Consider the following 288358-nt stretch of genomic DNA (forward strand, 5'->3'; position numbering starts at 1 on the left):
CCTGACAGTGCCTCTCCTACGTTGGATTTCTGTGGTCACACTTTGGTCTTTGTTACATTCATTTATAGAAGGAGCTTGAAGGTGACTTTTTCCTCAGTTCTGCTCCTTCATCACACTGGAAACTCAGCGCTGTAGTCCAGCTTTGCTCTAAGAGACCATCATATGATGATTTGACATCTGACTAAAGTCACGGTAAAACAAACCAAAAGTATATAGACAGAAAAATGCAGGTCAGAATACAAGAAGTAAATCCCAGATGTGACTTGAAGTCAGGTGATGGAAACATAAACACTGAGAGCACAGAGGAAGTTATTTTTGATAAAAACTTAGAATCATACCGACTAGTATTATGTAATGGTGGCCTGAATGAAGCAAGACGAAACCCAACAAAACCCATGAATTTTAAACTGCAAAACGTCAATCAGAGGTGGAATGGTTATTCTGGTACATTAACTCATGTCCTGTAATAATTTACAGTTTTGATATACTTGCAGGTAAGGGTTTGACACATAAAATAGGATTAGCTGAAAAAACAGTCATGATCAATAGCAATAATCAACGGCTGCATAACATTAATGCATCCAATATTGTAATAAACATTTTCATTAATTTGTCCAACCCTTTTTTAAGGTCAGACTACAAAGATATATGTAACCAAAAGATGGAGGCCCAAAATCAAGAAACTTGGATAACATACTATAAGGCGAATTTACTAAAATAATAAAGCAATTAGAACATTTAAGATTTAAAATTCAATGAATCAGCCTAAACAATAACAGCTAGAAGTAATGTAACATGAAACTGAAAGCATAATTTGCCTCATGAATAGAAATGAGTCCAGTTTTTGATTGTTTTGCAGGTTTCTCTGTTTTGCAGTTAAAAACTGGATTTTCCGAGCGCAGGTAAGATCCCACCCAGACTATATGAAAGGTAATAAAAGGAGTACAAAAGCAGCAAAGACCTTATAAATAAATAAATAAACCCAGGGTCTGTGAGTCAGCGCTGAGCATTCTAATTAGCACCAGTAGTACATCTCATGGGGCCCATTCTGCCACCTGATGAGAACTTTTTGTTCATGATGATTCTGGTCTTAAATTGTAAGTACATGGCTTTATTTATTTATTCAAGTAACACATGTCTTAATGTCTTTCTGCCCCTGCATATACATGTTCAACATTTGTACCTTTAAGGAATTTTTCACCTTCAGATAAATGTGAAATCTATCAAAATGCAACTGAAGAGCAGGTTTTCAGGAACTGACTGTCTGAAACCTAGAGCCCCAGACATCACAAAATGCTGAGTTTCCTCCACAGACTGAAGACTGACAGACCTTCCATGACGTCACCAATAGCTTTGGTTTTCAAGCTTGGTTTAGTGGCTCTGACAGTCGCAGTGGTAGTGTGGTGGCGCACAGATGTAAAAACTGCCAAACTGTGTTATTATCCAAATGCACCTGACTGCATAGATCTGTGCTACATAGATATGTAGAATTTTTCATGACTCATAGTTTAATGAGGCAACATAAAACAGATTATATGAACTTATGTGAGGAAATTCTGTCACTAAGAGCAGCAGGCATTTTCCACTTTCGCTACAGTGAGCCACATACTGCATCATAAGGGAGGTTGAAGCTTGTATTACTAAAAAGGAGTTGGTTTTCAGGAACAAAAACTGTGTAGGAGTGTGTCCACCAGGAGGACTTAATCATCTTCTGAGGGAGGAAAGACAGAGACGTTACTCTGAGCAGAGCTTCAGCTCAATCAATGAAGTTTGACACCGAAATATGGAACAGCTGTGTTGATCCACATGGCAAAAATGCATTAATTCACCAATAAAAACAGTAAAACAGAGACATTTCTGTTTTATTGGCCCTTTATTTAAAACTGGCCTTCTTCCACATTATGTATGTCAAGAGTTCCTTTCAGTCTATACATAAAAGCACCAACAAAGGAGGTTCACCCAGGAGACTTGGTGAATTTCAAGTTCTGGGAGGTTTGCTTGTTTTATGGTGTTTTCAGGCGCTGCTCGTTATTCTTATGCTACAAAACTACTTGCTCAGGTTAGGCAAGTTGATTTGGCCTAAAATACACGACTTGTACTTGTCAATTTGGACTAAAGTGCTAAACTTAAAGTTTTCGTTATCTTCAGTGTTTGCAATGGTGACGAGTCCTGCCACAAGTTCGCCCCTAAAAGAAGTCACAATCTTACAGCTTTTGGTGAAATATTTTGCACTGTGGACCAACATACCAATCACCCTTTGCTTAAAAATGGACTAGCTCAATGCACAAGAAACAAGTTTAAAAAGCAAATGTATATAATAAAAACAGGAATCAGATTATCAGACTGGATGAACAGGAGAGAGTCGATCAATTGAAAGTTGAAATCGGACACAATTCACGCTGTATGTCAGGACAAAAGCTAAGCTATGAAGTTTAAGGGACTCTCTGTAGACCTCTACGGTTAAAATAGGTGCGACATAGATCAGAATGTAAAATGATTTGAGAGTTTTAAGTGTTCTAGGCACATGGTGGCCTTAATGACTGTGAAATGGCAAAAGATATGAACAATTTGGACTTTTCATGGAGTCGACTGCCCAACCAAACTGAGTGACTAATCAGGAAGGTTCTTGATCAGGGAGGAGACCAAGAACCAAACAGTCTCTCAAACAGAGCTTCCACCCATTCTGGATGTTGCCAGGACATTAAAACGCCATTATCATTGCTTATCATTCCTAAACATTTTGGCTGAAAGGAACCTTGTTTGTCTTCTCAGAAGGCTGTCATGACTCCATTTAATGGAAATGTATCTGCATTGTTTCCCGTACAAAGACAGAGAAAAAAAATCCTCATTGATTCCTGTCTCTGAGCATTTTTATGCTATTATATTTTGAGTAATGTTTGGTTTTGACTTTCCTTCACTGCTTTTTTGCTCTGTTTGAGTTTAGGAACCAAAACTACTTGGTCGGCTTTAAAAAAAAAAGATCTAATTTTGTTTTTTCAAACACATCTTTCTCAGATTATCACCAATGTGAATAGATGATAAAAGCCTACTGAGCCTACTCGGAGGTGGATTATGTCCACACTGGTCTATATGTATAGAATTTATATGACCTGACAATACCAATTTGATGTTGGTGGACCTTCAGGAGTCCTATTCAGAGATGAAGAAAATGCTGGACAGACGACCATCTTAGCAGCTCTGAAGCAATCAGGCCTTTTTGGTAGAGCAGTTTGCATAAAACCAATAAAACGCATACAATACACATGGCAGCCTACTTGGATTTCTTAAAACTGCACTTAAAAGAAAAAGCAGGCCCCTGTCATCACCTGCTAACAGCATCCAAGAAGCATGGTGGTGGCAGCATCATGCTATGATGGTTCTTCTCTGTGACCGGGACAGGGAGGATGGTCAGCACTAAAGAAAGGATGAACAAAATGCGCAGAGGTGATGGAAGGAAACCTGCTGCAGAGAGCAGCAATCAGATACGAAAACAACGGTTCAACTTTTCCACCACAGTGACTCGACACAAACAGCCAAGACAACACTGGAGTGGCTTCAGCACTTGACCCAAAAGAACATTTGTGAGAGACATAAAGATGAGGTTTACATGCTTCTGTCCAATTTGATGGAGCCAGAGAGGATCTGCAGAAAGAGTGAAACAAACTGTCCAAATCCAGGCTGATCAGAGCCAGTAGACACTTAGACAAGAAGACTGGAAACTGCTGCCAAAGAAGTTTCAACAAAGTACTGAATTAATCAAGTAAAACTTGCAGAAATGACTGATTTCAGTTTTTGATAATTACAAATTCTAAATATATGTTTTCACTTCGTCATCCTGAGTTATTGAGTGCCGCTTGGTGGGAGAAAGGCACATTTTTTATTAATTTACAGTTAAATGTACTACATTCTAAAGTGTTCAGCACATGAAAGGGTCTGAATACTTTCTGAAATGACTCATACTGCATAATCAGACTGTTTGAAACACAAAGGGGAAACGGCATAGACAATAAAGTTGTAATATTACCATTATTGTATTTCACTTGTGTGAGCGTAGATGTGGCCATCACAAGGAAGCTTAATGAAAGCATTGTGGCTTTCAACACTCATTAAAGACACTTTGGGAGGAGAACTGGCAGGAAATGTAAAAATGCCTTGAAAATGTCTTATAATGACACACAGATTATACACATTAAAACGCTTTGTATATTAAGCATAATGGCTTACCAAGTGAAATGTATTACCCTTCATCCGAAATTGTTCCTGAACGCCCAGTACAACAAGAACTGATTGAAGAAATGCTTTAATGTGCACCAGTACATGCCATTACTGAAGTCTTAATGCTAATTCTTCTTCTGTTTGTCGTGTTGATTCTACATTTTAATTTGTTTTTAACTGAAGCAGCCACTGTAAAGGCCAATTTAATATTACACACTTCTGCTTCTTTGTGAGTGAATGCCATCAGAGGCCTGACTAAGAAGTCAACAAACAAGCCAGACAGTATTACAAAGGCTCAAGAGAACAAAAGAGCCAGTGTTGTATGAAAGTGTGAGGAAGTGAGGGGCACGAATTACCTGCTGGATGTGATGTCATGCTGCATGCTTTCTCTAAAGCCTGATTTAAACAAGACCAAAGGTTGTGGGAAGGTTTGCCACGTCACAGAGTCAACAAATCATCACGTTCACTGGAAATATTAGGATATGCAGCGAGGCGAGCCGAGAATCAGTTTGAGTCTGAGAGTGAAGACATCTTGGAAAATAAGGACAGTCCTTGGGATCAGGGTTAGAGCAAAGTGGGGCGGTAAAATATTTAATTTCTCTAAAATTCTCTACATACATTCATCATTGCTGGAGGACTGACTTTTTACTTCTTCTGACTTTTCTTGTACGCTATTAGTTAACGCTGGATTTTTAATTCTATATTTCTGGATTAATTTCTACATTGTCTGAAAGCCTCATGATTAAAAAAAATATAAACTACTTTACCTTTTTTCAACCCTCTGAACCCTAAAACCCATTTTCACAACCAGAAACTGTGAAAAAAGCCACAGCTCACCCAGCTTTGGAAAACAGTCACGTGACAAAAATTCAGTTCGTTTGGTTGAGCTGCAGGCTGTGTGTACACAGAGCAGAAGTCTGGAAACAAATAGGAGAGACTTTTGGTTAAATAAAACCTTCTTGATCAATCAAATAAATGCAGCATGTAAGAAGTTGCTGGAAAATGCATTCAGCATTGTGAAATATCTTTCAGTGAAACAAGCAGCGTGTGCTGTCATAATAGTTTGTTCCATTCAACCTTTTTATATCATTTCGAACCTTTGTGAACTCAAACTCCAGCAGTGTCACTTAAATCAGTGATGGTGAAGAGGTTAGACTTTGAGGTGGCGATTAGGCCATACTTGTTGATTCACTATGTGCAAATGTATATTTTTATGGATGTTATTGTGCAATATTTCCAAAAAAACGCTACTCACAGCTGTTACTCATGAGTGAAATAATACTTCAGATGATAGTGAGTTTTTCTTCTTCAGCACTGAGTCTTTTTTTCTTTTGAAATATGAGCTCATACTGGCACTAAAATGCAATTAGATCCACATATAGTCCATTACATTTTACATTTTGTCACCTTGTGCCTGCAATTTTTGTTTTCCTTTATATGAATACAGACTTTTGTACCATAAGTCAATGCATAGAGGGGAGAAAATATTGTTTTAAGATTCAAGAAGTGTTTGACACTCACAGTTTCCTGGGGGAGAACTCCAACATCTGCCCATGATGTGTTACACTCTGAGCAGAGCCCAACCACCATTTAATACTTTTAGTGAGAAAGGGAGTGAATATTAACCCTTTGACTTTTCATATTTGCTATTGAAACTCAACCAGAAGGCCTCCTGCTCTTCCTTCCTGTTGCAGGCTGGTATTTAGTCTCTGATTTAGAGTGAGTTTGACTAGGCAGAAGAAAAAGCATCAACTTTTGCTGGAGCTTGTCACATTTTACTCCCTGGTGATGTGGAGTCTTACGGAGTTTCAAAACTCTCCCAGGTGTCTGTCTCTCATACACAGAAGACACAGTTTTTGGCCTAACAGATGTGAGGCTGCTTCAAACTGAATTTGGGAAATCTGAAGTTGAAATTACAAATAATAGCCTGGGGTTTAAGGGGTTAATTAGTGAATGACTGGAGGATTTCAGAGCTGAGGTCAAACATTATGTCTGTCTCAGTCTGAGATCTCATGTTTCATGCTTCATCTGTTTTCTGCAGAAACAAACGAGACAGAAGTGAAAAATGCAAAAATGAAGACTATGAAAAGTACCGTCAAGGCAAATGTGTTGTATAGTGTTGTAGGTCTGTAATGACACATGAACAGAATCACTGAGTCTGAGTCTGAGAAAGCAAACTGCCTCTGAGCTCGAACATGTCTGTGGATGCTGTGGAGGGGAAACGTGGTGACTGATGTTGCACCAAATATGTGGCTTCCTGCTCTGCACCTGTTGCTCAACACAAAGCCTAATTAAATATCACAGCGGTTACATACAGTATCCGTGTGCAGCCACAGGGCAATGACACGAGTAACGCCGTGTTCTGAGTTGGCAGGGTGATTCAACAATACTTAAAGGTTCCTCAGGCATTACTGGAATGTCTTTGTGGTTTGTGTGGAGCTTTTTTAACTGATAAATGTCCTGTCAGGCTGATTCATGTGAGGTGTGAACCAATACAGATGGGACACATATGTGCAGGGGGGCGCGCTGGGTTTCATGTGATTTGGTGGAAGGTAGCGCCACCGTGTGTCCGCAGCAAAAATGAAAAGTCAGTGGTAATAAAATATTTTATTCCTCTTTCATTTGCTTTTCCTCCTTGTAATCAAACAATATAGTATTCCATTTTATAAATACCCAAGCAGTGAAGAAAAGCATATTCATGCCCCAGACAGACAGTCATAGTTTTTTAAAAAAGCAGTTAACTTAAAAAAAAATTGACACATCACCAAATGTGTCACAATTTCAAGAGTCAGAACCAGCTGGCTTATTTAAAATTCTGCTGAGGTTGGACCGGTTATTTGAAGACGTGGTCTCTTGTGAGGAGTAAAATCTGGATTAGTGTTCCATGTTGGCCACAAATATGATTACAAGACTTTTAATAATGATATTTAGAATTGTTGAATCCATGTGATTTGCAGTAATTTTTTAAAAAATGTATAAAACTGTGAGAATTAAACCTCCATCTCAATATTTCAGAATAATCGCAGCTGATGAAGTTAGTCGAGGCCCACAGTAGCATAGCAGTCCAACCTAATGAAGCTGAAAGGCGCCCCAGACTGTGCTTTCCTTCAGAATAACACCTGAGATGTTTAAGCTGACACTGTCTCCCTCCGTGAGTCTCACGATTCTGGCCACCAACACAGAGACCTTCTCCGGAGGGCACGTCCCCTCAGCCAGTGTGATCATGCTTTTGCCAAACACTGCGTTTCTTTTCAGGACCATGAAGTTGGACTCATTCATCTCTCTGAAGGTGACCTGAGCATAGATGAAGTACAAGCCTTGTTTCTTGAAGTAGATGGAGTTGTCTTGCAGGACCAGGGAGCATGAGTCGCAGGCGAGTGATTCTTCCCAAGACTGATCATTCATAGCTGCAGGAGATCAGGAAACCTTTGTTTAGTCACTCAGCGACTGTAAATCCCAAATAAATTTAGTCCAGAGTCAACACAAATGTTCAAAAATATCAAAAGTACATAAAAACTTTATATTTACATGACACAGAACAAAACATCCCAAGTAATGCTGACACATTTTTATATCAAGTGAACTACTTTGGATTTTTTGAGTTTGGTTGTACTTTCGTAGAGAAGGAGCCACTGTAGCGAAACCCTTTGAGCTCAAAACAACTCCCTGAAGAATCCCTGCAGCAGAGGTGAATTAATTCTGAATTCTTTAGCATTGTTAGCATCGTTGTCATTATAGTTATCCAACAGTATCAAATAGCTCACTAAAAACAATAAATAGCTAGGTACAAGTAACAACAACAAATAGCTAAAGGTAAATGATTAAGCGGTAAACTAAAAATAATAAATAATTAAAAGTTAACAATTATATAATTAGTAAAACAAATAAATAGTTGGCTGAAAGTATGGATAAAAATAATCAATGAAATCATTAGCTTAAAATAAGTAGTTAATCCTTTTAGCTATGGATGACTTTTAGCAAACTGTTACATTTAGCTGACAATTTTTTACTTTTAACCAACTATCTGTTACTTTTAGTGGTTACTTTTGTCTATTTGTTGCCTTTATCTAACAATTTGCTCCTGTTAACTAGCTATTTGTTACCTTCAGCTAACTGTTTGCCACTTTTATCTATTTGTTACTTTCCTCTATTTACTCTTTTTAACTAATTGTTACTTTGAGCTATTTATATACTCGTTACGTTTCTCTGAGTATTTACTCCTTTTAATGATTTGTTACATTTAGCTATATGTTTGCTACCTTTATCTTACCATTTACTCCTTTTGCCTATGTGCTACTTCAAGCTATTTGTTACTTTAGCTAAGTATTTGTTACTTTTAGCTCATTATTCATTACTTTTAGCCAACTAGTTGTTACTTTTATCTGCTTGTTACCTTCATCTTACTATTTACTCCTTTTAACAATTGTTACTTTGACTTATATGTTGCTTTAGCGAACTCTTTGTCACTTTGAATTATCAGTTACTATTAGTTAACTGTTACTTTCATATACTTGGTACTTTTATCTTACTATGTACTCCTTTCAACAATTTGCTACTTTGAGTTATTTATTGCTTTAGCTAACCATTTGTTACTTTTAGCTAACCATTTATTACTTTTAGCTAGGTATTTTTGCAACCTTTATATCAATATTAGTTACTTTTAGTTAAGTAGTTGTTACTCGTTGGATAGCTCTACTTTTTACATAAAGGGCGAAAATTTGCAAAGAAGAGGCCAGCGATTTAAATATTTAAGAAATGTCAAAACAAAGAAAGACAGAAAAGATATCTATTTAAGCTGATGGTCCAGTTAATGTATGATTTCCTTCCAGTTGGTCTGAAAAACTGATGCTGCCTGTGTTGCCGTGGGCTGTAATTACACCTTCAGTAGGTACAGCCCACATTACAACTCTGTTTCAGGTTTGTTGTGGTTTTAGGAAACCCACTTCACACAGGAAAAGAGCAGTGTGGTGGGAGGAACACAAAGGGTGAGACTGGAAACATGACAAGGCTGAACAGTATGTCTCTCTGTGTTAGGATTTTGGAGTGAAGGATGACAAACTGGAGTGTCCTGTGGACTGTGGGCTAATACTATAGGTGTAGGAGCAGATGAGGAAAGCAGCATGACTCATAATCTGTATCACTACAGCTTTTCAGGTAAAGTAGATTTCTCTGTAACAGTAAATATTCATAACTAAATTAGCAAGCTTAGAAAAAAAAACATCTTTAGTTTTTTTTGTGTTTTTTTTAAACAATGCAGCTCCCCTAAAATCAGCTAAACATTAACTCTTCACTAATCTTTCCACCGTGGATTCTCCTACCAGGCCTCATAGTTGTGATGCTTTTATTGACTAATTTTGGGGAAGTTGTTGAGTGTTTAATAATTAGCCATGGACATGAAGTCGTAGAGAAAACAGGGACAATTATAGAAATATAGGACTTTCTAATGTCAAATTTCTCAAACATTTTGCCATTCAAAGAAGGCGAGGACCCTTGAGGAATCTTTTCGGCTTGAAATGATTCCTTCTGGAACCCCTTTGAATGTTTTTCTTTTTTCAACCAGTTATAATTATTTTATTAGTATCACTTTTTGTTTTTTTAAAAAAATCTTACTTAAAATGCATTGGACAACACTGTAGAGATGTACAGCTGTACACAAAGTCAGACAAAATCCAAATATGCCCAAAAATACCAAACTTGCTTTCAGTAATATCGTGAATATTGTTCAAAAGAACTCTATCTGTTTCTACTTGCTGCCTTAAAATAAACCCTAAAATAATATCTGTGTTTTTTATTATTATTATTATAAGCAATGGATAAACTTGCCACTTGTTTTATATTGGACCAAAATAAATATGTTTTATACTGTCCCCATGCTGTTCCTTTATCATTAAATGAAGCAAACTGATCAATTTTTTTATGCATAAATTTTGCAGTGCCTACATAAAATTCATAAAACAGCATGTGAATGTTAAGTTCCTCCCAATTCTAAGAAAGTATGTTGGATTAAAAGAAGTTGATTGAGAAAAGAAGTTTCCAGGGCTTTCAACTCTCATAATGGATCTTCATTGAACCCAGACAGATGCACTTAAATCTGCTTCAGTCAGTTCCAGAACTCAGATGTGGTGGTTTCTTTGCGCCCACTTTTCCTTTAACCTACATCTGCTTCACTTAAAGGCTTCCTACGTTTCTCAGAATGACTCTGAGCTGCTCCCAGACTGCATGTCTGAACTTGTTGCTCCCAGCATCTGTGGGCGTCGAGAGTGACAACACTTTTCATTCAAGCATCATAACAAAAGAGCGATCAGAGACGAGTGAGAGTTGGGTAACAAAAGTGGAATCTCTGTCTGCTTTATGGTTTTCTCTGCATGACAGTTGAAAGTGGGAGTGAATGAAGTTATCAATCTTTGAATCTGACTGTTGTTGGAGTAATGATTAGAAATATCCCAGCTTGACATCTCATTGTAAGCTGTCCAAGGCATAAACAAAATGCAAGATGATTGTTGATGATTTTAAAATGCAACTATAAAGCATTTCTCATTGCTTGACACAAGTTTAGACGCATACATTTTAGATTGACCCTCAAGGTAGAGGCTCTTTAAGAAGTCATAATGAGTTTCCCAAGAAGTGACAGCATGAATCTGAACATTATCTGAACAGGAGGAAATGTACTTACACGTCATTAGCTGGATGTACGAAGGAGACATTTCTGAAAAGCAACATAATTTCAAGGTTTATCTGCTGATGCAATAACTGTGGAAAGGTTCACAGCACAACACAACACATTATCACTTCCCCTTCTCATCCTTCACTTGGTTTCTGATGATTTCCTATTAAAGTGTGGCAAAGAGAATCGATGCACTCAGCCAAATTTCAACATAGAAGCATGCTTGCATTTTGTTGCTTGTGCAAATTTGGCTGCAAGTGCAATACACTATAAAAAAATGTTCAAAAACTGTCAAAATAACATACAAAAAAATCTCTTAAATATTGACATTTGTAGCTTATTTCAATACAGTAAAACGGTACCATTTTAGTCACACATTGTAAGAGAACAAATTACTATTTCTTAAAATACTGATTTTTTTTGACAGATTTACTATTTTTTTACAATTAACATTTTTGTGTGATTTTACAAGATATAATCTGTACTTTAGTGAATAAAAATAACTGTTTAAAAAGATTATTTCACATTTTTCAATCCTTAATATACATAAATTTTGGTCAAATAATGGCAAAAATTGATAAAATAACATTTATTGCTGATTTAAATATAATTTTAAAAAGTATAATTTTACAAAAGATAAAATTACTATTAATTAAAATAACACGCATTTTTGGTGTGGACATTATGGATAATTTTGTCTATTCTGTAGATCTCTATATTTGTGTGTTTTTTATCTGGAAAAATCTGGAAAACAACTACTTTAAAAAATAATTTATCATCTTTTTTAATATTATAGAAATAGATAGAAAATAGAATAAACACAATTTTTCTGTCAAAAAACTGCAAATGTCCATAAAATGATAACAAGCTAAGTTAAATACAGCAAAATCTGCGTGGTAACACAGATACAACATAAATTACATGATAAAAAGTTTTAATAATATCTAAATTGTAAAAGTGTGATTTTCTAAATTAGTATCTGTATTTTAACAAAACATTAAACAACTGTAAAAATCAGTAAATTGTTCAAAATATTACAGTGAAAAAAATTATTAAAACTGATTAATCCTTTAATTATTTTCTTAATTATTCAAGTAGTTGTCAATTATGTGTTAACTCAACAAACTGATTATTTGTTGACTCAAACTGATTAATCAATTAGCACAATAATTGTCGATTAAGTTTAGATTAATCATTGAAGCTTTGGTGCAGCAAATGAATTTACAGGCTGTACAGCTGGAATTATATTCAATAAAATCCTCAAATAAAATCAACTTGAAGCAACCTAGTTAAACCTACTTAAAGCAAAAGAAGCCACTGTGTCTCCCATCCAGTGTAAGAATAAATCAAATTAGGTTAAAGTTTCTCATCAAGACAAGGCAAGTGACATTTTACTTGAATTTAGTCACATGAGAAAACACAAAATAATCTGTATATACTAAAAAATAGACCAACTAGATTATTAATCTAAATATTATCCTATTGTTTTCAATGTATTTGTAATAATAAAAACAAACAAGTATAATATATCTTACCTGTTGACTTCCAAGCGGCTACAGAAGCTTTGTCTGAAAGAGAAAAGCCAAATCAAGCTTTTGTTGTGACATTTTTATGAAAATAAGCTACAGTTAGGACAATAAATTGACCAAGAGCCGATCCAGTATCTGAGCCAAAGTGCAGGTGTCATTATGTTTTAATACTGTTTCCAAATAAAATATGTTAATTAAACATATGAGTGGGTGAGCATCAGGAGTACCAGCCAATCAACACTGAAGTATAAATGTCTAAAAGTTTAAGTACAGACAGAGTTATTCTAACATTTTCCATCAGGATTTTCACTTTTACTGTAAATATTTATCAGTATATCCATTCCAAACGTCAGTTTCTAGTCTTCTTAATTATAATAATCTGCTCAGTTCTGGAAAAAAACAACAACATATTAATCAATCTGAACATGATGTCACTTGAATAAGAATGGGAAATAAAAATGACAAAAATTACCATCCAGTACTTGTGCTGTTGGACTGACATTGGCTGGCTTCAGTGTGGAGACTTCGTCCTTTAAAAGAAAGAAAACGTCATTTGTTTGAGTCAATACAGCTGCCGGACACATTGACAGTTAATTAAGCTGTAAATAATGATGTTTGAAGAATTGCATTCTACAGTACAACTGTTTTGATCCCTTAAGCTCCAGGTTACTTTATGGAATATCCACATGAAAAACATCCTTAAAGTCAATCATTAACACCTGTGACCACAAATCGGCTGAGATCTGAAAAACTCCTGAGAAAATGTACAATCTAACTTTCATTTATCCTGCAGATTAGAGGCCAAAGAGCAACCTTATAGTACTGAGTCAGTGAGTTTACAGTAAATTAGGCTTGCTCTGAGGTTTATAGTTTCAAATGTGTCCTGATGCAGATGCTTGATCCCATTTGTCATGATGCTGCTGCCACCTACAGGCACAAACTGGGAGCGCTGACTTCACTGAAAACAACAAACAACTCAAGAATTTTAGTGGAGCTGATCTCAGACATTACGTCATTACAAAAACGGCTGCAACTAACAACATTTTTTTAAAATAATAAATTAGTTCTTTGCTTTGTAATATGTCAGAAATTGGTGAAAATATGTCAATAAAGCCCAAAATGGCATCCTCAAATGTCTTGTTTTGTCCACAATTCAAATATATTCGGTTTACTGTCATAGAGGAGTGAAACCAGAAAATTTTCACATTTAAGAAGCTTTACTCACAGAATTTTGACCGTTTATAACTTGGAAAATGACTCAAATTGATCCGTATAGGTGCATTACACACAGATGTGGGATTTTACAAGGACACGTGACTCTTAGTTTCACTTTTCATGTGCAGGGCTCTTACATATACACATGAACTTTACATTAAAGCAAAACTTAGTTCACACAACGCTCATTAAGCTAATCGCTTTCAAGTAAATCCCTTTGTATTTTTGAATATGCTGGAGTTTTATGTCTGATTCTGGAGCAGCATGCAGGCTCTGGTGCACAAGTCGTCATTTTTAACCAGAAATGTTTAGTTTTTCAGAAAAGGGAAGCAACTAGCAGTTTAGAGGGGAAATAACCCAGTAAGCATCCAAGAAACGTTTGGGATGCTGCAGATGAAAACAAAACACTTAAGAGGAAGAATTACAGTCTAAAACAGAAAGGAATCGATGTGTCATTAGTGAGTGTCTGCTGTGTTCATGTACTTCTCATTGTCAGAAGGGGGAGACAAACTCTCCACACTTTGATAGTCATTATAATACAATCTGTCAGCCAGCAGGTGACTCTTAGCCAGTGTGAATCTAAATGTGATCCTCTCTGTGTATGTGTCACAGGTGTACTGACCTGTGCTGACTTTGGTTTGATGGAAGCTACAAAAACAGCCATAACCACCATGGACACGGTGAGCAGAGCACACCACACCTGCAGCAACAGGTACCTGTGAGAGGACCTCGACTGACCCTCCATCCTGCCAAACACACACAAAAAAAACATGCATTAAGTTTCTCTAATATCAGAGCACACTTCAGACTTTAAAAGAAACACCAGTTTGATGCTTTTTTCTCATTTTTTTTTGCAGCTTTAATCATAATTTCTGTCTTATTTCCATAGCAGGATACAGATCCAGAGTGGTACTTTTACTTGAGTGCTGCACTTAAGCTTTGAAGTATTTCTATTTTCTGCTGGGAGTACTTTAAACATGGGGATCTGAATATGTATGCACTCATTTATGGCCTTTTCTGCATCAATTTACATTGAAAATTTCCTAATTTATCTAAAGGAACCATTTGATAATTTGAGTACATATAGATATAGTTGCATTTGCACGTGATGTTGATATCAGTGCAGCCATATCCCCTGAATCCCTCATAGATTGTAAACTCATGACTATAAATACAGTGAATATTTAGCATATATAAAACATTGGTTTTTAAATGCATCCCAAGATTAAAGTTTAAACCAGACGAGTCTAGTTGAAAGCTTTTGTCGAGTTTCTCACTGCTGCTCCTCGCATTGCTTCATTTAAAGAACTGTTTCAGGTTCCATAAATGTCAAATTATCACATGTTTCATGAAAAAAGCTAAGACTAGATCCATTACTGAACATGTCACGGCCTTTTGGGTGTGGATATTGAACCTTTAATAAACTGTAAAACGCTGTTTAAAGGAAACATTTTTCTGCAGACTTACATTTTGCTGCTGACACTTTAGTAACTCACACATATGGCACAAGCAGTCAGATGGTTAACAGATTAGATTAAATTCCCCACCGTATTAAGAGGGGGAAACTGCGGTCAGCTCATATGACTGCTTGCGTGATGAATTCAAAAATGGAAATTTTAAGCCATGTGTTAATTCTTCTCTAAACTGACTGAATTAATAGTCGACCTGACGTGTATCTAAACCAGACCATGCGGAATAGCTGGCATGTCAAAGGGCACTGTGTTTGTACCACCAAGCTGCTGCCTCGCCGGGATTTCACCTCGTTATTTGGTGAACAGTTTGTGGTCTTGGTTGTTTGTTTGTAATGACAGACTGAAACCTGTGAAATGCCTCTGACCCACCAACCTACACCTGTCTGTCAGTCAAACTCCAGACCTTTGAACAAGAATGTCACGCAGGTAATTTCCGAGTCTGCTTGTTCACATCGGTGCGCTTTGCATTCCAGCACACATGATGTATGGCTTAGAGCAGGTGTAACTTGGCACAGCGTGACTGAGTAAGACAAAGAAAGGACGAGTGGCAGCTTATCTGCTCAGTGTGTCGTAAGCTTGCAGATATGCTCATTAAAATTGAACTATAAAATACAATCGGACCTACAACTGTTGCCATGATCTCATATGAAAGTTCTCTGATTATATTCTGGTATATTTATGCTCAGGCTCATTGTGATAATGGCAGCTAAATTAAAGTACTCTTGACTAAGATATGAGGTTTAATGTTTAATGCTGTGACTACACTTTCCTGTTTAGTAATCCCACTGTGGCATTTAGTAATGTCACTGTCATGAACATCAATTGAAAGTGTAGTTTTGTTCCAATAAATGTGTAAACACTGCTTCGAATTAAAGCATAAATAACCATCTTTAAGGTAAAGAACTGAGCTCTACCAACTGTGTTTAATATTTAAAAATATCTGAAACAATAAAGAATAAAGGATAAGACAAGGTAGATGTATCTATCTCTTTGTCCAGTAAATTAGTTTTAATAAGCAAAGAGCACATCTGACTTAAATTTGTCTGAAAATAACTCATTGTCAGTCACTTCTCTGCAGCCTGAGAAAAATGTCTGTGAAAGTTTGTGTCAACAAACTTTCACAATTTTGGAAATTCAGCATCACAACAGCAGCAAGACCTCAACCACAGAATAGAAACATAAGACAGTCTAAGAGCCCTCAGACAAATTGCAGCAATGAAAAACAATATTTAACCAAGAGGAACCAAATATACCTCGACTCACCCAGAGTGTGTTGAACTCTCAGTGTCCAAACTCACAGACTGCTTCTCTATGAGAGACATGTCAGGCTGACAGGGTTTTCCCTTTTACATGAGCTCGTAGTGAAGATGAGATGCAGTTTTTTTTCTTCTTCTTCTCTCTGCAGACTTAGTTGTGGTTTGGAGGAGGCGGGCTGTGGTGTAGGAGGCTCCAGTAGTGGATGCTACTTTGAAGCGCAGGAAACTCAGAGGCTTTTCAAACACACTGGCTTGAAACTTTCATTAGACCTGTTAAACCAAGATGCAGTTTCATTGCCGCATAACTTGGACGGTCCCCCTGAAAAGGGAGAGTGAAATACTGAAATGGCTCACGAGCTGTAAAATGTACAGTCAGATGTGAAGATATGAGGCCAGTTGCTGACACATTGATGGTTGCTGTGGGCGGTTTGTGATTTCCCACGTCTATAGGTCGCTGTTAGAGTTCAACATCTAAACAAATATGACGGGGACTTTTTCTTCACACCAGACCTCAGATATCAATTGATCTGATATGTGTTGAGGGGATACAATATATAATCCTGATTTGCTGCTGCCTTATTGTGTCCCAGAGTCTCTTTTCTGAGTTTAAAACTCAGTATATGTGATAACAGATAATGAGTTTGAATCTATGTCAAATTTGTCTCATGCTGCTTTGTGGTTTGGCCTTATTTTGTGTGAAAATAAAAACAAGTGTCTCAAGTCTCTTTAAAAGTATGTAGAGTTGCTAAGTGTGAAACATATATTTACTATTAAGTATGAAGAGTTAGAAGAGTCCGTTTTAACTTGAATGTACCCCAGATTTTGATGTTTGAATACAGTAAATTTGAATTTATTTTTTTATTTGTGCACAAAGTTCCATTCATCCATTCTCTATTGACCGCTTTATCCTCACTAGGGTCGCAGGGGGTGCTGGAGCCTATCCCAGCTGACTCGTGTGAAGGCAGGGGACACCCTGGACAGGTCACCAGTCTGTCTCAGTGCTACATATACAGACAAACAATTACTCTCACATTCACACCTACGGGCAATTTAGAGTAATCAATTAACCTCAGAATATTTTTGGACTGTGGGAGGAAGCCGGAGTACCCGGAGAAAACCCATGCATGCACAGGGAGAGCATGCAAACGGCACGAAGAGATCATTTTCATGAAAAAAAAACTTACACAGATATGAGTTTTTAGGGGTTAATTCAGTGGACAGAGAACTTTGATTCTTCTGTTAGGTGTAGTAAAGCTGTAATTTACTCTCTGATTTACAGTTCTGAGTCAAAATGTTCATTTTTGGTGGAGTTCTTCACATCTCATACTGACCTGGTGATGTCGACATCTTTCTGATCTTATTATGCTCAACTATAGGCCTTAGTCCAATTTAAAAAGTTGAGTTTTGCACAAATTCACCTCTTGTACCATTGTCATGAACAGGGAAATCAGCCATAGACACCAAAATGTTTTTGTCCTAGGCTCTTCGATGAAAAGTTACACATTTTAACACGGGGCTCTTTGAAGATCAGGTGTCAACTTTAAGTGGACATTCAATGAACTGCAGTTTTTTTTATGTTGACTTCATTTTTCAGCCTTGGAGGTTGCTGCTTGATTTGTGGATGTTTTCTAAGAGGGTAGCCTGGGACTAAAAATTGTCAGTTGTCATTTGAATAACCTGAGTGTTTCAGCCATATTTCATCAGATAAGATTGACATGAGTAGGTAAGGATGCATTAGCTATTACTTTCAGCTATAAGCACTTACGGGCCTCTGATAACATTTCAGCGATGTATTCTGCGTTTGTCAAACTATAAAGGTTGCAAATGTTACCGTATTTTTCTTTTCCTCAGCTGTTAATGAATATCTTTTGTTGCTGTTTCTTCGTGATTCTTCCAGGTCTGCTATGCCCTCCATGAGCAGCTACGTCACTCCACCTGAACTTTCCTGGATATCAAGCCCCAGAATTAGCCTTCTTTGGCATTTCTGTGCCTTAGCCATTGCATTGATGCTGCTGTTGGGAAGTGTGTAGCTATTATTGCTCTTTTTCTTTTACTTTCTAGTTGCGGTCTTGCTCATCTCTTCTCAATAGTTTTAGGGAAGCCTCGTAGGGGTTCTCTGGTATTTATTTTGCTTCCTTTTTTTCCCTCTGCTTTGTGGTTAGTTGGGCAGCTCAGTATTGTCTTTCTGTTGGAGCTATTACAATGACATACATTTTTAGGCAGAAAAAAGAATCGCACACCTCATTAGGAGGAGATCTTTTAATGCATCCCTGCGTCCCTAAAATTTTATATAGCTAATTTGCAGCGGAGAGTAAGTTTGGAATTTGATTGCTTTAATTAACATAATAAGGAACTGTTCTGAATTAGATGCAAAACTGTCTCCTGAAGATGTGTTTCATTTGCTTTCCAATACTGAAAACAACATCCGCCTCGAGTGACTTTGGCAGTATCATTATTGTGACAAGTTCAGGAAAGATCTTAGATGGGTTTAATAGAGAAAAAGTGACTGACCTGAGCTGGAGACACAATGTTTGACCAAAACTTAAACACACACAGGAGTGTCTGGTGTTTCTCCCCAATTGGAGATTTTATTGGTGAAATGCTATGGCGTGTTGGTGGAAACAAGAGCAAAGTTAAAGTTTTTCCGATGTAAAGGCAGGCGTGAGGATGAGAATTCTTGGTATGGAAACAGTAGTGAAACTTGTATTTTTGGTTTTGAAGGCAGCAGACGGTCAATTTCACTCGAGTGTTGTTAGTTTCGAGGCTCCAAGGGGCATCCCCATGCAGCCAGTAGATTTTCTCCTGGATTATGTAAATGCCACCAACTTTCTCCTACCTAATTTCTACCAAGCACACACACACACACACACACTCACTCACCTACATATGCAACATGAAAAACTAACAGGTTGGATGTGGGCTGCTGGGTGCTGTCCCCTCAAATCAAGGAACAAACATCTTTTCACCTTTGTTTCTTGTGCACATCACCACATAATTCCCCACCAGGTACTACAGGCCAGTCCAAACTTCACCACAGAAACAAAGTTCTTTGGTTTATGTCACTGCATGTCCTACAGAACAAGAACAATAGCTGTGAGTTTCGTCCCACAGTGCTGAGCTGTTAGTTCACTATGACGAGAGCCCATGCTTCTGCTTTGTGCTCCAATACATTAGGTATCACTGGGCTTGAGTCAAAACATAAAAACAAGTCAAGTGAAATAATTTTCATACTTCATAAATTTGTAGCTCAACCACTTATTTAAGAAAATCTGTTGGTGTTTTCTTTATATATCATAAGCAGGCAACCCAGATAAGGATTACATTTCCAAAAATCCAAATACCAGTGCTTTCTCAAGGATAACTGTTTTACATTACCCTAAAGAAAGTTTACTGTGGGGCTGCATAGTGACGTAGTGGTTAGCACTTTCGCCTTGCAGCAAGAAGACCCCTGGTTCAAATCCCGGGGTGGGCCTGGGATCTTTCTGCATGGAGTTTGCATATTCTCCTTGTGCATGCATGGGTTTTCTCCGGGCACTCCGGCTTCCTCCCACAGTCCAAAAATATGCTGAGGTTAATTGGTTACTCTAAATTGCCTGTAGGTATGAATGTGAGAGTGATTGTTTGTCTGTATATGTAGCCCTGCGACAGACTGGCGACCTGTCCAGGGTGTCCCCTGCCTTCGACCGAGTCAGCTGGGATAGACTCCAGCACCCCCCGCGACCCTAGTGAGGATAAAGCGGTGAATAGAGAATGGATGGATGGATGGAAGTTTACTGTGCTGCAATTTCTTGTTCAGATGCATCCAAAATCCTTTCATATTGGCTGATAGATTGGCCAGATCTAGCTGCTTATAAGACGTATGTGGAGCAAATACATCATTCAACCGTTCTGAAAGGCCAAAGTGAATAAACTTTAGGCTCTGTGGATAAACAGAATCAATTTTACGGCCCAAGTATGCTTGAGTGCACAAAGAATTTGTCGTGATCCTGCAGTGCATAAATACACATGCAAACACAAGACTACGGTACTGCACATAAACAACACTTAAAATACTACACAAACCTTGTGAGAGCTATCACATGGCAATTTACTGTTCAAACATACCACAATCTTAATGAGCACAGAACAGCCAACACATTTGCACATGGCAGTAAAGTGATTTTACAGTGCAATGATTGTCTAGTTTCTTTAAAAAAAGCATGTGTGGTTTAGTAAATATATTGTACATGGTGTTGTTTTTGTACAAAATTGGGACAAAATATGAAAAAGGCAGTCTCCACATCACCAGGAGAGTAAATAGCAGCCTTATAACAATGAGTCAGTGACACAGATTTTACTGAATCCGTTCTAAACTCCAACTCTACCAAATTCAATTCAGCAGAAGTGGAACACAACAGTGCTGCATCCGTTTGAGTTACAGTGTCACCAGGCAGCCACCTTCGCAAACAGTTTTAATAACAGACCGTGGCACAAAAGCCTCCAGGGCAGAAGCAATCAACAATCCAGTTTATTTTCACGAAACATTTTCAGTGGTAACAGAAATAAACTGGATTGTTGATGGGATCCAGTGTCAACAAAGTGATGAGAAGTTTGGTTTTTGACCTGCTCGAATTAAATATCATCCATACAGCCCTAATAACTGAGATTAACATTGAGAATTAGCACCAATTAGCACTCAGTTTCTTACCCAGAAAAACAGAGAGAGGGAAAAGTCCAAAACTAAACGCAAAATAGTGTGAATAGAGATATTTTTTTAAATCAGCATCATTTACAACCCGAGATTTACTTGGGAAGCACATTAACACCTTGACCTTCTACAAAAACATTGAGTACATCTTACTTTTAATTTTTCCATGCTTATACTGAAGTAGGAAATATGAGGTCTTTTTTAAAGGATTTTTTTTGTGGTCTTGGTTTTACTTTTGAACTTTCCACCACAGCTGAACCTACAGTGCATTCACTTGTCATGTCACATCAGCAGGTTGTGTGACCTGCTGCCCGGAGAATTTCTAACCGCACACCTTTATTATCTCACAGTTACACCTAATTTGTTCCCATGCAACTGTGCATTGTTTACTGAGAGAAATGTGTTTACCTGTGACGTTGCAGACACTGCTTATACAATGTGAGTTTGTTTGGCCCTGTGGAAAGGTGAAGAACATAGAAGGCGGAACAGAAGTATAAACATTTGAACTTGCCGCCGCTCACGTTTTTATGGTTCTGTTTATTCTGATTAACCTGCTGTGTATTAGAGACGGAATAACAATCATCCCGCCTGTTACCAAGGAAGACTGACTGGGTGCTATTAGCAAAACATGAACTGATGGCATATGTGTTGATTATATCTCATGGCAACCGAAAGTAGCACAAAAAAATCCTTTACAGACTTGTCCTGCCTTCATATAAGTTATGTGAACAGGTGCCTCTGTTCAGTACCATCATGGGAATTCCCCAGGTTGCTACTGGGTGAATGTGGGTGCATTCTCCCCCATAAAGGTGTTTTTGTTTCCTCAAAGTTTCTGCAGTTCTGGTTCTTGGGACTGAAAGTGACAGGTGTAATAAGTGCATGAGCAGCATTACATTTTTCACACACAAATATGAGAGGGAAAAAATAGTTTTATTTTTGCTTTGATTTCTCTTACACAGAGAAAGCATGAATTGATCTTATTGTCATCGAGGCTCCAGCAGCATCCTGTAAGAACCAAGAGATCCCACAGTAATTTCAATCAGCAAGAACAAACCCAGTTAAGTGAAATGTAATATTTGAACCTACCTCTTTGTTAATGACTAGGCACAGAACTCTGCAAACACACAAACAATTGTTACAGTATGCAGAAGAACCATTTTGAGATTCAGAAGCATTAGTTTCTTAAAAAGGACTCACTATACAAACAACAAACCTTTCTCTTGAGGTGGTCTGACGTTCGCCCGCATGTTATGACATGCTGCGTTTTTCAGAAATGCTGTCACCAACTCATCTTTGACGTCACTGTGGCGAGCTTCAGCGAAAAGCAGAAAACAAAAACGTCAGACATACACAATAATCATGTAAAGTGCTTGTTTGAATTGTTTTTTTTCTGGAAGTAGGAGCGATTTAAATTTAATTCACCCCAAAATGGGAAGTAAGTCTTATACAACATAAAGATCTAAACACTCTGTTGGTAAAAAACCAAACCTTAACAGTTTTATCTGTGGCTGCTAATCTTTAAGAGAACTAAACAACTTACAGCTACTCAGTCAGATAACTGACCAAACTACAGCCTAACCATTGGCTAACTGACTAAGCAATGACAATTCAGTTAAGTAACTGACCAAGCTACAGCTAATCCACAAGACATCTGATTAAACTATGGCTAATCAGTTAAATAAATGACCAGATTACCGTTAATCATTTAGATAACTGACCAAACTACAGCTAATCAGTTAGCTATCTGGCTAAACTACGACTATTCAGTTAGATAACCGACCAAAGCTAGTCAGTTAGGCAATCGACCAAACTAGAGTAAAGTACAAGCGGTTGGAAGATATTTGATTGGGATTTAACTGCCGAGGGTAACTAAGGGAAGGCTCAAGTGATTTTCATTGCATCATAGTATTTGGGGTGAACTGCTGCTTTCAGGTGCTGCACAGTGGAGTAGTGGTTAGAACTTTCGCCTTGCAGCAAGAAGATCCCTGGTTCGAATCCTAGCTTGGGCCTGGGATCTTTCTGCATGAAGTTTGCATGTTCTCCCTTTGCATGCGTGGGTTTTCTCCGGGCACTCCGGCTTCCTCCCACAGTCCAAAAACTGAGGTTAATTGATTACTCTAAATTGCCCGTAAGTGTGAATGTAAGTGTGATTGTTTGTCTGTATATGCAGCCCTGCGACAGACTGGCGACCTGTCCAGGGTGTCCTCTGCCTTCTCCCAAGTCAGCTGAGATAGGCCCCAGCACCCCCCATGACCCTAGTGAGGATAAAGCGGCATATAGAGAATGGATGGATGGATGCTCACCATACAGCATGTGTCTGTGCAGGGAGTCCACTGAACCGGTCTCGTTTAAAGGAGGTTCTATTTCCTGGAAAACGATACAGTCCTGACAGTTGGCCCACTTGCCGCTCCAGAGCAGGTTCCTGCGCTGTGGCCTTCCTGTACCAAAACCACAGACACCAGCAAGGCACATTTATGTTCATCCAGCTCTTCAAACTTTGCTTCAAGTCATGTCCTTGTGTTCAAATCTACATCGGAGGACAGTTTTGTGCTTGCATGTTTCAAATTCCAAAATGGACATGCCAAAAAAGAAAAAAGTTTGCAAACTTCACAAATAACATAAGGGTCAACGGTCTGAATACTATTGATGTGAACTGAGGCAAGACAATAGTAACTAACAAATCATGACAGTCATTTAACTTTGGTTCAGCTCAGTTCTGGTTTGTCTGTACATGAGTTATTATAGGAATAGTGCATAACAGGCGCTTTTCCTTTCTTATTACCAAGGGGGTTCATTAGAAAAATACAGTTATTTTACAAAAGTACAATTATTTTAGTGGCTGAATGCGGTACTTTCTCGCTTTGCTCTGCTGGTTTCCACCTGTAACCTCTGACAAGTTGTATCTGTTTATTCTTCTGAGTGAAAGCATAATTCCATTCACACTAATATACCTGCTAGTTATTGCATAATGCATAACACAATAATAAAACAAACACTGGAAACAATAACCTAATAAAAGATAATGAAAAGTTGTCACAGATGTTAGAAAATTACTCAGAATAAGCAACAAAACTTTGATTTAAAAGAAGATGGTGATTCGGTGAGTTTGAGTCTTGAATCTACACCCAGAACAGCCAGAGATTCTTCTCTGAGACATAAATTTACGACAGCAACTATTATATAGTCTGGAGCCTAGTCAATCAATAAAATCTGAAAATCTTAACCCTAAAGCAAGTTTGTAACCAGTGTAGTGATGCAAAAAGTAGCATAATCTCTTAGTAAAGTACAGCTGCACATCTGCTGAACAGAGAGATTAGAAGTAAGTGTGAACACAAGAGTCACTCAAGGGATTTTCATTAGTTCTATTTTCTACATGTTCGAAAACAGTAAATATCAACAAAAGTCCCGATGAAGCAGAATCTGTTTCATATTTAATTCCTCAAAATACCTCTGCTGTACAACATGTATATATTTTTTAAAAAACTGTTATTTTAACAAAGAGCAATTTGTATGTAATTTCAGTGTTTACTATATTTAAAACAACTAAAAATACAATTAATCTCTATTTTACAGATATTTGCTGTTGCTTGTTTGTTTTTTTGTTTGTTTGTTTGTTTTGTTTTTTTGGGGGGGGGGGGGGTTACATGTTACACCTTTTTTTAAATGTATTTTTTCTGACACCAGCTGCCAGATTTTCAGCTTATAAGAAATTAGTTGTGACCCAGACAGTTTCCATGATTTGATTCTTTGCAAAAGCCTGTCTGGAATTTTCCAAATGTACAGCTATCTAAGAGACTGCAAAGTGTTTAAAGCTAAAAACATCATTCAAAAGTAATTTCAGTGTCCAGCTTTAGTTTACTGATGTTCTAACAGAGACATTCAGGGGCTTCCCCAACCTACTAAGAATACAACTCTGGGAAATTGCTTAATCCCTGCATTGTTTTGGTGTCAAGTTGCTTTTTTTCTATTTCTAAACTCCACCACAAAATCCCCATCTTTTTAGCAAAGTAAATAAAATTTAGCCCTCAGAAACTCATTTTTGTGCGGTTACCTTGCAGCACCAGGTCATCCCTCTCAGACTGCAGATGATAGGTCCAGGTCTGTTTTATGCAGGCATCTCCACTAAAAAGAAAACATTATGTTGAACAAAAAACACACACATTAAGTAGCTGAATCTGCAAGTGAACATCACACAAAGAGTTTCATTATTGAAACATGCCTTTACAACTTTTATATTTTCTAAATGTCACTTCCCTAATTCAAGTATCTATTTATGATGTTGGGATTTCTTGTTTCTTGTTTTAACTGCGCTGCACCAGTTTCACACAAGCTTAATGTATGTGAAACTGGATAGGAAAATATGACTTTTTACTTCATTTCTTGTCTGTATATAACTACTTTTCAGATTAAGCTTTTAAATTACACTATATTTGAAAGATTCAGCTATTACATCTGTGAGATTTATTTAATACATGCTAGATGCACCAAGATTAGCACATCCAACCAAATGTGAAATATGGTCACAGTCTCTAATTCTGTTCCTGCTGTTGAGTCCAATGAGAGTTTTTACTGAACATTATGATGTGCCAGTAAAGTTGACCTCTGACCTTTTCACTTAAGCATTGTACCCAGTTAGACATTTCTGTAAAAATTTTCCCATAATTTGCCTGTAAATTCATATCTTCTTCTTCTTCTTTTCCTTTCGGTTTTTTCCTTGAGGGGTTGCCACAGCGAATCAATTGCCTCCATCTAACCCTGTCTTCTGCATCCTCTTCTCTCACACCAACTACCTTCATGTCCTCTTTAACCACATCCATAAACCTCCTCTTTGGTTTTCCTCTAGGCCTCCTGTCTGGCAGTGGGAAACTCAGCATCCTTCTACCAATATATTCACTCTCTCTCCTCTGGACATGTCCGAACCATCTCAGTCTGGCCTCTCTGACTTTATCTCCAAAACCTCTAACATGTGCTGTTCCTCTGATGTACTCATTCCTGATCCTATCCATCCTGGTCACTCCCAAAGAGAACCTCAGTATCTTCAGTTCTGCTACCTCTAGCTTTGCCTCCTGTCTAGAGGTAGCAGAACTGAAGATGCTGAGGTTCTCTTTGGGAGTGACCAGGATGGCTAATTCATATGTTATAGCCAAATGTCTTTGGAGGTCACAGCGACCTTTGATTGCCAAGAGTTAAATCAGCTCATCCTCAAGTTCAAGCCAACAGTTGTGTCAAATTAGAACACATTCCTTCCGGAGATATTGCTTTTGTTTAGCAGGTTTGGTTTCATTTAACTAGAAGTCATAGAGAAAATTATTATTCACTATCAGGTGTTTTTTTTAACCTCCTTTCCTACCGTAATCACCCCATAACACCACCATAGGGTGGCTTTCCACTGCATAAATTCAGAGGAGAGGTTTACAGGATGTACAGTTTCAACCACAAAGTAAACTCTTAATTCGTCAAAACCATGACAAACTGACTAACTGGATGTGACTCCAGTTCTGTGAGCACAAAGGAAATAGAACAATAGAGGTTTGTTGAGTTAGTCTGTCTGGTGAATTTTATGCAAAGTCTTCTGCTGGAACTTGCAGGCTCTTTAGGACCTGAAGCTTCATGCATGTTCCAACCACAAGAACCACCCCTTTGGAACCACTTTTAGGACCACGCTCATTACGGAAAGAGGTATACGGCTGGGTTCAGTTCTAAGAAGACAAACGCTGGCTGGTTAAACTTGAGCAGCACTCCATTTCACTCTAGCATCATCATATTCAACATAAAATCCATATACTAACATAATTGTTGTGCTATTGTGTACTTTTTTTTTTTTTCAGTATCTACCTCTCTTCTCCCCGAAAAGCAACCCTGAAAGAGGTTCTACAAGGACGGTTCTTGTGGTCAGAATATGCACAAACATTCAGGCCGCCCAAAAACATTCTGCAAGTTCCTGCAGTGGAAATCATAATGCTGTTTCATCTAGTGAACGTTTGCAGAGAGCCTGACTCAAGCATTAAGAACCACCAAACTAAACTCTACACAAAGCTGATGAAACTAGCTGCACCTTCATCAGCTCCAACAATAAAGTGAATGGCTGGTGAGGCATTGATAAATCAGCTTTAATAGTCTAATAATGACATTTGTCATCTTAAAATAAAAATACGTTCTCACTTGAGCAAGATTTTAATTGCAGGTTTTGTAGTATTTTTACATGGTGTTACTAAGGTTTTTACTAAACTTAAGGAACTCAGTAGTTTTTCCAACACTAAATATATAAAATAAATACACTTACAAACTTAAACAAGTTAATATGGATTCAATTAATTACATATAAAAGGTTTGTTACAATATCAAACTGACTTTAGTTGTAAACTCATCAATGAAGTCGACATCGGCATCATGTTGAAACCTTATTTCAGAACAGAAATGGCTTCGTATTTTTGCATATTAGAATGTTTTTGCTGCAGATTTTGGATATCATCATTGCTGTGATCATAAAGATAGCAGGATGTGTGTAAATGCACAATTTTAACTTTATTTTACCTCCATTAGTTGTCTTTGGCCTTTCAACCTTTGGGACCTTTTGTCTTTTACAGTTTAAATGTATGTGTTTGAATTTGCTGCCTCACATGCGCATGTGTCCAGTCAGCTTCAGCGTATCATTGGCCATTTCCTCCATGGTGAACAAAGAGTTGTCCAACACTCTGAACTGCTGGATGTCGGCCTCGGTGTGGCTGACTGCCGCTTTAAAGTACCATTTTCCAAGATACTGAAACAGAGACACGAACAGCGTGGGGGTACGGAAAGCTATTTAAATAAGAGCCCACGGCTTGTGACAAAGACCACTCATGGAAAGAACAGAGGGAGTGGAAAGTGCATCAATGTGGTGGCGTCTAATGTTTATCTCGGCAATCTGTTTGCATCAGCAGTAGCTGTGAAGCAACAACGCAGTAAACAGAATGCACACTTAATCAGAGCAAGACCAAATTAAAAATAGCTTGTTTTCCTGCAAAGTCATCCAAAACAAAAGTGCCGTCATCATAAATTATGGTGCATTTTCAGACAACATCAAACCTCCATCGGGTTTAGTTTCTCACCTGCTGACGGTCGACAGTTTTCACAGGCAGCAGCTCTGGATGTATGCAGGGATCAATGAGTTGCTGCAACAAACCACCTAAATACAGAAAACAAGACAAGGCCTCCTTCCACATAACTACAGCTTGAATCAATACTTGGTGATGAACCAGTTCGAAATGCTCCGAATGTGTGTAAAGTCCCAACATGTCATGTAAATACTGTGGGTGTAGGTAAATTATTAACCTGTATACATGGATTACCTATGATTTTTAAAGGAACCATATAACTGGTTGAAAGTGGGGTTCAGGTATCATTTAAATTAAAGACTCAGCTATACAGGGGGAAATATATATATAGTAAAATGAATCATGCTTTCATACAAGAGGCTTGCTCCAAAACCTTGCGAAAGGAGAAAACCCAGTTAGATCTCATTCTTAATGAGTCACCGTGGCATGTAGGAGGTGGTGGTTTTTTAAAATCTCGTCAACAAAGCTGCAGTTAATTATAGAAAGTGTCAGTAAACTAACAAGCTGCAACCTCAAGCTCCCTTTTCGAAGCACTTAAAGAGCAGAGCATTACTAATTTGTTTGCCTTCAACCCCACGCTCTCTGTCAACAGACACGAGGAATCATTAACTACACGTTTGAAGTGCTTTGTATCCTCCCACACTCGCTTTTGGGAGGAACAGCATTAAAGAGCACTGGCAAACACACATTAGTTTATTATCAGTTATTAATCAAGTCATTTCTGTTGAATAAAATGCCATATATCAATAGCAAATGGTTTGTTTTATGTGCAAATTGGTGTCTGTACTTGTCTCTTATGTGCTCCGTGTAAACAGCCTGCAGTTCAGCCAAAAATTCAGTGAATTTTCATCACATGACTGTTGGTCACGGTTGAGTTCTTCATGGCTGCATTGTTGTGCTTAGGAACACTGGCTTATTTATTTATTTGTTTAACTTTTTACAGAATCTGGTTATCACTGAGGATTAATTTTTCACATTTTTAAAAAAAATATTTTATCTAATGTGACAATTTTAAGCTTAGATGTGGTTAAGATTACTGATGTGAGATGAGTAGTTAAAAACTCTCAGAAAGTTGAAAATGTGATGTTTTTCCCTATTTTTGTAGTTTCTGGCTCTGATGTGTGATAGTGTCATTTATGCAGTTTTTAAAAGGTGACATGCCTTTCAAAACTGCTCATAAAACCAACAAATACTCACTTTAGATAAATAGATTAAAAAAATGTAATTATCATAATTGACTGATTAGCCTTTTTAGGTCTCATGTAGATAATTATGAGGCAGTGACGGACTGTAACTACATTCTGTTGAGTTTTGTACTGACATACTTGTACACTACTTCAGTATTTCCATTTTATGCAACTTTCTTCTTGTATTCCACTTTATCTCCATCCATTCTCTATACACCGCTTTATCCTCACTAGGGTTGCGGGGGGTGCTGGAGTCTATCCCAGCTGACTCGGGCGAAGGCAGGGGACACCCAGGACAGGTCGCCAGTCTGTCTCAGGGCTACATAGACAGACGAACACTCTCACATTCATACCTACAGGCAATTTAGAGTAATCAATTACGGTAACCTCAGCATATTTTTGGACTGTGGGAGGAACCCGGAGTGCCCGGAGAAAACCCACACATGCACAGGGAGAACATGCAAACTCCATGCAGAAAGATCCCAGGCCCATCCCGGGATTTGAACCGGGGATCTTCTTGCTACAAGGTAAAAGTTCTAACCACTACCCCATTGTGCAGCCCCACTTCATCTCAGGGGCAAATATTGTACTTGTTACTACATTACATTTGCCTGACAGCTTTAGTTATTTTTTGGATTACAATTTTTCAGAACCTTCCTGCCCAGAAAACCTCACATCTCCAGGTTTGGTGTTTTCTAATGTTTTTTTTTTTTTCTGATAAACTGAAAGTTCAAGTATTTCTTTCTGGCCTGAGAGCATTTCTCACTCTTTAAGACAAGGTCAAGATATAGATGGGTGACAAATTAAAGGAAAACTTACCATAAAGCATTTTTGTAAGGCGTTGGACCTCTATGAGCTTCTTGGCAATGATTCTCCGACGCTCTGGAAACCTACTGGAGGGATGAAACACTGCTGTTCTAAAAGATATTCCCTCCTTTGGTGTTTTGGTGATGACTGTCTAACATGTTTGTCCAAAATCTCCAATAGGTGTTCAGCTGGGTTGAGATCTGCAGACTGTGCAATGTGAAACTGTCAAGAGTTCTGTTTTAATTCTTTGTTGTCACTAGACTCTATATAAATTGTTTTGCATTTCTGTTTCCGATCTCATGAACTAAATGTTTCTCATATGACTAAACTACAAACATATGGTGATCTAACAGAAAGTGATGCATTGCTGCAGACTAAACTGAGCTTATTTCTAAACATCCACAGCAGTAAAATACAACATAAACATCACTGCAGCAGGAATATTATCCCAAGAGCATCATAAATAACAGCAACAAACTGACAGAGAACATATGACTGTGCGATAAGTAGTTTTAATTTTGATAATTTAAGTAGGTTTTGCAGCTAAAACCAACATAAGGTATTCAATGCAGTACTTGTGCATGTTGTGGACTATTTTCAGTGTCCCATTACTACTTTTACTATGGGATCTAGTCTTAATTGTGCTCTACACCAACGTCCACAAGGTGGTGTCAACCAGCCTGTTCTATTTTTATAAGCTCCTTTACATAAATCTCATCTGAAAATGTTTGTTATTGTGCATGTGCATTTTATCCCTACTAATAATATGAAAGAAACTGAAGATTTTTATTTTAGGAAACTGCATTAATGTTACTAACAGACACTTCATCTTTCTTTTTCTCTTCAGCTCTGGGGTCTTTTTCGATGTGGACAATCTGATTGTAAATTATGAGCTTATACAACCACAGGTTGAGAAAACATAATCAGATACCAACATATTCCATTATAATTTGAACTGTCACCTAATGCCTTCATTTTGTGTATGCCTTTGCATGTTTTTTTTTTTTTTTTTACCATAAATTGATGCATAAAAAGGAACAAAGTGTTGCAACGAAATTAACCAGAATGTGGGAAATTAAGTATTAAATAGTCAAAGGTCACACAGCATTCAAATGAAACATGTGACCATTGTTTCATTGCAATCTGTTCCTCCATGAAATACAGTAAATTGTATTTTCCCCTCGAAAATGTCACCAGCAGGGAATTGTATTTTTTCTTTTTGCTTGTAATGTGTGCTGTGACTGTCTTTTAGCTATAGTTTCCATTTTACTATAAAGTGTAGCTGCTAATGTGACCTTTGTCAACATCCCTATTTCATATTCATTACCTCACAGGAACTGCAGTGTTCCTACATAGCACCAAAAAACTGCAACATCTTAAGTTGTTTTATTGATTAATTATAATCTGAACAGTAACTGTCACAGAGAGCTTGCTGTATTGTAAGTGATCCTTTAAATTTTTGTTTGACTTTCAGGTGAAGAACGTGCAGACAGGACGGCATGAAGACGTAGCCACTGGGCCGGTCAGCAAATAAAAATATCTGAAGTGTAAGGTTGTGAATGTTGCAAGGAAAACCCAGATATGTAGACATCAGATCATGTGAACTACAGTCAGCTATTGTCCCAGAAAGCAGACAGCAAGGAGAAGGTGTTTTAACCAGTCACTCAACTGCAGAGTTTAAGAACATCAGGCCAAGGACAGATGCACTTAAACATTTGTTTCAATGCATTTTGAAGAATTACTAACATCTTTGCAGTGAATTCTCACTGCTGACTGCGGTTTTATTTCTGACTTCATTAGAAACTATCCAACAGCTACAACAGATTGGTAAAAAGAGAAAATTCTGGTGATCAGCTATAAGGTCTCTTTCACTTCCTGGCCCCTCTCTTGCATCAGTGACTGGGCATGTGCAGTAGCTTGTTGTTCCCACTCTCTGATGGCGAAAATCCACCTTTTACTCCCCCTTCAGCACCGACACCAGCTCTCCGCTCTCCTTCAGCTCCTTCACTATGTCCAGACCACCGATCAGCTCCCCTTTCACGTAGAGCTGGGGGTATGTGGGCCAGTTGGAATAAGTCTTGAGCCCCTGACGCACCTCCTCGTCCTGCAGAATATCAAAGGTGTCATAATCCACCTCGGTGCCGTTGAGAATCTCCAGAATCTGCCTGCTGAAGCCGCACCTCGCTGCCTCCTTGTTGCCCTTCATGAACAGCATCACCGGGCTCTGGTTGATGACGGTCTTCAGGCGGTGCTCCAGGGTGACGGCCTTCGGGCAGGTGTTTTCCAGCTCCCTGGACTCAGCCAGCTCCTTCACAATATCCAGTCCCCCCACCAGCTCCCCGTTCACATACAGCTGCGGGTAGGTGGGCCAGTTGGAGTAGGTCTTCAGCCCCTGCCGGACCTCGTCGTCGGACAGGATGTCGAAACTGCTGAACTGGATGCTGTGCTCTTTGAGCAGCGCCACTATCTGCCTGCTGAAGCCGCAGCGGGGCTCCTGCGGGGCCCCCTTCATGAACAGCATGCAGGGGGCAGCGTTGATGAGCTTCTTCAGCCGCTGGTTCAGGTCCTCGGTGCTGTTCTCTGCGGCTCCTCCGGGACTCCCGCTGACCGCCAAGCGCTGCACCTTCTTGGTGAGCTCCGGAGCGTGGGCCCCGTCCAGCCGGTCCACCTTCTCACCCGCCTTGAAGAAAAGGAAAGTAGGAACGGAGGCGATCTCATACTTTTCCGACACCTCCGGAACGGATTCCGCCTCCAGCTTCACAAACGTGGTGTGCGGCTGTTCTTTGGCCAGCTCCGCCATCACTTCGTTCATGTGACCGCACTGAGGGGCCCAGGCCGCCTGAAAGTGCACCACGGTGAGGCATTTTCCAGCTTTGGCCAAAAAGTCTTCGAATTGCTGTTGAGACGTCGCCTCCACGAGATTCGCCATTTTTCTTTTGCCCCTGCGCAGCGGTTCCGGTGACGTCACATCCGTGTAGCCTGGTAGCTTCTAGAGAGAGCTGGTACCAGGAAGTGCTCCGCATGCTAACTGATGATAAGAAACAGCTGCAAACACTGGATAAGCTAAAAGGAGAGTGCGACTTTTAAGGTAAACGTCTAACAGAACGCTTTTCGTGTAAACTAAGTGCTCTATTGTATTCGTATCTATTAAGCTAACTGCAACGTTTAGTGTTTGTAGCATTAGCCTAGCCGTGCTACTAGTTAGCTTGTAAAAGTTAGCTTCGTTCCTAACGTTTGCCTGGTTTTCAAGTTAAGCAAAACTAAAATGTGCCAACAAGCCACTGGGGACTGAGTAGGATATTCTTGATTTTACTGATGTTATACTCAGCTGTTTAAAATTGTTTCAAATATTTGAAACAAAGACAAAATACCGATGTTTGGCCCAGCATAATACAGCTGCCGTGACTTAACTTGGCTAATCTCTACACTTACCTAGTTAACGGTACGACGAGACACCTATTAAGTAAACTGAACTGATTAACTACGTTAGCTAATAATAGCTGATCCAAAGGTTCTGTTTTCTTCTGTTATTTCTGTGGTTTGCCTAAACTGGCTTCACTACAACGCTCTATTGTTGTTGTTATTGATATTAGGGAAGCAGCAAAAAGCTTGTTTTGTCGTTATTGTGCTGTTTATGTGAATATGAATATCTTTGTGACTTATGATGCAGACGTTTCTAGAAGTTGTAGTTGTAATCCATATCTTAATTTTAACAACAATTAAAAGTTACTCTTAATTTTTTTTCATATTTGTCTTAGGCAAAAATATGAAATGGACTTGACAATTAATTAGTTTCAAATTGAAACTTCAATTTGAAAAAAATACAATTAACACATCACAAATACTGTAATTGTGGTTATATGACGTGTAGCTTTTAAATAATGAGGCTGCTGTATTTAATTCTATTTATTTTGAGCAAACTGAAACTTTCAGGAGTTGCATATGCCCGCTATTGATTGTATACTCTGTGGTTCAAGCATGCACACTGTAGTTTGACTGACATAAGTCTCATGTAATACTGTGCCATTACATGTTTTAAGTCTGTTACAGTGTAAATATTAGACTGAGGCTTCACTTTTAAAAAATTATGAATGAAACTGAAGTATCTGTCAAAAAAAATTTTACCCTGGATTATTCTGCCCTAATTCAGATTTTCTCATATCACAATTCAAAGTCAAGTAATTAAAAATTATATCAAAGAGAAAAGAAACTAAATCTCACACCCAAGTCACTGGAATCAGTGAATATTAGCAAAATTTCCTCGTTAAGTGACAATTAGCTGATAAGAGACCAAGAAAAATCATTAGCACCGTAACAAAAGAAATAAAACAAAGTAATTAAATCAGGCTCCATTTACATAAGTTCAATATAATTTTTTTGTTATCAAATGGTCAGACGAAAACTGGAAAATGCATGGATTTCTGTCAGGTAATATCACGCAGACTCAATTCCTTAATAGTTTGACTGATCATTCTTATTGTTGCATATCATCATCCTCCAAAGGCTATTTCAGGACCAGGAAAAGGCCTGAGAATTGTCAATACTTTTTCTGTGCATCACATTATTCATTATGAATTAGTTTAAGGCAAATCTGATCTTATTTGAAGACAAATAGAAGATATGTTTGAGATCATTTACCTGAAACATTTCTCCCACTGCATAGTTTGTCCAAAATAAATTGTATTTTTATACTGTGAAATGTCCCAACCAGTGTCAGTCACAGTTATTTTATAACAGATTTTTGGAATTCTTGTTTAAGAAGGGTTGTTTATGTTAAGAAATCAATATGAAGTGAAATAAGGTTATGAAAGGTTTAAACTAGCAAGCCTTTATATTTGCTGTAGACTTAGAGTCCAGTGTCAGTTGGGCTACAATTCAACAAACAAATTAATCATTGTCTCTGTGATACAGGAACATCATGGAAGAACAAACTGGAGACATAGAGGTGACAGTCAAAACTCTTGACTCCCAGAGCAGAACCTACACTGTTGGTGCACAGGTATGTTCTTGCTGCAAGTTGGAAGGTTATTTTCATTTTTATTCACACCTTCTGGTTCTGATTTGTGACTTTGTGTCTTTTTGTAGTTGACTGTGAAAGAGTTCAAGGAACACATTGCCCCTTCAGTGGGTATCCCTGTGGACAAACAGAGGCTGATCTACCAGGGCAGAGTGCTACAGGATGAAAGGACTCTGGCAGATTACAGTAAGTAACTGAGGAGTTAATGATTTTTTTTTTTTTTAAAGAAAAGCAAAACTTGTGTTTTTGTGTGTGTTTTGTTTTGTTCCAGGGGCATTTTAAGATTTGTTTCTACACTCCTTCCTTTTTTGTTTTTCTACTTAAGTTAAAACACTACTATCCGTTTCTAAAACATATAGTAGTGTTTTGGCGTTATCCTTAGATAAAACATTAATTCATGCTATTTGGGCTGTACGTGTTTATAACTAAAAGGGAATTTAATTTGAGATTTGCTGTTCCGTTTGGTCACGCTTTGGTATATCTTTTTTGTTGTTTCACCACAACTATGGGAGAAAACATGAGGTTACTTATCTCATATCCCTGGTTGTCTGATAATGAGTGAGGTGTCTCACTATGGGGTATGCTCTCTCAGTGTTATCCTCAGAAGCATTTACATCGTTACTCAAGCCAGTACTGGTGGCAGTTGTGAAGCTTGCGTCCAGGCAGAGCCACGCCTCTTTCCTATTAAAGGGATCAACACAGCGTCACCTGTCATTCAAGATAAGCTCACCACACAAGGAGGATGATCTAGTGAGACACCTTACTCATGTTAGCAGAGAACTGGTATTATCAGATACGCCACCTCAAGTTCTCTTTCAAACATTCATTTCTGTGTCTCACTATGAAGATATAGTGGGGCAAGAAGTATTTAGTCAGGCACCAATTGTGCAAGTTCTCCCACTTAAAATGATGACAGAGGTCTGTAATTTTCATCATAAGGACACTTCAACTGTGAGAGACAGAATATGGAGAGAAAAAAACCCAGGAAATCACATTGTAGGATTTTTAAAGAATTTATTTGTAAATTATGGTGGAAAATAAGTATTTGGTCACATACAAACAAGCAAGATCTCTGGCTCTCACAGACCTGTAACTTCTTCTTTAAGAAGCTCTTCTGTCCTCCACTCGTTACCTGTATTGATGTCACCTGTTTGAACTCGTTAACTGTATAACAGACACCTGTCCACAGCCTCAAACAGTCAGACTCCAAACTCCACTATGACCAAGACCAAAGAGCTGTCAAAGAACACCAGGAACTCTCTTGGAAAGGTCTGAGGCTGCGGCACATATTTCTTTGATTGTCACCATCATAAATAGGGCTCAGGAGTTTGCCATACCTCTGGTCAAATGGGCATGAAGCCCCATGAGGGTTTGTCATCTCTTGCTGGTGTAGTCTGAGTCGCCTCTACAATCCAATGAGATATAGGTGTTGTTCACTGATGGGCTTGCACATATTGGGACTCCAGGGAGTCCAACACCATTGCTACCTGGACTGGGTTGGAGCTTGAAAAGTGTTTTTCCCTGCAGCATGTGACTTCCTCCATGCACTGAGCGTAAATAGGCCAAAGCTGCTTTATGGTGCATTTTGCTTGGGGAAACCTGTTGCCCTCATATTGTGAGATGGAGGTTTCAGCTGTCCTCACAATCATGGAATGGACAACTTTACGGCTGCATGTTTTTGCAACGTCGAGGAACTCCATGCCACAGGACTGTGTGTCAGCATTTTTTCTATCAGGCCTGTGTGTCCATGCTGCTGTGACAGTTTTGTCTACCGTTTCAGATGTAGCCTGGTGTAGGTATTTCTGTAATCACAAACAAAGCATGAAACTTGTGAATATTTCTGAGTTATAAGGCAGTATAATAATCATCAAAGTAAACAAACTCCCTTCGTAACGGAAGTATTTTGGCTGTGTTTGTCTTTTCCACAGACACAGTGAAAAACCAGGGCTGCATAGATGCTGTGAAATGTAAATTATTTATCCGTTTTCACCTTATTTTTGGTTCTTATTCAAAAAAGAAAAAATATGAATGGGACCACAATGCTATGTTCTTTAAGCAATATGTTATGGGAAATTAATAGATGGCACTTCTCATCTTATGGCAGAGATCATATTCCTTTTTCTTGTTGCTCAACGATTTAGCATTACAGCTTGAATTGAATGCTGTGTAGTGCACTGAACTTGTCTGAGTTTTCCATTTGCCAACATAAAAGCATAATCAGAATGTAATATACATGTTAGTAGTTGGATGGAGAAACCGTTTATTTCTGTAATAAACTTCTAGGCATGCTAGCTTTGCGCGAGGGTGTCAAATATGGTCTGAAAGCAGGGTTCCAGACTGCAACCAAAGCAGTCGTATTTGTGACCTCTTTTTGAGTGTGTTGCAATCGTGTGAATGATGATGATTAACCTGTATTAGTGTTGCTGTATTATTTTGTAACTTCAGTGACTTTGTCAGTCTGTCCCTGCCTGGTGTGTAAAACAAACTGTTTAGTTGATGTGTGTTAAACAGATAAAATGATCTGTCGCTGATTATTCTGGAATAAAGTTGAAATAAAAATAAAATAAATATTTCAAAAGAAAACGAGGGATGAGGAGGCTTACAAAGAGGTCTGACACACCTGATGCTCAGAGTGCATGTGGAAGCAGGAAGATACTGAACTAGTGAAGGAAAAAATGCAATTCACTCACTAACAATGGCTAGCGTAAAGGTAGAGCTGGAAAACTAAATGAACATTGATCACAATAATGATTTTAGCTTCGCACCATTACATGAACTCTATCTTCTGTGGTATTTACGCTCGTGCGGTCTTCTCGTAAAATGTAGAGCACACCTACGTGTGCTGTTTTTTGTGGGGGGAAAAAAAATCACGCAGTTTCGTTTGGGACAAATCTGACATTAAAATGCCCTAGTTTACACTTTTCAAGGTAATTTTTGCTTGCGATGCTGTATGAGCATCGCAGCCACCACAGCCTGTTGTGTGGAGGTGTTTAGGGAGCATATCGGTAAATGTGGTGTCTATTTATTGATAAGCAGATATTCAGCAAGTAATGTGTTTTGCCTGTGACAAGGTGGAAAGTGTGACCAATTGAGAAAGTTGGTCGCACCGGTCCTACCAGTGATAAAGTTAGTCTGGAGCCCTGTCTGAAAGAGACCCAAGAGATGCGTGGTTTAGGCACATCCCACATGGTGCAGTTGTTGTCAGCAGTGAGTCTTGTTCAAATATTGGCCAGCCAAACTTTTACTGCATATCATTCCTCTTTCCTCACTGTCTTCAATGTCTAGATCTAATAAAGGTAAAATATGGAAAAATATTAACAAAACTATGGCAAAACAGAAGGGGTACAGGTGTGACCTTGGTTCTCTGTTGTTGTCCCAGATGTAGGAGGAAAGGTCATCCACCTGGTGGAGCGAGCACCACCTCCACCCTCCCAGCCTGGCTCTGGGTCAGGAGGCACTTCAGCCGACAGCGGACCATCCTCGTCCTCCCAGGGAACATCACAAGTGCCTCCGCATGATCGCAACGCTAACAGCTACGTAATGCTCGGCACATTCAACCTCCCTGTCAACATAATGGACCCCCAGCAGATACAGGTAAGCGCCCATTGTGAAATCCCCCAATTTTACATATCGGTCTGTTTACAGGTGTCTCGGGGCAATTATACTGCATTTGCGAGAATATTTGTGTATGGACATTTGTGGCTCAGAACAGTACACCTTTTAAGGTGGTATTTCCAACGAGACTCAATTGCGTTACTTTCAGTGGTGTACACAGAATGTCCCACATATAGTTCACTAACAACTGAAATTCCAAAAGTAACAAAAAACACGACAGAATTAAAACAGGCAGCACAACCACCTGCTGTTAGTTACGTAAAGGGTGTGGGCAGTGAGGATTTCTAAAACTGTTGACAAGCAGTTAAGAGAGACCATAAATGTGGCACAACACACCAAAATCTGACTAAACTGTTGGAGGTAGAGTTTTATTGCAAGTAATTTAGCCTTAAGATTTCTGACAAAAAGAATTTGTGAAATAAAAAAAGATGTAATCTCTGGTTCTGTTACATTGATTTATGTCTTTGTTCTTTCTCATAAGTCTAACAATAATATTGGAATACGGCACAGAATTTATGGACTATTGTTTTAATGTTAACCCGTCGTGCTTCAGTTGCGCTTCAGTGTCCCGCCCGCGGTACACTTTGAGATCTGCATAAGCAATTTGCTAAATGTCTGAAACTGCAAACACATTATACAAACACTATACGCCGATGGAAAGCTTAGATTCTCATGAATCCGCCGGTATAAACCACTTTCAGATGTGATTACCACAGCGGGTAATATAAACACATTTGTCCGTCAAACAACCAATATCCATCCATCTGTTCTCTATACACGGCTTCAACGTACACAGCACGACTCACATTTCCGGGTTCATTATTACACACAGATGAAAATATTCCACAAAAAAAGGCCATAATTTAACCTTGGACATCCAGACGAAACAAGCCAGTAAACTATTTTGTCCAAAACATGTCTTGAAGTCAGTATATACTCCACGAATAGGTCGCTTTCAAGGAAATGCACCTCACGATACGCGTCCAATATTCCCTGTATTTCTCGTCATATTTTTATTTACAAATAGAATATTAGCGATTTTATTTTTTGTACTGAAAATGGCTGGAATTGACTGCAGCTTAAAGGGTTAACTGTGCATTTTTCACAGTTATTCTGAGCATGCATATATCTAAAGGGTCATAAACAGGAACTTGGAAAGCTGGCATGGTTGTAAAACAACTTCACTATTAACCAGAAAACCAGCTTAAATACAGAGTGGAAAAATGTAGCTGTCTTCAACATCTCCACAGGCACCCACTGCATAGTTAATCATTAAATGAATTAAACAGAATGCTTACATGGCACCAAAGACAAAATCCATGTAATTTCCTCACACAGCTAGCGTAAACGGTAATCATCTACGCTCGCAAGATGGTGGTCTTCTGGACGCTATTCTTCATTCACCATGTTGTCTTTTGTTTTTATAAATAACACCACCAAGTTGTGTTTAGGTGGAAAAGCAAAGTTTAGACAGTTCTGTTATTTAATAGCACAATCTGTATGGCTCCTCTGAAAAGCAGACTATATGCCTCATTAAAATTGTCCACTGCACAAGATGCTGACCATTGTTTCCAAAGGTTTATCAATTTTGTGCTTTACTCTTATTTAGATGTCAGTCCAGCAGATGGTTTCTGGGATGGGAGAAAATGCCAGGAATGCCAGAGTCACAACAAGCACTGGGGTAAGATACTTTTCGTGCTAACTGTACACAGTCCCACTTATCGATAAAGTGTTTTGCTAATTGTCACATTTTGTGTTACAGAGCAATGGATCTGTCAATGTGCACATTGATATGGACCAACCAGTGCAGAGTGAGCCGAGGCTGAGGCTGGTGCTCGCTGAGAACCTGCTGAGGGACATCAATGATGTCATCCACAGAATGGAGGTGAGAACTTCACCTTCAAATGACCCCAACAGCAGAACCGGAGAAATCGGCCAGTCATCAGTAACGAGCTGCCTGCTGTCTCCTGTTTGCTTTCAGAGTCGACCGAGTGACGCAGCCTCCCAGACTGAGACAGCTTCTGCTGCTGCTCCTCCTCCTCCCTCATCTTCGTCTACCACCTCCACTCCCTCTCCCTCTGCTCAGCCCATGGACACCTCCCCACCTCCAACAACTCCCCCACCTCCACCCTCCTCTTCAGCACAGTCTGAGGGACCAACACCACAACCTGGACCCAAGTGAGACAAATTCTCACTCAGTGACTCAGATTGCTACTTATGCCTCATGCTTGATGACTCAACCAAGCAATACAGAAATTAACTTTAAATTATTTAGCATCGAGGCACTGCTGATAATCCCTCAACTTTATGTGTTTATAAAGCAGATTACAGAGGAGTTTATTGTTTTTCTTTAAAGTAATGTGAAAACTAATGTGAGTTGCATTTTCCTGTACTTATACCGGGTGATACTGTGTCTCTGTTTTACCATGATGATCTCGTGTTCAATTGTGACTAGTTTTGCCTTTTTTTCCCCCTTCTTCAGTCACCCCAGTCCGGCTGAGCTAGCAGAGATGCTGTCTGAGCTGCGGAGGGTTGAGGAGAGACTGCAGCCATTCATCCAGAGAGCTCACACCATCCTGGAGACAGCCACCACCGTAGAATACAACAACAATACAGTAAGATTCAAACCGCTAAATTCTAAATTATCTAGTACAAAAAATACGCCTTTTTATTAGAATATTAGGATATTGATTAGGGCTGTCACTTTTTCATGAAGTTAAATTTGAAGTATTACTCATGTAATGTAATGCAGCAGCATTTTATAAACTGAGTAAGCAGTTTTGTAGATACAATAGTTGAAAACCAAAAATACTCCTCCTCTCTGCTGCTCAGATGCTTCTGTTTGAATCATCTGATCAGTACGGCTTTGTTCAGTAATGTCCTTAATGAGCTTTGTGACAAAACAAACCAAGCTTTATAAGTATGAACAAAAATAAGAAAAGAGAAAATAGCCAGTGTGCTGTGCAACTGCGAACAAATCTGTTATCGAGTAAAATTAATAAAAATGTAGTTTAATATTTCAAAAACGTAGATATTACATTTGTTAAATACAAACTTATTCAAGTGCATCAACACCATAAATATCAGATTGGCCTTTACAGTGGAGAATAATTTACTGTAAGGTTTTTAAAAATCTATATTTCATATGTTTTACCATAAATAGATTTCTGTACTCCTGTACGTTTGTAAAGCTAAAATGAAAATAATAAGGTAGTACTCCTGAGTATTCATGTAATGGAGTTAAAGTAGCACTAATAGTGTGGTTTTGGCATTTTACACATAGATATAATGTTGTTGTTCACAAAGTTAGTCTCGGTTCTGTCACAGGAGAGAGAAGAGGACCAGCGAACCCTCATCCTGACATGGGAGTGTCTCCGTCTCCTTGGTAACGCCCTAGTGGCCCTCAGTGACCTGCGACTGAACCTCATGAGCCCCGTGCCCCGCCACCTACATGTGGTCCGGCCTTTTTCCCACTATGCCACCCCAGTCACTCTCCCTGGAGCTGTGCACCACCACATCCCAGTGCCAGTACGTGACTGCAAGCATATTGTAAAAAAAAAAAAGCAAACCTCTCATATAGTCAGACTGACTGTTCCTGCATCTTCACCAACAGATGAACCTGGGTGCCACAGTGACTGTTGCGACTAACAGCACTGAGGGACAAGCTCCGCCCACCCAGCCGGCCAGCCAGTCGGAGCAGGCAGGTCAGGGACAGACCTCCCCACCACAGACTACCCCGTCCAATCAGCAGGCTGGACAGGGACAAGCTGGCCCCCGGGTCATCAGGATCAGCCACCAGGCAGTCCCGGTGGTCATGATGCAGATGAACACGGACGGTGTGTTGTCCCCTACCCGCCACTGATTGAATGCTCCAATACATCAAAGCTCTTTGTGCGTCATAGTGCTGGGCAGCAGTGCATTGTGCATTCTCTATGCACTGCTGCCTCAAGCATTTTTTAAAGAACAGGACTTCTTAACTGACTTACAAAAAAATGTTTTTTCCCTGTGTTTGCTGAATGATGGCTCTGGTGTTGCAAATGGGCTTTTGTGGAGAGTCAAATCTTGGCAGTTACTGTAGAAATGCTTTTATTTCTGTGTCGTTGTGTTTGTATGTGCAGGTCCAGGTCCAAACCCTGCAGCACCTGGACAGCAAATGCCAGGACAACCAGGTAAAAGCCAGGTGATAGCATGGTTAGCAAACTGAGACATTTATTCTCAAATCATGAAATCTGTAGAACAATTTCTGCTTGACCACCTCTGATTTGCCTGAATTTTTTATAGCATAAGATATGGACATTTACGCAGATATTAGTGACATTTTAGCTTTACATAACAATTACCTCCTGAGATAAAATCTTTTAAAAATTGACCGTTGATTCACTTTCAGCATGTTTTCGCACATAGAAATTTGAGGCTGTTTGAACAACAGTATCTGAGGAACTAGTAAAGATAAGACTGAACATTTTCACTATATTTTCTTATCATGGCATTGATTCAAAATTTGCAACATTGGACAACTAGATCAAATCATTGCTAGTTGGGGTGAATTTTTGAAAATTAAACATGTCATTAAAATTCCCATCTTTGAGTACATACTAACAAAAAAGTTGCTAATGCCGAAGTCAACTAGTGGTGTTCTCTAAACCATTTGTAGCTACATGCCAGAGTAATACCTACAAGATGTATAGAATACTTTTTAATATGAAATGCTAGATGATAAATAAATTTTTATATATATATATATATATATATATATACACACACACATAGATATAGTTTGAGTAGGTATAGTTCTGGTGTTTCAAAAATTGTTTTCCCATTTAACTAAGATGTTTTTATAAATATTAGGGTATTTTCAGGTTTTCATCTTTAAATGTTTCTGCTGTTTCTGATATTGTTTCCTGAGAAAAGTGTGTGAAAAAATATGCTGGAAGTGAGTTGATGGACAATTGAAGAAAAAAAATCCCAGACAGTATTTGATGAGTTTAAAATTTCAGCAGTACCGTTTTAAGTATTCATAATTTATGGTTTCAAAGATAACTTCCAGCGAATCAGAGATGGTTGAGCAGAATACTTTTGATTTGAGATGGATTGACCTATAAGTGACATCCCAGCGTCGATGGGGAAAACCTCTTAATTTCCACTTTATTGTTTTCCAACTTACAACAGTTAAATTTAATAACTCCACTGGTCTCCCCTTCCAGGTGCCCTCCCCCCTGACTTCATGCGAAATCTCATGCAGCAAATTAGCCAGTATGCTGCTGCTGTAGCTACTAGTGCTGCCACTGCTGCTGCCACTGGCCAGCCGGTCCCACCACAGCCCACCCCGACTGGTTACAGCTCCACAGCCAACTCCTCCACTACTACCACGGGTCCTAACACACCCACCACCACCCCTACTGCCCCCCCTCCACCTCCCCATGCTGGGCCCCAGCCCCAGGCCAGGGTTGTGTTCAGCCGGCCCCCCTTTGCGCCCAACATGTCCCCTCCAGCATTCAGCACCCGGGGAACCACCATTAACGTGAGAGCTGCCATGCCAGGCCAACAGCCGGGACAGGTGGGAATAATGCTCTATCACTGGGTTCCTGTTTTCTTAATGCTGATTGTCAGTATTCAAAATTTACTGAAAATATGTCACAGGCTTTCAACCCTGCTGCTCTCAACCAGATGATTAGTGGACTCGTTGGACAACTTTTGCTGCCAGGACAGATGGGTAAACTTTTCCAGATGTTAAATTTAGATATAGACCTCAGCTGCAGCGTTCGTCTGTAATTATTATAGTTAAAAAATTGTTTAAATCTTTTTTTTTTTCTCTTCCAGCTGGTCAAACGGTCACATCCTCTTCCTCCTCCACATCCACACCCACATCCTTCTCCTCCTCTTCTTCTTCCACCTCCTCATCCTCATCCTTTTCTTTCTCCACCTCTGGTCCAACACCTCCACCTGCTGCTACCCCAAACCAAACTGAGACCAACACCAATGAGCCCCAGTTTCAGGAGATGCCCCCAGACCTCAGCCAGCTCCTGGGTTCTCTGTTGGGTGTAGCTGGTGGGGCTGGTGCAGGGCCTGTAGGTGCCCCCTCAATAACCGTCACAACATCTGGGGTCCCAGCCTTCATCCAGGGAGTGACTGAATTCATACAGCAGGTCAGAATTTGAATGTTTGACACAAGACAGTCCTCTTTGCTCTCAACCGTATCCACACAGAAAGGATAGCGCGAGTAGCATGTTTAGCAGCAGCAGTGTTCCGTCTGTGTATCCACAGAGGAGGCGTTGAATGAGTCCAATGCGCAATGGCTGTAATTTTGTACACTTTCAACAGACTCCTGCACACAGTCTAACTTGCAAAACATGTTTATTTGCAACATTTCAGTTGTGGACCTTCGTCAAACTGAAACATCCCTCTCTTTACACACTCACAAATGTGGCTGAAATGCTTTCTCTATAAAGACAACGTCACATGGTGTTGTAGAGGACAACTGTATATATCTGTTTAAGGATCATTTCCCTCTGTCTTAAATGAGAGAAATAAAGGGTTTTAGCACCAGCATTGCATTGTGAAACAAGCCCAAACCATCACCATGTCTCCCACTAGAGGGTAGAGAGGCTTGCATTGAGTTAGTTACTTGTGCAAAAACCTGCATTCCCAGTAATGTCAACAGATCCTCACTCTTTGTTTTACTTTATTTTCCAGGCCCAACCCATCTTTTCTCCACCCCCGCCTCCCTCTGGTACCACTCCTGCTCCCGGTGCAGGACCCAACCCAACACCTAACCCCACTGCAGCAGCAGCAGCCGCCGCCGATGCCCTCAACCCAGAGCTGTTCACAGGCATCGTCCGAGGAGTCCTGACCACCATGATGGGCTCTCTGGGCCAAGCTCAGAACGACACAGAGAGCATTGCCCAGTTCATGCAGAGGCTGTCTCAGGCAACCAACATCTTCATCAGTCCTGAGGACCCTACAGGTAAGAAACAAGCTGTCACCTGTGTTTTGCTGTTCACACAGCAAATGATTGTTTTTCAGCTATGGACTGTCAGAAAATGTATAATTAACTTGTGGTTCCCAGGGTTCTTTGGAGAGTTGCTGATGTTGGTGTGCCAGACGTTCACCATGTCAGACCTGGTGATGCTGCTTCATGGCCAGCACCAGCCCCTGGGCCGCATCCAGCCTCAGCTGTCCCAGTTCTTCACCCAGAACTACCTCAACGGCAGAGAGCCCACCGATGAGAACATTGCTGTCAGTACCATTCACCAGAAATTTAATTTTGTTTATGACTTTTGAGGAATTGTCAATCTGCAAACGCTGAAGTGTATTTCAAAGTAGATACTGCTGTTTTACTTTACATTTTTGTTCCTATCCTAGGTAATTTGTCTACTCTATTTTTTGTGTACCTGACCAATAACTGATGCATTCCTTTGTTTTTCTTTTTGTAGGCTGCTGCTGACAGTCTTGTAAATGAACTGGAGGAGTATATCACTGAAAGCTTTGTAAGTCCCTGATGTCCACTGCTTCTGAAGTATTCATGCTTAAAAAACAGTATGTGATTAAATGTTGCAGCATTTATTTACACTATCATAAATGGGGTGGTAAAGCAACAAAGGTCCGTCACAACTTAGGCGGTTCTTAATGTTTCTTAATAATCTGTGAACTATCAGCTGTCTCTGGGAATTTTTACACCTGTCACATTTTCATTCACTGTGGGCTCATTTTTCACTGCAGTATAAAGTTCTGCACCTCTATGGAAACTGCACAACTTTCGCTACAAGCAGAAGTGAACTCAAAAATATCTTCTGTGTGTATGACACATTTATAATGCCATTCATTCATTCAATCTTTTCTTCATAAATGATGAAAAGCAGAAAAAATGAAACCTGAATTTTTCTCTTTAATGTATTTTACAAAAATGTTTCAAGTGCCTGCAGGTGCTACCAATGTTGGGGAAAATTTGGAGGCTCCATATTCTTTAGCTCTGCTGTTTGGCTGGGCCTATTTACATTTTTGCAATCTAAACAACCTCAGCGCTTTTCAAACTGTCAATCACAATCTTCCAACTACTTGCTGAATACCGTTTTTGAGCCATATTGTTTTATTGACCCAGTACATTTTATTTTTTCCTTGTCTCTCTTGCCGTCTCCTCTGTGCTCTGTGGAAACACTGCATGCAGTTTATCAGAAAAGTCAGAGACGTTTCTCACAGCTAGAGCTGTGCAAAACCGCTAGAGCAGCAAATTTTTTTGTTTTTTTACAGGTTTCGTAGCTGGAGCTTTGTTTTTATTTAATCCTGACCGAAACACACAACCATATTACTTAGGTTGCAGTCAAGGATTGTTTGTAAGAGGAAAATCTGACCATTCTCTTTTTTTAAATTTTGGGTTCTAATTTAGTTTTTTTGTTTTTTCAAATAAAATGTTTCAAACCCAGCAGCAGCTTTGAGGTTCAGAGGGTTAATATTATTTAGTAAAATAAAATACATAGTTTCATCTTAGAAGTATTCAATAAAAGTTTACATCAAATCTTTCTTTAAACATTTAGTAAATCCACTTTGAAAGTATTAAATTTGCTCAACATTTGAAAGTTTAGTGAATAATTTGATCCCACCTTGTCAGGTAAATCAGTTGTCAGTAATTCCCAGCAAAATAAGTTATAGTCCTGTAATTAATTTGTACCTGTGAGATTTTCAAGTCAACTCCACATCACCTGATTTTCAGATAATTACAAAGGCACCTTTTGTTCTGAACTCCCAACAGAGAGAGTCTGCAGTGACAGTGCTGGAGGGCGTCGATATCACCCAGACCAACATGTCTTTCTTCAGGCAGCAGCTGATGCAGATTGCTACACACATTCTGCGCTGCACTGGTAAACTTGAGTTTATTCCACTAGCGTTAAACTGTATTTTGTTAGTGTTCCTAGTAATAATCAAAATATGACTACTGCTGTTTTTTTAAATAAGAAAAATTTAAAATTTGTGGCGCTTAATTGATATTTTTTCTCATCCAGATGATACATTTGGGCTCCGCTTGCTACAGATGTGTAACCAAGCATTGTTTGAGTGTCTTGCCCTGAACCTGCATTGCTTGAGAGGAGACCAGAGAGCTCTAACTGCAGTCATCAACCACAGAATAGTGAGTGTACAGTTTCTGTTCATCAGCCCATATACTGAAGGTGACACTAAAATTTGCTGTATTAACTAACGATCTGTCATTACAATACCAACCAGTTTAGAGCGACAAACTCAATATGTTCACCTTCAAAAACAGCACATTTTATTTCTCTTTGGAGATTATAGCTTGAGTTAAACCAGTTTTCTGTCATAGATCTATATAAAAGACAGTTTCAGAGTCTGAAAAGTGAAGCAATGCATTCTTTCTGACAGCCAGCAGAGGGAGACTCCTGGTTTGAAAAAATCTGACTTTATAGAAGTTTAATGAGAAAATAAGTGGACTTCTTCCACGATTTGTTACCTCAGTAATTTTTCTAATGAGTTTATAGCCGCAGTTGTGTAATTTATGGTCCCATTTAGAGGACAATAAAAGATTAAGCAAGGTGTGTTTTCTTTAAATACAAGACTACCTTGTGGCTGATAGATTATTGTTGTTTGGCCAAAGTAAAAACCTTAGACTTCAGAGCTATAGTCGATGGACCATCCCACCTTTAAATAGTTTATGGTCTCTGCTCAATGTTTCTATACTTGCATTTAATTCACCTATTCCTGTCATAAATTACATGATGTAGCTGGAATGCTTGTGTAGGGAAAAAATCCACATCCTTGGGCATTAGTCTGAATCAAGTCTCTTTACATAGACTTTAGAACCAGTGTTAATTCAGCATCAGATTTTGATTTAGTTTTAGTACTATTACAAATGTGTTGTAGTTTTTGTCAATTTTTTTTTGTTTTACGCAAAAAAAACTAAAAAACATTCCGGTTTTGTTTTTTGTCAGTGATTTTTTTGTTTTGTTTCATTTTTCTATTTTGTGTCATTGAAGTATTATCAAGCCACTACTGTTGCCATCTTTGTGTTTCCTAAGAGGTGCTAAATAGTTGAACAAGATACAATTATGCAGCAATACTTGATTAGTGATCATCTGCAAAAAGCTTTAGATGGAGCACCATAGTTACTCTTGGAACTGACTTGATCCTTCTGACATTAAGATGTGCTCTACTCACGTAAAAATAATGTTTCTGTTACGTCTGCATCAGCTTTGTTGCATTAGTAGTGTTACATGAACATTCTTACCTTTTCGTAAATGTTAGCTCCTGCCTGCATTTTCGGAATTGGTCTCAGCTGTTGTTGTAGTTTTTCAGTTTGAAAACCAGTATTTTCTTTTGCTGCTCCAGCGGAGGATGTCCAGTGACATCAGCCCCAGCCTGGTCAACTGGATGACCAGCATGATGACGATGAGGCTGCAGGTCATTCTGGATCACATCCCCATCACACAGGAGCAGATCCAGAGCTACATCGTTCACACTCAGGTGACGAACCACAGCTCTACATACGCTGTATATTTTCCCCTTTTCAGAATAAAGGTGGACCAACATAGTGTCATGGCAGTTTCTGAAATAGTCACAACATTAGGTTGATTGATTCATGTACATGGATGTACATCCATTTCCGTATAAAGTTATCCAAGTCGTCTGTGAAAATTCCTACATTTTTTTCATACCACAGAAAATCTAAATTTCACAGGGTCAGTTTTTTTCCAATAAAAAAATTCAACTTTGGTCAGAGTAGGTTGACAAATAAAGTTCAGGTGTGAGAGGTATTTCCAACTCATAACACATCTGTTTGAAATTTGTACAGTGTCAGAAAATAAATTAAAAAAATCTTGTTCATCTACCTAAAAAACAAAATCATATTTCATGACTATCTCACAAATTGCAGTGAGACCTGTGTGGTTGGACACATGTTGGATGAAATCGGAGCTCACCCTGATGATGTGGCCTTTCAATTACACTCAGATTTAAAATCAGTTATTTACCTTCATTTACTTTTGGTATTTGCCCCAAACATACTTCTTTAACCGATGTCTATTTTAGTTTCTGCATCAGTTTCCTGCAGAACACCATGTACATGTATGTAACATGCAGATGGAGCAGTCCATCTTATCTGATGGCTGTTGCATATTATGTTACTCTGGCCAACGCGTCTGAAATGGCTAATAAATATTAGATGGCTTTCTTTCACAGAGAGATCAGTCTTCTGCAACTTGCACCCAAGAGACTGATCGAGCCCAAAGTACAACGGTAAGTGTGACGTGCGTGAGAGTTCACATGGACTCCGTTTGACATTTCAGCTCCTGCATTCATTTGGAGTTCCCTCATTTTCCTGCTCTCCTCCTCCAAAGATCGGGGACACCCTCTCACCGGCTGCAGCCACTACAGCAGAGGAGGCCATGTCGGTGTCACACGACACACGAGCGCCGTCACGGGAGACAAGGGTGTTGCCAGGAGACCTGGGAGCCTCAGGAGGAGCCGCACCGTTAGGTGGCGACATGGCAGGAGCTGAGGGAGGGAGTGAGGAGTCTGGTGGAGAGTCTGAGGCCTGGGCCACTGCTGTTCCTCCTGTAAGAGCCCCACAGCTTGTTTTAACATGAATCTTTTTGTTTGTTTGCTCAGGGAAGAGTAGTAGTTTTCATGTAGCTGTCACTGGAGCTGCAACTGTTAGTTTAGAAGTTTGTCAAAAACAAAATTTTGCGGCGACCAACGTCGAAGACACTGAACTTTTTTTGGTTACATTCCTCTAACAGCAAACTGAGCATCTTTAGGTTGTGGACAAAACAATACATTTAAGGACATCATGCGGGGCTTTAGAAAGCACTAATCAACATTTTTCACAATTTTTTGACAACTAATAAAACAATTTATGTAGAAAATAATTGTTAGTTGCAGCCCTAGCTGTTAAAATTGATTTAATCAAGACAGTTTCATCCAGCAGTTTTTATGAAGATGAATGGAAGGGATTTTTCAGAGGGTCGGCTAAAATAAGTGTGGCGGGCCTATTCGTGACTACATGTCCTTCGTTTCACTGCTTTGCTTTACATTTATGTCATCCTGTTACTATCAATGGAATTACTCAGGGTTTGTGGAAAGACAGACTAATGTTTATGATCCACAAATTACATCTTTCATCAGCCTTATTTTGTGTAGAATTTAAAGGACAAATTGTGTTTTTGGATGCTGTAGTTGTGCCCATATTGGCCACCAAGAGATTCCTTTCTAAAATAATACTACTACAGGAAATTGGTGCAAAAAAGCATATTAAACTTAATGAAGCAAAAACCTATTATTAGTCTTTATTTACAGAAATCCCTTTGTCTCTTGCTGAGCTGCACTGGAGGGTTATATGAGCCTTTCATTTAAAAGATACTCCTGATAAATCGGATCAACTCTTGTTTACGTACTGTATGTGTTGTAGGAATGGGTGCCCATCATCAGGTGTGATATGATGACTCAGAGGAAAATGAAGGCTCAGCCTCCGCTGTCCGACGCCTATTTACACGGCATGCCAGCAAAACGCAGAAAGGTAAAGTGATCAGTTGTAACTCTTATTTTTATTATTAAACGTAAGTGTCACGTTTCTTATTCGTCTTCGCGCTGTTTGTTTTCAGACGGGACAGGGTGGTGGAAGCCTCCTGTCCATCTCTGACGCAGTGAGCCAAGCAGCCAGGACGGCCGGAGTGAAGCCCATCACGTCTGGGGAGCGGTTACAAGATGATCTGGAGACCCAGGAGCTGAAGGAAGCATATGCAGAGCAGGTAGCTCAATCTTACACACTGCAAATCATTTAAGCTCATGACCCAGTTTGGCCCCTTTACTTTCATAGGTTTAGCCATTATTTGTATTAGTTATTTGTAGCATTTACCAAATCTTTTATCAAATTTCAAAGTGAAGATAGATGTCTTTACATTTTACTGACCGTTGATCAGACTGTCTCGTGAGTACCACGTAATACAAGGAAGTGTTGTAAATGTAAACATATGTATTTATTTCTACCTACGGTGCAGTTCAGAAACATCAACTAAAAATAGATAAAAATTCGACTGTTCTGGGCCTTCCTGTTGCTTAGTTACAGGCTTTTGGAATGTCTGATTACTAATCAAGTTGACTTTCTTGTCAGTGTTGCAGTGTCTAACATTTGAGCTAGCTTTTGCAAACTAAGTTCATTCTGGTCAGACTGTTTATAATCAATAACCATTTAAATCGTTGCACGTTTGGATTAATAGAAATACTTTCAAATGATGTAAAATAACATTTTAATTGTATTATTTACCAAGAAAACCTTTAATGAAGGTGTAGTCAGTGTCATGTACCACTACAGATCTAACAGCATTCTGCTTACTGATACCATGTAGACTAAAGTGTGCTGTTTCTCTAATATCAGGACACTAATACTGAGGCGAGCTCTAACAGAAACTCATTGCAATGCCAGCAATCAGAGCAGTTTCATGCATTTCAAGCACATTTTCATGCACTATATTATCTGTACTGGTAGAAATAAAAGTAGATAAGTATACAGTTATAATAGCACTTGTCATAAAGGTAGATAATTAATATCAATTGCACCTACTACATGGTACTGATGGGACAGTCTGATCAACAGCCAAATGTGACCAACCACTATCACACAGCACCTGTGCTTGGAAGGTGACATGTCGTTGCTGGTATTTAGAGCACGCTAAATATGCCACCTGACAGCACTTTTGTTTAGGACTACGTTATAACAAACCTAGAAATACAATACTTCAACAGTTCTACAGTGAGGAAATTCTCTTAACAAAATCCAGCTTGTTTGAGAGCCGTGGTTGGCCACTCCAAGGCGCCCATGGAACAGATAGGATTATAGCATACGCTAAAATACATTTTGCTACTAAACCCATTTACAGCAGCTAATAGGTTGTTTCTCTGCCAGCAGTCCTTTCTGCTTCTTCTAACTGAAGACATGCCCACTGTCATCTACTGTAGATACCTCACTGACTATATGGATAAGTACATCATAGAGCAACACTTAAACAAACCAATACTGCCTTTAATGTGCCTTTAATGACACAAACCACTTTCGACCTTGAAATCAGAAGGCCCTTGTTACTAATCCAATTGCATTTAATTATTGCCACATTGTTCACCTCATAACAGACTGTCACATCTGTATGCAAATTTAATACCACTGTCATAATTGTGTATACAGTATAATATATTTCTTTACTGATGAATCAAATAGTTATAACTAAGAACTGTTACTCTTGTTTTTTCTGTTGGGGTTTATGCTTCAGAAATATCTGACTGTAAAAATAATTTTGAATGTCAGTGTTGGTGCCACAAAAACTCACTGTACGTTAACCAGTCACGTTTGTAAGTCTGCCTAATCAATAGCAGAGAGCTGGAGCATTTTAACCAAAGTTACAAACCTGTTTTCTGAATTTATGGAACAAGAAGTAGTAACAGTATTGGTATTCTAAGCATTCCTTGTGAATAAGTGATGCAAATGCCATATTAAGATCGATATGATTGAATGTATAATCAATCTTCGAGCCCTCTCATTGGTTAGCAGTATGACATGTCTTAGAATTCAAGCTTGTGTTATATTGCCACTAAAGTTTAACAATAAATCTAAATAACTTCACTTCAGTATTTATCTTGAAGTTATGGATGTGACATTTTAATAACCAGCCAAGAAAATTGTCCATTAAACTCACCATGACCCTCCACCTCTGAAGGGTTTTCTTCCTGGTTGTACCACAGTCGTGATGGAGACAGGACATTCAGCCTGTTAATACCTTGGGGTTATTGGAAATTGTCTGTTTAAACCTGATTAAATAAATGTAGATATGGAATAAATGACTAACATAAAGCTACCATTCTTATCTAAATGTATGAAGCAGGGCAACATTGCGAAACTTTTTTGCTGGTTTTTAGTCACTTCTGTTGATTAAACTGATATTTTTTTCTTAACAAAACTCATAAGTTCAAATTTAATCTTCTGACACAAGTGTTGCATGTCTCACCATGATCATAATCACACTTGTTCTTCTCTCCTCAGGTTAAATCAGACATTAAGAAACGAGTGAGGGAAGACCCGGATTTCAACTCACAGCAGTTCCCTAATGCACACAGAGCTTTCTCATCAGACTCATAATCACAGTCATGCAGCGTGAAAGCTGTTTTCTTCTCCATCTGCATTATATTGGATCTTCATTTGACGAGCAGTCGGTGCAGCTTCACCCCAAATCCATCTGTCGACCATTTTAAGTAGCTCTCTTAAAACATGCTAATGTGACTACTCCCCCAGTGCCTATTTATTGCTTTGCATTTATTTTGGTCCAACGTTTGCAGAGAGAATGTTCCTTATTTACAAGGTATTATACCACATATAAGTTTGACTAAATCAGTTCACTTAAATTCTGTTTGAATTTGTGTGTTTTGTCTGTTTCTTTTGCCTTGCTGTCCTCATGTTGCTTTGTTAGTATGGAGCCTAAATTGTCATTATTTAGTGGACTTTTCCCTTCCTCTCATTACTCGTGAGCACAAGAGAAGACTTTCATGTGATGCTGTTGGGTACATGAATGTACAGTAAGCTTAATAAAAGTCTTGATAAGTATAAGAGTGTGGTTGTTGTTTTTTTGGTGACATTCAATTTGACACCAGTTTAAAGCACAATGATTACTTAATACATATCAGTACTTTGTTTAATGGCAATACAGAATCAAGAAATGTAGCTATAAGATTTGAGATTAAAAACCAAAAGTCCAGCATTAAAAATTTATGCAGACTCAGAAAAATACATACTATTACATTATTGTACAACATTGATAAAGTATTTAGCTGTTTTTTATTTTATTAAAGGCTTCAAATCAATGTAATTATGAACGACATACTAAATTATGATGCTTTTTTGTCTATTTTCTGATGGCATAAACTATGACGTTTTTGTCCATTTTCGGACAAAAAATTACGTTTTTTCCCCATTTTCGGACGACAAACTAAAGTATGACATTTTTTGTCCATGTTCGGACGACATACTAAACTATGACGTTTTTTTGTCCATTTTCAGACCAAAAATGGTGTTTTTTTGTCCATTTTCAGACGACATACCAAACTATGACGTTTTTTGTCCATTTTTAGACCAAAAATGGTGTTTTTTTGTCCATGTTCGGACGACATACTAAACTATGACGTTTTTTTTGTCCATTTTCAGACCAAAAATGGTGTTTTTTTGTCCATTTTCAGACGACATACCAAACTATGACGTTTTTTGTCCATTTTTGGACAACATACTAAAGTATGACGTTTTTGTCCCTTTTCAGACGACATAATAAACTATGACTTTTTTGTCCATTTTCGGACGACTTACTAAACTATGACGTTTTTTGCCCATTTTCGGACGACATAATAAACTAGGACGTTTTTTGTCCAGTTTCAGATGACATACTAAAGTATGACGTTTTATGTCCATTTTTGGACGACGGACTGACCTATAAAGTTTTTTGTCCGTTTTTGGACGACTTACTGACCTGTAAAGTTTTATGTCTGTTTCCGGACGATGTACGAAACTCAGACTTCTTTCCCACACTAAATTCTGACTGTTTACTAAGAGGCTATGAGCAGGATTTGAACCAGGGTCTCTGAGCACATGCAGTTTATGAACCACCTTCTCAACCAGTTGAGCTACACAGACACCTAGGCTGCATTATGTTGGACGACATACTAAACTATGACATCTTTTTGTCCATGTTCGGACGAGATACTAAAGTATGAAATTTTTTCTTCATGTTCGGACGACATACTAAACTGTGACATCTTTTTGTCCATGTTCGGACGAGATACTAAAGTATGAAATTTTTTCTCCATGTTCGGACGACATACTAAACTACGGCATTTTTCGCCCAACATATTAACCTATTAAGTTTTTTGTCCGTTTTCAGATGACATACCAAACTCAGACTTCTTTCCCACACTAAATTCTGACTGTTTACTAAGAGGGCATAAGCAGGATTTGAACCAGGGTCTCTGAGCACACCCAGTTTATGAAGCACCTTCTCAACCAGTTGAGCTACATGGACAGCTGGGGTTCGTTGTGTTGGACGACATACTAAACTATGACATTTTTTTGTCCATTGCCAGACGAGATACGAAAGTATGACATTTTTTCTCCATGTTCGGACGAGATACTCAAGTATGAAATTTTTTCTCCATGTTCGGACGACATACTAAACTCTAACTTTTTTTGTCCATTTTCAGACGGCATACTAAACTAGGACGTTTTTAGTCCATTTTCGGACAAAAAAATGACTTTTTTTTCCATTTTCAGACGACATACCAAAACTATGACGTTTTTTGTACATTTTTGGACAACGTACTAAACTATGACGTTTTTTTGTCCCTTTTCAGACGACATAATAAACTATGACTTTTGTGTCCATTTTCGGACAAAAAATCGTTTTTTGCCCAGTTTCGGATGACATGCTAAACTATGACGTTTTTTGCCCATTTTCGGACGACATGCTAAGCTATGACTTTTTTGTCCATTTTCGGATGACATACCAACCTATTACGTTTTTGTCCATTTTCGGACGACATACTAAACTATGATGTTTTTTGTCCATTTTCGGACAACATACTAATCTATGGCATTTTTTTGCCCATTTTCGGACGATATATTAACCTATTATGTTTTTTGTCCATTTTCAGACGACTTACTAAACTATGACGTTTTTTGTCCATTTTTGGACAACATACTAAACTATGACGTTATTTGTCCATTTTCAGACGGCATACTAAACTAGGACGTTTTTAGTCCATTTTCGGACAAAAAAATGACTTTTTTTTCCATTTTCAGACGACATACCAAAACTATGACGTTTTTTGTACATTTTTGGACAACGTACTAAACTATGACGTTTTTTTGTCCCTTTTCAGACGACATAATAAACTATGACTTTTGTGTCCATTTTCGGACAAAAAATCGTTTTTTGCCCATTTTCGGATGACATACTAAACTATGACGTTTTTTGCCCATTTTCGGACGACATGCTAAGCTATGACTTTTTTGTCCATTTTCGGATGACATACCAACCTATTACGTTTTTTGTCCATTTTCGGACGACATACTAAACTATGATGTTTTTGTCCATTTTCGGACAACATACTAATCTATGGCATTTTTTGCCCATTTTCGGACGATATATTAACCTATTATGTTTTTTGTCCATTTTCAGACGACTTACTGAACTATGACGTTTTTTGTCCATTTTTGGACAACATACTAAACTATGACGTTATTTGTCCATTTTCAGACGGCATACTAAACTAGGACGTTTTTAGTCCATTTTCGGACAAAAAAATGACTTTTTTTTCCATTTTCAGACGACATACCAAAACTATGACGTTTTTTGTACATTTTTGGACAACGTACTAAACTATGACGTTTTTTTGTCCCTTTTCAGACGACATAATAAACTATGACTTTTGTGTCCATTTTCGGACAAAAAATCGTTTTTTGCCCATTTTCGGATGACATACCAACCTATTACGTTTTTTGTCCATTTTCGGACGACATACTAAACTATGATGTTTTTTGTCCATTTTCGGACAACATACTAATCTATGGCATTTTTTGCCCATTTTCGGACGATATATTAACCTATTATGTTTTTTGTCCATTTTCAGACGACTTACTAAACTATGACGTTTTTTGTCCATTTTTGGACAACATACTAAACTATGACGTTATTTGTCCATTTTCAGACGGCATACTAAACTAGGACGTTTTTAGTCCATTTTCGGACAAAAAAATGACTTTTTTTTCCATTTTCAGACGACATACCAAAACTATGACGTTTTTTGTACATTTTTGGACAACGTACTAAACTATGACGTTTTTTTGTCCCTTTTCAGACGACATAATAAACTATGACTTTTGTGTCCATTTTCGGACAAAAAATCGTTTTTTGCCCAGTTTCGGATGACATACCAACCTATTACGTTTTTTGTCCATTTTCGGACGACATACTAAACTATGATGTTTTTTGTCCATTTTCGGACAACATACTAATCTATGGCATTTTTTGCCCATTTTCGGACGATATATTAACCTATTATGTTTTTTGTCCATTTTCAGACGACTTACTAAACTATGACGTTTTTTGTCCATTTTTGGACAACATACTAAACTATGACGTTATTTGTCCATTTTCAGACGGCATACTAAACTAGGACGTTTTTAGTCCATTTTCGGACAAAAAAATGACTTTTTTTTCCATTTTCAGACGACATACCAAAACTATGACATTTTTTGTCCCTTTTCAGACGACATAATAAACTATGACTTTTGTGTCCATTTTCGGACAAAAAATCGTTTTTTGCCCAGTTTCGGATGACATGCTAAACTATGACGTTTTTTGCCCATTTTCGGACGACATGCTAAGCTATGACTTTTTTGTCCATTTTCGGATGACATACCAACCTATTACGTTTTTTGTCCATTTTCGGACGACATACTAAACTATGATGTTTTTTGTCCATTTTCGGACAACATACTAATCTATGGCATTTTTTGCCCATTTTCGGACGATATATTAACCTATTATGTTTTTTGTCCATTTTCAGACGACTTACTAAACTATGACGTTTTTTGTCCATTTTTGGACAACATACTAAACTATGACGTTATTTGTCCATTTTCAGACGGCATACTAAACTGGGACGTTTTTAGTCCATTTTCGGACAAAAAAATGACTTTTTTTTCCATTTTCAGACGACATACCAAAACTATGACGTTTTTTGTACATTTTTGGACAACGTACTAAACTATGACGTTTTTTTGTCCCTTTTCAGACGACATAATAAACTATGACTTTTGTGTCCATTTTCGGACAAAAAATCGTTTTTTGCCCAGTTTCGGATGACATACCAACCTATTACGTTTTTTGTCCATTTTCGGACGACATACTAAACTATGATGTTTTTTGTCCATTTTCGGACAACATACTAATCTATGGCATTTTTTGCCCATTTTCGGACGATATATTAACCTATTATGTTTTTTGTCCATTTTCAGACGACTTACTAAACTATGACGTTTTTTGTCCATTTTTGGACAACATACTAAACTATGACGTTATTTGTCCATTTTCAGACGGCATACTAAACTAGGACGTTTTTAGTCCATTTTCGGACAAAAAAATGACTTTTTTTCCATTTTCAGACGACATACCAAAACTATGACATTTTTTTGTCCCTTTTCAGACGACATAATAAACTATGACTTTTGTGTCCATTTTCGGACAAAAAATCGTTTTTTGCCCAGTTTCGGATGACATACTAAGCTATGACTTTTTTGTCCATTTTCGGATGACATACTAACCTATTACGTTTTTTGTCCATTTTCGGACAACATACTAATCTATGGCATTTTTTGCCCATTTTCGGACGATATATTAACCTATTATGTTTTTTGTCCATTTTCGGACGACTTACTAAACTATGACGTTTTTTGTCCATTTTTGGACAACATACTAAACTATGACGTTATTTGTCCCTTTTCAGACGACATAATAAACTATGACGTTTTTTGCCCATTTTCGGACGACATGCTAAGCTATGACTTTTTTGTCCATTTTCAGACGACATAATAAACTATGACGTTTTTTGTCCATTTTCGGATGACATACTAAAGTATGACGTTTTATGTCCGTTTTTGGACGACTTACTGACCTATAAAGTTTTATGTCTGTTTCCGGACGATGTACGAAACTCAGACTTCTTTCCCACACTGAATTCTGACTGTTTACTAAGAGGCTATGAGCAGGATTTGAATCAGGGTCTCTGAGCACATGCAGTTTATGAACCACCTTCTCAACCAGTTGAGCTACACGGACACCTAGGCTGCATTATGTTGGACGACATACTAAACTATGACATCTTTTTGTCCATGTTCGGACGAGATACTAAAGTATGAAATTTTTTCTTCATGTTCGGACGACATACTAAACTGTGACATCTTTTTGTCCATGTTCGGACGACATACTAAAGTATGACGTTTTTTTGTCCATTTTCGGACGACATACTAAACTACGGCATTTTTTGCCCATTTTCGGACAACATATTAACCTATTAAGTTTTTTGTCCGTTTTCAGATGACATACCAAACTCAGACTTCTTTCCCACACTAAATTCTGACTGTTTACTAAGAGGCCATGCCTAGGATTTGAACCAGGGTCTCTGAGCACACCCAGTTTATGAAGCACCTTCTCAACCAGTTGAGCTACATGGACAGCTGGAGTTCATTGTGTTGGACGACATACTAAACTATGACATTTTTTTGTCCATTGCCAGACGAGATACGAAAGTATGACATTTTTTCTCCATGTTCGGACGAGATACTCAAGTATGAAATTTTTTCTCCATGTTCGGACGACATACTAAACTCTAACTTTTTTTGTCCATTTTCAGACGGCATACTAAACTAGGACGTTTTTAGTCCATTTTCGGACAAAAAAATGACTTTTTTTTCCATTTTCAGACGACATACCAAAACTATGACGTTTTTTGTACATTTTTGGACAACGTACTAAACTATGACGTTTTTTTGTCCCTTTTCAGACGACATAATAAACTATGACGTTTTTTGCCCATTTTCGGACGACATGCTAAGCTATGACTTTTTTGTCCATTTTCAGACGACATAATAAACTATGACGTTTTTTGTCCATTTTCGGATGACATACTAAAGTATGACGTTTTATGTCCGTTTTTGGACGACTTACTGACCTATAAAGTTTTATGTCTGTTTCCGGACGATGTACGAAACTCAGACTTCTTTCCCACACTGAATTCTGACTGTTTACTAAGAGGCTATGAGCAGGATTTGAATCAGGGTCTCTGAGCACATGCAGTTTATGAACCACCTTCTCAACCAGTTGAGCTACACGGACACCTAGGCTGCATTATGTTGGACGACATACTAAACTATGACATCTTTTTGTCCATGTTCGGACGAGATACTAAAGTATGAAATTTTTTCTTCATGTTCGGACGACATACTAAACTGTGACATCTTTTTGTCCATGTTCGGACGACATACTAAAGTATGACGTTTTTTTGTCCATTTTCGGACGACATACTAAACTACGGCATTTTTTGCCCATTTTCGGACAACATATTAACCTATTAAGTTTTTTGTCCATTTTCAGATGACATACCAAACTCAGACTTCTTTCCCACACTAAATTCTGACTGTTTACTAAGAGGCCATGCCTAGGATTTGAACCAGGGTCTCTGAGCACACCCAGTTTATGAAGCACCTTCTCAACCAGTTGAGCTACATGGACAGCTGGAGTTCATTGTGTTGGACGACATACTAAACTATGACATTTTTTTGTCCATTGCCAGACGAGATACGAAAGTATGACATTTTTTCTCCATGTTCGGACGAGATACTCAAGTATGAAATTTTTTCTCCATGTTCGGACGACATACTAAACTCTAACTTTTTTTGTCCATTTTCAGACGGCATACTAAACTAGGACGTTTTTAGTCCATTTTCGGACAAAAAAATGACTTTTTTTTCCATTTTCAGACGACATACCAAAACTATGACGTTTTTTGTACATTTTTGGACAACGTACTAAACTATGACGTTTTTTTGTCCCTTTTCAGACGACATAATAAACTATGACTTTTGTGTCCATTTTCGGACAAAAAATCATGTTTTTTGCCCAGTTTCGGATGACATACTAAACTATGACGTTTTTTGCCCATTTTCGGACGACATGCTAAGCTATGACTTTTTTGTCCATTTTCGGATGACATACTAACCTATTACGTTTTTTGTCCATTTTCGGACGACATACTAAACTATGATGTTTTTTGTCCATTTTCGGACAACATACTAATCTATGGCATTTTTTGCCCATTTTCGGATGACATACTAAAGTATGACGTTTTATGTCCGTTTTTGTATGACTTACTGACCTATAAAGTTTTTTGTCCATTTCCGGACAACGTACAAAACTCAGACTTCTTTCCCACACTGAATTCTGACTGTTTACTAAGAGGACAGGAGCAGGATTTGAACCAGGGTCTTTGAGCACATCCAGTTTATAAACCACCTTCTCAACCAGTTGAGCTACAAGGGCACCTGGGCTTCAGCATGTTGGACGACATACTAAACTATGACATTTTTTTGTCCATTGTCGGACGAGATACTAAAGTATGACATTTTTTCTCCATGTTCGGACGAGATACTCAAGTATGAAATTTTTTCTCCATGTTCGGACGACATACTAAACTATGACATTTTTTTGTCCATTGCCGGACGAGATACTAAAGTATGACATTTTTTCTCCATGTTCGGACGAGATACTCAAGTATGAAATTTTTTCTCCATGTTCGGACGACATACTAAACTCTAACTTTTTTTGTCCATTTTCAGACGGCATACTAAACTAGGATGTTTTTAGTCCATTTTCGGACAAAAAAAATGACTTTTTTTTCCATTTTCAGACGACATACCAAACTATGACATTTTTTGTCCATTTTTGGACAACGTACTAAACTATGACGTTTTTTGTCCCTTTTCAGACGACATAATAAACTATGACTTTTTTGTCCATTTTCAGACAAAAAATCATGTTTTTTGCCCAGTTTCGGACGACATACTAAACTATGACGTTTTTTGCCCATTTACGGACGACATACTAACCTATTACGTTTTATGTCCATTTTCGGACAACATACTAAACTATGGCGTTTTTTGCCCATTTTCGGACAACATATTAACCTATTATGTTTTTTGTCCATTTTTGGACGACATACTAAACTATGGCGTTTTTTGCCCATTTTCGGATGACATACTAAAGTATGACGTTTTTTGCCCATTTTCAGACGACTTACTAAACTATGACTTTTTTGTCCATTTTTGGACAACATACTAAAGTATGACGTTATTTGTCCCTTTTCAGACGACATAATAAACTATGATGTTTTTTGTCCATTTTCGGACGACATACTAAAGTATGATGTTTTTTTTCCATTTTCGGACGACATACTAAACTATGACGTTTTTTTGCCCATTTTCAGATGACTTACTAAACTAACTGTGTGCTGTAGATATGTTGGAACTAAATGCTGTAGCCTAGAGCACACAGTCTGACCAATGACCTGTCTGGAGACTGAGATCGGTTGATTAAATGAGCCAGGTCTGGTGTGATGCTGCTTAGTTGGAACAAAAACCTGCAGCCACGCTGGCCCTTTGTGGGTTTGACATCTCTGTACTAAACTATGACGTTTTTTTGTCCATTTTTGGACAAAAGGTGACGTTTTTTTGCCCATTTTTGGACAACATACTAAACTATGATTTTTTTTGCCCATTTTCGGACGACATACTCAATTATGACGTTTTTTGTCCATTTTTGGACAAAAAAATGATGTTTTTGTCCATTTTCGGACGACATGCTAAACTCTGACGTTTTACGTCCATTTTTAGACTACATACTAAACTGACGTTTTTTGTCCATTTTCGGATGAAAAACTACTTTTTTGTCCATTTTTGGACAACATACTGGACTATGAAGTTTTTTGTCCATTTTTGAGCAAAAAATGATTTTTGTCCATTTTCGGATGACATATTAAACTATGACGTTTTACGTCCATTTTCGGACAACATACTAAACTATGACTTTTTTTGTTCACTTTTGGACCTCATACTAAACGTTTCGTGTCCATTATCGCACGGTATGCTAAACTATGGCGTTTTATTTGTACATTTTCAGATGACATGCTGAACTTCTTTTCCTTTTGGCTTTTCCCTTCAGGGGTCGCCACAGCGAATCAATTGCCTCTATCTAACCCTGTCTTCTGCATCCTCTTCTCTCATACCAACTACCTTCATGTCCTCTTTAAACTTAGAACACAAACTAACAGAAAACTTTGATACATTTTTGTTTTTTTATAGATGTTAAGTTAAAGGAGTTTTATTCATGACGTATAACCAGTCAAATCACTCCAGAAGACCACAGGTAGATAAAGGGTCGGAGCCAAAATAGCATTATTCTTGAATGTATTTATTATCGTAAATCAGTAAAAATTAAAATACTGATAATCCCTAAGTCAGTCAGCCCACAGCTACTGCAATGTATATCTCTTTCCTTTGACTTATTTAGCAGCTGTAGCAGCTTGTAAACGTGTTTTTATTCTTTATATTTCTGTGTTTAAATGAGGTCATAGACTTCCCCTGTTAAACCCTGTCATGTGATGACAAAATAAACTGGCTCTGCATTGTAAAGGTGAATATAAAGACAGAGTGCAGGTGATTGTACGATTTGCACAGGGCAGAGGCATCTCGGTGAACCAGTCGGGCTGCCTGAGTGCACTTCCTGGTTGGCATCCTGTTTGGAGCGAGGAATGTGAGCAGGTCCTGTGGCACAAAGCGAATTCTCCACAGCTCCACATCTAACAAGCAAAACATAAATACAAGAGCTTCCTTCTTGATGAAGGGAAACTTCGAGAGCAGAGGTGCTGTGAGCAGCTCAGCCCAGCACAGAAATCTTCAGATTTTTACACCATTTTTAAAGTTTTTCAGGATAAAATTTATATAAAACGAGACACTTTACCTACCAGCTCTCGCCAGATTGATACTCATTTTAATTTTCAACAATACGTTTATTTAATAATAATTTGGGTGACCAACACTTTAAAAAGTCCAGCAGAAGAGAAGCAGCTGTTGCCGACGAAAGACAGTTTACCCATGAAGTCCCAGAACACAATAACCTAAATAATTAACTAATAATACTCAGAGAAAATCTGCTGTTTGTGAAAATTATGTCCTCTTTTATCTTCATGATAACTTATCTAAGTAGAGCAACCCACAATAAAACAATAAAATCTGTTTTCATTGGCTCTCAGTTACCTGCTGCCACATTCATGTCAGTTAATGATTAATGAGGCCACATGCTGCGTGTAGATATGAGAAAATTCAGCAGTGAAAATATTTTCACTTTAGCAAACACACCAGGCTTTTACAGTAAAATGAAGAGATCCTGGCAGCTGTAATGGAGCTTAGGGAAAATAATATTTCATGTGCAGCTGATAAACCGTTCACCTGTGTGAGGTTAAGAAGGAACAATTATATTGCAATCAAGATTAGGTGCATTTAAGGCATAATCTGAAGGTCATACTTCAGTCTTGCAAAATAATTTATTTATTTTTTTTTACTGTTAACAAAAAAGAGATAGATTTGGGGCTGTTCGTAGAACTTTTGATGCTCAGACACCACCCTGTAAAAGAATTATAATGACACATTGTGACGTAGTCAGAAATTAGATTAGCTGTATGAGAAAGCAGTAAATACAGATGTAAAACGAAACCAAGATGTGACAGGTTTTACTGTATTTGGTCACCTGTGAATACTGAGTGTGGGAGCAGTGAGCACTATTTACTTAAGGTGTGTGTTTGGTGAGCACACACAGTGCGAGTCGGGCTTAAATGTGTCACCAGGTTTCTTTAGAGTAAATGTGAGACTGCAGCCAGCGACCGCTTAGCTTAACTTAGCTTAGCTGAAAGACTGGAAACAGATGGGAGGCTGGCCACCTGATGAATCTTTTTCCACAGCTTACTGGGACACAAGGAAAAACTTGTGTCTCAGACCAATTTTCTCCCATAAGTATGACATCTAAGAGTTAATTTCTCCTTAGCTGAGGGATTTATTTCAGGGTGTTGAACAGAATCCTTTAAAAGGAAACCAAAGGGGCCAGAGGAGGAATAAATAAAAGAAAGCACAATGCTAAGTTTATTTAATTACATTATTTCTAAGGATTTCAAAGAATTTTTAAAGTATAAACTCAAGAATATTGATCTCACCTTTAATACTTAATGGAATATTTCATGGAAACATCCAGGAGAAGACTTAAGGGTGTTTTGTGCATCTGATTCGATAACCTTAACTCAGACTTAAACATCTTAACTTGAGGCATTTTGTTCCAGACAATGAGAACCGTCTAATGCCTGCAAACTTAAGAGGAGGCTTAAGACGCAAACAGAGTTTTTACATGTAGTGGTCAATTTTGAGATTTTGGGATATTTCGCAAAGAATACAAGAAAAATACAAATTCATGTGTCTATTTTCTTGCATTTTTCAGCTGAAATACACATCATTAATGACTGTTTTCATAAAATTTGTTTTGTCCTACTTCTGTTCCAACACATCTGCACTTCAGCAGCAATAACATTCATTTTTTTACTATTCTATATTCTGAAGGTTTTAATAAAAGTGTTTGTTCAGATACTATTCACATACCTATTTACAGAACATTTTATTCTCAACAACTAATGTTCTGCCTGGTGAGGATATACTTTGTGTTTTTAACCAAAATTTCAGAAAAAAATGCAAAACAAAAAAAAATACTGTCTTCAACTAGAGAGGTTTCACATCGATATCTGACTTTATTCATCTGTAGTGGTGACAGATATCAATCTAACTGATTTTACTGAGTCAGTTTGCTCAAGTTTGACTCTCACCACTGTTCTGTAAGTCTACCATAAACCCTGCACAACAGCACATTTTAAAGCTAAAAAAAAGCTAAATGCTTAATGCTTAATATTTTGTTTTATTAGACTCCTACAGTGAAAACAACATACAGCACATAGTGATTTTAAGAGTATATGCTTCGATAGACAACAAAAAACGTAAGAAACTAATGTTTTGCAGTGCACACACTAAATACAAAGAGCTGTTGCTGCTTTGATGTTGGTATCTAAAAAAGTTTAAACATGTATAATTTGATTCCAAATCTTTTCATTTGAGTGCAAGTTACTCTTTAGACATTACAGACAGACTATGGTTAATAAAGTTACAGGGAAAACAGTTACTGAGCAGTGAAGTTTTTCATTTATTTTAATGTTAGTGCCTAAAGAAAGGCCCCAGGATTGGATCGAGGATCTTTGGTGTTTCTGTATCTGTGGGTGAGCCAAACTCCCAGGATCTGAAATGAACCATAAACGAGCAGGTGTCAGTCTTAATCCCAGCACTTCTGTACCCACCTCACATTTGTCAGATGTTCATTTCCCTGATGCTCAACTGACCTCCGTGAAGCTGAAGAAGAGGCCGATGCCGCCCACGAACCGCAGCACCTGTCCGGCATACTGCTGGATCAGGTCTGAGCAGGTCACGCAGGACGGTGGTGACTGTTTGAAGCAGCTCTGAAAGGCGAGAGCGGAGTAAAATCTGTAAAAATCAAGTCGTTGCCGAGGGGAAAATAAAGGAAAATTCAGGATGCTTTACTCACAGCAGCACATGAGCCGTTGTAGTTGACATGAGAGAAGCCACAGCAGTCTAGCGTCTTCTCAACGTCCTTCTGAGTGGCCTCGGAGTTATTCCATCCGGCCTCCAGCAGGTGGTTCTGTAGATGGAAATCACAGCTGTCTGTGTCTCAGTTCTCAGATCTTTTTACTTAAAGGTCCCATATGGTGGAAATCCGTTCTTTTCTGTGTTTTGTTGTAAACTTTGAGGTGTCAAATAAAAGCTGTTAAGATATAAAGACTTTCCTCAAACTCCTTGACAACTAACTAGCCTCTCCGCTTTACAAGTCAGTCAGAAACAAACAAACCAATAGTTGTCAAGATCAAACTTTGCACAGTAAAATAAATTCCATGAGCTGCTTCTGCCATCTCTGAAACGCCATGAGTAAAGCTCGTCAAATGTTCTGCCGTTGCCTGTAAGAGCTAACAGCAGTTGTCATGCACTCCCAGCATCTGAGGAACACGGGATTACTTTTATGTTTAATAGCAATGTCACCACAACAATAGGAAAACCCTTTACATCAACACAATGTGCAGCTAATGTGGCTAACATTAGCTTTTATGGTAAGGTGGAAACTTTTATTTAAACCAGTAAACAAGGACTAGGTGGGTTACTGTGTTTTTATTCGCCCGTTGTGCTTTAGTTCAACCTAATTCATCTGCTGCTTCTCTCCTGCTCTCTGTGTTCACATACCGCATTTTAATACAGCTGGATTCTTTATATAGCTGTTCTCATTTACAGATTTTTTTGTGTCTGTTCTGAGACAGCAGAATAACCATGAAATAGTGACTGAAGCATATCCCATATGGACTATATATTATTAAAATCCAGATTTTACAGTCGCTATGTCATCTGAAACTCGCCAAACGCAGGAGTCAAAACAATGGCTGTGCTGAGAATTGAAAAATATTTTTATGTAAAATTATGCTTAGACAGATGCATAATTCACAGCTGTTGGTGAGAAATACAGAGAGAGTCTTCTTCCTGAAGTGGGCGGGGACAGCAGCAACTCAGCTGCATTTTAAGCTACAGACCCTGGAACAGTCCATTTAGAACAGAACTAAAACAAGGAGATAAACAGCTGTGGTGAAATGTACTATCTTGCTGGTATTTGGGACTGAAAAATTTAAACACACATCCTAGAAACATGTCAGACTTTCATTCAATTGCAGAAAATGCCTACAATATGGGACCTGTAAAAATATTAGGATTTTGTATGTGTAGAAATAAAGAATTGAATAAAATCCACAGTTAGAAAACAAACGTGTGAATTCATGTTCATTTGGGAATAAATACGAGGAATTTATTGCCAAACTAACTTCATTATTCACATGTATATATTTGAGCACAGAGAAATAAACAAACCTGTTGGTCTTTGTTGAGAGCCAGACACGCACAGGACACTGAAAACTGCAAGACAAACACTGCAAAGAGAATGATCATGTACTGGACCGAGTTGAGGAAGCTCACCAAGATGCTACCGTCGCTGCGTAAGAACCAGTAAATCACTTGCTACATGTTCGACGAAGATCTGGACAAAGGATACAAAGAAGAGCAGGACCTGGTGGTGCTTCAGAGCACCGCACAGCCCCACAAAGGCGACCAGGAACAGGAAGATTCCCACGCTGATGACCACCGCCACCACTCTGATGCTGGACACCAGGCCGAACCATTTCCCCCAAGCCGCCACGCCGATAAGCAGCAGACTCACCAGCTGAGGAACAGATGTCAGTGTGAAGGAAGGAAGGAGAGGAAAACATCCTTTCTAATTAAGCTGGGCAAGAAACTGTGTTTGAGGGAGGGGCAGTATTGTAAATGTTAATTTGGGGAAAATAAATCTGGTTAGTTTGGCTCTTTAAAAGCCATGACTGTAAATAAATATACATACTGACATTTGCAGACAGTTTAGACTTCAGTGAGTTTCAGCTGGATTTTTTTCTTGCCATTTGAAACAGACAGTGCTATATGACAACATGTTTTTGTTTGCATTTGTTGTACCGCACCTTGTAACTCTGCTTTTGAACAGTTCAATGGAAATAAAGTTTATTATAATATATAACAGTAGTAGTGGGTAGCTAAACATATGAACATGTAGAGGAATAATTTCATTGGCAAGAATGAAGATTTTCATTAAATCAATAGCTAAGAAAACAAACCATACAGGGCTGCCACCAGCAGTTCAATTATTTCCACATATTTTGGTTGTAAATAAACTAACGTAACACATTTCATGAGTCTACGTTACATTATCTACAGCAGATATTCTAATCCTGCAGGCATTAATTTGGGTAAATTATCTTCTTATTTTTGGCTGTTCAAAGCCAATACCTGCTGATAACAGACTGAAACTCAGGTTAAGATTTTTTTTTTTTCAGATGCAGAAGAAAAAACAAAGCCAACACATCTCAGCTTGCTTATCATAAGCTGGGGTCGCTTTGGGTGACTGCAAAATGTAAGTGCTTTTTTTAAAACAATTTTTAATTTAATTTTTAATTTCCATATTTTGTTAATTTACAGATAACTTGTCAAACTACATACAAACATGTTTATTTACATGTTAAGTTAACCCTTTTTTTAAGTAATTAGTTCTTTTACATCATTGGATCAAAAATCACCAACTTTTTTACTCAAACTATTTTACACATATTGTTGAAATACATGTATAACAAGGATTGTAAAATGGTCATTTATATTTAACCACTATTGAACACATTCTTCATTTAATTTCTAGTATATGTAGGAATTATTCTGTAAAGCAGAAAAAGCCTAAGTTGTTAAACTTCAGCATGAAGACAGCGTAGATGCAACTTGTAACTTTGCACGTATAATGATAATATATAGACCCCAACTACAGCAGTTTTTGTGGTCCTACAAACGTTTACATCAACATTTTAACATGTCAAAACAGCAACAAACTGAAACCTCTGCTTGCAAAATTTGACACACAAGAAATTCTACCAATGTTGGCGCAATCAAAACTAAAGATGGTATTTATACGACACAGGGACTTTCTGGGGCCCCAGTACCACCCTTGGTTAAAGATTTTGCATGTTTTTCTCATTTTCAATGACCATTAGTTAAAAATGCACCACTGATGCAGCCGTTCCATCATTTCGATCTGCTGGAAACTACTTTGTCTGTGTAAGCTCCAAATTCAGTGTCTGTGGGAGTTGAATTTCTGCAGATACTAGACTCTGCAAATGGCTTCCCTAGTTATTTTGTTTTTTGAGAGTAATAATACAAAAATTCACAGGACTGAAAACACCAAACTCTCAAAATTCAGCCAAAATATTTTACGTCGCTTAGTTTTAAATATCAAAGAACAAATAAGTGAACTTTAATCCCAAAATTGGAGACAGATTCGCCTGCTTTAACAATTTCAAAGCCTTTTCCTGCTTGACATGAGTAAAACTCTAAAGAAGGAAGTAAATATATGCCAGTTTGGAGGTAAAAATAATAAACGCAAATATACACAAGAAGTTTTACCAAACTTGGACCCGGTGACAAAGATGACCCCTGTGACCTTAAAAATGACGTCACGGTCACCAAATGCGAACTTGACCTGTGTCTTATTATGGTACACCTGTGTACCAAATATGGTGAGGCTACATCAATATTTTATGGAGTTATCGCGCGGAAACCAAATTGTTACAGGCAAACAAGCAAGACCATGCAGCTGAAAACAATACCTTCCGGAAAACGCACGCAGTTTTGCCGGGCGGTAATAACATATGACATTTTATAGTTTCTACTGGATGAACCTGCAGACAGTTAAAACGTTGGTGATCACCTGTTGAACTTTTTCTCGACAATGCTGCATGATAATGTCTTATTGTCTTTATAGTGTTTTACAATCGAAGAGAACATTCTTTATTGCCATTATACGACACAGTGTTAGTCTTTCTTTACATTTTATTGTCTTTCTTAAACCATTTATGGCTGCTTTTGTTGTAAAGCACCTTGTAACTCTTGTTTTGAACGGTTCTATGGAATTAAAGTTTATTATGACGACATTAGTTGTGGATAGATAATCATATCTATGTGTAGAGGACTATTTTATTGATGATAATAATTAGTGGAGGGTTTTTTTTGTTGTTGAAAACGTGGCAACAATATCAGCACTGGCCATCAACAGTTAATCATTTGCACCTGCCCACTGCAGCTCCACAGGAAGGAAACCTGTTTATCTATTTTAGTTGTAAATTAACCAGCACGACACGTTTCATAAATGTAAGCTACATCTTCTTCTTCTTTTTTTTTTTTTTTTTACAACAGATATTCTAACCTTCCACCAACGTTAAATTAACAGTTAAACAGCAGTCAACAGCTACTCACAACATAAAGGATGTTGAGGGCGCACAGTGCGTTCTTGGTACAAACGAATCCGCCGCAAACCATCGCTGTTTCTGCGCACAGTTAGTTGAGATGAAGATGAAGATGAAGCTGTTTGTGCTCCGTCAATCCCTCGAGGATCTCTGGCTGCTTGTGGCCGCAGGTGAGCAGCTGGAGACCCGGCAGTGTTTCCTGGAGAGACGCTGCTCGCTGATTTGCCAGCCGCCTCATATGACTCACTTCTTATTGTTCCTCATGAACCCGGAGTCGGATCTGAGTTTCCGTTTTATATGTGACTGTAAATAACTAAATATGATCACACAATGAAGCAGAAGTAAAAACACGGAGAGAAAACCAATTATTTCACACAATAACATCCGTTTACTTCACCTGTATGACAGGTGGAAGTTAGTAATGTTTGTACTGAGCTACTCTCTAGTTCCCTCCTGTGGCTACAAACACACACTACAGAAATATGTGAGGGAAACGCATTGTGTGCAATGCTTATGCTCAGCCTGTGCGTATTTACAGTCATTTTGTGGCTTTGTGTGGTTGTTTGTAGTTGTTTTATGTCTCTGCAGCCATGTTGTGTCTCTTTGTGTTTGTTTTTGTCTGTTTGTAGTCAGTTTTCCTCTTTTTCCAGTTGTTTTTTTTTTTTAGATTTTTGTAGTTGTTTTGTGTCGATTTTATGGGATTTCTGTGTCTTTTGTAGCATTTTTGTCCATTTGTAGTCACTTTGTGTTGTGCGTTGTCGTTTTCAGAGTCAGTTTGCATCTCTTAACGGTAGTTTTCTGTCTTTTGCAGTCACTTTGTGTTTCTCTGTAGCCAGTTTGCATCTGTGATCATCCTGTGTGCATTTCTTTGTGGTTGCTTCTAGTGTATTGCAACAGTTGTAGTTTTCTGTCTTGTTTTAATTATTTTGCATCTCTTTGTGACTATTTTCTGTGTCTTTGTAATCGTTTTGCATTTCTGTTTTTATGTCTTTTGGCGTTGTTTTGCATTTTATTGCGGTCACTATGCATCTCTTTGTAGTCATTTTGGGCACATTTGCAATCATTTTTTTCAGATTATATCCCTGCCATTTTGTTATATATATATATATATATATATATATATACAGTATATTTGTGCTAAATAAAGGTCTTGAAGCTTGGTTTATGTCTTTTGCATCACTTTGTGTCTCTATTCACAGCTGTTTTATCTCTCTTTGTGGTCATTTTGTGTCATGTTGTGACTTTTTGTTGTCGGTTTGTCTTCAAACAAGTGACTGCTACTGAAGTTATATCGGCCTTCATTACAACCAAATTTACCAATAAAACCCTAAAAATGTCTTTCGTGGTCTTCAATGTTGCAAAATATGCTGTGAAGTGGGGAAAAATAGTTGCTGTCACTTTACACATACTGTGCATTCATCCACTGTCCTGACCTGTTCTTTGTAAAATGAAAGCTGACGTGTTTCCGTCCTCACTGCTATAAAATCTCATTCCAGAAACCACCATTTTCTTGTATTACAACATTCAGCCAAAAAGAAGAAGTGCAGAACTCGTAACTTGTATCTGCGTTGACAGTCTATCTGCGTCTGACACCAAACTGGTCTGCCTCAAAGCCACTGCTGCAGTTTGACTTCAAGTTTCTGCCTCTGAGACTGTTAGTTATAAATCAGTAAATCATGGAGGAAGAAGTAAATTACACGACGGTGATTTTCAACACTAATGAAACAACAACAACACTTGGTGAGTGATAGAACTCTTTTTTCAACCGACTCTACAATACTGACTGTTTTTGAATACAAAGTTCTTGTCATCTACTTAAGCATTATACATTTGGAAATTAGGTACTTTCTGTAACTGCTTCCATTTCCTGTCACTATAAATGTCTGAATTCAATCAATCTACTTTTAAGGGAGAAAAATTGTACCTTCCACTCTTCATTTGCTCGATAAATAACAGTTACTATTTGCAGATTAATAGATTTTGCATATAAAACATGCAGTGCGTGGCTTATTTCACATACAACTACCAAGTTAACTGAAATAAAAATCATGTAAAGGCAGAATATACAATTCAAATTTGTCAAGTTTACTGAATATCTTCTCTCAGTGTTGGTACACAGCCACAGTGTGCTCTGCAAATAGGAAACGAAGAAAGCGTCTCACGCAACATTATTAAAGTGTGTCATGCGCAGGTACTTGCTCATGCACAGAACAGTAGGGTATGGGTGACGAGGTATGATGTGCAATAGAAGTGAAAGGTTAGTAAATCTGCGACAAACTATCGAATTTTCAATTCAAAAACCTTTCTGTCCCATGGGGGCAATTTAAGGCATGTAGAGCAGTTGGACACAGAATGGTAGCAACAGCTGTACAATAGTAATAGCAGTTATGTAGTGCTTAAAATAGGATAAACAAAATATATATTTGTTTAAGTTTAAAATGGAATATGCTGAGATAATAATAATGTATAAATATATTATTGTATTAACAAGGAATGTATATAAGATGCTAAAATGGTTCAGAGATGCAAAGTGACTACTTGAATAGCAGCATGGTTAAATATGTAACAGAATTACAGTATTTACGTGACGTGTAATTTAAGGTCCAGGACGACTGAATATAAATAAGTTCAGTGCAAGTCTGTGATGTATGGAATATGTGACAGATGGATGGAATATGCAACGTCCCAATGCAAATCTAAAGTCCCTTTTAGACATGTATTTGTTACATCAGTCTTAAAGTATCTGAACAAGCACACTGCTCAGTTTTCTGTAAAAGTCTCAACAGCAACCTAATGAGGTTGAACCTTGTTAACCTTCTATATCACTTTCAACTTGGTACAAGTCTAAACTGCAGTCTCACTAACAAATATATACATATACATATATATATATATATATATATATATATATATATATATATATATATTTGTTAGTGAGACTGCAGTTTAGACTTGTACCAAGTTGAAAGTGATATAGAAGGTTAACAAGGTTCAACCTCATTAGGTTGCTGTTGCAACTTTTACAGAAAACTGAGCAGTGTGCTTGTTCATATATATATATATATATATATATATATATATATATATATATATATACCAGGCATAGCATTATGACCACCTGCCTAATATTGTACTGTTCCCCCTTTTACTTCCAAAACTGCCCTGACCCATTGAGGCATGGACTCCACTAGACTCCTGAAGGCGTGCTGCAGTATCTGGCACCAAGATGTTAGCAGCAGAGCTTGAGATCAGTCCTGTAGGGTGCGAGGTGGGGCCTCCATATATCAGACTTGTTTGTCCAGCACATCTCACAGATGCTCGATTGAATTGAGATCTGGGGAATTTGGACACCAAGTCAACATCTCAAACTCGTTGTTGTGTCCCTCAAGCCATTCCTGAGCCATTTTTGTTATGTGGTACGATACATTATTCCGCTGAAAGAGGCCACAGCCATCAGGGAATACCGTTTCCATGAAAGAGCATACATGGTCTGCAGCAATGCTTAGATCGGTACTACATGTCAAAGTAACATCTACATGGATGACAGGACCCAAGATTTCCCAGCAGAACATTGCTCAAAGCATCACACTGCCTCCGCCAGCTTGCCTTCTTCCCATAGTACATCCTGGTTCCATGTGTTCTCCAGGTAAGCAACACACATGAACCTGATGTACATCCACGTGATGTAAAAGAAAACGTGATTCATCAGACCAGGCCACCTTCTTCCATTGCTCTGCGGTTCTGATGCTCATGTGCCCATTGCCCGACAGCAATCTGCATGTAATTAAAATCAATAAATAGCATGTTTGCTAACAACAAAACAACTGTATAATACGATACAACAAAGGTCAAAAATTTCACGCCTCCTCCAGTAAATGATACACCAGATCTACATACCAGTTGCAAAAAGGGAAATTACCACAAATGACACTCGCTGCTTCATACTTCAAACAAGTCAGTGTCTTGAAATGGCAGCAGTACAAATATAGACATATCAAGTCAGCAATTTTTTTTATTTCACTTAAAGTCTTTTGCTTTTTGCAGATAAACCGAACAACATGGAAGTAGTCTATGAGGAGGTGAAGACTCAGGAGCAGGAGCTACATCCTGTCAGAACAGGTTATTAGTGGTTTCCAGGACAAAAACAAAACAAAAAAAAACAACCCAGAAACATTTGCTGTAAATTATCGCAAAAATGTATTGTTTTTTTTTCATTCTTGTAGAGAATAAAAAGGAAACTCCCTTCTGCATTCTGCCCACATTGGTTGTAGCAGGTTTTGGGATGATTTGTATCATCTTGATGTCAGTTGTCATCGCCCTCGGTATCCACTGTAAGTCCATCTGTCTATGCATTCATGCAATTTAAACGCTGCTGGAGAGTAACGGCAGTAATACTTTCATCCCTGACTGCAGTCACATGGGAGTACAGAGAAAACGTCAATTTACAATCACAGAATTGGCAGCTGAAGGCAGAGAAGGCCGCCTTACAGAGACGAACTGAAGAGCTGGCCAGAGAGCGAGACCGACTCAACTGGACCATCGGATTCATACTGGAATATGAGGACTTTCCAGTGAAGACACGCTGCCCACAGAAAGGTGAGAAAAAAACACAGATTCTTTATGTCATGTTGATGTTATTTTCTAGAATGTGTTTGGCCAAAAACATATGCATCACATTCTTGACTCAAAATTGGATGTATTTCAAATCGAAATAGATTATGACTTTGTTGTCTTGCTCTTTTCTAAACAGTTTGCAAACCTTGCCTGGACGGCTGGGTGTGGTTTCAGTCAAGCTGTTACTGGTTTTCCACCGCCTGGCGGTTCTGGGAGTCAAGTCGTGATGACTGTAGAAAAAATAAGGCCTATCTGGTGGTGATTGGAAGCCAGGAAGAGCAGGCAAGACTGATTTTATTTGTAATTTTGATTTTAGGTTCAAAGAAAGCCATAGGGCATTTTCATTCATTGACAATTCATTCAAGCAGTAAAGGGTCAGTAATTGAGACACAAATGAGAGAACAATGGCATCCCTACAGTGAAGCATGTGAATGGGCAGAAGAAGGGACAGGGAGACAGCCAGAACTGAGAAAAGAATGAATGAAATATACGGATGTCCTTCAACAAAAGTCTCTTCAAAGTACAGAGACCTGAGACTGGGAAGATGACTTACGTTTCAGCATCACAGTGACTTGAAGAAAACAGCCAAGACAACACTGGAGTGGCTTCGGGATTATTACCCAACAGAACATCTGTGGACCTATTCAAGAAGACTAGAAGTTGTTGCTGCCAAAGGAGCTAATACAAAATCCTGAATTATGACTCTTAATACCAACTGAGAGACTTAAAAAAACAACATGCTCTTACTTTGTCAATCTGGGTTTATGAGGGTAGACCAATAGGGGAAAACTGGCAGTTTTAAATTAAAATCTACAACATAGTGTGCCAAAGTGACGGTGTCTGAATATTTTCTTAAGCAATTTCAAGCTTTATAGCTACTTAAAATCCACATTTATTATTTTCTAAACCTCTTTTAAGTATCTCTTACCCTTTCTGGTGTCTTATTTCTAACTATTTTGTATTTGATGTTGTAGGAATTCATCAGTAACCACACAGACCAATACTATGACAAAACACGTGGCTACTGGCTTGGCTTGAAATACAAAGACAAGATGAATACATGGACGTGGGTCGATGGAAGTAATTCCACAGTGATGTAAGCAAACACAAACGAACACAGGATAACTCCATAGTTTCCACATAATGCCTTTTTAACCTCTATGAGTCATGACCACAGTAACTGAGACACATTATCATTGCCCCTGACTGAACTCATGTCAGATGGTGAAATGGATAAAAGGCAGATGGAGGAAGCACTTTCAACTCGTCCATCTCTTTCAGTAACAAAGCCAAAAACAGCAAAGAGAACAAGCTAGTGGGTTCATTTATTAACTTTAACTATGAAATTAGTCCCACAGAGATGCTGACATTTTTACACGACAACAGCTCTCTCTGTGATACAACACTCACACATCTCCCAGCTATCAGTCATTTCAAGCTGTAGGTTCCACTGTCGCCTTCATAATGTGACGTAGCTCTGCTTATGTTGAAGACAGCAAGTAACTGAACAAGAGAAAACTAATTCAAGAATCCTGAAGTATTATGTGGGCTGCGCAGTGATGTAGTGGTTAGCACTGTCACCTTGCAGCAAGAAGATCCCCGGTTTAAATCCCAGGGTGGCCTGGGATCTTTCTGCATGGAGTTTGCATGTTCTCCCTGTGCATGCGTGGGTTTTCTCCGGGCACTCCGGCTTCCTCCCACAGTCCAAAAATATGCTGAGGTTAATTGGTTACTCTAAATTGCCCGTAGGTGCGAATGTGAGTGTGATTGTTTGTCTGTATATGTAGCCCTGTGACATACTGGCGACCTGTCCAGGGTGTCCCCTGCCTTCGCCCGAGTCAGCTGGGATAGGCTCCAGCACCCCCCGCGACCCTAGTGAGGATAAAGCGGTGTATAGAGAATGGATGGATGGATAAAGTATTATGTTATTGAAAATCTTTGTTTTCTATATACATTTTCTCACCTTAAAGAGTCTTATTTGTCATGAAAAGTCTTTTTGCACCAGTAACAGAACAAAGACAACACGCAAAGTCACTTGCAGTAATAACAAAGGCAAGTCTAAGACATTTTAGTATTTAACTTATTATATATGCAAAACCTATATACGTACATTTCCGTTTTGATTCCTGTATATTTTGCAGCGCAAAGAACATGCAACTCAAGCAGAGGCTAATGTGTTGCTAACACAACCTTCTGTTAATTCAGCTATTAAGTATTTTCTGTTTCGTTTATGTGGACAAAACTGTGGTTCTAGTCAAATGTAATAACCTGAAAGTTAGTTTTAATATCAACTTAGTCTTGTTTTTTGTCCATCATCTAGAACATTCTAAGGAAGATCGTTTGACTTAATTCCTTTACAATAAACATGCATGCAGCATCTCAAAAATGAAGCTGTAAACCTACAGTGTTTCTAACAACCAGCAGGGGGCGGCTCATCTGGTTGAACAAAGACATCTGATTCTTTAGAAGTGTATGAGAAAACGACCATCGTTCTAATTTGCTCTGTTACCAGTATGCCATTCACAAGTTAGCCCCGTCCTAAAAGATATTCTGCATGAATGAGACCATATTTTCTTAAATAAACCTTGGGGTCCTTCTTATTCTGAGAAAGTCAGGTTAATATTGGCTGTCTTTGAGCTCCTTAGATTATTTTGTAGAGTGTCCTTTAAATGCTCTCTGACACTGTTTGCATTCTGGCTTTTGGTCATCAAATACTAAATATCTATAACACAACTGCACCTGCATTGGATTTTGACCTTCCACATGGCTTTAATGTCTAATATCTCTAGTAACTATGACAACTAAACTATCATTGCTACTTATGGCACCAAACTACATACTGAGATGAAACTATTGGTCCTCCAGACATCCCTTCTCTAACATGAAATCAAGTATAGTCTACTTCCCAAAAGACTGATCTTACCTGATGTTTTTCCTCCTCAGGTACTGGATACCAGAACAAGACGATTTAAGGGAATCTTGTGCTTTAAATCTGAAACGTGTGAATCCCCTGGAGAGCTGGCAAAAAACGACTTGCACCATAAAGAACCGTTGGATCTGTGAAACAAAAGCCTTGATCAGATCAGACTAAGAGTCAGTTTCAATATCAAAAACAAGCAATTTACCATTTCTGCTCATTTCATTTTATCTGTGAGTCTATCATCACAGTTATCCTTTATCAAACATTATTCCTGATATTTAAAAAAGTCAGAACAGAATTGTTTTTCATGATTTTTTGGGAAGCTTCATTTATACAAACCTTGCAGTCTACACCACGGTGGAGTTGTCTATAGCCACTATGACTGTACTTTAGCGTTTAAACCTAAAGCACCTAAAGGGAATAAATAAATAATATGTAACAAAAAAATAAATTAATAAAGAAGGAAAATAGAACATAAATGTCACTTCATGTCACATTCTTTAAATGAATTAAAGGCCACATATACCTTCAGTGCTATTTTTAGTGCATTTAATGACATTAATTTATGCATTGTGCCATTTATTTATTTTAGATTCTTGCATTTTCTGACCTCTATACTGTCCTCTGTGTTTACCCTGACCATATACTGCAACCTCAGTAATAAACATAAAGAAGAAAGACGAAGAAAGAAGAAGAACTTCTGAAAATATAAAAGTTACAATTTCAGATTAAGACTTAAGCCAGGATTGTTGCATGTAGATTACTTTAGCTTTGCAGGTGTACTGTAAAAAAATTTTCCTGTAAAATGAATTAATTATTAGTAAATTATATTTTACTGTACTTTCACAGTGTTGATATTGTAATTTAAATTAACAGTTAATTACCTCTACATTGTAACTAGACTTAAAAATAATATACTGTTCATATATCATGTTGCCACTGTAATCGACAACAACAGTAGCTGCAGTTTTGCGTATCCTTTTTGTAATGTTTTTTCTGTTATTTATCATCTTGTGTCTGGTTTGTGTGATTTCGTCTCGATTTGTGTCTTATTTTTGTCATTTTGTTTCAGTTTTTTGTTGTTTTTTGCCTCATTTGTGTCTTATTTTTGTCATTTTGTTTTAGTTTTTTGTTGTTTTTTGCCTCATTTGTGTTATTTTGTGTCAGGTTTTTGCTGTTTTGTGTCTGGTTTGTGTTCTTTCGTGTATCGATTTGTGGCTCATTTTTGTTGTTTTGTCTCGTGCTGTCTTTTTGTGTCTAGTTATGTTGATCTTTTAATCCAATTTTTTGTCATTTTGGATCTCATTTATGTTGTTTTGTGTTGATTTATGTCTCGTTTGTGACATTTTGTGTTGTTTTCTATGTCTTTTTGTATCTTGTTTTGTGTCAGACTTTTGTTGTTTTGCATCTCATTTGTGTCACATGTCTCAAATGTGTTTTGTGTCTTGTTTTTGCTATTTTGAGTCAAATTTTTTAACTGGACAATGTCAGTCTTTACAGTAGCCTGCTGTTAACGATCTTTTCTGTTTTGACTCCAAAAATGCATCTTATTTTACAGTTTTAACAGTATTTTTGGTGCAGTAAACTGATGTTAGAATTCATCTGTATTTTTATAGTAAATTATTGTATATCTCCACATATGTTGGAATACAGTAGGAGTATGAATATACTTGTGCATATTTGACTATTTGTTCAGTGCAGTTTTCCACAATAAAGTCCATCTGTTGTGTATTTACTGTGTGTTAACTGGTACAACCTGTTATAATTTAGTGGCATAATGATTAAATAATCTGTTTTCAACAAAAGATGCTGACTGCTTTAAAGTAATTTTGCCGACATTTTCAGTTTCTTTTGTCATCAAAAAATACCAAAAAACAAAAATTAACAGCAAGCTGGTCCCACAAACAACCATTTTTTCCAAATGCAAAGGCCCTGATGCTGTCAAAAACTAATCGCTGAGCTGCACTGTTGCACGAGATGACATGTTCCTTCATTATGAGGAACAAGGGCACTGTAGTTTATTTGTGTTTAATCCTACATGTACCATTGTGCTACAGTCGACGCATAAAATGGTTAACACTCAGTAGTTGAAAATGGTCAGCTGGAAGGGAAGAAATTTGCTTATTTCATTAACATTCACAAAAACAAAAACTAGAGTGCCCAGCTGCTTGAAGAAATGACTTGGCTTTTTGAAATCATAAAATGATTTATGTGACTTAATTTCAAATAATAAAATCAAACTTGGGCATCATTGCAATTCAGTCTTTTCATGGTTGTCACAGTGACACTAGACTGGAGACTTATTAAGAAATCCAGATAACGGTTAAGCAACCAGGCATAAACACGACGTGTCGGAAGGTTCAGTCTATGTTGAAATGCATCAGCTCCTTGAATCACAAAATGTTTGTGTGTTACAACAGCAGACGTCCTTGTGATAACATGCCAAACAGGCGACTTACACAATCCAGAGCCATACAGGAACGTCACATCCAGCACTGAAGCGTAAAACGGAAGAGGAACTTTTAGTTTGCACTCTAAGGTGTGATCTGTTGTTCAGTTACACTTTTCAAGCATCAGTTTCTGTTGAAGCCTTTTGTCATCCTCTGCACCAGCAGTGTGCAACTTTTGAAGATGGAAGAAGAAGAAGTCAATTACTCTACAGTGACTTTCAAAGATGGTCCTCCTAAAGGTAAGCAGCTCCTGTGTTCATAACCTGAAGCACAGTTTTTACTGGTATTCTGGAGCATTTACCATCTTTTAAAGGTATTGTGGAGAAGAAATATAGTGTTGTCCGCGTAGTCACAGAAAATGCACAACAATAAGTTGTTTTTACGTGTTTGCAAAGATGCCATGATGACATTCTGTATGCAACGGATTTACTGCTTTTTTCACATCACCATTTCCAGTGCTTCTCCAGAAAACAATCATTTTTCAGTTGATATGTGCATGTTCCAAGAAGGGCTATGCTTTAATCTCCTCAATCATCAATCTCTACAATCAACAAAATCACAAACTACACACACAAAAAGACAAATGATCATCTTTTCTACGCAGTGAGCAAATCACGAGCTCAAACCTGCAGCCATTCTGTGTCAATAAACAAAGCTATAGATGTCAGCATCACCACTGCTGTGATATTTACTCACATCAGACACCTTGGGCAGAAAAGCTTTGTGTGACTCTAAAATCTCAGTAAAATGATCAAACCTACAGCAGCCATGAGCAAACAAGTTAATTGTTGTGTGGAGATAACAAGAGAATGTTTTGTAGAAATAAGCTTGTTTTCTGGTGATCATAATTTCATGCATATTGTTATTCTGAAAAAGCAAACGGGAAATTTCGTAAGATAACAAATTCATTTATCATGTAAAAACAACTTTCTTCTTAAAAAATCAAGGCATAAACATGGAGAATGCAAACTCTGGACTTGCAGAAAAATATCTTGGTTTTATTAAATAAGAAAGATGGGTTTATATTTCAGAATACTTCTGTAAAGACTGACCAGACAGTCAACACAACAGGAACTTTCAGGGGAAATCTGCACTCAGACCACAATTGTTGCAGTCAACACACTTCCCCAAAAGCATAAAATATGTTTAAATATTCGGTAATCTCTTCCTTTCCTCATATTGTTATTGCTGTTACGCAGAGAAAAAAGAGGAGGCGACCATTTACTCTGAAGTAAAACCTGAAGCGCCGGCTGCTGTTCCTGCACCAAGTAAGTTATAAAATCTTATTAAAGCATCAATCTGCAGCTGCAGAACATCTGATAAACATCAGAACTGTTCCTCCTTCTGCTTTATGATCATACGATTTATCTTCTCTTTGTAGCTTTTTGACAACTAACAATCAGCAAACAAAGAAATGAGCTTCATGTTTTGTTGAATTGCTTTTGATTTGTGTGTTTGCGTGTGTCCTGCTTTCCAGGCCACTAAGGGCACAAGATTTTGTGCAAAAACACACACAAAAAAACACCTCACTAATAAATTGTTACAAAAATGATGATGCAATTTTGAATATATGTATTTGTCAAAAGGAATAACGTCCCATAAAATCTTCCATGTGACCTTAGTAATGTTGGTATTGACTGTATCAGTTTTGTCATCAGAAGGTGAAGCAGCTGCACAGTCTAACTCCCGCCTGCTGTTGGTGTGTTTGGGGATACTTTGTGCTCTCCTGGTGGTGAGCATCATCGCCATCATCTACAGTGAGTTTCATCTCAACCACTGGATTTTAATAAACAAATTACAGCAGCTTACATCACATTTCTACCAACCAAGTCGATCTGAGAGGCCTTCAGCCAAACCAAAACAACAAAGCCAGTCTGTATTTCACTCTTTAGCTTAGGTTTGATGATTTTTTGTAAAAAAAATGCAGGGTAATGTGGCAGTGAACAGAAAGTTAGTTTGAGTCACTGATACTACTGGTAGTAATTCACCAGCAGCAAGAAATACAGAACAAATTTTTTTAAAAAATCGCCATGATGTGACCAATGAAATGGTAACGGTTTGATTAGGTTTAGGCCCGAAAACAACTTGGTTAAGTTTTGAGAAATGTTGAGGGTTCAGTTAAAAAATACTTTGTTAAGGTCAGAGGATCCTCATCATCATGGTTAAGTTTATAACTGGTCAATGTAATGGACTGGAAACAGGAAACAAACAGCCATCTCCTGTGATAAAGTCTAGATTTTGTTGACCCATCTATCTGCCCCAACCTCCTCCCTATGTGAATTATGGGTGAAAAATCCCCCCTTCATGAATAAAGTATGATGAATAAAGTGATTCTATTCTATTCTATTCTATTCTATTCTATTCTATTCTATTCTATTCTATTCATAATGTCACACTACAATGGTACAGTTTTGGTTAGCTTATGGCACAAAAACAACTTGGCGAGGTCTAGATAAAGACCGAGTTTTGGTTAAAGGAAACACTTTGTTAAAGTTAGAGACCTTCATTGCCATGCTTATGTTTAATGTTACCAACAGGGATGTCCCAATCAAGTTTTTTTTGCGCCGAATCCAATCTGAGTCATGTAATATTCAGTATTTGTTATTACTTGATGCCATTTTCCCAGATTGTACACATAAATATTGTAGATTAGCTGTAGGACCTGGTTGTCCACCAGTTGAAGCCTCATTTTGTTTGTACTGTAGTAACCAGAGGAGCCTGGTAAGCAGAGAGTATTTTGGGGGTTTAGCTAGGGGCACCATGACAAAGTCCTCTGTAACACTTATCAACTCTGGCCAGCACTCACATTTAATTAAAGTGGTGATCAACTTGAATAGTATATCTTTATAACGGTGGCATATGAAATTGGCAGCTTTGGGGCACAAATCACATGCAGCTAAACACAGCAGCATCAGTGCAGGGTAAAAATCTGTAGTGCTTAATTTGTATTAGTTGACAACACTGTATTTATTGAAGAAATGACGCCAATGTATAACACCAAGACGAAATACAGTATAAATAAAGGATCAAGCTTAGATTTGTACTGATACCAATCAGTTAAAAGAATGCTTCGATTGCTGTGATAATCTGAATAACATTGATTTGAAACAGTAAAAGCACAGCTGTCTTCTATGGTAAACCCATCCATCCCACCCAACCTCCTCCCTATGTGAACTTTGTAGCTCCATAACAGCATCAATTGACTCCTCCTTTGTTCTCCTTGTAAATATTACTACTATTTAAACATAAACATAACATATTTAAACATTAACCTAACATATAACCATATGCAATTTTGAGACACTTATTTAAACAACTGATTTCACATATTTATGAGAGGGAACTCAACATTAGGAGGGTAGAAACAGCAGCTGGCAAGTGTTTGTTATTGGAGGACTGATCTCTATAAATAAAGATTAGTCACATATTAGAGCATGAGTGTTTTTAAAATGTGAAGGTGAGAACGCTGATATCACCATAGATCCATTATTTAACTGACAGGCTGATGTGTTTCCTGTCACTCACAGTCGGTGTGATAATGACCAAACAGAAAGCCAACCTCAGTGAGCTGATGGAGGGGATGAGAGTCTTGGAGAATAAAACTGCAAAGCTGAGCAGAGACAGACACGATCTCAACTACACGCTGGGAGTCATCCTGAATTTCAGCAGCTTTCCAGTTACAGAGTACTGCCCTGACAAAAGTGAGTATTCTACTATGTTTCCCTCGCAATATGAACTTATAATGTCAGAATAAATTGTATTTTATTAGCAGTGCCTACAGATGATTACCAGTTTGGTAAATCCTGCATGAATTATTGCTTTACACTCTAAAGAGCAATTCAGGGGACCTATTCCCACTGCTTATTCAAATGCATTGGTGCAAGATAGAAATTCAGATGTTTGTTTGGTTTAGACAATTTTTTAAAGTTTCAACACTATTTTGCTGGGTTGGTTGGGTTGACATGATAATATTTGTAATTAAATTAAACTAATACTGAGTGTGATGTAAACTAAAAAGTGTTGTCATATCACCAAATGATAGTAAGCTTTTTTTTGCTCATTAAAAAAAAAAAAAGACTCTTTAAGTATAACAGCAATGCTAACATCTCAAACATTGTTAGAATGTTATTGGTGTTTCTGATACTGCGACATTTTTTATCCAATATTTTAAGACATTTTATAGTGTTTTTACAAGAATATTTTAGAGTATTTAACAAGAGAATCTCGTTTTATTTGTCTGTGTATTTCATGACTACAGAGTGCCAGCCTTGTCGGAGTGACTGGATTCTGTTCCAGGAAAAGTGCTACCTGTTTTATGAAGAAGATCCTTGGAAGACGTGGGAAGAAAGCCGAAAGTACTGCCGAAGCAAAACTGCAGATCTGGTTGTTATTAATGGTCTGCAAGAACAGGTGAGCTCCAGCAGCATCGCCACGCCACCTTCACAAGACTAAAGAAAAAAAACAAAAGGTCTGGTCAGAATGAGTTGCTGAAAGTGTGAATGTTGATGATCTGTCATTTAATGCCTCACAGGAATTCATCAGTAATCACACCAACTCGTACTACGATGATTCCCACGGATACTGGATTGGTCTATATGAAAAGAATGGAACCTGGGTGTGGGTTGATGGACGTAATGACACTCTCAGGTGAGGAAGCCTTTACATGTGTGGATCAATAACTGAACAGGGGCTCTGCTGGGTACAGAGCTTCAGTTTGAAGTGATGGTTAGCATGTCTCATAGTCAAGTCAAAGAATCACAGATAGTCACAAACTTATGCAAAGCACTCACAAAAAGTCAGAAAACAGCAAAGAGAGACAAACAACAAAGAGAATCAAAAATACCAGAAACACATGCAAACCACTGAAAACATAACATGAAAACAATATACATAAAAAACACAGAAGTCCAGAAAAAGATGCAAACATTTCAAAAGAGATGAAAAATGAACAAAAATAGATGTAAAATGACTGCAAAGAAACACAAAAACACCAGCAAGAGATGCAACCTACTATTGAAAGATGCCAGAAGAACACAAACAGATGTAAAACAACAGCAAAAGCATACATAGCAGCAATAAAGGGATGCAAACTAACCAAAAGATATCCCAAATGAGCACAAATGAATGTAGATCATGTGCAAAGGCACTCAAAATGACCAGAACAGCTTTAAAACTAAATCAAAGAGAGGCAAAATTAACATAAAGAGATGTGAAACAACAGTTAAAACACACAAAAGACCAAAAAGAGATGGAAAATAATGAAGAGCGGCAAAATTAACACAAACAGATGTAAAAAAAAAACTGTAAAGGCACAGAAAAAGACCAGAAAGAGATGGAAAATAATGAAAAAGAACGCAAAATTAACACAAATAGGTGTAAAAAGACTGTAAAGACACAGAAAAAGACCAGAAAGAGATTAAAACTAATTATAAGAGAAGCAAACTGAATACAAATAGATATAAAATGACAACAAGGAGAGATTAAAATCAGCTAAAAGAAAAAAATTAACAAATAGACATAAACAACAGCAAATACAGACAAAATGCACAGAAAATGTCTCAAATGAAAGGAGATGTAAATGAACACAAATGGATGTAAAAAAAAAAAACAACAAACAAACTGCAAGGACACAAAAAGACAAGAACACGATTAACTTTAACTCGAAGAGATGCAGAATGAGCACAAAAAGACAGAAAAACATGCCACGGCACACAAAAAGACCAGAGATCTTTTTAAAATGACTCAAAGAGATACAAACTATTCTAAAAGAGATGCAAAATGAACACAAAGAGATGGAAAATGACTGAAAAGAAACCTGAAAAAAAAAGATCTGAAAGAGATATGAATTGAAACAGATGCAAAATAAACACAAGCAGATGCAAAACCATCACAAACAGCAACAAAACAACAGCACAGAGACACAAAACACATCAGACATCTGGGGGTGGTGGGGGTGCCTGGTTGGGGTGATCAGGTACAATCAGATAAAGAATGTATTGCAAGACGGAAGTGGAAATTAGACTTCAGCTGTAAATTAATGCAAAACAAAAATCCTTTACTTTGCAAATGAGAGCTATGTAGGTCAGATATTTAACTGAAATGACAAATGCTTTACTGTCAGCCTTTGTATGTTTTGGTTACTCTCTTTTGTTGATGAAGGTTCTGGATAGACCGGCAGCTCGGCACATCGGGTATATATGCCCTGATGATCCCTGGGAGCGATCCTACACACAGCTGGGACCCGGCAGATGACATGTTCTTAAACAAATTCATCTGTGAGAGTGAAGTTCTGATAAGGTCCAAATAGTTCAGCACTGTGTAAGTGTCCTTTGTCTTCATGTTGCATGAAAAAAACACCAAGAAAATCTAAAGAAATATGCATCAGTACTGTTTATATGCTACATAATTTAGAATGCGAGGATTCATTTCATCGTCCACGTTGTTTTCATAGAGATATGGTGTTTGCGACTGATTTTCATGATAGGATTCTTTTTATGGTGCAAAATGGAAAATACAAAGGTAAAGAAAGACCAGAAATAGATGCAAGTCACTGGAAAAAAGATGCAAAATGAACACAAATAGATGTAAAAGAACACACGGAGATGCAATACAATGAAAGCTAAATGAACACAAACGGGCATAAACAACCACAAAGACATAAAATGACCAGAAAGGGAAGCAAATCATTGCAAAAGAGATGCAAAACTAACAAAAACAGACAAGTAAAAGATACACAAAAAGACAGAAAAGTGAAGAGAACTAACTAAAAGAGAAGCAAACTGAACATAGACAAACAAAAACAGACAAGTAAAAGATACACAAAAAGACAGAAAAGTGAAGAGAACTAACTAAAAGAGAAGCAAACTGAACATAGACATAAAATGATTATAAAGACACAGAAAAGACCAGAGGAAAATGCAAACCTTTAAAAAGGGATGCGAATCGATGGTGAATCGGCATAAACACCTACAAAAACAAATAGACCAGAAAAAGATGTAACATTTTTAAAAAAAAGAGACCAAAAACAAACACAGGAAGGCATAAACAACAGCAAAGACAGTGAAAATGACCAGAAAGGCGAAAAAAATTAATTTAAGAAGACGCAAAATGAAGATAAATAAATGTAAAATTATGGGAAAGACACACAAAAAAAAGGGACTAGAAATAGAAGCAATCCATTGGAAAAGAGATATGAAATAAATACAAATAGATATAACGATAGACACACAAAAAGACTAGAAAATGCAAAATGAACAAAAGTAGTTTTCAGTCCATGCGGTTATCTTTGAATTAGCTCTAGTAGCATGGTGTAGTATCTAATACTGTAGGATCATAACCTTAACTTGAAACTTGTTAAGAAAAACAGATAGAACCAAGAATTCCCTTTAGGTATTAATAAAGTTTTATCTTATCTTTTAATATTTAGGTACATTTGTATTGCTACTTTTATTTTTCTGTTGTAAAGTTCTTTGGATCAACACCTTTCGTTTTAAATGTGCCCTAAAAAGAACTGTGGCTTCACTTAAACTTTATACCTTTAACCTTTCTAGATGTTAATTTTACAATAATTCTTCCACAGCAGGCTGGAAGTCTTTGTGTTGCCAGAAGGCTAAAAGCTAAGTGTAATAAGGTGGTTTTACATCCAGTAACACTGCAGGTTTCTTACAACATTCATGTCACATCTGTCATAAGCTGTCGAGACAAACGGTTGGCAAAGGATCTTGTGTTCTTGCTGTGAAAAACTCCAAGATTTCTCCATTTACGTCACATCTCAGCAGGAGATTTCTGTTTGCTAAGTTCAAAGTTATTTTTTGTGCAAGAGCTGAGAAACAGATTCAAACTGGTGAAACTACTATTATCGATCTCTTTGTGCTGTGTATGTTCATACTGTTACTGTAGAGAATTCTTAATATTTTTGCCATATGTTGGGATATTAAAAACTATGTAAAAAGAAAATAAGTAAAACCCCAAAAATGCCTTCCATCACAGAGCATTCTGATGTCATTTTATTTGCATATAAAATTCTGCTTAACTTGTGTACAAAGAAGTGCTGCGTCTTTATTATAAAAACACAGAGTACAGGTGTGAGGTTCCTCAAAGAGGCTTTGACAAAGTTCTCTACATTTCATACTGGCTGCCCAGTAACTTACAAGACATTTCATATAAAGTTGGAAACACAGGCAAATCAAAAGGTCACCATCAGCTGCTTTAAACTGGCTGGTAAGGCTGTTCAACAGGCAGAAGAGGCACTACTGCTGGATGTCAGTCTGTAGTTACTGGTCTGAAATGCTAACACATGGTGCAATCAAAAAGTATTGCATCTGTCACGTCTGCACCAAATGCGTCACCATGATGCATAATCAACGTGTGAACAGTAGCAGTCACAAGTCTGGGGCAGCTGCACATCAATGCAATATAAACATTTATGAATCGAGCTCAAATTGTCCCACTTAGTCTGCAGCTGGAGGACCATCCCTGGTGATGAGAGGTGGGTCTGCAGCTACCACCAAGAGAAGAACCAGCAGTTTAATGGAGATGATAATTTAACCAATAAAAAATAACGTAGCAGAAGGTGAAAGACATGCATCTCCAACAACAAATTTTAGATTAGCTGTAGTACTTAGTTGTTCCACCAGGTTGAGTGTGCTACTGTTTGTGAAGGCAGCGACCTGAGGAGATGGTCACCCAGACCACTGGCAAGCAGAAAGCATTCTGGTCATTCAGCTAGTCAAGTGTCACCATATCTCCTGTGACGCTTAATGGCTACTGGCCAGACCTGTTGCTCTGAAGGCCACTGGAGCAGCTTATGTCATGTGACCGCATTCAATACAGCTGGATCAGGAAAAGGAACGATGTCCGCCAAGATCATTTTGTGTTACTGATTATTCAAATATTAACAAAGTTGCTAAAATTTGCTTAAGAAAAAAGTTCAAAGTCTGCAACCCTCATCCTAAAGCTTCTAAGGAGTAAAATGCAGTGCAAGTAACACAAACTGTCTAAAGATAGCATGTAGGAGCTCCAACACCAAACACACATCGTGCTAAAAACTCACAAACCTTTTAGACACAACACCACAACTGTCACTCTCCACCTGCCGTACTTTCCAGATTTAGCCTCCTACAACTTCTTCCTCTTTCCCAAAATAAAATCCAAGTCAGAGGTCGCCATTTTTAGGAGACTCAGAACAGAACTTACAGGAAGCATTCATTGCAGGAGCACTAGGAGCAGAGTATCACTGCACAGGGACGCTACTTTGACAGGAAGGGTGGCAAAATTTAAATCCATATGGTTTGTCATTGGCACAGTCTGAATTTTTTAATCACACCTCACAGCCAGAACAGGCACAACTTCTAGATGTCTCTGGATTATCTTGTTACTGGTATGAATTAATAGTTGAATTTAAAAAAAATCTACTGAGTTGAAGAACATCTAAAATCCATTTAAAATCAGAGTCCATGATCAGCACACAGCTGATGTGAGCTTACAATGAGTTCCTCAATCAGCCAACATAAATCAGTCTATCACTGTGCAGCAGCTTGTTCATGCTAATCTTTGGACTTCTTTTTCTTCTTCTTTGGTGGAGCCACCTCTTCGTCTATATTCTTGTCCATAAGTGATTTGTCCTCTTTACATTTTTCTTTTTCTGCTTCACTGCTGGCTCCTCGAGCACTAGATCATCTGACTGGCTGGAGTCCTTGTCTTTACTCGCCTCTTCTTCTGCAGGTTCACTGCGGCTTTTGGATGATTTCTTCTTCTTCTTCTTCTTGACCTTAGTGTCCATGTGCAGCTCGGCAGTTTCGTCTCCATTCTGCTCTGTGTTTTGTTTCTTTTTCTTATGTTTCCTCTTTGTTTTGTGAGAGTCGTCCACTTCACTGTTTTCTGTACAGTTCAAATCTCCCTCAGTGGAAACAGCATCAGATGTTTCCTCAGATTTCTTTTTCTTCTTCTTGGGTTGTACTTCAGTTTCAGGACTTTCAGATACTTTGTCATCATTTAGCTCAGTAATTCTCTCAGCAGATCTCTTCTTTTTCATCTTTTTTCTGCGGCAGCCCTCGGTCGTCTCCTCCAGTTTCTCTAACTGGGAGGTCGGTGTGACACAAACTGGCGCAGGACTTGCTGGTTGGCTCTTCTTGCCATATTTGGCCATGAACTCCGCTTCCTGCTGCTCCAGCCTGGCTAACTTAGCGCTCATGGTCAAGCCGTGCCTGGCTCCTCTAAAAAATACAACAGTAGCAAACAAAATGAGGACAGTCTCGCTTAACTCGAGCAGTTATGAAATATTCCACAAATTTATAGAGTTTACTGCTCAGGTTTGCTGAATTTTATGAGCTTACTTGTGAGCCGTGCGTCCTCCACAAGCCTTCATTAGATCCACGTCAGAAAGCCTGTCGAGAATCAATGAATAACTTCACTTTTATGACACGATTAAATCAGATAAGTAAACTTAACGTAAATAATCAACAAAGAATAAAGAATAAATACATAAGAAGAATAAATAGTAAAGTGAAATCTAACACAAAAATTAGTAAATAAAAGATAATGACAGGGTAGGAAATTAAAAATTACTTTGCAGCTTGTGGGAAAACATTTAATTTAAAACCAACATAAAAACAGTCTAAAAACAAACTTAAAATATGTCTAAAATCGGAGTCCTGATTTCAACATCATGGAGTGAAAAATCAGTCTACAACAAAGTCCATGACCAGTCTTAAATCAGTCTAAAGCCAAGTCCAAAATCAGAAGACAAAGAGACAGACTGAACCCACAGAAGAATTGTGGCAAAACATTAAATAAAAACTGAGCTGATATACCTGTGTAAATAGATTGACAATATAAACCTTGGTCCAAAAGTCAGACAGCAAATGTAAAATCTGACATATTTTCATGTCAACCTGGAAATAATCAGAAAGCTCAGAAACATTTACAAAACACAAGACGTTTTGACATAAATCTTTCAGATATTGCTCCGTTTCTTGGTCATCATTCAAACTGATGAGATTAACGGGAGAAACTGTTTTTTGGACAAAAGGTCAGATTAAGTGTCAGAAATCAGATTGTTATTCTTAAGCTTCCTCAGCGTCACATCACGGCTGGACTGAAGGTTTCTGAGGGGCAGAGCATCTAAAACTCTTTTAGAAGCTGGATCAGTTGTATCCAAAGCACAAAGTGAGAACACCATCAGCAGATCAATACATCAAGCTCTCTTTACCGACAGATTAAAAAAAAAAAACATCATCACAAATACAGAATTTACTAAATAAAGAACACAAGAATCATATCAGCACACGTCCTGTCAAAGGAAGGCTTTCTAGTCTCAGAGGATGAGGAGCATCTTTAAACCTGTTCTCAGGAGGAGAAATGGGACAAAAGCTTGTGGTGGGCCGAGATAAAGCAACATTCAAAGTGGATGATGTAAGAAGCCCTGTACTAGACTTGACCGTGCATAATAAAGCACAGCGGTGCACATTGATCGCACTGTTATAATAGTATAAAATGTCTATGAGCTAATAAATGTTGAATAGAGGGACGTAAAATACTTAATCTGAGGTGAAGGTCTTACTTTGTGGTGCTGGAGAGATCCAGTTTCTGGTCGTCCTCCTCATCCGAGCTGCTGCTGTCAGTCGAGTCGCAGGACTTCGGCTCTGGTTGTTCCTGACCAGACCGCAGTGTAGCAGACTGAAAGAGGAGTCAGTCATTGTTGAATATTAGTCAAATCTGAAGCTAGAGAAACATCAGTGTCATTCACATCACTGCATATAAGAAACTAGGGGTGTAACAGTACAGAAAATCTGATATCACCTCAGTTTTGGGGTCTTAATTCAGTACAAAGAAAATAAACACGTAAAACTCCCGCCTCCACCAACCAGTTAAGTACAGTTTGCATACATGTCAGTCAGGTGATTTCAGCCTTGCCTGTTTATAACAGTGATATCAGACAACCTGAAGGGGAAAAAAAAACTATTAACAAAATTCTAATTAAAATATTTTGAAGAAAACAAGTTACTGACAATCTTGAATCACAAAAACAAAAACAACTATCCATTTTCATTCAGGGCAGATTAATACATACTGTACCCAAAAAAGGTGTGGGGAGGTGCTACCAGTGAAAAAGTTCATCTGGAGCCCTGAGCAGCCAAGATTACTGTCACCAATTTAGCATCTGATGAAATATGAAATATTATATCCTGTTCTTCAGTTATGGCGCTGAATACTGACCAGAAAGAAACTACAAGTTTGACCACTGTTCTGTAGGTTAAATTAAGAACTGAACTGTCTAGTATAAGAGACAAATTACCTTGACAAAGCATCCATAAAGTCTGGCTTTAGCCAGTGCAGCTTTTCGTGGCTTTTTGTTTGAGATCATCTCATCTTCTTCCACCGTCTTCTTCAGCTTCATACCATTCTGCATTCAGAAAATCAGAAAACACTTTGAACCTCTGTCAGACACTAAACCGGCTGATTACACTGGAAAACAACAATTGATATAAAAAATAACTACTGAGTGGCATGAGTCTGTAGTTCAACAGTACAAAAATACAACCTTTATGTTAACTTTGGATCTAAATACAGCTTTCATCATTAACACTTCAAAACTGATGCTTCAACACCTCAAGTTACACTTTTACACTGACTCAACTTAGAATTCTACAATTCTACAATTTCATTTAGCAGACGCTTTTGTCCAAAGCGATAGAAATTGTATGCAACTACGTTCAGGTACAGCAAGCAAACCAGTTTTTCCATTCATGAATTAGCTGCTAAATAAATGAAGCAAGCATGACATGTTTTAACTTCTTTATTCTGAAATAAGTCATGACATTACTGCTGAAAAACTTTTTAAGACATTATAATTGCATCAAGAACTTAAAATAAAAACATCCACTGATAATGTGGTTTGACTGCAGGTCAATTTACAATTCAACAAAGTTGCTTCATTCTGCAAATGCGCTCCTCTGTCCTTACATGTAAACAATAGTTTTCAGTTATTGGCTAATACTCATGTCACATAACAGCCGATCAGATAGCAGTGTAGAGAGGACACCACTTGAGGCCATACTATTTACCAATAATTGGTCAATAAAGACACAAGCAGCAATGTGAAAAATACCAAATATCAGCCTAAATAATCAGCCGGCCGACAATCAGTTGAATCCCACCAGAAAATTAGAAATAATTGTCAAAGTTAACACCTGCTATCTGATGTTAGAAAGGTGGAGGGTGGTTCTGATGGTATCTGACAAGCAGTTCGGATGAATCACAAAGCTAGCTCACCTGATCAGACTCCACCTGCAAACTAGAAGAGGCCTTATTGAAGACATGATCCCACCAGTGGAAGGTGAACTGTTCCCCTTCCTTATGACCAACCTGCCAGAGAAAAGTACAGAAAACAAGCTCATCTCAGGCCTGTTTTGACACAAATAGAAAATCTATTAAATCTGAAATCAAATGTCACTCACTCCTCCTTTGTTGCATTTCACTTTGACCTTGATCGCCTCCGTAATGCCATTTTCAGCTCGGCCCAGTCCTTTACCTGAGGAGAGAGTGGCCTGATAAAGATGCAGCTGATGTTGGATTGTTGCATGATGAAGATCAAATTACTAACCGTGTTCCCAGCCGTGACGCAGAAGCTGCTGCTCTGCAAACTTCAAGCCTCGACTTTTCTGTTGCACTACTTCTGCCATCTGTACAAAAAGACAGTTGGCAGGATTTTAAGCAAATTAAAAAGTCTATTTTCTATTTCTCTTGTGCTACCTGCCAATGTGTTGCCACCCAAACAGCCATTTTGGTCATACACTGAACTAAATTTCACAGTATTTTTTACTGATACAACAAGGACAGTAGCACGCAAAATACAGTACGCACTAAGATAAGACTACCTGTGTGGACAGTGATTCAAAGTCTGGGTTCAAGACTTAACAAATATGAGGGGTTTATAAAGATAAGAATATAGGATCTATCAAGGTGGTATGTTGGGCATCAAAAACTGGTTTCAAAGTTCCAATTCCAAAATAATCATTGAGAAAGTTTAATTTTGATTCTGCTTATTAGTTCTTCACTCATGCTTGTTTATAAACACCACACTACTGGTTTTCCATAGTTACCTCCGCCAAGGAGCTTATGTGACACCCGGCGTTTGTGTGTCTGTCTGTCTGTTAGCAAGATAACTCAAAAACGCCTGGGCAGATTCACATGAAATTTTGAGGGGATGTAGACTATGGTAAGAGGAAGAGCTGATTTAATTTAGGTGGCAATCCGGAAAGGATCCTGGATTCTGGATCACTTTGAATTTTTTAGTATGTTTTAGTATGTGGTCCAAAATATGACAAAAACATCATAGGTTAGTATGTCGTCCAACAAATTGGAGCAAGGTGCTCAGATAGCTCAACTGGTTAAGAAGGCAATTCGTAAACAGAACTGTGTCAGAGACGCAGATTCGATTCCGGCTCATGATCCTTTACTGCATGGGTTTCCTGTTTTCCTCTCTATCCTAGGCGGAGGTCTGCACTCTCTTAGTGTTTTTCTAGTTATTCATCTGTGTCATGCAATTTCAATTGTAAGACCTGTATTATTCTCACTTAGTTGTTGCTCAGATGCTTGGCAAGCAGGTGAGCAACATAAATTGTGTAGTAATAATCACCTTTAGTAAATGCTGCTACAAACCACAAAAAGAACTGAACCAATCATGTTGGTAATCCATTCTCTGATCAATACGACGACAATTCCAATAATGTTTAAAGTCAAGAGAAAAAAAATCATGTAACAGTAGTTGTGTAGTTGATGGTAACACTAAGCTAAAAGCTAAATGTTGAACGCATCTGTTTGACAGCCTTAATTCAGGGAAGGTTTATCAAAATTACGAGACCACGACATAAATAAATACTACATTTACCTTTCAACGTCTTGTTTTATTATAATTTCCTCAATGAAAACGGCAGGAATGTAACACACCAGCAGTATCAGAAACTAGCCATGCGGCTCCAGCAGCAGGCTGACATGACACCGGAATTACATCACCGCCTTCTTCTTCTGTGGCCGATTTTGCAGCAGCGCTCAGCTGGATAAAGTCTATGAGCTGGGGGCTACAAAATAAAAGCGCATCTTAAAAAAAGTAACCTGTCTCTCCTTACACTGTGATAACATTTGTGTACAGCACGACTGTCGGACTCTGTTTGTAATCAACTTCTACATAGAGTCTGAAGCATTATTTTATGCTTGAAGGGAAGTTAATCTCACTAAACTTTACAAACAAACGTCACAGATGTTGGCTTAAAACTAAAAATCATTCTTAGATGCTCTTTTGTTTTCATATGTAATATACTGAGTGAATAAAGCTTCAATGTATTTGTAAAGTTAATTTTTAAAAAATCGTTGACATCTAATTTCTCTCCATTTCATGTCGAGGTTTTACACTATGAACACCAATGGAGAAAAACTCTATTACATAAAAGTCACACATTTAGATTTATATTTTAGTAAACGTATTTGCAAAGTATTTGCATCAAAATATGCTTAAAGTATCAAAAATGAAAGTACTCATTATGCAGAGTGAAACATTTCAGAATAATGTGTTAGATTATAAATGATAGATGAATGTGTTCTGAATTTTAATACTGGAGCCTTTAAAGGAGATTTAACTACTTTTTATAGTTAACCTAAAGTTATTTGATCTTTGATTGCTAATAATTGGTATCTTGATCAACTCTGATATTTATATGTTTTGTATAATTAAACATAGTATTTAATGAAAGGTATCATTTTATTTAATATCATTAAAAGTGTAATATTTAGTCTGGACTAAAAGCATAAAGCAGCAGAAAATGGAAATAATCAAGTAAATCGCAAATACCATGTAAATGTACTTAATACAGTACATAGTTACTTTCCCCTACTGCTTTTAAGCAGATTTAAGGTTTGAAAAATTTTCTTTTTCACAGTTAAAGGCAAAACTGTGTTTTTTGAAATGGAAATATTCTGCAACACTTGAATTGGTACACATAATTTCCCCTAAAGTTCAACCCAATCTATTAGTTTTCTGTGAGAATATCTGGATCGATGAAGTAATGCAATTTTGAAATGGTTTGGCTGCCCTGCGTGGATTTTAATGGCTGCCCTAGTGGTGAATCACAGGATTTAAACTACAGCATGCCACCAGATGGCAGTGTTTCACACCAGAAAAATAAGATACATACAGTATTCAAGTGTCGTGTATCAGAGTGCCAACCTGTAATTATATTTACATCAAAACAAATCAGCCATACTGAAAAGTTAGTGTCAATGAGCAACTTTTTTTATTCGTGGACTTGCAAGCAGAGGAAAAACCTGATCTCCACTCCTCTCTGATCAAAAAATAAATAAATCTGACAGACATATTATTTTATTATGTGTAATATATTTTAAATGAAAGACAGTGGCTCAAAGTGCTTTCCAATGAAGAAATAAATTTGAATATTACGACCAAAACACATTATATACTTTATATATAATTTCTTTCTTTTATAAGAGTCCTGGTTAAAAAATCAAGACACGGGCATTAAACTGTTTTATTGCTTGTTTCAGGTCAACCTTGTCGTTAAAATGTTTACAGAATATGAAACATAGCAAATTTGTACAGTTTAAGCAGTTTTTTGTTTTTGTTTTTTTTAGCACATCTCTCCGGTTAACACAGTAACTCTGGATCTGATCATTTAACCACTAGAAACCAGCTGTTTTTGTTGTATTTCACCATAAAACTGAACTATAAAACTAGCAGAGATCCTCATTGCAGATGCCAGTGGCATGTTTCCAGGATGAAGAAATCAAATTGACTTGAATGCTCGGAATGATGTCTGCTGGGTGTGACAGACAGTTACACCCAGGATTGCTCAGCAAAGGCAGATGTGGAAGCTCTTCAGATACCTTTTCCGACTTTTACCAGGACAAAAGCAGCACTAAAATGATGGCAACCCCCCTCAGTGTCCTCAGTGTGGGACTGCAGGAAACTATTTTACTTCCCCCTGCACTGATTTCCGTGCAGCGAGGATGTTTGCTCCACCAGGTCTCAGTCCACAAGCTGTTTATCTGTGTCAGTACTCAGCAGGAGGGTGGGACACCCGTCCTGAGCAGGCTGGTCATCATGGCTGTTTGGGAAGAGGAGGCTATTACACAGCTGTCAATAAAACCTGCAAGAGACAAATAGAGCCGGCTTGAGACAAAACATGAACAAAGAAAAAATATACAATATACAGCTAAAAATATGTGGACACTCATGTTTTTTTTTTGCAATTTGGGCAGCACTTCCCTCTGCCAATTGAGGAAAACCTTCATGTTGTAGCAAACAGTGATGTCAGACAACATTGGCAGCGGTTTGGATGAGGCTTTTTCCTGTTTCAGTACCTCTGTGCTCATCCTCTGGGAAAGCTTCCCCACAGGATGGAGGCTGTTACACCAGCAGATTTACGAGATGCTCAACTATCACAAAAGGTCAGGTGTCCACATACTTTTGGGCATTTACAAAAGACGACTTTCACATTCACAAGTATGTTAAAGTTATTTCAACCCCTATTTGCAATAAAGAAAAAACCCTGACATCCTGGAAAATATGGAGTTTGAGGCAGTATCCATTTTGGACCTCTTTCCAAAAACCCCCTGTATATAAAGCTTAATTGTTTATCTGAGCTGAGGTTAATGGCTTCAACTGGTGAAGACACGTGTGTGTTAGCAAGCAAATAATGTCAAATTTTAAATCATGAAAAGAGCGTAAAGCTTAATGTTTTGATAATAACCTGACATTTCTTAAGGCAACATGGTCATAAGTACCTAGCAATCATTTATCTATCTACTTGCCTTTTCTAACATACCTCAATTATCTATCCTATCTGTCTTTTTCTCGTCACCAGCTTACTTATCTGTCGATCTTACCAATCTATCACATTCACCTACCTACTTATCTATTTACAAATCTTTCTTACTTACCTACCTTACTTAATGTACAAGTCTATCTTACCTATGTACCTACCTACCCTATCTGTTTACCTAACTACTTGTCCACCAACCTATCTTACCTACCTAACCGAGGATCTAACTCCTTACCTACCTACCAACCAACCTACTTTTCTACCTACGTAAGGAACTACCTTACCTACCTACCAAATATACCTGTCTATCCTACCTACATACCTACCTATCTGTGTGTCACCTACATACCTAATCTACCTACCTATCCATCAACCTTCCTCCCTAGCTACACTACTAGTCAAATTTTGGACACACCTTCTCATTTAATGGTTTTTCTTTATTTTCATGACTATTTACATTGTAGATTCTCACTGAAGGCATCAGAACTATGAATGAACACATATAGAATTCTGTACTAAAGAAAAAAGTGTGAAATAAGTCAAAACGTGTTTTATATTTGAGATTCTTCAAGATAGCCACCCCTTTGCTTTGATTACAGCTTTGCACACTCTTGACATTCTCGCTATGAGCTTCATGAGCTTCATTTCAGTCACCTGAAATGGCTTTCCAACAGTCATGAAGGAGTTCCCAGACATGCTGAACACTTGTTGGCCCTTATGCCTTCGCTCTGCGGTCCATCTCATCCCAAACCACCTCGACTGGGTTTACGTCAGGTGACTGTGGAGGCCAGGTCATCTGACGCAGCACTCCATCACTGTCCTTGGTCAAACAGCCCTTACACAGCCTAGGATCTGTGTTTGAGGTCATTGTCCTGTTGAAAAATAAATAGATGAAGATCCAACTAAATGCAAACCGGATGGGATGACATGTTTCTGCAGGATGCTGTGGTGGCCATGCTGGTTCAGTGTGCCTTCAGTTTTGAATAAATCTCCAACAGTGTCACCAGCAAAGCAGCCCTACACCATCACACCTCCTCCTCCATGCTTCACGGTGGGAACCATGCATGGAGAGACCATCCATTCACGTTTTCTGTGTCGCACAAAAACATGGTCCAAATTTGGACTCATCAGAACAAAGCACAGATTTCCACTGGTCTAATGTCCATTTCTTGTGTTTCTTGGCCCAAACAAATCTCTTCTGCTTGTTGCTCTTCCTTAGTAGTGGTTTCTTAGCAGCTATTTGACCATGAAGGCCTGACTCAAGCAGTCTCCTCTGAACAGTTGATGTAGAGATGAGTCTGCTACTAGAACTCTGTGTGGCATTTATCTGGGCTCTAATCTGAGGTGCTGTTAACTTTCCATTTCTGAGGCTGGAGACTCGGATGAACTTATCCTCAGCAGCAGAGGTGACACTTGTTCGTCCTTTCCTGGAGTGGTCCTCATGTGAGCCAGTTTCGTCATAGTGCGTGATAGTTTTTGCGACTGCACTTGGGGATACATTCAAAATTCTTACAATTTTCCAGACTGACTGACCTTCTCTTCTTAAAGTAACGATAGACTGTCATTTCTCTTTTCTTAACTGATTCTGGTTCTTGCCATAATATAGATTCTATTAGTTGTCAAATAGAGCTGTAAACTGTGTACCAACCTGACTTCTGTACAACACAACTGATGTCCCAACCCCATAAAGAAGACAAGAAATTCCACAAATGAACCTTGACAAGGCACACCTGTGAAGTGAAAACCATTTCAGGTGACTACCTCATGAAGCTCATTCAGAGAAGGCCAAGAGTGTGCAAAGCAGTAATAAAAGCAAAGAGTGGCTACTTCGAGGAATCTAAAACAAAAAACATAATTAGAGTTATTTCACAATTGTTTGTTTGCTACATAATTACATATATTTTGCTTCATAGTTTTGATATCTTCATTATGTATCTACAATGTAGAAACTAGTGAAAAAAATAAAGAAAAAACACTGAGAAGATGTGTCCAAAGTTTTGACTGGTAGTGTAGGTAAGACAGATGGGTCAGTAGGAAGGTTGATGGATAGGTAGGTAGGTTAGATATGTAGGTAAAAGACAGATCTTACCTACCTATGTTACCTACACTATGTTGCATACCAATCTCTCTACCTCTCTCTGTCTATATATGTAACTGCAGTGTATTTTTCCACCTTGGCATTCAGAATACAGCTGCTCTGTTTTCCGTCAGGTATCATCTCACTGCACCATCTATTCTCTAAACTCTCCTGAACACTCTCACAGTGAGACATCAAGGTCTGGAGGCCCACTGAAGACAAAAACAACCGTCAGCCTCCCCCTGGACCTCCCAAACCTCCTCTCTGCCCCATCCCTCCTTCTCCTCCTCCTCCTCCAGCTCCAGTCCCCTCTCTGTCACAGTTTTTCCACTTTCTTTGGCTGCACTTCAGGACCCTCCCCCGTTTGGATGCGGCGCTGCGCTTTTTCTTTCCTCCTCGCACTCTTCTGAATGTTTACTCGGCTTCAAGATCTTTACAAGTGTGTGAACTATTATCAACAAACGACCCTTTTCTTCTGGGGAGGCTGTTATTAAGTGAAACATCGAAGCGGACCGAGGATTCGGGTATTTCTCCGCCGGCAAGGTCAGTAACAATGATGTCAGTGAAATGTGGGGGAAAAAAATCCGAAATTGAAGACATTTTAATGGAAACTGTGTCACTGGACAGAGTTTGCACATTTTTAAATTGTGACTACTCACTCGTGCTGTATGGGAATGCGCTGTTATGTGGAGCATTTACGCAGCGCAAAACCCATCAAAACCGCTGATAAACGCAATTTAGCGCTTGAAATGATGAGATAAGGAGGGCAAAGCATTAAAACAGTGATATTGGATAAGGACATTGTTTCTGGATCAGGAGAACTTTTACTTTTTTCTCTTAATCCTGCAACACTGTACTTGTACTGAATTAGAATTTCAGTGGACCTTTTTTTTTAAACTGCTTTTTATAATTCCCCTGCTGCTTTTATCAGCAAAATACACTGAAAGCATCAACAGTAAAATCTCTTATTCAGAATAACTTCTTTCAGCCTGTTACATGACATAATGACCAATAGATTACTGTTTCATTGCCCTATTGTGCAAGAAGCCTCTCCTTTCTGCAGATTTTGCATGCATTTTACTTGAAAAAACAACAGTAACTCCATCTGTCAAATAAATCTAGTGGAGCTGAGGGAGCATGAAATGACACAAACACCCATGGGTGTAGATTTCACGACGGGACACACAGGGGTCTGTGTGTCCTCCCTCAGGAAATCTGGAGCAGTAATCACTTAATTTCATGCATTTTGGTGAATTTTTATGCACCAATTTGTGCTTTTTCTGCATCAAATGTCTTAACAAGCATGAAGGAAAGCACCCAGTTAAGGAAGATTGAGTCAACATTAACACAATTTTTGATCATCTGCATCTCCCCGATATCTATGCCCATGTTGGACCATAACCAAGTACTGTACTTGAGTATAACTCTTTCTTTTCTTCTGTTATCTAGTCAACCACAGACCAGAGGCAAATATTGTACTTTTTACTCCACTGCATTTATATGATTATTTGCAGATTTAGTGTAATAACACAAAATATAATGACAATGATTAAATATTGATTTACATTAAAGTATATTGATCCCTTGAAGGAAACTTCACTAGCTGCCCACCTTCACCAGGTATTAATGCCTCAATAGGTACATGTATAGTGGAATATCATTATCTACATCCAGGTGGGTCTGTGCAATATCTCAGTTTCTACTTACAGAAGAATATGCATATCGACAGTGTTTATGTATATTTGTTTCTTATTTTTCAATTTTCTACTGATGTTCCCTAATTTTTGCACTACCCCCTCTGCTAATGGACTAAATGCATATCCTATCTTAACATTTTAAAATAGGGCATTCTGCACAATGATACTTTTGCCTAATTAAAAGTATTTTTATTGTTTTGTGTTTTTTTGGGGGGAGGTCAAATGCACATATTCCCTGCATCCCCCTGTTGCACAAATGAAAGTGTCTCAAATTTTTGTGCAGTTCTAGACAGATTTTCTCAGACTGGTCAACTACAGTTTGGTGTTTTGTTCTTTTTTCGTATGCTGCATGTTGACCTCCACACATTCTAACAATGAAGCCGTGTCATTCTATGTTTGTTCATCTACACGGACTAAATTTGTCCAACTTCTTCAAATGTGCTTCCACCACTTTATGCACTTGCTGTGTTATTTCTGCGAGTCAGAGATTTTTTCTTTTTTTCTGCTTTTGGCATCCCTGCCTGCTTTTAAAAAGGTCTTTAGCTGCTATCAGGAGAGTCAAAAGCATCTTATCCAGTGAATTACAGATGAAGCTGCTGGAAGCAGGTCTGCGGTTTCCTCTTTGTTTTCTGTCTTTGATTTTTGATTTTCATCAGCTTGTTCAGATTTAATCTGAGTCCTGGTGCACCTCGGGGTCACTCAGGCCACTGGAACGTGGCGGCTGTGATTTCCTGTGTGTGATGGTGTGACTCCTTCATCCCATGTTAGTGGAATTAATCAGATGGAGATGGGATTTGTGTTTTCTCTGAGGATGTGAGTGGCTGCAGTGAATGTTTGTTTTGGGCATGTAGGACACAAGAGCAGCTGTGTGCAGCGTTCTGATATGAATAAGTCCATCACGAGTGATTTCATGCACTGATTGTGTCCTCATTGTTTGGGAGTTTTCAGGGAAACAGATTCTGAGGAGTTTTGGAAACAGACCAAACACTGTAAACAGGTTATTCATAGTCACTTGCTGACAAATTGATGCATTTATAGCTGGATCTGTGAACTGATGAACTCCTGTACATGGAAGCATGCTGTTTTGGACAGAAAATCCTCATTTGTTTTCCTCAGCGGAGCTGTAAAATCACCATCAATCACCGTAAATTCAGCATTGTTGCACTTGTGAATGAAAAGCCTTTTGATTAAGGAGGGTCTGGCACCATTTCACTCAGAAAAACATCTGTGAGGAAGGCAAGACGTGATTAACTATCAAAGTAAATCTCAGCCACTTGCTTTGGACTCCTGACCTCGCATCTGCGCTGGCAACCAAAAATCTCCAGGAAATCTTTCTGCCTGCAGACTGAACTTTCTTTTGTGCTTTCTGAGTATTTTTAAAAGCTCAGTTCAGTTTCTACATGTGCCATTGTTTGCAGATATCGAGTTCATGATTCTAAATGTGAAAAAGGGGCTCAAGTGTCCTCGTATGAGATCCTCATTAGCTGGTCTGCCCTCTACCAGACGGTTTCAGCTGTCAGCGGTGAAATGGTGACCCATTTTTTTGTTTTTGTGTCTGGTCAAGCAACAGAAAATTGTCTCTTGTCTGACAGCTGGAGGTCTGGCTGACTTACCGTCTGTTTGTCCGGGAGAGGGCTCGATCTGAGGCAGGCTATTGGATATGTTTTGCTTGGAGATGACAGTGGCCAGAGGCACAGAGAGATGAGGCAGATTTAGAAGAAAGGAGGCGAGAGTCATCAGCTTCATTTGATCCTCCAGTGCCTGGACTTTGCTAAAATTTATGGTAACACCACACAGGGCAGCCAGAGTGTCTGCATGTCTTTACACAGGCACAGCTTTTCTTGACATGAATATACCCACCGGCCACACACCATGTCTGCAGTGAGGTCTTTGTTTGTAGGATCTATCGGCTCCAGTAGAATTACCTGTGTACTTAAATATGGTAAACAGCACCTTCATGGTTGCTTCCATCTTACTTAATGAATCAGGTTGTTTCTGATTTGGTCAAGTCGCTCCTTACCAACTATTATTAGGCACAGCAGTTCTTTCCTGTATCCTGAATCCTAGAAACACCTCACTAAAAGAATCTACTCACTGAACTCAAACACAGCAGAATGGTGTTTAATCAAACACACCGATAAGATCCGCCTGCCACCTTCCGCGTAACTTTTAGTCTTAATACAGTTTACACAGGTGAGTTATAAATAAATTTGTCCCCTGCACAGTTGTTATGAAGGAGGAATTTAGCTATAGAAACCAAAGCTGTTTTCATATCAGGCCGTAAGCAGGTTTATTTCTGAGGTAAAGTTGGACATTTTAACATTGTGGTCTATGAAGATTGAGTCATTTTTGGAGCCTCAAGTGGATATTTGAGGGACTTCTGTTTGTGACACTTCCACGTTGGCTTCATATTTTAGACTTGAAGGTTGTTTAGGATTCATGTTCAAGGAACACAATCTGCTTTACACATGACTGCAAAAAACAGAGCAGAAGAAGCTGGAAACAGGACTAGATGTTTGCCGATCATTAAAAAAAAGGGGGAAAAAAAACAGAAGAAGAAACAAATGAACTTTTGTCCATCTTATGAAATTAATTGTTTTAAGTTGGGAAAGTTCTAATTATTCTTTCATGTCAGCTGGTGTTGGTCATGCTTTCATGCTGTCTGGACAAGAAGACAACAAAAATATCAGCCCATCAGGAAATGTTCATTGGATACCAAAGATACCAAATAAACAATATATATATATATATATATATATATATATATATATATATATACAAAAAAGGGCACACAAGGGTATTAGAACTTATTCTCAAACGTTGTTTAAATCTCACATGAAGTAAATTAGTCAAATCAAAAAACATCTCAAGTGAGCTTGAAAGCTTTTCCGCAAAATTGTGGTAATTTTAATTGTTCCATGAACCTTTTTTAATGCAGTATCTAAGAATGTACATAAAAAATACATTATACTGTAGTTAGTATTAGCCTTTAGCTCAAATGATAGCCTAACTTCTAGCAGTTCAGTAGACTCGTTTTCTTCTAGTTTTGATGACTTTTGGTCTATTTCGGTGATCATGCTACATTTCACTTTAAAGTCAAGCAACAGAAGCGGCACTGGTTTTTCTGAGGTTGTCTGTTGACTATATTTTTAACATTAAAATGTACTTTAAAGAGCATAATGTTATTGGAAAGTGTGTTTATTCAACCCGTGCTCTCACTCTTCTGCATCAGTGACAGTTTTCTTTTAAAGATGTGAAAATAATGAGCTACACTGACTTGACAAACTCCTCTTTTTGGTGTAAAAATAGTCCTGATGAAAATGACGAGGAGCTCAGGGGATTCAAACGAAGGTGACGCTGGCTGAGTATTCCTTCTACAGGCTTATATAAGCCTTTCAACCCCATGTGCTCTGCAGCCGTGCAAATAATTTGGAGCAGATTGGACTGCAGCCCTGCAGCTCAGGGGCTTTGGGTCGCTCACTCTGCCCTGGCTGTGGAACATGCACAGTTTCATTGGGCTCTGGCTCAAATAACCGATCATAAAAAGCAGAGGTCGGGGGGTTTGGGGCTGGAGGAGGAGCCGGCAGCGGGCTGATGGACTGACCACAGACTACTTGTACTGTGGTGAGGGTCTTTCCTGAAGCTGCTTATGTTGGTGGTTGGTGGGTGGTGTTCTGGGTGGTGGGTGGAGCAGCAGTGGAGACATTGTTCATTAAGATTTGAGGGGCTTTCGCTGGTGTCTCGCTGTGGTGTCTCTGCAGGATGACTGGAACCGAGTGAAACCTGAGACGTAGAATTAGTGGAAATACAGCACCGAGTTCGAGGCCCGGGGGGCTTCTCGCTTGTTGTTTCCATCTCTGTGATGAAGTTGGGGTTATGTTTGTGTTGTTGTTTGCTTTTAATGCTAGTGAAAAGGGTTGTGCAGAGATGAATTATCATGAGTTTACCATACAGAGGTTTGCATGTGAAAAACAAATGGCCTTTATGTCATGCTTGGCACCACGAGGACACAAACTGCTAGAACTCTTGATGTTTTTCTTGAGCTCAAACCCAGATCCACTCCACCAGCTGTGTGCAGCTCGCAGTCGTCCATCTTGCATTTTATGAGAGACTTATTTTCTTTCTTTCCTTTTTTCTGTTCCATTTTCCAGGCCACTTCTGAAAAACAAACGTAGGCCTAGGAAAGGCAAGATGACAGATTATCAGCATTTGTCAGCGTCCCCATTACTCAAAACAACACAAGCTCTGTGTGGAAAAAAGAACTCTTTGTAGAGAAATGACACTCTGAAGCCAGAGATGGTTTGCTGTTGGAAAATGTGGGAGTAGCAGGTCTGATGGCATCATCCAAGGACTCCTCCTTTTTTAGCTCCTGACTTTGTGTTTTTTACTCCCAGCTCTCTTTTGTTTACATGTCGGAGGAAGACAGCGTTGAGATGCAGAGCTGGATGTACATGCAAGATGTTTCCTATCGACTTCCTATTGTTTGTCCCAGTTTTCATTCCCTCTGTGCTGCTCTGCAGTGATGAGTGAAAGAGAGAGGGGGACAGAGCGGGACACTTTAAAACACGTAGAGGAAAATCTGAAAGAGCTGAAGAGATGAAATTATTAGTTGGAGACAGACGATAGTGAACTGGAGCGTTGCAGCCAATTAGAAAGTAATCGGGAAGGCATGTTATCTACAAAGACAGCGTAACAAAAAAAGTGCTGACAAGATGCTCGCCGGAGCTTCTGCTCTTTGCACCATGTTAACAGCAGAATTGGCTGCTTGCTCATTAATTGGTAAATAGTTGAAAGTAATTTGCAGCAGTGGTTGCAAAGCCTGGAGAAGCCTCGCTGCGATAAAAAAGGAATATATTCCTGCATGACTCAGTGGCGACCTGCTGGGTTTTCTGCTGCTTCTGTTTGGGCATCCAGAAAAAGAAAAGTTAACAGTTTCCCCTCTACTTGCTTTCCTTGAACATCATTCCCAAATGAGACGACAGGCCTCCACTGTGTCTCGCCCTCCCATGGTGTTGTTTGCCCAGGATGTCCTGTGTGGTGGCTTCTATCTGCCTCTTACCTCCTCTTTGCCCTCCTCGTCTTCCTGTTGTGTTGGACAGATTTGCAGGTGTCATACTGAAAAGCCCCCTGAGGCCCCTGTGTTGCACAATTCCAGAGTTTTCAATTAAGTGCAGCTCATTCTGCAGAGCCTACTTTCATCTTTCATTAGCCACGAGACGGCCAAACACGGCGAGGTAATGGCACCACCTGTGGGGGTTGAAACAGTTTCAGTCCAGTGACACTGCTGGGAAATGCACAGAGTCAGACTAAGTAAAGGAACATCTTGGAGAGTTCACCTTCAGGGTAGCACACGTGGCTCAAGTTTTTGAGTGAAGAAAATAAGGCTTTAACTTCCAGATGCTTGCAGGATGAGGCCCATCTGGAGAGAGAGGGAGCTTTTAGGGCTATATGTGAAAAAAAAAGGCTCTAAAATGATCACTTTAATAAGTTGCAGGTTTCCACGTCGTCCTCCAGAAAAGCAGCACAACATCTGCCAGAGGTAGGCCTGTAAATCAATGGGGTTTAGCTTTTAGGAATTTACTCTCTCAGGCTGGACTTCCTGGAGAAACAGATAGCAGGAAAGCCAGTGGAGATAATAACTGATAACTACTAGGGTCAACTCTACCTATCTTGGTTTGCTGCTGCTGCCAATATTTAAGAGCCCATATTGTGCATATTAACAGATTCCTAACTGTATTTCTGGGGTCTGTTAGAAGATATTTTCATGCTTCAATATTCAAAAAACAAATTATTCTTGTCATACCATACATCACTGCAGCACTTCTGTGAGAGAAAATAACTCTGATGTGAACTTTGGGCTTCGTAATTGGGCAACATAATATCAGAAAAAAATATGTTTTTCTGTGATATGAAAAAAACAAGGAATTTTCACCAGATGACTTGCTATAGTCAGAAAGAATGAATCATTCTAGAATGATTAGAGACATTTTGTTTTGGAGTGCATCTGCCTAGAAAATAAAAAAGCAGAAAAAAATCATTTGGAACCACTCTCATATGGTGATGTGGTTTTTTTTGTATTGGATGGCATTCAGATCTGGCCTTACACTCGCCAAACAAAGCTTTCTGGTCAAACACATCAGCCGTGTTGCCTCTTGTGGTGTCAACAACTGCAAGACACTGCTGACAGAAAACCTATTTTTAGTCAACATCATCCTTTCTGTAGCCAAAATATTTGCATACAACTGATGTTGTGTTTCTTTTTGCAAATAAATCTTCCTTTTTAGTGTTTTTCTCCCTTTTATCGCACATGCAGAGTGTGCATGTCAACAAACTCTGTGTCTTGTAAATACAGTGAAGAAGCAACTCAGTGTACCCGAGAACATTTCAGTCTGAGTAGATCAAGGTTAATCAGACCTATGTCAACATTATGACAATGCTAATATCATCGATTGTCAAAAACAGTCCAGAACACCCCATCAGACAGGGAAAAAGCCTAAAACACAGAATATCGTTATCTGGGTGTCTAGCTACGGCAAACTCTTGTCCACATGGAATCCATTGAGATGCACATCTGTCATCCGGCATGCACCTCCCACTCTCCCTGCAATAATGACCCAATCACCCTGCAGGCACCAGCACACCGGTATTCGGTAAATCACCCAGGTGTCACACTAGTTTTCTTTGCAAAGTAAAAGGTGGTAGAGGTTAACGCTGCAAACAAACGGCAGACAAACACAGTCAACAACAACAGAACGCGGCGGCTGCAACGGTTTAAATGGCTTCCAGCTTGTAGCAGTTGCTGTGAGAGGAAAAAAAACAAAAAAAGAAGCTGCCATCCGGTCACATAAGAAGTGTTGTCCTAATGAAAACCAGATGCAGTGTGGTTGAAGGCTGTTACTGTAAATCGTTCTCTCTTTCATACAGTCATGACTTAAAGACACATATTATAAAGCTGCTGCATGGGAGCGTTATGAAATACGCTGGTCCTAAACTTTGTGTAACAGTAAAGGATGATGCTTCCCATCGTATTAGTCAGACACCGCAGACGTTCAGGGGATCAGTATAATGCTGTTGGTCGCCATGGACCCCCCAAGAAGCCCATATTTAACCAACACACTGTATACCCACAAAAACACTGTATTACAAACTGTTTTTACACAGTAGGCAGCTCAGTTCAAGCTTTCATATTAAGTGTAGGCTTGAATAAGTTTTTTTTTCATTCTGCTCCTCTGTTTGGCAAACACATGGAGCCTGATTTCACACCTCTGCGACAGAGTTTGGAGCGACCACAAGGGTCAAGACCACAAAAATAAGCAATCTGAGCGTTCCGCAGCCAAAACAAAGGTCCTAATGGAAAGACAGCAGCACCTGTGTGCCGAGGTCCAGGCCTGTGTGAGCACATCTGTGTTTGTGACGACGTTCGACGCAGAGTTTTGTGATGACTTGGCAGTTCTGGCTGCCTGCAGTGGTTCAGAGTTTCCCGTTAGTGTGATCGCCTGTTTCCCCTCGTAACAAACTACAAGTCAAAGGAGCTATTGGAGAACTGCACGCCACTGATCAGCCAGCAGACTGCAAGATACTGTTTTCACATGTGTAACCAGATTGTTTAATCAAGCCCGCTCCCTGTAGTTCAGTTCACCCACTAACTGGGATATAATGATGTAAATATGACAAACACTACATGCAGCAACACAAACAACACCTCCATAGAATCCATGTGCAATAACATGACCATATTCTTATTTTTTTATTTTTCTATATTTAATAATATAAACATTTACATTTCTTCTCTTAAAGGAGGAAGCATCTATTTATATCTGTGCACTGTGTGCTCCTCTTTTTTGTGCTGTTTTTTCTGTTTTTGCTGCTGTAGCACGGCAAATTTCCCCGCTGCAGGATCAACAAATGTTTAATCGATCTATCTAATCTATAAAAACGTCCAGATATGCACAGACAGACACCTTGCAGCTGATGTCAACTAGATTACAGTGACAGTAAATATGAAAGAAAGACTAATGGATCAGTTTTTGATGAGTTGATAAAACACTTGCTGTATTTCTCTTACTATTAACAGAAAAAGACTGAAACCAACAATGGACTCGTTCATCTGGTCTGTGTGTGGCTGCTGTACTCCTAATATCTTTAACAAAGGCTCTCCGATAGAGAGCGTTTTTGGGTGAGAAAATTGAATCAAAAATGACTGAATTGATGATGTTTAAATTTAGCTGAAATAGAATCTCTCAGTTTTGCTTTAATGACAGCAGCTGCAGGGACTTCAGCAACCTGATGGTCATGTTTTCCCAGCAGGATGGGACAGAATTCCAAAAAGCATCTTGTCATGTCAGGAATGTTTGGATTCCTCATAAATGTCAGGATCAGGTGGCTGTGGAGGAAAGTCCATGACAGGTCTAAGCTTTGAGGTGTGTTTGGGCTTTTTTTCCTGTAAGAATCCTCCAAATCAGAAGATGGATGATGTCTCTGGAGAATGGACCTCTCCTCAGTCAGGGTGGAGGTGATTCTCTGTCAGTGTCCTTGAATAATCCCTGCGGATGTTTTATTGTAGGTTTGATCCGCTCTGGTGTCATTCTCTCTCCTGTTGGTCTCATTTCTGCAACCTAAAACCAGAATTCAAAGAGTCTGTTCCCACCAGTTCACTAAATGCATAATTGCAAGATGAAAAAAAAATCTAATTTATTGATGTACACAAACTATTTAGGATGCAAAAATTTTGATGAGTTGGGTTGACATAATGATGTTGCATCAACTTAATATTGTGTGTAATTTTAACTCACATTTCTGTGTTAGTTGACTTAAAATTAAATCCAAGATGTGGTAACTGAATGAAAAGGGTTCGATGAGTGAGTTTAGGATTTCATGTCCCCTCCTCTATCTTAACATGCCTTCAGACTGTTCAGATTGATAATTAAAGACAATTTAACTAATTCCACTAACACAGTGTAGTTTGCTGGCTGAACATTATTTCATTAGAAGTTGTCTTAACTCAAAAAATAGATGCAAACTTTTGTGTAACTTTGTTGATTTGTTAGCAAAAAGACTAGTCTGTTGTCTTCTGACAGGAGTTTTGTGTTTTTTATCTAATAAATTCTGCATCTGTTCCATAGAAAACTGACAAAGCTCCTCTTTTCTCAGAATAACAATCTGACTTCAGACCGTTTGCCACAACGTGTGCGCAACTTTCTGCTGGAAACTGGAGGAAGAGACTTATTTGTGACATCTGAACAATGGCTGCAGATTGGTTCTGATGAGTCGTTCAAATCCGGTTAAATGTCATCTGTTTCAGTGGAAGGATACACCCCAGAAAATCTGAGTTTCTGTACACACTGTCACTAATCTGATAAGTCTGACAGATGACCGAGAAACAGCAGAATCTGAATCTTCTTTGGTTTACATGTCAAAACCTCTTGTGTTTTTAAATGTTTCTAAACTTTCTGATTATTTCCAGGTTCACATAAAAACATGTCAGATTTTACATCAACTGTCACACTTTTGGATCCAGCTGTGTCCAATTTATAAAAAGATGAAGGTCCAGTTTCTTTGTAAAACAGACTGTTTTTAAGGGTGTTGGGACTTTTAGCAAATGCTTGCATTTGTTGGGGACTATTTTTTAGTGGATTTGGACGCAAATGGTGCTTTTTTAAAAGCATTTATTGCAGCACGATGGTGTAAATAAACTGCAGCGCCTACGTTCTTCATTGGGATTTGGTGACACAGACAACACTTGGTAGTAGGATCAGTTTATTGTTGGTTTTGGACGTTTCATGGGGTTGAAAAATCCAGTTTCATCAGACCTAAACTTGGAAGAGATATAATTAAAAACCACTTGGCTGATAAGAATTAAGTTCCCCTACTTGTGTTTGTTTGCATTAATAAGCAAAAACTAAGTCAAACATCAGTCAATAGTGACCAAGATCAATGTGTGTGGAAATAAGCTTTAAAGAGCGTTGCTTGTTTGTCTGTTTAATCTAATTAGTGACTTTGTTGTTCTGCAGAGACAACAGTGAAACAGTTTGGGATTGTTGCACCAGTTCACGGGAGGTTTAATCTGAAGATTTAAAAGGCTCATGACCCCGTGGCTTGTTCCGTATACATTACTGGAACTCTGCGCTCCAATAAAAGTGGATGAAAAAGTGTTGATCTTTGCATAGTTTTATCATGGGAAGATCAGCTTTTTATAGTCGTGTTTCCCACAACTTTGTGACCCTGAAAGAGGAGGACAGAAAAGATTTGTTTCTGAGGCAACACAAGGAAAGGCATTTTGATCAAAGAAATCAAATTTAATGAGAAGATTATTATAAAGACGAGGCTGCAGTCTTTGAAAATAATCAAAGCATCAGAGGAGCCGATGGTTTAATTAAATGTCACTGATTTTGTTAAAGGACACTCTGCAGTATCTGGAGAATGTCGCTGTGCAGCTGCAGCTCCTTTTGAGACTTTGTCGAGGTAGTTTAAATAAAATCACAAATTACTCTGTAAAAATCACTTTTTTTAATGAGTGCACATTCCTAGTAGAGCAAGCTCAAACTTTAATTTCAGTTTTTGCTTTGGAAATCAGCTGCTGTTTCTCAGCTCAATTAAACTTCAACTTTTTGTAATAATGAAAAATGCCAACTTCAGAGTGTGCACTACACAAAATGTTTGTTAGCCAGTCAGATATACATGCTGTATTCTGTGTTTTTTGTTAGATAGTTTTTTCAGAACATTCTAGGCTATCCAGATAATCTATCGTTTGCAGATTTTTTTGTATTATTCAAAGGTAAAATTTGAAATAAAATAAAAGCGACAATACAGCTGAAACATTTAATTAAGTAAATCAAAAACAGAACAGAATAATTGAATAAATTACTCATAAATTTTATAAAATAGTTAAAACGGACTCAAACAGCGGTTAAAAAAAAAGATCATAAAAGCTCATGCACATAAAAGCTAAAGTATGCAATAAAATACTAAACAAGTGAAAAAAAATTAAGTAAATAAAAGCACAGACAAGTTTAATAAAAGTACAGGCAGTTTAGATTAGACATTATAATATATAACACTGATCAATTGAAAAGAGAACTGTCTCTCGCTTCCACTTAAAATGACTATAGTTTGGGTAAATCAAAGCTCCAATTCTGAATTCCTATTTTACTATGTTTGGTCTGAACTCTGGAATCTACACTCTAGAATCTGGAAATATTTGAACCATGATGCTATATGAAGTTTAACTAATTATGTGCTTGGTGTCTGAATAAATGGAAATATTTTATTCACTGAAGTGTAGAAGTCTGTGAACAAGAAATAGAAAAACTTAAATTTTAAAGCTGAATCAACGGTTTAGTTACATGGACAATTGGTTTTCTTAGTTTAAAGACTTAGTTCCTCCACTAACAGCTGTACTACTGTTAAATAAATTTGAAGTTCTTCTTACATTCTAAATGTTTTCTTCATCTTCGTTCTGCTTCTTCTTCCGTATTTACAAAGATGAGTCAATAGGACTACATTCCTGCATGTCTCATAGTATTGAAGTAATTTAGATGACTGTTATCTTATTTTGTAGTAATATCCGTAGTAAAACAGCAGCACACGAGTATTTCAGCCACATCACCAGCATCGTGTCGTATCGTTCAGAGCTTCCTGATGCGGGTCGGTCAGACAGCGAAACACTGGAAGAGATGTGGAGGAAGTGTGTGTCTGAATCAACAATCTGACTCACTCTGAAACAATGGCTAAAAGGACATTCCAGCAAATCAATCAAGTGCCACAACCGCTGCAAATATCCTGCTCAGTGAATCATTAGGGTTTGAAATAGCTGCAGCATGATCCAGTCAAGTCTGAGATTCTTGTGCCGTTATGAGGCCCAGGTGGGGCTGCAGAATTGATCCAAGATTCATTTTTATCATGATTTTAACTTCCTGGAATTAGATGAGTTTGATTGAGTGGAGATTTCCTGGATGTCGCTGCTGCACAATTGAAATAAAATGTGTGGAGCAGAAGGTAAATAGCCAGTCCCTCCAAATTGATCATTATCTGTCAGCAGGTGATGTTGAGTAACAACAAATCACAAGCAAAAAAAAAGCTGAGATATGTGTCTCATAGAGATGTGTGTGTGAGATATCTGTAGAGCAACATAACTCAGGACATCCACAAGTAATGGTGACTCTATATACTAGAGATATTTCATTAATTGCACTTTTTTTAAATTAGTTTTTTAAGAAGTGTCTCTATACTCAGCCAGCAGTTCAGCCTAAAAGTCCCAATTTTTTTTGTCACCTGACTTTTGGTCATAACTGAATCACTAATGGAATCACTGTTACGATGAGGAGCGCAGAGTTTTTTGTTTTTTACAGAATCTTGTTGGAGCAAATGGATTATTTATGGCAAATATTTAAATAAGACAAGTAAAACTAATTAATTTTGAAGAAATATGAGTTTAAGCTTTGATTTGGTTCATTTTCCCGATGTAGCAAGAACTGTTGCTGGTGTCATTTCGGTGACTCTTCAAAAAAAATAAAATGCCCTTCAAACCAGCTGTGGGGTTTTAGGGTTAACTCAAACATCAAAAACAGAAAGCCAAGAGGAAAAAAAAGACTTTCTCAATGCCAGCTTCCATAAAACAAACCAGAAGAACAAAGCTAAACCTCAGTGGTGCTGAAAACAGGCAGCAGCAGCAACTTTTCATCTATTTTCTAAGTTTTATGATCTTATTATTTGAATAATGATAAATAAAACACTTTATTAAATGTTCTGTCGTTTTGGGGGGGAAAAAGTGAAAAAAAATTGATCTCTCTCTAAACCCTCGATGCAGTTCACACTCTTGGTTTTACTAAAAACAGTAAGTGCAACCACTCCATGTTAAAAACAGCTCTGAATCAGAAGCTGCTAATCGGAGTATAAATTATATTCACACATTTAAATATGTGATAAAGCCGCACAGTGTTTGATTCAAGCAACAAGCAAGTGCAACATCATGTTTTCCTGCATAAACCAGAACTTTTTTCTGCTGATTGCACATGCAGTGGATGTTGATGTTTCTTACGAGCTGCAGCCTTGTAATGTTGAGGCTTCTCGCCTCCGTTCTTACAGCGAGACTTTACAATGCAAAGTTGTGTGTTTTGGTCACACTTCATGGAAAAGCTGTGTGTTTTTTTCATTTTCACAAGGACTCTATGTGTCTTTGTGGCAGCATGATCCACAGAGCATTAGAGCACATATAATTACAGCACTGTATGGTCATGTCCTCTGAAACCTCAGCCAGGGCCTCCATTTTGGGTTTTCCACCATTCCACTCACTAAAGTTTGGGTAAAACTCTTGTTTAAAGAGGCCAGACATGACTTCAGCCCAAGGTGTGCAGGTCTGTGTTTGCGTTTGCTTCACAGAGGTGAGTTGGAGTGTTTGTCACACTGTTTAAGTTGATTTTGTGGAGCCCTGTGCTTTCTCTGACCGTCGAAGCCGCAGCCATCCTGCCTGTGGTTTTGGTCTGCAGTGTGGAGGGCCGAGCGGGCACTTTGCACTGTGGCTCCGAGAAGCACGAGCAGAAAACGTGTCGGAGCAATGCAGCAGGGAGAGCTAAAAGGGCCTCCGACTGGCAAGAAGCCCAGCTCGACGAAAAAACTGAATTTCAGTGCAGACCACATCAGATCGCACACATCTGCACAAAGTAAACAGTCTGCAAATGAAGAAAGCAGAAATTATTTATTTGTTTTCTCATCTGTGTCCTCAAAGACTGCAGCTACAACATTTGTTTTATATATCTTTTGTTTATATGAAACACATTTTATTCCTCATGCATAAATGTTGTAATACTTGGCCATAGGCATCTGTGCATTTGATTAGAGAAGTATTGAAAAGTATTTCTGCTGCACGGAGCAGGCTTGTGTATCTGATTGGGAGGTTATATGTGGGCCTTTTTAGGTCATGTTTTTTCATTTGCATGGCTAATGTTAACAGGTGTTTCAGTGCTCAGTGGGTGTTTGTTGAGGTTTGGGTCATTTTTCATAGTGTTGACCTGAATCACAAGCAAAAAAAAAAAAAAAAAAAACTCAACATGAGTCAAAAAGACCAACACCTTCACTTAAATGAATCTAACAAAACTGTTTCTGTACAACCCGGGCTGAAAAAACAAACAACAGCATCACTTGTTTATGTTCAAATATTGAGGCTTTCAAACAGTTAGCTGGTGCAAATGAAGTCTGGTAGCTTTATTGCAGGCTGACAAAAACTGTAGAGAGAGGAGGTCGGAGTGGATGGATGGGTCAACAAAACATTAAACTTCAACAAAAGAGCAACTTTTTACTGTCAAAAGTCACATTTTTTTTCTTAAACTAACTTTAACCCAAACTAGTGTCCAAAACACATATAGTAGAGATACTGTTTTTAAACCAAACTATTACTTTGGTTTAAAAAAGTAATAGTTGATATCAGCAGCATATCAACTATGGTGCTGATATGCCTAAATGAAACAGTGTTCAGATCAGAAAAGTCTATTTGTTTAATTAGACATGTAAAACACAAATAATAAATGCATTTCAATGAAACTTTGTGTTGTTTTGTGTTTTTCTAAATTTTGACACTAAGATTTTCATTTTTACTGCAAATGGCTGTCAGATCTGATTAATTACTAATAATCAGTATTGGCCCTAAAAAATAAGTTATGTAGCATGCCTTTCCATCAGGAAATTAACTCTCAGCTTAAAATCATGATAATTCGTCAATGTCACTTCATTGCTTTCTTTAACTGAGGGGTACCAACAATTTTGTCCACGTGTGTATGACAACAAGTGAACACTAAGTCAGCTGCCTGCTGATGATCACATGATCCTAATGCAAAATGACCGCTGCGGAGTTCTAACTGTTTAAAGATTTCATCCATCAGAAATCGTGCACCAACTTGGTGGAGTACTGTGCTATGCTTTTCTTGTTCTACTTATTTAATAATTTGGCAAAAAGGAACCATTTGCACTAATTGGATTCTATTAAAAACAGAAAATTCTAAGCTCCTTTACCTATTTGGGAAACCATTCATGACTCAGCTCTGACCAACAGTCATGTGACAAAAATTCTAGGATTTTTCAGCTGAACAGCAGACAGTGCTACAGAGAGCAGGGAGCTGACGAGTGTGGAAACAAACTCAAAATGTAAGTAGTTAAATATTTACTGTATGTAGAATTGCTACTTATTTTTCCAGTTTTGTTAAAACCTGTAGGTACTTGGAAAAATATGTTCCACTGTGATTCCAGGTTATTTTCCATTTTTGGAAAACTAAAAAGTCAAAAAAATTTACACTTTCCTTTTTGTGATTTAACACATTCTAGCTTCGTCAGATCGCACAGAAGACATTTCACAGTTCTCTGTCCTTCTAGCCATCTTTGTGCTTTTCCATGGAGTTGCGGGACTCGATATTATTGTGGGAGATGAGGCTGCAGTGACGAGCAGAAAACACCCAGAATCTGCTTGGGATTCAGAGGGATAATCAACAGGAAAACTGTATTTTGTGGCAGCCACAGCATCAGAATGTAGACCGACTATAGAATTAAGAGCTTCACTTGGCAGCAAGCCGGTTCAGTCGATCTCTCATACCTCATGTCTCGCCTCGTTTGTCAATGAAATGCTTTAACTCTTTCAAAGCAACAACTATATTTTCTCTGCAGGAGTTGCTTCACTGATTCCCGGTTCTTGGCGGTGCCGATTCTGCCTTTCCTTGCTTCACACTCGGCTGGCTGATGAGTAAATACAATATACAGCGCTACTTGTTGCTTACTGATGGGGAATATCATCCAGCTCAGTTAAATCTTTATTTTGCCCACAAATTCCTCACATAAAAACCGTGTTCCCACTCAAGCTCCCACCTTGTTTCTAATCCAGACAGTATTTTGCAACAGAAATCAGTTCATAAGTGTTGTTGTAGTTCCTGCCGTTTGCCCACAGAAGTCGATACAAAACCATCCTGGCTTCTGTTCTCAGTTGAACTTATGTTGATGTTTGCCAGTGGGCCAAAACAACAGCGTTACCATAGCGACCTTATCACTCCAACCACTGTTATCCACAGGCTCTGTTCTCCATCACCGTGGGGACAGAAGCTGTGACATCAGCTGCAGTAGCTCCTGACCTCACTCATAATGCCGCTTTCCAACATAAACACACTCAAATGAACACACACACGCACACCTTATCTAACAAGCTCTGTAGCAGTATGGGAAAAGGTGTGGTCACCGCATTGCATCCTCTTGGATCCCATCATGCTAATTCTCTAAACTCTCATCAGTGTCTGGGCGTTTTGTTTCCCGTCACATTTTTGCTCACTGTTGGCTCATTTTTCTCTGCAATATAAAGTCCTGCACCTCTATGGAAGCAGCACAACCACGGCTAGAAGGAGAGAGATCCCAAAAATGTGTTTTCTACAAAACTGGAAAAAGTAGTGACTCTACATACAATATATATTCTATATTTGTTTTGGTTTACATATGAATCACCTTCCAGTTTTTTGGACACACAAAAAGCCCTATTCTATCAAAAACACTGAATTTTTGTCACATGACTGTTGGTTGAAGCCGAGTCATTATCAGCTCCACTGTTGTGCCAAGCAGCTCAGAATTTTTAGTTTTTCTCAAAGTTTGGTTAGTGCAAATGGTTTATTTTTGGTGACCTGTAGAATAAGAACTTTTTTTTTTTTAAATTAAATATCATGATTTTAGGATTAGATTTGTTATTCAATGGAACTGCAAGTTGCTGATAAATAATTCATGTGGAAAATTCAACATTTTTTTTTCCTGTTATTACAGCTTCAGGCTTTGATAAAAAGGTGTTATTTTGGCATTTTTGTTTAAAGATAACACGGTAGTTAAACTCAGCTTTTTGGGTTCTGAGGTTTAAATCTGCTTCTGCTTTTGCCACATTTTAAATGTTTAAGTTGTTGAAGCCTCAAGGTGCCTAATTTGCTAGTTTTTCATTATCGCTACACATTTGGTATACCTTATATGTTCTGCTTTGAGGTGAGGTTCTCTTGAATAACAACAGTTAATAATAAACTTGACTAAATACAACTGGGGACCAAGAAGAGGGAACGCATATTATATTTTGTTTTTCTCAGTTACATAAAGCCTCACAGACCACAAAGCCTGAGTTTGCCAAATAAAAGTTGGCGTGATGTTGCCACAGAGATGACACAGAGTTGACATGGCTTCATTAGACTTTCCATTGCAGCTCTGCTAATTAACAGAGTTTCAGAATGACTCAGACCAGAGGACAGATTGGCAGGCTGCACCGGGCATCTGTCGCTGTATTTAAGAGCCTGTTGGTACCGAGTGCTTTGTTGAGGAGGATCCAAATTATTTATTCCCATGTTATTACTGGAAACTGTGTGGAAGATCTGCTGTTACAATTATAAGACACAGTCGCAGAGTAAACAGCCAAATAAAGACAATGCAACTGTGTGAAAAGGGAGACAAGAAGAAACAGACTTTGCAAAGGTGTTCAAGTTCAAAAGGTCAAAAGTTCAAGAACTCGCATCAATCTTGCAGAAAGGTAGATAGAGCGCGGAGCTCACTCAGCGAAACTCAGTCTTCCAAGCTCTCTGCAGGGCCTCCCCCTCCTCTTTCCCTCGCTAGATCATCCTTTTGTCATGCAACTCCCCCGAGAAGCGTCAACTGCATTCGAGCTGCCAAGAGTTTTCCACTCAAGAGCTTTTTTTTCCCCCTGAATGTACGGGGATTCTGCAGCTTATTGCAACAGGGTACCACCTTTTACCGTATACCAAGTCTTTACTGTAAACACAGCAGACGTGTTCATGTAGGCGTAGAGATTTCTCACTTAATAATGTGGCAAATTTGACGAATGCCATGAAATCTGTGGGTGTGTGGCATATCACCATTTCTCCAGTGTGCCGTTATGGATCTCTGACATCCCCTCCTCAAAATAAAGAAAAAATAAAAATCACACCCACCACTCACCCAACATGAGGTATGGCAGCAACTGCAGAGTGTATGCCAGCCCTCGCTGCGGTCGAGCTGCCAAACCCGTCCTGTGCGCCAAGACGATAACCCAGATGCAAAGGATTATGGGTTTTATATTCAGTTTACAGTAACTCTGGTTTAATTTGAGGGTGGGATGGAGAGGAGGGGGACTGTGGCTGTGGTCGATGTGTCACATGGAAGACTTTGGCTAATATATTCCAGTTTCTGTCAGTTTTCGCCTTCGAGCAGTTTTTATAGATTTGTTATTCTAAGAGCTGAACTGCAAATTCGCCACATGAACCTCCGGCTGCAGCCGCCTGCAGAGGACACTTCTTGATACCCGTAACGATCCCTATCAAAGGGTGATCATTTCAATCTCCTCAAGGCTGCGATACACACCGCAACTTTATAGGCCAACTTTTAAGTGTAATGGTGCACAGCAGGGCTTTAATCATGAGCAGTGTGACCGACGTGTTCCCAGGAAACATATGAGCGGATTTTTATCCTTTGGTCTCCAATTTCTTTGTCTTTCGCAGGAGGTTTTGCAAATTTTTAATGCTCAAAATACTGCAGAGTGAGTTGATTTTTAATGTGCTATTTTACATCAGGGGACTCCTAAAGGGCCTGCATGAAGCCACAGATTCCTGTAACTCTGATTTTGTCTCCAGGAGCTCAATTTGAGGAGATTTTGCTTTGAGTTCAGTTTGGGTGGGCAGAACTGGGGAGTAAAGTCAGATACAAGAATGATGATTGTTCATTGCTGCTCTCTCGTTCTAATGGCATTATAATGGAGTTTAACCACTCCTTATCCCTCCCTTTGGGAACCACTGCTTGATTAAATCACTCTGAAAGTTCAGCTGTGTGCTGATGCACTGAGCAGCCGACTCTCATTCTTAAGCCGTCCGCCACTAAAACTGTAATCCAAGAGATTAGAAAACCTCAAAAACATTCAGATTTCTGTCATTAAACTCTCGAGGTTCTAATGTCTTTGTTTATACCACATTGACAGTGATCAGGAAATCATGTTAGAACCACCTGCCTCCATTTAAGCAGCCTTCCAAGTTCCTCGATTTTATTTTTAAAAATATTCCCACATGTAATCCTCTCATGTTTTCCAAAATATGTATAATTGAGTGCATCTCATTTTGATTAATTCAACAATATCCCGTTACAGTTGTGCTTTCTATTAAAGTAATCCCAGTAGAAAACAGGCTTTCTACTCCACTGTTGCAGCGCTGCTTTATCAGTAACCTTTTATAAATGCTTTTATGCCAAACATAAAACTCTTAGTGGGAATCTGGCTCTAATATTAGAGTTACTTATTACCAGGTTAGCACGAAACAAGGCATAAATTACCAGCTTATGGATTCATACCCAAATAAATGCAGTGCACCTGCAGGACATGTGTCATACCTCAGAGAGTCTGCAAGACAACCTGCAGTATTTCACCGTGTTGCTTTTCTTTTGTAGCCTCATTGAGTTTTTTTTTTTTTTTTTTTTTGAGAATAAAGGCATTTTAAATTTTTATGCTATTGATTCTGGAAGAACATGATGGAGCCTGAAAGATGGAAGCATATTTTGCAGTTCTTTGGTCTGACTGACACCACAGCACGCCGACATTAAAATGAACTTGCATTTGGCAGCGCTATCTCTCCGTTCTTCTCACTGTCTCTCTGAACATCCCAACCAATGCGTTATTCCGTCTATTTTATTTTTCTTTCCTCCACTTTCCCTTCCAGCGGGTGACTAATATTTTCTGCCTCAATTAGTGCTGCAGCTGCATCGAAATAAATACAGAGACAGAAATCTGAGGTTAGATGGAAAGGAAACAGGGGAGCAAACAGTTTGATCAGTGCCATGTGCTTCGCCTCAAATGTCACCAGAATGAAAAGAGGCTCTTTTATAGGTAACCTAGTTTTAATCCTTCTCGAGAGGATGGAATCAAAAAACTGAATTCAATTGCAAATATTTGATCACTTATTTTATTTCCTCTTGTTCATATGTTACAGTCTCTGGGGAGGAAACTGAACCACAAATGCCTTCCGAAGGTCAAAGCAGCCTCTTTACGGGGCTTTAGCCTGCGACCAAAAACCTGTCGAATGCGACTAAATATTTTCACTGGTCGCACCGGTGTGTCTGACATTTAGCAGGTCTGTCTGTGTGTCTCTTGGCATCCACTTGGTTTCAACTTGAATAAATCTGACATTAGAACGCCTCATTTCACTCTTTTCATACTCGTTTTTGTCGCACACTTGACTGGGCTGCTGCACTGCAGGAACTGATGGAGACTAGAGGCTTCTCTGTCCACAGCTAGTAAACTGCATGAGTTTTTGCATGCACTTTGGTCACAGCCACTGCTCCACAATAACTCTCAATATGCTGGAAACACTGAGACATGATAGACAGCCAACAGCAACCATTACATTAGCATGGCTGGGAACAATGCGTTTGCTGTCAGAGCCGCTCTCTCCGGCCAGGCAGCGGCAAAACGAAGCAGCGAGGAGTCAGAAATGAAAATAAACTTTGACACAGCTAATGATATGGCTAGAGAAGAGAAGAGGTCCCAGATCATCCTTATGAAAAAGAACGAAACATTTGCAACTTCATGGCCATTCTTGCTTGCAATCAACTACGTAATAGAAGTTACCAGTGTGACAAAGAACAAAAACAAAGAAGTAGAGATGTCCTGAACTGATTTTAAATAACGGGGTTGCAGCCAATAGAATCTATTAGCTTACTGGTATCAGCACAAACCTAAACTCAGCCCTTCATTTACATCCACTGTCACACGGGTGTCGTAAAAGGAAAGCAGAATTTGTGACAAAATGACAGTGATGCAAATTCTGAATGATTTAACCAATATATATTAATATTAAAATGATGCAACCATGCCTTGAGGTAGAGAGAATTCAAAAACGTCCTCTGTACAGTAAGACACAGTTGTGATAACATAAACAAAATAAAAAAAATTAAGTAGAGTTTCTTATGATTATTTAGTTTGCAAATTCTAAAAATCTGGAATCAACCTGTACAACAGTTTTCAAGTGTCCACAATAGTTACAAACACTAAACAAAGAGATGGATCCAAACACTATAGATATTTAACTACACACATTTTTAATTTGCTTCGATACTTGTCTTCTCTTTGCGTTGTGTAAACACAACCTGCAGTTCCGCTGGAAACTCCATGAATTTGAATCACGTGGTTGTTTGTCACAGCTGCTGAGATGCACAGAATTTTTTGCTTGTACAGAATCTGGTTTGTGCAAACACTTTCAAATGAGACCCGTAAAGTTATTTTAATATCTTGTGATTTTATGCTTGGATTTGGTTATTCCACCCGTAGTAATGGTGCATCAGTTAAGATGAGTTCAAGGACCGTTGGAAAGTCTGACAGTTCCTTCCTGTGTTTGTTGCTAAAATAATTGACCTAATTTTGGAAGTTTTTAAAGATGTCTTTCAATCCTGCTGGCATGTTTTGGGGTACAGAGGATCAAGTCAATTTTTACTGATCAGGAGCAGCAGGTTAACTTTTTGTTACTTTTGGTTCAGTTTTGTAAAAAAAAAAAAAAAGAAGCCTAACAACACTGCCTTCAATTGAATGCTTTAAAAGAGAATTATTTTAGGCGTAAAAGTGTGCAGACTTTCTGACTTACATTTTGCATTAACAAAATGACCAATGGTTGGACACAAGTCACTGGGCCTGCATATAACCCACATAATATCCTAATATTTGCACACTGTGGTTTTTGTATAGATTAACAATTAAGCTGTCATAATGAGTTAATTAGATGTGCTGGTAGATGGATTTTGGTAGCTTGGGAAAGAGCAAGGTTAGCCGTTTCCCCTGAATATCCATTATTTAAGCTAAGCTAAGATAAGCATCTCCTAGAAATAATTGTTGAATGTTCCTTTAACAGGTTGCTGTTACTTGGTGTTATTGATAATCACGTTAGAGATGAAAGTCTGTATCCACTGTCCTGACTGTTTAACTAATATATGTCCGATGGGAAAACTCATCTGTCAAGAAAATGTCTCTATTGCATAAAATCGAATCAAGATAATTTTTTAGTTGTCAGCACTTACGCATCCTTTAGGGCCTGTAATTGAAACGGAATATGGTAATAACACGAGCGCGAGTGTCTGGTGAGATTAATATAAAACGAGCGCATCTGTTTTCATTTGGGCTTTGTTTTCCCTTGAGACCCCTGTGCGGTTCTGGAAACAGCATTGCGGGGCCCTTAAACAGCTCACAGCATTCCTCAGTTGGTACGACGAGCGTTCGCGTGGGCCGCTGCTTGGGCCTCGACGGCGAATCCGCGAAATGTCCTCAGATACTAAAAATAGCTTCTCTCTGAACTGGCTGCAACGTATGGGACTCATTTGATGTCTGCAGAACATGAAAACACACGATCAGTCAATGAAAGAGTTCGAAACAGAGCAGTGGGTGTTGAATTTTGTGAGTGTGTGCATGTGGAGGTTGTGTCTGTGCACGTACGCCTGTGTGTGTGTTGTATTTTGCCTATTTTCTATTGGTTTATAGAGCCACATCAAAGTTTCACTGCGCTGAATGAGATTGTCTGCTTTTTTCATTACAAATAAGACCAAAAATATGTTGGCGTAACCTCCACTATTGTGGTTTTTTACTGATCCCGGTCCAGACTTTACGTTGTACGACCAGTGAATGTGAAATGTGTAGGTGTGCTTACATTACGGCCAGCTAGCTGTTCGCTAAGTGCATCTAATAGGATTGGAAAAACTTCAACAACACATCATTTCTTTGCTGCGACCAAACTCGTCCAAATGAAAAGGTTCAGAGCTGCTGTCTGGACGAAGCTCAAAGGAAATAATGGCAGCTTACGGGCTGAATGTAATGGAGTAGAAGGTTATTATGTGAAAAGGAGGAGAGAGGAAGAGCTAATCAGTCCCCAGTTGTGGTGGAATACCTGCCACGAACAAACAGGGCGTCCTCCCTGAAGACTTCCACTTCCAGATGATGATAGAACCACCTGGAGCTCCAGACGCCTACCTGCCCCTCTGTTCCCCCTGTAGGTAACCCCAACGCAAGCAACCGCCAGCTTCAAAACAACTCCGCCTGCACTCATTAAGCTCTCGTTCTCAGCGTTTAAGAATTCCCATGCGGTTTGAAGCCTTTCTCTAATGAAGCACAATTAAAATGAAAAGAAGGTAATGAAAAATATTTACCCCCAGTCCAATGAAGTGGCTGGTGAAGTTGATGACTCCTCTTAATAAAAGCCATATGCCTCATAAAATGCTGTTTTTGTGGCACAGATTTCTTAGGCGTTAGCGTTTGTGCCAGCGAGTGAATTAACTCCTGACGCTGGGAAGGAGAGCAGCAAGAGGCAGTTTATCAGAAACACAAGATCTGTTCACTCATACTGATTTATGCTGCTCTCTTCACCATGTCAGATCTCCAGCGGTGATAACCAGCCACTGGATAGAGATAATGGAGATGTAAATCTGCTCAATGAGCATCTGACTGATTGCAGAGATGTTTAAGGCGAATATATTCTACAAACACGAGACAGTCCTCTGTACCATGAAGAACAAGTTCTGTAAACACATTCGGGGCGTCTCTGATGGGAGCTGAACTGCTGACCTTGGCAGTATTAGAGGAATGCATTATTCATCAAGCCACAGGCTAATCTTCTTCTCATTTCAGGAGATTTCCCAAAATTTCCCGAGCACAGTAACTTAAAATGCAAATATGCACATGAAAAGTGAGGAACTTTCTCCACCCCAAACAGACGACACGAAGGAGATGGAGCTCAGCAGTGGAAACTACAGCCAGCACCAGGGTCAAACCTCCAAATTATGTTTTTTCCACTGATTTACATAACCAACTTTACTTTTCATGTGTCAACAGGTAAATTTGTTCCAAAACTACAGGCCACAGAAGGCACAATCTGTGCTTAAAAGTCAGAACTCCCTTTTAGGCTGCATCTGCTAAAAAATACAACCTGCTGCTACTTTTTGAAGGTTTGCAGAGTGTGACATTCAATGACGAGGCCTTCTGGTGCTACTGTGATTAAAATGGATGCATTTCTGTTGCATCAGATTTGACGGAATAATAGCACGACTCACTCATCGTCAGAAGATTTATGTAGTGTCTGATTTACAATTTTGATCAGGAAGCAATATAAATGTTAAAGTTTGCTGAGCTGGAGATGAGGATAAGGAGGCTTGTTTTATCTTAAATTTGTCTCCAGTGTCTTATCCACTGGCCCAACATTGTTGATTTTTACTTCAGTTAACAAATTTGAGAATGCATATCAGGTGGAAATTTCAAAGAATAGGTGCTTCAGGGGACAATAAAGTCCATATCAGGAAAGCTCTTGATTTGAGCACAGTGGCTTCAGATGCAAACACAAGTATGAAAAGTGACAGACAAAACCACAAATAAACTGAAAGAGACAGGCAAGGTTGGAGCAGTGAAGTGATGCAATGGAAATTACTCCCAGCAAAGCCAAAACTCACAGTGTTTTTAGTCAAAGTAACAAAGATGCTCGTGTGTTTATTCTCAGTTGGCTCTGGTCAGCCCACCACTAGACCAAAATATCTCAAGAGAGAGTGATGAATTAAACTTAGGATGAGCATTCATTATCCCCTGAGGATGAATCCCAATGACTTTGGTGACTTGTCTTTCACTCTAACCCCACCATGAGCTTGACACCTTTGGTTTAGAGTGAAATTTTGCACCCACTTTGCTTCTTCCTTCAGGTTGAACCATCAAGATCAATTGAAAGCTGCCTGCAGACAGTTGCAGGTGAATGTGGACACATTACGTGCACGAAACTAATGTGTGGTTCACTTTTCCAGCACACATGCAGTCATCCTGCATGTTGTCAAATTTTGGTTTGCATTCCGACATCTGCAGAAGAGTCTGCCTGGATGACAGTTTATGTCATGTTAGCCTTTCCTGCCACTGGTGCGTGTTACCATTTTCTTCACTACAGGAAACTCGGGGCAGCGACCTACCACACTGAAAGTTTCAGGTTTTGCCGAGGATTTGGATTGTGCTTTTGCAGCAAGTTAGTTTTTTTTGCAGTGGATTATATTCCAAATGTTCCACCAAAACATTTCCACTATCACCGTTTTGAGGTAATGCTGAAGCTGCATCCTTTGCTTAGCTCCACCCAAGACAACTGTAATTTGTTTAAAGAAATGCAAACAAGCCAGAGCGTTTAGCCCCTGTAGCGTAAGATGCTGAGGTGCTTCCAGACAATTATGCACTGCAGAATCAACTGAATGAATGTCCCCTCACACAGAAGGCACTGTCAGACTCTGAAACTCAGTCACTTTAATTGCTTGCAATGCACAGCGATGGTTTGAGCCAAGGAAAGGGTAGTGGCCCAGTTGGCAAGCAATGCATGCTGTAATGTATGCGTGTGCGGCCAATAGGAACAAGGCACCTTTCTTGGTGTTTGTGACAAACCAGTAGCTGCCTGCAAAGGATGAGGTGACGTCCTGCTGGAAGGTTTGATAACCTGTAAATCTGCCCAGTGGCCAGTCCAGTATCTAAAAGGGTGACAAGGTAAATTAGCATTACTGGCTTAATTTTGTTATTAACCTTGATTCTCACAAAAGTCTCTTCAACATTTTTACACAGTGATGAACTTTGTTCAAACCCGAAAGATACAATCTGTGAAGTTCCTTCAAACTTTCTTGATTGAAGCTCTAACAAAGACAGTTTAACAGCAAGAGGCTGATTTATTGTGACTCTTTCGGAGATCTGAGATGTTTGTCCATGACCAAAGATAATCCTGATCTGAGGCTGCAGTGTCACGATGACATGTGAAGCCGTGGTACAGCAATTCTGTCAGAGGGGCTTTGTTGAGAAAACATTAAGAAACAGGCTTGACTGAACCGATGTCAACATGACGTCCCTGTTTTCAAAAAATGCCATCACATTCCCACGACACTTTTAGCAGAAGGCTCGCATGACTGGCCTGCTGAACTTGTGTTCATTTCCATGGGATATTTTTAAGGAGAAAAGCGGGAAAAATGGTTTCCCTCCTGCTCCCTGAGAGCCTGACAGGGTTCCCGTGCCGAGACGCTCTGATGGGATCCAGATGCTGCTGAAGTGTGGAAGGGGACAGCAGAGTGTGGAGGCTTCACTGCACCACTGATTGATAGGGGTCAGGATGAATTTGAGAGTCACATTTCTTGACTCTGATCCCTCTTTCTTGGTCTCATTTTCCCTCCGATGCTCCCTACCCCTGCTATCCTGTCTGCTGCCTCCTGATGCCTGAGTTTCATGTTTTCCATCGAGGCAGCGTGGAGCTCAGCGGGGAGCAGACGGCGTTACGCTCAAGTCTGGCAGTTTGCCTCACCTCTGCTGAGCGTTTAATGAACTCTTTTACAGTCAGAGGGTAAATCTTAACTGCAATTTATAGGTGCCCAGAACCAGTTCTCAATGAACGTTTCCATGCAGCACGCTGTGAAATCTTTATTACAGTAAATAAAAACAAAAACAATGAATGTAAACCTCCAGTTAGATAACATTTTCCGCCGCTGTGTTTCAGAGCAGCACAGATTAATTCCTAACTGAATATGTTGCTATTCTGTGGATGCTCAAAACATTCTTCTGTGAGAAACAAAACTTTATGAGCTCGCATATTTGTTTGCAGTTGATTTGTGTCAGTCTGCTGTATTTCTTTCTCTGAAAAAAAGGAATATTTTTGGCCTTGTGCCATCATTGCTAAAATGTTTAATCTTTTTTTTTAAAAAGTCCGTCTTTTTGTTTCCCCTCAGGACCATGCCGACTCTGCAGAGCTCTGCGGTCCTGCTGCTTTTCTGCTTCCTGATTGGTCTGAGCTGCTCCCTGAACCCAAGAGACCCCAATGTGTGCAGCCTGTGGGAGAGGTGAGGCCTGTTTGAGTAGAACCAAACAAACAGTATCTGCTGTTAATGACATCAAATGAATCATATCTTCTCCTACACTGCATGCATACATGTTGAGGAAAGCTTGAAGTTTACAGGATTGAAGAAGGTCAGTGGTGAGACAAGAACATCAGCACAGGGAACAGAAGACACCACTATTATATACTTCTGTACATTGGAAGGATTTAAGTTGTTTTTTGTTGTTTTTTTAAAACAAAAAACTCTAAACTCAACAGCTGGTTTCTGCTCCTTTACTTTTGCAATCAAATTAGCCAAAACAGTCTTTTTAAACCAGATTCTGTCTTTGTTTTACTGTCATTTGTAATATTTTATCTGTGCCGTGTGGCAATTTTTCCTCCCATTTTGTCTTGTCCTGTAATTGTATATTGTTTGTGTTAGATACCATGCAATCATGGTTATGAAATAGGTGAACCAGAAATAGATGGTTGGTTATTTTGGTTTTTTTATTTTTAATATTCGGTTTTGGGCTTTTCATACTCAATTTGTTTGGATAGTAAAGAGAGTGTTGGGGAATGACTTTAAGAAAATCTGACTCCTGGATGTAGACTTTGCATATAAGTCTGCCATTTTCTCTGCACGTTTCACAAAGCATTCTCCTGTTACGATTTTCAAACTTCCAACAACAGCAACAACCACCGAGCAGCAAAAAGCGTGATGGAAATTGCAAGCTTTGTGGAAAAACAAAGGAGACAAAACGACCGATTAGGGAGCCGTTTCTGTAAATGTTTGCAACATCTTGCACATGCCCGCAGTGCTTGCAGTGAAAAATCACCTAGTTACAACCATAGCTTTTACAATTTACTGGAAAAAAACTGTTAGCTGTCTAGCTAGCTATATATCAACAGCTTTTCCACATGGATTGCTTGTGCTCTTAGTTAGCTGATGTAACATCAGAGTAAACTTAGTAATACAAACACAAATATTAAATTGTTGACTAAAGTGCAATGACCCCACAGAGACCACTAAATATCAGTCGATTTTACTGCACAATAATTCATTTAATGTAAGTAAAAGTAATTTAGTTTGAAACAGACAATGAGTCACATTGTTCAGGACAAACACAGGTTTTCCATGTTTTATGTACAGTTCTTAACAGAAGTCTGCCTCCATTTTACTCAGAACACCTGTCAATCATGATGACATTCATCTGTTACAGCATCAAATAACTGATTAATAACAAAATGAAATTAAGTGAAAGTAAGAAGTTGAACACACAGTAAAGCAGCATGATGTGACAGAAACTGATGTGGGAAAAATTTATTTCAGCAACTTTGAATTTTTGAAGAATGAGGGGCGGGGCTTAGGATTGATACTGAAACCAGCCACCAGGGGGCGATGGGGATAATTTATGTTGTCAACAATCTGTATTTGCAGTCTCTCGTACATTAATAAATTGCTGTCAAATGGAGACAATGACTTGCAAATATTAAAATCAAACAACAGGTGTTGTGATGCCAGAGTTTATAGTTCACGTTCAACAATTTTTATCATGTTTTTTCATTTATTGAGCAGAATTTTATGAAGTGGCATTTGGTAAGTAGCACTATCTACAAAACCAATGCTATTTTTCTAGCGGGTGATAACCTCCAGTACTGGACAAACTATTGACCTGATGAGGGCACTAATAAATGTACCACATTTAATAACAGTCCATCCAATCGCTGCTGAAGCATTTTACTCAAAACCACAAATGTAAGTCAACAAAGTCATTAGGCTTCATCCTCTGGGAACCACAAATGTCTGCACATTTTTTCACCACAATCTATCCAACAGATGTCGAGATATTTCACAGAAGAAGCGAAAACCTGCTGGTGGCATTACCAGAAAGGTCAGCACAGGATCGCCAAAGTTAGGATTACAATTCAGTCTGGTAGGATTCATCCTGAGGGAGTGTTGGATATCTGAGCCACACTTCGCAATCCATCCAAAAGTTAAACATTTCTCTGAAACTTGAGGTCAAAAGTCAGTGAATCATTCAGGTGAGTTGGCTTTAAAATATCTACACAGCTGGTCCTCAAAAGACAGTTTGGACCAAAGTAGGAGTATGACCAACACTAATCTTAAACTTATCTTTAAGGTAATCGTGCCTTCTTTAAGGTGAAACTAACCTTTTTGATGATGTGTGAAGTACCTCTTGTTTGCTCTGTTTTTCAGCTTCACCACCTCAGTCAAAGAGTCCTACTCGCATCCGTATGACCATGTGACCGAGGAGCCCTGCTCGGACCCTCGGACCTCCTACAGATGTCTGCGTCACAGGTAGCAGCAGCACGATTCATTTCCTGCTGGCGGAGGGTCGAAGCATCGTGTCTGACTGTGTTATTCTTTCAGGATCACCTACAAAACAGCCTACAGGCAGGCGGTGAAAACGGACTACCGCAAGAGGTACCAGTGCTGTCCAGGCTACTACGAGAGCGGAGACAAATGTGTCCGTAAGTACCGACCACTATCTTTCCTGCCCATTAGTGTTTGGCTGCAGAGATTCTCAATCATCCAGGTCGTTATACATTGTAGTGCTTCAGTAGAAGGAAACTGGACTTCCTTTTGGCACTTGAAGGTGTTCTTCAGTTCTAACTGACTGGTGAGGAGTCCAAGCTGTTTATTCACACCCTCTCTTGGATGAAGGTTAAATGTCTTTAAGAAGTCACGTTTCCTTCAACTGAAACACTTAAAAACAAAGCTTGTTCGAGGGGGAACCAAAGAATTGCTGGATTTGGGTTTTTCTTTGATGCCTGCTTTTTGTAGGGTCAAAAGTCAGATTATTCTTAATAACTGATGATGCTGCAGATACTTATATTACTTAAGTAATTTAGCCATAGATTCTTAGCTAGGTTACTACATTTGTGGGGTTAATCTCCAAATGTAATAACACTGTAGAGTCTCAGCCTTAATATGGTTTGTAATCACTTAAAACAATATTTTAAATCATTCTTGTTGGGTTTTAATTCAAAATATATAAATAACTCAGGTAAAAATCACACAGGACTCTACAGGGTCTTAACCCAATACACAAACTGTTATTTTACTTTTGGAACAGCAATCATAATCCTTTTTTTTTTTTTTTTTTTAACAGAAAGCATTTCTTGTTTTAAATATGTTGTATAAAAACACTGACATGATTTAACTATTCTATCTTTTTCTTTTGCATGTTTAGGATCTTATTTGTTTCAATTAGTTTGCATTTTGTCTAATTTGATTCATTATAAAACACTCTGTAACTTAGTTATAATATAAAATAAGTTATTAATATTATTACTCATAGCAGTAGTTGCAGTAGTAGCAGCATTCAGGAGACAGACAACACTTAAGCTAAGGTGCAAAAAGTGGAGGAGAATCTTTAGCAAGGACCAAATAAACTTTAAACTAGAGTGAAATAACAAAGATATGAACGATGATTATGTGGTGCCCATTTGTTACATTTATGCTTAAACATAATATGAAATATAATTATGTCTGCCCGGTACACGTTTTGCTTCGCCAAGACATGAAAAACAGACAACCTTTAAAGAAATCTGAAGTTGTACAACTTGTTATGTCACCCAGGTCAAAGGATGTTCAACAAGCAACGGCTTTCCCAGCTTATAAACTAAAACTAGTCAATAACTGTGGTACGAACTGTAATCATTTCTTGAATTTTAACGCGGTACTTCTTCAGGGACCATATAAATGGACCATAGCTGTGAATTAGACAATCAACCGTGCATTAATTGCTCCCTTTGGGTTTCTGCATGCAGACCAAACAATGAACAAAATTGTCAAATCTCAGAGAAAATATAATTTTTAAAAACTGGTGGAATACTATAGCTTTCAAAAGTTATTAAAATGGTGAAAATAACAGCAAATGTCTGTCAAATTATTATATTTTAGCAGATTCATACACAGGAAAACTGTAGCTTTACAATCACACATTATTACTACCATTTCTGTAAAACAACTACATTGTTCAGATGACAAAACTGCAAAAAAAAAGAACTTTACAGTAATCACAGCTCAGTTTGCATGTTTATACAAACAGTAGCGACTTTCATTCACTTAAACCCGATCCTTCATCAGAATTTTCTTTGTTATTTTTTATAAAATAATCCATCAAACAACCTAGAACTGTGATGCATGTTGGGAAATCAAAGTCTGCAGTGTTTAAACAAAGCAACGTGATGCTGAATTTGTTGATGCTGGAGGAACTCTATCAGCAATAATTGAGTGCAACAGCAGAAATCTTGCCAGAATTGTGGTTTGTGAGAAAACAATGACACACACTAACTCATGCTCATTACTTACAGTGAGTAGCTGGGGGTTTCTTCAGTTCCAGTGGGCTTCGTCAATATGAGCAGCACGTGGCACATGAATAACCAAAATTATGGGTTCAGTTCCCACTGGAGCTTCTCCTGCTGCTGGCAGTCATTTCTGGAATTTTAAAGCAAAACATATTAAAGATATTCTCATTTCAGGATTTCACATCCTTTCAGCAACTTTTATTTCATCAGCGAAGCATCTGCTGAGTTCAGAGTTGTGGCACCTCAAGGCAAAACCTGCATCATATGAATATTATTATTAGTGCGAATTCTGGTCCAAACTCAGTGTGTTTATGAAAATAAAGTAGTCAAAGCTCTTTTTTCAGCCATAGTTAAGTCTTGCATTAAATATCAGATAGTCAGAAGGATGACAGATTTACAAAACATCATGTCAGGGCTTCGTTTTAGAGTCAGCTGACAGATTAATGAAGCTTGTTACTTTTTATTTTTACCAATTCCATCAATTTGTGGCATTTTTAAATGATTTAATGTGGACATTTAAACAATTTTGGTTTAGTTTTTCCATGACAGACATTTTTTAGTCTGCATTTCAAATGTTGTCACTTTAGTGATGTATTAGGTAATCTATGGAATTAATATGTTTTACTGATCCACAAGCCTCAATCCTGATTGCTTTCTAACAGGAAGTGACTCCTCTGCTTACAAAAAGAAGTCAGATTCTATGAGGAAAGGATCCTACTTCTCACTTGATCCGTTACTGCAGTAAACAGTTTCCGGTCTCAGTCTCCAGTTTCAAATCCTCTCCAATAAACTATGGTGTTTATTTAGGTAATTATGGTCCCATTTAGAGTAAAACAGACAACAGATCAAGGTGTATTTTGGTGTAGTTCTCGGTCAGATCCACCTCTTACTTTTTACATTTGGTTCTAAACAGTAGTCCACAATGACTACATCCATCTTTTATACATAATCTATGAATGCCCTGAATAAACCGAGCTTTATAGGAGCTCCTTTGTAGGAGTTATCTAAACCTTAATCTACTTTAAGCATTACGATATGTTTATACAGTCCATATTTTGCACATTTGCATGTTTACAAATCAATTTTGTGGAATCTACTAGAATATGTTTACATGCTTTAACGTAAGCACATAATTTTTCTTTAATTTTTAGGATATCTTATTGAAAACAAATCAGGATCGTTATATCCGTCCTGACATGAGAAAACAACCACTTGGCCTAATCGGATTTTATTTAAGAATTGTGGAACTGTGAAAACTCAGGTACCTGATTGTAGTGATTAAAAATCCCAACTGATATGTTACGCTGATCAAAAAACAAGCCATTAATGGGCTACAATTTGTCACAGTTACGTTTAACAAAAGGTTAGACTGAACTATTTAATTTAGCCTTTATTTTTCACAAATACATCACAGCACTGTGAAATGTTGCTTTTTTTGCTTATCCCAGCCATGAGTCAGTCATAGTACAGCACCCCTGGAACTGGAAGGGTTAAGGGCCTAGCTCAAGGACATTGGCCACATTGGGGTTTGAACCACTGACCTTCTGATCAGTAGTCTAGAGACTTAACCATTGTGCCACCAATGCCCCTTATTACTGAACTTATTGCCAACTATGAGGAATGTAAAACTAACAAAGACTGTAAATTACAAAAGACAAATGAAGGAGGTGTTTTTAACTGAGAATCAATGTCTATGTTCTTAAACCAGCCTCAGTTTGCTGGACTTTAGTGAATTATCAAAGATTTGTACCCGACTCTGCCTGACTTCCAATTTGACTTGTGGTCAAGAGTAGTCTAAGTGTTGTTGAAGTTTCTCTGCAACGTAGCACACTGAAGGAATGGGAGAAACCCCAAAAAGCAGAATATGGGCTCTTTGCTGCAGTTTTACAGGCCAACAATGTGCAGAAGTTAAAATAGATAACAGTTGGTTGAAAATTGTAGTCATTTGGTGCAGCAGTTTGCTCACACGCTGTTATTGACAACAATCAGCGGTGACATACATAAATAAAGTGAAACCAAACTTTAGTTAGAACAGGGTGAGTAAATTCTACCTTCGCCATCAGTGGATGATCTCAGAATCGCAGCATGTTAATAACAAGGTTTCTGTGCTTTGTGCTTGAAAAACTGACATTTTGGAGGTAAATGTTCGCCTCTCAGCTGAGATACCGTACATTTATGGTCACTTATTATGAGAGGAAACACTGCCTCTTTGTGTACACGTTTTCTTTTGTAGCCAAACACAAAAGCCTCTGATTTTACTGACTCACACCAGAGAAGCCCAAATGGAGCCGACTGGTCGCTGTTCTCCGTTTTATAATTGAAATATATCATCAGTGTGTCAACTGTGACTCCAAACCCACTTTCTGTGCTATGTAGTGTTTTTTTTTTCATCCTCCTAAATACATATAATTACACTTACCTCCTTCATTTGATGGTGTGCTAGATCCCCTCAATCTCCCTCCTCCAGTATCCACATGCCTGCAAGTAAACAGGAGAAAATAATCAGTGAAATGATTGTTTATTGTGCTTGAATGGAAAGTAACAAACATGTGGTTGTCAGCAGAAAATAACTTGTCTTTTGTGAGGAAAAAAAAGAAGAGACTTGAGGCGAAATGATTAGTCTCCACTCATAAATGTGAGTTTGAATTAAGTTAATTATTAGCAGAACTATTGGAGATGTTGGCACACACACAACCCTTTAAAAAGGAAGCTTCTTGTCAGTATGAATGGCATCTTAACACTGCAGCTTTCAATTGCACGGTTGAGCCCAGCTGCTGGGTTGGCAGCTCATACGCCGCTTACGATGGGTGGAATTAATTTAGAGGGAAAGAATGCAATTCAGCTGAATAGATTTGTGATTCAGTGAACAACTCAAAAGTGCATCTTTGAAACAGATTTAACAGCCACACAATCTTTGATATCTATATTTTTTTCTTAGTAAAAACATGACATGTGGGTCTTACAAAAGAAGAGACAAAAATTCATCAGTTAATCAATTAGTCAAGCAAAAGAACACTAACTGGCTGCTATACGGATGGATTTGTTGCGTTTCTCGGTTTCCTTTGGGTTTTGCTTCAACAAAGAAAAGAATTGAAGACGTCATCCTGACTCTTGGAAACAGATCTCCGTTTTAATGTTTCCCTTGTTAGGCATTTCACAGAAACTAAACTATGAACAATGGAGTGATTTGCACAAATTGTTGCCGTTTTATTGCCATTTTGTGAACAGATTATAAGGTACCTTTAAAAATGAAAACTTCCCATTTTTCTCAGTCATGGTTGATTTTGAGTTATCGTTCATTAAATGTAGAGAAGTTAGACCTAGCAGACTGCATTAGGTTGAAGACATCGTAGGGTTCACAGGTGATGCCATGAAGAGTGGATTAATCATGGAAACTTGTTGATCCAACACTTATGATCAAAGTAACACCATTGATTGTTCTACCAATGAAAATTTGGTCGATCGAGACCCGATTTGGGCACTACGGCCCAGGATAAATATAAACCTGACGTATTACATGACTAACATGGTCCCGAAATGCCGATAAAAATTTTAAAAAACTAGTACAAAAGGTAAGTAAAGTCCAGATGAATAATAATAACAAAAAAAAAGATATAAATCAAAAATATCTAAAAGCACAGAATCACACAGAAACAAGGAATAAAATAATCCGTCAGAGTTCAAAAACCAAAATCAGTCAAGGAGCATGAGGAAAACCAGACAGGTCAACAAGAGGGAAACAAATTGAAGATGAAAACAGGACCAAATGGCAAAGACCAGACTATTTATACACTAAAGACGCAGGTGAACACACCAAAAGAGAAGGGAAACATACAAAGGAAGGAAGTAAAAGAAAAACGCATAGAAAGACGAAATCGAAATTAAAATAAAATAAAATCCAAAGACGACTACAAGTTTTCTTACTGAAAACCTTTGAAGAACTTTTGATTCAAGCTGTAGTTTCCATTTAAAGACAATTCCTACTTTTCTCCGAAAGTCACAGAAGAACTGTTTGATTCTACCTTTTTAACACAGACTGATTATGGCAGCCTGCTATACATTAATGCACCAACACATGAAGCTGAAACTGCAGCTCTTCCCTGTTCTCTGTAATCCAAAGTTGGCTGGTCATCGTCTCTTGAGTCAGTGTATTTATATTTATGAAAGCGTTCTGGACAAACTACCCTCATATCTGTGCAAACTGATTTCACGGAGCCCTTCCTCCAGTCATTGTCTCATAGGACAGATATCGGTCTCTCAGTTCAGACAGAGACAGGAAACAAAGCCTTCATGCTTCTTGGAGTTTTCAGAAAAACATTTGGAAAAACAACTGATTATTTTTTTTCTTTTTAACACTTGTATACCATCACTTGGTTCTGAGGGTTGTTCTATTTGTGAGCCTGATGCTGTATTTTACTGTCCTGGCCAAAGTTCTGCACTATGAAGCAGGATTAGAGGTAATTGAGGCAATTTTAGGTTTAATTCTGGGTTTTCAGGAATGCAACGGTGGTTCACTTTTTATCTGGTACATCTTATTCTGAACACATAACCAGCTTTAAAGCAAGTTACGTTAGAGATAACTGATCAACACATGTAAAACACAAATCAGTTTGCTTGAAAAATAGCATCATTTGCAGTTATAATGGCTCAGAACTGTTCCAATTTACTACTGTCCTATAGGCAGTTGTAAACTGATATAATCCTATAACAGACACTGATAAACACATAGTCCTTGTATTTCTTGACTTTATAGGGATTTCAGTATGTCTATTTATTGGTATGAAATTAGCGATTTTATATTCATTTTTTGTTTTTAATGCCAAAAGGAGGCTGAAAGAAAAAGCCTGAAACCGACTTACACACTAAGAATAACACATTAAATGGGAGTTTACAAAATGTATCCTCTACATCACCAGAAAAACAGCATTATTTTAATTACTTGATGATTTTTCCTTTACATTATTTGTCTTCTTTGTGAGTATAGCATAGAAGGGCAACATCTGTAATTGTTATTCAATCTTGTGTTGCCTACTGACATTTGAACTACATGTTAAATAAGAAACCAGCATCATAATTACACTTTACTCAGATTTTAAACAAGACAGTGACATTGAAAAGCTTGTTTACTCACGTTCACACAGTTGGCAGTTTTTTTTTTTGTCAGCTTTGATTCCAGGTTTTGTCTGCACAAATTTGGCTGTAATATACTATGAAATTCTTGTATTCTTGTTTGTTCGTGTAAGACATTTGTGAACACATAAAGAACTAGAAACCCTGATTGGACTGAGATGGCTTAGCCTGACAGCAGTTGTGAGGTTCAGTGACGCCAGATGCATAAAAGATGCCTCGTGTATGTTGAAAATGGCACTACCATGGTTATTTCTGCTGCTGCTGCTGCTTTTCCGTGTCTCGTGCAGTTTTCTGTTAAAAAGCTTCAGATTGCCTTTAGGTTAACAAAACTTTGACCAATTGTGTTTCTCGTCAACAGCTCGCTGCACCAAGGAGTGTGTCCACGGCCGGTGTGTCGCTCCAGATCGCTGCCAGTGCGAAGGCGGCTGGCGAGGCGACGACTGTTCCAGCGGTATGAATCAGCCTTTTCCTCTCCATCTCAGACATTTCCTCACTTTCTCTCCCTTTCTGCCTCTCCTCGCACAAACACACTTCTCATACACAACAGGAAAAGACAGCTGGCCGTTAGTCAAGTGGCTGATCTTCACATGCACCACTCCATCACACACACCGAAGGCCTTTCCAATGGAAACGGCAAGGGAGCATTACCGCATGCACAGCGATGAGTCAGTGATGTGAGCCTCGGTCCAGAAAGCAGTTTACTGGTCCAGGAGGACGCCGAGCAGAACCTCCACCCCTCACTCACAGTTACTACGCAAAATTAATAACAATAATAGTCATAATTTCATAACAGCTTTTCCTGATACTGACAAGTGCACTTAAGAAAAACTAATAAAACCATCAAGCCGAATGAAAATAAAACATTGAATGTGCAAAATGTAACAAAAAAGCATGAGAGCAGTAAATTAAGTGTAGTACAAAATACTGAAATAAGTCCAGAAAGCAGCAGCAGTAGTAGTTTCTGTTTGCTCATTGTGAGATCATTTTTAACCTAAATATAAAAACCTCTACAGAAACAGCAGAAACAGTTGAGTTTCTTTCATTATTTATTTTACAAAAAATATATATAATTAACACATACAACATTTTTCCAATTCCAACAGGTACTACCAATATTAGGAAATAAGCTCTAAGTACAATGGATATGTTACTACATTAATATGCTGCCATACATGTCTCCTGTCTGTGTAAACACTGCCTGCCTGTCAGTCGCATCTGAGTCACCAGTGGATTCACTGATGCATCAAAAAGTGCAGATTTTTAAAAAATTTTGTACAGGAACTGGTACGTTTTGACGAAGTATCATGTTTTTAGGATGAGATTTGGTTTCACAATGGAAAGGCACATCACAGATGATTAGTCCAAGGACGGCTGGAAAGCTAAAAACCCAATGACTCCATCTGTTTTTACAGTTTCTGGCTCTGATAAATGGTGTGACTTTGGCTAGGTTTTTAAGATAAAACATGCCGTTCAAACCCAGTGGCAGGTGTGGCGATCCAGAGGGTTCATGCAGACATTAAACCTGCCCCTCCTGCTCTTTTTGTCTGTTTTTTACCAAACTGAAGTCAGCAGAAATGGTTATATAACAGTTCAGAGTGAGTCTAACCGCATTTGTCTTCTCTGAAATCTCTTTAAACCCGATCGTCCAAACAGCGAGGAGTGTGAACCCAGAACCGCATTTCATGGGGCTGCTGTTCCCCTCATTGAAATGAAGTTTTCCACTGCTTTCATGGCACTCAGTTGGGTCAATAGTACACAGCCCTCCTCCTTCATTTTCCTCTGCGCAGAGAAGGAATTAGCTTTAACTGGTAGCGGTTGATGTCCTGACAGGGGGATGACGGGAAGGGGAAATGGAAAATGTTACCCCACTCTCCTCCTCTTGCATGACCCGCTTCTCCCCGTCTCTTGTTACACTCCCTCTCCAGTCTAACCCTCACTTAAATCTGTTTTCACTCCTTCTCTTTGCTCTCCTCTTTCTGCTCAGCTCCACTGTATCGTCCTATAATGGAGTCTTTTTGGCAGAATAAGGCCCTTCCTGGACGCCTGTGTGTTGAGATATTTAACTGTGGGAAATGTGAGAGGGGCCCGATGTTTTCGTACTCTTAGAATTGTTTGCTCATGAATATGGAGACTATAAGAGAGGAGGGAGGGAAAAAAATGAAGGAAATAGAGGATGGGGTATAAATGGGAGGTGGTGATAGTAATGTTTGAGCTAAGAGAACGCTGGGATCACTGGGAGCTTGGAAACATCATGTCAAAGTATTTTTTCTTAAATATTTTAAAGAGCTGGAATCCAAACCAGCAGTGAGAGCATCTTGTTAGATGTCCAGGAGATTATGTGGACTTTGGATGTACACAGCTTCCAAACCACTGCTTGGACAATACACACGGGAAAAGGAGGAATTTTCCCACCATATCAGCAAGCATTCCTTGTAAAGGACAGCAAAGAGCTGCCAGCTCTGAACCGTGCGTCACTTAGTGGCTTTACGTGTGTGCAGTAATGCAGATTCAGGTTCTGATCACTGCTGTTCATCTGTGGATACACGTTCACTTTTCCATCACAGAAAGCCTGTTTGCTTCTATTTATTTATTCAGTCTTATTGCGACCAAGATCGGGTTTTCAAGATAAATCAGAGTACATTTTCACAGTGCAAACACAAACTTACATCAAGACACAAAGCAATAACCAAACACATACTGGGAAATATCAGAACTCAAATATACGTCTGACTTCAGTTTGTTTCTGCAGTAAGCTGCAAAGTAGTGCACTGTAAATCATATTAAGTTCATTCATCTTAGAAACATAAGCTCCCCTGCAGTCTTACAAATCTAAATTCACTACACTTCAGTTGATTAGTCAGTTTAAAATAATGAAAGTGTAAAACTAGCTGAGCTCATCAAGTAAACCAGTCCCCTTAACAGTGGCTGCGCTGACTCGATCTCCTCTACAAACATTAAAGTTTCTTTTTCTTTTTAAATTAAGAACCTACAGCCTACATCTGAGGCTGCCTCTGGTTACAGATAAATTATAAGTCTTTGTGTGTAGAAACTGAATTCAGTACAAAACTTTATCATAATTAGAATTCAGAATTTATTAAAGACGAGTTTCCACCATGTTTGTTTTCTCAAACTGCTAAAAACTCAAAAAGTCCTATTTGCATGAAGGAAATGAGAAAATATAAGTTGACTTCATTTAATTAGGATGTTTAACACTGTGGAAAACAGTCGTCTGAGTTGTTTGAGATAAGGAACATTAAAGCCACCAAGCCGAGTGTCACAGTATCAGTTAATTATCTCAGCAACTTTGACAGCAAAAGACCACCAGCCCTTTTTTTTTTTTTTTTTTTTTTTTTTTTTTTAAAGTAGGACCACCAACCCTAATATTTTACATAGATGGTAGTCATTACAGCTGTTGTTTTTAGCTGGTTTTAAATACAGTAAAATAATGTTATTTTATTGTCACATGTTGGATATGGACATTATTTACAGTTTTGGCCTATTTTTTTATCAACATGTAAACATGTACATTAGAATTAGCTTGTGGTCCTTTGCTGCTATCAGCAGCTACTTTAGTTACACAGCTCTGAAATAAGTCCTGCTAGACATCTAGTATGAGGAGATGAAGCCTCAACAGTTAAATATGGTCTGTAAAACAAAAAAGCAGCAACATGTTTAGACTGTTAATTTCTTTATCTTACATACAATGTTGGTTAGCTAGCAGAAGAAAGCTTTATCAAACATTTAAATGCAATAGCAGAATCTTTTAGGATTTGTTTTTATATCTGGGTCAATAATGGATTTTTTTTAAAACTGGAAAATAATAGAACTCAGCTACCGTCACCTTTCACATGAACACATTAAACACAAAACACACGATCAGTTTGCAAATAACACTATCAGGGCTAATTCTTCTGTACTTTCACTGCAGGACTTTTACTTTGAAAAGAGTCTTGACTAGTTCATGATCTGAATATTCCTGCATTACACAGTTTTCTTTTTTAATTCTTCTTGTTTCATCAGTGTGAATTGTTGTGTTTCCAGTATTTTATGACTTGTTTTAGCAGAGGTCAGGTTTGCACCGCGGGGCCTTTGTTACTTATTGTGTCACAAATAATCAAACACGCTGTAGATCACTGAACTATCAGACACAAGACACAAACACAAGGAAAATTTTGGCCACGGATGCTCCCAAACTTCTGGCAACTCTGACTGTACATTATAAAGATAAAATCAGAGTTCGACATAATTTGGACCAAGTAAGTGCAGTTGATGAAGGTAAATAAACGGTGTCAGCGAATGTCAAGCACTTGATGATGCATTGTTTGCTTGCAGATAAACAGATAAGAATAGTTTTGATATTGGCCAGTGAAAAGTTCAGAGTCAACTCACAAATCCCATGTGCTGTAGCCATGTAGTCATTGTCAGCACATATCTGCAGGACAGATGTGGATATCTATGCAGTTGTATTGTTCTAGTGATAATTCTGATTATAGATACCCAAAATGGAATTCTTACAAGTCACAATATACATCCTTAGATCTCTAGAATACATAAATACCTGAAATGTCTAAATTTAATTTTGTTAGTGTGCATTAGATGTGCAAGTTTCACTTGTTTCAAATGCAGTTCCAAGCCTTTTACTAATGTGTGTTTTGTAAAGCTTTTTAATGTTTAATGAATGAGATTGATTTGCATTTACTTTATTTTATGTGTTAAAACAATAAAATTACCTATAAACACAGTTGAACTAGGCCTAATACTGCAGAAAACTATCGTTATTAGCTGGGTTTGGACATACAATTTCATGTAAAGAAAAGTCTGAAGAAACGTCAGAATACTCTTTTTGATTGTAAGTATCTGTTGTTAGTTTTAGATCATGTGACATATAATGAGGTTTTTACTCCACCAAGGAGTACGGCGAAGTTGTAAGAATCAGTGTGCGTTTGTCTGTTAGCAACATTACTCAAAAATAGAACAACAGATTTGGATGAAATTTTCAGGGAAGGTCAGAAATGACACAAAGACCACCTCATTAGATTTTGCCAGTGATGCGGCTTATAGTCTGGATCTATGGATTTGTTAAAGATGTCTGTGTCATTGTGAAATAGCAGCATAGCGTCACTGTAACTATGACAAGAGGTGAAAGCTGTGTCAGTTGCCTGCTGGCGATCACATGGTTGCGATCCTGCTACAAATCCACCGCTGCAGATTTATCGGGACTTTTCCGTCGGAAATCACACAACCACTGAGCAGAGTACTGCGCTCTCTGACTGCTTTTCTTGTTCTATATTTGACAGATCTTTAATGCTGAAAATATGGCCTTTGTAGATTTGGCAGATTGGAAGAAAGTAAAACCAGTTATGAAAGAAAGAAGTAGATCATATCTAGCATAATAGAGTTTTACATGTAACTTAACACAGAAATACAATTTTTATGTTATTTTATACTAGACATCTAAATCCATTGTCTATTTTATTGTTATTCATGTATTTCAGAAATGTGGGAAAAAATGCATAATACATATTTCTACTGTTAATTTTACATAATATCAATTAAAATGTTGTATATTTGACATATTTAATGCTAAAAATGTATATGTTGCTATAGATTTGATAGATTTACTTCAGAAAAAAGTGAAAGCACAGTTAATAAACAAATACTTATGATTATAATTACAATTAGGGATGTCCCGATCAGGTTTTTTTGCCACCGAGTCCGAGTCCGAGTCCTATCATTTTGAGTATCTGCCGATTCCGAGTCCCGATCCGATTCTTTTCTAATATAGTAAAATATGTATATTGTCTATTAAAAAAATAACAAAAAAACTTATGAAAAGTTTTCCTTTTTTATTTTCTTAACGTCAATTCAAAACAACACTTAGAACAGTACATTTCTGTGACTAAAAATAACAATCAGAAAATAAATAAATTTCCCTTTTAGCTTAGGTACAAAAGTAAAAATAAATAATAAATTTCCCTTTTGGCTTAGGTACAACAGCAAAAATAAATAAATAATAAACTTCTATAAAATAAACAGCAGGTCAGCTCAACTCAAAGGCATGTAAACAATAGGGAACAAAGTTAACAAAGAGCCACTTTATAATACCGTAAGGCCAGTAGTAGTAATGTGCTCTTATGAATGGCACATATTTGTCTAGAGTTTCACTGAAGGACATGTATGTTTTTCTTGATGAAAACCAACATTTCCACCTTGTCAGGTTTGAGGCTATTCCTGTTTTCATCTATATACATCTCATTTAAAAAGGAAATTGAATAAAAAATAAACATATATATCCAACCAAGTCCAAATCGGGAGGTCACTTCCGATCCCGATCAAGTCTGTAATCACGTGATCGGGCCCGATTTCCGATCATGTGATCGGATCGGGACATCCCTAATTACAATAATAATCTGATAATCCTGAATCATATCAAGTATAGTATGATTTTTTTAATGCAACTTTGCATAAAAATATCTTTTTAAGTTATTTTACATTCGAAATTTTACGTATTTTTGTAATATTTCTGATACTGTCGTGTATTTCAAAAATGTAAGGAAAACCGATAAAATAAATAGAAAAAATACCACAATATTATTGTTTTTCAGTTTTCCAGCCGCTCATTGACTGTGTGCTTGTATCGGGAGTGGGTTCTTGCAGCGCTGCTTCAGTAAATCTCCCCTGCTGCCCCAGAGAACGTCTGTGTAAACATAATCGCTGCTCCAGCTGAGTTTCTCATTACTCAGCGAGACACACTCCGGGTGATGCCCACACAGAGAACAAGACAACTTATGATTCCGTTAAACAAAGGAGGCAAAGGGGTCCTGCTCCGAGTTAGTGCAATAAACACTGGCAGTGCCGCTGGCTCCCAGGCCAAATTTGGCTCTGCTCTTGTGAAAGCAGTTCCCTGTGTTTTTCAAAGCCGTGGCGGGGCATGTGTGCAGCAGACACCGAGAACATGGCCGCAATAACAAAGGATGATTCCCAGCAGGTCTGCATGAAATCACTTTTAGCTGCACAGAAGATAAGTGACGCCCATCCATCAGCTACGTCAGTCTGATTGGCTATCACGTTTTCTGCACGACGTCTCAGTAACTGATGAGAAATCTGAAGAATGCGCCCATGACCAATCTGAGTTCTCGGGGAGATCTCTTCATCGTGAATTGAAACCCAAACCTTGTGTGAATCTCAGCTGAACGCTTAAACCCCTCGGAGCCAATCGTCGGGCTTCTGTATTATCAACCATTAAAAACTTGTCCGTCTTGTGAGCTCCATGCAAATCTCCCTGCCATTGTGAAATTATTTGTTGGCAATCCAACACTCCTGTATCTGGATGAGGGGGATGATGGCACCAGACGCTCTTCCTCCCGTTGTTTCTGTTCTGTTGTTCGTCTGAAGGCAGTATTGAATTTAATTTGTTTCTGTTTGTTTTGCATGACATCATAGCTTTAAGTAAAATCTAGGCTGTGTGGGGAAGAAAATCAAATTAGGGTGAAACAGAATGCAAAAAAATATACTTGCACCATATGAGAGTTACAAAAATCATGTGTAATCTTGTTTTGCTTTGGTGTTTTTATTTCATTTCCAGCTTTGCCGAGCTGGTTTGACTCAGTGTTTAGAGAAGCAGGACATTACTGGAAGGCGACTGGTTTAAATCGTAGGAAAATGTGGGCAATGAGACCGAGTGTGAATGTGTGCAGTTGTTTAACTGCAGGAGCAAAACTGGCACTGGAAGAAAACCTTCTCTGGATAAGTAAGTTTGAAAAAGTGGCATGTCCAACATAAACTGAGGCTGTGTGTAGGCGCGATTAGACTCTGAGCACCCAGCAGTTTCTGCCCGTTGTTTCTCCGTCACATTTTTTTTTGCACATTAATGGAAACAGCACAACCATGTCGACAAGAGCTACAGAGAAGTCACTGCAGTATGACACAGTTATCATGCCATAAATCAGAAAAGCTAAGAAACAGAACTGATAATTTACAAGAAGTTTAATAAATAAGAATCAAAATGCACAACATTTTTCCAAGTGCCCACAAGTGTTGCTCATACTGGAAAAAATGGATATTGAACATTCTTACTTTGTTTTTGTGGTTGTCTCATCTTTGCTCTGCATAAACACTGCCTGCAGTTCAGTCGAAAAGTATTTTATTAAGTAAATATTGGTCACAGTTAAGTCTCTAGTGGTGTTTTTGTTGCACTAAGGAATGCAGATTTTTCTTTTCCCAGAATCTGGTACAAACGCTTTGGATCACGTTGCAAATTTTAAAATGAGGATTTAGATGAAGTCTCACGATTTAAACCTTGGTCAATTTCCCTCCCCAAATGTGATGAGTTGTTTGTGTTTTTATAATTCAAGATTCAGATATTTTTTAGCTATTTTATAAAAATTTTTTTTAGATACGTCTTTAAAAACCCACGTCCAGGTTTTAGGGTTCCAAGGGTTAAGCCAGTTAAATGGAATCATTGCATACGTAAAAGATGAAGTTTAAGATAAAATAAAAATGAACCTATTCCGTCTAAATCCATCCTGAGTCAGGTTTGTCCTTTTACCTTTCAGCCTGTGACGACAAACACTGGGGCCTCGGCTGCAGCCAGCAGTGTAAGTGTGAGAACGGAGCTCTGTGCGAGCCGGTGAAGGGAGCATGTCAGTGTCCTCCAGGCTTCATAGGACGCCACTGCGAAGACGCCTGTCCAGCAGGAACCTTTGGGAAGGGCTGCCTGCAGAGGTGCAAGTGTGGGACCGGAGGATCCTGCGACAAAGCAACAGGAGAGTGTGTTTGTCGGGACGGATTCAGTGGGACTTTGTAAGTGCGCAAAAATAGAATAATACAAGTAATTTTGCAAATGAAGGAGAACCTTTCAGCATGCTTTTTTCATGGTTGAAGGAGAGATTTCAGCTTTAAGGCCAAAAATCTTTCATCCAAGAAGCATTCGACAGAGTTAAAAGTTATCTAGCAGCTCCGGGTTTCCAGATGTTTTTGGGGAAAAATCAGCATCTTAACTGCAGCTTCAACGATTAATCAGTTAGCTGTTAACTAATCAATTAATCGCAAACTGTTTTGCGAATCAAATTATTTAGTTTGTCATTTTTAAAGACAAAAATGTCTAAATTCTACAATAGCATCATCTTAAATGTGAATAATTTTTGCCTTATTTCCTTCTCAGTGACAGTGAACTCAATATCTTTGTCATCTTGAGCTTTGGGAAACGCTGATAGACCTTTATTATTATTATTATTATCAATACCTTTTTCTGACTTTTTATAGTCTCAGCAACTAATCTATCAATCAAGAAAATACTTAACAGCTGAGGCTGATGGAAATGTCTGTGATAGTTTTGCAGGTATTTAGTCATAAACCAGCCACATGATGGCTTTGAAGGTAAAGTCAGATCATCACCACATATTTTTACCACTCATACCGAAGGGAACATGAAAATCTGAAGCAAATCTGACACAAATCTCTGTAATCATCATTGGTCAGGAAGGAGCAGTGCAATGAACAAGTTGTGGAAGGAATCTGCAGGTAAAATACAGTCAGATCCTTCTTTACTACTCAGACCAACAGATGCTCATGTTCAACACACTGCAGCGTGTGTGGTCAGAAAACACACTCGAAACACTCGGATGATGTCATGAATTAGCTCAGACGTGCGGTGATGTGTTAAGACAACCTGACACAGGAAAAATCCATTAAGAGGAGGGATGCTTTGGTAAAGGTCTTTTAGAGCAGGAAGGCAATCATAAGGAAATAATGTTTAGAAGTGGTGTTTAACTATGAGGCATAGTTGAAGAGATAGAGGGAAACCTTTCAGATAAAACCTGTTCAGAATTACCACTAAAATCTATATTACTGACTGACTGAATTTGGGGCTGGTTTTCAGTTTGGATTTAAAAAAAATATCCCACCACTATAAAAGGTTAAGTGTTGGCTCCATAGACGGACATTAACTTTCCTGGAGTCACTTTCATAGCCAGAAACTGACATAATGCGTTTCCTTTTTAGGTATGAAACATTTTTAGAATCATGTATGTAGTTTATTTCTGCTGGGAGACATCTGATATCGCACTTCATTACACGCCACTTTATTATCTGAATTTTCTCTGGAGTCACGGCAGATCTTTCTTGGCCAACTCTCCTTCATTTCCACGACTTAATTTGAAGTCGGTGAAGAGACCCCGATGATGCTCTCTGCGCTCCGTGACTCATCCGTTACACCCTGTTTTTTAGTTGCCCCTGAGGATGAGTAAGCAATGAAAACTCTTCACCACATCAGTGGAAAGTCTCGCGCTGCCAATGTGAAAGCACAACACTCCACGTCGAGCCACATAAAAGAAATCAGGGCTTGGCATCGGTGATTATGGGGTAAATCTCCATGATTAATTGTGTGTATTTGTTCATGTTATTTCACCTCTAGGGTGTTTTAAAAAATCTAATATTCCTGCTCTGAATGTGCAGCAGGTAGTTCAGGCCAAGTCATCTCTGATGTGATTGGTCAAAGACACGTTCCAACTGTGCTAATGATTCCCACAAAGCTGCGTTTTGTAGTGTTGAGAAAGCTACCGTTGGATTTCTGCTTCTTTTAGACAGCATAATATCCGTTTGAGTTTCCTTTTTTGTAGTGACCTCAATACCTCAAGATTTGTCCTGAAACTTCAGTAACTGAATTCATGAAAACACTTCTTTTTGTGCACAAAACATTTACCTAACTCCTCAGGAATGTCCCGGGACACATGGAGTGTTTTTGAGTAATTTCAGTAAGTAGTCATTAAACCATCTCCTCCGTTTCTCTCCTACAGCTGTGAAAAGGCCTGTTCGAGGAAGTGCCAGGCGAGGTGCCCCTGTCAGAATGGTGGCATCTGTAGGGGCAAAGGGATCTGCGCCTGCCCCCCCGGCTGGATGGTACGTTTTCAAGTCGAAGCTTTTCTGCTATCCCTTGAGGTTGTCTGACTTTACACTGGCCCCAGATCTCATTTTTTTGTAACAGTCATTTCCAAACTCATTTTGAAGGCAGCCTGTCATCTCTGGAGTAGCAAATTATCGTCTGAGCGACTGCAGAAATTGGAAACGTCTCCTTTCAGTTTGTGCAATTCTACTTTTAGTCTTTGGCCTCTAATGATTTTCCCATGATGCTCTGCAGGGTGCAGTCTGCACAGAGCGATGCCCAGAGGGAAGGTTCGGGCCCAACTGTGCTGAGGAGTGCGTCTGCCACAACAGGGGAAAATGTGACCCTGAAACCGGACAGTGCAAGTGTGCTAAAGGTTTCACTGGGAACAGGTACGCATGCCAAAGTGCACCTTTGTTTATGGGAAAACGTATATTACCTGCCTCTATATTTATTTGCCTTTTTTCTTGCATGATGGTTTTGCCAGAACTGCAAATGAAGAAGTAAAACAAACTCAATACAGGAAACCTGTTGCTCCACCATCTCTGTTCATTTTTGCGACCCAAAACTTAATTCTGATGAATATTTAAGCTGGGAATTGTTTGATTTTCACTTTCAAAAAACATCTTAGCTGTGAAACCATTGTCAAGGTTCAATATCTGCAGAAACAAAACTGCTGCAGCCATGGAATTTGGTGAGGTGCTGTCTCCAGCAGATCCAAGTGAATGAATGGCTCCAGGAGAGGTCACGTTATTAGTCGAGTGTTAAAAGTGCAACATTTTCAAAGAAGGGTGGTATTGTGGCTCCAGAAAATGTATATTTAGATGGATGTATCCATATTTCTGACTAAAATTACAATCTTTGATCAACATTTCATTAACTTTTGAGGCTGATCATTGGTCGAAATTGATATATGGCAAGTTAGGCAAGCCAGCCTTTCAGTTTTTTTGGCGTTTTAAAACTTAATGGTCTAAATTACACAAAATTATCTAAAATTACTTCAAATGTGTCCAAAATTAATTTAAAAAATGTCCAGAATAACATAAATTGTTAAAAATGGCTCAAAATTCTGACCTTTGGCCAACATTTCACTAACTTTTGAGGTCTGTAACAGGAGAATTGAAGGGTTTGGAGGCAGAGTGGTCTAACCCACTTTCTGTTGATTTTGAGAAAAATGGCTTCAAAGTTTTGTGTTTTCAAGAATGGTCTAACATTCAAAGCACCACTATAACGCTGTATTTGCGTTGTTGGTTAGACCACTTGCCACTAAAATCTAAACCATAAAATATTACAGAAATTATATAAAGCTCAGCTCAGGTTTTTTGTGGGTTAGACCACTCTGCTTCAAACCCCTTCAATATGATACGTGGCAAGTATGACAAGACATAGCTTGTTTTTCTTTTTGCCATTTTGACTTGAACTGTCTTCACAATGACTCAAAATTTATCCAAAATATGATACGGATGTTCAAAAATGACTTAAAATTGTGCTAACTGATCATAGGGAATAATTATTGGCTATTGGAAGTACAATCAAAGTGAAGGTTTTCAAAACTGAGTGGGACTAAGACCGCAGAAAGTTTTTTTTAAGCGTGTTAAATATGTATCCATATTTCCAACCAAAAATATGCTCTTTGGGCAACATTTCACCAACTTTTGAAACCTCTAACAGCAATAGGACTTGATGTGTGGCAAGAATGATGAGACAAAATGGCCAAATTGGGGGTAATTCTACACAGGTCACAGTAAATCTAATGCTTATTAAAACAAATAAGTAAACTCAGACACGGTGCAGCGACATAGGATCGTCATGGACTGACCCTGAAAGTTTAGTTGAATCCATCATCTATGTTTTGGCTCTATCATCAGTTTCCATTGACTATGACAGCCTGTTTTTTGTGATTTGTGTTGTTTTTCCATTAAAATCTGCCAACTTAACAAACATCAGAGACAGACAGTACTCAACCGCAACACAGAACAGAAGTTTGGGTTTGTTTCTTTACTTCATGCGAGATCAACAACAGATTTGTCCTCTTTGTGTAGCTTCTTTGCAACTTTGCGTTGCTCCCTGCAGGTGTAATGAAGAGTGTGCTGCAGGAACTTATGGTCAGGACTGTAAAGGTGTGTGCGACTGTGCTAACGGCGCTCGCTGCTACAACATCGACGGAGGCTGCCTGTGTGAGCCGGGCTTCAGCGGGCCACACTGCAGGGATCGCATGTGTTCACCCGGAAAATACGGCATGCACTGTGAACGCACATGTCTCTGCCAGGACAAACACACACTCAGGTGAGCAGAGAAGAAGAAGACAATGAGGTTTGGGCAGTAGGAGGAAGGTTTAATCCTGGTTTGGGTGCTAATCCTCTGAGAAGAACCAAAGAGACTCACATACTGATGTCAGCTCATCCACTGCTTAGAAGCTCACCAAAGACATTGGCAAGTATTACCAAGGGCTGAACAATTAATCAAAAAAATATTGAAATATGGTCTAGTGCAATATCCAAATCACAGGGGCGGCAGTTTCTCGATAAATGTGTCACAACAGACTATTACAAATGAAACATGGCGGTGCTACAGAGATGCAGCGGATTACAAATCATGTTCTCCAGACATTAGGAAACTGTAGAAGTGAAGAGTTTAGTGTATGGAAGGGCTGCTGAAGTGGAAACTTCTGCTCAGATTGGAGGAAAACTGGCCATTAAAGGTCCCATATTGTGTATTTTAAAACAGCAAGCTAATCCAAATGTCATATGTCTGCACGGTTTTAGTTTTTCAGGCTAAAAAACAAGAAGATGGATGTTTTCCATATGGGTCCTTTAAAGATATGTTGTAGACTTCCATAAATTATTGAAAAATACTATTTTAGCTCAAATAAATTAAAACAAAACTTCACCAGTTATTTAAGACAATTATTATGTGTATGAACATGTGTATTAAATTTTATGTTTACATTTGTAGATGAGAGATTGTCTTACTCCTTGTGCACTAATTTGCATAAATGAAATAAAAATCCAAGTGTGTATTTTAGATGGCTAGTTTAAAAAGAAGATAAGTTATGGAAAATAATTCACCACTTCATGCTTGGATTTTTAAACTGTCCTCTCTCAATCGCTCAAAAGCAGGCTACTCGCAACTGCAGTTGGAACTGAATGTAAATTTAATTTAAATCAGTTACAACAGTCATAATTATGATTTGACAAATATAAAGGCAAAAGCTGTTGGCCAAATATCACCATAAATCATCAGGTATGCAGGTAAAATAAAGTTTGGTTCATGAAGCTTAATTCAAGGCAGCACTAAACCTGCTACTAAACATTTTTCACACATTAAATGTTCTCCTGAGCTGCAGCGGTTGTCGTCCCCATTGTGAAACCTGCAGTTCGCTGCTTTACAACTTCTCGGCACAATGATGATGAAAAAACACTGCATTTCTGGCCAGCATTAGTTTCAATGTGAGTGCACAAAAATACCTTCCATACCTGCAATAAAGCATGATGCTCACCTTTTTATTCTTGTCCAAGTACAGTAGTTTTGAAGTCCTCATGCTGTGTCCTCACTGCTACTTGAGTCCATAAAGAACAAGCTTCTCTATCTGGCTGGTTGTCCTACTTCACAGAGGCCTCAACTTTAGCTAGCTGGAAAAGAGTGAAAATCTTGCTCTTTTTAACAGATTTTTTCATGCAATCATGATACCTGCAAAGGTTAGCTCACTAAACTGGATTCTGGAAGTTCTTTACAGTTAATTGCAGTTCAAGTAAGCTCACCAAGTGTTGTTTTACTGAACTGAAGCCGCACACAGACACACACACAGGTGTCTTTACCTGACCAGACTCCTCAGTGCTGTGTGGGCGTGGCTGACTGACACTTTCTATTGGCTAAGAGTTTGGTGACCTAATTTCAACCTAGTCTGACAGAATAGTTAAACTCACCCTTGAGTTTGAAAAATACTAATACTACTAATAATAATAACTTTTTTTATATGTCATCCTTTAAAAACAAAATTTACCAAGTGCTGCACAGACAGCCCCCAAAAATAAAAGTATACTCAGGCAGGTCAGCCTAAAGAGAAGAATGAAAGACCAAGGGGGAAAAAGCATTTTAAAAAATTATAGCAAAACATAGGGAAAGGTTTTTAAAATGAATTGATACAACACCAGATAAAATATAAAAAATACCACATCCAAATAAATAAAAGAGCAAGTGTAATAAAAGAAAATAGAGTATAAAAGAATAAAAACAAGGCTGAGAATATTAGTAGTAGCAGTAACAGTTAAAAAATGCAGAAATAATTAATAAAGTCAACAATAAAATAAATAGTTAAAAAATAAATAGACAATAAAAATAGACAATACAAAATTCTATCAGTTATGGATAAAAAAATACTATGAGCTCAGCAAATTGTCTTGTGAACAAATTAGATAAAAAAAACACATTTTTTGTGAATATGCATGCCTTGAAATAAGACAAGGACACATAAAGTACATGTACGCTGGCACATGGATGTAAGTTTTATTTTAGTATTGGGATTGGAATATAATTTGAAGGTCTAGAAGTTCTTCCTAAAATGATTTTTAGCTTCAAAAACTTAATTTCCTGCTTTTTGGTGAATCGTTGTGCACTAAATCAGGCCTTTTCTGCATTAATTTATAGAGGAAATTAAGATTACAGATGACAAATCATTATATAATGGAACATATATGGATCTAATTACATTTTCCAGCATAGAAATGGTGGCTTTGGAAGCTCATATTTTATATTTTACCTGTAGGAAATAATTTCCTCTCAGTGCTTCCTTCATATTAATGTCTAATTCTGTTGTCCAGCTGCCACCCAATGAAAGGAGAGTGCACGTGCCAGCCGGGGTGGGCGGGGCTTTACTGCAATGAGACCTGCGCTCACGGTTTCTACGGTCACGGCTGTCTGGAGCCTTGCCTTTGTGTGAACGGAGGCGTGTGCGACAGTGCCACCGGGCGATGCCAGTGCGCTCCAGGCTTCACGGTGAGCAGCAGATCGATTCAGCTCTCAATCAGTGGCTAAATTAAAGAAAGCAGGCTTATAAAATTCCTGTAGCACCTCTCAGGTTTGATTATGTTCCACATTTTCTGCACTGAATATGTCACCTAACCTGTGGAATCTGGGGTTTGTTGTTTTTGCCTGCAGGGCGTTCACTGTGAGAATCCCTGTAAAAGTGGCACCTATGGAAAGAACTGCTCCCTGGAGTGCTCCTGTAAGAACTTTGTCGACTGCTCACCGGTCGACGGGACCTGTTTCTGCAAAGAAGGTAAAAAAATTCAGTTCGAGGAGCATTTAAAGAAGATCACAAACTGAGCAGCTTAGACTAGTGGAAGCATCACTGGAGGAAACTGGTGAAATTCAGGCTCTCTGTGCTTTGTGTGTGCAGGCTGGCGAGGCCTCGACTGCTCCACCCCCTGCTCCGAGGGAACCTGGGGCCCAGGGTGCAACGCCACCTGCCACTGCTCCAACGGGGCAAAATGCAACCCTGCAGATGGATCCTGCAGCTGCACGGCCGGCTGGCAGGGGGCGCACTGCGACCAACCATGCCCGGTGAGTCGAAGATCCACCACAGACCAGACGATAAACAGTCAAGAGTGCTTTGTGGTGCTGTGTCAGATCTTTGCGCAGCAGTTTTTTCAATCCAGGACATTTTTCTCCTGCAACATTGAATGCAGATGGAAAAAACTTATGATACCATAATCTTATTTTACACACATCACTCTGTACACACAATGCTTTTAGTGATGCTTTATGACTGTTTTGGATGATACAATAATCTCCAACAGGGATCTTAACAAAAATCTGTTACATTCCTTACATCACTGTGAGTGTAGTTTAGTGTATGGAACAAAACAACAACAACAACAAAAAGTGTCAGTCCATACAATAAATAAAAGGTCAAATTAGCTCTTGACTGGGCAATTTTTGTGCTCAAGATGCTTGAGAATATACAAGATAAGGCAAAATACGACAAAAACTTTATTAATCTTGAAGGAAATTCTTGTGCCAAATGTTAGTGAGACAAAAAAACAGAACATGAGAATGAATGCAGTGTCTAATAAAAAAGCTGTAACATTTACGTATATTATGGAAAGTGAAATATTGCACAGACATTGAAATATTACTATATTATGAAACAATTAAATGAAATATTGCACATTAGAATGAAATATTCCATCTGAAATTAAAATATTGCACATGAATTTGAAAACAATATCATGAAAACATTCTACATATACTGAAATATTACATATTTAAATAAAATGTAGCATTCACATGAAAATTTTATTTTCTACATGGAAATGAAATATTGCACATTATAAGTAAACATTGCACATATAAATAGAATGTTGCACATATATTGAAATATTTCCTATTTAAATAAAATATTGCAAGTGAAAATACAATTTTGCACTTATATTAAAACATTGCACAGGGAAATGAAATATTGCACCTGGAAATACAATATTACACATGAATGTAAGCAGGAAACTATATATAGATTGGATATAATATGCTACATATAAATTTACAGTGTAAAATATGATAAACATAATGCAAAATAGCCGTTTTATGTGTTAATCTGCTCTCACTTTAACTGCTGGACTGCAGCCACTGCACTGCATGGAAACAGATGTCACCTTGTAAAAGAAGTAAATACAAACATCACTATCTTTAGAAGATTAGACAAATGCACTATTGTTGTTTTTGTTTCATATCAAGTTGAGGAGACAAATGAAATGTGAAGCTACAACACAAATCACGATGTGATAAATTTACAGGACGTCAGCTCTGACTGCAGCTTCTCTTCCGTCACCTCAAACTCTGTATGTTTTAATCTGCGTTTTGGATCCGTCGCCCTCTTGTCCTCGTCCACGCCAACACACCAGGCTGTCCACACAGCAACACGCTGCCAGTGTAGTATTTTGTCAGACTCTGACCGAGCTGGCCGAGCACTGAAGAGATTCCCCTGACGATTCTTTGCTCGTTGGCTCTTGTTCACTGTGCAGATGGGCACGTTTGGGCCTGGCTGCCTGAAGAGGTGCGACTGTGTTCATGCCGACGGCTGCCAAGCTGCCACCGGGGAGTGTCGCTGTCTGCCAGGCTGGTGGGGTAAGTGATGACGTCCTGCTGCTGTCGCTGCCAGCTTGGCTTGGGTATCACAGATAAGTCTGGTCCAGCAGGACTGAGGGAGCCACAGGTTTTAAAGCATCCTCCTTCGCTTTTATTCTCGCTGCACCGCGCTGTGACTGAAAGAACCACCTGTGAGGTTGTGTTGTTTTGCCTGTTAACATTACCGTCTACCATTTTTCTACCAGCACTCAACACACACACTAAAACATCCTAACAGCTATTGAATGACTCGCACAGACACTCATGATGCCCAGTGGATAAATCCTACACACCTCTGTGGTCCCCTTATTTTGCCTCAAGCACCACCATGAAGTTCACGTTTTGGGTTCTTAGTGAATTATTTCGCATAGTTCTCATCTTGATACGTGGTCGTATCAAAAAGATGCATTTAAATTTCATATTGACACAAACGTTGGATATTTGTGGAGATAGTTTCCCTCATGTTGAGACCATCTTCCTGCCTGTATTTGATCATCGAAACATCGTCTACGGTTATTTAAAAGCTGCCTGGTCATGTCAAGTAGTAACAGGTGACAGATGTTGGTTTCTTTTCATTTCTAAGGCCCTTAACAACAAAACGTCACCAAACGTAATGTTTTTAGTCATGACTCAACTTACTCAAGCAATGAAATGACATTCAACTGAACCTGTAGGTTCATTTAAAACCATGACTATAAACCTCTCCACTACTGAATGTAGAATTATTGTCCTTTTTGTTCCCCTTGTGCTCTTGACATCATTGAAAACAAGAAAATATCTGACTCCACAAAGATTTTAATGAAGTTTGATGAACAATACTGGACATAAAGGATGGAAGTAGCCACTGAGACATTAGCTGTTGGTTTGTGGACTGATTTTTGGAAAAGTCTGGAATTTTTCCATCCCTGACTCAAAACATTTTTCATCTTTATTCCTTTGAATGGGACCATAATTTAATAAATGAACACCATAATGTATTGAGGAAGCCTTGAAAAGAGCAACTGAGACCATAAACTCAGTAGGAAAATATTTATTGAGGTAACAAATCAATTGAGAAGGAGGATCATTTTTTTATGGACTTCTTTACAATCTGACTTCATTGTCCAACCAGAGGAGTCGCCCCCTGCTGGCTGATAGTAATAGTGCAGGTTTAAAGATTGGCTTAAGACTCTGTGATTCCATTTTTCTTTTATTTGCAGTCTAGTGCAGCCTAATAAAGTTGTTGTAGCTCAAAGTAATGATGGTAATAAAAACTCTCCTTTGTGGTTTGTCCAAGATCACTAATTTACCAAATATTTTTGCAACATTTTTACACCATAAAAATATCCCATTATCTCTTTCTTTCCATCCATTTCCTGATCATCTGTGTTTCTCTAATTCGTATTGGACTCTGGGTTTTATTTATTTACAATGCTCTTAGTGTTTTTTACCCAGTATTTAATTACCGTTTTGTTTAATGCAGGCCTTTAACCAACACACTCAGATGATAGGGTTAGATAATTGGATTTCCTTGCAGGTTCTGATTTTACTTTTTCTGAACTTGGGAAGCCCAGTTTTACCCGCAGAGCAATGTAAAGCTGGACATATTTTTAGATTTTTTTTTGTTACATCTTGTTTCACAGTTGTTTGAGTCATATATTTGAAAATTTTAATAGCTCAAATTATTATTTATGCTTTATTCTTTTACTAATTTGGACTTTTAGCATCATATTTTTTGTTCCTCAGCTATGTTTTACAGGAGCCCTCCTCAGGGTACTTTAAGTGTAAATAAAGGTTGAAGAAGTTTTAGGTTTTGGCTACTTTTGCTTTTGATAATTTAACGCATTCTGCTGCTTTTTTTTTTTTTTTTTTACTGTAACTGTAGTAAATTTCTGAATGCAGGCAGTAAAGATTCACCAGTAAAGGTTTACTTACTGCTTCTTTGGGTCCAGGTCCGCGCTGCAGCGAGCCGTGTTCGGACGGCCTGTGGGGGCGCCACTGTAACCAGACCTGCTTCAAGCATTGCCCCAACAGCGACACGTGTCTGAGGGAAACTGGAGCTTGTGTTTGTCGTCCAGGTTTCTGGGGAGTCACCTGTCAGAACAGTGAGTGAGCAGCTGAGAAAGCAACTCTTCAAAACCACAGATGGGTTTAGTGTGTAATACTGGCGATTCTGTCCCTTCCCAGAATGCAGAGCGGGTATGTACGGCGACCAGTGCAGCTCGTCCTGCGCCTCCTGCAGTCAGTCATACCGCTGCCACCATGTGACAGGAGAGTGTGACTGCCTGCCCGGATACACCGGACCCAACTGTGACCAAGGTTCTCATCAGTGGTTGTCTCTGAGCTTCTATTTGACGTGCAGAAGCGAAGCTCTTGCAGCTGATTTGACGGGTTTCTCTGTGTGTCTGCAGTTTGTCCTGCTGGCTACTACGGCAAACAGTGCTCTGAAGTGTGTGTAAAATGTGCCAACAATTCCACATGCAACCACCGGGACGGTCACTGTGAATGTTTGGCCGGCTGGACGGCGACCGACTGCTCCATACGTGAGGGATTTCATGTTGATTTGCTCCAAATATGAGCTGCAACTGACAATTATGTGCATGATCAGTAGATGTGTTCATAATATTCTCACTTCATTAATTTCTAATACGCTTTATAGTAAAAGTTGCAAAAAAACAGAAAATTTCCAATTTTCATTTACAATAGGATAGTTCTATCTTTGCAAATATTGAATATGCTAATATTTTCCAACTAGTTTTGGCAAATTGTCTACAAATGTAAGTATTTTTTCCAACCTAACTGCAGAGAAAATCAGGTTTCTCATATTATTGTGCCAATTCTTATCATGATAGCTGATGCAGATATAGAATACAGTACTGTTTACGCGTTACCACACTCTGAATGAAATAAAAAATGACTCCAATTTACTTTCAAACTGTAAATATTTATACATTTTGTTGTATTACAATGTTTGAAAAAAAGTCTTATTACGAGATTGAAAATCAAATTTGTTACTATTGTTTTTACATATTTTTTCTGTTAAATTACAGATAATAACTACTGAAATCCCAGAAAAAAAAATACTGATATGCAGGTTAACTGTAAAACAAACAAACAACAAACAAAAAACAGGCCAAAAGTATATATAATATAATCTCTTCTTTATAAAATGGACATTTTTTTCTAAGATTTGACTGTAAAATTTGACGTTTTTACTGTATTTAAAATTGCAAACATGTCATCATTTTATTGCTGTTCTTTATGAACTTTTACTAATTTTCCCTGTTTCGCCAAACAACAGATAATAACAGTAAAACCACAGGAAAAAATATTAATTTGCATGTTTTGTTTTTATAAACAAACAAAAAATTGCTCAAAACTGTAATAATATATGTAACAATGTCCATATCAAAAATCTAGATCTAGATCTTTTACATGCACAAAAAGCAGCTTTATAACACACTGAAGGACAGGGAGAAACACAAAAAGCAGAATATGAGCTCTTTAATATTTACCTGCACAGATGTGATTTATACGTTGTGTTTTCCAGCCTGCGGTCCAGGACGCTTTGGTCCGTTCTGTGCTCAGACCTGCTCCTGTCCAGCCAACGCCCTTTGTGACCGATTTACTGGAGACTGTTTGTGTGAAAGTGGAGGAGACGACTGCAAGCAAGGTACATAAATAAGGGAGCAACAACACTGACTTCACTGACTTTCATTGCAATCTCTCTTAGTAGTAATAGGAGTAATTTTCATGTCAATCATTAAAAAAACAGATTAAAACTGTAAATATGGTTCACATCAAAAGTCTGCATTGATGCAAATAGAAAATAGTTCTTTTAGAAGGTTTGGCAGTAAAATTACACTATTTCTTTTATTGTGTTTATTGTGTTTTTTAACTGTTATTTTACAGATGTTCCCTGTTTTGTTAAATTACACATATCTAGTTTGAAAAACTGTTATCATTTACATGTTAACCATAAAAAACAGGCCAAAACTAAAGATAAGATCACATCAAAAATATGCATTTTTACAAATGCAAATTTGTTCTTTTAAAACTATTTTTACTGTATTTTAATCAGCATGATCATTAGCGTCATTACTTTAGACATTTGTCATTTTGTTATATGACAAGTAATGTATTTTCAGAATTAAAAAATGTTGAAATTTTACATTTTCAATTCCTATTTTACAGTTTTAGCTCAATTTTGCAAACCAACAGATCATAGAAAAGTTTTAATTTACACATTAACTGTAAAACAGGTAGCACAAAAAATAAATGTAAATGATGTCCATATTAACCACGCCCCCAAAATATTTTCCTTTACAATGCTCGACTGAAAAATGATTAGAATTTTACTGTATTTATGTCAGTAAAACTTAAGAATGAAAATTTAACTCAATTAAATGTAAATAACTGTTGGATTTTCTCTGTTTTGTTAACTTGATCATAACTAGTAGAATCACAGAAAAACGGGATTATTTACACAATTGAAAATACAGATTTTTTTGGTGTGAACATTACAGATAGTTTTCTCCATTTTCTGTTACTCTATTCTACACTTTTTTTTCTGGCGCTCCTGCTGTCAGGTTGTTACATTTTTGAACAGGACTGTTTTTACAGTGTATATTTACCTGCTGTGATTAAAATCGGGCTTTTTCATGATAAAAACCTGCCTCAGTGTGCATCAGAGCTGCTCTGGTTGCTGTTCTTGACTTCTCTTTCCACCTCCTTCTTGTCAGACTCCGCGGAGCAGGCGGGGAGCGTCATGGTTCCTCTTCCTCCCGGGGAGAGGGAGTCGTGGGGGGCCATCAGCGGCATCGTGGTGCTGGTCATCCTGGTGGTCCTGCTGCTGGCTCTGCTGCTGCTCTATCGCCGCCGGCAGAAGGACAAACAGAACAACACGCCCACCGTCTCCTTCTCCACCAGCCGCACAGTCAACTCTGAATACGCCGTGCCAGGTACAGTGGGTTTCAGATGAGACAGTCAGGTTGGAAAAGCATCACACAGACCCTCACATGTACCACTGCTGCAGCACGTTAAGCTGCACTGCTGCTCAGTTTTGATGCTGTTTTACTCTTCATTTTACCTGTTAACACCACAACTGGCAGCGCACTGTGTTTCTGTGGCTTCAAGCTACAGCTGGAGTTTGTTCACTTCCTGCCAGAGCTGAGCCGAGAGCAAGACGCCTCCTACAGGCACTGAGGTGAAAAGCAGGATTTGAAGTGAGGGAAGAAGCCATTAGTTACATAAAATACAGCAAAATGAAAATACTCCATTACAAGTAAGAGTCTTCCATGAATAATAAAAGCACTCAGCAGCAAAATGTAGTTCAAGTGTTGCAGTGGAAGTCTTGGTTTGGTCCCTCTGACTGATATTTTATTAGATTATTACCAGTGAAGCTTCGGTGTGTCAGCAGCTTGTTACTATCAGAGCTGCTGCAGGTTTGAACCACTTTATATCCAGTTTTATGTACAGACACAGCAGATAAATCTGACACATGAAAGAAAACAAAACGCAGTCTGATCCACAAATCTGTTTTTAGTTTTTCTTTAATCTTCATTTTTTTTTTGGATCATTTTACTGAATTGAAACCATGTGAGAAGTTTAAAGGGAAAAGTAACTATTTGATGGAGCTCATAGTGAAACGTGAGCCAGACTACTCGCTGATTTTTGGAAGAAAACACAAAGATTGGAAACCTCTGTGTTGTATTTTAAAAGCCTGTTTTATTATCCACCGTATTAAATCTTGGTCTTTAAAAAGCTGTCAGATAAATGAAGTGAAGCAGAAAGTGCAACGAGAGGAAAGTGGCAGAAAAGTAGCACAACTTCAAAATATCCCTAAGTTATACTATTTGAGTTAATGTACTTAGTTACTTTCCACCACTGAGGACTTGTGACATTCTTTCAAAATAGTTTTTTTCCTTTGATGATTAAAAAAACTGCACTGACATCACTTTTGAGTGCAAAAAACTTGTGAAAAATGTAATTCCAGCTGGCTTTAAATGCCAAAATATGCTATATTTAGAACAAATGCATCAATTAAAGGCATCTACATTCAGGAGGTTGAGATTTTAAAACTGCCATGTTATCAAATGTTGGTGTTCCTACAGCTTTATGAGGCATTTTGTTCTACTTCAAAACTAGACTTTAGAGACACTAGAGAGCTCAAATATTCATTTCATGAGTATTTATTTAATATATTAATGAGAAATTAGATGATATAACAAGTGGGACTGCGCAAATATTGTGCGATAATTTCATAGTTATTAATTTAAACCGCTTTAACTGTCGATAAAGAGTAAAATATGACAGCATGAACATCTTTAAATGTTAGATAACAGTTTTAAAATGAAAGCATCATCGTATCTGAATGTCTTTTTAGTTGTCTTTGTGCTCAGCGTGGTTTCAGTCGTGTCTCACTGTTGTTGTTTTTGTAATGAGACGCGTTTTATTGACCTTGAGCTAATTTAACAGCAGCAGACGTGATGCCATGTGTTTGTTTTGGGCCTGCAGATGTTCCTCACAGTTACCACCACTACTACTCCAACCCCAGCTACCACACGCTGAGCCAGAACAGGCCTCCGCTGCCGCACCTCCCCAACAACCACGACCGCACCATCAAGGTGAATGCCGTCTGACGGGCTGGGCTGACGTGCAGCACAGCAACAGCTGGCTGTTTGTTCAGGGCTGTGAAATCATACAATAAGTGTAAAAACAGTCTGTAGTGCTTCATTAGGTGTTTTTTTTTTCCCACTTTCCTGTCATACAGAACACCAACAACCAGCTGTTCTGCAGCGTCAAGAACGCCGAGCGGGAGCGTCGAGGTCTGTTCGGAGTGGAGACCAACGCCACGCTGCCTGCAGACTGGAAGCACCACGAGCCCCGCAAAGACTCCGGTACGTTCACTGACTTTACTTCGGATCCGTGCAGAGGAAACACGTGCAGCTGTGGAGTGGAATGAAATGAGTGAATTAATGTTTACAGGCTAATAAAAGTAAAGCGTTGGTTTCCTGACCTCCTGACCACAGCAGCAGTAAAGTGATCAGTGGAACTGGCTGCTGATGGCACACCTCAGTGGACTTTCTCACTCTGCGAATCACCTCGGAATAATCTGAATAGCTTGAAAGAAAACACTGAAAACCCACATAAAATACCAGCTATCATCAGCTTCAGGGCTAAACTACTTGTATTAATAACAACATTCAAAGCCGAACATTCTTCGTGGTGCAAATGTGGAGTAATTCAGCTCTTTCTGAGAACAAAGCTTCAAAATTTCTCTTTTTATGAAGTCTGCAGCAAAGTTTATCGAGCGTTAACTCGTGGGCAGTGCACCTCTGATATGAGGCTATAAACACAAGGACTCCACAACAAGATGGAGTTGCGTTGCCAGCAGATATCACTCACCTGGTGTTGATTCTGCATGTTTCCAAAGCAACTTATCTGCTTCTGATTAGCTCGCTGTGAGTGAAAATAAAGACGGCACATTTCTCTTTTGTTGTTTACAGGAGCGTTTGGCATCGATAGGAGCTACAGCTACAGCGCCAGCCTTGGAAAATATTACAACAAAGGTAGCCGTTTTTTCTAATTGTCTTGTTCTGCTGCCCACTGTTGAAGAGCAGGGAGATGAAATTATTCTTATACTTGAGTACTGGCTGCATAAATGTCCAAAAAGTAAAATTTTAGGCTTTGTTATGTATCTGCAAACTGTAACCTAGTATTGTTTTAAACCCAAACATCCAAATCTCTACTCCTGTTGGCCAACATGTTAATGTGCTGTGCACTGGTACAACTTGGCCACACGAACCCAAAACTGGCATCTTATCTGAGGTTTCAGTTGAATAAACACAAAGTTCCACATAGCTGTTACTGTAAACATTGTTCACTAATCGAATTTAACCTCAATCCATGAAAATGAAGGAAGAAATCTTTAAAATGCTCAGGAAAAAAAGCTTCAACTTACACGGGTTTTAACTTCTTCGGGCAGAGCTGAAGGACTCGGTGGCGGTGAGCAGCAGCTCTCTGAACAGCGAGAACCCTTACGCCACCATCAAAGACCTGCCCGGCCTGCCCTTCTGCCCCCCAGAGAGCAGCTACATGGAGATGAAGTCGGCCGTGCCCAGAGAGCGAGCGTACACCGAGATCAGCTCACCGCCGCCGTTCAACACCGGCACCTTACGCAGAGGTGAGCAGCACCCCCGACCTCCCATAGCAAGGGTTTTACTTTTCCTCAACCAAAAATGTTAATAGAATGTTTGATAATTTGCCAGAGTAGAGCCAAATGTTAAAATGCAGGAGTTCACATAATTCTGAATAACTCTGTCTGAACCCAGCAGCATTTTCTGTGTGTTTTTTTTTTTTTTTTTTTTTTTTTTTTGCTCCTTTCACGTTTTTCCTCACTGTGGCCTCATTTTTCTCCTGCTCCTCTATGGACACAACACAACCATGACTAGAAGGAGGGAGAACTCAGAAATGTCCTCTGTGCAGAATGACACAGTTTAAATGGCAGAAATAACAGGAAGAAAAGAGCAAAGTTGAATTTCTTTGATTATTTATTTACAGAAATGCACGAAAAGCTGGAATCAACACGTGCACACCACTATAAGGATAAATAATGGCTCTACAGGGTAAAGATATTTTGCGATTTAAGTTTGGATTACTTGCGTTTGATAGCTTTTCCATGTAAGCACAGCCTGCAGTTCAGCCAAAAAGTTCCTCAACTTTTATCTCAAAGTCAGACTTTTTGGTTGTGCTGAGGAGTGCAGAATTTTTAGTTTTTTACAGAACATGGCTAGAGTGAACATTTAAAAAAAACAGCTGTAGATTAAATTGATTCTGATTAAATCGGATTTTAAGCTTCGATTTGGTTCATTTTCCCACAAAACTGTAACACAAGATTAGTTCACAGACCGTCCAAAAGTTGAAAATTGTACAGTGCTTTCTGTTTTCTCACTGTCTGGTTCTGATAAATGGTGGATTTTTGTTGATTTTTTTTTTTTTTTTGCCTTTCAAACCCAACAGTGGGGAAACCTACAGCTCCAGGTAAATCTCTGTATTTCGCAGTACGGATGAAAAGAGGAGCAACTCAGGTGACAGAGGAGGCCTCAGCAGGAAGGAAATGTAAAGGAAAAACTGTGGAAGCATCCATGAAAAGTGTGTGATGCTGCAGATAAAAGAGAAACTTCAGAGGAAAGATTACAGTTCAACAAACAGTGAATACATCAGAGCCTGCATACACAAAAAGGGGCAGAGAGAAGCTCTGTACTGGAGGTTGAAAACTGAGTTTCAGCAAAATAAAAAACCTTGAAATCGGTGGTGTAAATGATTGCACAGCTGCAGAGCTAAAATGAATGAAATGGATTGATCTGCTCATTCCTTTGTTGATGAATGATTTTACCTAAAAAACATCAGAAAAGAGTAAAATGCTGTTGCATCAAAGTCTAAATCTGTCCAGTACACTGTCAAATCATTAGTTTAGAAGAAGGACTTCAACTAGTAATATCAATAAGAAGATTCATTGTTTTAGTTCCACACTTTTGTCGGGTTGTTTGTTTTGCACAGCAGAATATTGTAGAAAATGAAAGCCAAATGAGAAACGGAACACAGTGACTCTCGTACTGATTATAATATAGACACCAGGAACACATCAGTGCACTAATAAACTGTTAAAGTAGAGTTATTGGAGGTTAGATTAGTCAATAAAGGAAATATCCGCCTGATATCAGTCTATTTATTTTAATTAAACCTTAGATTGGAGGAAATCGGCGCCTTCTTCCATCAGTGGTTGTTATTTACTGTTGGGACAAACTAGACTGTGTTTCATTACTGAATCGGCTTCGCCTGTTTAATTAAAAGTGCAGAAAGCAACATGAGCTCCAGCAGACGAACTGCACTGAAGTATTGATGCTGGAGTTAAATGTGATGTTTTCCGTGAGCCTGCGTGGTTTGTAGCAGCTTGTTAAGAATTTAGTGTTTGGAGATTGTCTGACTGCTAAACACCACAAAACCTTGGTTTTAGTGCAGACAAGTGGAGAATAAGCTGCTTAAACTACAGCTGATGTTAGTTTGGAGGGACCACTGTGGGCCTGCACATATTGCAGGTCTGTGAACCTGATTGAAATGATTAAAATAACATCAGGCAGTAAAGATGGATCCTGCTGTTGTTTTTCCTCCCAGAGCGTCAGAGTTCCCTCGGCCACGCTCCCCACGACGACCCCCAGAGCCACTACGACCTCCCCGTCAACAGCCACATCCCAGGACACTACGACCTGCCGCCGGTCCGCCGCCCCCCTCCCCCAGGAGAGCTCCTCAGTGACAGTCACAGCAGACTTTACCCTCCTCTTCGCTTCGGAGGTGATGAAGAAAGACTCCTCTCTGACAGCAGGAGCTGCAGACCACCTGCAGAGCAGCGGCGAGGTGTCCAAACTGGTGTTTACTGTGGACGCCCTCCTTTTAACTCGACACTGCCCCCCTGAGGGCCTAAAGTGGTACTTCCTTCACCGTGGCAGACCTGCCATCCAGACAGAGGAGCCAGCAGGCTGCAGGGCTTCAGCTGCTTCCCCCTCCCATGGGAAAAACACACCAGAAGACTTCACAAGCAGTGACTTTGATCAGCTGGTATTGCTGTTTAAAGGGCCCTTTTTGTCAGAATTCAAATTTTCTTCTGTCCTCATCACCAGCGATGAGTAATGCAGGAATTATTTTGTTTAATTTTGCATTTCAAATTCAGGTAAATGACATTTTCAAATCTATTTCTTACCAGGCAGCTTTGGATGAACTGATCACAGCTGGACGTCCCTGTGATTAGCTGCTAGAGAACGTAACATTGTATCCCTTGGTGCATTTTATGTCTTACATAGTGCAAAAAGTGCCTTTAAGTCTGTTTTTTTGTAAACATCTGAAGCTAAAATGTGCAGCATTTTACAATAATTCATGCCTTTGTTGTTTCCAAATGTGGCATTTAGGGAATGAAACATCTTCCTTATTTACTTAAAGAAACGCAACTTGTTGCCGCTGTCAGAAGAAACTTTGTAAATATAGAAATAAATATATTGTTAGCCTCACAATAATGTAGAAGGACAGCCCTACTTTCAGATGAACATGTTGTTAAGGGGTTTATGGGACTGAAGATAATTTACGTTTGCATATTAATAGATGTACACGGGTCAGCGTGAGTACAAACACTGACCCTGCTGTGAATAAGCCATCAACAAGCCAAATCAAAGCAGCGTTATGAATGTCAGCACAGCGTCCTACAGCTTTTTAAAAACTTTGTGTGATATTTTAAGGGCCACTTCACCCAAAACATGTAAAACTGAATTTTCACATCACAGGGAGCTCCACTAATCTGGCGTCACAACTCTAGTGAGAAAGAAAGGTGTCATCTTCCTTAACCCTCCTGTCGTCCTCATTTACCAAGAAATATTGTTTCCTTGTCTGAAAAAAAATCCAAAAATTCAGCAAAAAATTCCCCAAATTTCTGAAAATTTGCAAAACCTTAAGGAAGAAAATTCCAATAATTCCTTAAAAGTTTTATTTAAAAAAAAATCACCCAAATCTGTAGTGATTTTATATATATATATATATATATATATATATCAGTAAAACTTTTTTCCCACCAAAACATGTTCGAAAATTTCCCAAAAATGTTAAAAATGTAGACACTTTCTTTATTTTTCCCACATTTTCAAGCTTTAAAATCGTGAAATTGACCCCCAGGACAACATGAGGGTTAACACTGGTGCCTACATTACCCATAATGCACCTTTATGTGTCAGACAGATGAATTTTGCAGCAAGGCAAAGGTGTGACCTGCCTGACATCCCTGGCCAATCAGCTAGCATTATTCTCAGAATTATTACTTTATCTCCAACAGTCCTGTAAAGAAAATCTGTCAGCTACAGACTGGATATAAAGATAATGAGCAGAAAACAAGACAAATTATCTGAGAAATGTGCTGGTAACGTCGTTTCTAAATAGAGTCTGCACAGTCGTACCTGCCCACCATCGAACCAAACAATCCAAAAGGCATCCTTTCTATTTTATTTTGAGATATACTACTTCGTCATAATCTTGCGCCTTAATCTTTGACTGTCTTGCTCATATATCCATTGTAGACTGTAGTGCAAAATGTGCTGTTATCTATCAGTGCACTCTCCGCTGCTCAGTATTATTTATACTCATTATGATGTATCTGCACAGAGGACTGTGGCTCAGAATGGCCAGAATAGCATGCTGGCTGGCCAAACTGCAAAATGCAACTGGATATAGTCAGACATCTTGGTATTTTTGGTTCACTGAGCTGGAATTCAGAGCCACCGTGCCTGAAACCATGCCCAACATTAACCCTTAAAACAGTTTAAACAGGTGAGTTATAAAAACATTCACCACCTGTATACTTGTCATGAATGAGGAAAATAGCTACAGACACCAAAACTTTTATTTTTTAACAGAGCTCTAAACATGTTTAATTTTGCTGTAAAATTAGTCATTTTTACATGGAGGTTTATGGGGGTGGACTAACTTTTGGAATCAGCCTCAAGTGGTCATTTGAGGAACTGCCTTTTTAAAATTTTTCTGCCCCTGGTGTTGATGCTTTGGCATCACCAGTCTATGAGGGAAAGCTTGCAATTACAAACCATTATTATCTAAGAAATGATAAACATGCAGTAAGCGTTGGCTTTGAGCTGCTGGTGGATGTATTCAAGTAGGAACAATACAGTTCCTGCGTCATACTGCTCAAAACAACATTTGTAGATTTGAGTAACCGGCTCATGAGTTTCTGAAATGTCCACTTTTTTTTTTTTTTTTGCCACTTTGAGCACTCCAAGCCAAATGCCAACTAGTTCAATTATGAAGTGTTATCAAAAAGTCTGTGTCCTTACTTAAATTTGGACACCATCTCTGTTGGGACCAGTCTCCTTGTGTAGTGACACACTGCTCCACGTGCTCCTGCAACACTTGCAGGACTCCGGTTGGTACAAGATGGTAGCGTCCATTTCTATCATAATTTGACTTCACTTTTGGACAACAGGATCTTTATATAGTCTGATGTGTCTACAGTTCTGACAGAGATTCAAACGTCACATTATTACTGAAATACTCAGTGCAATATTCCAGTTGCAGAAGGTGCAGTTTTCTTTGATGAAGGTAAAATGTATCACATACTGTTATAAATGAAGCAGTTACGGTGCTACAGAAATGCCCTGACTTACCAATTTAAACATAGGGGAACATGCAGCAACAATCATACTTTGTTTCAATGAGGGGAAAATGGAAATACTAGCATTCCCATTCAAATTGTGACTCATATTGCCTGATTTTTTGTGCCTATTATTCACATTCCATGTGTTTTTACACAGCGTTTTTATACACATGCAGTCATACCTTCCAGTTTTTTTCCTCCGCCTTGATTCACCAGTTCTAATTGAAACCATTGAATGCCTTTTGGGTAAGTCAGACACCGTTTCCATTAACAGATGTTTTTTGTAATGTGGCTAAACTGAGTTTTTAATTGGCTGATAGGTAATTTTGTAAAGTATCAGTCAGTTTCATTTGCTGCGAAAAGTCTGGGAGGAGAAAACCAAAGTTGAGTGTTTGCTTTACATAATTTTAGAAATGCTGTAAGAAATGTTTGGTTAAAAAAAAAAAAAATCAACCAGTGAAGCTGTTGAACCTGCCAATTAGATAACAGAAACCAGACTGAATGTACATTGTGCTTTAAGTGCTTTTTTGCTTTTTTTTTAACATATGTCCATATATTTTTGAATGTAACCGTGGAAACGTGTATATAATGTAAATAAAAATGTCTGCACCTTTTCATCCTTCATCTGTAAATAATTACAACAAGCAATCATTGGAAAAAATATGTTTTACTCAGCATTATTTTAGAAAAAGAACTAGTACATTAAATCAATGCATGGCTTGTTTCATAATGTGAATAATATAATTTGACCAAAAAAAAATATATTTTTTTTACAGCTTTGGATGACATCCTTCAAATGCTTCATGAGACCTCTACCAAGACTAAAAACAGAGATGGCTTAGGAGTATACAAAGGCCTTAAACAGTCTGCATATCTGTAGTTTTAGCAGGAGTTTGTGAGCATTTTCTGCAGCATGGTATAGTTTATAATAAGTCAGAAAGGCATCTGAAACACCCCGCACACACCCTGTAACCGTCTGTTCTGAGTGGGAGGATTCAGTTGTGCATATATTGCACATATTGCAATGAAGATATTAGATAAATCAGTGTCACAGAGGCCAAATAGAGGCCACTTCTCTCCTGATTGTCACTGACTTTTAAAGGCACTTTGGGATCATCATGTCAAAACTGCTCAAGACAAAAACATCCAATCTAATTTGGCCAGAATGCCATATATTAGGTATAACAGAAACAAACAATAAAATTAAAAAAAAACACACAACAGCTATCAAGTATTTCAGTAAATGCTTTGATATGCGTTTCACTGGAGTATAAATGACTGAAGCTGCCAGACTACAGTACAAATCTACCGGCTGTGCATAGCTGGTGAGGCCCTCCATAAAAGCAGCGCGTGAAGCCGAAATCACAAAGTCGTACAAACCCCATAGTCCTGCTTAGACCCCAAAATAAAGGCAGAAAAGCTGAGCGGAAAGAAAGACAGAAGCCTTTATGACCAGTTTCTAGGAGCAACACAAGTCAAAGGACGGCGATTTGAGGCATGTGATGCTTTCTCGGTCCTCTGAAGGCACATTTGTAAATTTAACCCGTAAAAAGCTGTTTTCCTTATTGTAGCGATAACGCGTCTCTATTAGAATAGTCTTGAATTAGAGGAATTAGATGAGAAAACCTGCAAATTCAACATCCATATATGCATCATATTTATCAGCAAAAACATATTCCTGATACATCCTCAGCTACAAAACAAATTCTATAAAGAAGCACTTCGTTAATTATGATTATCCAGCACACAATAATTCCATTTGCATATATTCTCGAAAAGATAACCAAATACATGACTCTGGGTCGAGCTGCGAATATATTCATCTAAATAATTATTTTCTCTGAGTGTGTCATAGCTGCCTGACAGCAGCATTGAAATCCCACAAAACAAGAAGTTTAAGGCTACGGTAAGAAAAAAACCTGAGATTTCATTCTTTGGGTTTTCTTTGGACACTTTGCCGCAGAATGTAAATACTGTTCCTCTTTCTATTCTAATTGTAAACCCTACTTGTGAGGAGAAGCGTCTGATTATCGAGCCCTGCAGGATTCCTCCTCTGCTCTCGCCTGTATGGCTGTGTTCCTGACAGGGTTCACTAGGTGTGCGTGTTGAGTGTTGACAGCCAGGCCATTAAATGTGAAACCCCGGCTCGGTTAAAGCACGAGCGCTGGTCAATGTGTTTGTGAGAGAGCGCAAGCAGAGCGGCGTACAGTACGAGCATCAGCGCGCATGCAATAACACAAGTCGGATATACGAAAGCTGAATATGAAAATCCTGGGCCCTCTGCCAAAACCTGGAAGCAAATCTAACCTACACATTGAATACAAAACAAGACACTGTCGTATAAAAAAGTATCGGTGGTAGAAAAGTGTTTCTCCTGTGTGGGAGACAGGAGGAGGTGGGTTCGGGTGAAGAGGTGCTTTTTGGTTTTTACATGATGGAGCAGTTCTCCGGCTTCATACGGCCCTGAGGAGGAGACAAGAGGAAGCAGCATGAAACACAACTTTCATCTTTTACAGTGAACAAAGGTGGGTATGCTGTTTACTGTGTAGCTCAGCAAAATCTAGAGCTGTAGTGAGCCAAAGAAAATCTGAAATGATATCTACAAAACCTGCATGTTACATATTTCCACATCCAGAAAAAAAAATCATACTGTATCAATGTGTATATTTTACGTGTTTCTGTCTTTATCGAGGTTTAAAATTGAAATCTCTACAAATTGTGTTTTGTGGATGAATTACCAATGTTTTTAGTTATTGGGTGTTTCTTTAGCTTTAAATGCTTCTCCGTACATCATGTTGTGTGATTCAAACATTTACAGCACGAGTGTTTGTCATACAATTAGAGGAAGTATCTGTGTTCTTGGATCAGATGTTGACCTTTTTTTTGGCTGGTAATTAAATTAACTGCAGACATCTTGTGCTCAAAGTCTGTTTCAAATCCTCTAACAATCTACACTACGGAAGTACAACACATCTGGAACATCTGTGATGCAGGAAACTGTTGTGAAACTCTTCGCTGTCGATTCTAAAATACTCTCAATTTCAATCAGCAATAAAATCACACTATGATATTTGTTTCACCCTAATATAAAGCTGTTAATAATGCTGTAGATTGCAGTTGTGATGCTGTACATGTGAAGCACCTTTCTGGGTTCGTTGGTGCCCATGAAGGAGCAATGTCCCATGAGGCCTTCAGGTAAACCACCGGCGCGCTCCGGCTGCCCGCAGTGGTCGCAGATCACCGTGCGGCTGCGCAGGTTGTACTCGTTCTCTACGCCGCTGGTGCTGTGAGCTCCCTGCAGGGGGCGACACACAACACTTACTGATCAGCTGCTGCTCCACTGGGAGAGCTCCTGCAGGATTCTTATGGGGCAACAGAAGACAAATTTACCGTGTCTTCATCGTCTTCGTCGTCTTGGAACAGGGTACGCGTCACTTTCCTCATGGCCATTTCCTGGTGGCGAAGTAACAAACTGTTCATTCACTGCAGTCAAATGGAAAAGCATTTATTTATAACGTAAAGTTGGTCCCACCTCTCCGCTGGCGCTGATGAGGATGGTCTGCACTTGGTCGCCGGTGCCCCAGGAGTTCTGGCTCTTCCATACCAGGTCAGTGGGAGGGTTGTGGGTTCCACCGCCAGAAGCAGCCCAGATCTGAAAAGGAGAACCCCCGTTATATGAAGCACACCATCCCCTCCAACATCTGGACAAAACATCGAGAACATGCTGAAGCTGCACTTTCCAGTTTGGTTCTGGGGCTCATTTCAGTTCCAGTTTATGCCTATGAGATTCAACGGTTACCTTCACGCTACATGTGTCATTCTGTTTGTATATTGCTATTGGGAACCTGTGCATCATTGACTTTATTTGCATCAAAGGTCACAGAGTTAGTAACTAAACCATCTGAACTCACAGGCAGGTTAATGAGGCATCATTCAATAAAAAATAAACGGTCACATTTAAAACATTTATCAGAGCCAGAAACTCTTTTCATTTTTCCACCAGTCTGTCAATACATCATGTGTAATACATCAAGAAGAATACCCAAAATAAGCTCAAAATTGTGATGTCTTGTCCAAAATCGCCTTCTTCTACATGTCTGGTTAATAAAGGTGTCTTAGCTCAACAGTTGAAAATTCAGAGCTATCGTTTTTTTCACAGCTGTTGACACTTGTAAAAATATTGTATATTGAAATACATTTCTGTGCAACAACAACTTTTAGAACCTAAACTCTTAGGATTTATAAAATTATAACTGTGTGATAATTTTACACATTTCTGAGTTCTTCTAGTCATGCTTGTTCTGTTTCCAAAGAGATTCAGGACTTTATACAGTATAAAATGAAGCCACAGTGAGTAAAAATTGGACAAGAGAAAAAAAATGCCCAAAAACTACTTGGAGTTTAAAGGGTGAGCTAACATTAACTTGAAGTTGCCACTAAATAAAAACACTGGATTTACACTCTTTACCTCACAGTATACTGACACGGTGCATTATCATGTAGAAAAGACTGAGATGGACATTTTTTTAAAACACAACATCATTCCGCTCATCAAAAACAAAGAAAATCACTGACTGTCTTTAAAAACGAGTCATCATTAGTAAAATTAAAAACAGGAGGATGAACAGAACTCGGTGTAACGTACAGTCACAGTGCCTCCAGCCTTCAGAGTGAACTTCGGGGGAAACTTGTAGACAATGGGGGTGGCATTCCCGACCTGTTTCTTCACCTGCCAGTTACTCAGCAGTTGGTCCTATATGACAGAAATGTGAAGAGGGACATGTGATCGGAGAGAAAACTGAAAATTATTTCATTCCACACAAAATAAGACACAACAGAACACAAAGATTTGTTCAAGACTAATGAAGTAAAAGCTGAAGCTACAAATAGCTGTTGAATATAATTTTTTGTTTTCACACGTGCTTGTGTGGGTAAGAACTGGTGCAAATGTTTGCAGTCAGTGTCAGAAGACTAAAAGCATCTCATCGTGCATCTTCACAAGGGTATGAAATGGGTTACCTCGTCAGCCTTGTTGCTCAGACGGATGTACTTTCCCTCCATGTCGATCTCATCCACGGTGATTCGCCCGCTGGCCGAGGCCTGCTGGCTGATACGAGTCTTGGTCACGGTGCCCCCCGCCATGCTGGACGTCTCGCTGTCGTTGTCATTGAGACGCCGCTTCTTGCTCACGCTCTTGCCGGAGGAGTTGCGGCTGCTGGAGGCGGTGGCGGTGGACTGCACCTGGCGGCTGGTTTGGCCGTTGGTCGAGCCGGCGCCGGAGGACTGCAGCAGGCGACTTGTGTGGCCGACAGTCGAGCCAGAGGTCCGAGTCACAGTGACTTTGACGGGCGTCGGGCTGGGAGTCAGGTGCAGCCTGGGGAGATGAGGAGGAAGAGGTTTAGACCCACTGAGATGCATGTGCTGCTTAAGATGCCAGCCTTACTGAGTCCTGAACAGAGCCTGATGAAGCTGAAGTCAGGTGAAGTTACTGTTGCAAAGAATGAACTGCTTTCCGTTTTCTGCAAAGCCTCACAAATACCATAAGAATCCCAATTTGAAGTGGAAACCCTGATCACAGTGCTGGGATAAATTCTAACAAGAGTGTTTTTAAGAATTTTTTGGGAAGATTTTACTGTTGACAGATTTGCCCTATTTTGTTAAGTTACAGATAATAACTTATAAAATGTATTTATTTATTTGATCAGGGACCATGCAATTAACATAGAAAACATCTGATGTATTGCATACAGAGTGTATAGCATTAAGCTAATTTTCAATTCCCTGGTTGGAATTTTTTAGTAATTTGCATATCAACTATATAAAAAATGCAAACAATAATGTGCATTTGTCATTCTTTTACAACATGTGACTGTAAAACTGACACTTTATTTTACAGATATTTGTTATTTGAAAGAAAACTTGGTATAATAAATTTATAAATTTATTTCACTTTTTCCCGTTTTGTTAAATTACAGACCAAAACTGTAAATCACATCCATGTCGAAAATATGTATTTTTTTTACAAATATTTTTTTTTCTTTTTACAATGGTTGACCATAGCATTACACAATTTTAAATCAGATGTAAATATTATTTTACATTTTTTGAAAGAAAAAGTACATGTATTAAAGATAGAAAAACAGTAAATAACTTCTTAAACTGCTATTTGCCAGATAGTTTTTTCAAATTACAGATAATTATGCACTAAAATCCCAGAAAACAGTATTTATTTACATGCTGACAGTAAAAAACAAATACATTGATCAAAAATAAGCCAAAACAGTGCAATGATGTCAGCATCAAAAATCAGCATTTTACAAACAGTAGTTTGTTATTTTACATCTGACCATTAAAGGACACTATTTTTACTGTATTTCATTAATCAAAAAAAATAATTATTTTCCAGAAATTTTCCGTTATTTCAAATAAAAAAAAAAAGTATGATTGAAAAATGTGAATAACTTTTTAAACAGTTACTTAAAGCTCCTCTTTGCCATCTTTGCCCAGAGTTCCCATAATTTCCCAGGTGAAAACAAAAGCTCCTCTTTTGCAGACATACTCTCTTTATAATAATAGTACAATATATACATCAAGTCTTTATTTTCCCATAATGTCAGACAGCAGATGGAGTTGCTTTGTGATAACAAGACTTAAAGGGAACCAATTTAACTGCTAATGGTGTCATTACTATATAGGTGTTACACTGGCAAGTAACATTTTCCTCACAGTGATAAATGTGTTTTGCCACTGTAAATTACGAAGCCTTTCTCTGCCTGCATATGACTGTTCAGTGTCAGCTTTACGTATTTCTGTGAAGTTGTGTTTGTATTTAGCTGCTAAACTGTGAACAAGGTGTCAAAGAACTCAGTTAATTTGCTGTGTACAATTAACAAAGGTTGAAGCAGGATTTACATAGATGAACGTCTGTTATGTTCAAGCTCAGTAAGTTCACACAATGTGATTAAGCCTGTCAGCTTTACGTAAATCTCTCTGTATTTCACAGTGCTGGAGAAATCTACAGCACCTAGGTGTATGGTGGTGTTATTTTCTTAAGCATCGTCAGATATTTTATAATTATTCACACTCAGGACTTTAAAGACAAAACTATGTTATATATATTATTATCAATTTCCACAATTAATGACATATTTTACTGGCATTAACTGCAATCATTGGAGATCATGGAGGAGGGCAGAATTTCATGTTTTTGTGTTTCTGAATGAGACATGTTGAAAAAAGTGATTTTAATGAAATATCACAATTTTAAACCTAGATTTAGTTTATTTTACAGGTGGAACTATATGTCAGATGGCTAGTTCAAAGACCATCAGAAATAGGAAAATCTGGTGATTCTTTCTGTTCTGCTCTGATAAAAGACGTAATTTGGCATCAAAATGGTTTTAAAACCCTTGTTTTGGGGTTCAGAGGGTTAAAACAGAAACTTTTTTCACAAAGCATGTACGCTGTAGCATTAAGATGCACTTTAACGGGAACTGAAGGACCCAACAACTACAATTTCTGCTGTGTTTCAGTCATAACTCTCTGCCTGCAGGGTAGCAGGGATTCTAAAATATCATTGATGAAACTGTTTGCTAATTGTACCTGATCTGTGCATGACTGGTAGAGTAAATAAAGTAACGATTTCTATTCCTGAAACTAATTCGTCACTGACTTGTTAGTCTTTTCTCAGAGTGGCTGTATTTTTTGAGGACTTCTTTACAGACAGCCTCACCTCTCCTCCTCGCCCTCGAGCAGCTTCCTGTAAGCGCTGATCTCCATGTCCAGAGCCAGTTTGATGTCAAGCAGCTCCTGGTACTCGTCCAGCTGCTGCTGCATGCGGGCTCGGATCTCGGCCATCTCCCGCTCTTTAGCCTCCAGCCGTCGCCACATCGTGTCCCGCTCCCGCGACATCGTCTCCTCCAGCTCCCGAACCTTGGCCTCGCTGGCCGACAGCTGATTTACAGACAAACAAAGGCGGATCAGTCACACTACAAGCGCTGGTTGATGAGGCGGGCGGAGCGGAAATCAATTAGCGGTGCTCAGAGGTGGAGAAAACAGATGTGGAGCATTTGTGCCAGAATGAGTGGGTCATACAGCAGCGTGGCCTGATAGATGGTGTCACTGCTGGTGCTTACTTGTTTCTGCAGCTGGCTGAGCTGGGCCGACATGCCCTCCAGTCGAACCCGGCTCTGATGCAGCTCTTCATGGGCAGCTCCCACCAGGCTGCTGTTCCTGTCGGCAGACTTACGGGCGTCTTCCAGCTGATGGACAAAGAACAGCAGTGGCTTAGTAACAGAGAAAAACCTTCACTGGGGTCTTTCAGTATTTTGACAGCAAAAGCTACATGTTACAAGTAATTATAAATGATTTATACTGAAAAATATTTGTTCTAGACTAACATCTTTCATTTTTACTTACTGTAAATGCTCTGTTTCTGAATCAGCTCATGTAATCATTTCTTTTTCATCTCTGTGCGATTGTTGTTTTAAATCATTTTATTACTCTACCAAGGAATGCAGCAGAGTTATGTGACGATCAGCGTACATTTGTCTGTTAGTGTTTCTGTGCACAACATTACTCAAAAATAGAACAACAGATTTGGATGAAATTTTCTGGGAAGGTCAGAATTGACACAAGGACCACCTCATTAGATGTTGGCAGTGATGCGGCTTACAGTCTGTATCCACAGATTTGTTGAAGATTGCGAGATAGTGGCACAGCATCACTGTAACTATGACAAGTGAACGCTATGCCAGCTGCCTGCATTAATTCACGCCACCTGCTACATATTTCAGTCACACAATTCGGTATCTGTACATAACAGACGCATGCATAACACACACCTGTGCTCACTGCAAGGCAAGCATTTAGTTTGTGGGTAGATCTATATTAAATGGCCAGATTCTATGTTGCAGTGAATTCCGAAAACACAAATTGAGAAATGAACAGCTTTGACGGAGTACTGCGCTTTCTGTGTGTATTTATTTATATAATATTATACACAGTACCAGTCAAAAGCTTGACTGGTACTGTGAAAAACACACCTTTTGAGTCAATGCTTTTTATTTATTTGTATTATTTTCTACATTGTAGATTAATAGTGAAGATTACTTTTTTGTTTAACACAATTCTATATGCATTCTTTTATAGTTTTGATGTCTTCAGTATTAATCTACAATGCATAAAATAATTAAATAAAAACCAAGGAATGAGAAGGTGCATCCAGACTTATGACTACATGCATTCATTCTTGGTGCTTTTTCTCAAGGGGTGCTAAACAAAGAAGATTTCACGGTTTCATTTACAATTAAATTTAAAATTGGTACCGTTATGCTTTTCACCGCTGTTTTAATTAATATTCCTCCTACATGTACAGGTAAAAAGGTTTTGTTTTTTGGTTTTTTTTGCACCCTGACACAATCTGAAACACTGATGAGTAAACACTTTCGACTTGTGCACTATTTGCTAACAGGACAGTAGAGCTACAGTGAGCAGTTGGACTGTAGGTGGCGACAGAGCGAAGCCTCCTGCAGCGTCCAGACGTACCTTGGCGTTGTAGGTCTTCTCCAGTTCGTCCTTGTAGAGACGGACCTGGTCTTCATGCTGGGCTCTCATCTCAGCAAGAGCCTCGGCCAGCTTGTTGTCAAACTCCAGCTGCCGCCCGCTGTCGATCTCCACCCTCTCACTCTCAAACCGGCGCCTGGTCTCAGACACCTCCTGCAGAAAGCAACAGCAAAAGATGCATGAAAACACCTCGAGTCTGAGATTTATTGATTAGATTTAACTTCCTCTAATTACTTTATTACAACTTAATTCAGCTACAAAAAGACTCGTTTTATTGATGTTGGGTTTGTTTGCTTTGCTTCATGCTCTACAAGCAACAATAAACACTCCACCTGCAGAAACCTGCTTTCGTCAATGAACTTAATTGCACTGATCAGTCAGCTGCTGTGCAGTAATTACTTGTTTAAAGGTGCACAGAAATCTTTAAGCAGCTCCTCATTATGTTTGCATTTGGAGAACACACATCTGCTGCAAGTTTTGGGTCAAAATTCAAGCCGAAACACAAAAATTACCACTTAAATATAGCAAGAATTGATATTTGTAGTGTTTGAATATGTGTACAGCTTTCATGTTTCTGTCTGGACTGTGTTTAAAGAAGAGGTGAGATGCAAAAAAGGTGCATCTGCAAGACACATCCGAGGGGGAAAATGCTGAATAAAACCAGTAGGAGGTTGGAAGCGAATCGATATCCTGTGGAAAAGATGAAAAGTAGGACAGACGACTGAGACAGTGGCGTAAAAATAGAAGTGTTAAGGTGAAGCACCTCGTTGTGGATGTTCTTCTGGAACTCCAGCTCCTCCTTCAGGGTCTGCAGGCGGTTCTCTGCATCCACTCGCCTCAGCATCTCATCCTGCAGTTGCCTTCTGGTATCAGCTAAGCTGCCGTCCAACTGGGAGGGAGTGAGGAGAGAGAAGTGAAATGAGAGAAATGCTCTTTAAGGCAGGCAAGGAAGCAATAAAAAAAAAAAAGCATAGCTGAAGGTTTGGTCTGTGCAGCCAAGTCTGGGTCAAGAAGAGCCCTAGTTCCTCAGTTTGGCCAGTAGGTGGAGCAACACCACAGCGGTGCATGAGTCAGTGCTGCAGTTCATTCATTGATAAAACAAGCAGCAGAGAAACAGTTTCTGTCTTATCACCTTATCCTCATTCAGAATCCACGGCCCGGAGGGTTTACATACAATTACCAATTTCATTCAAGTGTCACTGCAACATGCAGAGACAATCATTTTAAGTGTCAGTCACTGTGGCTTTTAACAGGTGCCAACCAATGAGTGTATAAGACAGCATTTCACATACACAATCATCATCAGGGCTGCAATGAAAACAAAATTATACTGTTATTTAATCAATTAATTATTTGGTCTATAAAATGCCAGAAATGGTGAAAAATGACATCTCCAAAATTATTCTATTTACCGTCATAGAGGAGGAAAGAAACCAAAAGAAATGTTCAGTTTTTAGAAACTGGAATCAGAAAATTTAAACTTTCCTTTTTTACTCAGACTGACAGCTGGTGATTCATTTAAGTAATTTATCATTTGTTGTGTCATTAACGTTCACCCAAACAGCAACAAGGTTTTTGGCTTCTGCAAATACTTTAAAGTGATGTGTTGTAGCCATAAACTCTCCTCTTTCCTTCTTTCTATCGCAGGAATCAGTAAGTCCTCTGCACAAACAGCATCGATTTCTTTAATTTCTTATGCACTTGGCACAAAACCAGCTTAAACAGACGGTCATTCATCACAGAGTTGTGGTTAATGATGTGAGTTAGGCCTTGTAGCATTTCAACAGCGGAAGTTGATGGATTCCAAATATTATTTATACTGAAAAATATTTATTTTAGAGTAAAATCTTCTATCTTCACTTGCTTCAAACCCCCCTGCTCAGTGTCTGCGCCATTTTAGGTGTTTATTTTCTCAACGTTATGCAGAGGACTGGAGGTCCTTGAGTTGAACTCATCCTGTTGTGAGTGTAGCACTGCTGCTGAGCTGCAACAAACTTGGATTTCGGACTTTTTGCCCACAACAAACATGTAAGACTTTATAAAACAGTTTTCACCTTTGCCAGCTGGGCCTTGAGGTCCTTCACCTCCACCTCTAGGCTTCGCTTCTCCCCCAGGGCGGTGCTGAGGGAAGCATCTTTAGAGTTGAGCATGGCCTCCAGGTCCCTCAGCCTGACCAGGGCGGCCTCCAGCTCTGACTCCTTCTTAGAGTTCCTGTGAAGAGCGAAAGCAGGAGGATGTTAGTTTGCTGCTTCTTCAGTAGTGAATGTGTCTTCATGTGCCTGCTGGGGAGTCTTAACTTGTTCCCCTCTTCTTCTCCTGCAGGGCAGTTTGTGTTTCTCAGGATTGTGTGGCATATTTTAACTAAATTTTTGCTCATTGTGGGCTGAGAACAGATAATCTGTTCTTTTTCAGAGCTGAGAATCACAATTAAAGCGGCATCAATCCTGATTTCAAACCTCTTATTCTGTAATTGTTTTGATTTAAAAGTAACTGAAAGCCGAATTGACTTTCCTCTGTCGTTAATAGGGGACAGATCTGTGTTTTGAGCTGAATATTATTTGCTGTTATGTGTATTTTTATATTTAGTCATGCTGCCACTCTTAATATTATAAATATTACAGTAGGTCAAGGTCTAACATGCTTAATTATAGTCATACTTTCTTCAGTCACTGGAGATGCTTAATGAACTTAACAAGCACTAAAACTCACTCAGTCCGTGTCGTGAATTATATCGGATTTTGTCGATGATATTTGCACCTTTGGGACACAAAATCTGCAGCATTTCAGGTGGAAATAATTTTGTGCACCACATAATATTTATGAGGAAGAGTGGTTAATACGTGCCTTTTTGTGCTTTCACTTACAAGAAGAGTCAGTGTGAGATTTGTGGAGAAAAAGTAGGAAACACTTGTCGACGAACATGTTTTTACTTGTAATTACTTTTACAAACAGCGACAAATGACAAATATAAATGAATGGAGTGATAATTAAACAAAAATAAATAAAAAATAAAGGTAGTTTTGCAAAATAAAATGACAAAGATGTCTTGAATTTATTCCATCATTTTGAAACATTAACTTTTAATAAGAATTTCTGTCTTTCCTAATGTCACTCCATTGGCCAATCAGCTTTAGACAGATGTTAGGACCACCCACCTAATTAACATATATACACAGAAATAAACAAAATGAGTTTTTGCATAGAAACGTACAATTGAGTTTAACTTCAATTTAATTATGGAATTCTTTTCACGACTAAGATGTGATTCTACTTTGTTATATATTTCACTTTACATGGTTGCATTTAGTTTTTTATCTAACTTCTATTCTCTTCTTTTACTGCCTTTAAGCTCTTATCTTGCATATAAGGATTACCCACACACACTGTTCCCTGATTTTTTTTTCCAGAACTGTCTGGACTATCCAGATCTTCCAGCATTTAATATGATGAAATTTGCATGTTTTTATTTCCGCCTTTATATCAAGGAAAGAAATATTACAAAATGTTCATGTTTTTCACATGTGTCTGTCCATAAACTGCTGGAAGCAGAGAGATGTAGAGGAGGCTGTCTGGAATCTGCTAATATCCGAACTTTATAACTTTGAAATTGGAATAAATTTGTGCTTAGGGCCAAACAGGAATAATTATCACTATAAAATTCACAGAAGTGTCAGTAGATGTAAATGTTTAATATTGATATGAGGAATGAATTCACTGACAGCAAATCAACTGAGAAGAAGGAATGAAAGGTGTGTCAGTCTGATCATCTCCTGTCCTCCATAGAATTCATTAGAAGTAGTTTAACTTTACATAGTCTTACTTTTAGCTCCCCTTAGGTCTGCAAACTTGGTACTAAAGAGAGAGCATGCTCCTTTATTTCTGCTTAAAGAGAAACCTAATAAGTAGCAGGGTAACTGTGCTGCAGTGACAGAAGCTGCAGACGACACAAACTGCTTATTGTAAGATGCAGCAGCTGTCCGACGCCGCCGTTAACTGAACACTTTATCGTACGGTTATTAGCCCTCCGTACTGAACAAGAGCCCATTAAGCTCCATCTCAAGGGAACCTGTGTTGAATTAAGAGAATTCACGTTTGGCGCACATGTGCTCGTGCACCGCCTCCCCTCTAACATCTCTACAGGAACCAATTTAGAGTACTGCTTGGAGGGGAAAAAAACTTGGATCTGTCTGTGGAAAAACAATACATTCCCAGCAGAAAATGAAGACTGAGGAGGGGATGGAGGGAGGCTGTTAGCAGCATAGGTGGTTCGTACGCAGTCAGTGAGGAAATGGTCTCTGTTATTCTGTTTGGCCCTGTGGGCTCATTGTCACTGTCACTAATAACGGCCATCTGCTGGAGGAGATGTCTTCCAGGCTGCTCACACAGACCTCCGTCTGGTCACGGCAGCCAAACTGAACGGTACAGAGTTCATTCCATGATCTGGAAAGTGAGTCTATTATATCGGTTTATGATGCAGCAATCATCCTCTATTACTGCTGTCAATAAACAAAGGGGATGACAGTGCAACTCGGTCCCTGGAAATAAGAGGCAACAACTGCACTGTAGCTTTACGGGTTAAAAAAAAAAAAGAACATGCAGAAAACAGAAAATGAATGACTACTTTATGTACGGAAAAAAAAAATCTGTAACAAAACAGACACAATGCAGAGTCTTTCACAGTCACTGCTGATGTTTAGTGAACTTAACAAGAACTAAAAGTCAGCCAGTCTGTGTCATGGATTATATCAAAGTTTGTGGGTTCTTTTTGTGTACTTGTAGAACACAATGGGGGCATTTTACAGTGAAATATTTGTGTGTTTACGTTCATTTTTGTAAGAGGAAAAGTTTCACCTACAAGCAAAGTCGGCAAAGCAAAAAACACATGCCAAGTTAAAGCTTCAAGTCTGCACCATGTTGGATTTTTAAGAGAAATAACTAATGAGCAGAGAAAGAACTTGCAAAAAGCAGATATATGAATAAGTATTTTAGGTGAGGTCTGAGTAGCTGCCCAGTTTCTAAGCGGGACCAAATCACATTATGGCTGAACCTGCACACAATCGTACACAAGAGGCTCTGGGAAGGAGGCAGAAACATCTTGTCCACTAAACGCTCCAAAACATCCCAAAATGATGCAGAAAGGTTGATCAGCGATTCCCAAAGATGATAAATATCGTGTTTACGATGTCATAGAGGAGGAAAGAAACCAGAAAATATATTTAGATGACTTACTTTTCTGATTATGGAAAAACTTGGCAATTAATTTAATAGACTGACAGATAATTGACTAATTGAAACTCATAACATCCCATAACACTAAGAGGAGCTGCAGATACAGCTTGCTGATTCTTTTCTATGATGATCGCTTTCACACAGTAACTGATGATGATTATGGTCAATTAAATGAAGCTTTCAAAGTTCAGTGTTTGTTAAAACTGGTAAAATTAGAATGTTTTCCAGAAGCTGTTGTTCGTAATGTTGATTTTAAAAAAAGCCCTGGAACATTGCTGTGAAAATATGGATGCTGTTCTCCTCACAAATTTCCTAAAATTCACCATATAAGCTACATAACAAACCTCCATTGTTCCCCTGTGTGCTCGTAGAACTGGAGTTACGTCCAGTAGCTACTATTTGTCATTGTTTTTGTACTGTGAGTAAATATCATTATCAAAACTGTTGGATCCGACACATCAATGGCAACCATAAAGGTGAAACGGCCAATCAACCGCCTCTCTGTTGTGTTAGAACCAATATTTTTTTGCTGGATGTAGCTAACAAACTGACAGCTGAGTATATACAGTCAAAAATGCCAAAGTTGGAGCAGATAAATTGATTTCAATGACCGGATGTGCAGACCAGGTGTTCATGCATTACTCCTTTGCAACATTAACATCACTGACAGAATCGGCCGCTAAAAGCTTTGCTCAAGGGCAGAGAGTTTGCCTGCAACATCTGTGTGTGTGTTAACACATAACAGCGTGAAGGAATGCTGAGTAGATCACATCTCAAAGGTAGTAGGGAAACATTTCTTCCAGTTAACCTTTTTGTTGCAATAACTTGCGAAGGAGAATGTGACGCTTTACGACCCGGTGAACACACACTTAGAATTATGATAGTGAATAATAGGTTAACATCTACAAACATTCCCCAGATTCTTGGGCCAACAAAGGTTGACAGTAACAGAGCAGCCTCATACAAACACGTTTATCCATCAGATTCCACAACTAGACAGGCAGATTAGAGACGAAAACTGCTGTAAAATGTTTTAATGACTACTATTTAGTTGGGACTATACATGATAATAGAGTTTAACCCCCGCTGGTTGGGCCATGCTCCCCGAGGCTTGTATAACTCTCTGGGTGTGATGAAAACTAATTTTTCAAGGCTGCTGTGGAACATTTCTGATGCACCACAGTTCTCGTTAACATACTGCGGTTCTGCATAATGGCAGCAAGACAAAGAAACTTTTTATCAAATTGAGCTGTAAGGTGTGAATGCATTAGGGATGTGCATGCATTCAACTTGACACAAACATTACCTGAAACCGTACAGCGCAGGCCTAATGTTTTTTGTTTGTCTTTTTTTTTTCATTTAGGCAGCACAAGTCTGCAGCTGATGAATGCTGCTGAGTGTGTGTTGCTGCTGTGACGTTCATTACCGCTAATGGGCCCAGTGGATCGGCTCCAGCAGTGAATTAATGGACAGAAGTGGCTTTAGCATATCAACATGCTGCTTGACAATTTGCATTCAATTCATACACAAAAATAACGAGAAAACAGGAGGAACCTTGAAGCTGAAAAACAGGCAGAGCAACAATTTCATGAAGGCTTTAAATAGGAACTTTTATAGTTCTGTGGCTTCGGTTTAAGTGGCCTGAGATGACGCTGCACAGGAGGGAGACAGTTAAACAATGGAGATGAGGAGCCACGCTCAAAAATTAATTAGACACAGTGGCGCTCTGAGCTAAATGTTAATGTCAGCATGCTAAGATCTGCTGAAGTAAAGCTTCAATGGTGAGGATGATGGGAAATCTAAAAGTAAGGAAATAAAACACTGGACGAGAGAGAGGCCTTTGTAGATTTGAAAGACAAATTTTCTAGACATAATCGGCAAAATTACACCATTTACCACAGCAAGGAACAGTAAATACAGAGAGATTTGTGGATTTTAAGCTTCCTAATGGTCCTTGAGATTTCAGCTTAACTGCAGGCTGTGTTTACTCAGAGGACATAAGTATGTAGTCAAGTAGTAAAATAGCTGTAGCTTGTAGATTTCATCCCCAGTCTCACCCCAACTGGTCAAGGTGGATGGCTGCCATCTCTGAGCCTGATTCTCTCAGAGGTTTTTTCCCCCGTTCCTGTTAACTGGGATGTTTTTTGATTCTTCTCACTTTTGCCAAGTGTTTGTGCAATGGGAATTTTTGGGAAGTGCTATTAGGTGACCGTGACGTGTTCTCAATTGGCGCTATATAAATAAATTGAATAAAAGTGTTGGCAATTTGAAAAATTTTGGATATGTTGATTTCTTTTTTTCCTTTTTTTATGAATCATTGCATTTTAACTGTGCCATACTGCACAAAATACACATTTTTGAGTTTTCGCTATTTCTAGCTATTGTTGGGCCATTTCCATAGAAGTGCAAGACTTTATATTAATATATATAAAAAAGTGCAGATGATTACTGCATTTTTAAATTCTGTGTATCAGCTTTATTTAGCACAAACCTAAGTCTGATCCTTTGTTGATAATTTGTGTCCACGATCACACAGGTCTTGTGAGGGAGAGCAAAATTTGCAGCAAGTTAGAGATTTTAAATGATTTTCTTCATCAATAACCAGCAGCTTTTTCAATTAATAATTGGTAAATTAAAAACACAAACTAAGCCCAGTGGACATTCATTCTGTGGTGATGTTTCTATTTAAGTCACCACACGTGTGAACATACAACAAGTTGGTTCTGTTGCATATTTCATTTTGATCTATAAACACAATTCTAGTCAATCTTAGTTTGTTTCAGATACATGAACTCGAGCTGGAGGTCATTTAGCGACATAGAAAGTTTGTCATGGTGTCAGTTAGCTAAACCCCTACAATTCTCTCTGCTTGCCACGTGAATTACCTGAAGCCTGAGTGACCGTCACCTCTGGTCTCTACAATATTAAAAAGTAAGAGGCCCCACCTGGTGGAACAACCAGGTACTACAGCTAATCTACAACACTGACATTCAAGTAGAGACTACAGGTTTTCTGATTTCACAGCCACTGGGTTGATTTTAACAACTTAAATGGTATCACATTAGAACTCCGTATCAGCAAATAATGAATTATAATTGACTTAGATTGGGTCCCTGCTTTAAATTTTATATAGGCTCAAAGGTTTGCATAATCACGGGTATGAGCATTTAGACATTCATTTTCCAACCTCTGCTCTGCCTTTTTGCTCATTTTTGGTTTGCCAGGAGTTAGAAGTCAAGCACTGCCAAGATGGCAACAACCACAACGGATACAGTGTTCACTAAACAAATATCACAACATTTTTGTTTAACGCCACAAGTTATCAAAGGGAAAAAAACTGCATCTTTCCAAAAGCAGCGACAGAAGTGGGGAGTCAAATTGTCACCGAAGCAGCCAATGACTCATCGTCTGCTAGACAATATTTAAACTGTACACAAAATGGAAAATAAAAATGAAGACAAGGTAATGGTTACTAAATGTGTAACAGTGCAGCATGGCAGACCGATCCCAGCTACTCTTTCACTGGTGTTTGATTCGGACACCTCCGGGATGGTGCTCCTGGACTAAAACTACGTGTAGACAATGGAAGGGTGCTGGGAAATCTTGTCTGTGTGTGTGGGTGTATATTTGTGCCACTGTGTTCTGCAATGTGTGGGAGTGCTGACTGCGAAGACGGTGTTGGTTTAATGCATCCGAATGCGCGTACATATGTGACCTCAAAGTCTTATGAAACATACAGTGCCTGTTCCCGTGCATTATTTACATAATCCAGCATGAGTCCTTGATTCCGGCGTTTGCTTGGTCCTACCTGTTTATATAATCCAGTATGAAGTATGTAATTACACAGCCAAAGCATAAATATCCTCTGACTTCATGTTTACAGTCGGATCCATTACAGGCTGCGCTCAGGACACATGTGGAGTGGTTATTTAACAGTCTCACAGTTGAAATTTGCAATTTGAAATCAGCATACCAATGCAGACCACATTTAAATTAATAAAGCAAAAAGCACCAGGATGTTTCATCAAGACAAGGGAAGTCTGTTGCGAGTAAGCAAAGGCAGCAGAGTTGTTTCTGAGCTTGCAAAGTGAGGGGGACCTTTGTGCCAAAGGGGCAGCACAATTTATAGTCTGCACCAAGAGACGGAATTAAAAACAGAAAAAGAAGTGGAATTTTGGCAAGCTTTATTCTTTTTTTTCTTGACTACTTGTCTTTATTCCTCCCACACACAAATGGCTACACTCTAAAGAAAAGTAAAAAAATAGTAAGGTTTACAACATTATGCCACCCTCTTCAGCTGTACTCTCAAACCTTTATTTTTAAAGCAACTCAAAGCAAAATATAAAATTTAAAGTGGACGTATTTTGAGGCTCAGAGACAAAATGGGAGCTACCGGACGGAGACGGTGTGAGATGGGAGAGAGGCAGAGAGGGTGGCTGGAGGGGGAGTGTGAAATGGAAAATGTTAAAAGACACAGACAAAAAGAAAGAGAAAGAGGGGGAATAATAGAGACAAGAAATCTGAGGAGGAGGAATTTGTTGGCTTGGCTCCCAGCCTCAAGGATGACTCACAGCTATCTTTGTCCAGCCCAGTAACAAGAAACGAACTCCGCCTCGTGGAGTGAAAGAGAGAAAAAAGCCCACTCTCTCCTCCCCTGTTTTGCTATGCCGTTGCCTCGGCAACCAAGGCCTTGTCGCCAGGCATGCCAGTGTGCACATTTCCACCACACTGTGGACGCAACAGAATAAAGATATTTTCTGCGCACATTTTCAAAATATCTCAGGAGTGTTAGCTTCTTGAGCTCTGCTGAAGGGAATCACAGGATAACCTTCAATTTCTACAAGCTACGGAGTGCAAACTACTGCAGCCGCACGCGATAAACGGCTTTATGAGTCCCTTAGCAGAACTGGGAATTAAAATGAAGTATTACTTGGAAGCAGATGCACATTTTCCTGAGCGAGATTTCTAAATCTAGAACAGTACGAGTCAAATGTGCGTGCAGAATATTATTCAGTGCTTGTCTTGCGTTTCCTACTTTGCAAACCAAATCTTTGCTCTCAGTACTGAGGGTCAGTGTCTGCCAGTGTCTCCTGCACTGATCAGATTGCTGGCGATAATGCAAGGACATCAGGAGATTTTTTTTCTACTGATAGAGCTGTAGTCTCTGCAGCAGCATTGGACAAAAATGATTTTACAAAAAGGAAAAGAAAACATCAACATCTGTTTCTAGAATCTGTGTCCCCATCATTCTGGATGATTCACTGTCAACTGTTGATAGCACACTCAGTGCTTTTTCCAAATAAAGAATAAAAAAGGCTGTATGTTTGTGCTGATTTTTAACACAACACAAAAAACCCAACTGCTACTTAACACAACATTTCTGTATTCTAGTTTTCTGTGATCTGCACCAACTCTTAAAAAAAAAAATCCACAAACATTCCTTTACTCAATTATTCTCGTTAAATCCACAAGGCAACCTGGCCAAAAATATTTGCTTTGTACGGGGGGGTTGGAGATACCTACATGCAAGCGCAGACAACACCGGGGAGCTGCCCACAACAACTGCAGTCTGGAGCCGTTTGCAGCAGAGCAGCTCCCCTGCAGCAGTCGGAGGTTCAGCGCTTTGCACATGGGCACATCTGCTGTGCCTCATTTGTTTCACTCACCGAAGTTTTCCCTGCCAGCATGTTTAACCCTCTGAATCCCAACCAGTTTCTGGGCTGTTTTCTTTTGCTCTTGCCACTTTTTTTGCTCACTGTGGGCTCAATGTTTACTGCAGTGGAAAGTCCTGAACCTCTGTGGGAACAGCACAACCATGGATAAAAGTCAAGAGAATTCAAAAATGCCACAAAACACTCAAAAAACGGGAATTTTGTCCACCCCAAAATTTTAAAAACTGGAAAAAAACATCTATAACATTTTTCCAAGTGCATACAGTTGCTACCAGAACTTATAGGTATTCCAAATTTTTAGGACCAATATAAACTTCTTCACACGACTCTGTACTTTATGTCCAGAGAGACGTTTCACCATGCTGAACGTATCTTCCAATACCTTGCTCCTCTGTATACTGTTTTTAAGCCATGCTGGATTTATTTTATTCGTCCAGCATGTTTTATTCTTCTCTCAGTCTCTATTGTCATTCTCTCTCTGTGCTTTATGGAAACACTGCCTGCAGTTCAGTTGAAAACTATGACGTGACTGTTCATCAGTTATAGTTTCTTGGTTGCACTGAAGAGGACAGAATTTTTTGTCTTTTACAAAATCTGGTGGAAACATTTCATTTTTGGATTTTTTTTGAATGAGACATAAGAGAAAGTGATTTTGATGTAATATCACAACTTTAAAATGAGATTTGATTAATTTTCCTGACAGAACTGGAAGTCCAGCATGATGCATTCACAGACCATTGGAAATGTGAAAATCTGGCAAATCTTTGTGTCTGGAAAGTTTCTAGCCCTGATAAATGGTGTCATTTTAGCAATGTTTAAAAAGACAGCCTGCCTTTCAAACCCACCAAAAGGTTTTGAGAATCAGAAGTTTAAAAGAAATGCAACTTTTCCACACTGCTGACACAATGTTTGTATGCACTGGGAATTACCTTGACTACAATGTAAATTAACAGTTTAACAGTAATTATTTTAATATAATTTACCAGTATTTTACAGATTTTTCCAAGTTCTGCCAAACTCCTGAGAATAATTTGAGAAATTTCAAGAAACAAGTATTGCTTTATATGTGGTCAAAACTGAAAAAAACTAAACAAAAACATCCACATCTACAATCTGTATATTTAATAACAGGAATTTCTCTTTTGCCACATTTGACTGTAAAATTACATTTTTACTATATTTAGAACATCCATTTGCTGTTTCTAAATGTTACAGTATACCATGATTTAATTTTTTTTACATGTTTGCTGCCAGTTTTATAATTTAGTATTTTTTGTACATGTCCACAAAGCACAAAATTCTTTGTCTTACAAGATTTGCCGCAAAGTATTTAGCTTTACAGATTATTTTTTGAATTAGACATATATTTTGGGGTATTTTTCATAATGAAATACACATGTCACACACCATACAGACTCAAAACTGAAAATCAATGTGTCTTTCTGTTTTTACAGTTTCTGGCTCTGACAAATGGTGCACTTTGGTAATTTCTTTAAACAAAACACGCCTTTCAAACCCGGCTCTCTGGGAGGTCTCTCTATGAGGAGCTGACACATATAACAACAATTCATCACCTCGCTTATTTCCTTCAGAAAGAATTCCTCCAGCATGCATTCAAGTGTCCATTGATCCATATGGTATGTTACTACGAGGACACACCCCATCTGGCGAGCATGAGTGGGCACGTGTGGGTGGGGTTTCCCCATGACTCATCGCTCAAACACTAAGGAGTAGGGGAAAAAAACGGGGTTCTCCCGAATTCCCTGCAGACTGTCCAAAATGTTCCCTTCTCCATTTATAGCCCACCTTTCCTCTTTCCACCCTCGCCCCATTTAGTTCAGCCGCTGGCCAGCACTGCAGGGAAAAGGTGACTAAGAGGAAGGTGGCTGAATAATGAGGCTTCAGCAAACAAGGCCAGAAATAGAACTGGCACCAGGAAAACATGCTGCAGAACACTGCATTAATAAACACCATACCTAATGCAGGCTGCAAACGGCGATGCATTTGTTCTTTCTGTAATTTGATAATTATACTGTCAGTATAGCAAAAAAAAATATGTGAGAACAGTGTCTCCAAAAAGCTTGTTTTGTAAGATATTTAAATGTGCAACAATAAAATCCCTTATTTCTTTATCTGGATGAATCGGTTTCAAATCCCAGCATAGCTATCTTTGTTGTAACACAAGTAAACAACAATGAAGGTAAAATAGAAAACAAAGGCCAGCAACTGTTAGAAAAAGAGTGTTCTGCATATTTTCCTTCACAAATTTTTACTTTTGTAAGTGAACATGAAGAAGCCTGCTTTTCAGGGGATCGGGACTCTAATGACAAACAGTAATGTCATTGTGCACAACAATAGAAACTGCAGCAAATCCATTTGAGCTGCTCAAATTATGAATCTATCCTCAAAATAGTTGATTCTAGATGTTCGGAATCATTTGAGGACAAACTTGTGGAAACGTAAATGTAACTTTGAACAAATTTAACCTCGTGTATTCGGTCTGCGGGGAGCCTCAAGGATGTGGTAAATGAATGAATGCATACACGTGTAGCAGATGAGTTTGTCCACACCCCATCAGATAAACTGAGATGCAAAGACTGTCAAGAACAAAGTGTTCAACAGAGACTCAAAAAGTCATTCAGGCCTGCTGCTTCAAGCCTTCTCGGCATTGTGCAACTTTCACTACAAAATATGCGGTTAAAATAAAAACGGCAGGCTGGCACATGACCATTTCCTGAGTCTCCTCTGGAAAGAACAACACAATAACAGGGATTGTGTGCAAATGTGCGTGTGATAAAACACTGGAGGGCCACCCGAACACATCCACATGTGGCAAACGGGAACAGAGTCGATAGTGTTTCCAGTCGTAAAGCAGAGCAAATGTCGAGTGTAGCCAAAGGAGGGAGGGAGGGAGGACGGGGAAATGTTCATGTCGCACTCATGGTTTTGTTTAAGCCGTCACCAAAACAAACTTGGAGAACTATATGTGTTCTCCTTGTTTCATTCATTCCTGCAAAAAAATTTGCATTGGGTAACATGGCTCCTCAAACAGAATCAACAAGTGAAGAAAGAGAAAGGTGTCCCGCCCGCTGATAACGCCTGTGTGAGTCTACAAAAACCGACAGGCACATGAAGCAGCCCTTGTTCCTCCCTGCGTGACTCGCTGATGAATCATCAGAGGGTGAGTCAGACGCTGGCTGCCTGCTCTTTGTGTTAGCATCAAGCTACTCCTCACTGCTAGGGAATCACATTATGTGCAGTGATAAAAAGCAGCTCCGGTACACAAAGGTTTCTACTTTGGGCTTTTATCTTCCACTTTATTAGGTGAGAACACACAGGGATGCAAAGATAAAGAGATAAGAGGTGTCTGTGTTCAGGTTTACTCTACACATTATGAGCTTCCTGCATCCAGCCTGACAAAATTCCAACTGAAACACATGCACGCCTAAAAAAAATTTCCTGTTAATTCAGCCATGCTGAGCCTGCAGGCGCTAATGACATGTAGCACCCTTTAGATGACAGGTTAAACTGCATTGCTTCCACACTTTTGCTTTAATCACACAGGAAAATCTTGCTTCTGTCAATAAGCGCTGACCCGCTGCTGCACATTAACTGTACTACTTTAGTTCCTAATTCACATTATTCCAATTGTTTGTCAATTTGTATCCTAGGGTTTAATTCTCATTTGCATTAACAAGGAAACTCCCTGGTGCATCGCCACCCTCATTTAGGCAGCGCATAGCAGCAGCAGATTGTTTATCGTCTCAACGCTGCTTTTTCCAACTGCACAATGAAAACAGAGATGGCTGCTAATGTTAGCTTTAAGCAAAACAGAGCCCATGTGGAGTTTATGAGACTGTGATGAGTTGAGGTCAGGATTTTTTAGCCCATGAGGGGAAAAAAAATGATTCGATGCTGCGGTTGTGGGACGAACCCAAAGACTGGGTGCTCTCACGCAAAGTTAAAACACACTGGCATCCAACACTGCACATAAACAGGACACAGAAGAAAGAAAACTCCTCTAACGCAACACACATGGAGCAAATGGTGGGGTTTGATTCAGGACAAAAGCGTCAGGTGAGCTATAAAACTGTGAAAATGATGCTGCATTGGTTTTTACATGCTTTCCTGTGATTGTCCAAACTCTGGACAACCACACCCTGCTGGCCACAAGAAAAAATTAAAAAATACAAACACACAAACTAGTTTCCAAAGAGTTTGCCAGAATTGTTTCAGGAAAGAACTGCATTTCTCACATATAAAACACAGGCAAAAAAGGGATGTAATTACAGTAATCAGCGTCTCCTATCATTGTACCAAAATCCAATAAAAGACTTTAGTACTGTAACTGAAGAGAAGCCACATCTAGACGTAAAAATTTGGCACCTAATCAGTTGGAATAAACACAAGCAACAGTTAATGCAGAACATGTGAGGCTAACAGTTGAAAGAGCTCCATCAGAAAATGTTTGGATTATAGAATTATAGAAGAAATGCTCCAAATGTCCCATTCAGCTCCAATTCATGTCTGACCTAATGAGCTTTTGCAGATGTGGAAACTTCAACAAATGTTACATAAGGTGGGAGAGGGCTGGTTGAGGTTATAGTGCAGCCACCTAGTCTACTTTCCAATGGGACGGCCTTCAGGCACCATCTTAAAGTGATTTATCCATCCATGTGCAAGTGACTCATCGAGGGCTTGGCTCACTCTCAGCGCTCTATGGAAACTCTAGTTCTATAAACTCTCTAACACACACACACACACAATGCCAAAACCTCCGTTCGGTACCAAGTTCTGGTCCGATGAAGTCCAAGACCGACTCTTTCATTACTTGTGCACCAATAAAGCTAGCAGAGAAGGAGGCGGCTCCGTGCAGCAGCCATTCAGCACATTTACAGGCTCGCCACATCTGTTTCCCATCGCAAGGTTTTCTGTCAGGAGCCGAGACAACAAATGGTCCCGGAAACCAGCCTATCGCCCTCAAAGCAGCACTAACTCACATTATCTAGACGTTTGACAACTCTTATCGATGCTATTCTGTTACTCATAAATCTAACGGTCTGATGGTTGGACAAAACCAGCTTTGATAAGCAGTTCAATATTTTCTGGTGAAAATTATAAAAAATAATCTACATTTACCAAACTAATCTACAATAATCCTCATCTGCAGACCTCCTGCTGTGTGTATCTCACTTCTGATTCTCTGCATTTCAAGTTTTGTAACAGTCCTGAGGGCAGTGTTTGAATTTAAGGTTCACAGGTAAATCTGAAAGAACTCGCAGTTCAAATATTCTTATTTTGTCGGTTCAAGGCTCCAGGTTTACTTTAGGGTGGTCAGTGTTCTCTTGTCTGAGCAAATGCTCATTAGAAAAACTCCAGGATGAATCAATTATTTTTGGCGACAAGAAGAACAGACTACCTGTGAACATCTTTGCATTTTTCCAATTTTAAACTCGCCCAACCTCAGAGTCAAATTTATTTACTGAACCCTTTATTCAGAGTCGGCTCCAAATCACCTGACACCGAGACAGAGAAGTCATCGGTGTGGCTGCATTTTGTTCAAACAAATGGCAAAAAAGTCAAGTTTATGAGCTGTTATTCTCGGTATAAGACACCTGGATGTCTTTTAGTTCCTGAAGACATTTCACCATCATCCAAAAAGATTCCTCACTTCTAACTGACTGGTTGGGAGTCCCAGGTGTTAATTCTCATTCCCAAATCACATATTTTAAGGTTTGAGTGGTGCTGAAACTGCCGGAGGAGTGACCTCAGGACTGCATTATAAGTACCTGATAAGTGGTGTCAGTCAGTCAGAACTGAGGAAGCCTCTTGGATGAGAGCTGAACCAAAACAAGTTGCTTTTTACTGAAGCATGTAGCACCGTCATGACCTGAATCACTCTGCACAGACATTTTGCAGTTTTTATATCATAGGCCAACAACCAACCTGGCAGATCTAAAACGGCAGACTAATTATATTCCTCAATAGTTCTTGTGCTGCATCACCAGCTCATTTAGTTCTATTGTCAGAAATGATATGAATAGGTGTACGTTGTTGTCATTTTAGCATAACAGTGTTGAAATGCTGTCATATGGTGCAAATTCCAGCTTTTTATGTTTAATTCTATTAATTTAGGCTTATAAAGCTAGGAGGCAGAACTCACAAGAGTCGGTACGATTTCATTCAATCCCAGACTTTCTTTGGTCCATTGCAGCCCTGTGTCAGTTTTGTCAAATTTCAAGCTACTGTGTGAAATCACAGATCAGATTAGAGAAAGGGTGGAAAAAGCCACTTTTAATATGATTTCGGTCTAAATTATTTACTGCTCTTGAGACATTTTGTGATTCTCCTAAGCGTCCTCAGTGCTGTGACACTTCGAAAGAGCGAATGTGATCCAATTTCCATCACTGCTGGATGACACCCAAATTCACGGAGTCCTCTGAGGGCTCTTATCTGCCCTGGCATGACTCAGTGTGACAGATAATTGTCCACTGTCACGTAATACAAGCTGAGATCACGGTTGGGGAACACAGGGCTCCCCTCGAGGCAGCCAGAAGAACAGAAGATCAAACGGCAGCAGAGACGATAGAGAATAGCGACGGTGATGATCTGCTGCCTGATTCTGTCCTCAGAGAGCAAACACTGAATTAATACATTAAGTGTTTATATATCTTAGACCTCATTTGGTGGCGATTTTGGAAGACATGCACTTGAGAAGTAACATTTTTCACAGCAGACAAATTAAAAGGTTTAAGTAACCGCATTAACACTCACTAGCAGCGTCTACTTTCCTCTCATTGACAGGTCAGAAAAACGACTCATGTTGAAAGATAACGTTTTAACACTGATGCTTTCAATTATGAAGGAAGCACTCAGACTCTGAGCTTCCATAAAGATGCGTTGAAACACCTCCAACATGCTTATTGCCCACATTGAAACAGTTACACATCAGATCACAGAAATGTGCTTAATTTATCATCCTGCTAATTATGCTGACCTCATAACGGCAGTCATGAATTTTTAACACGTCTGCATAATCACGTCTTTTAGCTGCTGGGACGAGGATGTTGGAGCTGACAAAACACTAGACTTTTGTTTCAATCTAAAGCTTTTTTTTTTCGTTTTTGAACCACCATATTTTATCAGACGAAATACCAAAATCTTGTTCACGCATTTTTTGTAGAGCTGAACAAAGAAAAAACAAACTTACTGCTTTTTTTCCGACTTTGTCGTAATATATTAAGTAGAGCTGCAACAATTAATCGCTTACTTTGCTTTAATTTTTAATTGAAAAAAAATTCAAAATTCTGTTATTTCAGCTTCCTAAATGTTTTCTGGTTTCTTTCCTTCATTGTGACACTAAATTGCAATGATTTTGAAATAAAATTAAAATGAGTAACTTTGGGTTTTGGAGTGTTAGTTTACAAAACAGGTCATCTAAATCATTTGTCACTCTTGCTAAACATTTCATAAAATGTAAAATTCAAAACATATTCTGCAGATTATTCAATGAAGAAGTCATTTTTAGTTTCAGTGCTAGTTTCCAGGAATGTGTCACAAATCTGAGCAGTATTTAACAACAGATGGAAAACTTTTAACAAGTATTAGAAAATATTAGGTTATTGGGTTTACTGCATGATCTGTGTAACACTGCAGTTCTTCTCAAAATAAATTATATATATAAAAAATGCTTTTGAGACCTTCAGTACCCTTTTTTTTTTAATAGTCTCCAAATAGAACCATCTCTAAGTAAAATCTTTAGTTACTTTAGCGTTGTTGCTTCAGAATTTCAATTTTTGTGCAAAAAGTTAAAACAATGACTCAATATTCTGATTTATTGTTGAACTGTACCACTATCGTCCAGAGAGAGTGCACAGTCAGACACAAATGCAACGTCGCAGTTAAGAATTAATATCTAAATAACAAATGAATGGCTCAATAAAAAATAAACTATCAATAAATAAACTGAATACAAGTTAAGAAAACATTGAGGTAATATATTGTCTCAAGCGTTGTTATTTTTTTTGTTCCCTATCAGTAAAGCTGATATATTTTTGCATGATCTGATGCCGTGTCTAACACATAATGTGTTTAAGCAACTGGACACAAAACATAGAAATATTGAATAATTTTTTAAAATTTGTACAAAAATCTACTTTTGAAACAAATGGCAAAAAATAATACAAGTTTTCAAGCCATTTCTATTTGATTCATTTTGAAGCTCATACAGAAGTCGTCTTTTAGTTGTAGGTCTTGGTCTGCTTGTCTTTAATGGAGTTTCTGCTAAGTGCATCACATTGCTGTCTTCTGATAATGAAAGAGCTCCTTCACAACAACCAGTGTAATGAAGAAACTTTTAGAAACCAACATCTGAAAGGTTTCAGCTCCTCTAAATAATGTGAAGTGGACTTTCTCTTTTCCATTTTAGGAAAACAGACACTTTATCACAACAAAGCTGACAGAAACAGCCTGAATGAATCCTCCTGTTATACACAACACGGCCAGCTAATAGAGCAGATGTATAATGTGTTACCTTAGAGACTTGTTTCTGAATTCCCTCAGGTTAAACATAGAAACTTTAGTCACTGAGACTGTGGCTAATATTAGAACACTTCTTGTGACGTGCAGCACTTCATCACATACCTCCTATTACTTCTCCTTTCTGCTCTCAGGATACGGTTTGGCTAAACATCAAAACCTTGTGTTTATCTCTGTGTTTGCGTTGTTCAGGGTGTCGGCATCTGCTGCGACACGACAATTAGAATATGTGGCAGGTTGCATAAAGCTAATGGAATCCCCAGACAGTATTTCATAACATGACGACAAGAAGTCGACAAACAACTGCAAAACACATTTCAGAAGGGCGATTCACACTGAGGGAAAATAGTAGCGGGCAATATTCCCACTGAAGGAAATGTGCTACATGATAAGTGCACTTCCTTCTGTGTGCTCCGATAGTCATTAAAGTCCCCATCACACACAGGCCACAAACACAGTATTAGAAGTCTACTGCATCTTTTATTGAGCTTCAGTATGCAGCTGGACGTGTTCAGCCACGTTACAGCTGCGCATATTTAATGAAATTTTTGAAGTCATTGTTCCAACAGACTGCAGAAAAAAAACAATAAAAACCTCAGGGAGCTTTTTGTACCTGCAGCCACACCCCCAAACCACAGCGTGCCGACAGGTGAGGCGCAGTCAGTGCAAAATTCAGCTTAAGCCTTGTTGTTTATTCTGCAGTTGAGTCTGAGCAAAGTGCAGTAATTTACAGCCTCTAGTAAAAGGGGATGGTTTCTTTTGATATTAAAGAGTTACGGCAGTGTGGGTGGCACAGGCAATGTTGTATTAATTGTATTTATTCTGATGGGGACAAAAGTAAATAGTGGAGGAAGCTGCTTTTCTTGTTTTGTGCAAAAGTGTATTCAAAAGTTTACATGAGGCTTCAGCAGTTTAAACGGTCAATCAGGGTGTCGGTGTAAACAAAGAGCTGCCAAGAGTTTAGTTGGTAAATATTTTACAGAAAAGACCAACAAAGGTCAAGAGAAAGAACAGCGTAGATATCATGGAAAGATATGAAGTGACTGATAAGACCTGATCCGGTTCATAATCAAACATATTGCCTCAGGTACGATTTCACGATTTGGGAGAGACTGAGTAGTGTCCCAGGAAATTGGAAAAAACTAATTCACTCACATGCTAACGGGCTATTTTTTTAATTTTTTGGTCTAACTATATATAGTTAAATTGGCCAGATGTATAATTAAAAGAAAGTAATCTACACTGTTAAAAAAAACAAAAAACATTTCGGTAAAAATCTGACCGTAAGGCTGCCAGACTTTCAAAAGCAGTTGAATACTCTAACAATCACGTGTAAAAAAAATAAAAAAAATAACTCTGAAATTAACAATAACATCTACAAATTTATGATTTTTCGTGGATTTTAAATACAGTAAAAACAGTACAATTTCATAGTCATACATTGTAAAAGAACAAATTACTTTTAATCTACCATTTGCAAAAGTACAGATTTTTGGGCACCATTTACAGATTAGGCTTGTTTGTTTTTTTATTATAGTCAACATGTTAATCAATTGAAATTCACAGAGGATATCTTAATTTACAGACTTTTTAGTGCTAAAATCTCCTCTGTTTCAGAAACTAATTCCGTGCTAAAAAGGCTTTACATTCAGAAAACACAGCATTAATATTAACATTACATAAAAATTTGGTTACATTTTTGTGGCTTATCTTACAGTGACAATGCATTACAAAGGGATCTTTTAATGGACAGTGTGAACAGGAGCACTAATTACATCCATGAGTTTATTTAGTTTTCATATGAGCATGCAGCTAAAAGAAACAGAAACTTAAGTGTGAAGGATGAAATCATCAACACAAATCTACTCATCGCCTGGTTTAGGAAGGATTCAAACAGCGTGTCCGATGAGCCAGTTCCCCCTCACAGGCTTATGTTCAGAGCCAGTAGCACAGCTGAGCACGAGACACCAGACAAACGGTCCAGGTCAGTGTTTTTCTGCCCTGTTTTTACTCTCAGCCGGCAGCAGTGGCTCCACACTTCAAGCTCAGACTTCTGTTTACAGCACCACAGTCCTCTAACACCTGCTTTTCCCAGTTTGTATGCATTTGTTTTCTCCACAGTTTTGAATTATTTACAAGTCAAATAGTGCTGCAGGAAAAGGGTTGGTATTCTGACCCAACAGCTTGAGGTCTTGCCTCAGGGGGGAGAGCATGTGTCCCTTGTAGTTATGCATACAAAGACGTGTGTGAAGAGATGCAGCGTCGAGCCTTTGGGCTAAACAGGTGTGCCCGTCAACGGAAGGCTGAAGCACTGAAGGCTTCACCTGTTGCTGTGTGTTCCGTCACATTTGGAGGAAATAACCGAGGACATCGACACAAAGTCGACACGCTGCGAGGAGGAGCTGCTGAGCATTAGTCGCGCCGCCGTCTGCCGCCGCCTGAAGCTCGGCTCCGCAACGAGTCAAAGCAGCTCGTCACTATGTATTAATAAATTCAACTTCCCACCACAGTGAGTCTACTCAGCCCGTTCCAGAGACCATGAAAAACCTCTGAGTCACCACCCCGTCACATGGCTCGCTTCCATGGTAACCAAACACCAAACACGCTGGCAAAAGTTGAACAGATAAAGCCGGCCCAGACTGGACTGACTGATTCTATTCTAGCACACATGCATCAAAGGTCTGTTTCCTGTGGAAAACAATGTAGCTGTGGGGGACAAGTAGCTGAAGAATTACAAGAAGCACAGCAACATGGTGGATGCTGTGAAAATAATACTCTTCTCTCAATGCTTCCACATTACATGCAGCCACCTATCCTCGGCCACCTGCAGCATGTGCAAATTTACAAACTGATGAGCTCCAGAAAAGAAGTCAACATGGCTGAAGCACACAGTGGAGCCACATTAAAGACACATTTCATACAGCATTTAAAAATGTTTTATTCATCTGTGAGCAAAGGCGGCAGCTTTCACTGAGGTTTGCTCACATTAGCTGTGTTTCCATAACAGATATTCTGCACAGTTTAAAGAAAAAGATTAACCCTTTGAAACCTAAAACCCACAAGTGGGTTTAAAAGGAAGGTTTTCGTTCAAAAAGAAATGTCAAAATTCCACAATTTATCAGAGGCAGAAATTCTAAAAAAAACACTGAAAAAAAATCATCACGTAGTCATAGTCTTGAATAAATCCTGCAGGATGTACAATTACATAGGTCAAATTGACCAAATCTAAGCTTAAAAATCAGGATATTTTATCAAGATGTCTTTAAGCTACGCGTGTCATTTTAATAAATCCTCCAAAAATAATAATGCTTGCAACAGATTCTGTAAAAAATAAATAAAAAAAATATCCATTCTCCTCAGCACAACTAAGAAAACGTGACAGACTCAGCTGTGAGAGTTTTAAGTTGAGGAGATGGGTTTTTCTTAGGAGGCGGCAAAGAAGGTAGCCAAGGACAGAGGCAAACGGCGTGACATCATTGCAGCCTTATGCCCCATTTGGGGTGAAGAGGCTAAGTAAGTAAGTTCAGGTAGTGTACCTACAAAGCAAAGAGGAAATGACAAGAGAGAGAGAAAAATACAACATACTGGGTGAAGGAAGGCTCAGAAATAGCACACAGAGGAAGATACACCTAGCATGGTGAAACATCTTTCTACAGCTGGTATTATGTTACCGGTAACACCTGTGGGCACAAGGATAAGTTGTTGTACATGTTGATTCTATTTTTTTTTTTAAAAGGAATAATCAAAGAAGTAAAATTGTATATTTTGTCCTTTTTTAATTTGTGGCATTCTAACTGTGTCATTTTGCTGTTTCCATAGAGGTGCAGGACTTTATATTTATATATCCTGCAGCCTGTAAATGAGCCCATATGAAAGCACAAGCTGTTTATATTTAGCAGTTTCACTTTCTCAGACCCCTCTAACCAGAAGTGCACTCTGCCAAGATGTTAACATTCCTCTGAAGCCACCGCTGGCTGAGGCCTACGGCAGTAGTCTGATCTGCAGACATTCACAGCAGAGAATCAGCTGCCAACCTGCTCCAGAAACTAATCACAACGTTCCTCAGGTGAGAGGCGAGAAGCATACAGCACCTGAAGTCATATAGAAACCTCCCACACACACACACAGTTCACTCACTCAAAGGTGATTTTTATGAGGCTTTCCAAGCAAAATATTAACTTCTAATCTTAACCAGTGATTCTGTTAAGTGTCTGTTTTGTTTCAATGGCATTCCAGTCTCTTATGCACAAACTAACTGCACCAGGTAAAGTCTCCTGATACTTTTTTCCAGGGAAACAGATGGGATTCTATGTATTTATTGGTTAAACAACGAGGTTTGGGATAAACTCTGTAAGATTTATTTGTATTATACTGTTTAATTTCCTTTATAGATGTTTGTTTCTGTCTTGTATGGCCTTATTATGGTTTAGTGCATCTCATTCATTCGGCAATATCCACATCAAAAACATAATTATTCTGTGTGTTTCTCAGTGAAAAGGTAATTTTCTTTAAAAAAAATGTTTTAGAGCATCTTTGAAGTATCTTAGCGTTAAAGAGCCCATGTTCTATGCATTCACCAGTTTCTGAATTTTTATTTTGGGTCTACTAAAACAGTTTTACATGTTTTAATATTTACATTTACTTTTCTCCCATTATACATTTCTGCAGTAGTTCTTCTCAGCCTCTACTCTAATTTGTTTTGGAGCTCCAGTCTCTGTAAGGCCAAAAAGTGGAATACAGATTGGCTGAGGAGTAGATCAACACCCTGGGACACCAAAGCCTGCCATCTTTTGTTTGCTTTTCTTTAAACTGCCAAAAATACACCATTTTTTTGTCATAATAAGCTGTAAAAACAGGAAGAATTGGCAGATATTCAAATTTGTGCCTTCTGGATTTGTTGCAAAAAAAAGGTAAACATCTGAACATTAAATCATAATGATTGTATTCTAAAAGTCTAATTTATGAATTTACTTAAAATGAACCATTTGCACAAACCAGATTGTGTAAAAAAACAAACAAAAAAAACACTCCTCCATGCAGCTGAGAAGCCAATTAACTTCTCGATTGAACTGCAGGATGTGTTTACACAAAGCACAATAAGAAGACATAAATAAAAATTAATAGTTAAATTTTTTTTTCCTGTATTAGTAACACCTGTGGGTACTTGAAAAAAAAATCTGAACATGTTGATTCTATTTTTTTTTTAATTTTTGTAAAATAAAACATTCAACATTTTTTCCCCTTTTCTGTGATTCCATGATTTCTGTCATTCTGTACTGAAGACATTTCTGAGTTCTCTCCATGTCTAGCTATGCTCTTCCCATAGAGGTGCAGGAGTTCATATTGCAGTGAAAAATGAGTAAAAATCTAAAAAGAGCAAGAAATGACCTGCCTGGTGTTCAAAGGGTTAAGAGATTTCTCTCTTTCTGCTTCTGTCAGTAATGCAAATATTACGCAAAGTTATCAAGTGACGCTGTGAACTGTGTGTTTTGTCACAGGCTGCAAGGACAGACACTTCACTATCGGGGCAGTAATTCCACCTCAACAGAGCCGGCTGTGTGTAAAAGGTGGAGCCCGTTCGTCCGGAGGTGTGTCGTTTCCCACTGCCCCGGAGGCTTGAACTGACACGACTGTACTCGCTAACCGACGACTCACATAAACCTAACCGCCAGGAATGTCATCTGAGGCGCTAATGTCGGGTTTGGCTCCGCAATCGGCACCGTATTCTTGGAAGATAATTAGGGTGTCGCACCACCTCAGCTGTTCAGAACAACACTGGGTGTGAGCTGGAGGCCCAGCCACAGCAGAACAAAGGCAACATGACAGTATGTCCTGGTATTCTGATCCAACGCCGCCTAAACTAATGCTAAGAAGTGATAAAACGTCTGAAACTCGAAGCAGGAATGCTCTGACTTTAAAAGAAGAAAAACTAAAGAATAACAACTGTGCTGGCTGGTGTGCTACAGCTACATAATGTAGAATAATACAGTTTGTATGATTTAAGGCTGCATGATTATGGCCAAAATGATAATCATGATTTTAGGAAGAAAAAACTTATTGGGATCTTTACAAATAAATAAAAAGGACTGCTTTCACTTCAACATTGTGCCACATTCCTGCTAATGTAAAATTTTGTATCAAGGAAAGACATAATCAACCATTTGAGATGCTATACTCGCCGGGTATGGCATTATTTTTGTAAAAAAAAAAAAAAATGTTTTCAAAAGTAAAAACAACAATTGTAGCCAAAACGTCTCACTTACTCAGCATCTGCTTAACAACAGAAGCTAAAATTGACGAAAGTCTCTGAAATCCCTCACATGCCGACTATGATTAAAGCTAACTAGGCAGCTGTGTACAGAAAAGCCTCAAGTCTGTTCAGTTACCGCAGCACAGCAGCTCAGACAACTGAGAGGCCAAAAATGGCCTTGAAAAGAGCACAATAAGGCTTTCTAATGTCAGATTTTTGCATCCAAATAGGATGTTTCCGAGGAGCAAAGCATTATAAACGCAGTCTGACCTTGTGGGAAATGATGATAAATATTTAATTAATTGTGCGGCCCAACCATAAACTACATAATTAAGTTTTATCTCACCTTTGTGGCTTACCTATTTACACTGCCAAGTTACTGTGGGATTATGTGCAGGAAAGTTCACTGAAATCCCCCCCACAAACAAGCCAGACAAAAGCATATAAATGTTCTGTCATTGATGCTGCGGCAGTGCTTGAAAGATTTATGGATGACTCGAGGTGGTTCCACTGACAGTGTCTGTTTCTAATGTCTTCACAGAGATTTGACGCTGATGACAAAATAATACCGAAATGCTGAATGTATGCCTCTAATGTGCGTCAGTCAGTGTGAAATCAGACAATTCTGGAAATCGAGTTGAATTGTATCATCTCTGTTCGGCGGTCTTTTCAAATACACATATGGGAACATTCTGAGAGGCAAAACAAGCCTCATATGTTGTTAGATTTCAACATGGAAGAAGCATGTACCTTTGCATATGTCATGACAATATATAGGCCGTTATGCACATCACTTTTTGTGGCCCTATCAGTGAGTCCACATCATCATTCTGACAAATGAAAGTAGCAAAAAATTGAAATCTTGGCTTGTCATACTTGCCATACATTCAATTCTACTGATGTTCGAGGTCCTAAAAGTTGGTGAAACATTGACCAAAGACTGCATTGTAGGGAGAAAATATGAATGCATCCATATTTATGCACTCACAGGAACTTTCTGCTACTGCAAATCTTGCATTTTCTTCAATTATCAAGGGCCAGTCATTAAGAATCTTCTGTGGGAGCCATTTAATCTTGCACTGTCACTATAAGGCAGGGGAATTTGAAATTTATAGTTATCAGTGTTAAGTCTTAGCTTATATCCCTTGTCACGCAAGCACACAAAACAAGTCATGAAAATAATCATTTTGTTTGTCGGCAGGACATAATATTGCAGTTTTCTTTCGTCCTGATTTGAATTAACACCCAAGCTTTGGCTGGATGTCATGAAGTGTCAGAAGACTTGGTCATGGTGCCCCCATACTAGGCAAAGTCTCACCATGCTCTCTTCTTGCCAACACAGAAGTATATAGTACGGTATAAAACAGCAAGAGGCTTCATCTGGTGGTGCAACCAGGTACGATGGCTGATGTACAATACCTGAATATTGTAGGTGCTCTAGTAAAGTGGTATCACGTATCAGCCCATCCTAAATATTAAATAACTCCATTCAGGGACCCAAAAAAAGTCCTTAATTCAATCAATCAATTAAATATCGACACCAAACCAATCAGGGCTGTGCGAGTTATATTTCTGGACATATTGAATGCTTAAAATGGTTTTTTTTGAGTTTTTTTTATTGTGACATTACAAGTTTGTGTGAAAACATGAAATTCTCAAAAGTCAGCAAAATATTTCATAGAACTAAAATGGCGGAGCTTCAAAACTGTACGTGCAGTCACACCCACTGCACTGAAGTTTCTCCCCTCCGATGCTCCTCCTACCTGGCTTTGAGCTCCTGGTGCTCCTCCCTGATCTTGCCCAGTTCCAGCTGCAGGCGTGCTCGCTCCTTGGCCACCTGGTCCAGGGTCTTGCGGGCGTCGGCCAGCTCCGTCTCATAGGCCGCCCTCATGCCCGACTGATTCCGTTCGATCGAGGTCTCGGACTCAGTGACGCGCACCCGCAGCGCAGCATTCTCCAGCTCCAGGGTGCGCACCTTGTCAATGTACTGCGCCAGCCGGTCATTGAGGTTGCCCAGCTCCTCTTTCTCCTGTAGCCGGGTGATGCGGGCTGGAGAGATTGTGGTGGTGGTGCGAGTGGTTCGCATTGGGCCTGGGGTTTCCATAGTGATGCTGGCTCAGCAAGAGGTGCAGACGGGGTGAGTCACTGGCTGTGGGCGAAGAAAGAAGAAGGGTTAAGTATCTGGGCTGCCTTCCCGGGAAACACAGTGCACTGCATCACAAGTTAAACTTTAATGGAGATAATGCTGAAGAAATGTTCCAAGCTTTCCTAACAGTCACTCTTGTGTGAGCAACGTTCAGAGCAGGAAGCTTTTCCCACAGCCAGCAAGCACATTTATAAACTTCATTTAGTGCTTTTGACGCAGTTCATCTGATGTTTACTGCAGGTAACCACTGTTATTTTCTAAAATACAGTCACACATTCACACCCTCCTCCTTGCTTTCAGTGCTCCCAATAACATTCCTCATTCACACTGATATTTTCACAATACACTGTGATAACATCTACCTTGCTGTCCTCTGAACCACCGAGTCGCTGGAGGTGTTTTTAAGCCACTTTACGCTTCTCATTCAACATATTTCCCAAAACCGTCTGCTAACTCATAAGGCAATTAAGCTCTTTTATAATGAGACTTAAATTTATGCAACTGCAAAAAAAATAAACACGTGTCCCCCCTCCTCTGCCCTCCACAGTTTTTTTTTGCAGAAATGGAAGCAAACCACAAGAAGAAAAGCTTCTAATTGCTTCAACTCTTCTGAGATCAGCGTGTTCTGCTGCGATCATTTCACCCACAACCACTTGCAACAGCAGTGAATTTAATACCAAAGTGCTGACTCACAATAAAAGCCAATGTTACACGATGCCCCCATAAGGACATGTATTCACTGTGGGGCTGTTTAGCTGTGTGGTGACTGGAGCTTCCGTTGATCAAGATGCAGCTCAGATTTTTTTAATATGTTAACAGAAAAGGGAAAGGAAAAAGGGGGCATTTTCTGAATGTTTTAAAGGCATTTAAGTAAAGAAACTCTTATAAAGCTGCTTTTAAACAATATTGCACCAGTACCATCATGTGGAACTGTGGCCAAACAGGTGTGACTTAACAGCTATTCTATTTCTCAGCAGCTGCTCCACTCAAAACCCTTTTCCCAGTAAAAGGCAGGAAAAGCCAATTTTGCTCCAGAGGTGGGTGGACGCACCAAACTTTGCCATCCATCCCCTCACCGCCCATAACCAAAAGTGCACATAAGGGCATGCACGCCCATGTGGGTGGGATGTGTGCACACACCCACAGGAGCACACAAGCACTCTCTGGACTGACTCTGAATAAATGAAGCCTCCATTTAAGCTGCTAAAAAGCATTAACAGTTGCTGTGTGATGTTCAGTAACAGCAGGCATTTAAATGAACTTTTCAAAGTTGCTCCTCACCGAAATGAGCCGACTGAAAAAGTTAAACAAGCGCCGCAGAATGCCACAAAAATCTCACAGGAATCTGAGGAAACTCTCTGTGGCTTACCTTAGCTGTGCAAGTGCCTCTACTTCAACCCGCTGAAGTGACTAAACGTGAGAGTGCAGGACCTTTTCTGGAAGCTAATCTACGTGAGCTGCTGCGAGAGTGTGTGCCGTACCCCAGACAAGCGTAGAGCAGAGGATCCGTTGAATTATGCAGTCTCGGCTGGTGGGTGTGTGCGCCTTTGGCTCATGCCCTGAACTGCTTTCCTTGCTGTCGCTCTGACATGTACCTACTGCTGGAGAGGGAGAGAGGGGAAGGGGGCGGGAGCTCCGGGAGAAAGGAGAGGCAGCGAGGAGGAGTCTGCAGACTGAGTGTGCACACAAAGCAGCTGCTGAGCTTGATCTCCCTCTGCAACGGCCCTATCTCTTCCTCGCGCTCAGACTGCTCTCGCAGTCGGCCTGACCTCAGCGGCTGGTGCAAGTGGTCTGTCAATAAAGCGCAGTGACTCCGATGATACCGAGCAGCTCCCAGGTGGGTGGAAGTGTGTGAATGTGTGGATGGCACCCCGCTCCTTCCCACTGCTGTGAAGAATACACTCTTAGCCCACTTTTCTTCTGCTGAAAAAGGGCTGTGGCATCGACCCCGAGGTAAACACATGAGAGGAGAATTTCTGTTCCACTTTTCGAAAAAGATGTGACCTTGCAAACACACAGCAATCAAACAAAAGTCCACAGAAATCATTCTTCACCTCACAGCAGAGTTGTGGTGGCAGAAAAATTGACTGTCAGTGAGCCTATCTGGTGAAGCCGAGCAGAAAAAAGTCCACAAAGCTCTCATGTTATAATCCCAAAGAATGATAGAATAAGTCATCTTGAAAGTCTGACACTCAAACCGATTCTGCTCTTATATTTATTTCTTCGGGGTGGAGTTATTGGGATCACAGGTCCAATCAAGTTCCGATGCAGGGGAAAAGATGCTGTCAGTGTATGTGTATCCTCACCATGGAAATACAAGACAGTCTGTTCATGTGTGTGTTTCTGTGGTTGAACGACGGGCACGACTGCACCTCTGTTTTTGGGCATGGGGCAGGCCCAGTGGATCGGGGAGTATTCTGGCTGCAGTGTGGTCCTCAGTGGAAAGCAGCCGTCAGCCTCTGAAGCTGACTCACACATCCCTGGTGCAAACAACCGTCCTTCCTCCTCCTCTTGTCTGTTACTAGTTGTTCAGCACTCCTGTTTCCATGGAAGTCACACCAAGAAAAGCATAACCAAACATCTCTTTGCAACAAGCCTCCAGCCATCTTTCCTTCTCCTCTAAACAATTATGACATTTCTCATCACAAACACCCATTCCTGAAGCAGAAAACGGTGGCGACGGACATTTTAACCCACATCACAGAGGAAATCCGAGGGTGGCTGGCTGACAATGAGCTCATGGTAAAGTAACAAACAGTGTAAAGTAGTTATTAAGTACATTTACACTGCTACTTCCAAATGAGGGAAATATTGCACGTTGTACTCCACCGTGTTCATGTGACAGCTTTAAAATGAAGGTTTCACACAAAAATGTGCAAAAAACATTTTATGAAAGAAGTAAATCAATGTGGGGAAGGCGGGCAGCGGCAAAAACCACACAAGCAACCACAAACAATAAACAATTAACATACACCTGTGCTGCACTACAAGGAAAATTTCAAGGTGAAAATTATTGTATGCAAGACAATTTTTTCAACTGGACAGGTCAGAGCTCAGCTTTGTAGATTACCACCTCTGCATGCTCACTTTCTCTGTATTGACTTTAGCTGAGAAATGGACAGTAGTGGAAAGAAACTAAGTACATTTACTGAACTGCTGTACTTGAGGAAAACTTCGAGATACTTATAATTTGCTTGAGTAGTTCCGTTTTATGGTACTTCTACGTTTCACTCACTTTAAGAAAAATATTGTACTTTTCGCTCATTTCCACATTTTTTTCACACACTGAAATCTGAGGCTTTTTTCCATTTTTGTGACAAATAATTTTATGTTAAACTAAAGGTATTCTATATGTTTTTTATTGTTGTGAAATGCAACTACAAATGGTTTAGAAAATATCACCAGCTGACATCTGTATTAAAGATTTGTTTTGATAACATGAGCTCAAAGACCCAACCTTTCTTTCGTATTTAAACTCACACATAATCAGAGACCACTTGAGCTACTTGTTTAATATTGCAGATTCTGAATCGATGTCATGAGAAATAACTGTGAAAACTTCAGGCTTTAATCTTTAATAGCTCCTGAGATATTGTTGTTCAAGCAGCGTCAAATTTCAGTGTGTGAAAAAAAACTGCTAAAAGAGCGTCAACAAGCAATTTGAATAAATTGTGTTTTAAAGTGTTTGATATATCCATCACAAATCAATCAGAAATGTCATAGATACCACATAAATTACTGATTTAAATTCAAGCAAATCAGAGACAGTTGAGCAGAAAAGCTCTGGTGAGTCAGAGTGGAATAAAACCTGAAATAATAGAATATATATCATTGCCTTCCTTAAATATTGGCCTAAGTCTCTTTTTTTTGCCTAAATCACCTCCTCATGATGTCGGCCACCTCTGGTAAAATCACCTACATCCTCAGTGGAACAGATCATGTGATTCTACCCCTGCAGTATAATGGCCGAGGTCAACATTCAGTGTGGTGTGGTTCAGTTTTTGGTGTTTTCTGAAAAGCCTGAAAAAATGACTTAGGCCATTATTTTAAGAGGGTGTAATAGAAAACCTGGATGCTGCTTTAAATCTTGCACATTCAGAAGTAAACCATCATTTTTAAACTACTACTGGTCTTGAGCTGCCTGAACTGCACCCAGTTTGAATCCCAGAAGCCTTCATCAATTCTAAAGACAGACACAGGCGTGACAGACTGTGTTGCAACTCACCAGACAAGACATGTACTGAACAATGCGTTAGCATTTGGCTTTCTTCCTGCCCATCCTCACTCCCTCCCCCCTCTCTCTCTCTCTCTCTCTCTCTCTGATTCTGCCCTCACAGCATTCCAGGCGGGCAGCGCTCAGACACAAGGTGTGTCTGTTGTGCAATCTCAATGTTTCATTCCTCCTCCCTGAGCTGCTGACTCGCTGCTCTGCTGGGAGAAAAGTGCAACAACAGAGAGGAAGAAATTCAGCCTGAGAAAATTTGGCATAGGAGGAAACTTTTGAAGGGTTTTTCAGATCCTTCATTCCTGTTTTCAAACCAGAGGGACGGCTCACACGTCTGCAGCGCAAACAAACACTCGTCTTTTTTATCCGCAGCACATCGATTATTCTTCAGATAACGTGGCGGAACTCATTTCTATCATCTAATCTTTCTTTTGAACACAGTCACTCAGAAACATGTCCTTGCACTTACTTTGTACTTCAGCAGCAGCTCAAGAGACCTTTGTTCACATGTGTGCATTCATCTTTAATACAAGTCTGCTATATACATCTGTGCAGTGAACAGGAGTCTGCAGTCAGAGTAGCCTAGCCGTGCTAGACAACCCACGGCAACGAATTTAATTCTCTGCCAGGGTTGGTCTAGTTACCCTCGATAAGCCTCGAGGTTGGATGCTCCTAAAACTGGCCAACAAATCACCATGAAGTGTAGAGTCAGAAGGCGGGCGTAACTAAGTGACGACAGAGGCGCGACGATTCTGACAGAAACAACCGGAAACAACTAGCCTAGCCACGCTAGACCCACAGCAACGAATTTAATTCTCTGCCAGGGTCGACAACAAAAACAGTCGTTGAGCTCCATTAGCACCGACTCTGAATAATCTTTCTGTTAACATGTCTGTAATATACTTGAGCTTCACCCATTGACTATAAATAAGGCTTCAACGAACTACCGCATCCTCTGATTTCCGGAGCTCCAGGAACTACGTCAGCCTATTCGTTGCGCTGATTGGTTGTATACCTACCCAATTGCTGCAGAGTGATTTGAAAGACAACCTTTTAGCCCGCCTCCCTTCCTGTCGAGAGTTCCTCGACCTTTGGGTCTTCAGACCTGGGTCTAACGCGGCTAGGCTACAGTCAGAGTCGTCAGGACAGAAATGATACTGAACTTTAAGTGTATTTGTTAAGCTCAGCATCAGTTTGATATCTGTTCCACTCAGCAGGAGGAGGGCTTCAGTCTTATGTAAATTCATACTTCTTCATGATAGATATCGCTGAGACAGAAAACATGAAGAGCTGTCTTTGATGAATGAGTGACTAATCAGACATAAACACAAGGGACTTTGTCTTCAATCAGCAGCATGAGGAAGTGACGCTGCTCTCAGGGGAAAACTGAGGAAACTCGCATCCAGACTGAGAAATCCTCGACTGCTGCGGGTTTGAAAAGCGTTTTTTTTTTTGAGCAACATCCAATTCCACATGCCTCGTTATACTGAGACAGCATCTTATCTCCTACGGTCTCCATGGAGCAGAAATACTGAGTGGTGAAAACTCATCTCAGTTCACTGTTTTAAAGGGACTGTTCTCCTTTGATTTTATGCTTCAACTCCACAATATCTCAGAGAAACATGTGATGAACATGTGACTGAGGTGTTATTATGCAGTTAATTAACCCTCTGAACCCCAAGCAACTTCAGGATATTTTTTGCTCCTGTCACATTTTTCCTCACTCTGGGATCAGTTTTTTCTGCAATATAAAGTCCTGCACCTTTACAGAAAAAGCACAACTAAAACTAGAAGGAGAGAGAATTCAGAATTGTCTTCAGTGCAGTATGACAGTTAAAATGCCATGAATCACAAAGAAACAGAAAATATAAACAAGTTTCTTCGAGTATTCATTTTTGAATAACTTAGAAAAATGGGCTTACAGCTGTTGACGGTACTAAAAATAAATAATGGTGGCTCCACATGCTATAGACATTTATCTAGTTTTATTTTTAATTTGTTTCCATGCTTGTCTTCTCTCTGCTCTGTGTCAACACAACCTAAATGATTCCAGAAACTTTTGTTATACAACTGTCGGTTGCAGCTGACTCAGTTGCATGAGAGTGCGCATAATTTTTTAAATATTTTTACCTAAACTGGCAAGTCCAAGTGCTTTATTTTTGTCACATTTGCAAACAGACACGTAGAATAAAGTGATTTTTGTGAAATATCACAAATTTAAGCTCACATTTGGCTAAGTTTTGAGCACATGACTAGTTCTAGAGCTAGTCAGGAAGTTGAAAATCTGCTGATTTTATTTTTACTTTTACAGTTTCTGGCTCTGATAAATGATGTTAATTTGGTGGTCTTTTAAAAGATGCCTTTTAAATCCACCAGTGGTTTCCAACAGTTTGAACTGTAATATCAAGAATTAAAAAAGCAAAATCTAGAACAACTGTTCTAGATTATTATTAAAATTTATATACTTCTTTTGGAAGCAGCCATTTATGTGTGACCAGAAAAATGGTGATCTACAGAGCTTGTCTCTGTTAATAACTGACAAGATATCAGATTCTGTGTTATCAGTGAAAGTAATAAACTCAGTCTGAGTTTATTACTTTCACCTGATTGGGCTGATGTTCCTACACAGTTTCCTCACTTAGCAGCTTTAGACAGATCAGTTGAGGTTGAAGGGCACAAAGAGGTTGAAGTGCAGTTGGGATTTGATTTCAGCAGCTGCAGCTAGAGAGCAGCTTAATCACACTGCATTACTGTATACTGAGTTTTAGTTTGTCCTCCCCACACTGAATATAACACCATGCAAAGCAGAGTAACAGTTCAATATAACTTCCAAACTACTTTGAGCAAAAATTAGTATCTTCTGATGTCTCACTACAATTGGACGCAGCCTCATTAACCTAAACTCTTTTCCACGAGCAAACAGTTGAACTGTTGGGAGCAGATTTGCAGTGTCTGCAGTAAAATTATTGGAACAAAGTGGTCAGGATGAATGCAGCAGTCTTCTTCTTTTTAGGAAAAGTACAATAAAGGAAAGGGTACATCAAGTGGACTATTGTAGAAAGTTTCCAGTTTATCTTCTTAAATGCTTGTACCAGTGAAATTATTGTACAAATACAGTTGGTCTAATCATTTCAGTTAATAAACACTGGAATACACAGTCAGCCTAATGATAAGAACAGAGTTCATGAGTTACAGCAGATACTGTAATCGGATCAGTGCAAAGATCAGTCAGAGCCTGTCCTATTTCCAAAAGACCTATGAACCAAATGTTAGAAATCCTGTCATCTCTTTTTCACAGATACAGTATTGAACAATAGAACAAATTTTCCTCTTTGTTGTGCAACTGATCTGTCTAAAGCTGCTAAGTGAGGAAACTGTAGGAAAATCAGCCCGATCAGGTCAGGCTAACTCTATTACTTTCACTGATAACACAGAATCTGATATCTTGACTCTTTCAAAGTCCACCACTTACCAAGTCACATGATTTATAGAAAAAGGGTTGACCAAATACCAGAAACACCATTTTAAAAGCACAAAAAAACCCTGCAGCATTCAAAGTGACCACAAAGTTGAAGCCACACATCTCTAAAACATAACAGGTTCCGTAAATTCAGATTTAATGCATTACAACAAGATGACTGTGCATACACTGAGTGATCACTTTATTATCACATTAACACTGCTCTCAAACATCTTCAGCTCTTGGTGTCATGGATGACTTCTTCTGAGATTCTGCCCCATGCTAAGATCATTCATTATATGATTTCTGCAGATTCTGTAACTTCACATTCATGCTGCCAATCTCCTGTTCTATTAGTTCACTTCTCATCACTGGAGAGGCCACTGAACTCACTGTCCTGCTAGGAGAAGCCATTAGACGAAGGTAATCTGTATCCATGATGGGCTTCACACGGTCTCAGGTCTTTAAAACATGCTGTTGGTATTAAGGGGCCCAAAGCATCCAACAAAACATTCCCCAAACCTTCGCACAACCAGTAGCAGCAGCAGCCTGACCCTGCTGTCAGACCCTGTAATTATATTTCTACTCTACTCCAGCAGCCATTCCACCTTAAGGTTGATTATTACGTGAAATACTGCAGCCTTTCGGTCAGCTCCACCTACTCTGACCTCTGCCACCAAACCTGTTGTGGTGAATCCCAGGTTTACATCCATCAATCTGACACCAGCATCACATTTATCCCTGTTCTGATGTTTAAACGTTACCTGAAGTTGCCAGAATTTCATCTGAACCTGCTGCCACATGTTGACTGATTGGGTAACTGCATGAACAAGAGAATCATTATCAATGTGGTAGACCTTTAAGACCAAAGTTAATTTGGTGTACATTACAATTTGGGTGAAATAAACCTTGAAAACTGAAAGTACTTAAATAGAAAAGGCGAATAAGCCTTTAAAATTGCAAGTACTTGGACAGAAAGTAGTATTTTGGGAAGAATAAACCTTTAAATACATAACTTTGTAACTTTAAGACAATCTCATTGGTTAGAAAGCTCTATTTGGGTGGAAAAAAAACTTTAAAAGTACATGTAGTTTGACAGAAAGTAGGATTTCGGTGAACTAAACCTTTAAAACTACAAGTACATAGACAAAGTAGAATCTGGGTTAAACTAAACCTCTAAAACTACTTAGAAAGTAGTGTTTGGGGAGGAAAAAAAATTTAAAACTACAAGTACTTTGACAGAAAGTGGAATTTTGAGTCGAATAAACCTTTACAATTGTAATTTGTTTCTTAGAAAGTACTATTTGGGTCGAATAAATCATTAAAACTACAAAAACTTGAACAGAAAGAAGTATTTGGGTGGAGTAAACCATTAAAACTGCAAGTACTTGAACAGAAAGTAGCATTTGATTGGAGTAAAGCACTAAAACTGCAAGTACTTGAACAGAAAAAAGTATTTGGGTGGAGTAAACCATTAAAACTGCAAGTACTTCAACAGAAAGTAGTATTTGATTGGAGTAAAGCACTAAAACTGCAAGTACTTGAACAGAAAAAAGTATTTGGGTGGAGTAAACCATCAAAACTACAACTACTTAAACGAAAGTTCTATTTAGGTGGAATTGACTTTTAAGATTATACATTTTTGAAATAAAGTAGTATTTTGGGTGCAATAAACCTTTAAAACTGCAACGTACTTGGACATAAGGTAGTAATTTGGGAGGAATATGCTGTTAAAAGCAGAACATACGCATGGGTGGCGCTGTGACCCCAAACTAAGCTCCCAGACACGGCCCTGTGCTGCGGACAGGACGCCGCTCTGGTGCCCCCTGCCGGTTCCACTGCGCAGCCGCAAATCAACAGCCATAACTCCAGTGAAGACACGAGGCGCCATCCACCGGCTGAAAACATGTCTGTCTACGCGGGTCACAGAGTTCATGAACTGCTTCACCTCCCTGCTGAACCCGTTAAAACGCCGCAATCAGACTGAAACAGAAAACACGCTTCAGCTGCGAACTGCAACACGTTTCTTTGGTCATACTCACCTTAAATCTCTGCAGAGCCTCGGCCGCCTGCTATCTGCTGACAAACATCCACAGTCTGGAAAACCTTCGTCTCATCCGCGGCTCATTTGTGGACACATCGCACAGCCGAGCATAACCGAGCAGAGCCGAGCACAGCCAGCAGCCACATGAAGATCCACACACCTGACTAGGAATCTGCGCTAATTACTCCGCAGCCCGCGGGAGCCCCTTGGCGGCGGGGAGAGGACTTACAGCAGGAGAGGATTACAACAAAGTTTGGAGAACATGCAATATTCCAGAAATAAACTGAGAAAGGGCACGGGATAATTCAGAGATGGAAGAAATATTCACATCCCATACTTACCTCAGTTAAAAGTTAACAAAAATGCTGCAGTGAAAGTATTAAAAATAAAATTACTCAGGGCAGAAAAATGTCCCCTGTGAGTGTATTATATAAGCACACTGTGAAAACACAAGATAAAGTACAATAGTGTTAAACAAGTTTGCAGTAGCAAAAGGGAAAACACAGCAAAATAAGTAAAATAAATAAATATACAAGAACTATGGATAGGCACTAAGTATAATTAAACACAACACAGCAACAGCAATAACTGAAATAAACAGTGGGTGCAAATGCTACACATAGCAAATAATTATATTACACAGGGAAATATTGATATTGCACAGTGCTTAAATATCCAGAAAATATCACTCTATTATTTTTAGCAGTTTCCAACTGTTTTTAAAATCAATTTATTGTTGTTATAGATATCCCTGCTGAAATTGCACATATTTAACACTAAAATCATGTTGACTGCAAAAAAAAAAAAAAAAAAAGTCAAAACTGTCTACATCAAGAGTCTTTTTGTTTTCACAAGAAGTTATTGATTCTTTGACTACGTATCACTTTTTACTTATCGACTCATTTACTCATTTCTGATTTTTAAAATGTATTTATTTTTGCTGTATTTATATCACTTCGAAAAATGGAAAGAAAAAATAAGAAAATATGCACATTAAGGGTTGAAAAAATAATGGTAAATAATGTATTAAACTGTTAAAAAAATTTTATTACAATTGCGATTTAAGGCCATTGGACTAGAAACATTGCAAATCATCACAAACGCATCATCCCCACCGTGAAGCATGGTGGTGGCAGCATCATCCAATCCAATCCAACTTTATTTATACAGCACTTTAAACAACCACAGATTGAAGCACAGTGCTGTACATCCCAGAGCAAGGCAAATAAAATCAGAAATACACAATAAAAGCACAAAAAACAAATAAAATCAATGTTTCATGCTGGATGGAAAGCCAGGGAATAAAAGTGGGTTTGAAGACAAGATCATTACATCATGATGTAAAGATGCTTCACAGCAGCAGGGCCTGGGAGGACTGTAAAGGTAGAGGGTCAAATGAAGGTAAAGTATTAGGGAATCAACTCGTAGGCCACAGCTACACAGAAATGACTTGAAGACAACAAGGTGAACTATCTGTGAGTCCAGGCCTCAATCCAACTGAGAATTTGACTTGAAAGTTCTGTCCACACAGGCTCAATGCTGTACCTGCAGTCATATGTGCATCTACTGAATACTGAGGATGAATGCCTATGTTCTAAAGACTGACCAGTACGAATCCATTGTATCCCATTTGTAATGTATGTTGATGGACAAGTTCAGCTGTACTTCTATAAGCTGCTGAGTAGACGACAAAGCATCATATTTATCAAAGCCTTCATATGTTTTGTGTGCACAAATCTTCATCTGCAAAGCAACTAAAGCTGTCAGATAAATGTAGTAAAGTCAAAAAGTACAATACTTCCCCTCCAAGATGTGGCAGAGTAGACGTAGAAAGTGGCATAAAAAATAAATACTCACGTGAAGTACCTCGAATTTATGCTGAAGGTAGAACACTGCAAGGCAACTACATATAATTTTTATGTACTTGTAACTTTTAGAATTGGAGGCTAATTTGCTTCCATATGTTCTTTCAGACTATTTGGGGAAAAAAATGTCAAAATGCATTTAGGTGTTTTTTCTTTGTCGTTTGTCTCATTGTGTCTGTAGATTTAAGTTATAATACATATCTTTAAAGGCTCTTCTTCAAAATGAGTTTTTTTTCCGGCTTTCAAGTTTTATTCCTCTCTGTATTCTGAAGGGTTTTGCGGAGGGCTTTGTTCATATATTATTCACAGCCTGATTTATAGAACATTTTATTCCTAGAAACGTGGAGAAAAACATAGTGAAAATGGATTTTTTTCATGGCTGTTGACGGTATTTTTCTGAATTATGGACCAATAAAAAGAGATATCCAAAAACCTTTGACTATAATGTGTCAATAAAATGAAACAAGAACTTTGTACCTGACATTATCCAATATTCTGATTACTGTTCTGGAAATTAATGTAAATATTTACTCAATTTACATTAATTTCTGTTCTGGAAATTAATGTAAATTGAGTAAATATTTATTTATATAATACTTTATTTGAACATTTAACTCTCTGAACTTCAAGTAGTTTCTGGGAGTTTCTTTTTGTTGTTGTTACTGTTTTTTTTAGGATATTTTGTTTGTTGTTTGTGTGGCTGTTGTCATTTTTGTACTCATTTAAAGTCCTGCAGCTCTCCGGAAACCATACAAAATTGCTAGAAGTAGAGAGAACTTGAATCTGATATCTGAAATCTGAAATCTGATAAATCATAAAAACAGACAGAAATGAAAGTTGAATGTCTTCACTTATTTTACAAAAAAAAAAGAAATACTACTAGTCAGTATATACAACATTTTTCAATATGCAAAATACATTGAAGTATTTGCTTTTTTTTGTACAAACTCTCCTTTTTTCACTGGTTGTTGCTAGAGGTACGGACCCGTACCCGTAGCCTGTGGACTACGGATACGGCATTTGCCATTTGCCAATCAGATACGCAAGATCTGGTCATGTGACTCCCGGTAGACGCTAGCGGTACGGACCCGTAGCATCGGTACTACAGGTACGGACCCTAAACCTGACCCTAACACTAACCCTAACCTTAACCTTTGCTTACCTTTCAACAGTTTGCAGTGGTTAGCAGCTTCTTGACTCGCGAGACTCGCGTACGGGTCCGTATCTGTCTGGCAAATGGAAAGTGCCGTACCCGTAGCTACGGGTACGGATCCGTATCTGTAGACACTACCTTTTTCACTATCAGAAAAATGTTTCACCGTGCTGAATGTATCTTTCAACAACTTGCTTTTTTTTTGTATACTGTTTTTAAGCCATGTTGCACTTATTTTACTGATCTAGTATGTTTTATTTCCCTCTCAGTCTCTCTTGTCGCCACCTCTCTGGCTTGTGGAAACATTCAAGTGACTGTTGGTTGCAGCTGAGTCAGTCATGAGTTCTCAGTTGCACCACAGAGTGCAAAGTTTTCAGTTTTGTTTTTTTTACAGAATCTGATGCAAATGGTTTATTTTGATAGAATTTATTTTAATAAGATGAAAAATAAAGTAATTTCTATTAAATATAACATTTTAAGCTCATTTGGTTATGTTTTTAATGACACTACATGCTTCACATGATATTCAGGAGCCTTCCAAAGTTGAAAATTGGGCAAATTGTTTGTTTGTTTGTTTTGACAAAGTCTTACTCTGAAATGTTTTGTGATTTTAGCAAAAGGAAAACATGGTAAAATACGTGCAATAAATAACAAGAACTATAGATAGGCACTAAGTATAATTAAATACAATATAGCAACAGCAATAACTGAAATAAACAGTGGTTGCACATACTACACATAGCAAATAATTATATTACACTGGGAATTAATAATATTGCTTCAATGTTTAGAAAATATCATAATAATGTTACTTTTAGCAGTTTATAACAGTTTTTTGAAACAGTTTACTATTATTTTACAGATATTCCTGCTGAAACTGCACATATTTAACACAAAAATCATGTTTCCTGTATAAAAAAAGTAAAAAATTGTCCACATCAGGAATCTTTTTGTTTTTCCAAGAAGTCATTTATTCTTTGACTATGTATCGCTTTTTACTTATTATTGACTCTTTTACTAATTATTGATTTTTTTTTGTTGTTGCTGTACTTAAATCACTTTGAAAAATAGAAAGAAAAAATAAGAAAAAATATGCACATTAAGGGATGAAAAAAGGTAAATAATGTATTAAATTGTTAATACATTATAAAAAAAATTGTATTTTTTAAAATACAAAAACATTTCAAATCTCCCAGCAGGTTTTGAGGTTCAGAGGGTCAAACATTAAAATCAGTAAACTTGTAATACAAACATATTTGTTTTAGTGTGAATAATCGGCTGGGGAAGTATCATGTTGACATCAGTAATTAAAATGAACCCATATTCACCTGCAGTGTTTTGCCTGTATTTCTTCCTGAAGTAATTCGCTTCACTCAACCTCAGAAGTCACGGCATAGAACACAATAATTCAGCATAGTGAGTAATGTTTCCTCAGTGGTGTTGCTGCTTTTACTTAAGGATCTGAAAACTTCTTCTACCACTGGAGCCTCACTTCATTACTCTGTCCACACCGGAGAAAAATGTTATTTCACATCACAGTTCAGATACCTGTTATCACAACAGCTATCAGTACACCTCTCTAAGAAATACCCGTGACACTCATTTCACTCTGAAACCCTCCGAGAGCCTATAGGGGCCCCTCTGACTCTGTGGCCCCCTTCTATAGCAATGATTGATACACTGACCTGCGCTGGGTTTCACATGAATTGATAATTTAATTACGGTGGCAGCCAGGGAGCATCATACAACTATTCCTCAAGGCAACTATAGCGGCACGGCTGCCATTATCAAGCGGTACAGATGGCCCAGCTGAATGCTGCAGTCAGTTTAATTCCCTGCGATCCCAAACTGATTCTAAATACAAACAAAAACACAAATTAAAAACAACTCGAGTGTGCTGCTGGAGATATTCTACAGAGCTCTTGGTGGATGTGCTTATCATTGTGTAACAGCTGAGCATGAATTTTACATGACCTATGTTACCGAGCTGTAAATGGTTTGTTTACATCTATAATGTTCATAAATGATGGAACAGGATTGTGGGTCACTTGGAGGCATCATGATCTCTGAGAAAACAAGGCCCACGCTCGCTGTGATGTAGCCGACTCTGGTACTAAAACTGCACCTTCAGGGCAGTATTACTATGTCATCTGTAACTCTATAGAAATGATTGCATAATCCAGCTAATGAACATGTGCATATGCCGATGGTTCGGTTAAAGAAATGTCCCATTAGGACGAATAAACAGCAGGTGTATCTGTCAGGGCACATTTGGTTAAATATAATCCACAGTCCAAGATAACAAATAATAGTAATGAAGCTAATAACAACAACTACAACATGATATGACAATTCAGGAAAAAAATAAAAAGGCTGCTTAACCCACTAAAAAACAAGTACTTTCTAAGTGGTTCTGATTCTGTCACACTGCCTGCAGTTCAACCCAACAGTCCTTGAATTTTTGTCACGTGACCGGTGGTGCATTTTTTTAATGAATCTGATCAGCGCAAACATTTTGTTTTGGGCAAATAGTTGAGGAATAAGACATCTAGAATAAAGTGATTTTTAATATGCAGCTATATGTTTCGTTTACTCTTTTCAATGGTAAACAGGTGATTCTTTTTGTTTTTACAGTTTCTCGCACACAAATAGTGTCATTTCGGTCACAAAAAAAATCTTTTCCATTTTTTTTTTTTACAAGTAAACAAGCCCATTTTAACAAAAAAATCTTAATTGTGGTTTTATTTTCTCATGTATAACACACATATTTAGAATTTTTTTAGAAGTAGTTAGACCTTTTCCCTAACTAAAAGTAGAAGCACCACAGTGCAGACAAAAAATGATTTGTTTTAATTAGATCTGTTTATAACATTAACATATATATATATTGATTTGACATAAAAGTAATGATAAATAGTTTCATTCACAAATACAATCCCCTTAATATTTAGAACACATTAAGTGCTAATAGTGTTGACTCAATGTGTCTGAATTTTTCTGTTTCTCAGTACATCAAAAAGAATTTTTTTAGAATTACATGGAAACACAAAAAGTGCAAAATACTGAACAAAAATTTACCAGAACACAAGAAACTAAAGGTTCGGTGCTAAAACTTCCTGAGGGAAAACACCCAGACCTCTGCTTAATGTGTCCCTGACAATGTTCAAACAAACTACGCCAAAGTTATTGGATTATTTTTTATCGCTATGCTAGTATGTACCATTCCTGTTGTAGATTTTCTGGGTGGAGCTGCTTTTTAATATTCCTCATCTAGACACATGTTGTTCCTTACAAAAACCTGCAGACTAGTTTTACGCTGTCTTACGTATTGCAGACAGCTGCACTATAATACTGCAAGGTGCATTGCTTTCTAGTTTATGAACTTTTTTATCCACGGCATTTGAAAACTCAGATCATCTAATTTCTATAAATGCAAACAATTCTGTAGAACTGATCATATTTTGTTACTATAAATTTTATATCTGCACAGTAACATTAAGTCAATAATTTACATAAATCCAGTGTTGTAAAAAGCACAATTTTACCTTAAGAATCTGGAAAAGTAGATGTATTTATTAACACCAACGAACGTAGCGGAGTTATGTAACGATCGGCGTACCTTTGTCCTTCCGTCTGTCTGTGCACAACATTACTCTAGAACGGAATAACGGATTTGGATGAAATTTTCGAGGAAGGTCAGAAATGACACAAGGACCGCCTGATGAGATTTTGGCAGTGATGCAGCTTATAGTCTGGATTTGGTAAAGATTTCTGTATCATTGCAAGATAGTGGCACGGTGTCACTGTAACTATAACAACAAGTGAACACCACATTAGCTGCCTACTGATGATCACGTGATTGCAATCCTACTACAAATCCACCTCCGCGGACTTATCGGGACTTATCCGTCAGAAATTATACACTGCCTGAGCAGCCTAGGTGGAGTACTGCACTCTCTGAGTGCTTTTCTTGTAACCAGCTGTGTTGGAAAAAGTATTAAGATCCTTTATGTAAAATAGACTCTGCTACTAATAAAAGTAACCAATTCAAATGTTTGAATAAATAAAAGTATAGAATGCTGGCAGCAAAGCATAGCAAGTAAAAATTACCATTATGCAGAATGACACTGATATTTCACTGTAAGTTATATTACTATATTACTATTAAATGTCTATTTTTAATGTTGAGTACGTGGTGTGATGCAACACATCTCTTAGGCTGATTGTGCATTTTCTACATTTAATTTTAATTTCAACGAACTGATAACTACACACAATATCTGCATCCAAATGTAACACTGACAAAAGCAGAAACATCAGAATTTCACTTACATGCACCAGATGAGAAAATGTGCTCAGTTACTTTCCATCGCTGATAATACCCGGCCAAAAATGACATTAAAACTTATGACTTTGCAGCTTAACCTTAATTTTTAAAAAGTGCATTCGAGTTTGACTCTGTGCAATCAGGTGTGAGATGTTTTGTGGCTAACCAGCCATCATATTCAAGCTCCTTAAATGAAATCTGACCCAATTTGATCCTTTCGCAGATTAAAAAGTGCAATTTCTCATTGTGCTCAGTAAAAGAATCCACTGACTGTCTGAGGCATATTCAATGAAATGAGAAGCGGATGCCAAGAATAAAAGTGAGGGCCGAGCAGGACTCTGGAGTTCAAAGCTCTCCGTGATGCTCGTGAGATCACCGCCATACGGGAAGTAAAGTGGTGAGGTGAGCCTTACTCATCACTAGGCGTGTCGCTGCTGTATGGCATCAATGTGATTAGACGGACAGACGGGGAGGAGAGGGGAGAGGAGAGGGGTGGAAGGAGGGAAAGTGAGGCAGAGAGATGACCTAATACCCGTAAAAAGCAATGAAGTCATACAACCTGACTCATGTTCCCAGCTGACACCAACTCTCCCAATCACAACATCCCCAGAGTGTTTGTTGTCAGACGCTGAGGTGAGTGTGTGTGTTGGTCAACAGTTTCATATGGAGACTGCATGTGCCTCAGAGTTTTTTTGTGCATTGTTTTCAGATGGAAGAACATTAACCCAAAAACTGATGTTTTTGTGTTAATTACTTAGTCAGCAAGCAAATTTAGCAAATAATATCTGGTTCTAGCTTCTAAAATGAGAAGATGTGCTCTTTTTATTGATTGACAAAACAAAATACACAATGCAGTCATCTCCTTGAGCTCTAAGGGAGCGGCTCCCAAACTTTTTAGCCTTTGACATCCAAAATAATGATGCCAGAGACTCCTGACCTGCAACGATCCCAGAATGTGACTGAAGCTAAGTGGTAAGCCTGTGGAAGTGTGTCTCCAGCAGAGGAAGATGTAGGGCCACATCTCTGGGAGTCTCATTTGTTAGCAACGAGGCCATCTATCAAATTTGATAACGAAGGGAGTAGCACATATTGAAACAAGGATTGCGAATCCTGAACATGAATCGAGTTTTATTTGTCTGACATTAAAACAAATTTGAGGTCTTTAATTGGACAGCAAATTCATTGATAGCTTGGTGAAGGTTAGAGGCTACTATCTGGATGCAATAAACCTTAAAAACTATAAGTGCTTGGACAGAAAATACTATTTAGTTGGAATTTCGTCATATCATCCAATTCAGGAGGGGGTTTTGTCATGATAAGCAAGTAAAACTGCAGCCTCCAGTAGTGCAAACACATTTTGTTGAACCTCTGCGGCTGAAGAAAAAATTTAAGTCAACACTAACATGCTAAAAACTGCAGTTCCATGAATGCCCACATGAGGCTGACAACAAAAGTGAGTCAGTCCCCATAGACATCCATGTTAAAATGTTGAACTTTACATCAGAAATAAACATGCTTACAGCCTGGTAAGAAAACAGTTTTGGTCTCTATAGCTAACTTTCCTATCATGACAACTATACAATAGATTGTATTGAGGCTTACAGTTATGCATAATCAAGCACATGGCTACTTAAGTCAGTCCAAGTCCCGCCTCACTTCCACTCACGCTCCACCTTTTTGCTCACTTGTGGGCATATGCATACACTAAAAGGCGTATCCAACAAAGAACACAACAGCCTACCAACCATGATATTTTTATCTCTTTGTATAAACTGTAGCGATGAGTAAACATACAGTATGTAGGAGCAGCAGACTTGCAGGTTTTTTATCTTTTGCAACAACAGCTTGTGGGACGTTTTAAAGCAGCCCAAAGCTTTCAGTGTGTTTCAACCACTTTCAGGGGTATTTTCAGGGGAGAAAGAAGGTTAAAAGTACCTTCAACTAAAGAAATATCTTCAAGAACTAGAAAGAGAAGTACAGTTGTGTTTTGCTGAAGCTCGTTGGATTAGCATGACTGGATGACTGACAATCTACACAGACTGGTTAAACTCGGAGAGGATGGCAAATGCTATTTTTTCCAGCCTCTCGATGACCTCGTCCAGTAGCAGTCTTCTCCTCTCTTACATCGCCATCAGCAACATGATTCATCATATAAGTTATTCCCCATTGTTCTATTTCCTAAAGATGAGCTTCATCCGGTAACTACCATTTGTCATTGTGTTGGTGCTTCTTCACAGAGCTCTGTGTCCATAAGTGAGACAACTGGAGCTCCATTCTTTCCTATGGGAGCCTTCGCAATCTCTAATGTGTTTGTGAATCTCAAGTACATTGAAAAATCTAAACTTTTGCAGTAAACTTTAAAGAGACCGCATAGTGTGCCCCAGAAAATTGAATGAGCAAATTAGCAAACACACTGCCGACAGTCAAACTGCAAAGTGGTTCCTCAGTCTACAAACAAAAATTGTCACAAAATTCTTCTGCTCCACTCCTCCTCAGTTGTTTCTTGTTGTGAATCAGTGGTGCTGTTTTTCAAAGTTCCTTTTTCATAAAACTGTACAAACTGAAAAATTTGCTTCTCTCCGATGCTAGGAAATGCATTTCACTGAGTTGAACACCAGGTAGCATATTCCATATATTATACAGAATTATGTACTCCAAACAAAACTGTGTGAAAACAAATTGTCAACGTTGCACTTGAAGTTGTTGGTTCCTACTCCAGTGGATAACAAAGCCAATTATGGTGCCATTCCTGGAAACGTTCGCACCACCCAGTGACTGCTCCAAGTCCCTGCAGGGGAAAATTTATGGTTAAAACACACAACGTATTTCTATTTGCTTTGAAATGTTATAGAATTTCTGGAAATTTTCTTGTGACTGTCCCCTCAATGTTTCACAGCTCAATGAAAGGGTTTTGCTTTAAATGTGTCATTCTTGGTTCTGTGTAGGTTGCTTTACTTATGTTGCTTTTGACTTTTATGCCATTGTACATTTTTTGTTAGATTTTGAAGTTTTTGTTGTCTTTTTTGTAAAGCTTTGTTGAATTCTAAATATGATTTCTAGTATGTTATTGATAGGGTAACACGTTTCTTTCTGTACATCACTTTTATTGCAAGTTTGTCACATTCTAAATTCAATGTAAAGATTTTATTAATAAGAGATTAAAACAAAAAAAAGTGTCTTACTCTGGGACGCTGTGGTGGGAAGTTTTCTGCATGTTTCTGCACTTTTACACTACAGCGATGATCGGAAAAACTGGCACATTAAAGCATGTATGCTGCTCTGAGCAAATCCTCAAGCAGGACAAAAGTAGGCAGTACAGAATAAAAACCTACATTTCACTGAATTATGTGTAAACTTCAGGTGTCTTGTTTATGATCATGAACAATAGATCTATTTGCAGATTGCTGTGTTAAAGGTTGATGCACAATCTGCTGATAAAACTAAACACACTCGTGATTCTAAACCAGCCCCCTGTCGCTCTGTTTTCTTAAACTACTGTTTACTTGGTTTGTTATCTGGTTTTATTGTACATCATTATGTGTGTAACAACATGTGTTGCTGCCTGCTCTCGAGTGGAAAAAATAATCAACAGTGGAACAAACTTAGAAAAAATAAAAACAAATATAAATGAGCAAACACACAAACAAATAAAAGTTTTTTAAAAAGGGATCCTTGAGGGAAAGCCCCTGAACACAACATGGCCTCTATATTTCATTTATTCAGCTGATTGACTTCGGGGCTATCGTCAGCTCACGAGCACAAGATGTGGTATCATTTGCATGAGGTCTTACATCATCCTCGAGAGCCTGTTCACTGTGGCATCAGCACGTGGTGCTTGGCCAACTCGTCCCTTTGTGCTCGCAGAGGCCTCATTCAAGTGACAGCGGGGCACCAGAAAAGTCCTGAAAAGGACATCTGGCCATGGAAGTCAAAGGGATGTCCTTTAGGGATTCTCAGACGTGTCTTTACAGCCTATTAAGCCTGTCCTCTTTGAAAGACAGATACTGTCCATAGGTGAAAGCCATATTTGCATCAGCTCTTGGACAAAGAGTCTGGTGTGCAGCGCAGTAAACCACAGCATCTCCCCAAAGATGCCAGTCAGCCTTTCAGTAGGGGGGGAAAAAAAGGGAGGAACAGCACTACTGTGACGAGCAGATGGTCAAGATCACAGAGGTTTTTTTTGTGCAAGTAACATGACCTCAGCACTCTGTAGCCAACGCACACACATGCAAACACAGGAACACAAATGACAACTGTAGCCCACAGCTACAGGCAGCAGGTCTGAATGAGAAGCTGAGCTGCTGCAGCCCATTCAGAGCCGCAGAAGGTTTAGTTCAGGGTCACTAAGATTATATGGCACAACAGCAGCATCGCCAGTCGGATAGGCCACACCAGACTCACACATGAGGCGGAGAGCGCAGTGTGGCAGGAGGGGAAACACTATCCCAGATCCATGCTTTTTATTGATTGGGGCTCTGGACTCCCAGCAGACCCCTTCAATGGAGCCAGACGACCTCTTGGACATGCTGGCCCCGGTGCTGTCCCTCTGTCCCGTCCACGCTCTCACCCAGTCCTCCGGACTCTCGGCCTCTGGGTGGGGGATTGGGAGCAGACCCCCTGGGTCCGCCCTCTGGTCCTCCGTGCATCACGCCATCCCACTCTCCTCCTGCTGCTGCTGTTTTTTTATCCATGTTATTGGGTGGGGTGGGGGATGTTTTAATCCTGGCCTCATACCAGGAGTCTCCCTGTGAGTTCTCATCTGCAACACACCCTCCGGGAACAAACCCCGTCCTGATTGGCACCCAGAGAGCGCGTCTAGACTCTGATTATGCATGTAAATACACCTGCTCTGTCTTTCTACTATCATTTTATCGGAGCATTGATATCATTTCTATTTTCAGATCCGCCGTTTGGAATTTTGTGATTATATTTTGCTCCATGCTACGTGTTATTAAAAAGCAGAAGGCATTCTCACTAGAAATGCTAAAATATTCATGCTGGAGAGTCACATGCCATGCTCAGTCTGTCATATAAGACTGTTTTTGTTTCTGTTTTAACACTTGTATCCCAGCTGCAGTGTGGGAAAAATGTAAAATAATAAGAGTGAAATAAACGGATGGGGTTGAACATGCAAATAATCTACAGGGTGAATTCAACACCTCCACTGGGAACACAAGAGCACAAGAGATTATTGCATTTCCACATGCAGAACCCTCAAAATTCTTATTAAAAACACCTGCATGTGCAGAAAACGAATTGTTTTGAGAGAGTAAACATCCCCAGAGTTTGCCTTGTCATTCAGGTGGCCTTATGCAATGCTGTACATCCCAGCATGCACATATGCACAGATGGCAAGCTTGAGTTAGACTGACACTTGGTGGAAGCTAAAAACATGGACATCAGTTGTTGCTCATGCACTGTATAGCAATTTACACAGCAGGCCCAACATTTCCTTAAAGCTGTATTTATGGCGGTGACCCCAGTGTGATCACAATTTACAACTCCGGGATAAAATAGCATGCAACAAACGAATTTATCCTGCTGGTGTTGGTTTATTTATTGCAGAAGGATTTAATCATTTATTTCATTTAAGTTGCAGGTACTTTACTGCACCTGTGTGAACCAGAAAATCCTCACAAAACGTGGGGAAACACTAATTATATGTGTCACGAGAATAATGACAAAGAATATTATTTGGGACGCTTTTCACTGCAGTTTTTATCTTTGTGTTGCTACAGCGGTGCCGTCGGCGTGGCTTCTGTCGAGGACATCTTGGGGAGTCTATATACGCGAAACGAACGGCGCGGTTCTTTGTTCACCGGAGCCGCCGCCGCCGCCGCCGCCGCCGCTGCAAAACCCTCCTTTTTTTAAATGGGAAATGTGCGAGGGCTTTTCTGACGGTCCCCCCACTGCATAGGGTCTGCAACGCCTGTCTGACAACTCCCTTTCTCCTCTCCTCCTCATATACAGCCCACCTCCTCCTCCTCCTCCTCCCCCCCTCAGACACCCTCTTTGCCTCCTATATAACATCCTCATGCGCAACGGCGCCGGAGACAACAGCGCGGTGACCTGCCGCAAAGCGCGGCTACACAGAGGTGGGCGGACCCCCTCCAAAAAAAAAATCATAATGCCACTAAACTCCTCTACGCGTAAAATTCATGCGAGCCGCTCCGCGCTGCGCCTCACGGTGTGCGGGAGCTGCTGCTGTTTCATCTGCTAATGATAAAGTTGACATCATCTTTGCAGCGGCTCCACTACACGACCATGTGCGCACTGTACTTGCACCTTTTCATACGCAACTGTTTACATCCCGGATTCTTACATAAGTAGCAACAAAAAAAAAGAAAAGAAAAAAATGCGGCTTTCAGGCTCCACTGCGGCTCCGGAGCTCCGAGCGCCGGCATCGTGTTTTTCTCCCCGTTCTATAGGTGACGGGAGGCGGCTCGGTGCGAGATGCCACATGCTTGTGAACCTGAGACGGAATGGTACAACGGGAGGGCGGCTCGTTTTGTCTCGGCGAGGAGGGGAGCTGTGTAAACCAGACTGGGTGGAGCAACGCATCGCCCAGCCCCATCTATCGTGCAGACGGCCTTCTGTCCCGTCCGCCCGGAGCTCGGAGAGAGACTACAGTACTGAGAGTGTGGCGGCTGGAGAGAGAGGGGGCCGGTCTATGGGAGGGACTAGCGCAAAGGGGGGAATTGGAAGAAGGAGGGGGCGAGGAGGAGGCGGCACGGGTGCTGTTTCTCCAGTCTCTTTCCCCTGTCTTTGTCTCACACACTCTTTTGTTAGCCATGCCTAGCCTGCTGGTTCTAGCAGGGATCATGGAGAAAAATGGGGGCTACGGCGGGGATCTGGCCGGCTCCGGCTTCGGCAGCGAGGGTCTCCTTGTGCCGCCCGACGAGGAGGAAGACGACTCCCGTGCCCTCAGGGTCGCGCTGGGCCAGTTGTCTCTGCTGGGGCTCGGGGAAGGCGAGGACGGCGGCGGAGCCCCAACAACAGGAGTACAGGACCGGAGCAACAACAACAACAACCACCACAACCACACGAACAGCGTCGGAGGCGGCGGGGACACGGCGATTTTGCAAGGGAAGAGCAAGTTTTGCGCCCTGTATGAGAGCTCCTCAAGTGAGACGAAAGGACGAGGCTGCAACATAACAGAATGCGTCCCGGTGCCCAGCTCTGAACATGTGGCCGAGATAGTGGGGAGACAAGGTAAACCGCTGTCTTGCAAATTATTCCCTCCAAACTTGTGCTTTTATCGCGCTCACGGTGCTGCATTATCCGCGCCGTACGTCCCTGCGCGCTTTGCTTTTTGTTCTCCAACTGTTACCTGGTGTTATTTGACAAAGAAAAGGGAGTGGTGTGTGTATGTGTGTGTACGTGTGTGTGTGTGTGTGTGTGTGTGCTCGCGTGTTTTTTGTACTCCCCCGAGACATCAGCCTCCCACTTTTTCCTGCTACAACGTTGCAAGTTCTCCTGATTCCGCTCGCACGTCCAAAACGAGCTGCTTTGTGTTGTTTTTATATATATATTATTTTTTTGGTGTGTTTTATTATTTTTTTCTAAGTGGATTTGCAGGGAGGCAGGAGAGAGCCCCTCGTTCCCCCTCCTGGGCGAATTATTCTACATCCACCACGCCATCAATGTCAGCGTACAGACACACACTGGAGCAGGGAGAGCACTTGCTTCCTTTGTCGTCTGAGACGCGCCAGACTGTTCAAAAAGGCAACGTGCAGCGGGCGAACACGGGAATGTCTTTCACTTTCAAAGAAAATAGCCGAAATCAGGCAGCCAGGCTCCACGGTGGAACGTGTTTTTGCTCTTTCCACATTTATTCAGCTCGGTGTTTATGTTGCGCACTGCCCCAGTGACACAATTGGACAATAGAGCGAGCGTGGTCACCTTGTTTTTTCTTCTTCCCCCAAATGAGGGAGTTGGAAAGTTCAATCCCAGACAGATTTTGCTCGTTTATTTATTTATTTTTTAATCTGGAGGTTTTTATTGAACAAAGAGCTGAAGTTGAATGACAGCAGCTGTCAAACAAAGGTGTGAGTCTGGGGATGAGGGGAGGGGCGCATTAACACGGTGTTGCTGCTTGGCACTCGGGATGGTCTTAAAGGGTGACTCAGCGAGAAGTTGCACCAGGAGGTGGGAATCCTGGTTTTTTAAAAAGCACAATATTCCTGTTGTTGTATTTCTGCAGCACCACCGAGCTGCACAAGTTGAAGCAGGAGATTTCTGCTGCCTGCTGGTGGTGTTTATGTGGCTGCACCCTTTGTGGTGAACCCGGTGGGGTGAGTGAAGGGGGGAGACGAGGATGGGGTAGTATAGCATCTGAGAGCTGAATGGGAGTCACGCCTTGGAGCTCAGCACAAGGGGCTCCTCATGAGCCCCACTTCACTGCACACTCTCAATACCACATGGTTGTCTGTCAGGAGAGGGAGGAATGGGGGGGGGGTGTCGGACAGAGAGGGGGAGGCACAAAGACTGCAGGGTGGGTGAGGTTCCATCGGTGAATCCTGATTTATCTCGCCACGAAAACAAACAAGGTCTTGCTGGAGGTTCAGAGGAGTTGAGATGGCTTCTTTTGCAGACACTCCCCTTTTTCGTTTCTCTGTAGTAGTGGCCGCTGCAGCGCCTGCTTTTTACTCCAAAGTGTAAGTTTTGAATTTTAATGGGCAGGATGAAGACAGACAGAGGGGTGGATCCAGGGAGAGGGCCCTTTTTGACCGAAAAGAAGTGCTGATTTGGGGGGATTGGAGACGAGCTGCTTTTGATTCAGGCCCTTCGTTAGCTGGCACTACATACACGCCCCCTTCCTCTCAGCACCGTGCATCATAGCCCGTCTGGTGAATTTGGCAAATGGAGCATCCTGTCATGAAGAAAGGGTCGCCTGTGATTGTTTTCTCTTGCCATTGATTCCTGAAGATGCTCTTGTACCTTCCTCTGGAGCTCTTCACATCGAGGGTGGCTTTGTTTTGAGTCTCGTTCACCTCTTAACACCACAGTTAAGCAGCTGAAAATAAATTTGTCTCCGGTGACCTTAATTTCTGCTTGTTATTAATTAGTCTTTGCCTATTTTGTTTGCAGATAATTCTTTTAATTAAGACGTCAATTTGGGCTAATTAAAATGAAAAATGTCGTTTGAGAAAAAAGAATTTGCCCATTGTTCTGTTGGCCCCCGTGGCATGAACAGGCATCTTCAGTGCTAACCCCTCATAGCAGCACAGCCCTTGTGTCCGTAACTGTGGTTCCTTCTAAGTAAGTGTTCCTGAACATGGTGGGCCTTCGTGGCAGCAGCAGGACGATATCCTGCTGCACCTTAAGGTGTCTGTGAAGCTTTTGATACCTGCTGCTGCTGTGATATTCAGCTAGTTAATGCAGTGACATGCTGCATGCTCTGAAGCACCCTGGTACAATGAGATCAGGGTGGTCGTCCAGAGAGTCGCACCGGTCTCTTTAAGAAACAAGAAAGGCACGTTTAACTCGTCAATAAATGAGGACATCTTAATGAGGAAGCTGCCTGAATTTCTGAATGGAAACCAATCCGTATAAATGCTTGATGCAATCTTAATGGGGTGTAATATAAACAGAAGTCCTGTGTCTTTTCTTGCCATGCTCTTCTCGACCTCAAATGTACCTGGCAGTGCTCCTAAATAATTACTGATACTATACATCCTGTTGTGTCCAATTACAATGTCAAGTAATTTGTCATGAAACCGCATTACCCTGCACTCTCTCACATTAAGACTGAGCCTTAAGAGCACTTAGTAAACTGTTAGACACTGATCAAAAACAGGGCAGATGTGGAGCAATAAATGGCCCAAAAACGAAGCGCACGTGGGTTGACTGTATTGTCTCGCAAGTTCAAGGAGAGGTCAGAAAGTAACCGTGAAAATACGCTGCTGCATCTGCTGCAGCCCTCAGAGGTCTCCAAAAACAGCCATGTCCACTACCTCTGCATCATACATGTATGTCTCAGGACGTTGTGATTTAGAGAAAATAGCATGCTCAATAGGTAGCACTAATGCTCGGGTGCTTGAAACTTCATAAATCATGGTAATTACTCTGTGTATCAAGTTAAAGTGGTGGTGAGCAGAGCAGATATCTGAATTTACACCCAACAAAGGAGAGCTGAGTGTTTCTGTTAGCTCGCAACAAAGTGTGTTCATGCTTGTGACCCTTTAAAGTTGCCATATTTGTGTGTATTTTAAAATGTGTCTTGGTGTCTCTACAGGTTGCAAGATCAAAGCACTGCGGGCCAAGACCAACACCTACATCAAAACTCCCGTCAGAGGAGAGGAACCCGTGTTCTTAATCACTGGCCGGAAGGAGGATGTAGCCCTGGCCCGCCGTGAAATCATCTCCGCTGCAGAGCACTTCTCCATGCTCCGGGCGTCCCGCAACAAGCTGGGAGTGTCCTTTAGCGGCTCCCCGCCCACACCTCTGCCAGGTCAGACCACCATTCAGGTGAGAGTGCCATACCGTGTGGTGGGGCTGGTGGTGGGGCCAAAAGGCTCCACCATCAAACGCATCCAGCAGCAGACCTGCACTTACATTGTCACTCCCAGTCGAGACCGCGACCCCGTCTTTGAAATCACCGGATCCCCCAGCAACGCCGAGCGGGCCCGCGAGGAGATCGAAGCGCACATCGCCTTTCGGACGGGAGGCCTGCACGACCACAACAACGAGAATGACTGTTTGGGGCCCAATGGTGGAAGCAGCCCGGCGGGCAGCAGCGGTGGTCTGGAGAGCCGGCTACAGCAGGTGTGGGGGCTGCAGGGGGGCCAGCGCAAGCCTCTCACCAGCAGCTACCGCCAGAACTTCTCAGATGCCATGGTTGGAGGGGGAGGGGGAGGCGGAGGCGGTGGCAGCGAGGGAGGGGGAATCTACAACAAGGGCAACTTCTCCAGCTCCGGAGAGAAGCCCTGCTCTTATTTTGGATCCGAGGGCACCCAGAGCTGGGGTGACCCTGACTACCCCAAACAGGTGGCCTTTTACGCCCAGCAGCGCTCCAAAAGCTTCGGAGGCCTCCCGCTCCCTCTGACCAGACTCTCCCCCGGCTTGCCCGAGCCCTGTGGAGGCGGAAGCACCAACAACTCTTCAGTCACCAGCATTGTGCCCGTAGCCGGCTCACCTCACGCCCAGGCCCGCCGCGCCCACAGCGAGCCCACCTCGGCCGGCGAGGGCTTCCCAGGCCGTCTGCCGGTGCCGGACTCGCCGCCGGCCACCGTGCGGGACTGCATGACCTGCTTTGAGAGCAAAGTGACGGCTGCCTTGGTGCCCTGTGGCCATAACCTCTTCTGCATGGAGTGTGCCATCCGGATCTGTGAGCTCAACCACCCGGAGTGCCCAGTGTGCCACACCCAAGTCACACAGGCCATCCGAATATTCTCTTAAGGAACCACATCAGTTTTTATCATTAGTTTTGTCAGTGTTTGTTCAATAATTATTTACTGTTATTATGATTATTATTATAATACACATTTTTGTTTTTCAGAAAATTTAAAAACAATCAAGCAGATATTTTAGAAGGCACTGCTTGCTTTACTAAAAAGTATAAGAAATATTTTTAAGTTTTTCTTTTATATATATATATGCATATATATTTTATAAAAGTTTTGTTTATAAGAGAAGTATAGTACCTTGCATTTTCAGTTTTTTGACTGCTGCTGTTTTTCATTCCTGAATCACAGTGTAGGCAGAGGTAGACAGTAATGTGAACATTTTATTATTCAAATTTTTTATTTTACCATGAAGTGGGTTTATATTGACGGAAGAAGATGATTGTCGAGGGACCCAATCTGCACCTGACTGACCTAGAAAGTCAAAGCTGTTATTAGAAGGACAAAAAAAATAGAATTTTCATTGCATCTTACAATCATCTTGGTTTAAAATAGGATTGTCAATCATAGCTTGAAATTTCAGGAGCAGATGTGGAGGTGAATTCAGCCTTTTTTTTCACTTTTACTGTGATTGTCGTTTGATATAATTGGTCCAAAAATATTTTGGCTAAATGAAAATGTGAATAGATTAGTTCCAGTGAGTCAAAGCATCTTTGCAAGGAAGCAAACAGCAGACCTTTATTTCCTTCTCATAGCTTAGAGCCTTAGAAGCCAGATAATGCTAAAAAGGGATAGGACGTTACATCATTTATTTCTAGTAACTGGTTACATTTTATTGGTGTCATTATTCACACAGATAAAGTATCAGTAAATTCTCTGTCCAGTAGCCATTGATTACACTTTGGTCGCTGCAGTTTGTTGAAAAGATCTAGTAATGCTCGCTCCTCGTGGCACTTGAAAAGCATGTGGTTCCTCGGTTGGCTTAAAGCACTGATTTAATTTGTGAGGCCGAAAGCCTTGGAATTCATCCAGTTGGCTAGTTCTCGATATCTGTCTCCCCGATGGACTTGTCTCAAAGCCACCTTAACCGCGTTTTATTGTCTTGTGTGGTCATTTGGCCACAGTCGCAGAACAATGTAGGACAAAGCAGGAGCTCCAGTCAACAAGCATTCCTCTGAGGTGTGCACTGTAAATAAGGAGGGGAATCAGTACATGGACAGAAGCTGAGCAAAACTAAATGTGCACTGAATCAGCAGCGGGTTAAAATAGTTGACACTGTAAAATACAGAGTCTCGAATCAGTAATCCTCACTCTTCGTCCCCACCACTAACGGCATTATGTGCAAACTGCGAGAGGCCTGCTGTCTCCCCTGTAATTAGCAAAGCTGTACAGGAGCAGGTGTTTCGTGGCACACTATGGCTGCGACCCTGAGCTGGAGGTCTCGCCTAGCCCCCTTTTCTTTCCCTCTTTTCTTCTGGGAGTGGCTTTCATGTAGCCCACCTCCCCCCCGCTTAGAGTTCGATCGCTTGCTTTCGAAGGCCTCTCCGAGCGGGGCGCATTGTCTGGGCCCCAGCAGCGGCGTGGTCTGCACAGAGCTCGGACACGGCCTGGATCCACTCATTCATAATTAGGCAAATGGGCTGGTCCAGGTGCGGACCGTGTGGGGACTCTGGAGCTGTGCGAGGGGTGGGACGGGGGTCCCGCAGCGAGATGGTCTGGATGCAGCTGGGCGAATAGGACCCCCTCCTTCCGCTCCCTCTTGCCCCTTTCCTCCCCCTTTTTTCCTCTCCTTTTCTGCTGCTCTGAGCCATCCCTGCTGGGGAGAGGGGGCCTCCTTTGTCCCAAAACACACACGGAAAATTTTGAAAGACTGAATTTGGCAGCGCCTGTGAAATAAAGGGAGGCTTTGGAGAGAAATAAATTATCGACAGTTAACAGGAGACACAACAGTTACCTGTTCTTGATGCCACACAATGTGCCGTATCCCCTCCCCACATGATGACAATGCACACCTTACAAAACTAAGTGATCTCATAACACAAGGTGCAGTGTTAAAACAGCCTTCAAATTTGGATGGGGTTCACTCAAGATTTCCACAAAGCCCCTCTTTACCTCCAGGCTCACCCCCCTCTCCCACTCCCTACTGTATGGGACATCCTGCAACTGCCCTTCCACTATGGAGACCGAGGCCTCAGCCAATGAGAGCCCCCCTCGCGCTGAGCTTCCAGAATGAAATCAGACAATTGTAATTGACAGGAAAGCAGAGGAAACGCCCCATTTAACCAGCACTCATGCTGAATCAAATTACACACCCTCTGCGTCTGCCTTAGCCCCAGCTTGGGGATTTCAGAGGGCTAGAGGAGAGCGGATGGGGGTAGGGATTAAAGCTGTTGAATGATGGGTGGGTGGGTTGAGGGGGGGGCATTTTGGCTTGAGAAAGAGAGAAGTATGCGTCCTAAAAAACCTTCCAGATCGAGCAGTTTTATCGATCATTCAAGCCTTTCATGGACCATGTGCAGCGATGACAGGTGATCCAGCAGGCCTCTCTTTTGGCGAACAATAAAACTCGGCTTCTGTCTCAAAAAAAGGAAACGATTGCAAATCTTCAGGCCCCTTCTTTAATTTAAAAAATATATATATTTAAAGCAGCCTCCTTGCAGGACTGCAGGGAAAGCACTGTACTTCCAGAAAGTACCCTGAAATCTATCAGATGTAGAAATAAAGCAGAGTTAGGATTTTATGGATGGAGAAATTGCACAGTGGTTTGGCCTAAGCTTTCAACGTCACATTCAAGGCAGTACATGACACTGTTCTTTGAACTTAGAATTTTTGTTATTTTTTTTTCTGCCTTAATATTTTTTTATTCAATATTGCCATAATTTTTGGCATACAAGGTAGCAACGTTGGCCTTTTGATAGTATTGCCCATTCAACAACTTTTAAAGTACTTATTTTTGGAAGAAAAAAGAAACAAAGAATGTGAATCAAACTGCTCCAGTTTCAGAGGGATTCAGGAAATTAGGCTCATAAAACACTTAAAAAACAGAGTATAGCACCTTAATAGAAAAACACACCTGATTAATACCAAACCGACCACTGATGGTGAAATATATTTCATAGAATCTGAAAAACATGCACATAAGGATTCCCTATCATTTTTTTTGTGTTATGGTGGTTCTTGTTATTCTTATAATACTACAGTAGTAACTAGTGGCAATTTGGGAGACCTCTCATCCATTTAGTCAATGCTCTTGACTTGTTTTGAGTTTTGCACTGGTTTAATGAAGAGAGGGCTTACTGGAGATTCTCCCAGTTTAGGCACTGTATAAGTTAATGAGTATTGTACTTTATGGGAAAGCGCTCTGAGCATCTATGTAAATACAATATGTGTATCAGTTACGAACGACCAGACAAGGGCCTGCTTAAAAGTGAGGTTTTGATTATTTTTACAAACTCAAAAGTGTCATTGTCAATGTTTTAGCATAAGGAACTGAAAATGTTTCTGAGTTTAGGGAGAGTAAATCTTCTATATATGCGTCCCATCATCCTTTTGACTATAATAGTATATTAGATAGATCCATACATGTAAGAAATATTATTTAAACTGATTAACTTAGTATTTCATTCAAATATATAGATTAAAAAATTAACCAGACACTACTATAAACCGTAATATCCTTTTATGAAGCCACTGATGTATAAATCCAATCTCAACTCAAGTGAATAGTATGTGTAATAACCTTACCCCTAATGAATAAATCTGTTTCTATGTATATCAGGATGAAAAGCAATAATAGGACAATACTGGGACAAACACAAGAGCCTGCTTTGTCAGTTCTTTAAATAATATCCTGTTGAGAACTTGACCTTGATTATTAGGGTAACATCGTGTCTCATATCTGCTTCAAATTCATCACGGATTAATGCCAGTGTAGAAACAGAGGTACAGTGGATTAAAACAGCTTCAGGATTGGAAATAGTTGTGTTAATCAGGATCTCAATTAATTTTTTGATCAATGGCATGGCAGGGTGGGTCAGGAAAAACTTAAGGATTCCCTCTCCTGAGAGGCGCTGAAATGATGATGACTTCTCATTGTGCTGTAAAAATGATCACTCGAGTGTAAACAAGCAACCAGAGCGTAAGCGCCAAGGTCGCTCCTGTTTGTGGAGCAGCAGGAGCTGGTGACTTCACTTATGACAGGCTGATGTCTTGAGGGCTTTGGTCAAAAATGTACAACGGCAGCGAGAAGCAGAAGGCGGGACAACATGATATGATGCACTGCAGCCATGTTGTCCGTTTGATTAAACTACGTACAGGGGCAGACGTGTTACTCACAGCATATCTTAAGACTTCTGTTTACATGGTAATGATTTCATGGCTCTGTTTAATAGTTGCTTTGCACCTCCTACTTTTCATCTGTGTTATTTTCAAAGGTCAGACATAGCCAAAGAACAAGATACAAGGAGAGCTAACTTAAGTTAACTTATTTTTAGCATCAAAATCAGCCTGGTTTAGAGTTTACTGGATTGAGTATGAAGCTCATAGCTAGAATAACCGTTTACCCAAAAGTCCCAATTGATCAATCTGTGAATAAAATGAAGGCATATCATGTTTCAGTGTTGTGAGATTAGTTTAATGCCACTAACAGACTCCCCAAAGAGAGCAGCTTAAAGCACATCCTGACACTTAATCAGTCTTTAGTCGTTTTTCTCTTGTTCTGGAAAAAAAACGGAATCTTTCAGAATTTAAAAAAAAAAAAACGAGTTCAGAAGGAATCGAAAACAAACCAGCAAAACGAAACTGTAAGCAACAACACTGCGTTTTTCTTTCTTTTCTTTTTTAACTTTATATTGTTTATAGAGCCATTAACCGTATCCTTAAGTTTAACTGCATGTTAGTAAAATATAGTACAATAGGTAAGATTTATCGAGGAAAAAAAAGATTGCATAAAGAATTCATCAGCCTGATACCTGAAGTGTATAAAAAGCTTTAAGACCTTAAAGTGAACATCGGTTTAAAATCATATATTTACCGTGTAGTTTAACTAATTGATGCATAGTTTAATTATGATTCTTAAGAATATGCTAAGTTTCATTTGTCCAGCTCACCCAGTATGAAATACTTTTTAATCCAGTGGAGCAGCAAAGGGGTGGGGCGACTCACAGTGACATTTGATTCATTAAGTTCTTGTTAGTATTATTTACAATATTGTATTAAGCTTACTATTATAGTAATGGTAGAAACTGTTGATGTTTTTCTTCTCTTGATATGAAAAGGTCTTTATGCATTTATGTAGAATCCCTTTTAAGGAGTGATAGGAAATCCTTATTTTCAATGGACGCACTTAAGCAATTGTACCAACCTGTCTAAATCACAGTGAGCAAGCAATGCATTTGAATGTAAAAAGAAAACAAACAAAAAAAACAAGCAAAAAGGTTGTTTTTTTAAAAAAAAAAAAAAAAAGAACACTCAACTTAATGCACTCCTTACGCTTATTGTTTTGTCAATTTTACAAGTGAGCTTTAAGTTTTTTGTTTGTTTTTTGGAAAGGAATTTGCGACAGGTTTTCAACGTAGACTATATTTGAGTTCTTCCACATACATTTATAGAAAGTAACTTAAAATGAATAAAAAAAACATATTACAGTTTCTCAGATCTATTTTGCTAACATGGGTTATTATTTCATAGAAAGCAGAGGAAAAAAGTCAGTATCTGGATGTTATTTATGAAAAGTTAAAAAATGAAGCAACATATTTATGAGTAACCTCAAGACATTTTGTTTTTTAATTAAAATTACAAGAAGTTAATATATTTCTAAACACAGGGAAGTCAGTTTCTACTAATAAGTAAAATGAGAAAAGAAGTTTAGAAGTTTTATTTATGAAAGTTATGGACACTCGCCTTTTCCATGCACTTCATGGCGAATGGAGTGCATGCAACAAGAGGTGCTCATAGCTTAAATTTTAACTTCACATGTGCACTACTACAACATCAGTGCATTCACAATGGAATAATTACAGAAAATAATATAATATTTTTTAGAATTTGGAGATATTTTAGTCACAGAGCATCAATTTTGTGCCTCAATTATATATTTTTCCTGCATCAGCATTCTTTGTGCAGTGCTGCTTGCTGTAACCCCTTTCCCCCCTTCAACTAACCCCATGTTACTGACTGAAACGCATTACTCATTTCCTCTGTAATCTAAACTCGCTTTTACTTATCGAAAAAAAAAAAAAAACATGTTACAACTGCAACGCTTGGAGTGAATGAGGCAGCTGTGGTCCTCTCGCCAGTAGGGCCACACACTTGTACACACTTTCATTCATACATTTTCTACATCTGCTACTCAGACAGTTTGTGATCGACGGAGCGCAATCAGATCAAAAAAGGCCTTTATGGAAGACTATCCCTAATGTGTTCGTTAGGTGAAGTGTGAGCGGAGGCATCTAGCAGTGGACAGCAGCGCACTGTGTAGTAGATCTATGTAACTAGATGCACACATATACACACAACAGATTCATTACCGTACTAGTTTGCATGTATGTTGTATGGTCACTTAGACAGGAGAAACGGTGCAGGCCCTGCGCTGTCCCTAACGGCAGCACACTTGGGCCGTTTCTCCTCTGTAGATTTTCATAGTTGGAGTCTCTTTGGAAAGCAGAAAGTTGACATGAGTTTGGAGCCAGTCAAAGACCATTTCAGTCCTCACATCAGACTTCTTTACTCTGTTACCTGCTTAGTGATGAAAGATTGTGTTAGCGCCGCATAGGAATTAACTTTGAGTTTGTGCAAGAGTCGATACAGTTACGAAAAACTTGATAAAACACTACGATGGCACATTTCTGCTGCATGCAAAGGTCGGGGATTGAAGTGGTGCAAGCTGGTGAAACTCGCAACTTTTTTCCAAAGAGACCGATACAGTCTGACAGTTTGTCTTTGGTAGCGTTTCCAATTTTTCCAGCACAGTAGAGGTGTTTCATACCGGTCTAATAGTGGTTGTAGTGCATTAGTTTTTGGGCCAGGATCACCTGGCGTTAGTTTCTGGTTTCTCTGTGAACAGTAAAGGAGGGTTGCCACTGTGGCCCTCTGTGGCTGACCGTCAACTTTGATGGATGGAAAAAAAAAAAAAAAAAAGGCAAAAAAAAATAAAAAATGAAGAAGTCTTTGAACTCTGTTACAGTGTGCCATGCCCTTAATAAGGCATGTGATATTGCAGGTTTATTTCTTATAGCACATGTTTTTTTGTGAATTACATTTTTTGGAGACATTTTTATTATTATTATTGTATCTGCGCCATGTTAGTTCTGGTTCTTTGTTATTTTTCCAAGATTCAAGATGTATTGTAAATGTTTCTAATAAAACAAAAATGAAATGATCTCCAACTGAAACCAATTGTGGTTTTTTTTTTGGTTTAAAATGAGACTTCTTCATTGATCCTTTGATGGTGACTATTCATATTTTAATTTCAGTATCATCCTACAGCAACTATCTTCTTGAGTAACAGTGAGGTTATGTAATATAGTCACGTCAATAATGCGTGATTAGCAATCATGGCACCTAAAATCACGACTCGTTCAATTAATTCTGCCCTTCTTCCAGATTCACTAATGAAGAAGACAGCTCTTTGCACCCTTTATTGGTTTAAAACATCAAGTAGAGACAGGCTATAACAAATGAGATTTATTTATACATATGCAGTCCAAATATACATATATTAGAATAAATGTTTAAAAAGCCCTAACCTACACCACCCAGTTTAAGAGCTGTGAAGTCAACAGAAGTCTGTGTTGATGTGGAAACACATCAGCAGGATAAACACCATCTGTGTCCATAACCTTTGGATTTAATCAAGCCCCGCCTAACGCTACCGTCCTTTCTCCCTTTCCTCATCTATTAAACTATTAGATACTAACAAACGCAATCCTGGACCCTGAATACAACCCCCGCCCCCTCCACAGGAAATAAAGACAAGTGAAAGCGAGGGCAGACCTCAGGGAGATCCCAGAAGGCAGAGTCCTGTTCCAGTTAGATACAGTGCACAGAGACGGAAAGGAGTAGGTGAGCACGCAGTGGAGGATTTCATTTACAGTAAAACAAGCCATCTCGGGTACATCAGAGACCACAGGAGCAGGGCAGGGCTGAGTGCCCTCACTACCTCATCCCCTGAAACATTATCCATCCATCCATCCATTCCAGCTAGCAGGAAGCAGCAGCAGTACAGGGCTGTCCATGCATTCAAACCAAACTCCCTGCCACTGCACCCGAATGTTCAGGGCAGGGCTGAGGCGGGCGTCAGCAGTTAACCCGTCTACCAGCGATGCAGCTATCCCATCTCATTTAGAGTTAACGCTGTGCAAAGCTTGTAAGAGCATGACTCATCTGTGGAGTACAAAGTGTGCACAGAGCAGGAAAGCCTTCCAAACAAAGATCAAAAGCAATCAAAAAGAAATTGCATGTCACTGTTAGGGAGGGATGTTATTGCTCTGAGAGGCCTGCTGGAACACAACTTGAACCAACCGACTTCGACCAAATTCAAGCGCGTGCATTTAGGAAAAATGACCTGAGGCCCATGCCCCTCCATTAGCGGGGGACAGTTACCCTTACAAGCTTCTTCACAGAGAGAAAAGATTGTAGACAAAAGCATCAGAAAACAAGAGAGCTCCCTTTGCTGCGAAGAAATCAGTGTAGAAAATCTCACCCTTTGGCCAAACAAAGCGTTAATCTAGTGTTCAATAAATATTGTAAGGGACATTATTTTCTAAATACTCTATATTTTGGGAGAGCGGGAAGGACAGTGACGGCAGAGGGGTTGCAGTTCAGTCTGTTGAAAGTAGATTTTTACTGCCCAATATCCTGGGAGTGGGAAACTGAAAGGAAGCATTTACTAGCTTGTAAAATAGAGCTTTCAAAGGCAGGATAGTTTGCAAAGACAAAAATTGTGATGAGATACAAAAGGGACCTTACAATGTGTTAAATTTTCATTAGGACTGTGAATCATTTCTGATCATGGACCGTGTACCTCACCTGTTTTCTTTCCACTGACGCCAATCTTCCCTGTCTGTCCATCTGAACCTCTTTACCATCCCTCCTTCACACTGTTCTAAGTTTTCTTAACCTGACAAAAGACACATCAAAGCAACTACAAGTGTCCTTGTGTGAATCTCTCTACCTGTCTCTCCATTTTCCCTGTCCATCTGTCTGTCTGTGTCTATCTGGCTCTTTCTCCATTTGCCTGGAGGTGAAGGAGGAGGCCCCGTGGTAAAGTCTCAGTTGTTCTGGCAGCAGACACCCTTGTTGGAGGAGTTTTGGGTGGGTTCAACCGTGATGGGCACAACGTTGGATGCCGGCGAAAAGTCAGAGTTGCTCTGTCCTGATATCTGCCTCTTTGACACGATGTCGTAGATGGCTGTGAAGGAGAGGAGGGTGAAAGAGGATAAAGTTATGTGTAGATGCCTAAAAATCCAGCCAACAGTGGGACATATTGTGATAAGGACAAACAGCATGGCAAAACTGAACAACAACTGTTCTATCCAGACTCCTGGCAGCAGTGGAGGATTCTTTCCATCCTAAACTGGCATCGTTGTGTCATGTGGACAAATCAAGTCTCAATTTAGGCATTCCCCAAAGCTACAATATGCAATGCATTTTACAACTGCAATACCGACATTAAAGTAATACATAACCAGGCTTTTGGCCTCTGTGACCCTGCATGCCAATGATGGTCAAGTATATCTCATTTAATCAAGTTAAAGATGCTTAGTTACTCTAATATTATTCATGGTTTTGGCCTCACACAGTTACATATACATGATTGACTGTGATATTAATGCTAAAAAATGCTGTGTTCATAGACAACACTGCATATGCATAAAATAAACTGGCTTCAACTTGGGTAAATTTGTCATTAAAAACACCATCTTTCTCTGTTTTCGAAGAAATATTTGGTCTCACACCTGTCTGAGCTTCCACTTAGATAGCTACCATAGCCTGCATGTGAGATGTTTAGGAAGCCATTGTGTCCATTAAGCAGATATTCAGCAAGTGAGGCATTTTGGTTGCAGCTTTACTTATATTTTGCCTCTAGGAGTTGCTCTGAATTCATGTGAAGATTATTTTAGGTGTTATTTGAATGCAAAGATTTGTAGGTTAGCAGGAATGTACTACAACATAAATGTGACAGTGAAGTAAAAATGTTTTGTCCTTAAACTCAAAAATAATCATTCTTTAATGATGATCAAAATTGTTGTGACTACTATTTTGGCCACAATCTTGCAGCAGTTCAAACCCCATGTGAACTCTTTGCTTTCAATTGCAGTTTTTTCTTCATCCATTTGCTTTGTCAAAATATTTCTACAGGCCACTCAACAAACTTTAGCTCAGATGCCACTGGAGCAGGAGAGCAGGACTCATGCAAACACCTCTCTGACTTACTGTTGCATACCACTTTAACTCTAAACTACAGCCAGATGTGGAGCAAAACAGTCCTGAAATAAAAAAAACTGCCTATGAAGCAAGAACCTTTAAAGCAAAACAAGACTCCTGGCTCTGACTAGGACGCGACATGTCAGGTGGTCAAACTATGACTCATTACAAACCCTACTCAGGCCCAGCTGTTGTGCACATACAGACGATAACCCACCACGATGACCCCATCTGACCTACGATCAGTCTGCTGCTGCACAGGCAACGGGTTCTCTGCTCCACTGGGTCTTAAGTTTAATTCTGACAGGTCTGCTAAAGCACTGCTAGCTCTTCTCCTTTAATGAGCTAATTGGTAATGTTAACTCAATAGGGCTAGTTGGTTTGAAGTTTTTAGGAATTCCAAATTACTGATAAAGCTGTGGCGTGGGCAGAGTGGCTCAAACGGCTCAAGCAGAGGCATCTGGGAATTCAACGTGGAGCAGAGGCAGAATACAAACTGCAAGTGGCACACACTTGCAGACTGATAGCCCTTGGGGCAACTCAAGTGGAAGCGCCGCTCACTGTTGGATTGTCCCTTTAGGCACTCCAGGGGTTGAGCCACAACAATTGCTTTTTTTCTCCATGTTATCAAATCTCCACCATAAAACGCACTTGTTAGTGTGGCCTCATGCCTCCTAGGGACACTACTCAGACATTACCTGAGAAAAACATATTTGTAAACCGGTGTCAGAGTATCTTTTTCAAACAAGCAGGCACAGTCAGAAAAAAGCTGTTTGTGGTTTTCTGTGATCTTCATAGCAGCTCTTAGGACTGACAAACTGCTTCGTCTTTTAGGGTGGCAATAACTCGTGTTTTTGACCCCAAAAAATTCAGGTGGTTTTCCTACATCAAACTACACACCAGAGACTGAAGCACAGAGCTCATTAGATGGACTTTGCCGCCATCTAGTGGCAAAGAAGAGGTGTTGTTATTAAAACTATTAAAGCCTGGATGAACAGAACACATTCAGACAAATAAATACTCTCTTATATAAAGAATTACTGTTAAATGGCCTAGAAGCTTCAGACATCACTCCCCTTATTGATCAAACCCACTTTAACTTTATGCTTTGATAAGATTCTGGAAGAAATATACACAAATGTGAAACTCACCTGTGAGAATCGTCTGGAAAGCCAGCTCCACATTGGATGAGTCTAATGCTGACGTTTCCAGGAAGGACAAGCCATACTTCTCTGCAAGAAAAGAAAACATGTGCACATTAAAAAACATGACATGTTAAAGGACTGCCAGAATTACACAGAGTTGAGGTGGATTGTACTGAAACTGATTTTCAGAGTTTGATATATTTCTGCATAATGAAAAGTTTAAATGTAGTTATTCCAACAGTTTCCTATTTGACAGCTCGCATCAATCCATTTTCTATTCACAAAACATTTAATGGGTTTCTGTGCTCAGTAATTTCTTACACATTTAGAACCTAATGATGTAAGCCACAAAGACAAAATCATGAATTCAAAAGTTCAGATTCTGATTAACAAGCTGAGAGATATACAACACATTAAAAAGATTACTCTACTGTATTACCAACATACATTAAGGCATGTAAGCAATAACTTTACTATTCACAATTGTGCTTTCCCCTTATATCACATAGCAAAGTCTTCTGTGAAAAAAAAGACTATAACAAACAGGAAAGACAAACATCAGCCAGTCAGGAACTATTTTAATGGAGACCAATCATAAAAAACACAATTTATGAGTTCATTTTAAATTGGTGAAAATATAAACTGCAAGAAGTTTGTGATTGTACTTCTATAAAGGACAACACAGCTACAAGGGTTGATTAATTGAATACCAGAATATTAGTTTGCTAAATGCAGAACATTTGATTGTTTTATTTACTAACATTGATAATCTACTGCTTTTCCTATGTTTCCAAGTATACAGAAGATTGTGATTAAAAATGAAATTTAGAATAAAACTGTTACTATTACAGGGTGGCAGATTGGTGCATCTTATTCTGTTCTTTGAGGAAACCTGTTACTTGCAGCATTATAACACTTGTACAGATGTGTCCACAACATGGACTTTATGTAAACTAGGTACTATAAATTGGGTCAGTGGTGCAGAAAAACAAATCAGTACAAACAGACCAAGACTGACTAGTAAATATGATATTTAACTCGTAGAGCCAACCACTTTCTTTAGTCTAATACGGGTCAACAGGAAATGTGGATTTTAGCGTCTTACTTTCAGACTTACTGAGAGTCATTTTACAGTCAAAGCAAGAACACTGAAATCGGACAAGTCAATAAATTCAAGGTCGAGAGTAAACACACGACACAACCGAGGGTGACAAAGATATACTTGAAGTGAACCGGAAGGCTCTGAAACAAAGTTGTGAAATTCTCAGAGGGGCTGAGATAAATGAAAGCTTAATCAATTTAAAACTAGACCCTTTGACCTGCTGCTGTTCTTTCTTACAAGTATTTGAACGCAGTCAAGCCAAGGACATGTGTCAGTCGGTGAACACACTTCAGTAGATTGCCTTACAGTATCACACTGCAAACACTACTAACCCCGGTGTTTCCAAAGGGAATATAAAAAGACCGTGCTAAGAGGGCTTTTAAAAAACAGCGCAAACTAAACTGAAGGAGAACTTGTGAAGGAAGCAAAAGCATTAATTATTTTCACCGTCAGCAGCACATGACATGTTTTAAGTGCTTAAAGAGCTAATTAAAGCAGCAAGGGATCACTTAATCCCATATGCTCATTATCACAGTTTTAACATAGCAATAATTTAATGAGTCCCACAACTTTACAAGCCAATACAGGACACATGCTATATGTGCAAACACACACAGTGCCATTGCAGTGACAGTACCTGCAAAGGCCTTAGCCTCGTCTGTGGGCACTGCCCTGAGGTGGCGTAGATCGCTTTTGTTTCCTACGAGCATGATGACTATGTTGCTGTCTGCGTGGTCTTGCAGCTCCTTCAGCCAGCGCTCGGCGTTTTCATACGTCAGGTGCTTGGCTATGTCGTAAACCAACAGAGCTCCAACTGCTCCGCGGTAGTACCTGGATGACAGGAGATCAGATGAACAAAATATAAACTGGAGTATACAAGTCGTTCTGGCTGCAGCCTGTTGATTTCACTGTGGGTGTGGACTCAGCCAGCTCTGACACACAAGAAATAAACCGTGAGGCTACAACAACAAATGAAAGCCGACTGGCAATTCTTATTTTAATTAAAGACTGGCTGCACTCGCTGTGTATTTCGTCAGTGCCTGTGGGGTCTTGGCACAGTTCATGCTGGTCCACGGAGTGCTACATCAAGGAAGAAAACCCAAGAAGAGTGACAAATGTGGGGGAAAGAACTTGACTGAAAGACAGGAGGAAGCTGTGATTATCAAAACCTGTCCTGCCCCAAGGCAGAAGGTACATTTTGTAGTTTTAATCACTTCTGATAATCACTTAGTAGCTATTTTAGGAATGGAAGAACAGTAACTGATTGATTCTGAAATTAAACCAGGGAGGACAATGCTTGTTTGGAATGTAACCTATTCAACTCTAGTTTCTGGCCATTTTCTTTGCTCCTGTCACATTTTTCCTTACTGTGGGCTAATTATTCTCTACAAAATAAAGTCCTGCAACTCTATGGAAATAACACCACCTAGACTAGAAGTAGAGAGAATTTGAAAACGTGTTTTTGTATTATGACACAGTTACAATGCATTACTTATTTTCCAAACGAAAGAATAGAATCAACTTGTGCAACACTTATCCAAGTGTTTACAGGCGTTACCAACACTGGAAGAAAATGTTGGCTCTGCATGCTGTCAGTATCTTACTGCTTGTCTTCTATCTGCTCTGAGTAAACACAGCCTGCAGTTCAACCAAAAAAGTCTATGATTTTATATTACATGATTTTTGGTCACAGCTGAATCACTTGTAGCTTCACAGTTGTCCTGAGGAGTGCAGACTGCTTTTTTTCTTCTTTTTTTTTTTACAGAATCTAATGCACAGAATTTCCTTTTGCCCAGTGTATAAATGCGACATGATGAACTTTGATGGAATATCACAATTTGACGTGATAGTGACTAGGTTTTCCAACAAAACACAACCCCGGTGAGTAGTTAGGACCGTCATCACAATTTCAAATGCAATGATTCTTCCTATTTTTTACTGCTTCTTTCTAGGTTTGAGGTTCAGAGGGTTAACAATCCTATAAACGAAACTAAAAATGGCACAATACACATGCATGAGGACATAAACAAGAGTCTTTTGCATTCCTCTGCTTGACTAGTGTCGGTCAATGATAGGCTTTTTTCCTGATGCATGTGAACTTCTTTATATTTTAATGTATGCTGGATCCAATTTAGGATGCTCTCAAGTGACCAGTGTGATATGAGTGTATCTGGACTCATGTATCAGAACAGTGTTTCTGAAGGCTTTAGTAATAAACTCAGAACTCACGCGGAAGTGATGGCTCGGTATCGCTCCTGTCCGGCTGTGTCCCAGATCTGAGCCTTCACGGTCTTGCCCTCTACCTGGATGCTGCGTGTGGCGAACTCCACCCCGATGGTGCTCTTGCTCTCTAAGTTGAACTCATTTCGGGTGAATCGGGACAGCAGATTACTCTTCCCTACACCTGAATCTCCGATCAGTACCACTACATGGAAACAAGAAAGGGAAACAATGAACACAGTTGAAAGATGCAATGTTGACTCTTACCTGCAAGCAAATGTTTTCAAACTTGTTGCTGTAACAGAATCTCATTTTTCAGTGTGTATATAAAAAATGACAAATACACGTGGAGAATAGACTACATTACTGGAAACTATGATAGCTGAAGGGTGTTTGTCAGCTACATGTAGCTCAGTGTAGGGCTATGGCTGTAAATTCATGGTAGACCATTGATGCAACAGTCCATTGTGTCACAAAGAAGTGAAACTGAACTAGACGGGCTGATTCTTTAAATTAAATTTGAGTCTCATTTCCATTAGAACTTGTGTGGCTGCCAGCCAAGCCAGAGCAGAAACTCAGGGGATTCCCACCGACTATACACAATGCCAAAACCACCTGCTCTTTTAGGAAATACATGCAGACTGCAGAAAGAGTAAACCAATGAAGGAGAGAGCAGAATCAGCCAGAAGTATGCAGAAATAACTGCATAGTACATTGTCCTGACTGTATATAATCAACATAAAATCACTGGTTTTGACATTGCGGACGCACAAGCTGTTAGTAGTTGATCTATCATTGGTCAATAATCAAGAAAATTAATTGTTACAATTTGGATAATAGAATTTCAGCTGATAATCATGTCTGATAATAGCTGTTGACAATTTGAAACCTGTCCTGATGGGTGATTTTTCTGCTTTTTCCTCCTCTAGTTTGCTCTTTGTGACGCTGAATGTTTGCTGAAGGGTGAAGCTGAGCTCTGGATTGCGGACACAGAGCGACTTTGCAGCTGAACAATGAAACAGACTTAAGTCAAAGTCAACAATGTTTGTCACCCGATGTGGAACAAAATCTGCTTCTTAGAGAGACAGTATGAGCAATTTATCAAACCTCTGTTAAACAAGCAGAATATGAACGTAAATAAATGTGTTTGCCTGCTCTGCTTGCTCTTTTCATCTATAGTTGACTTGTTTTACACACTCATAAGATGCTATTTATGCTGATAGTGAAGTGAATTTTCCACTTAGCTGATTATTTGTAGCAGGTTCTCCCTTTTCCCCACATCTTTCTAACATCAGGTAGGGGAGTATCCTTGTTGCTCACTATACCTTTTCCCAAGCCAACAATCCCACATTCTCATTGCACAGAAAAATAGCAAATTGCTATAAACTACATGTCGACCCTTTTAAAATTCCCAAACAAAGCATAAAAAAATCAACTAAATCTGCCAACATCCCAAACAATGATGCAGCTTTGTGTTAGTTTACACAAAAACTTAAGGTGGGTTTTTACTTAGGGCTGAGCAATTATCAGCCTATTAATTTATCCAATATTGAGCATTTTTTCCAAATACTGGTATCCTCATTTTATAAAACAATTTCAATTCAAATAAATCAATTTTAAAATTGTGTTACTTCTTACTGCTCTGAGAAATGTCGCACCCACAAAGCTGCATTTCAACAGAGTTTTAGGTTAGTGTTTTTGTGCTATTGTAAATTTTGGCACCAAGACTTTCCTTTTTTCTCTAGTTGGTCATCTGCCTCCTAATAATTGACATTAGCACTGAAAATTCATATTAGTCCATCCCTGTTTTTTACAGACATAGCAGTGAGAGCTGTAAACATAATATTTTCATCTCGGAGTACTTTGAAACACACTGAGTGTTTGTCAGAAAACTACTTCCACAATTGTCAGGTGAGTCAGCCTGTCAAAAGGAACCTACCACACCAGCACAGCACCCTGCTCTTAAGAAATAGGAACTTGTTCTGGAATGTTGAAACTGCGTTAACCAACCGGCCGCTGTGCTTGCACTCCCATTTAAGCAAGGCAGCTCTTTCTACAGGCAAACTGTGCGTTACAAGTTTGCCAGTGATACTGTAGAGTAGAAACGAGTAGATGATTTTCTTCATTAGAAATAATGAAAATGAGAGAAGCGTTTAGGGACGACAGATCCAACAGTGTGGCTCGCCTACACGTGAAAAAGCATACGCTCGTTCTCGGTTTCTCCATTTCATCTGGCACAAAACATCTTGGGCGGTGGACAAAAATCATTATGCAATCCTTTCTACATGCTCAGCCATCAGACAGGTAATGCCATGGCTGTGTTACACACCCATTCACTCACCTATTGTTGAGTTAGAATTCTGCAGCTAAAAAGATATGTCAGCCCTCTATTATATTATACTGTCCAGCACCGGGTGATGTAGCCTCGCCTGAATGAAGGAATGAAGAATAATAATACTGAGAGTCCATCTGTCTGTTAACCGAGATTAATTGATACACTGATATCCACTGAATCCCAGTAAATGGAGTAAAAGATCGCTATTACATGTCCGACTTCTAAATTTCCATTTATGGGAAATTAAATCAGCAGCTTAGTCAGACTATCTAAAAGAGAAGCCTTCAATTTCTGCAGTATTATTACTTTTTTATCAGTGCTGATTTCATGGAATCAAATGCATCATTGAGATTGAAAACATTTGATAAAATACACCATATAATTTACTTATTTTATGTGGTGAAATGTGTTGTGAATGAAAAAAGATGTCCTGCTAGGACCAGAAGAGAAGCAGTTAGTTTGACATAGCAGAAACAGCCACTATTGAGGCTCATACATAGCATTAAATTGACCAACGAAGGAAGTGCGAGAGGACAGCAGGAAAAACTCCCTGAACCGATGTCTCCATCAGTAGGAAACTGCTAACGTGACTCATTGAGAACTCACCCAACCTGACTCATGTTAACCAACAGCACAGGACAAAAGGAGATTGTAAGAACAAAGGAGAGCCCTCACAGTGACATTTTCTTGGTTTAACGGCAGCCAATACCTTATCAGCGCCCTTGCACTACTGCACATGATTCAGATAAGTTTGGTCACCTGAAACCACATTGGTGTGTCTGAGAGAATAGATCTTCCTCTGCGTGGCCACACACTCGCTTTATGCAGGTATTTCCAGTTTGACAACACATGCTTGTTTAGTGTTGTATATTTGAACAGACCATGAGCACTTCAGTTCCTCTGGTTTGTGACAAGGTGTAACTTTGAACTCCTGTCTTACCAGATATCCATAAGGTCAAAACTGACCATGTCTCCACAATTACAGTACCTGTGGTGGTAGGACAGTGTTTCAACACACTGAGGGGAAATACCTAGCCTCAGGAAAACTTTTGATGCCTTTAAATGATTGATTGATGCCATACATATTTTAACTGTATCTTAGAGCATATGAACAACTTTTTTTGTCATTATGAAGATAAAACCATAAATCAAAGCTTAAAGACATGAAGTATTTCTTTCGGTAATGTAACAGTGACGCTTTAACTGCATTTCTCTTTCATCAGATGTGATCACTTTTCTAATGGTGACATATTTTAAGATGAAATGATTGTGAAATGAATATTCTAAATGCAACACTGGGGGTCAAACTATGTAGAGGTGAAGTCAATATCAACAAACCACAAGGCTTCAGCAAATTTTTCCTCTTCCTTCAGTGGCAAGACATTTTGTGCCAATGTGTAACACATATTCATGTTTATTAACTTATCAGATAGTCACTACAGTTACTACTACACTACTAAATTATGCTTTTTCATATGTTATCTCTTTCATCAAAAGGTTTTCTTTTTTTCCACAAAGAGACCTTTTATTTTCCTAATGATGATACATTTTTAAGAAAAAGGATTCTGAAATGACTATTATCAGCCTTACGCATGCAACAGTGGGGTATCAAACAATGAGAAAGTGAAGGCAATGTCATGAAATTTCCGCTCCTCTTTCTCAGGAGGGAATACCTTGTTTGCCACTATGCTACACATAATTTTACCATATAAATTTGAATATTATTGTTTATTAATTTGTCAGGAAAACAAATTAATGCCAGAACTGAATTTACAAAAAGTAGCTGTCCGAAACTACAAAGTGCACTTTCCAACGAGGCGTTTGGGCATCTACATAGATACCAGAGCATGTTAACTTTTTACCAAAGTTGTGCAGTTATTAGATCAAGCCAAATGTCAAGATCTGAAACTACAAAGAGTTTTTATTGATATAAAACTAATAAGCCACACTGATGTATACTTGAGGAAGGTGGAGGTCGATTGCCATATGTAGTCTCTTTTTTTTCTCGAAAAAAGCAAAAATTATTCTGAAACTACTCCTTGCACTTTCAACATTGGGGGGGTTGAACAATGGGGAAGTACAGGAAATGTCAACACTACACTGAATCAAATTTCCTATTCTCCGCTTTCTCTTCCTCAGGGGGCAGGACATTTTGTGCCAATATACAGCACAACACAAATATTAAATACTAGTGTTCATTTTTTCAGGCACTCTTAAAATTATTCATGGAACAGAATGTCCAGAAAGAAGTTTATAATGAGGTTATTCGGTATCCTGATAGAGCCATGTTAACAAGTTTTTATAAGCACAATGGTGCAATTTTTAGAAGCCAAATGTTAAAATCTGTGACTGCAAACAGATCCCAAATAGTGCTTATAAGTACAATGCTAATAATCCAGACTGTTTCTTTTTAAATGAAAGTGAAGGCTAGTTTCCAGATGTCACGTCCTTTTAATTTCATTAAAGCCGCAAGATATTCTAAATAAAAATGCAATTATTCCTAACACATGCATAATGGTGGGGTTGAACAATAAGGAAGTACAGGCAATGTCAACATAATACAAGGGTTCATCAAATTTCCTATTTTCCTCTTTCTCTTCCTCAGAGGGCAGGACATTGTGTGTCATTACAACACACATTTTAGCATTAAGGTTGAAACACTATCTAATTCCCAGACACTCCCAGAACAAAATTTTTGACAAAGAACATCTTAAAACAAAACCTAAGATTTGTACTTTCCAATGAGGTTGCTGGGTATCTACATAAATACTAGAGCATGTTGCCAACTTTTTATTATTACCTAGATGCTGTGATTATCAGATCAAACGTTAAAGGGTTTTTTTCTTTCGCCCAAATGTCTTTGCGCTTCCAGACAGGTACAAAACTAAGAGCCCAAACTGGTTCCTCTCTACTGAAGATGGAGGCTGTCGTCCTGTCACAGTTTATGACCCCTTTGTTGACCAGCGCCGCATCCCAACATGATTGCATCATTGGCCTGCAACATGATGACTATACAGCAGATGCTGCTTGACCTCAAACAAACGAGTCCCATAAGCTGCCTTCCAGTGTCCCGTCTCGGCTTTAAAGCCAAACTTTACTCAGCATTACGAGCAGCTCGAAGCAGGTGTCTTTGTCTAGTACGTCGTTCTCCACCTTGTTGTCAGGCAGCCCGTTGACAAGTCGGCATCGAGTGACACTTGCTCACAGGTGAAGCGAAACATTCAGCTAACTAGCTTGAAGCTACGCAGCCACTCACCTTTGAAGAGGTAGTCATACTCGTCTTCTCTGTTTGTCATAGCTTCTCCTCTCCAAGACTGTTTATTCACTTGAAGTCGCACAAACTTCTGGCGTTTCCAGCTACTTCGACACCGAGCGACCACCACGGAGAAAGTGTCACTCAGGCGACGACGGCGCTAACTCCCTGTCACGCTATAAACAACACGGTCCTGCCGCTGCTGCTGTCAAAGATAAACTAGCAAAATTACAACTAGAAGCTAGAAAAGTTTCGCCTCGTCTTCCTCACCCTCTGTCACTTGCCATTGCTGAGGCTGCGATGTCACGTCACCTTTTTAGCCCCGCCTCCCGTCCGCTCCCACTGGTCAATGACTGATCGACATCTGTCACTGACACTCCGCTGATTGGTCCGCTGTACTGCCAATCATGATTTCCTCGAATGACGTACGCGGCCGCTCAGCCTCAACAGGTAACATAGAGCGTCAAGTTCGTTAACAGGAGAAGCTCAGCTGGCATCACAAATATCTTGTGTATCACGTGTCACTCTACCTGTGTGATATAACAAAGACTAACAAAGCCGCGCTGAGAGTCAGAGGCGAAGTACACTAAAATGCGTGCTTACAAATCGGAGAAAAATGTGAAAAAATAGACACACCAATTGGAAATTGTACTAAACTACGACAAAGAACACTTAAAGCCTATAAGTCCCCCTCTGTGGTTGTGAAATTTTGTTGTTCACTCAGTACATTTTTGAATACATCGAAGTCTGCTGTGTGTATTATAAGCCATTCCCTACTTCAAGCCATACGCATTTCATGTTTTATCTCAGCAGTCATGCTGTGTTTGTGAAGATGTTGGATTAAAAAAAGTCTCTAGACAAACTCATACTTTCCACCAGTATGCAATACTGTACAAGATACTTTATTTTCTGGAAGAAGCTAACAGTGGACTGTAACATAAAACTCAAATATGCAAACAGTCTGGTGGCAGATTTACATACATGGCACATAAAGAAATGCATCTTATTTATTCTCCATGCATTCAATTTAGAATATAGAGCAAATAATAAGTGGCGATACACAGCTGATATCCGGTGTTTAATAAAAGGGTCCATAACTGGTTCATTTTCTCCCAACCAAACTGGAAGGAAAGAGATTGTTTTAATGTATCACACCAGCCCTTCTTCACTATAACCATCAGAATTCTGACAGGGTTTAGCCAACATTAATTAGACCAGGTAATTATCTCAGCCCAGTCTGAGGAAGAAGATATCATGCTCAAAGTGGCTGCTCACCCCTGCCCTGCCCTGCCAGACGGACATGCTGCTATTCATCTAAAAATTCATTTTTGGGAACTTTTGTGTCTTGATATCTTTTGATGTTGAAGTCGGCAGCATTTTCAGGCCTCATTATGGAGTTCCTGACCCATGGCGCAGCTAAGCATGTCATGCGAAACAGGGAGACGCCTGAATCAGAAGCTGACTTTATCCAAATATGTTTCAACTCAGATTGTTATTCACAGAACTGAATGTACTACAGGGAATCATGTCAGTTTAGAAGGGTGTGTTAATGTAATGTTTTAATGTGATAAACCTCATTAACCTGCTTTTTTTCCCACAGTAATCACACCTATCACTGCAGACACTTATAAAAAAACACAAAAAAACTTCAACACTGGCTCTGTTTTATTCAGACGTCCAAGTACACACAAAGCAGATAATCACTCATTTTTATCTTTTTACATCTGTTTTTTTTCCTATGTCAAAATGCCAGCTGTGATATTCCTGTATTTTAAAAGACACAAATAATATACAGACGGTGGCTTGTCTCTATAAATCATTGGCTTGTCTCCATAAATCATTTATTTCTCAACAGAAATGCAATCAGTCTCATCGTGGGTCATCAGCTGGATTCCATGCTCAGCAGTGATAGCAACACTCACAGTTAGTCCATGTCAAAGATCCAACAACTAGCGGCTGATTTTAAGAAGAAGCATCGAAACAACCATGCATATTTTAAACATCGCATGTGTTGAAGTGTCTCCAATTTTCTACATGGATTAAAAATAGTCTTACAAGTAACACAGTTGCACCGTTGACCTTTTCTCAGGAGCGAGCAGGAACTCTGATGTTGGCTTCATCTCTTGAATGTATCGTGCCAACAAATCAGTCAAAGTCACTTAAACCAGTACCAGTTTCTACTGGTACTGGAAGTTGCTATGATAGATGCCTCACATAAAACTGTAGCTCAGGGTTGGGGGTGAAGGAGGAGGCACCCACCCTGAGAGTCTCCCGAGGGCCGGTGTGATCAGATGTTCCTGCAGCAGGGTTTCTTCTCCTCTGCGTTTTCTGCTCTGTGGCTGTTCAGGGACACTGCGCTGATGGAGCCTCGAACTACTGCCTTACTCCTCACCTTTTTGTGAATCTCTGTGGTGCGAAATATTTTAAAAATTTACACGATGGTGACTTAGTGCTCTGACTTTGGTACCAAAACAAAGCACATATGCCACTTATTTAGCCTTCCAGGGTGCTCAAAAGTTCTCTAAAAAAAGGATAAAAACATCATCCAAAAACCAGTCAAAGGTGTTTCCAACCAAAGCAGTCAATCAAATGGCTGCCTAGGCACAACCAGAGGTCATTCCATTTAGACTTTCTCTAAAATGCAATGAGCTGCCGAGCTGGAATGTCTGACTATGTGAGATTAAATTCAGAACCACACTGTGTGTTCGTCTGGTTGCATGTTCATAGGAATATGCGGACATAATATACATGCTTTGGAAAAGAAAGACAGGAGGACAACAACATTCATATTCATTTATGTCAGAAAACTGAAAAAAAAGTTCAATGTTTACAACAACAACAAAAAAAGAATTACCTGCTAAGACATTAGTGAAAGCTGCTTCCACATTAGTCGATTCCAAGGCTGAGGTCTCCAGGAACAAAATGTCTTTCTTTTCTGAATAATACAAATAAAATATGTTATTTGTTAAATTCACCCCTTTTACGTTTTGTCATATTGTGTCACAAGTTGCACAGTCAGACTGCTGATGTTCTAATTTCAAATCCTCAAAGAAAAATGGGGAGTTTCAGAACCTCATATATGCTCTAGAAGGTATCAAGGGATCTACTCTCACCACTTAATGAAAACCATGATTGCAAGATTTTAAATAAAAAAACCTAATTTTGTGATTTAGACAAGCCTTTGAGGTCGCAAACTTTATTTTTGATAAGTTGGGTTGATATGATAATGTTGTTAATTGCACCTAATATTGTGTGCAATTTGAAAAAAATGCAGTAGTTGATTTAAAACTATATTAAATTTGACGTAACTTCATGAAATTGACTTGTTAACATTTTCTGCAGTTTAAGGTCAGGATTTCATGTCTCCTTCCCTACCAATTTAACACTGGAGCAACTTCAGTTTATTTGAAATATGCTCAACTAAAAACTTGTGTTCGATTTGTAATTTACTGTACATTTGATTGTAGTGGAAGAGCTAAGTAATTGCTTAACTAAAACATTTTTTTAGTGTTTGAAATTATTGCAATCCATACATAAAATTACAAATTTCTTTAAAATAGCATGCATATACTAGTTAAAACAGCTAATTTTTAATGAATACTCAATTTAAAACTTGTGTTTATGCTGCCAATCATTCAATAAGCTGACTGTCAAGGAAAAGCTAATTCCCCTAACTCACTGCACTTTGTCGGTTGAACATACTTTCATTAGAATTCAAAAAGACTGAATCAAACTGGTGTGTTTTTTTGTTGCTTTAATTGAAACTAATCAAAGAAGCGCCACATTTCTGACCATGAAGGACCAACAGACAAGAATTTGATTTGATTTTGTGCACAGACACATTGACGGCTCACACACTTTGGCAAGCAGACTAATATAAATACTCAATAATTATCAGAAATTGAGTTTCCATTGACCAGTTCAGAACATATGCTTGAGTTGGAATTAGTCCAACATTTGGCTGGGATGAGAATGCTCAGGAAACTGAACTCTGGTATGAGCAATGCCTCTCACCCACTACACAATATGGAGGTGTTTAGGCAGAGCATCTTCATCCACAGACTCATCCCTCCTCAGTGCAGGTCTGAGCAAAAAGTCCTTCCAGTTGCAGTCAGGCTTTTCAATTCACATTAATATTTTAATGTACGATTTATATGCTGCGCGTTTGTTTTAACTTTTAGATTTTTTTTTCTAACTTATGGTCATGACTATTAGTGTTGGTGTTCTGTTGGGTTTGAGGGTTGTCTGTGTGTTAACATGCTACTCTAACAAAACAATTTCCTATAAAGGATCAATTAAGTATTATTCTATTCCATTCCATACGCACTGATTTTCTACTTGGAGATAACATTTGCTGATTCTGTACTTGCAAAGTCTTTGGCCTCCTCGGTGGGCACAGATCTCTCTGACTCCAGGTCAGTCTTGTTGCCCACCAGCATTACCACGATGTCAGGGTCGGCGTGGTCGTACAGCTCCTTCAGCCAGCGCTCCACACTCTCATAGGTGAGGTGTTTGGTGATGTCGTACACCAGCAAGGCTCCAACAGCACCTCTGTAGTACCTGTACCAGAGGACACTGACTTTATAGATGCTCCGTATGTTACAGATAGCTGCCTGAAAGTGTTGTAATAAATACGTAAAATTGTTCAGTGAAAGTCAACATCAACAACCTTCATGATGCTCCAAAAGGTGGGAAAAATTGCAGTTCCTAAAATGGCCACATGAGGTTGTTTCTAATAGTCTGTTTATCTCCATAGACCTCCATGGTAAAATGTCCCACTTTACAGCAAAAACACACACGTTTAAAGCCAGGTACAAACAAAGTATTTTGGCCTCTATAGCTAATTTTCTCAATCATTGCAACAGTACAGTAGGTGAATTTTTATGACACATCCATTTGAATTGAATTAAGGCTGAAAGTTCTTCATAATTAAGGATACAGTGAGGAGATGCCTGTACATCCTCATAGCACCTCCAGGGAATCTTCTCAACCCCAGATCTTCTATTCTTCAGATGCATTTTAGGAAGTGAGGCATCAATCAAGACGTTACACTAAGACTGTTTTCCAATTGACAGGACAAGGAAACAAGGAGCTTAAAACAGAGAAATGGGTCTTTTGGCAGCAGCAGATTTTTTTGGGATCATTTGGACAGAAGCACAAACAAGCTATAAACAACACTTTCCTATAATTCTTTTTTTTGCCTTCCTAAATCAATTTCAATACCATTATTTCTCACGTTCATCAACAACGTATGACCACAACTCTCAGGCTTGAAGAAAAAAAACGTGATAAAATACTCCACTCTCGTTAAACCTCTGCTTTGGTCTTTACCGACTCTTGAGAGTAATATTTGTCTCTTTGGTGGATATAAATTCTAACTTTGTCTGCCTGCAGTGTGCAGTGTTTTTGTGGGGAAAAAAAGTACTATACGAGCATTAAAAGTACACTAAAAGACTTACTTTACTCTAAAAAGCAAAGTCAAGTGATAGTTCAGTGTGGGTTCACTACTACAAGTGACTGCTTTCACATTACTTATAGTCATTTTATCCATTACTATAATAGGAAATGTAGACTTTAGCTGATTCGTTGAGAAGAAAAAAGTAAAAAAGCAATTTATCCTGCTGTCAGAAGAAAAATAATGATGCAGATTACTCTGAAGTTATGAACCAATCAATACATCGTTCACAGTTACATTTCTGCTCCTCTGTTCCTGCAGCATAATTAATTCCCCTTTAATAGGTTTTAGCTGCTTGTTACAGCACAAATGGGGAATTCCATGGGAGTGAGAATTTGCATAGTGGAATAAGTCGGCAAGTAATTACTCCAAAAGCCAAGCTGTCAGAAAAGAGCTAATCCAGCAGTGTAGCATATCCTCCAATTTTTCCATGTCTTAAAAATAAAACTGACATGGTTCTATTGTTTTAAAACCAGTTTCAACACTGTTAATCCTTCTAGTTTAATTAAAAGGGAAAAAAAGAATGAATCAGCGGCGCCCTCAGATAGACCCATTGAGGGCTGAGTGCTCAAACCAATGTCTCTGCTGCAACCAGCTGCATTTTGGAAGCTGATTGCGCCAGTCGGAAACTGACTGGAGACAAGACTGTGCTGGTGGTTTTTCAGGTCATGTGGGATGAAGCTGAGGATCAGTGCCTGTCTTCACGTGTGTTTTGGCTGATAACAGCACCACCTTAAGATGCCGACATACAGGTTGCTCAACAAGTATGGAGCAAGAGAACAAGCTTTAGATGTCTTTACCACCTGTGTGGGCAGTTTGAAAGTGCAGTAGAAAGAAATGCAGTTTGGGAAAGTCAGACTTTACGTATTCCTAGTTGCATGAGGAAGGTTCTTATGCACAAATAAAAGAATGACACAATGTATATGCAATGCAATCATCCTGTCTCAGCTAATTGTGTCTTTACAGTGCCAGTATTCAGCCCCTGAAGAGGTTTTCCCCTTTTACTGCTTTTTTATTTTTATTTCTGTGTCGCTTTGGCTACATGTCATTACCTTTCTGGAAAACAAACCTTCTATTAAGTTGCAGTTCTCTTGCAGGTTGTCCTCCAGGATTTCCCTATCCTTTGATACATTCATTTTACCTTTACAAGCTTTCCAGGATCTGCTGCCGAGACGCATCCCTACATCATGATGCTGCCACCACCGTGCTTCACAGTGGGGATAGTGCATTTGTGATGATGTGAAGTGTTTGGTGTCCGCCAAACATTGTGTTTACTTCAATGACCAAAAAGCTCAAATTCAGTCAACAGTCTGTTAACTTATCACAAAGACTAGAACCAGGGGAGAGTTAGCTTGTTCTGTCCAAAGGTAAAATAAATCTGCCTACCAGCACATCAGCATGTCTGCTGGCTTGCTGGACCAACCGCCAAACAATCAGCAGAGAGTCTAGGAGGTTACTGGAAATTATCTGACACATAAATACCCATATTATGCCTTGTCCTCCAAAAAGGTTATCAGTAATGCCACAGACAAAACAAAAGTGACAAAATGAAAAGAACTGAAAATAATACATGAGGTTGCATTTACTCGAACAGATTAGACTTTTTTCTTTTTTGGTAAGAAATGGCCAAAAATAACTGGAAAAATGTATATTTCTATCAAAAGGGGTAAAATGGATTTTATATTTATATAAAGCAGGTATGTGGGTGTGGGGTATTTGTACTCACGCAGAAGTTATGGCCCGGTATCGCTCCAGGCCGGCCGTGTCCCAGATCTGGGCCTTGATGGTGAAGCCACTGAGCTGCACTGTCCGTGTGCTGAACTCCACTCCGATGGTTGTACGGCTGTCATGGTTGAACTCGTTTTTGGTGAAGCGGGACAACAGATTGCTCTTTCCTACACCAGATTCCCCTATTAGAACCACTGTAGACAATAGGGAACCATGCAGTTAGAGTTCAGTTCTTTGGGTTGGTTTGATTGTTGCAAAGTTACACCAACAAAAAGAATTATTTACAGAGCCAATCCTGTGACACCCACTGCATCCTTTGATTGAGGCCTTTAGTCTAGGTGTGTCTTTCTTAGTTGCTCCATAAATTTGCAGACTTAGTCATTTGGGATCAGGTTGATTACATCATTAGGCAAGATGTAATTGTTTTAATACTCTGAAGTACAAACAGTTTCTGGGCGTTGATTTGCTCCACTCAGATTTTTAATTACTGTAGGTTTATCTTTCACTGCAATATGAAGTCTTGCACCTCTATGGAAACAGCACAACAATGATTGGAAGTAAAGGAATTTCTTAGATTATTTATTTTACAAAAAATAAATAAACTTGGGATCATTACAGACAGCACGCTTCCTAGTGTCCACAGGTGGTATTAATATTGGAAAAAAAAAAATGGCTCTACATTCTATAGACATTTTACTGCTTACATTTTTACAGCCGTAACAAATTGTGTTTTTCACACTACTGTGGACATTAACTGTAGAGGGATGTTTCACCATGCTGAATGTATCTTCCACCAAGTTGCTGACCATTTTACCCACTGTATAACATTTCTGTGCCATGCTGGACAGTGGAAACATCCTCTGCAGTTCACCTGATAACACTCTTTTTTCATAGAGTCCAATTGGGCAAACATTTTACTTTTGGCGAATTTTTACGTGAAACCTGTAGCATAAAGTGATGCTTTATGCTACAGGTAAACCTTTATTTCCAGATGAAATCACACATCAAATATAAGTTGAGAACCCTCTTGATTTGTTGTGTTTCCACAGGTTCTGGCTCTGATAAATTGTGTCATTTTGAGGATTTTTCATAAGATAATTTGCCTTCCCTACTCATCAGCTAGTTTTGCAGTTCATAGTGTTAATTAAAATAATGAAAATAATGCAGATAGATCACATATAATGCTACATATCACCTTTGTAGCTGTACCTGACTGGGGCATAAATAACCATCTTGTGGAGTTTGGGTATATCCCACCAGATCAGATGCCAGTCGTAAAACACACTGCTCTTTTTTTTTTTTTTTTTTAACATTTAGACAGCAGTAAATGAGGGTGGCCAGGCTTAGGACAATGTTTTCATTTATGCATGAAACTGTGTAGCACAGCAATTTGAAATAGTTGGTCAGTTGTGCCTATTTACTCTTATCCACTGTAGTTTCTTCTACATCTGTCAACTCTGTTTATAAGACGCTCACTTCTTCTGTTGCAAAACCGAAAACCACAAGCGAACCTTTGTTTCTGGAAATACAACAGTCTGTAAGGCGAGTCCAATTCAGGTGGAACAAGTTCAGCTGCTACTTCCTTTAATGCTGGTCAGAGGAACCTACCTACCTGCTGGGTAAACAGGATCAGAGCTAACACTGACACCCCCTGTGCAGAATTCAGTGACTAATGTTTGGCTTTCAGTTGTTAGTAGTGACTCAAACAGAAAAAAAAAAAAAAAGGCTTGGTTTAATTGGCACTAAGAGGGAAGTATAACCACACCGTGAAAACAGAGAGGGGATCTGTGCACAAGTGGATAAGACTCAGTCACAGCTCATTGCTGAGGCGTGTTTTGCTACAGATCTAATAATCCACACTGTTTTGACATCTCCAAAGACGTTAATTATGGAGTTTGGGTGTGATGAGAGTTTAAAAAATGTTTGGACATTCAGGGGAACTCCATTATTTGCTTTCTTACAGAAGATTGTTTCAACACACAACTAACATGTCGTTAGAAACAGAAGATTTAATTTGAGAGTGAATTTGCGTTTGCATTCTCGGTTATTCAGCTACTACAACAACACAACTTCAAACCATTTGAGCCACAACGACAGTCAGTGAAAGAAGAAAGTAATTATTACTAGAGTACAAGTTTTTATTACTTTTGTATTTTTCAGTTGAACAGATTATATATGTAATATGTGATCAGTTCAAAAAATGTGCATTTTGATAGAATAAAATACCCAACAGTTAGTTACAACTATAACATTTCTGATGGAACTTGCCGTCGGCTATTGCTGCTACCGGCTGTTATCCTGTTTGCTCCTATTAACACCTGATGGATTCATTTGGCTCTTGTTAGATTCTATAGGTTCCTGTTAGCACTTGATGGCTCCTTTCAGCTACAATAATATCTGTTAGTCCATGATGTTTCTTGTTAGCTTCAGAGAGCACCTGTTAGTTCATTAATTCTGACACTTGCATTCGAAACTGCAAAGGAAACAGTTTCTTCCTACCTGAACTCTCTCATTCAAGTCTACACTCCCTCCTGCTCACTACGTTTGGTCAACAAAAGGCGGCTGATACAACCACCACAACAGGGCCGGTCGATAGCTAGACTCTTCTCTTCTGTGGTTCCCTATTGGTGGAGTTACAAAACTCTGTTTGATCTGCAGAACCCCTCTCAGTCTTAAAGAAAAGATTAAAAACCCAGCTCTTCACTGAACACCGTTGCACTTAGGCCGCAAAAATAAATAAATAAATAACTCCTATTACATCTGCACTGCCTGGAGGCACCAAAGTTCTATTATCACATCTGAACTTGTTTTATGGCATGTATCCAGGCTGTTTTCTCCTGACTGGATCCTTGCTTCTGTAGTACCTATTCTCAGATATATGTCGCTTTGGATAAAATGCGCCTGCTAAATGAAATTGTAGAATTATTGGCGTTGTAAGTTACCAATAGGACCTGTTAGCTCGTGCTGGCTTCTGTTAGATACAGACAGTACTTTTAGCTACTGATAACTCATATTAGCTATGGATAGCAACTTTAGCTTCTTATGGCTCCTGTTTGCTACAGATACCTGTTAGCTGCTTACACTTTCTGGTAAGCACACTCCAAGCTTCTTTTGATTAATATTAGCTACAACTAGCACCTGTTAACCTTTTATGACTACTGTTAGCTGCAGATAGCAGCTCTTTGCTCCTTCGGGCTGCTGTCTGCTACATAAAACACCTGCTAGCTCCTGATGGCTTGTGCTACTGTGAATTGAGCTGCACATTTTCTATCATTTATCTGGGTTTTCAAAACTGTGAGATGGATTTTGCAAAAATTTTACAGAGGAAAAACAACACGAATGACCCTGAAGGATGGTAAATATTTTTGCACATTGGCACAGTCAGTAAGCTCCAATTTGACAACATGTATCCTTTGTTGAATCTGTTATAATATTTCAATAATATAAATATGATACCTGTTTTTCATCCATTATTTTAGATTTTACCTAAGTGTGAAGGTCCAGCATGTGACTGCTGAGAAAATATTCCCACCACAAGATCTATTTTTATAGATGTTTAGGAATTTTCAAACATATCACATGATCCTCATTAGCAGTTTATGCCACTTTAGATGTTCAAATCTACATCTTAATCTGCTGATAAAAATCGTGATTTAAAATGTCAGAACAGTTACTAATTTAACCTTGTGGTGAGTCTGTTTTCTTAATGTTTTTCTTTTCTTTTCAAGGTTTGAGGAAGAATTTTGAGCCTCACCATTTAAACTAACAGTGGCGAGAACTTAAGACGTTCAGAAAATATAAACATTTTGGCATGAACAATTCAACACCAGGGCTAACTCCATGTGCTGCTGAGGATTTTATGATGTGATTGAAAGCTCCTGAACACCTAATAAATGTTTGCTCAGCCATTTCCAACAATCAGCACCAATCAGAGGTTGACAAATCATTAATTTGCTTTTTTACATCCTTGCAAAACACACATTTTTCCTCAACGCCTGCTGATTCACATAAACTAAAAAGCACAGCTAACTTGTAGACTTGCGGTATGTTTAACCTGAGCTGATGTCTAAGCTCGCTGCAAAGAATATTTGACAGGTTGCTCTGCTTTGGCTTGCTTTATGTTATTGTTCACTGTGCTGCTTGTTTTCTAGTGGGTGAGCTGCTTCCTCCCTTTTCTCCTCCACTACTGAGTAACTTCTTAAGCAAACAATATCCCTGGTTTCTATGGCAATCCAGGACAAGCGGCCCTCAAGTGCTACGCTGGTCTGGTTTGTTGATCCTGAGGAAGTGGGGAAGAACTTGATGCATCGAGTGAGACTTAAAATTTCTCTCTGTTTGCTTCCATGACCTTCAGGACTGTAATATATTTGCACACAGTACAGCTGCTGGTCAAAAGTACAGTCCACACAGTAAATATTCACATTTAGAGGAAAATGTGCTAATATCTCACAGTTAATACCAAAACAATGAGCAATTGCAGTTTCAAAGATGTGCAGTATTGTTCATGGGTATTTATAAGTTAGATTTAAACAACTGACCTCCTTATTTTAGACAACAGCTCAGACGTGAATACAATCCTGTACAATATTGCTTAAATGTTGAATGATTCAAAATCTTATCACTTCACAATAATTGTAATGTTTCTAAGTTGAACAGCAATGTATTTGCATTTATGACAAATAAACAAACGCTGTAGAAAGACGAAGTGAATCCACATGTGATTACAGAAACTAAACTGAGTTCATCTGTAATTTCTAGGCAACCTAACTGCATGTCTATCTGCATCTCTGCATCATTGCTCCACTATTCTCAGAAGACCAATGGTGACCAACTAAAAATCAGTGAATCACGCCTTCAGCAGTAATCAGGAGGTAAAGAATGAGCCACAGTGCCGCTAATCAGAGCTGCAGTGGTTGTTCCTGTAAAATAACTCCACAGACAATGGACTACTTTCACAGTGCAATAGCGTGAAGGACAGTTCACAACATCAACCTGTATGGACAGAGGACAAAAATAGACACCTTGCTTGCTATATGGCACCAAACTACAGAATTGAACTTTCTTAAAAAACACGAAAAGAAGCCTGATGAACGCTGGGAGCACATTCTTTGCTCAGATGAGACTAAAAAAAACTTGTCAGCCTGAGATGGTTGTCTGCTTGAACCTGACCAGGACCACCACAGCGAATGCATGGTCCTGGCAGTGAAGCACGGAGGTGGGAGTGTGATGATACTGGACTGCTTGAGTGCAAAATGTGTTGGGAGATGACATTTATAGAGGCATCATGGATGTCTGTGGATAAGCCAAGATACTGTCTGACAAGATGAGTCCCAGTCAGTAGGAGCTTTAAGAAGAGGAATATTCCAGCATGAGAAAATCAGACAAGATTTTCTAAAGAAATTAAAAATGAGAACTACAACCTGGACAAGTATGTGGCCTGACTTGAATTCAACAGAACACTGTTCGTGAAAGTCTAAGCAATTGTTTGAAATTAGACATGGCAACACTATGAACGCCAGTACATCCAAACTTTCAATCACGAGGTAGCCTGCTTTAAAATATACCGTGCTTTACTGTCTATTCTTCACTAAGTGGAACAATAATTTACAATATGAACACTGTGCTGTATTGAAGAAGACTTGAAAGTAGCCATTGAGACTACAAACTGATCAGGAAAATGTTTACTGAGCTAATGGATCACTTGAAGATTAGGGTCTGTTTCTGGACATCTAATACACTCAGACTTCATTTACAAACAGAAGAGACACGTGTTGGCTGTTAGTAAAAATAAAGGTTGCCTTTGGCTTAAATTTACAGATCCAGAGGCTACATCAACCCCCAGTACACAGTCAATGTTAAATCACAACCTTTGCACATAAATTTTGTTAATTTATGGTGTAAGATAAACGCCACCTCAATCTAGCTTTAGTATTCTAGCAGTGTTAACCTTGAAAGTTGGCCTGACACTGCCGTTTATATTACTGTGTTTACTGAGACTGTGAAGATTTCAATAAAGTTTATTCAATCGGATGGCAGTTTAATGCTATGAATGAGATGCAATCCTAATGAGTGCCTTCACTGTTAAATTAACAATTCCAGCCAGTTAGACACTTTAAATTTTATCAATGTTTGGGGAAAGAAAATACAAAAACGGTCATTTCTTTCATTATTTCTGCTTTCTGGAAACTTACCAAACCCTGAATACAAAACCAAGCTTCATACTGAACCATAAATATTCTGTGCATGCACACCTTGTGGTAATTACTGAGTATTAGCCAAATGCTCACTAATTACCTCCGCCAAGGAGGTTATGTGACACCCGGCGTTTGTGTGTCTGTCTGTCTGTCTGTCTGTTAGCAAGATAACTCAAAAACGCCTGGGCAGATTCAGATGAAATTTTGAGGGGATGTAGACTATGGTAAGAGGAAGAGCTGATTTAATTTTGGTGGCAATGCGGAAAGGATCCTGGATTCTGGATCACTTTGAATTTTTTAGTATGTTTTAGTATGTGGTCCACAATAGGACAAAAACATCATAGGTTAGTATGTTGTCCACCAATCCAGATAGCTCAACTGGTTAAGAAGGTGATTCGTAAACAGAACTGTGTCAGAGATGCAGGTTTGATTCCAGCTCATGATCCTTTACTGCATGGGTTTCCTGTTTTTCTCTCTATCCTTGGCGGAGGTCTGCACTCTCTGAGTGCTTTTCTAGTTAATACTGATACTACTAGGTCACATGTCAATGCTAGCAGTTTCCCCCCCGTAAGGATCTAAAATTGGCACTGTCAGTGTCTTACTCGATTAATGTTGATATATTCCTCTATTTTCTTTAAATCCTTATCCTAGTTATTGAGAATCCACTCCATGAGATTATAGTTTTTAGAATTCTAAACAACACAGGTGCAATGCAGCTTCAGAACAGGAAGTCATTGGTACTCATGTTAAACATTAAGCATCCCAGATACCCGGAAACTGAAAGGAAAGCTCCTCTACTGACGGAAATGTCAAATATTTGTTAAAGTGCTCTCACCTTAAAATCTGAGTAGAAAACACATTTTCAGAACAACAATCTCAGAACATAAATCAGCCATCAGATGTGCAGATGTTTTCTCCTGCTGCTCAGCACTGGTGGAGGATGCATTCAGACCCTTTACTAAAATAAAAGTACCAATATAGGAGTAAAAAGTGAAAAATACTTCATTGCAAATAAAACTCAGGATACTGGTTACAGTCTTAGGTTTTTGGATATCTGCAAACTAATAACTGATCTCATGCAGACTGTAAAAAATCATGAGCTAAACAAAATATATGATCAGATTTTAACAGAAAGGAAACCAATGTTATTGCAATGTGATTCTTCAGTTTTTAAAACAAACTACTTCAGTTTTCTTGGCATTGAGAAAGACAATAATCTGATATTTACATCTCAAGGTGTAAAAATTTTAAAACTACCAGGATTCTAACTAAGTGAAGGGCATCGTTTTCTGTGTTATTATCATTCAATTCAACAGGATTTGGACTTTTTGAAAGATACTCTGCTATAGAAACTTCTCAGACTCACACAAGACAAAAACCTGCATTTTTGGGGGATACACACTCCACGTGATCTCAGTATTATTCAGTTGTGAATAGATTTGTCTTTGTATATATATGATTATGTGCAGTAGCAACACAGGCTTTAACGTCATATTGCCAATAGCACTGATGAGATTGACCCATAATGTTGGACAAAAGAAAATGGTTCTCCTGATTGTGAAATAGCCACTAAGTATGGGCATATAACAGTGGCATAATCTGGACTAGAACACAATTTCCCTCAGAACACAAACCAGCCGAGGCTACTTCATTCCCCGGGTATAGCTGAGCAGGGGGTTAATGTGGCCTGTTACACCTGCCAGGGATGTTATTAAACCATTCAGCTCCTGAGCTGCTCCAAAACCATTGAGGTGCATTGATTATGTGTGACTTTGTGCCATATGAATGAATCTGACTGCCTAAGTGATGCTGTTTGATGTTTTGGACAGTTATCTCGATTTCTCCGCCCTCTCACCTTCCATCTGCTGCCTTTTATCAGCTTTAAGTGTCCAAATCACTGAACCTGAACTTTCATGTGTCGCACTTTGTAAGAGGCCTCTGGTTTCTTTAGAAGCTGCGTATAACATCATTTCTCTGCTGTGAAGGCTGAGTGCAGACTGAATCGAGTAAGTAGTGCAAGGTGAAGACATGCAAAGTGCTTTTAATCATTATATGTGAGGGATAATGATTGCACTATCTGAAACCAGGAACTGTGCGTTGCAGTAAGCAGGAATCCAAGTTCACATCCTAATCTGAACAATAGCCCGCATTATGCATGTACCTTTTTACACTCACCTGAAGGAAAAACCTCAAAACAATTCTAGTTTAAAACAGCTGACTGACCTGCAAACATCCAGAGGCAGAACTATTAGTGGTTGTGTGCTACCAAAATCTATTGCATTCTGTTGACACACAGCACATATCCTCCTTCCTGGAAACTGCAAGTTAATAATAAACAAGGAAGTATTAAAGGGGCTTTACAGTGTGAAACCTTGAAGATACTCTTCTAACCAATCCAGTAAGAAGCAGATCACATACTCACCCTTAAAGACAAAGTTGTATGCTTCATCTGACCCCATGTTCTGTCCATTCAGCGTTGCCAGTCTGAGCTCAGGCTCTAAGAAGACGCTAAAAGCTACAAGTCCTCACGCCTCAGGGCTGCAGAAACTCATGAATGCCAGTCGCCAGCGCTCAGTGCCCTGCCTGAGTGAGGAGAGAGCTGGCTTGTTTGAACAGGACATGTATCCAGGCTGCTGTTGCTGCAGCAGGCGGAGTCAGAGCCGGGGAGTGGCGACGGGGGCGTGACTCAGGACTGGAGCAGGTTGGACAGGTGGGGCGACTGGACAGGTAGAGCTGAGGAGGACCGTGAGGCGCCTCCTGCTGGGTCAGGTTAGTGCATGCAGGTAGCAGCTTAGCGAGCAGCTCAGTCCTGATTAATGAGTCTCAGCAGGGAGAATAGCAGAAGAGCAGCTCGGGAACCATGAAACCGTCCCTGCTGAATTTACAGAATGTGAGCACATGCATGCTGGATTAGCCTTTCTGCCTCCCTCTGCCAATTAAAACCACCTCATAATACCTAATTATACCCCGGCCTGCTGTTCCCTCAGCATCATTTGTGTCTGCTGGCCTCCTGTTTCTTTTTTGTGATCATTATTTTTGACATTTATCGGACATTAAAGAATTCCAGAAAACCGACATTAGGTATGTCATGCAACACAGGTCCCATTTTGTTTTTCTTTTCACTCCTGTCACTGTGGAATCATTTTCACAGCAAAATAAAGTCCTACACTTGGATGGAAACAGGAAGCGAATTGTTCTTTCTGATGTTTCAAAGTTTTTATGGATTTTTTTGCTGTCCTTTAAAAATAATTAAATGAGCCTTTTTTTAATGCTTTGTCTCTTTTAAATCCTTCATTGTTTTTTTAATTGTTTCACTGTCTTTTCAAATGTTTTGTCTTTTCAAATGTATTTTTATTCTTTTTTTTTTTTTTACATTTTTTTCTAGTGTTTTGTTTTTTTAAGTGGTTTTTTTCTAATGGTTTTGTAAAAAAAAGTTCTTTTTTCTAATGTTTTATCACTTCTTAAAGTGTTTTATGTTGCTGTCTTTTTAATGTTTCAGTTTTAATCGGTGTTACGACCGGCTCTGTAGGCCGCAACAAAGGATGAAATACACAGAGGTTTAAGTGTCACAAAAAGATAGTTTATTGACAAAGAAACATAAGTATGGGGTGTGTCAGTGGGGGATCAGTGGTGTGTGAGGGTGTGTGGTGTTAGTGGGAAATGTGTGGTGCGAGTTGTCAGCGTAAAACAAAACCAAATTCTACCAAGGACCGCATGGCAGGCTGGAGATGTGGACCGGAGCAGCAAGGAGAGGCAGAGCAGAGCCAAAGGCAGAGACCGAGGCACAGAGTGTCAGAACGCGCTCTGTCTCAGCCAGCTGACTTCTACAACCTGATGCACGCAGCAGGTGTGGCCGGTTAGTTGATGACAGCTCCATCCAGTCAGAGACCTGCAAGAAGAGCAGCAGCAGACAGAGGCTCTGGTGCTGTAACAATCGGTTATGGTTTTTAAATGTTTTGTCTTTTTTAATGTGTTATTGTCTTTTAAGTGTTTAATTGTTTTAAAGAAACATTTTGTCTTTTCAAATGTATTATTAAAAATTGTGTGATTTAAAAAAGTTGTTTTTTTTTAAAGATTTTATAGGATTTTTGTTTTCAAATATTTTATTTTGTAACATTTTTTACTTTAGTTTTATTGAATGTTTTACTGTGTTTTGTTTTTCTCATGTTTTATGGTATTTTCTAATTTATTGTTTTTCTGATTATTTAGTTTTATCATGCTTTGTCTTTTTAATGTTTTCTCTTTTCAAACTTTTCTTTTGAAAAACATTTTTCTCTTTTTCAGATATTTCATTACCATTTATATTTTTTTACTGTTTTTGTGCTGTGTAATAGAAGTTTATTATAACTCCAGTAGTAGCAGTAATATCTGTTGGTGTCCCACACTATTTCTGGTAAAATTCCAGTTAATGTGTCCATGCTGTATTTTATGCTGGAAAACATACTCTCTGCATTCTGTCACATTTTTCTTCTTCAGAATAATGTTTTCAATTTGAGCATGCTGAGCTGATTTACTCCAGTGTTAAACCTTTACAGTGTTTTAGCAGAGTTGTAGATGAGGTGATGCTCAAGCTGCAGTGTGGGAAGCGATTATTTTATTACTTTTACTGGTAAAAACTTCTAAGTATGCAACTTTAATGAGCACAAATGAGTTTTTCAGGGGTTTGCAAAAACATCGGACAGACGCGCTACCCTGCAACGTGAGAAAAAAAAAAAAAAAAAGAAGAAGCCCTCCTGTAAATTTAGAAATGTTTTTGATTTCAAGTGAAGTTCAAAACTACACAAGCACTGGGCTTTGAGTTTAGTTTTCTAATCATTAAACTACTAAAATTACATCATGTGCATTCTCATGAGGTTTTAAAGCAAATGAACAAGCAAAAAATTGTTGGGTGGTGGGGGGTGCAAAGCTGTATACATGTATCTAACAGGTGAGCTGCAACAGACAAAGAAATACCTGTCAATGTTGAAAAAACAAATTCCAACAGCATCAATTAACTCTGAACATAATCTGCTTTGAATGTAGCTCAAAAATCAGTCAATAACAATTCTAAGCTTGTAAGAAAGATAGTAAATTAAAGCTGCAAGCAGCGATGGACGGGTCCTCGCATCCACGCTGGTCGTGAATCCACGCACGTCCACCAGGTGGCGCTGTGACTGAGAGTGTATGTCGGCCTCTGAATCGCATCTGGACCAGAGTCCAATCATACATTTAAAATTTCAGCCAGACTGTAGCATGTTCAGAGCAGTTATAGAGCATTTCCTGTCTATCCACCAGGTGGCGCTGTAACTCAGAGTGTATTTCACACAGTGGATGTGATGAGGGTTGGACTCTGATCACTCATGAAAAGTTTCAGGCTGATTTGATCATGTAGAGGCCAGTTATACAGCATTTACTGTCCCTCCATCAGGTGGCGCTGCGACTGAGAGTGTCTGTTGGCCTGTAGATGTGATCAGGATTGGATTGTGATCACACATGGAAAGTTTGAGGCAGATTGGAGCATGCAGAGGAGAGTTATACAGCAGTTGATGTTTCATGGCGAAGCATCAAAACGCTGATGGTCGCCATGGCCACGCCATTTGGCTTCTGGTTAAACTTTTGATAACTTTTCCAAACCAAGTCCTGCTGTGTGGACTGACAAAATTTCAGGTCTCCTGGAATTATCCCCTAGGAGGTATTAACTCTCAAAAATGAGAAAAATCATCAAAAATCTCACAATTAATCCAAGATGGCCGACTTCCTGTTGGGTTTAGGACATGGCTCCAAGAGGCTTTTTTGTGCGTCCTGATGTGCTCTATAAGCCTCCCAAATTTCATGGATGTAGGTGAAACGTGCTGGGGGGGCTGTTTGTTAAAAATACTGTAGGGGGCGCTATAGCATGTGCAGTGCCGAGATGCATACAGTGTTGTTCCTTGGGTCAATGGTGATGTGTGTGGTAATTTTTGTGAGCATTGGAGTATTCCTAACCTGTCAGAAAGGCCTTTGTTTTTCATGGCGATATTTGGTTGCTACGGCAACAGCGTTACATGAAATGTCACACCCTTCACAGTGTGTGATTGTCAAGAGGTGAAGACTCGACTGACCAATTTCCAGCATGATATCACCAAGTTTGGGGCCATTGTACCTGAAAATATAAGGCCTTAAACTTACTATTACCAACAGGTGGCGCTATGACTTTTTCAAAATTTATGAGTGTGGATGTGTTCAGACTGGACCTGGTATCCAGCATGTGAAGTCTGAGGCAGATAGGATGTTGTTCAGCTGAGATATGAATCGTTAAATTTTCATGGCGAAACATCGAAATTGGTTTGGCCGCCACAGACACGCCCTTTGATGACAAGTCACCATTTTCACTGGGATGCATCATCAATGTGTTTAGGCTGTTGTCACTGCATTTGAAGTGAATATGATCAACTGGGTAACAATAGGGCATGAAAGTGTAAAAGATGTCTATTTCCTGAAACCACAAGGTGGCGCTATGACTGTCAATGAATATCCCTATGTGGATGACATCAGGACAGGACTGTCATCATACATGTAAAGTTTCAGGCAGATTGGAGCATGTTGAGAAGAATTAGACACCACTTCCTGTTTCATGGCGAAGGATCAGTTGTTTGAGGCTCCGCCATGGCCACACCTTTTGGCTTCTGGTTGAGTTTTTGATAACTTTTCATCAGAAAGGTCTGGTGCATGTACTGGCCAAATTTCAGTTCTCTCAGACTTATCCACTAGGAGCTATAAATTTTGACAAATGTACAGCAAATTCAAGATGGCCGACTTCCTGTTGGGTTTAGGGTGTGGCTGTGATTGACTTTTTGGTGTGTCCTGATGTGGTGCATATGCCCACCAAATATTGTAGCTGTAAATAAAACATTGTGGAAGTTGGCCTAATGACCACTGTTTCAATTTTGCAGGTGGCGCTATAGAGCCATTTTTTCCACACATATGCGCAACTCCCATAAAATATCAAATTTTTCGCCAGTCCTGATGTGCACGCCAAATTTCACGCGTTTTGGTTCATGATAAGGCCGCCAAAAAGGCAAGTCATTTCCCGAGGAGCGATTAAGTTTGAAAAATTTACAGCAAATTGAAGGTGGCCGACTTCCTGTTGGGTTTAGGGCGTGGCTGTAATTGACTTTTTGGTGTGTCCAGATGTTCTGCATATGCCCACCAAATATTGTAGCTGTACATGAAACATTGTGGCAGTTGGCCTAATGACTACTTTTTCAAGTTTGCAGGTGGCGCTATAGAGCCATTTTGCCACGCACAGGCGCAACTCCCATAAAATATCAAATTTTTCGCCAGTCCTGATGTGCATGCCAAATTTCACGTGTTTTGGAGTATGATAAGGCTGCCAAAAAGCCAATTTACTTTACGGGAGAAAAAAAAAAAAAAAAAAATAATAATAATAATAATAATTAAAGCTGCAAGCAGCGATGGACGGGTCCTCGCATCCACGCTGGTCGTGAATCCACACACGTCCACCAGGTGGCGCTGTGACTGAGAGTGTATGTCGGCCTCTGAATCGCATCTGGACCAGAGTCCAATCATACATTTAAAATTTCAGCCAGACTGTAGCATGTTCAGAGCAGTTATAGAGCATTTCCTGTCTATCCACCAGGTGGCGCTGTAACTCAGAGTGTATTTCACACAGTGGATGTGATGAGGGTTGGACTCTGATCACTCATGAAAAGTTTCAGGCTGATTTGATCATGTAGAGGCCAGTTATACAGCATTTACTGTCCCTCCATCAGGTGGCGCTGCGACTGAGAGTGTCTGTTGGCCTGTAGATGTGATCAGGATTGGATTGTGATCACACATGGAAAGTTTGAGGCAGATTGGAGCATGCAGAGGAGAGTTATACAGCAGTTGATGTTTCATGGCGAAGCATCAAAACGCTGATGGTCGCCATGGCCACGCCATTTGGCTTCTGGTTAAACTTTTGATAACTTTTCCAAACCAAGTCCTGCTGTGTGGACTGACAAAATTTCAGGTCTCCTGGAATTATCCCCGAGGAGGTATTAACTCTCAAAAATGAGAAAAATCATCAAAAATCTCACAATTAATCCAAGATGGCCGACTTCCTGTTGGGTTTAGGACATGGCTCCAAGAGGCTTTTTTGTGCGTCCTGATGTGCTCTATAAGCCTCCCAAATTTCATGGATGTAGGTGAAACGTGCTGGGGGGGCTGTTTGTTAAAAATACTGTAGGGGGCGCTATAGCATGTGCAGTGCCGAGATGCATACAGTGTTGTTCCTTGGGTCAATGGTGATGTGTGTGGTAATTTTTGTGAGCATTGGAGTATTCCTAACCTGTCAGAAAGGGCTTTGTTTTTCATGGCGATATTTGGTTGCTACGGCAACAGCGTTACATGAAATGTCACACCCTTCACAGTGTGTGATTGTCAAGAGGTGAAGACTCGACTGACCAATTTCCAGCATGATATCACCAAGTTTGGGGCCATTGTACCTGAAAATATAAGGCCTTAAACTTACTATTACCAACAGGTGGCGCTATGACTTTTTCAGAATTTATGAGTGTGGATGTGTTCAGACTGGACCTGGTATCCAGCATGTGAAGTCTGAGGCAGATAGGATGTTGTTCAGCTGAGATATGAATCGTTAAATTTTCATGGCGAAACATCGAAATTGGTTTGGCCGCCACAGACACGCCCTTTGATGACAAGTCACCATTTTCACTGGGATGCATCATCAATGTGTTTAGGCTGTTGTCACTGCATTTGAAGTGAATATGATCAACCGGGTAACAATAGGGCATGAAAGTGTAAAAGATGTCTATTTCCTGAAACCACAAGGTGGCGCTATGACTGTCAATGAATATCCCTATGTGGATGACATCAGGACAGGACTGTCATCATACATGTAAAGTTTCAGGCAGATTGGAGCATGTTGAGAAGAATTAGACACCACTTCCTGTTTCATGGCGAAGGATCAGTTGTTTGAGGCTCCGCCATGGCCACACCTTTTGGCTTCTGGTTGAGTTTTTGATAACTTTTCATCAGAAAGGTCTGGTGCATGTACTGGCCAAATTTCAGTTCTCTCAGACTTATCCACTAGGAGCTATAAATTTTGACAAATGTACAGCAAATTCAAGATGGCCGACTTCCTGTTGGGTTTAGGGTGTGGCTGTGATTGACTTTTTGGTGTGTCCTGATGTGGTGCATATGCCCACCAAATATTGTAGCTGTAAATAAAACATTGTGGAAGTTGGCCTAATGACCACTGTTTCAATTTTGCAGGTGGCGCTATAGAGCCATTTTTTCACACATATGCGCAACTCCCATAAAATATCAAATTTTTCGCCAGTCCTGATGTGCACGCCAAATTTCACGCGTTTTGGTTCATGATAAGGCCGCCAAAAAGGCAAGTCATTTCCCGAGGAGCGATTAAGTTTGAAAAATTTACAGCAAATTGAAGGTGGCCGACTTCCTGTTGGGTTTAGGGCGTGGCTGTAATTGACTTTTTGGTGTGTCCAGATGTTCTGCATATGCCCACCAAATATTGTAGCTGTACATGAAACATTGTGGCAGTTGGCCTAATGACTACTTTTTCAACTTTGCAGGTGGCGCTATAGAGCCATTTTGCCACGCACAGGCGCAACTCCCATAAAATATCAAATTTTTCGCCAGTCCTGATGTGCATGCCAAATTTCACGCGTTTTGGAGTATGATAAGGCCGCCAAAAAGCCAATTTACTTTACGGGAGAAAAAAAAAAAAAAAAAAAAAAAAAAAAAATAATAATAATAATAATAATAAACCCTAGGGTTTCAATAGGGTCCTTGGCACCGCTGGTGCCTTGGACAGTCGGTGCCCTGGCACCGCCTGTCCTTCGCACCCTCGGTGCTCGGACCCTAATAACACATGTAAACTTATTTCTAGAGATTTAAGAGGGAGTCTTTGACATTTCTCAGAGTTTTGATCCTGCAGCATCTTTAAAATGATGAATTTTGACAAAAATCTTGTAAATTCTGACTCTCCAGCTTTAAAATAATAGATGTGTTACCTCCATGTTTGAGTTCACTCACATTAGTGTAAACACAAAATCCATTTCTTCTTTCTTTATTTACCACCTTTGTAATAAAGCACAGCTAAATCAAACAAGAAAGTTGCCACATATCCTTTGTTATAATATGCATTTTACCACGATGGAATTGAAAAACTTCCGTTTTCTCTGTGACTCATCAGCAGATCTCAGGAAAAAAAAAAAAAAAAACGAATAAAAACTGCAGAAGAGTGAACTGACTATGAAATCGGCTGAAACTGGAATCTGCAGATCGTCCGACTGAAGAATTAGGGTGAAGAGTTACAAACAAAAAAAAACACATGTACAAGTTATCAGTTTCAATCATTCACACACACACTCACTCATAGATACATTAGCAATGTGCACTTAGTGAACAAGCAGAATGTTGCAGTAGTCCATGAATGACCTGGGTCACATGTTTTTTGTTTCAGGCAGACAGACACAGAGCTTCAGTCTCCACTAGGATGCAGCCACTTGGGTTAAAGGTTCCTCCAGGTACTGCACCAGAGCTTCTGCCTACAAACACAACAGAGACACAATGATGAGCTGGAACGGCTCAAGTTTAACGCTGTGACTCAACCTGTGCAGATTCCTCTTTCAAAACCCCGACTGAACTCATGACTTAGATCAAACTTTAGAGGTTTGCTTGACGTTTTCTGGTGTAAAAAGTTGTTTATCACTCATATGGGATGAATTTACGAGATGTTCTGGTTAACTAAGACAACAAGGCTGACCTTCACTTCAGCAGAAAACTTATGCCTCTCTGAAGAATTTCAGTTACAAGAATATTTTAGTGGGAACTACATCGTCACCTGACCAAGTTCTTATCGGTGCTGTGATCATCGGTGTTACTTTCATGAGGAGAAGAGCTCCACATCAACGGCCCTCTGGGATTAATCCAGTATTTGGGCTGTTGGAGGAACAGACTTCCTGTAAACACCCCATTTTTACAACTTTGAACTGATCCAACCTAATGGAGACTGAACCATATTTAACTGCACATTTACTGGAAGTCGGCTCCAAACAGATCCAGTGACAATGAAAATAGTTGCAGCTCTGACGGGAGTGTTCTTTTCACTAAAGTTGAGGATCTCACTACTTCTTCCCACACCGCTGATCTGCTCACACAAAGTGTAAAAAAATGTCTGTGTGATGAGATAAAGGTGGCATCTTCTTTTTTATTGTCGACATACATAACCCCAACAAATATCACATTTATTACTAGTTTTGCAGCCCGGATGTACACATGAGCTCAATAACAAGTGGCAAAACACAGTGAATATAGCAAATAGAAAGCAGGACATTGGCTCACCTTGGCCTTAAGCATCCCAAAGCCCACCGTCTCTTTGGCGTACATACACAGCAGTAGGTTGGCGACACGAGTGATGGCCACTCTTCCCTCCTGAGGAGAGGATACAGACAACATTATTGCTACCTGTGAAGAATTAGCAGTATTATTCTTGTGCTCTAGTCACACAAACTCCTCATTATATTCCTGAAAAAACAGTCAGTGGTGCTGGAGGAAGAGCCCCTCTTACCATACAGTCCATGAGAATGAATTTGAGTTTGTCTTCGTTGAAGGCTTGGTGTCCATTCTTGTCGTAAGCCGCCCAGATGTTGCTCGCGATCGCAGCTGTCACGCGAGCGTCTGTGTCGCCGTAGCCGGAGTAAGCCAGGAGTGAGCCTTCATTGTTCAACAGGCTGCAGAACACGTGAAGTCACACGTTTCAGCATCCGGCACATAAATGTGAAACGGATTTTACTGAAGCTACTTAATAAAAGCAAAAAGTGCGGCGAGAACCACCTGAGCACCAGCTTACCGAAACAATCTTAGCGTATATACAACACAAAGTAACATCAGCCTCTCTAAACCACACACTAATATGTTGCTGCACCAATTTCAGAGAATGTTTCAACCATATTGTCTCAGAGTGATAATCAGTAGTTCAAATTTGTATCAGCAGCATGTTTTTGCCATCTTGATGTCAATTAGATTATTACAGAAGCTTTTCTTATTTATTTCAAACACAGTAACATTTGCAGTGGTGGTACTATTGCAACAATGGAACTGAAGTAATCACTGAAACCAACTACCAAAGCACTCAGAGAGCACAGTATTCCGCCAAGGCTACTCAGTCTTCTATCATTTCTGACGGCTGAAATATTTGACAAACTTGTGGATCCAAGCCGCATCACTTCCAAAACCTAATCAACTGGTCCTTGTGTCATTTCTGACCTTCCTTGAAAATTTATTCCAAATGCACCTATAAGTTGATATAAGATGCTCCTTTTTATGTATGAATGTCAGCCATTCCACAACCACAAATTACATACAAAAAAATCTTTTTTAAAATTGAAATTAAACAAAAATGCCAAAGCTGCAGAGCACTTGGGTACTGCCCAATATACAGTCTAAGGCACACCTGTGCACTAATCATGGTGTCTAATCAGCATCTTGATATGGTACACCTGTGAGGTGGGATGGATTATCTCAGCAAAGGAGAAGTGCTCACTATCACAGATTTAGACAGATTTGTGAACAATATTTGAGAGAAATGGTGATATTGTGTACGTGGAAAAAGTTTTAGATCTTTGAGTTCATCTCATAAAAAATAGGATAAAAAACAAAAGTGTTGCATTTATATTTTTGTTGAGTGTATTTATGATTTTATATTATTCTTAAGGACTTGTTTTCAACCTCAAACTCACCCAAAATGATGCTTCATTCACATACACAGATTTTACAGCATCTCAAACTAACAGAAATTTCTCAAATAAAATGAAACAAGACTGACAATGCTGAGGCTTCTCCTGGCTATTTATACAGATTTAATCTGGCACACCAGACCAGACTCTGAATTTCTTCCATTTACACTGCAGCTGGATGGAAACTATTGTCATTTGTGGATAAAAAAAAAAGACACTTAAAAATTCCACTGCAGCATCCAGAAACTTACTTTAACCTTTTGATGCATAACATGGGTCAAAAGTGACCCAAATTCAATGGAAAATGGGTATCTCCTGAACCACAGTGCGCATCACAAGGTTAAACAACCCACATATTAAGACCAAACTGTGCACAGACTTAAGTGGAACTACTGTCTACCGAAGTGTCCCTATGAAATATTGCTCCTTACAAACCACAATATAACCTTTGTATAGAATATAAAATTAAGGAAAACTTAACTACTATGAGATTTGGACAGTTATTTCTTCTAAAACCAGAAATCTGAAGAGGTCCGCTTTATGTCTGACAATACATTATTGCTTTGTTTGTTTTTACAAATGTTTAACAAATTATAGGCGTAATTATGAGCAGAGTAATTGACTGTAAATGTGTTAAAGCCATTTCATTATTTACAGCCTTAAATGTTAAGCTTTTTTTACTTGAAAAACACCGTCTCGTCTTTCTAAAACATCGTCTTTTCAGCAGCTATTAGTAAAATACACACTGGTTTAATATCAGTCTGTTATTAGCATATTGTCTGTTCATATTTGAAATTCAGCATACTTTTTATGCTTGTATCTATATTTCTACGTCTGTCAAAAAGTCCATCGTTCTAACTTTCAGTAACTATAACAACAAACTAAAACGGTCGAAGAACGCTTTGCCTCATATAAATTAGCATGTCGCTAGCATGCTGCTAGCTAGCCGTACTTACAGAGTGCTTTGGACTCCGTTTGTGTTCGCTTGACTGAGGACCTGCGTCAAAGCCTTCGGCCGTAACATGATGTCCAACCACTGACGTCTGACAATACTACAAAAATAACTGTTATACTCCAAAACCCCTAAACAAATGGCTTTAAAGTGCCACAAACTACTCAGAAACACAGTCAAGTCAGCTGACTGTTTTCTTTTGTTTCCGGGTACCGTTGCAATGCAAGATGGGAAATGTAGGCAGCAAATGAATCCTAAAAAAGGATTTTTTTAATATAAACGATTTTAGTATGATTCATTTACATATTTTCCACCTTTATCTACATACACCTAGTATATTTGAGCATTTCAATTTCTTCAAATACTTTTGCATCTACTATTTTTAAGAGTCACCGCATTTGCCTGTTTTTTTTATATTTATCCACTAGTTCACCTCATAAAAAAATTATGTACAACATTCAAAAGATTTCAAAATTTGACATTAATATTTCTCTAACCTTCCCTCTACCTAAATACATTAAATAATGACATTATTAAAAACATTATTATTATGCACATTAATATATTCTATATAATTATTCTATAGCAAATTAATTCCTATTAGCAATTCTATTTATAATAGAATAGTATAAAATTTGACATTGCTCCAAAGTGTTTGATATCAAAATAAATCTTTATTTATAGAGAACTTCTTAGAACCAAAGGTAGAAAGTCCTTCCCAAGGCAGAAAAATAAACTGGCAAGTTATGAGGACATCAGCATTTCCAAAACAAAAGCAGCATTTCATAATAAAAATAATTAATAGAGAAGTAAAGACAGGTACAAGTCAGACAAAATCTGAGAAGGCCCTCCGATAAAACAGTTTTAAGAACAACATGTATACATACAAAAGTGTCAGAATATTTGAGGTATTTTCAATTTATCCAAAGCGTAACAGATAACTCAGTAACTGAGATGTATCTTGCTTCCAGAGTGTACCGATACACCTGCTGGATTTTTCTGATAACAATTTCTCATTAAAGTAAACTAAAACAAATAGCACTGCCAGAGTAAGTTATCCATACACATTTAAAACAGACAATGTTACACAGAGATGATCATAATGCAGTTCAGTTGTCAGTTTAATCAGCTCAGGCAGCTACTGTGTTAACCTTAGTGTAGGAAAGTATAACTTTTATTTTGTTTTTGCCTGCCTGATGTATGAAACCAACTATTTAGCCATTGTGCGTTCCTCAACCAAAAGACAAAGACACACCTGATGATCAGAGCAGGCAAGAGGATGTTGAACCAGTGAGCCAAACACAATGCTAGCTCAGCAGCAGGGCTGCAGAATTAAATAATTAGTAATCACAATCATGATTTAATCTTCTGACTAATACATGAAAACTACTGACTGGTCTTTAGAATTTAAAAATGCACTCCGCTCCTAAAAGTCCAACGCATTTACATGTTTTCTCCACTCATAGAGAACAGCGCAAGTGAATGAAATCACTAGGTTTAATCCTTAACAAATTTAAGATTAGAGCACTTTATCTCACTCTTTTCAAACTAATTTTTGCTCACACAACTGTAGTCGCATACCACAGCCACCTTATCAGGATCTACCACAGCCTTCACTGTGAGGCGTTTAGGGAGCATCGGTAAATGTCGTGTCCATCAATAAGTGAATGTTCAGCTCGTCAGGTGTTTCGGCTGTGATCTGCGTCACTACTAAAAAAGTTAGTCTGGAACCCTGACCTTGGGGCTCTTGGAAAATATTATTTACCAATATTGTTTTTGCAAAGTAAATAACAAAAGAAAATCAATTTCTGAAAATTTTACCACAACTTTCCTGGATGCAACGCTCCTAGAATTTTATGGGATTTTTGTGCAAATTTTGCAGCAATTTTATGAGAACTTTCTGAAAGTGTTCCTGCACTTTTATGTGAATTGTCCTGATATCTGCGAAAGATTTCCGGCAATTTTATCGGAATTTCATGCCAAATTTCAAAGAATTATGTGGCAATTTCATGGAAATTTTCTGTCAATTTTAATAGAACATTTGCAGCAATTTGATGGAAATATTCCATCAGTTTTGTTGAAAATTTTCTGGGAACTTTGTGGAAACTTTATTTAATGGGAATTTTATAGAACTTTTCCTAAAATTTTGTGGGAATTTTCCACGAGTTTCTGGTTAATCACCTGTCAGAGCTGCTACACTGCAGACACCTATAGCAGCATCAACCGTAGCCAGCATCTGAGGCATTCAGGGAACATTGGCAAAATGTAGTATTTACCAATAAGCACATGTTCAGTGGTTAGCCTGTGCCTCGCTTATGACTGATATCACAAGAGGAAAGGTGAGAAAATAAATATATGTTCAGATTAAAACCTTTGACAAATATGAAGTCTTGTATGACTGAAAGTCAATGCAACATAACTAGGTTATGTAGAAACAGCTGTTCATCAGCACACACAGTAGATTAACAGCTGTGTCAATGCTGAACCAATATAATGAGGTGGGGTGACCACATTATTTGCAGGTGTGGTCAGCCAAAAAAAGCTGGTCGCACCAGTGCTAAAAGTGGAAAAGTCATTCTGAAGCCCTGTTGCAAATAATTTATTAGATTTTAGGAGTTTACATATCTCCCCATTAGTAGACACTCATGGATATCTTTCACTTTCACACAAATTAAGACACCAAACTGTATGAAAACACATAATCATGTGATTTGTGTTATCCGTGCTGAGTTGACCATTTTGTCCTTTAAGAAAATCCAGTATGTCCAGTAATGCAGTCTGTTGACATTGTAGGCAAAGGGACACCTTCCTAGTTTAGGAATTTTTTGTCTTCTTTAAATATGTTTTGCCACATTGACCATCCCTAACCTACATATAGGTTCAGATTAAAAACAAACAAAAACTTGAACTTACTCCTCCTTATGAAAACAAACAGGAGGCAGCAGTGCCAAGATTAACATACGCTTTATGTAAGTGTAAAGAACCTGTCAAAGTGAGAAATAAGAGAGAAATAAAAATACCAGTCTTGATTAATATCGCCTGTAAAATACACAATACTTTGGTCTGATCAGATGCTGACTGAATTAGAGTAGGTGATTGCAGACATGTAAACACTCGCTGTAAATGTTTTACTGCAGAAATTGTAAAAATGGCATTCTAGCCAAATTCATACATGCTGCTATCTGTCTCAGTAAGAATTTAATTCTTCTAATTCTTGGTTGACAAGAATTAAAAGTGATGAACCTCCAACTTACGTCAACATTATTTAACTATGAAGATAGAAACTTCTGCTCAAATGAAACAACAGGACAAATATGGTGAGATGAAACGTGGCGTTGGTGCTGTCTGAAAACATCCGTAACCAGCTGTGAGGGACTTGATGTCGGGGCAGAAGGGGAAGAGTTTTCTGCAAGGACGCTGGCCCTTGTGGTTAGAGGAACTGTGGGATGTCCAGGAGATGAACTAGAGAAGGAAGTGTTAAAAATTCAGATAACTGTGTAGACTCAGATGATCCTTGTAAAAACAGCACTGTGTGAAATTGCATTCATTGCACAAACTGATTCTAAACACTGGGCTGACTTGAAAAATGCTCTTGCACTCCTCATCTTGAATGATAGAAATGATGCACATCAGAGGTGCAGGTGATACTTCACATGGTCCACCCACATTACACACCAGGTGGGGAGGGCCCAACAGAGACTGCACTTCCTCAGGAAGCTACATCAGGCTCATCTCCCCTGAAACCTGCTCACAAACCGCTATCGCTCCACCATTGAGAGCCTCCTGACCTACTGCTGTACAGTGTGGTTCACATGTTACACTGCAGAGGACAGGGAGGACCTGCAACGGGTGGTGAGAGCAGCAGAGCGGGTGATTGGGACCACTCTACCTCCCCTCAGAGACATCTACACTGTCAGACTTCAGAGGAAAGCCAGGGGAATCACCAGAGACCCCTCACACCCAGGACACTCTCTTTTCTCCCCTCTCCCCTCAGGTAGACGCTACAGGACACAGAGTCAAAACCAACAGACTCAAAAACAGCTTTTATCCCTAAGCTGTCAAATGTCTGCTCCCTCCCCCTGAATGACAATATCGTATACTTCATTTCTTGCATCAGTGTGGGATTTCTCGGCAACTCTATCGTCTGTGGGGAAAACAGGAATCATATGACAAAAACAGGGAGAGCGGAAGAGAAGAAGAAGCAGGCCGCAAACTGGAATGAGGCTTTCCATGAGGTAGATGGGTACTCCTATCACAGGACTGAACTTCTGCACCTAATCACGAAAACTAAGTCACCCTGTACTCTTTACCTGGTCTCCATGTCAATTGGCTGGTCGGGATGCTCTCATTTGGCAGATCATCTAAAAACAGTCTGTGTTATCAGGCTGGGACAAACGAGACTTAAATATTTCAAATCAATGCATGTTTTTAAGATTTTTTTTTTCAAACTTCTGTTCTTTTTAACAGTATCACAACATTACTGGTACACCATGCCATCAGCGGTGTTTGCCTCCAGTCATTGGTCAGCTACAGTTTCAGGTAACTGTGACTGCAGCA

General features: G+C 39.2%; 14 protein-coding genes and 2 long non-coding RNA genes across 19 annotated transcripts; 5 read left to right on the forward strand and 11 right to left on the reverse strand.

Annotated features, from left to right (window-relative positions):
* Positions 1-6901: 6901 nt before the first annotated feature.
* lta (lymphotoxin alpha (TNF superfamily, member 1)) lies at positions 6902-14368 on the reverse strand. Its single transcript, XM_051956459.1, has 3 exons — positions 14246-14368; positions 12881-12938; positions 6902-7622 (listed from the first exon to the last, which is right to left on the reverse strand). Exons 1-3 carry the CDS (start codon positions 14366-14368, stop codon positions 7285-7287), a joined length of 519 nt encoding a protein of 172 aa, XP_051812419.1. The 3' UTR covers positions 6902-7284.
* A 7581-nt stretch (positions 14369-21949) lies between these two features.
* On the reverse strand, positions 21950-28308 carry apom (apolipoprotein M). The gene is made up of 7 exons (XM_022199163.2): positions 28127-28308; positions 27659-27798; positions 25090-25160; positions 23342-23476; positions 22252-22350; positions 22125-22152; positions 21950-22043 (listed from the first exon to the last, which is right to left on the reverse strand). The coding sequence occupies exons 1-6, from the start codon at positions 28238-28240 to the stop codon at positions 22139-22141; spliced, it is 573 nt and encodes a 190-aa protein (XP_022054855.1). The 5' UTR covers positions 28241-28308; the 3' UTR covers positions 21950-22043; positions 22125-22138.
* A 3185-nt stretch (positions 28309-31493) lies between these two features.
* Positions 31494-33055, reverse strand: glrx3 (glutaredoxin 3). Its single transcript, XM_022199170.2, has one exon. It carries the CDS (start codon positions 33053-33055, stop codon positions 32081-32083), a length of 975 nt encoding a protein of 324 aa, XP_022054862.1. The 3' UTR covers positions 31494-32080.
* Positions 33056-33065: 10 nt separating this feature from the next.
* bag6 (BCL2 associated athanogene 6) lies at positions 33066-54353 on the forward strand. 2 transcript variants are annotated; one of them, XM_022199164.2, is made up of 25 exons: positions 33066-33214; positions 35038-35125; positions 35212-35329; positions 38523-38737; positions 40368-40439; positions 40521-40643; positions 40740-40936; positions 41241-41373; positions 42086-42286; positions 42372-42594; positions 42877-42927; positions 43963-44315; positions 44399-44471; positions 44579-44904; positions 45452-45722; positions 45825-45994; positions 46192-46245; positions 47505-47613; positions 47755-47879; positions 49094-49228; positions 49943-49999; positions 50101-50319; positions 51171-51278; positions 51364-51510; positions 53793-54353. In XM_022199164.2, exons 2-25 carry the CDS (start codon positions 35045-35047, stop codon positions 53886-53888), a joined length of 3657 nt encoding a protein of 1218 aa, XP_022054856.1. In that variant the 5' UTR covers positions 33066-33214; positions 35038-35044; the 3' UTR covers positions 53889-54353. The 2 variants fall into 2 exon arrangements, with proteins under 2 accessions (XP_022054856.1, XP_022054858.1); XM_022199166.2 differs by having other exon boundaries at positions 42372-42462.
* An 11981-nt stretch (positions 54354-66334) lies between these two features.
* On the reverse strand, positions 66335-72428 carry tspan13a (tetraspanin 13a). The gene is made up of 6 exons (XM_022199171.2): positions 71382-72428; positions 68593-68760; positions 68412-68492; positions 67033-67146; positions 66830-66946; positions 66335-66729 (listed from the first exon to the last, which is right to left on the reverse strand). The coding sequence occupies exons 1-6, from the start codon at positions 71442-71444 to the stop codon at positions 66655-66657; spliced, it is 618 nt and encodes a 205-aa protein (XP_022054863.1). The 5' UTR covers positions 71445-72428; the 3' UTR covers positions 66335-66654.
* Positions 72429-72939: 511 nt separating this feature from the next.
* LOC110954566 (C-type lectin domain family 4 member M) lies at positions 72940-80636 on the forward strand. Its single transcript, XM_051956385.1, has 7 exons — positions 72940-73111; positions 75416-75490; positions 75595-75702; positions 75785-75967; positions 76122-76267; positions 76960-77081; positions 78929-80636. The coding sequence occupies exons 1-7, from the start codon at positions 73048-73050 to the stop codon at positions 79074-79076; spliced, it is 846 nt and encodes a 281-aa protein (XP_051812345.1). The 5' UTR covers positions 72940-73047; the 3' UTR covers positions 79077-80636.
* On the reverse strand, positions 77292-85948 carry LOC127536360 (uncharacterized). The gene is made up of 2 exons (XR_007945360.1): positions 85664-85948; positions 77292-79042 (listed from the first exon to the last, which is right to left on the reverse strand). It is a non-coding gene; the product is annotated as an uncharacterized LOC127536360 (long non-coding RNA).
* LOC110954571 (struthiocalcin-1-like) lies at positions 84664-89338 on the forward strand. Its single transcript, XM_022199156.2, has 4 exons — positions 84664-85056; positions 85614-85765; positions 85887-86002; positions 87515-89338. Exons 1-4 carry the CDS (start codon positions 84861-84863, stop codon positions 87660-87662), a joined length of 612 nt encoding a protein of 203 aa, XP_022054848.2. The 5' UTR covers positions 84664-84860; the 3' UTR covers positions 87663-89338.
* Positions 89330-96374, reverse strand: gpatch4 (G patch domain containing 4). The gene is made up of 8 exons (XM_022199172.2): positions 96246-96374; positions 94959-95037; positions 94813-94886; positions 94628-94720; positions 93651-93758; positions 92916-93031; positions 91690-91740; positions 89330-91569 (listed from the first exon to the last, which is right to left on the reverse strand). Exons 2-8 carry the CDS (start codon positions 95035-95037, stop codon positions 90951-90953), a joined length of 1140 nt encoding a protein of 379 aa, XP_022054864.2. The 5' UTR covers positions 96246-96374; the 3' UTR covers positions 89330-90950.
* A 5167-nt stretch (positions 96375-101541) lies between these two features.
* On the forward strand, positions 101542-171045 carry pear1 (platelet endothelial aggregation receptor 1). The gene is made up of 23 exons (XM_022199173.2): positions 101542-101809; positions 129688-129798; positions 131992-132093; positions 132166-132266; positions 139597-139689; positions 147794-148040; positions 150035-150137; positions 150376-150512; positions 152194-152406; positions 154941-155115; positions 155278-155398; positions 155519-155682; positions 157143-157245; positions 159177-159329; positions 159412-159543; positions 159636-159767; positions 160775-160897; positions 161967-162185; positions 163741-163850; positions 163997-164123; positions 164733-164795; positions 165212-165409; positions 167401-171045. Exons 2-23 carry the CDS (start codon positions 129692-129694, stop codon positions 167697-167699), a joined length of 3222 nt encoding a protein of 1073 aa, XP_022054865.2. The 5' UTR covers positions 101542-101809; positions 129688-129691; the 3' UTR covers positions 167700-171045.
* LOC110954584 (uncharacterized) lies at positions 155857-161974 on the reverse strand. Its single transcript, XR_007945478.1, has 4 exons — positions 161859-161974; positions 160740-160859; positions 159160-159318; positions 155857-157382 (listed from the first exon to the last, which is right to left on the reverse strand). It is a non-coding gene; the product is annotated as an uncharacterized LOC110954584 (long non-coding RNA).
* Positions 171046-171076: 31 nt separating the features above from the next.
* LOC110954585 (lamin A) lies at positions 171077-217727 on the reverse strand. Of its 3 annotated transcripts, none has more exons than XM_022199176.2 (13): positions 217555-217727; positions 207445-207830; positions 182047-182203; positions 180756-180881; positions 179975-180145; positions 178564-178689; positions 178161-178381; positions 175448-175802; positions 175074-175181; positions 173961-174080; positions 173819-173881; positions 173571-173723; positions 171077-172891 (listed from the first exon to the last, which is right to left on the reverse strand). In XM_022199176.2, exons 2-13 carry the CDS (start codon positions 207783-207785, stop codon positions 172856-172858), a joined length of 1977 nt encoding a protein of 658 aa, XP_022054868.1. In that variant the 5' UTR covers positions 207786-207830; positions 217555-217727; the 3' UTR covers positions 171077-172855. The 3 variants fall into 3 exon arrangements, with proteins under 3 accessions (XP_022054868.1, XP_022054866.1, XP_022054867.1); XM_022199174.2 differs by lacking the exon at positions 217555-217727 and adding an exon at positions 209309-210328; XM_022199175.2 differs by lacking the exon at positions 217555-217727 and adding an exon at positions 209197-210328.
* Positions 217728-231065: 13338 nt separating this feature from the next.
* mex3a (mex-3 RNA binding family member A) lies at positions 231066-243624 on the forward strand. The gene is made up of 2 exons (XM_022199178.2): positions 231066-232113; positions 235139-243624. Exons 1-2 carry the CDS (start codon positions 231384-231386, stop codon positions 236299-236301), a joined length of 1893 nt encoding a protein of 630 aa, XP_022054870.2. The 5' UTR covers positions 231066-231383; the 3' UTR covers positions 236302-243624.
* A 244-nt stretch (positions 243625-243868) lies between these two features.
* Positions 243869-257033, reverse strand: rab11al (RAB11a, member RAS oncogene family, like). The gene is made up of 5 exons (XM_022199179.2): positions 256730-257033; positions 251148-251343; positions 249556-249749; positions 247823-247903; positions 243869-245655 (listed from the first exon to the last, which is right to left on the reverse strand). The coding sequence occupies exons 1-5, from the start codon at positions 256767-256769 to the stop codon at positions 245516-245518; spliced, it is 651 nt and encodes a 216-aa protein (XP_022054871.1). The 5' UTR covers positions 256770-257033; the 3' UTR covers positions 243869-245515.
* Positions 257034-258373: 1340 nt separating this feature from the next.
* LOC110954588 (ras-related protein Rab-25-like) lies at positions 258374-273391 on the reverse strand. The gene is made up of 5 exons (XM_022199180.2): positions 272526-273391; positions 263908-264103; positions 261093-261286; positions 259581-259661; positions 258374-259132 (listed from the first exon to the last, which is right to left on the reverse strand). Exons 1-5 carry the CDS (start codon positions 272560-272562, stop codon positions 259014-259016), a joined length of 627 nt encoding a protein of 208 aa, XP_022054872.1. The 5' UTR covers positions 272563-273391; the 3' UTR covers positions 258374-259013.
* A 6771-nt stretch (positions 273392-280162) lies between these two features.
* On the reverse strand, positions 280163-284010 carry lamtor2 (late endosomal/lysosomal adaptor, MAPK and MTOR activator 2). Its single transcript, XM_022199181.2, has 4 exons — positions 283806-284010; positions 281682-281844; positions 281456-281545; positions 280163-280659 (listed from the first exon to the last, which is right to left on the reverse strand). Exons 1-4 carry the CDS (start codon positions 283871-283873, stop codon positions 280603-280605), a joined length of 378 nt encoding a protein of 125 aa, XP_022054873.1. The 5' UTR covers positions 283874-284010; the 3' UTR covers positions 280163-280602.
* Positions 284011-288358: the final 4348 nt, after the last annotated feature.

This window comes from Acanthochromis polyacanthus, chromosome 12 (assembly GCF_021347895.1).
Source record: "Acanthochromis polyacanthus isolate Apoly-LR-REF ecotype Palm Island chromosome 12, KAUST_Apoly_ChrSc, whole genome shotgun sequence".
Classification (NCBI taxonomy): Eukaryota; Metazoa; Chordata; class Actinopteri; family Pomacentridae; genus Acanthochromis; species Acanthochromis polyacanthus.

What these genes read in the sequence shown, in the direction of transcription:
- LOC110954588 (XM_022199180.2), bottom strand. Translation starts at nt 272,562, where the DNA reads ATGGGGTCAGATGAAGCATACAACTTTGTCTTTAAGG. An exon ending in TACCGGGCCATAACTTCTGC is followed by an intron (nt 261,287 to 263,907) that starts GTGAGTACAAAT and finishes CCTCTGGTACAG; the next exon opens with GTACTACAGAGGTGCTGTTG. An exon ending in GGAGGCCAAAGACTTTGCAA is followed by an intron (nt 259,662 to 261,092) that starts GTACAGAATCAG and finishes TGTATTATTCAG; the next exon opens with AAAAGAAAGACATTTTGTTC.
- glrx3 (XM_022199170.2), bottom strand. Translation starts at nt 33,055, where the DNA reads ATGGCGAATCTCGTGGAGGCGACGTCTCAACAGCAATTCGAAGACTTT.
- pear1 (XM_022199173.2), top strand. Translation starts at nt 129,692, where the DNA reads ATGCCGACTCTGCAGAGCTCTGCGGTCCTGCTGCTTTTCTGCTTCCTG. An exon ending in CCTGCCCCCCCGGCTGGATG is followed by an intron (nt 150,138 to 150,375) that starts GTACGTTTTCAA and finishes GATGCTCTGCAG; the next exon opens with GGTGCAGTCTGCACAGAGCG. An exon ending in TGGAAAATATTACAACAAAG is followed by an intron (nt 164,796 to 165,211) that starts GTAGCCGTTTTT and finishes TTCTTCGGGCAG; the next exon opens with AGCTGAAGGACTCGGTGGCG.
- bag6 (XM_022199164.2), top strand. Translation starts at nt 35,045, where the DNA reads ATGGAAGAACAAACTGGAGACATAGAGGTGACAGTCAAAACTCTTGAC. An exon ending in TGACTGAATTCATACAGCAG is followed by an intron (nt 44,905 to 45,451) that starts GTCAGAATTTGA and finishes TTTATTTTCCAG; the next exon opens with GCCCAACCCATCTTTTCTCC. An exon ending in CAGTCCTGAGGACCCTACAG is followed by an intron (nt 45,723 to 45,824) that starts GTAAGAAACAAG and finishes TGTGGTTCCCAG; the next exon opens with GGTTCTTTGGAGAGTTGCTG.
- LOC110954566 (XM_051956385.1), top strand. Translation starts at nt 73,048, where the DNA reads ATGGAGGAAGAAGTAAATTACACGACGGTGATTTTCAACACTAATGAA. An exon ending in TGAAACAACAACAACACTTG is followed by an intron (nt 73,112 to 75,415) that starts GTGAGTGATAGA and finishes TGCTTTTTGCAG; the next exon opens with ATAAACCGAACAACATGGAA. An exon ending in CATCGCCCTCGGTATCCACT is followed by an intron (nt 75,703 to 75,784) that starts GTAAGTCCATCT and finishes CCCTGACTGCAG; the next exon opens with TCACATGGGAGTACAGAGAA.
- rab11al (XM_022199179.2), bottom strand. Translation starts at nt 256,769, where the DNA reads ATGACAAACAGAGAAGACGAGTATGACTACCTCTTCAAAG. An exon ending in TACCGAGCCATCACTTCCGC is followed by an intron (nt 249,750 to 251,147) that starts GTGAGTTCTGAG and finishes CCTGTCATCCAG; the next exon opens with GTACTACCGCGGAGCAGTTG. An exon ending in TTTCCAGACGATTCTCACAG is followed by an intron (nt 245,656 to 247,822) that starts GTGAGTTTCACA and finishes TCTCCTTCACAG; the next exon opens with CCATCTACGACATCGTGTCA.
- gpatch4 (XM_022199172.2), bottom strand. Translation starts at nt 95,037, where the DNA reads ATGGCAGAAGTAGTGCAACAGAAAAGTCGAGGCTTGAAGTTTGCAGAG. An exon ending in TGCAGGTGGAGTCTGATCAG is followed by an intron (nt 93,759 to 94,627) that starts GTGAGCTAGCTT and finishes TTCTGAATGCAG; the next exon opens with AATGGTATGAAGCTGAAGAA. An exon ending in GGAGGACGCACGGCTCACAA is followed by an intron (nt 91,570 to 91,689) that starts GTAAGCTCATAA and finishes TGTATTTTTTAG; the next exon opens with AGGAGCCAGGCACGGCTTGA.
- mex3a (XM_022199178.2), top strand. Translation starts at nt 231,384, where the DNA reads ATGGTACAACGGGAGGGCGGCTCGTTTTGTCTCGGCGAGGAGGGGAGC. An exon ending in CGAGATAGTGGGGAGACAAG is followed by an intron (nt 232,114 to 235,138) that starts GTAAACCGCTGT and finishes GTGTCTCTACAG; the next exon opens with GTTGCAAGATCAAAGCACTG.
- LOC110954571 (XM_022199156.2), top strand. Translation starts at nt 84,861, where the DNA reads ATGTGTTTCCTGTCACTCACAGTCGGTGTGATAATGACCAAACAGAAA. An exon ending in AGAGTACTGCCCTGACAAAA is followed by an intron (nt 85,057 to 85,613) that starts GTGAGTATTCTA and finishes TCATGACTACAG; the next exon opens with AGTGCCAGCCTTGTCGGAGT. An exon ending in TTAATGGTCTGCAAGAACAG is followed by an intron (nt 85,766 to 85,886) that starts GTGAGCTCCAGC and finishes AATGCCTCACAG; the next exon opens with GAATTCATCAGTAATCACAC.
- LOC110954585 (XM_022199176.2), bottom strand. Translation starts at nt 207,785, where the DNA reads ATGGAAACCCCAGGCCCAATGCGAACCACTCGCACCACCACCACAATC. An exon ending in TGAGCAACAAGGCTGACGAG is followed by an intron (nt 175,182 to 175,447) that starts GTAACCCATTTC and finishes TCTGTCATATAG; the next exon opens with GACCAACTGCTGAGTAACTG. An exon ending in AGGCTGGAGGCACTGTGACT is followed by an intron (nt 174,081 to 175,073) that starts GTACGTTACACC and finishes TCTCCTTTTCAG; the next exon opens with ATCTGGGCTGCTTCTGGCGG.
- lta (XM_051956459.1), bottom strand. Translation starts at nt 14,368, where the DNA reads ATGGAGGGTCAGTCGAGGTCCTCTCACAGGTACCTGTTGCTGCAGGTG. An exon ending in TCAAACCAAAGTCAGCACAG is followed by an intron (nt 12,939 to 14,245) that starts GTCAGTACACCT and finishes TTTCTTTTAAAG; the next exon opens with GACGAAGTCTCCACACTGAA. An exon ending in AACAGCACAAGTACTGGATG is followed by an intron (nt 7,623 to 12,880) that starts GTAATTTTTGTC and finishes GATCTCCTGCAG; the next exon opens with CTATGAATGATCAGTCTTGG.
- apom (XM_022199163.2), bottom strand. Translation starts at nt 28,240, where the DNA reads ATGTGGAAGGAGGCCTTGTCTTGTTTTCTGTATTTAGGTGGTTTGTTG. An exon ending in AAACTGTCGACCGTCAGCAG is followed by an intron (nt 27,799 to 28,126) that starts GTGAGAAACTAA and finishes TCTCTGTTTCAG; the next exon opens with TATCTTGGAAAATGGTACTT. An exon ending in CTGACTGGACACATGCGCAT is followed by an intron (nt 25,161 to 27,658) that starts GTGAGGCAGCAA and finishes TTTTCTTTTTAG; the next exon opens with TGGAGATGCCTGCATAAAAC.
- lamtor2 (XM_022199181.2), bottom strand. Translation starts at nt 283,873, where the DNA reads ATGTTACGGCCGAAGGCTTTGACGCAGGTCCTCAGTCAAGCGAACACA. An exon ending in AACGGAGTCCAAAGCACTCT is followed by an intron (nt 281,845 to 283,805) that starts GTAAGTACGGCT and finishes CGTGTTCTGCAG; the next exon opens with CCTGTTGAACAATGAAGGCT. An exon ending in TCATTCTCATGGACTGTATG is followed by an intron (nt 281,546 to 281,681) that starts GTAAGAGGGGCT and finishes TCCTCTCCTCAG; the next exon opens with GAGGGAAGAGTGGCCATCAC.
- tspan13a (XM_022199171.2), bottom strand. Translation starts at nt 71,444, where the DNA reads ATGGTTTGCGGCGGATTCGTTTGTACCAAGAACGCACTGTGCGCCCTC. An exon ending in CCCTCAACATCCTTTATGTT is followed by an intron (nt 68,761 to 71,381) that starts GTGAGTAGCTGT and finishes TCTGTTCCTCAG; the next exon opens with CTGGTGAGTCTGCTGCTTAT. An exon ending in TCTTCTTCAGCTTCACGGAG is followed by an intron (nt 66,730 to 66,829) that starts GTCAGTTGAGCA and finishes GGTTCATTTCAG; the next exon opens with ATCCTGGGAGTTTGGCTCAC.